This window comes from Ahaetulla prasina, chromosome 4 (assembly GCF_028640845.1).
Source record: "Ahaetulla prasina isolate Xishuangbanna chromosome 4, ASM2864084v1, whole genome shotgun sequence".
Taxonomy (NCBI): domain Eukaryota; kingdom Metazoa; phylum Chordata; class Lepidosauria; order Squamata; family Colubridae; genus Ahaetulla; species Ahaetulla prasina.
The window spans coordinates 15839679-16074196 of record NC_080542.1 but is presented as its reverse complement, the minus strand read 5'-3'; the positions used below and the strand labels follow the sequence as shown (position 1 = coordinate 16074196).

The 234518-nt window shown below is 42.9% G+C and overlaps 5 protein-coding genes across 18 annotated transcripts in view; 2 read left to right on the top strand and 3 right to left on the bottom strand.

Annotated features, from left to right (window-relative positions):
* The first annotated feature begins 24602 nt into the window (after positions 1-24602).
* Positions 24603-66171, top strand: LOC131197141 (receptor-interacting serine/threonine-protein kinase 3-like). 5 transcript variants are annotated; one of them, XR_009154892.1, is made up of 14 exons: positions 24603-24722; positions 28408-28613; positions 30820-31168; positions 33398-33558; positions 33915-33964; positions 43852-44025; positions 47040-47122; positions 50687-50861; positions 54203-54282; positions 54940-55012; positions 56910-56989; positions 60008-60092; positions 60202-60431; positions 61595-66171. XR_009154892.1 is itself a non-coding variant. In XM_058180821.1 (14 exons), the coding sequence occupies exons 3-14, from the start codon at positions 28468-28470 to the stop codon at positions 60309-60311; spliced, it is 1566 nt and encodes a 521-aa protein (XP_058036804.1). In that variant the 5' UTR covers positions 24674-24722; positions 26932-27059; positions 28408-28467; the 3' UTR covers positions 60312-66171. The 5 variants fall into 5 exon arrangements, 3 of the variants coding, with proteins under 3 accessions (XP_058036803.1, XP_058036805.1, XP_058036804.1); XR_009154893.1 differs by having other exon boundaries at positions 60202-61824; positions 65947-66171; XM_058180821.1 differs by adding an exon at positions 26932-27059 and having other exon boundaries at positions 24674-24722; positions 60202-66171.
* A 5109-nt stretch (positions 66172-71280) lies between these two features.
* ADCY4 (adenylate cyclase 4) lies at positions 71281-178291 on the top strand. 6 transcript variants are annotated; one of them, XM_058180814.1, is made up of 26 exons: positions 71282-71655; positions 102717-103189; positions 111495-111692; positions 112824-112985; positions 114119-114268; positions 115105-115259; positions 115554-115665; positions 119338-119465; positions 122083-122241; positions 126707-126836; positions 128273-128455; positions 130631-130662; positions 132136-132222; positions 136201-136270; positions 137029-137126; positions 138590-138674; positions 140450-140587; positions 142545-142652; positions 142781-142965; positions 150169-150253; positions 154143-154301; positions 160229-160378; positions 164805-164912; positions 168271-168385; positions 171459-171583; positions 176263-178291. In XM_058180814.1, the coding sequence occupies exons 2-26, from the start codon at positions 103022-103024 to the stop codon at positions 176413-176415; spliced, it is 3243 nt and encodes a 1080-aa protein (XP_058036797.1). In that variant the 5' UTR covers positions 71282-71655; positions 102717-103021; the 3' UTR covers positions 176416-178291. The 6 variants fall into 6 exon arrangements, with proteins under 6 accessions (XP_058036799.1, XP_058036797.1, XP_058036800.1 ...); XM_058180815.1 differs by having other exon boundaries at positions 71284-71655; positions 160232-160378; XM_058180816.1 differs by lacking the exon at positions 164805-164912 and having other exon boundaries at positions 71281-71655.
* Positions 178292-183779: 5488 nt separating this feature from the next.
* On the bottom strand, positions 183780-202993 carry LOC131198706 (leukotriene B4 receptor 1-like). Of its 4 annotated transcripts, XM_058183631.1 has the most exons (3): positions 202888-202945; positions 192307-192357; positions 183780-189334 (listed from the first exon to the last, which is right to left on the bottom strand). In XM_058183631.1, the coding sequence occupies exon 3, from the start codon at positions 189299-189301 to the stop codon at positions 188222-188224; it is 1080 nt and encodes a 359-aa protein (XP_058039614.1). In that variant the 5' UTR covers positions 189302-189334; positions 192307-192357; positions 202888-202945; the 3' UTR covers positions 183780-188221. The 4 variants fall into 4 exon arrangements, with proteins under 4 accessions (XP_058039614.1, XP_058039613.1, XP_058039612.1 ...); XM_058183630.1 differs by lacking the exon at positions 192307-192357 and having other exon boundaries at positions 202888-202993; XM_058183629.1 differs by lacking the exons at positions 192307-192357; positions 202888-202945 and adding an exon at positions 200526-200963.
* Positions 202994-217437: 14444 nt separating this feature from the next.
* On the bottom strand, positions 217438-222503 carry LOC131198657 (leukotriene B4 receptor 2-like). The gene is made up of 2 exons (XM_058183536.1): positions 222347-222503; positions 217438-219021 (listed from the first exon to the last, which is right to left on the bottom strand). Coding segments are annotated over exons 1-2 (1140 nt in total). The 5' UTR covers positions 222349-222503; the 3' UTR covers positions 217438-217883.
* Positions 222504-227648: 5145 nt separating this feature from the next.
* The window catches only part of LOC131197532 (uncharacterized), a 26737-nt gene continuing 19867 nt past the window's right edge, over positions 227649-234518 (bottom strand). Inside the window, exons 4-6 of one of the 2 annotated variants that reach the window (XM_058181716.1) lie at positions 230386-230667; positions 228801-228897; positions 227649-228017 (exon numbers count right to left, since the gene is read on the bottom strand). In XM_058181716.1, the coding sequence (XP_058037699.1) occupies positions 227984-228017; positions 228801-228897; positions 230386-230667 (413 nt within the window). In that variant the 3' untranslated portion in view covers positions 227649-227983. Of the gene's footprint in view, positions 228018-228800; positions 228898-230385; positions 230671-234518 lie in introns of both variants that reach the window. The other variant, XM_058181715.1, reaches the window with a different exon arrangement.

Below are 234518 nucleotides of genomic sequence, written 5' to 3'. Positions count from 1 at the left end.
ATGTTATGTCTATCCTACACATCTGTCCAGAGTTCTCTGTTGTGTCCCCCCTGTTTGTTTCCTCAAAACCAGCAAGAGGGTTGCCATGCTACCCATTTCACCTTCTATCTAAACTACCTCTCATCCTTTCTCTAATGGAGAAAGGCTTCAGACTGCCCAACCCCATCTCACTGTAGAGCAGGGGTCTCCAACCTTGGCAACTTTAAGACTTGTGGACTTCAACTCCCAGATTTCTTCAGCAAAGCTTCTTCAGCAAAGCTTTGCTGAAGTTGCCAAGGTTGGAGACCCCTGCTGTAGAGGAATGATAATAATAGGAGATGCTTCTTGAACCATGACATTCAAAACAGTGTTTGGGGATCACAGGTCTTTGTGCATTCTCATTGTAGGATTCCACAATGAAATGTGATCAATAAAAAAGATAAGTACCCCTAAAATTCTTGATCCTCTGGAGCAGGGGTCTCCAAACCTGGCAACTTTAAGACTTGTGGACTTCAGTTCCCAGAATTTCTCAGCCAGCAAAGCTTTGCTGAGGAATTCTGGGAGTTGAAGTCCACAAGCCTTAAAGTTGCCAAGGTTGGAGACCCCGGCTCTGGAAAACACGTCTGGTTGATACAGAGAAACAAATCAAAAGTGGACAGATATGTGTAGATTTCATCCCGTTTCTGCATGTTCCCAAACTTTGTTCTGCTCCTTTGATGATGTTTAACAAATAAGACCAGGGATTAAGTAAACAAATAAAGTGTTTTTTTAAAAAAAATAATACTTGGTGGCAGTCCAGAAAGCTGAATTACTTGTGTTTGTCAAAGGACACATTGATTCTGCATATATTATAGGAAGGTGCTCTCAACTGCATTTGTGGATGTCACTGATAAGGGGCTTATGTTGTAAACTTCTCAGTGTCTTCTCACAACACAAGGTGAACAGCACATACATTTAATTGTTGTTAGTCATGAAGTCATGTCCAACCCAGGTGTGGTATTCAGTTACTTTCGCTACTGGTTCCCAAATGTGAATTCTCACCTCCGTGCATCTTCAGAGCGTCAAAAAGATGGATAATGGGATGTGATGATGTCTGGGTGAGTGGGCAGAGCCTCCTGCAGCCGTCACTACTGGTTCGCTTGAACCAGATAGAACCAGCTGAATACCACCACCGGTCCGATCCATTGCAACCTCCATGCCTACCTGTTCTCTACCATCCCCTGGAGACCATTTAAGCTCACGCCGACTGCTTCAGTGACTCCATCCAGCCACCTCGTTCTCTGCCGTCCCTTTCTTCTTTTGCCCTCAATTGTTCCCAGCATTAGGCTCTTCTCCAGTGAGTCCTTCCTTTAATAAATGTAAATAAATAAATATGGCCCAAAAGATCCATGCGGAGCCCTGATGACATCATAGCACATATAATGTTATTTCCCCCCCCCTCCTCCTCCTCTTCCTCCTTCTCCTCATCTGTAGATTGGGATGTCAAACCCATGTCATCATGGTGTCATCACCTGATGTATTGTGACTTTCCCCCTCTGCTAAACTGGGTGTGGGTGTGGTCAGCACGTGACCCTGAATTTGATAGCCCTGCTATAAATGCTAGTGACTGACTTGCTTCTGAGGGGAATAGATAAAAGTCATTGTGGCAAACTCCTACTATTCATACCAAAAGCAGCCCCAGAAGTCTACTCTTGGAAGGGCTTTACGGTGTGAAATGTAACAATAACAACAACAAAGAGAGACAGCCAATGGTTGAATATTATAAAAATTACACAAGTATTTCCAAGCAATGAAACTGGGATCTTGATATTTCTATACGACAGGAAAAATTCCTGAATTAGAGCATGTAAAAAAAAAAAAGCAAGTCCTCATGAACACTCATAGGAACAAATACAATGGAAGAAAGTTTTTTTGGAGATCTCTACAATGATTTTTTTTTATTTGAATTTATATCCCGCCCTTCTCCGAAGACTCAGGGCGGCTTACATTGTGTTAAGCAATAGTCTTCATCCATTTGTATATTATATACAAAGTCAACTTTTATTGCCCCCAACAATCTGGGTCCTCATTTTACCTATCTTATAAAGGATGGAAGGCTGAGTCAACCTTGGGCCTGGTGGGACTTGAACTTGCAATAATTGCATGCAGCTGTGTTAATAACAGACTGCTTAGTCTGTTGAGCCACCAGAGGCCCCTGATTGCAAGATGTTGATCGTAAGAAAATGCAGGGTTGCCATGCTACCCATTTCACCTTCTATCTAAACTACCTCTCATCCTTTCTCTAATGGAGAAGGGCTTCAGACTGCCCAACCCCATCTCACTGTAGAGCAGGGGTCTCCAACCTTGGCAACTTTAAGACTTGTGGACTTCAACTCCCAGATTTCTTCAGCAAAGCTTCTTCAGCAAAGCTTTGCTGAAGTTGCCAAGGTTGGAGACCCCTGCTGTAGAGGAATGATGATAATAGGAGATGCTTCTTGAACCATGACATTCAAAACAGTGTTTGGGGATCACAGGTCTTTGTGCATTCTCATTGTAGGATTCCACAATGAAATGTGATCAATAAAAAAGATAAGTACCCCTAAAATTCTTGATCCTCTGGAGCAGGGGTCTCCAATCCTGGCAACTTTAAGACTTGTGGACTTCAGTTCCCAGAATTTCTCAGCCAGCAAAGCTTTGCTGAGGAATTCTGGGAGTTGAAGTCCACAAGCCTTAAAGTTGCCAAGGTTGGAGACCCCGGCTCTGGAAAACACATCTGGTTGATACAGAGAAACAAATCAAAAGTGGACGGATATGTGTAGATTTCATCCCGTTTCTGCATGTTCCCAAACTTTGTTCTGCTCCTTTGATGATGTTTAACAAATAAGACCAGGGATTAAGTAAACAAATAAAGTGTTTTTTTTAAAAAAAATAATACTTGGTGGCAGTCCAAAAAGCTGAATTACTTGTGTTTGTCAAAGGACACATTGATTCTGCATATATTATAGGAAGGTGCTCTCAACTGCATTTGTGGATGTCACTGATAAGGGGCTTATGTTGTAAACTTCTCAGTGTCTTCTCACAACACAAGGTGAACAGCACATACATTTAATTGTTGTTAGTCGTGAAGTCACGTCCAACCCAGGTGTGGTATTCAGTTACTTTCGCTACTGGTTCCCAAATGTGAATTCTCACCTCCGTGCATCTTCAGAGCGTCAAAAAGATGGATAATGGGATGTGATGATGTCTGGGTGGGTGGGCAGAGCCTCCTGCAGCCGTCACTACTGGTTCGCTTGAACCAGATAGAACCAGCTGAATACCACCACCGGTCCGATCCATTGCAACCTCCATGCCTGTCTGTTCTCTACCATCCCCTGGAGACCATTTAAGCTCACGCCGACTGCTTCAGTGACTCCATCCAGCCACCTCGTTCTCTGCCGTCCCTTTCTTCTTTTGCCCTCAATTGTTCCCAGCATTAGGCTCTTCTCCAGTGAGTCCTTCCTTTAATAAATGTAAATATATGGCCCAAAATATGGCCCAAAAAATATGGGCCAAAAAAATATGGCCCAAAAGATCCATGCGGAGCCCTGATGACATCATAGCACATATAATGTTATTTCCCCCCCCCTCCTCCTCCTCCTCCTCTTCCTCCTCCTCCTCCTCTGTAGATTGGGATGTCAAACCCATGTCATCATGATGTCATCACCTGATGTATTGTGACTTTCCCCCTCTGCTAAACTGGGTGTGGGTGTGGTCAGCACGTGACGCATCTGGCCCACAGGCCCTGAATTTGATAGCCCTGCTATAAATGCTAGTGACTGACTTGCTTCTGAGGGGAATAGATAAAAGTCATTGTGGCAAACTCCTACTATTCATACCAAAAGCAGCCCCAGAAGTCTACTCTTGGAAGGGCTTTACGGTGTGAAATGTAACAATAACAACAACAAAGAGAGACAGCCAATGGTTGAATATTATAAAAATTACACAAGTATTTCCAAGCAATGAAACTGGGATCTTGATATTTCTATACGACAGGAAAAATTCCTGAATTAGAGCATGTAAAAAAAAAAAATGCAAGTCCTCATGAACACTCATAGGAACAAATACAATGGAAGAAAGTTTTTTTGGAGATCTCTACAATGATTTTTTTAAATTTGAATTTATATCCCGCCCTTCTCCGAAGACTCAGGGCGGCTTACATTGTGTTAAGCAATAGTCTTCATCCATTTGTATATTATATACAAAGTCAACTTTTATTGCCCCCAACAATCTGGGTCCTCATTTTACCTATCTTATAAAGGATGGAAGGCTGAGTCAACCTTGGGTCTGGTGGGACTTGAACTTGCAATAATTGCATGCAGCTGTGTTAATAACAGACTGCTTAGTCTGTTGAGCCACCAGAGGCCCCTGATTGCAAGATGTTGATCGTAAGAAAATGCAGGGCTGGACATCCTGTGGCTCCGCTGGTCGTTGAGGACGGTCTTTTTAGACCTCCAGCCCTGGATCGCGTAGAGCCGCTAAGACAGCGAAAATCAACTGTGTAGCAGCTTGGAAACCTTTCCCTTGGGTGAAGAGGGAAAGGTGAGCGATCGGGTGGAGGTAGAGCTCCCCCAAAAGCACCAGGAATGATCCTGGAGGCTTGAAGGGGAGAGCTCCCTTGGGAACTCAAAACGCTTCAGATCCAGGACACCTCTGTCTTTTTTGGCAGAGTAAAACGCTGTGACCACATCTGCAATCAATATTGAGTTTAAATGGATTTTTGACTTAACCAGACAGAGCAATGTCAGGAGGCAAGGTAGATGTAAGTACCAGACCTCAACCCCGTGTTTGGATTCCATTTGAGAAGAAAGGAAATGACGTCTGAGTATAATGGGCGTGAAAGTGAAAGTCAAAGAGATGTTACAGTTTATAACTTTGCTTAAACTTGCTGGATTTACGCTTATTTGAAGAAACTATAAAGTGAAAGTCAAAGAGATGTTACAGTTTATAACTTTGCTTAAACTTGCTGGATTTACGCTTATATGAAGAAACTATAAAGTGAAAGTCAAAGAGGTGTTACAGTTTATAACTTTGCTTAAACTTGCTGGATTTACGCTTATATGAAGAAACTATAAAGTGAAAGTCAAAGAGGTGTTACAGTTTATAACTTTGCTTAAACTTGCTGGATTTACGCTTATATGAAGAAACTATAAAGTGAAAGTCAAAGAGGTGTTACAGTTTATAACTTTGCTTAAACTTGCTGGATTTACGCTTATATGAAGAAACTATAAAGTGAAAGTCAAAGAGATGTTACAGTTTATAACTTTGCTTAAACTTGCTGGATTTACGCTTATATGAAGAAACTATAAAGTGAAAGTCAAAGAGGTGTTACAGTTTATAACTTTGCTTAAACTTGCTGGATTTACGCTTATATGAAGAAACTATAAAGTGAAAGTCAAAGAGATGTTACAGTTTATAACTTTGCTTAAACTTGCTGGATTTACGCTTATATGAAGAAACTATAAAGTGAAAGTCAAAGAGATGTTACAGTTTATAACTTTGCTTAAACTTGCTGGATTTACGCTTATATGAAGAAACTATAAAGTGAAAGTCAAAGAGATGTTACAGTTTATAACTTTGCTTAAACTTGCTGGATTTACGCTTATATGAAGAAACTATAAAGTGAAAGTCAAAGAGATGTTACAGTTTATAACTTTGCTTAAACTTGCTGGATTTACGCTTATATGAAGAAACTATAAAGTGAAAGTCAAAGAGGTGTTACAGTTTATAACTTTGCTTAAACTTGCTGGATTTACGCTTATATGAAGAAACTATAAAGTGAAAGTCAAAGAGATGTTACAGTTTATAACTTTGCTTAAACTTGCTGGATTTACGCTTATATGAAGAAACTATAAAGTGAAAGTCAAAGAGATGTTACAGTTTATAACTTTGCTTAAACTTGCTGGATTTACGCTTATATGAAGAAACTATAAAGTGAAAGTCAAAGAGGTGTTACAGTTTATAACTTTGCTTAAACTTGCTGGATTTACGCTTATATGAAGAAACTATAAAGTGAAAGTCAAAGAGGTGTTACAGTTTATAACTTTGCTTAAACTTGCTGGATTTACGCTTATATGAAGAAACTATAAAGTGAAAGCTGGAAGGATTATACAACTGACCTAATTTATCTTAAATACTGTGTTTATGGAAAGACTTTGACTTTGTTTCAAATTATAAAATTAAAGTAAGATGGCTTCTGTACAAATACAACCTGCTGTTTTCAAGGAAGTTGGAGCGCCATTAGTTCAACTATATGAATTACAAGAGGAGCTGAAGAAATTTCTGAAGGCTCAAATTTCTGTTCGGGGATAAAAAAAATTAAGGAAATTAAGGAGAAAATATTGAAAATTAAAGACTTTGTTGCAGCTGAGGATGACGAGATAAGAGAAGAAGTGCTGGCAGCATTTAAGACTCTGGTTGAATACACAAAACAATTGGGTGAAAAAGTGGAAGAGATGGATCAACTTTAAAAAGCAAAATAGAGGAGTTTCAGACCAAGGCAGAGAATATAAAGCAGCTGGATGATAGAGTTGAAGAAATTAATCAAGTTAATTTGGACTTTAAAAATAAAATAGAAGTGCTCCAGATCAAGGTGGAGAGAGCAGAAGAAGAGCGGGTTCTATTGCAATACAGAATTACGGAATTTTCATTGAGAGTAAGAGGTTTGAAAGAAAATAAACGAGAGGACTTAAAAAAGATTTTTGCAGAGGCTTTTGCACAGCTGATTGGACAGAAACCAGTGGACTTTGAAATCCAAATTGAAAAAAATTACCGTGTTAATTCATGGGTTGCAAAGCAGAGACATTTGCCAAGAGATGTAGTAATTTATTTTACATCTAGGAAGATTAGGAATGAAATTTCACAAGTTTCTTATAAAAATAAAATTCAAATATTGGGACAAGAGGTATTGGTATTGAAAGAAATTCCTCCTAAAATGTTAAGAAATAGAAAAGAATATGCTTTTTTGGTGGATCAGCTTAGAAATCTCCAGATACAGTACAGATGGAATGTACCAGCTGGATTAACAGTAAACTATAAGGGAGGGAGATATTGTCTTAATACAGTTTTTAAAGCAAGAGATTTTTATACTAAAGTATTGAAGGTTGGAAGTTTGCCATTGTTAGAAGTTAAGATGAAAGGAGAGATGGGAATGCTTAAAAAGGGGGGAAAGGAAGCAAAGCAAATACAACTTAAAATTGGGGCTGTAAATTTGGGAGAAGAAACACAGAAAGCCGTAGGAAAGGATCAAAGTATGATTGTAACTACTAAACGTAAACAGCAAGGAGTAAAGAAGTAATATTTTCAAATGAAAAGACTTTCCTTTCATGGGATAGGATAAATTATAAGTGATATTTCTGAATATAAAAAGTAGAAAGAAGTTATGGATTACAATTATCATTATTGGGGAGAATAGCAGCCATTAAAATGAATGTTTTACCTAGATTTTTATTTTTGTTTCAGATGATACCAATAATTGTTTCAGTTGATACCAATAATTAAGAAAGATAAAAATTTGGAAGAATGGCATTAATTGGAATTAATAAATTTATACGGGAAGGTAAAAAAAGCGAGAGTTAAAATGAAAATAATTCAAGACATACGGGAAAGGGGAGGTTTAAAAATGCCCAATTTTAAATTATATTATGAAGCAGCTGCTCTTTCGGTAATAAGTGATTGGTTTAACTTAACGGAGGAAAGGATTTTGAATATAGAAGATTATGATTTACTATATGGATGGCATGCATATTTATTGTATGATAAAAAACTGGATAGAGCCTTTAAGAATCATGTGTTAAGAATCACTCTTCTGCATGTCTGGAAAAAATACTATTACAAGTTGAATTATAACATTCCTATTTCGGCAAATCCCAGGCATGCAATAGAGAATATAAATATAGAACAGAAACAGGAAATGATTACTTATAAAGAACTTTTATATTTTGAGAGAGGTAATTTACATTTAAAATCCTTGCAACAATTAAAAGAAGAAGGGAGAAACTATACTTGGTTCCAATATGGGCAGTTACGAGCTAGGTGGAAAGAAGACCAGAAAATTGGTATCATGCAGAATGAAGAAAACTTGGCAAAACAAATTATAAAATTAAAGTAAGATGGCTTCTGTACAAATACAACCTAAAATTGGGGCTGTAAATTTGGGAGAAGAAACACAGAAAGCCGTAGGAAAGGATCAAAGTATGATTGTAACTACTAAACGTAAACAGCAAGGAGTAAAGAAGTAATATTTTCAAATGAAAAGACTTTCCTTTCATGGGATAGGATAAATTATAAGTGATATTTCTGAATATAAAAAGTAGAAAGAAGTTATGGATTACAATTATCATTATTGGGGAGAATAGCAGCCATTAAAATGAATGTTTTACCTAGATTTTTATTTTTGTTTCAGATGATACCAATAATTGTTTCAGATGATACCAATAATTGTTTCAGATGATACCAATAATTGTTTCAGATGATACCAATAATTGTTTCAGATGATACCAATAATTGTTTCAGATGATACCAATAATTGTTTCAGATGATACCAATAATTGTTTCAGATGATACCAATAATTGTTTCAGATGATACCAATAATTGTTTCAGATGATACCAATAATTGTTTCAGATGATACCAATAATTGTTTCAGATGATACCAATAATTGTTTCAGATGATACCAATAATTGTTTCAGATGATACCAATAATTGTTTCAGATGATACCAATAATTGTTTCAGATGATACCAATAATTGTTTCAGATGATACCAATAATTGTTTCAGATGATACCAATAATTAAGAAAGATAAAAATTTGGAAGAATGGCAGATTGGAATTAATAAATTTATATGGGAAGGTAAAAAAGCGAGAGTTAAAATGAAAATAATTCAAGACATACGGGAAAGGGGAGGTTTAAAAATGCCCAATTTTAAATTATATTATGAAGCAGCTGCTCTTTCGGTAATAAGTGATTGGTTTAACTTAACGGAGGAAAGGATTTTGAATATAGAAGGTTATGATTTACTATATGGATGGCATACATATTTATTGTATGGTAAAATGGGCACAAAATATTCAAGAACCAATATTTTTGGAAATTTGAGAAAAAGATTGGGTTAGAAATGTTAAATTTATGCAAGCACAGAACTTGAGGGAAAAATTTTATAAAATGTTTTATAGGTGGCACTTAGACCCTAAGAAATTATCATGTATGTATCCAGATATGCAAGCGAAATGTTGGAGATGTAATTGTGATGATGCTACATATTTTCATATTTGGTGGACTTGTAAGAAGATTAAGGCTTTTTGGATAAGGATCTGGTGGATTATACAAAATGTTTTGAAAAAGAAGATAAAGTTCCTACCACAATTTTTCTTATTGGGAATTATTACAGACTGTATAGTAATTGAGACTAAGTTGATTTTAAATTTAATAACAGCGGCAAGACTATTGATAGGACAATACTGGAAGAAAAAAGAGTTACCTACAATAGAAGAATGGATATTGAAAGTTGCTAATTTGGCTGAGATGGCTAAAATCTCAGCCTTTTTGAAAGACGCTACACAAGAAAAATATCTAACTGAATGGAAAAAATGGATTGAATATACGCAAAATAGATATCAGATTAAGAGATATCAGATTGCTTTTGAATGATTAGGATGTATTTATCTTTGATTTGTATAGGGGAAGTTAGGATTTGAGAAGGGGAGGATTATAATTTGTGTTAGGGAAAATTTAGCGAATGATTGTTTTTTTCTTTTGAACTATACCTTGTATTTGTTCTGGGAAGTCGGGGTGGGCGGGGGAGAGGGAGGAGGGTGGTTTTGAAGGGGGGGAGGGGATGGAGTGGGGGGAAAGGGGGGGTGAAAATTTTTGTAAAAACTTTTTCAATTAAAAAAAGAAGTATTTCCAAGCGATGAAACTGGGATCTTGATATTTCTATACGACAGGAAAAATTCCTGAATTAGAGCATGTAAAAAAAAAATGCAAGTCCTCATGAACTCACTCCTCTCATAGGAACAAATACAATGGAAGAAAGTTTTTTTGGAGATCTCTATAATGATTGCAAGATGTTGATCGTAAGAAAATGCAGGGCTGGACTTCCTGTGGCTCCGCTGGTCGTTGAGGACCGTCTTTTTAGACCGCCAGCCCTGGATCGCGTAGAGCCATTGTTAGAAGTTAAGATGAAAGGAGAGATGGGAATGCTTAAAAAAGGGGAAAAGGAAGCAAAGCAAATACAACCTAAAATTGGGGCTGTAAATTTGGGAGAAGAAACACAGAAAGCCATAAGGAAGGATCAAAGTATAATTGTAACTACTAAATGTAAACAGCAAGGAGTAAAGAAGTAATATTTTCAAATGAAAAGACTTTCCTTTCATGGGATAGGATAAATTATAAGTGATATTTCTGAATATAAAAAGTAGAAAGAAGTTATGGATTGTATGATAAATGGGGTGGAAATTGTTTAGAAAGTTATGGTATGGGGAATATGGGGGTGAATATGAGGTAAATGTTAAATTTATATAAGGAAAGATGATGTTTATTATTATGTATGATGGATATATAAATATGATGGATTATAAGGTATACTGACGAATAATTTTTGATATTACAACGTTGGAAGATGGGATTGTTTATTACAGAAGAATTTAATGGACTTAGATGAGAAGGTAGAATTATCACCATATTTGAAAGATTCTTTTTGAAAGATATATATAATGGAGATTGAAATAACAAAAAACTAAATAGCTTTTAAATGAACAGAAGGTAATTGTATTAGTATTAATATTTTCCTTTTACTTCTTTTTTTATGGAAATAAGAGGGATGGGAGTTTATGTTAATTAGCATATTTTAGTTTATGATTGTTAGATACGATACCCTGTATTTACTCTGGGAAGTCGGGGGAAGGGATGGGGAAGGAGGGAGGAGGGAGGGGAAGGATTACGGTTGGGGGGAGGAGGGATGTATGGGGGAAAAAATCTTGTAAAACTTTTTCAATAAAAAAAAGAAAAAAAAGAAAATGCAGGGTTTTAGATATCAGTATCTTTGTGTTTAGTTCCGTCATGTGCCTGCATGGGTCTTGTTGTTCTGTTATTTGCCTGCCACTAATCTCATCTCCCAGATGTTTCTGCATACCGCAGGCATAACTGTGGTATCTTTGTTCTGATTACGGTATAGGTACATATATTCACAAATCGACTTTAACCTCTACCCATTTTGCAAGACAAGCTACCCTGTTCCCCCCAAAATAAGAAGTCCCCTGATATGGGGCTTTTGAGCACATGGCAATAAGGCCAAGCGCTTATTTCAGAGTTAAAAAAATATATAAGACAGGGTCTTATTTTCAGGGAAACACAGTAGATGGCCAAAAGAAACAGACATAACCAGGGGTGAAATGCTCCCAATTCGGACCGGATCTCCCAATCCGGTAGCAATGGCGGTGGGTGGTTTGGAGAACAGGTAGCAAAAATCCCTGCCCCCCCCCCCGGCCCAGCTGAGCTACGCAATCATCAGAGAATTGGGTTTTTTTTTACTTTTAAAAGCATTTTTTCTTTGGCCGAAAAAATGCTTTTAAAAGTAAGGAAAAAAAGCCTCTGATGATCGCACGGCTCAGCTGGGATCGTCAGAACCCTTTAAAAGCATTTTTTCTACAACCTCTTCGGCCGAAGAGGTTGTAAAAAAAAGCTTTTAAAAGGCTCCTCTGGTGATCCCAGCTGAGTTGTCTGATTGCCAAAACCTTTTAAAAGCATTTTTTCTACAACCTCTTCAGCTGAAAAAGTTGTAAAAAAATGCTTTTAAAAGTAAAAAAAAAAAAGTTGGCCATGTCCACCCAATTACATTAACGCCCCCCCCACCAAGTCACACCCACAGAACCAGTAGTAACAAATTTTACATTTCACCCCTGAACATAATCTATTAATGTGCAAAAAAGGAACAAGAGTAACCGCCTTTCTCACACTGAGCAGGAAACACAAAACTAATGATCATGCACAATCACTATTTCAGCTTTCATTTTATATTACATATGTTCCTCTCATGGTCATCTCAGCCTTGGCTTTCAAGAAATCAAAATCTAATCTCAACAGACATAGCTGGATTAAAATTAAAGGTTGGGAAAAGGGGATGCAGATATTTCTCCTCATTCTTCAGTCCCAACTATCTGCCCTTACTTGTAACAAAACATAACAATCTTGGAGTCCATTTAGATATGAGCCAGCAGTGTGCAGCAGCTGCCAAAAAAGCTAACACAGTTCTGGGCTGCATAAACAGAGGGAAATCAAGATCACATGCAGTGTTAATACCATTTTATAATACCTTAGTAAGGCCACACTTGGGATATTGCATTCAGTTTTGGTCGCCATGATGTAAAAAAGATGTTGAGACTCTAGAAAGAGTGTAGAGAAGAGCAACAAAGATGATTTGGGGACTGGAGGCTAAAACATATGAAGAACAGTTGCAGGAACTGGTTATGTCTAGTTTAATGAAAAGAAGACATGATAGCAGTGTTCCAATACCTCAGGGGTTGCCACAAAGAAGAGGGAGTCAAGCTATTCTCCAAAGCACCTGAGGGCAGGACAAGAAGCAATGGGTCAAAACTAATCAAGGAGAGAAGCAACTGAGAACTAAGGAGAAATTTCCTGACAGTTAGATCAATTAATCAGTGGAACAACTTGCCTCCAGAAGTTGTGAATGCTCAACAGTGGAAGTTTTTAAAAAGATGTTGGATAACCATTTGTCTGAAGTGGTGTACGGTTTCCTGCCTAAGCACGAGGTTGATCCCTTTCAACTCTATTATTCTGTTCTGTTCTGTTCTGTTCTGTTCTGTTCTATTCTATTCTATTCTATTCTATTCTATTCTATTAATATAATTTAATAAAACAAAATAAGTCAGAGGCTGAAACCTCTCTCAGTAATGTTGTCCATATTCCAGAATTTAGGTCAAGTGAGAAAGTTTTGGATTTGCAAATAGATTCCAAGTATTTTGAACTCCTAACTCTTCATTTAGTTAAAGTAGAAAGTCACTTTAACAATACAAGGATATATTAGCATGTTAAGCCTCCAAATTATGGTTCATTAGATGCTTATTCAGGAGACATTAAATGTGAGAATATTTTGCTTAATATAAGGCATGCACACACACACACACAAACACACACACATACACAGATAGTTAGATAGATACACGCCCACACACACACATATATGAGATTTGGAGGACTGCTAGAATGGTTTTGTAATTATATGTGTTTTTTAGGAAAAAAATACGCAAAGGAAATAGTTGCATTTCTTGTGCAACCGCCTCTCTATTCTTTCTGGTCAGGAGAGAGCTCAAAAGAAAAGGAAGTTGTAACATGCTCCAAAGAAGCTGAAAGAAAATGTGGAAGTTATTTCTGAGTCGGTCAGCCTTATACACAGATGAAAAACACCATCCGCAGAAAAGGGAGGTGATGGTAGATTTCTGAAATAATATAAAGCAAACATTTTGGATGGGAGAGAGGGAAGTTTTCTCAACTGAACGCAAAAAAGGACAAGGAATAAGGTTGACAACATATGGATGAGGGAAAAGGAGAGCCATGAAGATGGAGTTGGATGGATAAGCGAGAAACCCAGTTTCGGTTGGACTTTTTGGCAAGTCCCAATCTACTTTGTCCCCTTTAACTAACGCATGCTTCACTTAATCTTTGGCTTGTCCCTTAATTTTCCTTTAATTGGATATTTGTCTTTTCCAGTTTCTTGGCAGACTTTGAACACTGGGCCCTATCTAACAAAATAAAATTCCATTTGGAGAAAAATAAAGTCTTACACTTAGGCAAAACAAACCAAAAGTACACATATAGACTGGGTGAAACCAGGGTTCATAGCAGTAACTGTGAGAGGGATCTTGTAGCCTTGGTGGACAATCAGTTGAATATGAGCCAACAGCGCGTGGTGGCAGTCAAAAAAGCCAATGCAATCCTAAATTGCATTAACCAAGATCAAGGGAGGTACTAATACCACTCTATAAAGCCTTAGTAAAACCACACCTAGAATACTGCATCCAGTTTGGTCACCATAGAATGAAAAAGATGCTGAAACTCTAGAAAAAGTGCAGAGAAGAGCAATCAAGTTGATTAGGGGACTGGAGGCTAAAACGTACAATGAACGGTTGCAAGAACTGGTTATGGCTAGTCTAGTGAAGAGAAGGACCAGAGGAGACATGATAGCAGTCTTCCAATACTGCCATAGAGAGGAGGGGGGTCAACCTATTTTTCAAAGCACCCGAAGGCCAAACAAGGAATAATGGATGGAAACTGATGAAGGAGGGATTCAACCTAGAAATCAACCTATCTAGACCCGTTCCAGTCCGGCTTCCGGTCCGGTCACAGTACGGAGACAGCTTTGGTCACGTTGGTGGATGACCTCTGGAGGGCCAGGGATAGGGGTTGTTCCTCTGCCCTGGTCCTATTAGATCTCTCAGCGGCTTTTGATACCATCAACCATGGTATCTTGCTGCACCGGTTGGAGGGGTTGGGAATGGGAGGCACCGTTTATCGGTGGTTCTCCTCCTATCTCTCCGACCGGTCGCAGATAGTGTTGACAGGGGGGTAGAGGTCGACCGCGAGGCGCCTTACTTGTGGGGTGCCTCAGGGGTCGATTCTCTCGCCCCTCCTGTTCAACATCTACATGAAGCCGCTGGGTGAGGTCATCAGTGGTTTCGGGGTGAGTTATCATCTGTACGCTGATGATACGCAGCTGTACTTTTCCACCCCGGACCACCCCAACGAAGCTGTCAAAGTGCTGTCCCAGTGTCTGGAAGCCGTACGGGTCTGGATGGGGAGAAACAGACTCAAGCTCAATCCCTCCAAGACGGAGTGGCTGTGGATTCCGGCACCCCGGTACAGTCAGCTGCAGCCGCAGCTGGCTGTGGGGGGCGAGTTATTGGCCCCAACGGAGAGGGTGCGCAATTTGGGTGTCCTCTTGGATGGGCGGCTGTCATTTGATGATCATTTGGCGGCCATCTCCAAGAGGGCCTTCCACCAAGTACGCTTGGTGCGCCAGTTGCGCTCCTTCCTTGACCGGGATGCTTTATGCACGGTCACTCATGCCCTTGTCACTTCCCGCCTGGACTATTGCAATGCTCTCTACATGGGGCTGCCCTTGAGGTGCACCCGGAGGCTGCAGCTAGTCCAGAATGCAGCTGCGCGGGTAATAGTGGGAGCAACTCGTTGCTCCCATGTAACACCAATCCTGCACAGTTTGCACTGGCTTCCTGTAGTCTTTCGGGTGCGCTTCAAGATTCTGGTTACCACCTTTAAAGTGCTCCATGGCTTAGGACCCGGGTACTTACAGGACCGCCTGCTGTTACCTTTTGCCTCCCACCGACCCGTACGCTCACACAGAGAGGGCCTTCTCAGGGTGCCGTCCGCCAAGCAATGTCGGTTGGCGGCCCCCAGGGGAAGGCCCTTCTCTGTTGGAGCTCCTACGCTTTGGAATGAACTTCCCCCTGGTTTACGTCAAGTGCCTGATCTTTGGACTTTTCGCCGTGAGCTGAAAACGCACCTATTCATTCAAGCGGGACTGGATTAAAATTTTTATTGGGGTTATTTATATTTTAAGATTTTAAACTGTTTTAAATTTTTGGCCACAATATAATATGTTTTCTTTTAATTTGTTTTAATCTGCATATACTGTATTTTTACTTGGCTGTACACCGCCCTGAGTCCTTCGGGAGAAGGGCGGTATAAAAATCGAAATAAATAAATAAATAAAATAAGGAGAAGTTTTCTGACAGTGAGAACAATCAACCAATGGAACAGAAGGTGCCTTCAGAAGTTGTAGGAGCTTCATCACTGGAAGCTTTCAAGAAGCAACTGGACTGCCATTTGTCAGAAATGATGTCAGGTCTCCTGCTTGGTCAGGGGGTTGGATTAGAACAGTGGTCTCCAACCTTGGCAACTTTAAGGCTTGTGGTCTTCAGCTCCCAAAGTTCCTCAGATAGTTTTGCTGGCTGAGGAATTCTGGGAATTGATGTCCACAAGTCTTAAAATTGCCAAGATTGCAGACCCCTGGACTAGAAGACCTACAAGTTCTTGCCCAACACCGTTAGTCTGTTAACCTGTTAAAGTTGTGAGTTTATGGGTGAGGTTGGAAGGCTAGTCCTTCCATTGAGATTGAGAGCTTGGGAACACTTACAGTATATTAGGCTTCTCAAACTTTGTGGAAAATGGAAAAGGAATTTGTGAGACCTCTCTGTTCAAAGGTTTGTCAAAATTTTGCTACAAAGCTGGGAAAGCTTTAAGAGCAATTTCACTCTGCAAGCCTGATCACTTATTTTTTAAAATAAAAATGGGTTCCCCAAAATTGTAATGTCCCAAGAATGTCCCAAACCTACAGTTTGAGAACCTCTTGTCTTCTTAATGTAAAACTTTGTCACTCTTCAGAGTTCTTCCCATTTTTTCCAGCAACATTCAGTCACTAATGCTATGGGTTTATCTGCTGCTGCAACACAGAATATTCAGAAATATTCTAACTTCTAAGGGAGAGCAAGACTTCATCAAGTATTTAAAGCAAGATACATTTTGTCTTCATGTTCATTACTAGAACAAATGTGTTTGCTATCAAGTTGACCCTAGCAGGTATATAATTTACTAGCTGGACGCCTGTGCTTTGCTAGGAAACTATGTGCTCGGGTTTGATAAATTGACACTTACAGCCTGAAACTTAATGTAGAATGTGTAACTCCATAGCATCAGAGTGTGTTAATATAATGCGACTGGTGTTCATTCCTCATGCAATTTGATTTTGAGGGTCACATTATCATTGTGCTAAGACTATAGGCTCTGCGCATGCGCAAGATGGCAGCCTAGCCGAAGTTCGGAGACAACGAGGATTATGTGAGGAGGGGGATGGCGGCGCCCAGGCGGCCTGCCGAACAGCTTGCGCCCCCCGGTTAGCCGTATCATCTTCTGGACAGCCGTGGGGGAGGTCTTGGGACCTCCCTGGACGCGCGGCTGCCGAGACCAGGGCTGCGGAAGGGCGAGCTACGAACGGCGGCCATTTTACCATCCGGCCGGGCAGGAGCCGAAGAAAGTAACAACTGGGTAATGGAGGAAAGGACGCCGGGACCCAGATGGCTTGCCGAGCGGCTTTCGCCTCCCGGCCAGGTATACCATCTTTCGGGCAGCCGGGGGAGAGGCCTGTGGGCCTCTCTGGATTCCCGGCTGTCGGGAATGAGACCGGGGATGGGCGAGCGGCGAATGGCGGCCATTGGACAACGGACGAGGCCGCGGCTGGTATTTAGTTGCTGGGAAGCCGCGGCTGGGTTTCTCTCCCTGACATTCAGCGTTCTCGTTCTCGGGCTATTTCGGATAATTTGGGGGCTTACCAGCTCTCCTTGGCTCCCCTGGTCCTGTTTTTGGATTTGGTGGATGGCCATGGGGCGAAGGGCTGTGAAGGATCCCCCTGGTGGCCCCTGCTGGAGGTGTCCCGACCTAGTTTGGCCTGGTTGGGCCCAGCTAGGCCTGCTTCTTCCCGGATTAGGAAGTTACATTGCCATCTGTAACATTGTCACCTGCATTTGTCATCTTGCACTTTGTATGGCCGGCCGGAGTTTTCTGGGTTCGGCCATCTTTGGAACTTCCCGGGAGGATGATTGGAGACCGACTGTTGCAGTGGGACTTTATCTTGAAACATCTACTGTGGAACCATCTACCTCGGAAATAGCTGAGACGCCATGGACGGAGAGAGGAATACCACCTCTATTAGATTATGGATTTTAGGACTGAGCTTGGTGCAGAGTAGTAATAACTTTCTACCATCAGACTACATCTGCTTATTGTACTATCTTGTGTCAGCGTTAAGCCAGCCACCATCCGAAGATATTCTGGCAGATGGGTATCCATTAGGATTTGGCATTACATCCTGCCACCCCAGACATTATACTACTACCTCTCGCTGTCTTCTTTCTCCTGCTTATGCTTGTGAACATTTATGCGATATTCTGCCTTGGAACTCTTGCGCCTGCGAGGTGCCCCCGCCTCGCAGGAATGGCCCGCCGCATTATCAAGGGCCGGCCTCAATGACGGGTCTTGGGACCCACAGAGGTGGCATGCGAAAAAAAAGAGCCTTTGGGGGTTTTTAGATAGGGCTTTTTTAAGGGGTGGGAGGGGCAGGGCGGGTGTTGGGGGTAGCCCGTCGGGTGGGGAGCCAGTCCTTGCGCGTGCTCGCGACGGTTTTTTAATGGGTTCGGAGGTTAGGGGGGGAGATTGCGTTCCTGCTGGTGAGGGTGGTCTGATTAGCACGGTAAGTGGGAGGGGCAGATATGGCGGAAGGGGGGGACCATATCGTTTTGGGGGGTCGCGCGGTCGATGTTTGCAGGCGATCGCGCGCCCCGATCCCCCGTCCTTTTCCCGTTCCCCGGATGGTCGAGACCCTCAGAGCCTGGGCCTTCGGCTGATGTTATGCAACGCACGGTCCGTAGTCAATAAGGCCCCCCTAATACACGATCTTATTCAGGGGGGCGCTGCGGATCTTATAGGCGTTACGGGAACCTGGCTGGGCACGGAAGGGGGTGTCCCCCTTGTTGAGATGTGCCCGCCAGGTTTCCGTGCATTTCATCAGCCGAGGGCCCAGGGCAGGGGTGGAGGGGTGGCGGTTGTGATTAGAGAGAGCCTAGAGCCGAGGGAGACCACTGTTCCTCAGATTGCTGGGTGCGAATCCCTCTTTGTGAGATGGGGTCATAGGTGTCAGGTGGGATTACTGATCGCGTACCTGGCTCCTTGCTACGTGACAGTCGCCCTGCCCGAGCTCCTGGAGGTGCTGGCCGGGGTGGCAGTTGAGACCCCCAGACTTTTAGTCATGGGGGACTTTAACTTGCCATCTTCCGGCTTGTCATCGACAGCAGCTCGGGAGTTCATGGCTTCCATGACGGCCTTGGACCTGACCCAAGTAGTTGATGGCCCTACTCACATTGGGGGTGGCACTCTGGACTTGATTTTTGTCTCTGGTCAGTGGTTGAGAGATCTGGACTTGAAGGAAATAGTCATTGAACCTTTGTCATGGTCAGATCACTCTCTTCTTCGCCTGGACTTTCTGACCGCTACTCCCCACCGCAGGGAGACGGAGCCGATGCGTTGGTTCCGTCCCAGGCGCCTGATGGACCCGGAGGGGTTCCGGACGGAGCTTGGGCCATCCCCTGAGGGTCTGGCTCACGGCTCGGCTGAGGAACTTGTTGCGGCCTGGGAACAGGCCGCGGGGCCTTAGACCGAGTCGTGCCTTTGCGCCTCTGACCCCGCCCAGGCCCCACCGGGCCCCTTGGTCCTCCGAGGAGCGGCGAGGGATGAAGCGCCAGAGAAGACGCCTAGAGAGTTCCTGGAGGTCTAGCCGTTCGGAGGCTGATCGGACACTAGTGAAGTCCTATACTAGGACTTACCTAGTGGCATTGAGGGAAGCGAGGCGGAGCTACGCCTCCTCCCTCCTTGCATCGGCAGATAACCGCCCAGCCGCCCTGTTTCGGTGACTCGCTCCCTTTACATCAGGGGAGCGGGATGACCCGCTGCAGGACGTGCTGAGGAGTTTAACGGTTATCTATACGATAAAATCGTTCAGCTTCGGGATGGTCTGGACCAGAATTGCAGTGACGCTGGTGAGACGGCTGAGGCGGTCTTGGTGACATTTTATGGGATGAGTTTGACCCTGTGGCTCCCGAGGACATGGACAGGTTGTTGGGTAGGTTGAATGCCACCACGTGTTTACTGGACCCGTGTCCCTCCTGGTTGGTGCTGGCCACTCAGGAGGTGACACGAGGCTGGCTCAGGCAATTACAAGTGCTTCTTTGGTGGAGGAGTCTTCCGGCCGCCTTGAAAGAGGCGGTGGTGAGACCCTCCTCAAGAAGCCTTCCTGGACCCGGCTGTTTTAGGTAATTATCGTCCGGTCTCCAACCCGCCGCGGCGAAGGTTGTAGAAATATGGTGGCATATCAGTTTCCCTACACCTGGATGAAACTGTCTATCTAGACCCGTTCCAGTCCGGCTTCCGCCCGGTTACAGCACTGAGGCGGCTTTGGTCGCGTTGGTGGATGATCTCTGGAGGGCCAGGGATAGGGATGTTCCTCTGCCCTGGTCCTGTTAGACCTCTCAGCGGCTTTTGATACCATCGACCATGGTATCCTGCTGCGCCGATTGGGGATTGGGAGTGGGAGGCACCGTTTATCGGTGGTTCTCCTCCTATCTCTCCGATCGGTCGCAGACGGTGTTGACGGGGGCAGAGGTCGGCTCGCGGCGCCTCACTTGTGGGTGCCGCGGGGTCGATCCTCTCGCCTTTGTTCAACATCTATATGAAGCCGCTGGGTGAGATCATCAGTGGCTTCGTGTGAGGTACCAGCTGTACGCTGATGACACCCAGCTGTACTTTTCCACACCGGCCACCCCAACGAAGCTATCAAGTGTTGTCCCAGTGCTTGGAGGCCGACGGGTCTGGATGGGGAGAAACAGGCTCAAGCTCAATCCTCCAAGACAGAGTGGCTGTGGATGCCGGCATCCCGGTACAGTCAGCTGAGTCCTCGGCTGACTGTTGGGGCGAGTCATTGGCCCCGATGGAGAGGGTGCGCAACTTGGCGTCCTCCTGGATGAGCGGCTGTCTTTGAAGATCATTTGACGGCCGTCTCCAGGAGAGCTTTTACCAGGTTCGCCTGGTCGCCAGTTGCGCCTTTCTAGACCGGGATGCCCTATGCACGGTCACTCACGCCTCGTGACGTCTCGCCTGGATTACTGCAATGCTCTCTACATGGGGCTCCTTGAAGGGCATCCGGAGGCTGCAGTTAGTTCAGAATGCGGCTGCGCGGGTTATAGAGGGAGCCCTCGTGGCTCCCGTGATGACACCTATCCTGCGCAGACTGCACTGGCTCCCTGTGGCCTCCCGGGTGCACTCCAAGGTGTTGGTAACCACCTTTAAAGCGCTCCATGGCATAGGGCCGGGTTATCTACGGGACCGCCTACTGCTACCGAATACCTCTCACCGACCTGTGCGCTCTCACAGAGAGGGACTCCTCAGGGTGCCGTCAGCTAGACAGTGTCGTCTGGCGGCGCCCAGGGGAAGGGCCTTCTCTGTGGGGGCTCCCACCCTCTGGGACGAACTCCCCCCCGGGCTCCGTCCACTTCCGGGCCTCCGAACCTTCCGTCGCGAGCTTAAGACGCATTTATTCACCTGTGCAGGACTGGCTTAGATTTTAGATTTTAAATTTAGATTTTAAATTTATAGATTTTTAAATTTACAAGGGTTTAAATTTGGTTTTAAGATTTATATTTCTATTTTTTAATATTTGGCATTAGAATAAGTTTTTTAATAGTTTTTTTAATTGTATATAAATGTTTTATGTGCCTGTGAACCGCCCTGAGTCCTTCGGGAGATAGGGCGGTATACAAATTTGAATAAATAAATAAATAAATAAATAAATAAATAAATAAATTCATCTGGTAAGGAATGTAATTGCGGGAGCAATCTTGGGCACTCCAAATGCTATACATATAACATCTATGCTGCGAGAGCTGCAGTGGGTGCCAATTTGCTTCTGGGTCCAATTCAAAGTGTTGATTATGACTTTTAAAGTCCTACATATCATGGTGCCTGGTTATTAATGGAACCGTCTTCCCCCCATTATATCAGTCCTTCTCACCAGTCAGTTAAAGGATTCTAATTGGTGGAATCCAGGAGGAAAGACATCTAGGCTGTTGCCTCCAGCCTTTGAAATATGGTACCACAAAAATTGAGGCAGCCCCATTCTCCTACCACGTTTTCCTCAAAATAAGACATCCCCTGATAATAAGCCCAGTCAGGCTTTTGACCGCATGTGTGAAAATAAGCCCTCCCCCAAAATAAGCCCTTTCTGAAAATATTTAACCACATGCGCAGCCAGTCCCTCCCATTTCCTCTGGTTAGGGTTAGGGAGACAGAGCTGGAAATCAGGTAAGATGATAAGAGGAGCCCCGTCTTGCACCATGCGCCCCAAAATAATAAGACCTCCATGAAAATAAGGCCAAGCACTTATTTTGGGGTTCAAAAAAAATATAAGACAGGGTCTTATTTTCAGGAAAACACGGGTAGTCTTTTAGAAAGGTTTGCAAACATAGGGCTGGTTGGTGCCCTGAAGAGCCTCTCTTTGCGTTTTAATTAAGTTTTAATATTGAGCTTTAATTATCCTTGCCTCTTACTTAAATTTTATATACAGTTTTAATGTTTTAATATTTTATCTGTACGCCATCAAGAGTCTCTTCCAATTCTGTTATTTTGTTATCCCCCTCTGGGCAGTTTCTAATTTGATAATTAGCTAGCTAACTAATAGACGGAGATGGAGAAAGGAAGGGAATGGTTGGAATGGAATGGAATTAAAATCCTTATAAAATCTACTTTGTTTTTCTTCACATTATTATTATTATTATTTGTAAGAAACAAACTGTCTTCTGTCTTCTTTTTAAATAGGTTAATCCCCCTCTTTAATTAAGAAATACAGAGAAAGAGAAGTTCATCAGAAACATATTTGGAAGAAAGCTTTTAGCGGCCTTGATAATTTATTTAGGAAATTTATAAGCTAATGCATGTCCTTCCACTTTGCATGTGAGCAGGCATGAAGTCAGACGAGTTGATTAAACCCAAGCCTTCATTGGGTTAGGAAGACAAACCAATATTTGATGGTTTATTGTTATAAATGCTACAACACTGGAAGTTTTTAAGAAGCGATTGCATAATCATTTATCTGAAATGGTATAGGGTTTCCTTTCTAAGCAAGGGGTTGGACTAGAAGACCTCCAAGGTCCCTTCCATCTCTTGTCACTTCTATTCTATTCTATTCTATTCTATTCTATTCTATTCTATTCTATTCTATTCTATTCTATTCTATTCTATTCTATTCTATTCTCTTTTCTGCATCAAAAGAAAAAAAAATTCCCTGCCACTTTCAGCTATAAGTCGATGTTCCTTCCATGGTCCAAAACTAAACACTGGCTTTAAATTAAATCATTGTCCATCCCTCTATTTTCTAACAATCAAGAAGCAGATTTGGTTCAAAACTATTCCAAAGCTCTATTCCAATCTTCCAGTTCCAAACATCCCCTATTGAGTGTCTTCCAAAAGTTTTGGTCTACAACAGTGGTCTCTAACCTTAATAACTTTAAGGCTTGTGGACTTCAACTCCTTTGCTGGCTGAGGAACTTTTGGAGTTGAAGTCCACAAACCTTAATGTTACTAAGGTTGGAGACCCCTGGTCTACAACATATTCCCAGCATTATATTATTGGCTGTCCTCATGTGCTTCTTATAAGAGATGCATGCAGTGGTGGGGTTCACATTATGTTTCTATCAGTTCGCCATGCGCACACATACTTGCTCCATGCTTGCAGTCTGGAAGACACAAGCAATGACTTAAGCAACTATCAGCTCTGGCAGCAAACTTGCGAGCGTCTGCCAAGTGTCTCTGTTATCTCTCTTGATGCCGATGAATCAGCCAGGAAATCAGGAACAAACAGGACTTCAGCTCTAATTCTTTCCCTCTAAGCAGTTGATTTGCTCACCATGAAGTGGTATAGCAGCCCTTGCTGCTTTTATATCCTGTGGGGTGTGGCTCCATGACTTAGCACTTCCTAGGCCTGCCCCACCCCTGCTTCTGTTGTTCCCACCTCTCCTGCCTATGAAACCTAGGGTCCAGCCAGGCCTGATTGCCATCAGCTGGATCTGGAGGCATGGCCTGGGGAGGAGAAAGAGTCAGGGGACGGAGGCCTCATTATCTCCTCCACCTGGCCTGCCTCTGACTCCTGGAGCTGAACCAGGGAAGCCAGTGCTCCAGAGGTAAGTCCTGATGGATCTTCCCCCTCACTTTCTGAGTCACTTTCTGGCAGGGGGCCCGGCTCGGGGGGCGCAGACACAACAGCACGTGCCCAGTTCATGCACATACCTGCCTTCTGTGCATACACCCGGCCTTCCGTGCATGCACTTTGCTCATGCATATGCCTGACCTCAAAGACATGTCTAAATAGGATAACATACAGCCGCGGAGGCTGGACAGACCCACCTGTGATTTCTGCCACCGGTTCAGGTGAACCGGTTTGAGCCAGCTGAATACCACCTCTGGATGCATGGTATGGCTTTTCAGTCCTTCCCCCCCCCTTAAATAGCTCTATCTGGAAACTGAACAAGGAGAAATTTAATCTGGAAATAAGGAGAAATTTTCTGACAGTGAGAGCAATCAACCGGTGGAACAACTTGCCTTCAGAAGCTTCATCAGAAGCTTTCAAGAAGAGACTGGACTGCCATCTGTCAAAAATGGTGTAGGGTCTGCTTGGGTGGACTAGATGACCTACAAGGTCCCTTCCAACTCAGTTAATCTGTCTCTGTATCTCTAAGCCATAGTTTATACCTGATACAAGCTTTTGCTTATAAACATTAGGAAGCCTCCAAACTCATTCATCATGCCAAGGTTGAAATCCTCTGCCCTACTGTCATCATCAATGGTGAGACGAGTTCTATTCGGGACTTTTGAAAGGGATGCACTCTATGGTTCTGTGGAGGTCTGGGAAAGGAAGAACCTCAGAAGACACAAAGAGGTTGTGAAAGAGAAAGCATGTGCGTAGGGAGGGGGGAGGAGGGAAGCCTTGAGAAGGAAGACTTTCTTGACAGGAAGAGAAGAGGAATTAAACCAGAGATGTCGGTGAAGGCCTGAAGTTAGACCTCTCCAGCCAGAAAGAAGTCAACAAGGACAGAGAAAGGTACCCAGTCTTAGGGAGTGTTTTGGGTGGGCAGTCCAAAAAGGGAAGCAAACTTTCTCCATGCATTGTGCCTCTCATCCCAGATCCACTCAGGTATTCACTGGAGGCAAAGGTCCATTCTGTCTATGGTGTTGAATAGTGTCAAAATGGGTGACTTTAGGCCCACCTTAGGTGGTCTAGTGGTTACATTCAGTGCCACGGGGTTCAAGTCATTCTTTCAAGTTTCCCCAAAGTGGGAGGAAGTCAGCTGGGGGGATCTCCTGCCCTTTCACTCCTACCCTCACCCAACCCCCTATTTCATTTCACTGGCCCATTGGGCCAGAAGGAAGTAGAGGAGGACAAGTGGGTGGAGTCTAAAAGGTGCAGTGAACATGCCATGATTTGATCCAAAAAACCTAGAAAGGAGTTCCTGCTGGAGAGGAAAGCTACTTGTCTTGGATCATCAAAACCGTCAGCAGGAGGGACTGAGGCAGTGAGGGGTAACACGCTAATATATCTGAACCCCCAAAGGTGGTTTTTCCAAAATGTTTGTTGCCTGCAAACCCTGCTTTAGTTCTATCAATTTTGCCCTGGTGAGGTGCTTTTCTGAAAAGTTCTCAAGATCTTTCAGAAGATGGACGACTTAATTCAGAACAGAACAGAACAGAACAGAACAGAATAGAATTTTTTATTGGCCAAGTGTGATTGGACAAACAAGGTATTTGTCTTTGGTGCATAGGCTCTCAGTGTATATAAAAGAAAAGATACGTTCATCAAGAATCATAAGGTACAACACTTAATGATAGTCCTAGAGTACAAATAAGCAATCAGGAAACAATCAATATCTATATAAATCATAAGGATACAAGCAAAAAAATTACAGTCATACAGTCATAAGTGGAAGGAGATGGGTGATGGGAACTATGAGAAGATTAATAGTAGCACAGACTTAGTAAATAGTTTGACAGTGCTGAGGGAATTATTTGTTTAGCAGAGTGATGGCATTCAGGAAAAAACTGTTCTTGTGTCTAGTTGTTCTGTTGTGCAGTGCTCTGTAGTGTCATTTTGAGAGTAGGAGATGAAACAGTTTATGTCCAGAAAATATTTTCACAGGCCTCTTTTTGACTCGTGCAGGATACAGGTCCTCAATGTAAGGCAGGTTGGTAGCAAGAGTTTTTTCTGCAGTTCTAATTGTCCTCTGAAGTCTGTGTCTATCTTGTTGGTTTGCAGAACCAAACCAGACAGTTATAGAGATGAAGATGACAGACTCAATAATTCCTCTGTAGAACTGTATCAGCAGCTCCTTGGGCAGTTTGAGCTTCCTGAGTTGGCGCAGAAAGAACATTCTTTGTTGTGCATTTGTGATGACGTTTTTGATGTTAGCTTTCCATTTTAGATCTTGCGATATGGTAGAACCTAGAAATTGGAAGGTCTCTACTGTTGATACTGTGTTGTCTAGTAGTGTAAGACGTGGAAGTATGGAAGGGTTTCTCCTAAAGTGCACTACCATTTCTATGGTTTTGAGTGTGTTCAGTTCCAGATGTTCCAGTAGATGTTCATCTCTTACTTTGGGTGCCTACATTAATCCTAGTAATATTTGTAGTAGAGACAAAGGAACTTGGCTTCTTTATAGACTTGGGCATGTTTAACATAAGAAACTTCCAACTCCAGAATCACGTTTCCCATGTTTCTGGCTAACCCAAAGAACTCCGAAAGGCCCAAATCACCAAACAAACAACTCCTTTCTCATTATTTCTCACCTCATTATTTCTGACCCATGAGTTGTTTAACTACAGGTCATTGCAAATGTTGTGTCTGCACCCCCCAGAGCCGGGCCTCCTGCCAGAAAGTGACTTGAAAAATGAGGGGGAAAGGCCGTCAGGACTTACCTTGGGAGCACCGGCTTCCCTGGCTCAGCTCCAGGAGCCAGAAGCAGGCCAGATGGAAGAGATAACGAGGCCTCTATCCCCTGACTCTTCCCCCCCAGGCCACGCCTCCAGACCTAGCTGATGGCAATCAGGCCTGGCTGGACCCTAGGTTTCGTAGGCAGGAGAGGAGGGAACAACAGAAGCAGGGTTGGGGCAGGCCTAGGAAATGCTGAGTCATGGAGCCACACCCCACAGGATATAAAGGCAGAAAGAGCTGCTGTGCCTCTTCGTAGCAGGCAAATTAACTGCTTAACTAAGAGCTGAAGTACTGTTTTGTTCCTGGGTGACTCATCGGCGTCGAGGGAGATAACAGAGACACTTGGCAGACGCTCGCTATTTTGCTGCCAGAGCTGATAGTACCGGCCAATTAAGCCATCGCTTGGACGGAGGCGAAGGGGGACAGAACAGCAAAGTTCAGGAACATCTTCAGGTAGAGACAACACTTGTACAATTGTGTGTGTGTGTGTGTGTGTGTGTGTGTGTGTGTGTGTGTGTATTTAAGGCTGAATTCTCATGAGGCAACCCTAAAAATCTAAAGAGGACTAGAGAAAGTGACATCTGAGGTGCTTTCTCAAATTCCATTCCTGTTTGGGTGCAGATTTCCTGACCATAATGATGGGCTGCATACTAAAATAAAGCCAAGTCAAGATACACACTTGAAAGTAAATCAGGAAGACTGTAATTGTGGAGTCTGTCTGGCAAGAACCAAGAATGATTATCTACAGGAAATAGGCATGTGTAAATCTTGTAACAATTCTTGGTAGTTAGAACCGATAAAAGTAACAAGAGTTAGACAACTTGCAGGCCTCATCAAAAATTAGAAATACAAATGGCCTGCAGCCAATAAAATGTGTATTAGATAACTCCTGGGGCATTCATTAGCCAAGGCTGAGGAATAGGGACAGCTAGAGACCAACAGAACAAACTGTAGAATTATTACTAAAATGTTTATTATGATACTTCTTATTCTCTCACTTTGTCCTGCCTTCTCTTTTAGTGAAAATGTATAAAGCTTTCTTAATCCTTGGTTCTTGGTTCTTGGCATTTTGGCCAGGAGTGCTTTTTCTTGGAGTATTCCAATAAAAAGCAATCGGAAAACCTGCACCTCGTGCGTAACGTCCATCATGGGCTTCGGCACCAGGCTCAGACCCGAATTGGGGACAACAATTACTCTGGCTGAGGTTATCTGACCATTACCCTGGCTGAGGTTCTTCCGCCTCTTCTTCATTACTCTTGCCATTTCTAGTTCACAATAAAAGTTGCCTGCTCCAAACTTGTGTTCCTTAGCATTAAAACAGGCCTGCTCCAATCTAGATGCACTGAAACTACAACTCCCATAATCCCTCAGTCAGCAGTGTGACTAGGAATTCTGAGAGTTCCAATCCCAGCACTTTTGAACAACATTAGGCTGGGAACTGGCCACAACCATCATGTCCTCCTTGCTCTCCTGAGTTTTGCACCTAGATCAGAGGTGATCAACTGGGAACATCTGGGCTTGGTGTAGGCCCCAATAGCCTCAGGTTTGATTCCCCAGATCCCTTCTGACATGAATTTGCAGAAGGAAGAGAACATATGGGGAGAAATCACAGCTTTTCCTTTACTTTGATTTTTACTGAATGTAATGATGCATTCAATTAAACCTGAAGTCATATTTGCCCTCGCCCTGACAACATTCTTCTCCTGGCCCGGTTGAACTGTGGTCCCCAGCAAAGCACTTCAAAACCAACCATGGTGTTACTTAGAAGCTACATATTTATTTTCCTGTCTTTTGAAAACAGCCATTAATATGCCGGACTACTGAGGCACAACCATTGGTGGCAGATGAAGATTTGGGAAGAATGGCTGTTCCCAATGAGTTCTATGAGCAGATCAGTGAGGAGCACCTGAAGAACTTCTCCTTCATTGGCCAAGGATCTTTTGGGGACATTTTCCGAGCTCGGCACCAGAAGTGGGGAACCGATGTTGCAGTCAAGTTTCTGAACCGGTAACAGTGGTTGTTTGAAAGTTGTTTGAGTGCAAAGATAGAAAGTTAGATCTTTTCTTTCTCTTGTCTGACAAAAATGTATAATCTGTAGCTCCCACAATTATGTGTGAACTTTGGATATAGATATGGATATGGATATGGATATGGATATGGCCCTAGAAATCTTCAAACATTGTTCACACACTATAAGTTTGAATGGGAAAGAGGGGGAAATGATTAAATATAGGATATGAGAATAATTTGATAACAGAATAGAATAGAATTTTTTTTTATTGGCCAAGTGTGATTGGACACACAAGGAATTTGTCTTGGTGCATATGCTGGCTGTAGATGTTTGGTTTGGCTAAGTCTAAAGAAAAGAAGACTTACGGGTGTCATGATAGCAGTATTCCAGTATTTGAAGGGCTGCCACAAAGAAGAGAGGGTAAATTTATTTTCCAAAGCACCAGAGGGAAGGACAGGAAACAATGGATGGAAACTAATCTAAGAGAAGAGCAATCTGAAATTAAGGAGAAACTTCTTCACAGGGAGGACAATTAACCAATGGAATAGCTTGCGTCCAGAAATCATGGGTGCTCCATCACCGGATATTTTTAAGAAGATTCTAGACAGTCACTCATCTGAAATACAAGTTATGCTGCTTGAGCAGGAGGCTGGACTAGAAGATCTTCAAGGTCCCCTTCAGCTCATTCATTCTAAAGATTAGTTTAGTACAGTAGATTAGATGACTTGGAATGACTAGATGATTTACAGTGGATCAGATGATTTAGAACAGTAGATTAGATTAGATGACTTCGATGCCTTCTCCAAGAAACACTCAAAGAGGACAGTTGTCCCAGTAATAGATATAAATCTATTCTATCTGTTCTAAATGGATAGAACTCTATCAGGGTTCTATCAGCAATCAGAATCCCAAGTTTTCCAATTTGGCATCTTGATTATTACTTCTTTATGAACCCCATCTCATGTAAAGGAACATAGCCACAATAAATGAGTTAAGGGGACAAGGAAGGACTTTTATAGGAGGCCTTACAGAAAAGATGTAAGGCCTGGGAATGAAGGGAATGTGAGAAAAAACAAACAAACTCAAAATAACCCCATCTTGATTTTGATTAGTAGTAAAATGGGATAGAGAAAAACTTGGGGATATTTCAAGGTTCTGTTATATTACTGAATTACAACAATCGTTGGTCACTATACTACAAAAAAGATGTTAAAGGCTTTGGAAAAAATTCAGAGAAGAATAGAAGAATAGAATTTTATTGGCCAAGTATGATTGGACACACAAGGAATTTGTCTTTGGTGCATATGCTCTCGGTGTACATAAAAGAAAAGATACGTTCATCAAGGTACAACATTTACAACACAATTGATGATCAATATATCAATATAAATCATAAGGATTGCCAGCAACAAGTTATAGTCATACAGTCATAAGTGGAAAGAGATTGGTGATGGGAACTATGAAACGATTAATAGTAGTGCAGATTCAGTAAATAGTCTGACAGTGTTGAGGGAATTATTTGTTTAGCAGAGTGATGGCCTTTGGGAAAAAACTAAAAGAGCAACTAAGATGACCAAAGGCCTGGAGACTAAAACATATGAAGAACAGCTGTAGGATTTGGGTTTGGTTGGTCTAAGAAAAGAAGAATCGGGGTGACATGATAGCAGTAGTCCAGTATTTCAGGGGCTGCCACAAAGAAGAGGGGGGTCAAAATATCCTCCTAAGCACCAGAGGGCAGGACAAGAAACAATGGTTGGAAACTAATCAAAGTGAGAAGCAACCTGGAATTAAGGAGAAACTTCCTAACAGTATGGCCAAATAATCAGAGGAAAAACTTGCCTTCAGAAATTGTGAGCGTCCATCACTGAATGTTTTTCAGTAGAATCTAGACAGTCAGTTATCTGAAATGGTATAGGTTCTCCTGCTTGAGCAGGTGGCTGGACTAGAAGACCTCCAAGGTCCCTTCCAGCTCATTCTATTCTATATTCTAAATAGCATTATTGGAGTCCCTACTGCACCTGCTTCTCGACCCGGCTTACACTGGAGGGCTGATTTCCATCTTGAAAACTTTTCTACAAGTCCTCAATTAATAACTAACTCAGTTAATAACTAACTCAGCTCTGCTATTCCTTAGCATCACCCTGTTTTCATTACACCCACAATAATCCTCCAACAGAGTTGAAATTCCTATACCTCCTGCAGGAATTCTTCCTTCACTCGAGAGGAACTTTTGAATGAAGCTCGAGCCATGGACAAAGCCCGCTTCAACTACATCCTACGACTCTACGGCCTCTTTGTAGGCAAAATGCAGACAGATGCTGCCTTGATGTCAGCCACGGTGCCCAGCTTGGGCTTGGTGATGGAATACATGGAGAATGGCAACTTGTCCAACTTAATCTGTCAGGTCCCCTCCATGCCTTGGGCCCTGCGTTTCCGCATCCTGTACGAGGTAGCCCTGGCTATGAATTTCTTGCATAATCTCACTCCTCCATTGTTACATCTAGATCTCAAGCCTAGCAACATCTTACTTGATGGAGAACTGCATGTCCGGGTGAGTTTTCCCACTTCCATTTGTTATGCTAAAGCTGTTAGCTCCCCCAGAATTGCACATTGACTGAATTTGTATTTGGAATTATTCCAATGCAATTCATTGCCCATTTTAAGAATCTACTACAGGTAGTCCTTGATTTACAAACTGTTGGAAGGGAAATCCACCCAGTTCAGTTCCAAGCTGGGAGAAAGTTGCTGAAAACAAAATGGGGGTTGGCAACTGATTGGAAAGACGGTCCATTTATTGGTGAACAGAAACACCAGGGTTTGTGTTTCTGGGTAGCTGACAAAACTGAGTTTTGAATGGATAAGGTTTTTATACTTTCTCTTTGGGCATTGTATTTGAGTTTCCTGTTCCTGTGCAAGAACATGTCCTTTAATATTCCATTGGCTGTTGTCAGATTCCTATGGGGTCATCAGGGGTGGGATTCAGCCGGTTCAGACCAGTTCGGAAAAACCGGATGATAATTTTTCATCTGGTTCGCCGAACCAGTAGTTGCAAGGACTGGCTGGCTCTGCCCACCCCGCCTCTCCTCTCCCAGGAGTCTCCATGCAGCTCATTTTGGTGCCAGGTAAGTGCAGGGCCTGCACAGAGGCTCTGGGAGGGTGAAAAACGGGCTTCTCGGAAGTTCCGGAAATCTGGAAATGGGCCTGTTTCTGGCTTCCAGAGGCCTCTGAAGCTCAGGGGAGGCTGTTTTCACCCTCCTGGAGGCTCAAGGAAAGCCTCCAGAACCTGGGGAGGGTGAAAAACAGGCCTCCTGGAAGTTCTGGAAGTCCAGAAATGGGTGCATTTCCAGCCTCCAGAGGGTCTCCAGAGGGCCTCCAGAGTCCAGGGGAGGCTGTTTTCACCTCCTGGAGGCTCAAGGAAAGCCTCCAGAACTTGGGGAGGGTGAAAAACAGCCTCCTGGAAGTTCTGGAAGTCCAGAAATGGATGCATTTCCGGCCTCCAGGGGGCCTCCAGAGCCTGGGGGAGGCTGTTTTCACCCTCCTGGAGGCTTGAAAATCTTTGCCTGGGGAAGGCAAAAATGCCCCCCTCCTGTGATGCAGGAGGCCGAATAGGCCACACCCACCATGGCTACACCTACCCAGCAATTGGCCAGAGAACCGGTTGCTAAAATTTTTGAATCCCATTCCTGGGGGTGATGGAGGGGTTATGTAGGAGACATAGCTGGCTCTACAGGCAAAAGAAGAGATGCAAATCCTAGGTGTTTGTCTGAGCTAATTTTGTCAACCTTTTGTTTGTTGCTTATCTTTGTTTCTGTCTTGACCCAGTCTTTCTGAATGGATTTCCAAATCTGCGTTTCTAAAAGCTGGCCTCCTCAGTTTCTGCTTGGGGGCAGGGAGACTGGGGCTGGTTTCTGCCTCCCTTAATATTTTTTAATTTCTCCTTTATGGGAGAATATTTTATCTTGCCTTTTTAATATTTCCCAAAACATTTCATTCTCCTAGAAGCGGGGGTGGGGGGGAGGCTTCCTACAAAACAATTCATTTAGTGACGGTTCAAAGTTACAACAACACTGAAAAGAGTGACTTATGACCGTTCTTCACGCTTACGACCGTTGCAGCATCTGCACGATCATTCAGTAAATATGTACCAGCATCTTCATTTAGTGACTCACTAGTTGATTGAAAATGTGCATCCATAGCTTTTAAATCAGCAGATGGCTTGAGAAAAATAGAAGACTGTTCTAACCTGTGTGATTATGATTTACCATATTTTTCAGAGTATAAGACGCACCAAAGTATAAACCTTAGTTTTTGGGGAGGAAAATAAGAAAAAAGCTGATTGGCAGGTGGATTGGCCACCCAGAATATCCCCAATCAGCTGTTCCCAGAAGTGAATTTTAGCAACAGGTTCCTTGGTTGTAAGTTCTGTGCCTTGCTTTTTTTTTTTTTTTTTGCTTTTTTTTTCTGCCTCTGAAACTTCGTTTCTGCCTCTGAAAGCCTCCAAAACAGAACTTCAGGGAAAAAAAGCCTCTGAAGCTCTGTTTGGGGGCTTCTTTTCTGAAGCTCTGTTTGGGGGCTTCTTTTCTGAAGCTTCTCTGAAACCTCCATTTGAAAAGCTGGGTGGGGCTACATTCGGAATATAAGACGTACCCAGATTTTCACCCTCTTTTTTGGGGAAAAAAGGTACGTCTTATACTCTAAAAAATACGGTAACTTTGTTTGTAACCTGTATGTGTGGCATTTGCTAACTGCTTCTTATGTCCCATCTCCACTTCTGGCTCAGGTATCGGATTTTGGCTTATCCAAGTTCAAGAGAGGAACGACCCAGCAATGTAACCTCAGTTCTGGGGAAGAGGACACCTGTGGTGGGACCCTGGAGTTCATGCCTCCTGAATCCTTTGTCGATTTCAACTACAAGCCAGCCCCCAGCACAGATGTCTACAGGTGAGCTGGGTTGCCCCTAAGGTCCAATAAGAGATGCTAAATCCGTATGTACACCTTGGAGCTAAAGTTGGTTTGGAATTGATATCCCATTTGAAAACAGAAAATCTAGCTGGGGACCCAAGATCCATTCCTGGGTCTCCATTTTATTTGCCTAAAACTGGCTTTCCATCATCTGGAGGTTTTCCATTTTATGATCAGCCCATTTATTCTATTTCCTTCCATCCTTTTGGCTGACTCTAAAGTTCAACAAATAGAGAAAAGAACACCTGGACAAATGGGCGATATGGGCTCAACTGTCATTAATCCTTGGATGGGAGACCACCAGGAAATCTGATCTACTTCCTTTTCCTTTTCAGTTATGGAATCCTGATGTGGTCAGTGTTGAGCAATCAAGAACCTTACCACAGTAAGTCATGCTTTGCTTTGCATTTATGCAATTATTTATACATGTGACATTTATGTAAAATTTCACATGTATAGTAGTAGCATTAGCACTAGCACTAGCACTAGCACTAGCACTAGCACTAGCACTAGCACTAGCACTAGCACTAGCACTAGCACTAGCACTTAGACTTATATAATGCTTCACAATGCTTTACAGTTTTCTCTAAGCGGTTTACAGAGTCAGCATATTGCCCCCAACAATCTGGGTCTTCATTTTACCACACTTCGGAAGGATGGAAGGCTAAGTCAACCTTGAGCCTGGTGAGATTTGAACTGCTGAGCTGCACCTAGCAGTCAACTGAAGTAGCCTGCAGTACTGTACTCTAACCACTGTGCCACCTCAACTCTTTTAATCTTTCGTAGGTAGACCAGATAGGAAAGAGATCAGACAGCTATTCCTGTGTTATTGTAAGGTTACAGTAACCAAATCTTGCAAATCTCCCACTATCTCTTTTATAGCTTGAGAAGTTAGGGAAGATCATTTCTGAATTGCTTTCTCTGTCCCTTATGCAGCTGAGGGCTCTCCCTCCCCTTATCTAATTGTTCCCTTCATAGCATTTTTTTCAATTTCATAGCATTTCTTCAATGACTTTGGGAGAATGACTCCCAAAGTCATTCTCACATGCCATTAAAGCATGATTATAAGAAGTAGTATTCATGTTATTCAATAGGCAGTGCCCTATCAAATCCTGTTCCTGTCAATAGCAGCGTTCCCCAAGACAGCGTTCTTGGACCAACACTCTTCATATTATACATAAATGATCTCTGTGACTATATTATAAATAATTGTGTTCTCTTCGCTGACGAGGTTAAACTATTTAACACTACCAACAATTCAGCTACCCTTCAAAAAGACCTTGACTTTATGTCGGAATGGTAAAAAATGTGGCAACTTCAAATCTCAACCAGCAAATGCTCTGTCTTACACATTGGAAAAAAGAATCTGAACACTAAGTACAAGCTCGATGGACATTACCTTGTAGATGACCTTCACCCCGTTAAAGACCCTGGAGTTTCATATCAAATGATCTAAGTGCCAAAGCTCACTGCAACTACAGCGCAAAAAAGGCTTTAAGAGTTGTAAACTTAATCTTGCGTAGCTTCTTCTCCAGAAACACTACACTACTAACCAGAGCATATAAAACATTTGCTAGACCAATTCTTGAATACAGCTCGCCTGTCTGGAACCCATACCTCATTTTGGACATTAATACAATTGAGCATGTCCAGAAACATTTTACAAGAAGAGTTCTCGACTTCCGCTTGGCGCCACTTTTCTCACTGGGTGCTAATTTATGGTACTCCGCACTGGATATGGTAAAAGTCGGTGAAAACAGCAATGAACAGCTGTTCCCGGCTTCAATTTCCCCCTCTGGTTGAAAGAGAAAGAGCAGGGGGGAGAGTGGTAGATTCCCCTAGGGGCTTTGTTTTTGTTATGCAAAGTCCCGAAAGGTCGAATCCCATTGAATCCTCCTTTAATCTCCAGTATTCAGCGCGCTCCTGCAAAAGCAGGAAAAGAGGAAGGTGTCCACTTCTGCTAACAATTGATTTCTTTTTGTGGATTTCTATAAGCAGACGGAAGAAGCATGAGTGAACAATTATTGGTTTGCAAGTATTTTTGATTTCCTGACTTCCACCTTCTTCTTCTTTAACTGTTTTAAAATGGCGTTTGAGAGCAATTGAAAGTAGAGCAATAAAGGAAAGGGAAAGGAAAGGAGCCTTGCTGCGAAATCGAAACTGAATGGAAATTAAATCTTATTGTGTTGGACTGTGGATTGTTGGATTATATTACGTTGTTTAAGTATTTCATAAGGGGATTTTCAGCAAGAACTTTGCCATGAAGATTCTTTCAGAAGAATGGATTCGTGACTTTATACAGGATTACACAGAAAGAATGTATTTAATCATTCAAAAATACGAACTGATAAAAAATGGGGACGTTTTGGGATGAGAGCTTGGAGGAAATTAACCAGTGTAATCAGGACTTGGAAAATGGAATGGAGGAGATACAAACAAAAGTGGATAAATATGAAGATATGATCGTGAATAAACAAGTTGATGTAAAGAAGTTTCCTTTAAATAGTTTGGATGAAATGCCTGAATTTGTGCTACAGGAGGCTGTCTCCCAAACCGAAAAAACTCACAGGGTTAATGCTTTCCAAGAGTTCTCTTTTTGGACTGATGGAATATACGGCAGTAATTTGTGGATTCTTGGATATAAGGAACTACTAGGAAATATTGTGTCTGACTTTTCAAAAGGAGTAATGAAGGAAAGACAGAGATCAATGCATCAAAAAAAATGGCAAGAGACAAAAGTATTATCCTTGAAACAAGGTTGTTTTGAAATATTAACAGACAAAAATATTAGTGTCCCTGAAAGACAATATTTGAGGAAGATCTGGAAGAAGTGGGTTGATTATATGTTTTATATCTATCATAAAAGACTAGATATTTGGATTTATACTGGATTTTGACGAGGAAGGACTAAAGTTGAATAGATATTGTAATTTTCTGTATTGAAATTTTATAATGTGTTGTACTGAATTTTAAATAGAATATTCTTGAAAGATCTTATGTAAGAAAGACCTGGGGGAAAAATTATATGGTTATAGAAGCTATAAGGGAGATATTCTCTGAATTGGATTGGATTTTTATGCTTTAGCTGGTTTTAAATACTTTAGGATTAAATTGTTTTATTGATTTATATATTTTATTACTGTTAATTGTTAATTTTTTTTTGAAGGATTTTGGTTATGTTAGGAGGAAGTCAGAGCTAGAGCAGGAAAATTGGTATAATAGTTTTGGGGAAAAATTTTCTTAGCATATGTTTGTTTTATTTTTAACTATACCTTGTGCTTTTTCCGGGAAGTCAGGGGGGAGGGGGGAGGGGATTAGTGAAGAGAGGGGGATTGGGGGGAAAGGGGGGAATATTTTTTGTAAAACTTTTTGAATAAAAAAAAAAAAAGAAGAGTTCTCCACTCCTCTGATTACAACAAAATACCTTATGCCACCAGACTTGAAATCCTGGGTTTAGAAAATTTAGAACTACACCGCCTTCGACATGACCTGAGTTTAACTCATAGAATCATCTGTTACAATGTTCTTCCTGTTGAAGACTACTTCTTCAGCTTCAATCACAACAATACACGAGCACACAATAGATTTAAGCTTAATGTGAACCGCTCCAATCTTGATTGCAGAAAATATGACTTCAGTAACAGAGTTGTTAATGCCTGGAATGCACTACCAGACTCTGTGGTCTCTTCCCAAAATCCCCAAAGCTTTAACCAAAAACTATCTACTATTGACCTCACCCCATTCCTAAGAGGTCTGTAAGGGGCGTGCATAAGAGCACCAATGTGCCTACTGTTCCTGTCCTAATATTCCCTTTGATTGTATCCAATTTCATATAGTTATTACATACTTACGATTATATTTATGCTTATATGTTGTATAGTTATTTCATGCTTATGCCTATATATACTGTTGTGACAAATAAAAAAAATAAAAAAAATTGTCCAACAATGACAAGGAAATAGGTAGACACTCTGGCTGGGTCAAACAGCATTACTTAGGATTGAGATCCACAAAATATAGCATCTCACCTATGGCAACAAAGCCCTTTTAAAAATTACCAACCATTACAATAACAATTACTAACATTCAACATATTTGAATGCTTAATGTGACATAAGGGGAAAGCTATTGGACTTGGGAAGCAACTAAGTTTTCTTTAATTAAGTTCAAATTTTAAAAAATGGGTTTTCAATAGAGTAGAGTAAAGAAGAGCAGAGCAGAGCAGAGCAGAGCAGAGTAGTAGAGTAGAGTAGAGTAGAGTAGAGTAGAGTAGAGTAGAATAGAATAGAATAGAATAGAATAGAATAGAATAGAATAGAATAGAATAGAATAGAATAGAATTCTTTATTGACCAAATAGGATTGGAAACACAAGGAATCCTGTGCTCTCAGTATACAAATAAACAACAAAGTATGTAGCAATGGTGGGTTTCTACCGGTTTGCCCCAGTTTGGGCGAATTGGTAGTGGCAGCCGTGGGAGGCTCTATACACCCGCCCAGATGTCATCACAGACGCTCTGCACATGTGCGTACTCACAGTTCCAAATTGGTAGTGGAGGTAAGTAGAACCTGTTACTGATATTTCTATTTATTTATTTATTTGTCAAACACAACAGTATATATAAGTGTAAGCATGAAATAACCATACAAATTGGATACGATCAAAGGGAACATTAGGACAGGAACGGTAGGCACGTTGGTGCTCTTATGCATGCCCCTTACAGACCTCTTAGGAATGGGGTGAGGTCAACAGTAGATAGTCTTTGGTTAAAGTTTTGGGGATTTTGGGAAGAGACCACAGAGTCAGGTAGTGTGTTCCAAGCATTAACAACTTCTGTTACAGAAGTCATATTTTCTGCAATCAAGACTGAAGCGGTTAACATTAAGTTTAAATCTATTGGTTGCTCTTGTATTGTTGTGATTGAAGCTGAAGTAGTCTTCAACAGGAAGGACACTGCCATAGATGATTCTATGAGTTAAACATAGGTCCTGTCGAAGGCGGCGGAATTCTAAGTTTTCTAAACCCAGGATTTCAAGTTTGGTGGCATAAGTATTTGTTGTATTCAGAGGAGTGGAGAACTCTTCTTGTAAAATATTTCTGGACACGTTCAATTGTATTGATGTCTAAAATGTGGTATGGGTTCCAAACAGGCGAGCTGTATTCTAGAATTGGTCTAGCAAATGTTTTATAAGCTCTGGTAAGTAGTGTAGTGTTTCTGGAGAAGAAGCTACGTAACATTAGGTTTACAACTCTTAGAGCCTTTTTTGCGATGTAGTTGCAGTGGGCTTTGGCACTTAGATTTTATTTATTTATTATTTATTATTTAAATTTTTATACCGCCCTTCTCCCGAAGGACTCAGGGCGGTTTACAGCCAGATAAAATAAACATTCCTATTACAAAATAAATACTATTAAAATACCACTAAAAAACTTATTCAATTTGGCATAATTAAAATTTAGCAAATAATAAAACCCATTAAAACCCATCGATAAAACCCAATTAAAACCCATAAAAGCTAACCCAGTCCAGCGCAAATAAATAAGTGAGTTTTGAGCTCATGCGAAAGGTTCGGAGGTCCGGAAGTTGACGAAGTCCTGGGGAGTTCGTTCCAGAGGCGGAGCCCCCACAGTGAAGGCCCTTCCCCTGGGTGTCGCCAGACGACACTGTCGCGCCGACGGCACCCTGAGGAGTCCCTCTCTGTGTGGGCGCACAGGTCGGTGAGAGGTATTCGGTAGCAGCAGGCGGTCCCGTAAGTAACCCGGCCCTATGCCATGGAGCGCTTTAAAGACGTTCACCAATACCTTGAAGCGCACCGGAAGGCCACAGGTAGCCAGTGCAGCCTGCGAGGATAGGTGTCACTCGGGAGCCACGAGGGCTCCTCTATCACCAGCAGCTGCATTCTGGACCAACTGCAGCCTCCGGATGCCCTTCAAGGGAGCCCCATGTAGAGAGCATTGCAGTAGTCCAGACGAGACGTCACAAGGGCGTGAGTGACTGTGCACAAGGCATCCCGGTCTAGAAAGGGGCGCAACTGGCGCACCAGGCGAACCTGGTGGAAAGCTCTCCTGGAGACGGCCGTCAAATGATCTTCAAAAGACAGCCGTGCATCCAGGAGAACGCCCAAATTGCGCACCCTCTCCATCGGGGCCAATGACTCGCTCCCGACAGTCAGCCGCGGACTCAGCTGGCTGTACCGGGATGCCGGCATCCACCGCCACTCCCTCTTGGTCGGATTGAGGTTGAGCCTGTTTCTCCCCATCCAGACCAGACGGCTTCTAAACACCGGGACAGCACTGATAGCTTCATTGGGGTGGCCCGGTGTGGAAAAGTACAGCTGGGTGTCATCAGCGTACAGCTGGTACCTCACACCGAAGCCACTGATGATCTCACCCAGCGGCTTCATATAGATGTTGAACAGAAGGGGCGAGAGAATCGACCCCTGCGGCACCCCACAAGTGAGGTGCCGCGGGGTCGACCTCTGCCCCCCCGTCAACACCGTCTGCGGCCGGTCGGGGAGATAGGAGGAGGACCACCGATAAACGGTGCCTCCCACTCCCAATCCCTCCAACCGGCGCAGCAGGATACCATGGTCGATGGTATCGAAAGCCGCTGAGAGGTCTAATAGGACCAGGGCAGAGGAATAACCCCTATCCCTGGCCCTCCAGAGATCATCCACCAACGCGACCAAAGCCGTCTCAGTGCTGTAACCGGGTCGGAAGCCGGACTGGAACGGGTCCAGATAGACAGTTTCCTCCAGGTGCAGGGGAAACTGATATGCCACCATACTCTCTACAACCTTCGCGCGGCGGGTTGGAGACCGGACGATAATTACCCAAAACAGCCGGGTCCAGGGAAGGCTTCTTGAGGAGGGGCCTCACCACCGCCTCTTTCAAGGCGGCCGGAAAGACTCCCTCCAACAAGGAAGCACTCGTAAGCCCCTGGAGCCAGCCTCGTGTCACCTCCTGAGTGGCCAGCACCAGCCAGGAGGGGCACGGGTCCAGTAAACACGTGGTGGCATTCAATCTACCCAGCAACCTGTCCATGTCCTCGGGAGTCACAGGGTCAAACTCATCCCAAACAACATCACCAAGACCGCCCTCAGATACCCCGTCTGAATCGCCACAATTTTGGTCCAGACCGTCCCTAAGCTGAACGATTTTATCGTATAGATAACCGTTAAACTCCTCAGCACGTCCCCGCAACGGGTCATCCCGCTCCCCCTGGTGAAGGAGGGAGCGGGTCACCCGGAACAGGGCAGCTGGGCGGTTATCTGCCGACGCAATGAGGGAGGAGGCGTAGGAACGCCTCGCTTCCCTCAGTGCCACTAGGTAGGTCCTAGTATAGGATCTAACTAGTGTCCGATCAGCCTCTGAACGGCTGGACCTCCAGGAACTCTCTAGGCGTCTTCTCCGGCGTTTCATCCCCCTCAGCTCCTCGGAGAACCAAGGAGCCGGTTGGGATCTGCGCCGGGTCAGAGGCCGCAAAGGCACGACACGGTCTAAGGCCCCGGCCGCAGCCCGTTCCCAGGCTGCAGCTAGTTCCTCTGCCGTGCCGTGAGCCAGACCCTCAGGAAGTGGCCCAAGCTCCGTCCGAAACCTCTCTGGGTCCATCAGGCGCCTGGGACGGTACCATCGTAATGGTTCCGTCTCCTGCAGTGTTGGGTAGCGGTCAGAAAGTCCAGGCGAAGGAGAGTGATCTGACCATGACAAAGGTTCAATGACTATTTCCTTTAAGTCCAGATCTCTCAACCACTGACCAGAGACAAAAATCAGGTCCAGTGTGCCTCCCCCGATGTGAGTGGGGCCATCCACTACTTGAGTCAGGTCCAAGGCCGTCATGGAGGCCAAGAACTCCCGAGCTACCGTCGATGGCGGGCCGGCAGATGGCAAGTTAAAGTCCCCCATGACTAACAGTCTGGGGGTCTCCACTGCCACCCCGGCAAGCACCTCCAGGAGCTCGGGCAGGGCAGCTGTCACGCAGCAAGGAGCCAGGTACGCGACCAGCAAGCCCATCTGACATCTATGACCCCACCTCACAAGAGGATTCACACCGGCGATCTGAGGTACAGTGGTCTCCCTCGGCTCTAGACTCTCTTTAATAGCAACCGCCACCCTCCACCCCTACCCTGGGCCTCGGCTGATGGAATGCACGGAAACCCGGTGGGCACATCTCGACCAGGGCACACCCCCTTCAGTGCCCAACCAGGTCTCCGTAACGCCTATAATATCCGCGGCACCCCCCTGAATCAGATCATGTATTAGGGGGGCCTTATTGGCCACGGACCGTGCGTTGCATAACATCAGACGCAGGCCCAGGCTCTGAGGGTCTTGACCATCCGGGGAACGGGAAAAGTCAGGGGGATCGGGGCGCGCGATCGCCTGTAATCATCGAGCGTGACCCCTATGTTGATCGATCCCCCTTCCGCCATATCTGCCCCTCCCACTTACCGTGCAAATAGACTCACCCTCATACAAAGGAACACACTCCCCCCCCATAACCTCCGAACCCATTTGATAGTCGCCACGAGCATGCGCTGGAACTGGTTTCCCACCCGACGGGCTACCCCCCTCACCCACCCTAACCCTCCCACCCCCACCCAACACTACCTCCCCTCCAACCCAGACCCGTCAGTTCCTACCCCCTTAAAATTCCCATTAAAATTCCTTTAAAACCCTATTAAAATAATTAATTAAAATCCCTGAGTCTCCTATTTTGGCATGCCATCTCTCGGGGTTCCAAAACCCGTCCTCAAGATGGACCCTCGATAATGTGGAGGCCAGACCCGAGAGAGGGAATCTCGCAGGGCAAGAAGGTCAGCCGCTGTAAATGTCCGCATGATAAAGTCCGGCAAGCGGACCCATCCTGGACCTGTCAAGATGGAAGTTGGCACCAGGAGTTCCGAGTAGAAGACAAGACGGGATATAGGTCTTGGGCGGTAGATGAACAAACCGCCATGATTAAGTCAGAGCTCCAACCCCTCTTCTCCAGTCCCGAGGGGTGGTCTGTGGGCACAAAGGGGGGGGGGGAGAGGATATAGTCCTACAATAGTCAAGCTAGGATTGTCCAGGACCATCCTCAATTCCCCCACTGGGGACCAAAGGTCTTCAAACGATCCCCTTGCAGCCAGCCCATGGGCATCCTCAAAGATGGTAAAAAAGGTGCCTACATGGCCCGTGATCGTCCTTCAAGTTGACAAAGAGGACGAAACACGCGCCTAGTGGGCCAAGCTGCTCCACCGACGAGGCATCTCTCTCCAAAAAGTCCGGGGGGGGGCAAAGGACTCAAAAAGCCCCCACTGACGGTCTATAGACGTCCTCCAGGTGGTAGCGAGGGCGTCCCCTGGACCCGTGGACAGCCTTCAAGATGACAAAGAAGGCGACCATCGGGCCTCTTTGTGGCCGCTAAGCCTGGCCTCCAGCTGGAATAGGCCACTCACCCGCCAGGTTTGCTGGGTCATGCCACGAATCGCCGAACCCAGTCAACCACCAACAGGCTAGGCCCTGGCCAAGCCGGTCCAGCCAGGCCGCCGCCACCGCCGTCACCGACACCGACACCGACTCTTCCGCTGCCGGGGGGAAAGAGCCTCCAGGCCAGGCCGCCGCCGCCGCCGCCAGCGAAAGACTCGGCCGCCGCCACCGTTGGATAAGGGCCAGGCTGCCCCCACACCGGCACCGCAGACGAGGGGGACAAAGGGGAGAGAGGCTCTAGGCCCCTCCCAAAGCAGGGCCAAGCCAGGCCGCCGACCACCGCCGCCGGAAAGCCGCCGGAAAAACCGGCCGCCGCCGCCGCCGCTGGAAAAGCCCGGCCACTGCCGCCCAGCCAGGCCGCTGCCGCCCGGCCTGGAGAGGGCCGGACCGCTGCCGCTGCCGCTGCCGCTGTTGGAAAAGGCCCGGCCGCTGGAAAAGGCCGGGCCGCCGCCGCCGTCACCGCCGCCGCCATCGTCGGCCGCGCCGCCGGAGGGGGGGCGCTCCGGGGCTCCTCCCAAGGGAACCCGGGGGCGCCCCGCCTCCAATTGCCCAGCCCCTGACTCCCCAACCCCTCACCTCCCGGGGGGGGGGGCCCAAGCTGCCAAAAGGACCCCCCCCCCCCCGGTCTGGCCCGAAATAGGCCCGTCGCCGCATCAGCTGTTCAGCGGTGCGGCCGCCATCTTGGACATGCGCAGTTATCATATCATTGGATATGAAAACTCCAAGGTCTTTGACAGTGTGTGATGTTCTGTTTCAAAAAAATAATAATACCATTAACAGTTTCTGTTTTCATTCCCTGCCCAGATCTCCACCATGCCAACATGAGTTCCATGATCAAAATGCACATCCCCCGAGGTCAAAGGCCACGGACGGAAGATTTGGAGAAGCAGGTTGATCAAGTGCTGAAGCTGGGAAACATGATTGACCTCATGAGAAGGTGTTGGTCTAATGAGAAGGGCCAGAGGCCGAGCTTCCAGGGTAAGTAAGATTCATAGTGGCTTCCTTCACACCTAATCCAAGAAACACTCCTTATTAAGAAAGGGCAGGATACTCAACAGCAGAGATGCACCCTCCATCTTTCCCTTCCTTAGACTTTGGCTTGGGCTCACCATTAATGGAGACTGAATCTCAGTAGCTGTAATGAATAACAGAATTTTTTTAATTTACATATATATCCTGCCCTGAGTCCAGAGACTCAGGGCGGCTTACAGTGTGTAAGGCAATAGTCTCATTCTATTTGTATATTTACAAAGTCAACTTATCCTATACCAGTCTGGACAAATGGCTGGACAAATTGACTTCGGGCGGCTGGGCAGGCAGGGCTGGCTGGGTGGGCATGGCCAACTGGGTGGGCATGGCTAGCTTGATGCCACTCACTGGGCGTGGCTGACTGGGTGGGCGTGGCTAACTGGGTGGGTGTGGCTAACTGGGTGGGCGTGGGCAGCTTAATGCCACTCCCCAAGCTGTTGGCATGTTTCCTCTTCACACTGGGTAGACCGGGCCAAAGCAATGCTGGCCTGATGTTTCATCTTTGCATTGGGTAGACATTGCTGAAGCAACACAGACTGGCCCCTTACATTTTCCAAGCTGGCCCTGTGGGCCGGATCCAACCACATCACGGGCCACATCCGGCCCATGGGCCTTGTGTTTGACACCCCTGGTTTACAGTATTTTGCAATTTTGCAATTTGCTTTGTGTGCCTTTATCATTTGATTGGTTTCGCAAAGGCTTGCGATAGGTCTTAATTATCAGCTCCCTTGGTGCTCATCCTGTCAGACATGTGTAATTGATTTCAACCTCTGATCTATTGCCTCTAGCCTGCCTTTCTTAATGGACCGGTATTGTTTCTAATTTTCTCAATGAATGGGGTTATGGTCATGTCCTATCCTTAATCCAATCTCCTGGAGGTGAAGGCATTTTGTTTTTGAATAAATCGGCCCAGTCTTTTCTTTATGTATTAAAAAGTTTTTTATTTTCCATAATAATTCCCACAATTTGACCAGTGTACAGTACAATCACTTATCCAACAATCGATCCTATTCTCAAATTATGCTCAATCGGGCCTGCTCGGTCGCCACTCCCTTCCTTAACCCTTTCTACCCTTCTCATCCTTCTTCTACTTTCCCCACCATCCTCCTCCTCACTTTCCTACTTCCCCTCCTCCTTCCCACTTCTCACTTCCATCCTTTCTAACCCTCTATCTTCCCCTCCTTCCCCTCCTCCTATCTTTTCTTCCCCCTCCCTTCTTTCCTACCTACCTACCTGCCTACCTACTTCCTTCCTTCTTTACTCCTCTCTCCTTACCCTTTCCCTTCCAGAGTGGTTACCGAGCAACCCCGACTTTACACCATTCCACCTTATTTAATTCTACCATTATTCCTGTACAATGGCAATCAATCAATTTATAATCTTCCCCCTTCCCCCCCCTCATATCCCCTCCCTACCCCCCCCCCCGCTGAGACTTCCCAGAACAGAATACAGGGTATAGTAACTAACAAACATAATCTAAAATATAACATAAAACATATTCCATTTCACACCATTACACTATCATTTCCCTTCTTTCTTAAACTCTAATACATAGCAAATCCTAACTTCACTCAAAAACTAATTGGTATTTTTTAATCTGATACTTATTTTGAATATAATCGATCCACTTTCTCCATTCCAAAATATATTTTTCTTGTGTATAGTCTTTCAAGTAGGCAGAAATTTTTGCCATTTCTGCTAAATTTGATACTTTACTAATTCATTCTCCAATTGTAGGTAAGTCTTCTTTCTTCCAATATTGTGCAATCAATAATCTTGCGGCAGTTATTAAATTCAAAATCAGTTTTGTCTCTATAACAGTGCAATCTGGAATTATTCCTAATAAAAAGAACTGTGGAACAAACTTGATCGTCTTTTTCAAAATGTTCTGCATAATCCACCATATTTTAATCCAAAAAGCTTTAACTTTTTTTGCAAGTCCACCATATATGATAATAAGTAGCATCCTCACAATCACATCTCCAACATTTGATAGGGGTTTTTAATTCGTTTTTAAATGGGGTTATTTTATATCATGTATTTTATATCTAAATTTAGGCCACATTGAATAAGTTTTTTAAATAGTTTTTACTGTAATATATTGTATTGTTTTTACTTGGCTGTTCACCGCCCTGAGTCCTTCGGGAGAAGGACGGTATAAAAATTAAAATATTATTATTATTATTATTATTATTATTATTATTATTATTATTATTATTATTATTGTTGTTGTTGTTGTTGTTGTTGTTGTTGTTGTTGTTGTTGTTATTTTGCTTTCACATTTGAATACATACACAACAGTTTTTTCGGATCTAAATGCCATCTATAAAACATTTTATAAAAATTTTCTCTTAAATTTTGTACTTGCATAAATTTAACATTCCTTACCCAAATTTTTTCCCATATTTCTAACATTATAGGTTGTTGAAAATTTTGTGCCCATCTTACCATACAATCTTTAACCAACTCCATTTCTGAATCAATTTTCTGTCGTTATATAATCTCTTTATATGCTGTTGGCCTTGATCTTTTATTTGTTTTACCAAGTTATCATCACTTTGCCTAATACCAATTTTCTGTTCTATTTTCCATCTAGATTGCAATTGTCCATACTGGAACCACGTATAGTTTCTCCCTTCATCCCTCAATTTCTCCCTAGATTTTAATTGTAGTTCCCCCTTTTCCATAATCAAAAGCTCTTTGTAAGTAATAACCTCCATTTTTTGTAATATATTTATATTCAGGCCCAGTCTTTTCTTAATGGTATAAAAACTCCATCTGTAAAGATTTCAGGCATCTGCTGGAGGCTGTTTTACTATGCAGGAAATTGGGGCTGCTTTCTGCCTCTAAGAGCATGTTTCTCCATGTCTGTCTCTTTTAAGATCCCCCCAAAATATTTCATTTTTCAGGGGAGTGGCTTCCCACAGTCCTTTACTCATTCTTGTTTTTCCTCCATTTCTCAGATTGCAGAGAAGAAATGGAAGTTGTGTATTGCTGTTACAAGTGGAAGATTAGGAACGCTGTCAGTGAAGTCCAAGATATTTTGGTAAAGAATAAATTTTTAAAGGTGCATTCTTATGATCAACCTCCAGAGGGCACCAGTGCTCCAGTTTTGCCCTGCAAAGTATTTTCATGCAAACACGATAATTTTTTTCTTTTCTCTTTTATGCCATCGTATTTCCTGGATGGTAGTTTTGCTACGTAGGCAATCATTCTGTCTCATACACACAAAATACAGCTAGTCCTCGACTACAATTGAGCCTCAAATTTCTGTCGCTAAGTGAGACATTTTGTCAAGTGGGTTTTGCCCCATTTTACAACCTTTCGTGCTACAGTTCTTAAGCGAATCACTGCAGTTGTTAAGTTAGTAACTCGGTTGCTAAGTGAATCTCCATTGAGATTTGCTGGTCGGACTCTTGCAAAAGGGGATCGCACGACCCCAGGGCACTGCAACCGTCATAAATGAGAGTCAGTTGTCAAGCATCTGAATTTTGATCAGGTGACCATGGGGATGTTGCAATGGTCATATGAAAAATGGTCATAAGCCACTTTCTTCATTTATACAGTATCATGAACAGTCACTAAATGAACTGTTGTAAGTTGAGGACTACTTTTAAATTACCATCAGGCAGCCCCCTGTTTTTACTAAGCATGAGAGATAAGGTGCAGGTAATCCTTGACTTAAAACCATTGTGAGCCATGGTGGTGCAGTGGTTAGAATGCAGTAAAAGTTAAAGATAAAGGAGCGCTATTACTTCCCACCAAAGACGGTCCCTATTTTTCTACTTGCATTTTTTACGTGCTTTCGAACTGCTAGGTTGGCAGAAGCTGGGAGCTCACCCTGTTACGTGACACTAGGGATTTGAACCGCTGAACTGCCAACCTTTCGATTGACAAGGTCATCATTTTAGCCACTGGACTACCGCGTCCCTGTTTAGAATAAAGTACTGCAGGCTAATTCTGTCTGCCTGCAGTACAGCAGTTCGATTCTCACTGGCCAAGATTGACTCATCCTTCCGAGGTGTGTAAAATGAGGACTCTGAATATTGGGGGCAATAGGCTGACTCTGTAAACTGCTTAGAGAGGGCTGTAAAGCACTATGAAGCAGCATATAAGTCTACTGTAAGTGCTATTGCTTTTAGTGACTGTTCGAACTTAAAACAGTACTGAAAAAAGTGACTTATAATAATAAATAGGTCCTTGAAATTATGAGCACTGCAGCAAACCCACAGCCACAAGGTCAAAATTTTGGTATGTATTTACAATGGTTACAGAGTCCCAGGGTCATGTGAATACTCTTGAGACCTTCCCAGCTGGCTTCTGACCAGCAAAGTCAACGGGGTGGTGGTGTTCTGTCCTCCTCCGCCTCCATCCGAGTGATGGCTTAATTAGCTGGCACTATCAGCTCTGGCAGCAGAATAGCGAGCGTCTACCAAGTGTCTCTGTTATCTCCCTCGACACCGATGAGTCACCCAAACTTCAGCTTTAGTTAATCAGTTGATTTGCCTGCTATGAAGAGGCACAGCAGTTCTTGCTGCCTTTATATCTTGTGGGGTGTGGCTCCATGACTCAGCACTTTCTAGGCCTGTCCCACCCCTGCTTCTGTTGTTCTCTCCTTTCCTGCCTACGAAACCTAAGGTCCAGCCAGGCCTGATTGCCATCAGCTAGGTCTGGAGGTGTGGCCGGGGGGGGGGGAAACAGTCAGGGGATGGAGGCCTCGTTATCTCTTCCACCTGGCCTGCCTCTGGCTCCTGGAGCTAAGCCAGGAAAGCCGATGCTCCCGAGGTAAGTCTTGATGGCCCTTCCCCCTCACTTTCCGAGTCACTTTCTGGCAGGAGGCCAGGCTCCAAGTCACTTTCTGGCAGGTGGCCCGGTTCGGGGGACGCAGACACAACAGGTGGGGGGCAGCCAGATTCACTTAACAACCAGCTAACTGACATGATTTGCACACTGTAAAATCAGATGCATCTCACTTAACAACCTCCTAGTTTAGCAATGGAAAATGTGGCCCCAGCTGGGATCATTAGTCAAGGATTAGCTGTGTTCTAAAGTGAAAAATTCTTGACTTGAGATAATCAGTGAAAAAGCTTTATCCTTTTTTTTGGGTGGGGGAGGGCATGGACCCCAGATGAGTTTTGAGTGGTACAACAGAAGTTGTCTTTCCGTCTCTCCCCAAAATCTCAGGTGTTTAAAATAGGCAGTGACAAAAATATCATTTAAATTTAATTTACCTTGTTAAAATGAATTACAAATATTACAAATATTGGTAAATGGTAAATGATTGGTAAATAAATGATGGCAGCATTCCAGTATTTGAGGGGCTGCCACAAAGAGGAGGGAATCAACTTATTTTTCAAAGCACCAGAAGGCAGGAAATCCAGTTGCCTTTTAGGAAAAGCAGTTTTGGGACTTAATCTAGAGCAGGGGCGTCAAACTCAATTTAACTGAGAGCTGCATCAGGGTTGTGTTTGACCTTGGAAGTGAGGATGGCCAGATAGACATCACTTGTCTTTATATAAATTTTTTTTATAAACAAGCAAACATTTAATATATCAGTCATTCCTTCCATGTGACATCTCGGTGTTTTCTTCATGGCTCCATCTTTTGTTGTTTCTTCTTTCTTCCTTTCAATTTGATCTATTACAATTTTTTCACCAATACAATATTCTAATTACATCATTTTCTTACATAACTATCAATTGCTTATCTATATCTTTTTTCTAACGATAGGTAAAATTGATCCCATATCTTAAAATATTCAGAATTCTCTTTTTCTTTGGTCATGAAAGTTAACCTATTCATTTCTGCACAATCTAATTTTATTTTAAAATAACTTCTCCTTCCAGGGGCATTTTCTCTGTTTTCCAGTTTTGTGCAAAAACAATTCGTGCTGCTGTTATTACATGTATAATCAAATAAATATTTTCTTTACTCGTTTTCTCTGGGAAAATGCACAGGAAGAACAGCTTCAGTTTTAAATCAATGTGTTCAATATCACTTGTGGTGGCCTGTGGTGGCCCGAGCACTCTGCCAACAAAAACAGGCTCCCGAGCTCCGTTTTTGGCTTCAATGGCCTCCTGCAACCGTCTGCCAGTGAAAACTGAGTTTGGGAGTGCTGCCCCTAGTCCTCACGTGCTCTGTTTTTGGCTGCGATGATTTTCTGCAACTCTCTGCCAGCGAAAACTGAGCTTGGGAGTGCTGCCTTTGTTTCTCATGAACTCCGTTTTTGGCTGCCATGACCTCCTGCAACCCTCTGCCAGTGAAAACTGAGTTTGGGAATTCTGCCTTTGTTTCTCATGAGCTCCGTTTTTGGCTGCGATGACCTCCTGCAGCCCTCTGCTAGCGAAAACAGAGTTTTGGAGGCCCGCACACAGCCCTTCCAAGCTCCATTTTCACTGGTAGAGGCACCGCAGGCTGGTCCTTCTCTGTTTCCAGGGTGACCCTGCAGGCTAGATCTAAGGACCCTACGAGCCAGATCCAGCCCCCGGGGCCTTTAGTTTGACACCCCTGATCTAAAGGGATTTTATCTCCTTCCTCCATTCAGTATCACTTTAGTTGGGTGTTGTCTTCTTCCCACCTGGCCAATTTGTCTTCTTTTCATTTCCAAAAGATGCAGAAAGCGAATTCTTCTAGAACAGAAGCCAAGGTCCCTTCCGGCTTGAGTTCCAAGGGAGCCAGTCTTGCCCCGTTGAGGTCTGAGGACTACCGAGCATTCTCTTCTACCTATGGCTTGGAAGATCATTTTAAAACTTTCCAGCTGGAAGAAACGTCATCAGTGCAAAATGGCAAGTACAATGCAAAAGGGGTGGTGGGTCATGTAGCATTTTCTACTTTTCTGGAGTTAATGAACTGGAAATTGATCTGAAGGCTAAAAAGCCCTTTTTAAAAAAAAAATCTTAGTGTGAGTGATCAAAACTGAATGCTTAAGGATTAATTGAAGTAGCATTTAGCAACAACAATAGCACTTAGACTTATATACCACTTCATAGTGCTTTATGAGCCAAGGTGGCACAGTGATTAGAGTGCAGTACTGCAGGCTACTTCATCTGACTGCTAGTTGCAGTTCGGCAGTTCAAATGTCGCCGGCTCAAAGTTGACTCAGCCTTCCATCCTTCCGAGGTGGGTAAAATGGACCCAGATTGTTGGAGGCAATATACTGACTGTGTAAACTGCTTAGAGGGGGCTATCATGAAGCGATATATAAGAAGGGCTATATGAAGCGATATATAAGTCTCAGTGCTATTGCTATATAAGTGGTTTACAGAGTCAGCGTACTGCCTCCAACAATCTGGGTCTTCATTTTACCGACCTTGGAAAGATGGAAGTCTGAGTCAACCTTGAGCTGGTCAGGCTCGAACTGCTGACAGTCAGCAGAGTTAGCTTGCAATACTGCACTTTAACCACTTTACCGCCAGGGTTCTTAAGAACATTCCCTCTTTGTTTTTCCCCCTGTTTTTGATCCCACCTCTTCCTATTTTACTAGCTAGACCAAGATTTAGCAAGCCACTACATGTCTGTAGAGATTCTCAGTCATCCAAGTCATGGTTGTCCCAAAGGTGCTTTTTCAGGAGGCAACTGGACTTTCTTGTTTTTTTTTCTTTTGAAGACATTTCAATTCTCATCCACAAAGCTTCTTCAGCTCTGACCGAAGAAGCTGTCAGAGCTGAAAAAGCTTCTTGGATGAGAAGTGAAACATCTTCAAAAGAAAAAAAAACAAGAAAGTCCAGTTGCCTCCTGCAAAAGCACCTTTGGGACAACCCACCACATGTATTATTCCAAGTTTTATAGCTTCTTTCTTCCCCCCAAACCAAGATTGCATGGCCAACATTTGGGTTCCAAATCATGGGTTTTACCCCAAATCCTTCCTAAAAATACCCCAAGGTAGACCAGTAATTTTTGGTTTGAACTTTGAAGACATCAATACATCATTAACTCCCCATCCCATAATTTGCAGTTCTATAGGCTAGTGCTCTTTGTAGCCTCTGTCCCCAAGATCCATCTCGGATATAAGCTAGTCTCAGAAATTTCCACATCAGCCTTCCTATAAACATTTGCCCTTCCAATCTCTTGAATTTAAATTATTGACAGGCCTTCCTGGATTGGAATGACGAGAAGTGATTTCCAACAGAAGTGAAAAGCTCCAATTATAGAAGACTGATCTAGAATCCAAGCATGCCTCCTAATTCATATTTAATTGGACAATGGGAAGATGTTTCCCGAAAGGTTCCCTCTGCTCAATGTTTCCAACCACTTTGCCCAAATGTCCTCGTCATTTCACATCTGAATGTTAATTAATGATAGTGATTGCTCATTTACGGCCAACTCTTGTGGTTCAATACACATTTTGTTGCCAGAACAGTCTGCCGGTAACTAATTGAGGTTTTGTAAGCAACTGATTATGTCATCAGCAATAGCAAGCAGTCGCCTAGCTGTCAGTCAGTTTGCTTTATGATTTGTGGACATGGCTGACTCAGGAATTCTGGGACTTGCAGTCCACAAGTCATAAAAGGGCCATTATTCCTCATTTCTGAGCTAAATCAAGAAGGGGCTATAAGGCCTAGAACTCTTTGGGCTAATGTTAAGAGATCCACTGGAATTATTCCTCATTCTGTTCCTCTTTTTATTACCATTTTTCTGCAGTAAATAATAATAATAAAAAAGGAAGTACCAGTGGGAAAAAAGGATGGAAAGCAGTAATGTCTCGACCTCACAATAAAATTATGTGGAGAACAATGGGCATTTGTTCAATGAAAATCCTATTTGGAAGGACCCAGCTTCATTCCAGGGACGTAATTTCTTCAAAATTATTCATACAATGGGGCAAATTCATGCAGCCTGTAAAGTAGAATGCGGCTTCCTTCGTTTGTCTTAGATATGTAAACTATTGCTTATCTCAACAAATGAATCCAGTCATTATGACTAACACTGCAAACCAAAGCACACTGCTTCTTAAATAAAAAAAAAAAACTGACAAGAAAGCTGTCAGCTATAAATCCACAAAGACGATCCAGCGAATGTGAATACATTTTACCAAGCCAGTTACATTTTATCTTTAGTAGTTCAGAATCAAGAATATCTAAAAATCATTTGACTAGGCCTTAAATAGATATTTCTCGTAGGCTGGATTCACATATTACCCAAAGTCATAATGAGTTTCCTTTGGTTTGGCTTAGGAAAATGTGTGAATCAAGCCATTGTGGTTAATTCGAGTCATGTTTTGTGAATTCTACCATTATGAGCTATGGTAGCGCAGTAGTTAGAGTGTAGTACTGCAGGCTACTTCTGCTGCCTGCCGGCTGCCTGCAACTTGGACGTTCAAATCTCACCAGGCTCAAGGTTGACTCAGCCTTCCATCCTTCTAAAGTGGGTAAAATGAGGACTCAGATTGTTGGGGGCAATATGCTGACTCTGTAAACTGCTTAGAGAGGGCTGTAAACAGTGGTGGGATTCAGCCAGTTCGCACCAATTCGGGAGAACCGGTTGTTAGCTTTCTGAGCAGTTTGATGAACTGGTTGTTGGAAGAAATCATTAGGGCAGAGAACCGGTTGTAAAATTATTTGAATCCCACCACTGGCTGTAAAGCACTGTGAAGTGGTATATAAGTCTAAGTGCTATTGCTATTATAGTTTCGAAATTGCGTATAATTGCTATAGTTACTTCATGGTATTTTTTTAATTGACTGTGTGCCCGCAAGCCATAGATTTTTCTCAGTGATAGTACATGGAATCATGACTAAAAAAAAATAATCTATAGTTAAATGTACTGTGAAAAGCCGAATGCTGTAATTTATAGATTAGCATATTGTGTGACTTTAATTATTGTGGTTTGTAAGCCATGATTTGTGTCTTATGGCGATATAGGGAGCCAACCATTGTGATTAATTCAAGAAACCATGGCTAAAACAAATAAAGGATAAGTGAATAGAATAGAATAGAATTTTTATTGGCCAAGTGTGATTGGACACCCAAGGAATTTGTCTTGGTGCATAAGCTCTCGGTGTACATAAAAGAAAAGATACCTTCATCAAGGTACAACACTTACAACACTTAATGATAGTCATAGGCTACAAATAAGCAATCAGGAAACAAGTAGGATGTATAATCATTGCTTTTTTCCCCCCTTTCAGAAGCTCTACCACCAAAAGTCATTTTAAGGAACAAGTTTTCTGGGACCCTTCACCGAAGTAAAAGCATGTGTAACAGGAATGTAAGAACATAATTATCGATTTAATCTTTTGTGCCGGTTAGAATGAGTTAGTCATTCATAGGAAAAAGAGAGCATTCCAGTTAGTGACAAACCTAGCAGGAAATCCTTGATCAGAATTGGTATGGAAAACGATGAGTGACTAATGTCCCATGAATCACTACCAAGAGAGCCCAGCTTTAAAGAAACACATGCTGAAGCTCTTGTTCAATCACATAACACCGGCCAATCTTGCCCCCTCTGCCTGGGCTGTGTCGAGCTTATTTGATCTAATCCAAGATGGTAGCTATGATTAGAGAACACTATGGAAGACTAGACGCAGGGGTCTCCCACCTTGGCAACTTTATGACTTGTGGACTTCAGCTCCCAGAATTCCTCAGCCAGCACATGCTGGCTGAGGAATTCTGGGAGTTGAAGTCCACAAGTCATAAAGTTGCCAATGTGGGAGACCCCTGGACTAAAGCTCTCACAACAAGCCTTCTTGACAAAGTGTGCCTGTAAAAGCAATGCTCATTGGCTAGAAACCAGGAAAGAAAGCTGAGGCTAACACTTCTATTGACGGAAGAAGCATAAACCTGAACAGGTCTCCTCTAGGGAGCCGACACGGGCATCTTGAGCACAGGATTACCTATTAATTAGCCTGATGCTTTGTTTTTCAAGAAAGCCGAAAGGACAGAGCAGGAAAATCCTCATGCATCGGAAGTCCAAACTCCACAACAGCGCACGCTCAGAGGTATTTCTTTTACCCTGTCTTGTTTGGGCAGATCCATTCATCTGAAACCAGGCATGCTACTCCTGCACCGCGAGGCCATCATGGAACTATTATCCCCTCTGGCCTTGCTTACAGAGTTCTTTATATAACAGGGCTTGTTCCTTGGCAGGAAGAATAAATAAATGACACCCATGTGTTTGTGGGTGTGGGTCAGGGGTGGTATTCACTTTCCCTTTCAGGGAGCATGTGAGCATGTGCGTATCCATGCATGTGCCTGGCCCTCCCTACCAGTTCACAAATGTGAGTATGGGCATGTGCTTTGCTGGCGCACGTGCCTTCTATGCATGCACTTTGCTGGCCCCTTCTTCACGTATGCCCGGCCTCAAAAACGTGCCTCAATAGGATGGCATAGAGCCAGGCTGGGTGGGTGGGCCTGCCCAAGATTTCCACTACCAGTTCGGGTGAACCGGTCTGAACTGATTGAATACCATCTCTGATGTGGGTGCATAGCCATAAATATGTATCTCCTATCAGCAAAGGATAGCTGTAGCATCTTCACTTTGTGTGATTCCCTGTGCCCCTGATTTTAATGGTCATGGCCACTGCCAGAATATCTTTACTGAAATTAAGTGTAACTGTAGCCTCATACACCTGGATTGTAGTTTGCCACCTCATTCCTGAATCGAGGTTTGTTGGGGAGGGGGGAAAAGGTGGACCGTTAAACATGGGATAAAGTAGAGCAGATTTAGTAGTATTTCTGGCTGTGCTGGCTGGGAAGAAGACTATGGAGGCTGAAATTCTGGGAAAAGAGTGAGAAATCAAGGAGAGAAGCAACTTAGAACAAAGGACAAATTCCCTGACAGAACAATTAATCAGTGGAACAATTTGTCTCCAGAAGTTCTAAATGCTCCAACACTGGAAGTTTTTAAGAAAATGTTGGAGACCCATTTGTCTGAAGTGGTAATAATAATAATAATAATAATAATAATAATAATAATAATAATAATAATAATAATAATAATAATAATAATAATAATAATAATAATAATAATAATAATAATAATAATAATTTAATTTGTATACCGCCCTTCTCCCGAAGGACTCAGGGCGGTGAACAGGCAGATAAAATATAAATACACACAATAATTAAAAACATCCCTTAAAAAACTAATTTAAATGCCCAAAATGTTAAAAAGCATACTCCCCCGTAAAATCACAAGTGGTGTAGGGTTTCCTGCATTCCAACTCTGCTATTCTATACTATTCTAAATTTCACTTCTCCAAAAGATTTGGGAGAACGTCTCAAGTGGCTTCTATTTTTTATTATTATTATTTTTATTTCTACATTTCAAAGAAATTTATTTCCATTCTTCAGTATCTTATTAGAGGCAAAATGTTTGGAAATCCCTACAGTGCATTTTTGTATTTTTACACCATATTTGCAAATAGTATTTGTAACAATATTGGATTTTACCTCCTTTCAACCTTGATAAGTTACAGCATATTTTTAGCCCTGCTTTACAGAAAGACCTTGGCCATATTTAACTTTTCAATATGAAAACTATTCAACTTTTCTAAAGACATCTGTTTCCAAAGTCATATTTCTTTCATTTCTCGAACAGTCTATATGTATGTTTTAATTTATACTCAAGTGCTGAAATATCTTATACTAAATGGTTAAAAAGTGTTGGTAGTCAGTAGAATAAAAGTTCAAGTGGATTCTATTATGGTAATTCCTTTTCTCTCCTTAGATAACTTTCTCCTTAGTTCTAGGTTGCTTCTCTCCTTGATTAGTTTCCAGCCATTGCTTCTTGTCCTACCCTCAGGTGCTTTGGAGAATAAGTTGACCCCTTTATGGCAGCCCCTCAAATATTGGAACACTGCTATCATGTCCCTCCCCACTTTTTCTTTTAAACAGGTAATAAGCAACGGCCCCGTTCAGATACATTTGCTTCTCCATTATATCCAAATTATCCTGCATACCTTCATTATCCGCCGGTAAGTAAATGAGAAATATTAGGAACAAGACTGAGACAATACGGAGAGATACATCCTTAAGAGATCTTCTGTGAATCTCTCTTGCTTACTTCCACTAAGGTAAAGGTTCCCCTCGCACATACATGCTAGTCATTCCTGACTCTAAGGGGCAGAGCTCATCTCCATTTCTAAGCCGAAGAGCCAGCGCTGTCTGATGACCATTCCATGGTCATGTGGGCGCCATGACCAAACACCAAGGGGCATGGAATGCTGTTACCTTCCCACCAAAGGTGGTCCCTGTTTTTCTAGTTGCATTTTTACATGCTTTCGAACTGCTAGGTTGGCAGAATCTAGGATAAGTAACAGGAGCTCACTCCATTATGTGGCGCTAGGGATTCAAACCACCAAACTGTCGACCTTTCTAATCAACAAGCTCAGCGTCTTAGCCACTGAGCCACCATGTCCCTTTTTACTTCCACTAGGGTTGTATGAATTTGATTCCCTCCAATTTTTTATTTCAAAAGTAGGAGCATATGATGTTCTAGGAAGAGTTCTGTTGGATCTAAGTTTCGTAGTTCAGCGTCCTGTTTCTACAGTGGTCAAAAAGAGACTTTCTGGAATGTTCCCTCATCAAAGAAAACAGTCCATAGCTTTGTCCAATTGGAAACATTGGGCCAATTGTGCTCCCAAAGGTCCAGAAACAAATTATGCTCCCAAAGGTTCACAAACAAATACACCCAAATGCAGCCATGCACAATTACCTCATTCTTTAGCCAAAGGAATTTCCCTGCAAAACTTGTTGTTCATTAAAAAAAAAGTTAATCTTTGCTCTTTGGTTTACACATGACATGAAAGGAGAAATGAATGGGGAGGGCAAAGAAAAAAAATTAAATGGAGCTTGGAGCTGATTTTGGGGTAGGGGAGGCCCTTTTCTGGCTTTCCCGAACTTCCGGCAGGCCCATTTTTCACCCTCCCCAAGCCTCTGCGCATGTCCTGCACTTAAGGTAAAGATAAAGGTTCCCATCGCACATATGTGCTAGTCGTTCCCAACTCTAGCGGGCAGTGCTCATCTCCATTTCAAAGCCGAAGAGCCAGCGCAGTCCGAAGACATCTCCGCGGTCATATGGTCGGCATGACTCAACACCAAAAGCGCACAGAACACTGTTACCTTCCCATCAAGGTGGTCCATATTTTCTACTTGCATTTTCTACATGTTTTCGAACTGCTAGGTTGGCAGAAGCTGGGACAAGTAACGGGAGCTCACTTCATTACGCAGGACTAGGGATTCAAACCACCAAACTGCTGACCTTTCAATCGAAAAGCTCAACATCTTAGCCACTGAGCCATTGCGTCCCTTTGCCCTGCACTTACCTGCATCCAAAACAGGCTGCGTGAGGACTCCTGAGAGGGGAGGGGCAGGGTGGGTGGGGCCAGCCAGGAGTGGGATTTGTGGGTTCTCCGAACTACACAGAATCTTAGCTAGAGGTTCTCCCAAACCCCTACGAACCCCCAGCAACCCACCCCTGTACTTGGGCCTTTCACAGAGCGGTTCTGGCTGCTTGTGCCTGATAGCTATTTAATTAAACAAACCAAAGGGCCAAACACCTATTGGAACAATCCTGCTTTGGCTAGGTTTCAAAATAGCTGTAGACTTGGGGGCCACCTGTCCCTTTGGGGAATGAACGGGAGAGTATATTGCACAAAATAGCATTGGGCGATAAGCAAGGGATCAGCTGTCTTTCTCTATGAGTGATGCATGTTACAGGTTTCCAAACTCATATTTCACTCTTCAGCTGAATGGTTCAATTCTTTTCTCATTTTGGAGGCCTTCTACACTCCACACATTACACGGAAGGGTCAGGAAATGGAGGGATTCTTTAGGATAAATGTTGTACTGAATGTGCATCCTTTGTGACCATAAAGTTTGCCACAGTTTTGGAACTAGTTGAGATCAATAACTGGTGGCAGGGAGGATGCTGTGTTTCTTGAAAGACCAGCTTTAAAAGGAAGATTGCTTATTGCTCTTTTTGGTCTCCCAAAGATCCGGAAGAAAGTTATTATTATAGTGTATTTCAGTAGAATTCATTTAGACGTAACACACACCTCTAGTGCAGCAGCAACTCTCCTTGATGGAACTACAATCCTCTGTAAAAGCCCCGGTGGCGCAGTGGTTAGAGTGCAATACTGCAGGCTACTTCTGCTGCCTGCCGGCTGCCTGCAATTTGGCAGTTCAAATCCCACCAGGCTAAAGGTTGACTCAGCCTTCTATCCTTCCGTGGTTGGTTAAAATGAGAACCCAGATTGTTGGGGGCAATATGCCGACTCTGTAAACCGCTTAGAGAAGGCTGTAAAGCACTGTAAAACGGTATATAAGCCTAAGTGCTATTGCTGTTGCTATGGCTAAAACGTAAATTAAAGAAGGGCTGAAATCACATCTAAGGTTACCCAAGGTCATGGGATCGCTGGGTCATCCCACATGAGATCTCAAGAGGTTTTAAATGAGGACATTCACAATTTGAAAGAGAGTATGTGAGTTCTTGCAAAGATAGAGCAGTGAGGTGGGTTTCAGTAGGTTCTGACCAGTTCTGGAGAACTGGTAGCAGAAATTTTGAGTAGTTTAGAGAACAGGTAGTAAATTCTGACTGGTCCCTCCCCCATCTATTCTCTGCCTCCGGAGTCCCACCTGATTGGGAGGGAATGGGGATTTTTGCAGTAACCTTCCCCTGGAGTGTGGTGGGAATGGAGCCACACCACGCCCACCAAGCCACACCCACAGAACCGGTAGTAAAAAAAATTTGAAACCCACCACTGGATTACTTAGCATGTTGCATGAACTTAATCCTTTGTGGTTCATCAAATAAATCATCATTGAGAAACTCGTGGCTGAATCAGATTTGATCTGATTTTTTTAGTTCATTTTAAACTGGGTCATCAAGGGGATATAAGTGTATAGGTGATCTCAGTTGTTTTCTGTTCCCATGCACACTCATCCATTTATTTTTCCAATTTTTTTTTTATCTGAATATTTTTTTTCCCCAGCCTTTTTTTGGCTCCCACCAAGGCGATATTGGATTTCCCCAGCAGAACCAGTCATTCCTCTGGCGTTCTACACCTACAGTTCCCTGTGAGTAAAAGCAAATGTTTCCAAAATATAACCAACCCATCCCTGTAAGATGTCTCTGTACTTAACCTGCTTTTTTTTAACAAAGGTGATTTCTTTCCTTGACCTCCAGCTGGCGGAGTTCAAATCTCTGGCACCGGCATCACAGGAGTTCAGATTGGAGGTGGCAACCACATGCATGTTGAACAAGCTCCTCGGACAAGACAAAGCAGTAACCAATAAATGCTGATAGAAAATGGAAAATTTCATCCCCTGTGCGTGGGAGCATTCCAGCCAACTTCACTTGCCTTCTCAATTGCCCCTGACTTTTCTGCACAATCCCTCTAACTCAACCTAATCCAGGTATTTCCTAGAAAGTTAGAATCACAGAAGAGAAAGGATGGAAGCGACTCAGGAAATCTTCTATTCCAGCGATCTCCAAATTTGGCAAGTTTAAAACTGGTAGACTTTAACTGCCAGAATTCCCCTGCTAGCATGGCTGGCTGGGGAATTCTGGGAATCATCTAGTCCAATCCTCTGCCCCAGCAGGAGACCCTACACCATTTCTGACAAATGGCAGTCCAATCTCTTCTTGAAAGCCTCCAGTGATGAAGCTCCCACAACTTCCGAAGTCAACTTCTGTTCCATTGGTTGATTGTTCTCACTGTCAGAAAATCTGTCCTTATTTTTAGACTGAATCTCTCCTTGGTCAGTTTCCATCCATTATTCCTTGTCTGGCCTTCAGGTGTTTTTGAAAAATAGCTTGACCCCCGCTCCTTTCTGTGGCAGCCCCCCAAATATTGGAACATTGCTATCATGTCTGCCTTGGTCCTTCTCTTCACTAGACTAGCCATGCCCAGTTCCTGCAACTGTTCATCATATGTTTTAGCCTCCAATCCAGGAGTGAAATTCAGCAGGTTCTGACAGGTTCTGAAGAACCAGTAGCGGAAATTTTGAGTAGTTTGGAGAACCGGCAAATACTACCTCTGGCTGGTGGGGTGGAAATGAAGATTTTGTAATATCCTTTCCCTGCCACGCCCATCAAGCCACACCCACCAAGCCACACCCACAGAACCGGTAGTAAAAAAAAAAATTGGATTTCACCACTGCTTCAGTTCCCTAATCATCCTGGTTGCTCTTTTCTGCACTTTTTCTAGTTGAAGTCCACCAGTCTTAAACTTGCCAAATTTGGAGACTCTTGATCTAATTCAACTGCCTGTCCGCTCTACTGCTTCAGCATCCTGCATGGATGGCCATCCAGCCTCTCTTAAAACATCTCCAATGAAGGAGAGCCCACTACCTCCCCAGGCTGTCTGTTTTTGTTCTTGGACAGCTTTTACTGTTAAGAAACATCTCCTGACGTGACGTCCAACAAAATTCACTTTATTGTAATTTTAACCTGTTGTTTTTGACCTCGCCCTTGGAACCACACTGAATAATCATCTCCCATTTTGTATAGGATTTAGATACTTGAGTGGAGCTACTATGTCTTTTAACACTCTCCCTGATCTTCCTACAAATGTTAGTTGTCAGCTCTGATGGGAAGCTGGATTAAGTCATGCACTTGATCGAGAGGTGGGATTCAACCATTTCTGTCCGGTTCAGGTGAACCGGTAGTGGCGACTATGGGAAGCTCCGCCCACTTGTCGATGTAATGCATGAGCAAAGAGCATGCGCGGAATGGCATGAGCATGTGCAGAGAAGGTGTGCGACTGAAGCAAGCCCGCGTGCTCCCATTTGCAAACCGGTAGAGAAGGTAAGGGAATCCCACCTCTGACTTGATCCCTACTTTCCCTGATGTCTGAATACATAGAATTCAGATATGATGCTTTCCCCGTCTTTCTGTCAGTCATTGGAATTGACTGGCCTGAGAGAAATGTTTTTTTTTTCCCTTGCAACAACAATTGAATGGAGCCATTCTAACAATCTCTATCAATGGCTTCAAAACAAAACAGGTGAAAGCTTAAATGAGAAATAATAATAAATTTAGGGAAAGAAAGAAGCACCATCCAAAGATTCAATGATAAAAGCACTGAAGCACTTGAAGAGTTTATGGCAACATTTTCCCCCCGAATAAATCTCTAACATGGGGGTGGTCAACCTTTTTATACCTACCACCCACTTTTGTATCTCTGTTAGTAGTAAATTTTTCTAACCACCCACCGGTTCCCCAGTAATGAGCCGTGTATCGTCGTCTGCACATGCCTCTCGCGCATCATGGATTGGGTTTGGGGGGGGTGCCAGCTACCAGCTCTGCTTGTCTGTTACAGCTGGGTGGTGTGGGGGGAGATGCGCGAGCTATTCTGGGACGAGGCTCTTTTGTTTGCGGTCGCACTATAGCACCATTTAGTTTCACTTATGCAACGTGAACTAAACTTATGCGCGGGCGATAAAAATAGTATATTTTCAGGAATTTAAATTGTCACGGGGAATTTTACGAAAACCTAATGAAAATGTTTTTAAATAGTGCTATGAATTTTTTTTAAAAGTCAATTAAATTAAAAAAAGGGAAAGTGCTTCAGTATCGGACAAAACTCCTACCGCCCACCATGAAAATTGTAACGCCCACTAGTGGGCGGTAGGGACCAGGTTGACTACCACTGCTCTAACATATTCAATGGCCACAGTCCTCGCTATTTTGCAGAAAATCATTGTGTTCAAGAAACGGATCCTCATTCTGGGTATATACGAAGCATGAGGGATCCTTAGTGCTCTCTTAGCTTGGCTGTTTTCTTTTTTTTTATTAAAAAAATTTTACAAAAAAAAATTACCACTTAATTCCCCCCTCCCCCCATCCTCCTCCCTCTCCCTTTCCCCCTCCCCCACACCCTCCCCTCCATCCCCCCGGGCCTTCCCAGAGCAGATTACAGGTTATTGCATCTATCAATCATAAGCTAAATTACACCAATAAACCATAATCCATAATCTCTCCTTGCCCTTTAAAACCTTAACTCCCCTTTCCCTTATAAACAAGTACATTAATACGATACAATTCTTACAATCACTCTTAAACTATTTAACACTTCAATCTAAAATTTGGCTTAAATATAGTTGATCCAATTTTTCATTCCTGTGTATATCTTCCTTGTAAATTCTTTGAGTACATTAAAGTTTCTGTTTTCTTTCTTAAATCCATTAAAATCCAATCTTCAAATCCATTAAATCCATTAAAATTAGTCCAATCTTCAAATATAAGCAGTGCTACATCTTCCAATATATCAGTAACAAAAGTCCAACTACCAATATTGGATTTAAAATCAATTTAGTCCTTATTATTCTTCAAAATAATGTCTTATATGATCCACCAAATTTATAATTCTGTCACACTTATTAACAAATAATATCATTTTTCAATCCTTAATACTCCATCTCTTCTTCTATTTTTCTCATTATCTTATTTAATCAAGTTTTATCCTAAATAATTTTTATAAATTCAAACAATACCATTTAACTTTAATCCAGATTCTTCCCCATACTTCCATCACTTTATGTCAGACCTTAAAATTATTAATTCAATTATGTAAATGGTAAATTATTACCATTTACATTTAATCCTAATTATTTCCCCTATTTCCATCACTATAAATTACCAGGTATTTTATAACCATTTTTCATACATTCCCTAATAAAATATTTCTTTCTATTTTTATCAAGACTCTCCCAAATCAAATAATACAATTATTAACAATTCAACCATATATAAACTAATAACCTCACATTACAAGTTCAAACAAATGCATATAAATTTTTAACAATTATCCAATAACTATCCTTACAAAAACCATATGTAACTTAACCTTCTTCTTATATTATATTCAATTTCAATTATAATTTATCATTTTTCATAAGAAAAAACTCTTTTGACATAACACCATTTTTTATTTCCTCTTTGTACCTTTTTAGTAATTACCTATTCCATTTGTTCCTCTATTTCTCCTATTTTTCCTACTATATCTTCTTCAGCAATTGCAGACCCCTCTTTACCTTGTATTTGTTCTATTTCCTTCTCCCACTCTTTTGCCTTCTTATTTCCTATTCTCATTTTAGCTTTTAACAATAAAGGATTTCCAGCCATTAGTGTAAAAGTCTCTTGCTTTGAGAACTGTAGTAAGACAAAACTTTCTTCCCTTATAATTCACTGTTAATCCAGCTGGAACATCCCATCTATACTGTATCTGGTGTTTCCTAAGTTCTTCCACCAAAAAGGCAAACTCCTTTCTATTTCTTAACATTTTAGAAGGAATTTCTTTCATCACTAATACATCTTGTCCTAATATTTGAATTATATTGTTATAAAATGCTTGTAAAATTCCATTCCTAATCTTTTTGTTCGTGAAATAAATCACAACATCTCTTGGTAGCTGCCTTTGTCTAGCAATCCATGAGTTAACTCGATAAATTTTTTCAATATGAACTTCAAAATCTACTGGATCCTCTCCGTTTAGGCCTGTAAAAGCCTGTACAAAAATCTCTTTTAAGTTCTCTTGCTTATTTTCCTTCAATCCTCTAACTCTCAAGGCATACTCCATCAATTTATATTGCAATATAACAATTTCTTCATCTGCCCTATCCATTTTACTCTGAACTTCCTCTATTTTATTTTCCAGATTCAAATTAAGTTGATTATTCTGGGTTTCCTCTATTTTCATTTCTGAATTCAAATTAGCTTGAGTAATTTCTTCTATTCTTTCTTTCAACTGAATCGTATTTTCTCCAATACATTGCAATGCTGCCAGCACACTTTCACTCATATTATTCCAAGTTTCCACCTTATTTTTAAATTCCAAGATTGCGTTTTCAGTTCTCTCTATTTTATTTTCTAGATTCAAGTTAATTTGATAATTTTGAACCTTATCTATTTTCTTTTCCAAATTCAAATTGACTTGATCAGTTTCTTCCATTCTTTCCTCCAAACAGATCATATTTTTGGAAAAACATTGAGCTACTACCCCCCACTCTTTCAGTCATATCTTTATTCTGAACTTTCAATATATTTTTGAGTTCCAATATTTCTTTTTCAATTTTACTAAATTTTTGATCTATTAAACCCTTTAGATATTTTTTCATTTCTTCTTTTAATTTATATATTTGAACTGGCAAAACTTCAACATCCTTAAAAGCACTTAACTTAGTTTGTTTAAAAGCCATTTTTGTTAAACTTTAAGTTCTTCAAAAGGAGGAAAAAATCTTCAAATCTTCTCTTAATCACTGTAATTATATTAGTCAATTCATTTAAAATCATTCCTTTGGCTTAGCCTCTTCATGTAACTCTGCCACTGACAGCTTTAACGAGCACTTCCTTAACTTTCGTTTTCACGCCTTGTTACACTGGAGACGCCATTTCCTTCCTTCTTAGATCATTCCAACCAAAAAAGAAAAAGAAAAAAGAAAAAAATATATAGTAAAATAACGGGGAGTTAAAAATTGATACTTGCAACTGCCAGTACTCCTGATTTTGCTCTGTCTGCTTATTAATCCATTCCAGGTTAAAAATTGGTAGCAGATGTGGACGCGGCATTTTGCTCTGTCTTCTGTAGAGGCGTCCTGGATCCGGAGCTTTCCCGAGCTTGGGAGGGAGCTCTCGCCCTCAAGCCTCCAGTATCATTCCTGGGGCTTTCCGGGGGGCTCTACCTCAGCTCAGTTGCTCACCTCTCCCTCTTTGCCTGGGGGAGAGGTTTCTGAGCTGCCAGACAGCTGATTTGCGCAGTCTGAGTGGCTCTACAGATCGCGGGGCTGGCGGTCTAAAAAAGACCGCCATCAACGACGTGGCGCCATAGGAAGTCCTGAGCTTGGTTGTTTTCTTGTGGATATTTCATTACCAAACTATGTAACATAATCAGTCGAAAGCAAACTGGATTTCTGTGTGTGTATTACTCAGGTAGGCTTTCAGAAGAATCAACCTCCAAGTTGGATGTTTTCACAGAATCTTCATCCAGTCAAAAGTTATATGGATATTACATATTCAACATGGCGGGCCCATCCTCATGATATCTTATCAAAGCACCTGATTAAACTTTTGCCATCGATGTTAAGTGAACCACTGCAGTTGCTAAGTGAATCATGACATTGTTTCTGCTGGTTAATAAAATTGTTTGAATTTGAATCCATGCAGTTGTTAAGTGAATCTTGCTTCTCCCATTGACTTTGCCATTGAAAACTGGCTGAGAAGATCATGACCACATAAGAAAATTAAAACTCAGGGTTGAGATTTTAGGCAGGAAAGGGTCTTTTCCATTGTACTTTATTTCTAATCCAATTTAGCCCTTTGTCCACCTGTACCTATTCCAAATTGGTACAGATCCTCATTTTTATGAACTTGTTAAACTGGGTTTCTCCTTTTCTAATTTTTATGTTCAGTTTTCTCCAAAGACCCCTATTTGTTCATGGTTTCATGAAATATTCTAATCCTACATGTGTGTTATTGTTTAATTGGCAATTAAGCATTACATAATTCAGATGGTGAAAGTGAGATTCGTTGAAATATACTTCAGAGTTCAGTTTGAAAATGTAATATAAGATTGACTGAAATATACTTCAGAGCTGGGTTTGAAAATATGATATAAGATTCACCGAAATTTACTTCAGAGGTGGGTTTGAAAATGTGATTTCATTTCAATTGTGAAATAAATATTAAAACTTGGGTGCATTTGCTGAGAGCAGTGAGCAACAAATGTGCTTGTTAAATCACAGGTGACAATGTGGCATTCAGTAATAGTCAGTGTCCTTAGAACTCCCCAATTAACTAAAAAGAATATTTTTAATGGGTAAAATAAAAATGCAAGACGTTGCGGGGGTGGGGGGAGTAAGACTGACAAAACATATGACAGTGAATTAATAAGATTTCAGTCATTTTAAAAAATGGACGTTCATTGTCCAGTGTTACAGATTTCCAGAAGGTCACATACATCACTGCTGGCCTACTGTGAAAATGTGTAACTGTGGCAACCCTTTTTTTTCTTAGTCAAGAGAAATTTTTCTCTTGGCATGTCACATGGCAAGTGGGTGAATAGTGGTCTCAGGCAAACACAGATCCGCAAAATGGAATCTCTACAAGGGGATTTATGCATTTATATGTTTAGTCCCTGTTGTTGTTGTTAGTTGCGAAGTTGTGTCTGACCCATCGCGACCCTATGGACAACGTTCCTCCAGGCCTTCCTATCCTTTACCATACCAGTCCATTTAAGCTCACGCCTACTGCTTCAGTGACTCCATCCAGCCACCTCATTCTCTGTCCTTTTCTTCTTTTGCCCTCAATCGTTCCCAGCATTAGGCTCTTCTCCAGTGAGTCCTTCCTTCTCATTATATGGCTAAAGTATTTGAGTTTCATCTTCAGGATCTGGCCTTCTATTTATTTATTTATTTATTTATTTATTTATTTATTTATTTATTTATTTATTTATTATTAATTAATTAATTAATTAATTAATTAATTAAATTTTTATACTGCCCTTCTCCCGAAGGACTCAGGGCGGTTCACAGCCAAATAAAACCACAATGAATAAATACAGAATAAAATCAATAATTAAAAAACTTATTAAATATGGCCCCAAATTAAAATGCATTTAGAACAATAAAACCCACTTTAAAATTTAAAACCGAATAATAAAAACTTCTAAAAATTCTATGCCAGTCCTGCGCGAATAAATAAATATGTCTTCAGCTTGCGGCGGAAGGTCCGAAGGTCAGGAAGTTGACAAAGTCCTGGGGGAAGTTTGTTCCAGAGGGTGGGAGCCCCCACAGAGAAGGCCCTTCCCCTGGGGGCTGCCAGCTGACATTGTTTGGTTGACGGTACCCTGAGGAGTCCCTTTCTGTGAGCGTGCACGGGTCGGTGGGAGGCAAACGGTGGCAGTAGGCGGTCCCGTAAGTAACCCGGTCCTAAGCCATAGAGCGCTTTAAAGGTGGTAACCAACACCTTGAAGTGCACCCAAAAGACCACAGGCAGCCAGTGCAGCTTGTGCAGGAGTGGTGTTACATGGGAGCCACGAGTGGCTCCTTCTATTACCCGCGCAGCTGCATTCTGAACCAACTGGAGCCTTCGGGTGCTCTTCAAGGGGAGCCCCATGTAGAGAGCATTGCAGTAGTCCAGGCGAGAGGTAACAAGAGCATGAGTGACTGTGCATAAGGCATCCCGGTCAGGGAAGGGGTGCAACTGGCGGATCAGGCGTACCTGATAAAGAGCTCTCCTGGAGACAGTTGTCAAATGTTCTTCAAAAGACAGCCGCCCATCTAGGAGAACGCCTAAGTTGCGCACCCTCTCTATAGGGGCCAGTGACTCGCCCCCAACAGTCAGCTGCGGTTGCAGCTGACTGTACTGGGATGCCGGCATCCACAACCACTCCGTCTTGGAGGGGTTGAGCATGAGCCTGTTTCTCCCCATCCAGACCCGTACGGCTTCCAGGCACCAGGACAGCACTTCGACAGCTTCGTTGGGGTGGCCTGAGCTGCGTATCATCAGCGTACAGTTGGTAACTCACCCCAAAACCACTGAGGATCTCACCCAGTGGCTTCATATAGATGTTGAACAGGAGAGGCGAGAGAATCGACCCCTGCAGCACCCCACATGTGAGGCACCTTGCGGTCGATCTCTGCCCTCCTGCCAACACCGTCTGCGACCAGTCAGAGAGATAGGAGGATAACCACTGATAAACGGTGCCTCCCACTCCCAAACTCCCCAACCGGTGCAGCAGGATACCATTGTTGATGGTATCAAAAGCCGCTGAGAGGTCTAACAGGACCAGAGCAGAGGAATAACCCCTGTCTTGAGCCCTCCAGAGATCATCAACCAACGCGACCAAAGCTGTCTTTGTGCTGTACCCAGGCCGAAAGCCGGACTGGAACGGGTCTAGATAGACAGTTTCATCCAGGTACTGGGGTAATTGACATGCCACCACACTCTCTACAACCTTTGCCACAAAGCGAAGGTTGGAGACCGGACGATAATTTCCTAAAACAGCTGGATCCAGGGAAGGCTTCTTAAGGAGGGGTCTCACCACCGCCTCTTTCAAGGCGGCGGGAACAACCCCTTCCAACAAAGAAGCATTGATAATCCCCCGGAGCCAGCCTCATGTCACCTCCTGCGTGGCCAGCACCAACCAGGAGGGACACGGGTCCAATAAACATGTAGTGGCACGTAGTTCTAAAGAGCAGTCAGGGTTGATCTCCTCTAGGACTGACTTGTTTGTTTACCTTGCATTCCAAGGGACTCGCAGGAGTCTTCTCCAGCACCAGAGTTCAAAGGCCTCAATTCTTTGGCGCTCAGCCTTCCTTATGGTCCAAATTTCACAGCCATACATTGCAAACCATAGCCTTGACTATATGTACTTTTGTTTGCAGGGTGATGTCTCTGCATTTAATAATAATAATAATAATAATAATAATAATAATAATAATAATAATAATAATAATAACAACAACAACAACAACAACAACAACAACAACAACAACAGAGCTGGAAGGGACCTTGGAGGTCTTCTAGTCCAACCCCCTGCCCAGGCAGGAAACCCTACACCATTTCAGACAAATGGTTATACAACATTTTCTTAAAAATTTCCAGTTACATTGGAGCATTCACAACTTCTGCAGGCAAGTTGTTCCACTGATTAATTTTTCTAACCGTCAGGAAATTTCTCCTTAGTTCTAAGTTGCTTCTCTCCTTGATTAGTTTCCACCCATTGCTTCTTGTTCTACCCTCAGGTGCTTTGGAGAATAGTTTGACTCCCTCTTCTTTGTGGCAACCCCTGAGATATTGGAACACTGCTATCATGTCACCAATGGTCCTTCTTTTCATTAAATTAGATTTTAGTATACTGTCTAGCTTTGCCATGACTTTCCTGCCCAGGAGCAAGTGCCTTTTAATTTCTTGGCTGTAGTCCCCATCTGCGGTGATCTTGGAGCCCAGGAAAATAAAATCTGTTATTACCTCCATTTCTTCCTCCATCTATTTGTCATGAATTGAGAGAGTCGGATGCCATGATCTTAGTTTTCTTAATGTTGAGTTTCAAGCCAACTTTTGCACTCTCCTCCTTCACCCTCATCAAAAGGCTCTTTAGTTCCTCTTCCCTTTCTGCCATTAGAATGGTATCATCTGCATATCTGAGGTTGTTGACTTTTCTCTGGGCGATCTTAGTCTCTAGTTCCACTTTATGGCCACCTATCTGACTCTGGGTGGTGCCCTTGTCTGTTTGAATTGAAACTGAAAAACACACTTGCATTTCTGCAGACAAATTTCAACTGCATTAAAAAGGCAGCTTGTGCAAACAACAACAATAACAACAACCACCCAGGACTTGAATTTGGAAATGCAGCATTTATTCTTTAGATATGCATTATTGTAATGGTTTATCACGCAACTAAATATTCAGAGCAGATTTGGTATTTTTATCCACCTATCGAGTCCTTCCCAAGGCCCTGGGATAGTCAGGTATGGATGTTTGATGGTGATATGATGGTTAGTTGCACAGTCAGACAGATGTTCAGATGGAATGTGGCATTTTTAGATTCTGACATAGGCAGCTGTTGGGGGTTTAACGGTGCTGGGGAAATATCCTTGCAGGATGTAAGCTGGTTCAGTTAAGGCTGCCTTTTGCAATTGACTGATGGTGAATTTGTCAGTCAGTTAATTGCAAAAGGCAGTTTTATAGGGAAGGGAAGGGCAGAGATTCTGAAAATATATTCAGTACATGCATTTAACCAGAACCAGTTTGGGATTCAGGAAGGAAGTGAATCCTCAGTAAAAACAGCTTTTCTTCAAAAACAAAGGGAATTATTATTATTATTATTTTAAATTAACTGCTAATGTGAAGAATCACCAAGCAATGGTTTGCAAGTGTGCAACGGGACACAAATGCCTGTACAACTGAGGGGATGATGTGCAAAAGGAAGGCTGCTGGTGGGGGCAATCCAGAAGTCAGAAGGATTTGAAATCTGCTTTTCAGTGGGTCAGGAAAACAATAGGAAGGAAGCTGGTTTGAATTGCCTGCTTGGTCTTTTATGAGTCTGGCGGCTGATAAGAGTCTGTCTGGAAAACGAGAATTACCCTACCTTTCTCTTTTATAGTTAGGGGCTGGTTTGTCTCATCGTGTTTGGTTGGCAGATGGTATGGGCCGATGTGTGGTATCAGTGCATAGCAGCACAAGTGTCATCTTTCCCTTCCAACCAAAGGTCTCACATATCAGGTTTAAGGCCCTGGGGAAGAGGAGGAAGGGACTGGAAAAAGCACTTGACTTCTGGAATGCCTACACCAGCCAAGACCCACAACTTGATCCTTCAGACAGGAAAGTGGTCATTGTTTCAATGGCTTGACCCAGCTACTGGGGCAGCCAACAGCTTGCGCTGGGCTAGTCTACAGGAAGGAAATGTGGAGCCTTTCGTCTGGGCAGTCCCAACAACAACACACCATGTGAAAGGGGAGAGTTTCTATCTCCTCCCTTCAGCCTTTCTGGTGGCACGCAGAAAGAAACGCTGGCACACCAGCCATGACAACTGAACTTCCAGGCGAGAAATGAACTGGCCTGCGGGCAAGAATTTATCAGGAAACCTCCCCAGGCAGGAAACGTCCACTTGAGTTGAAAAGGGGTTTCCTTGCAAGGTAATTGCTTTCCTTATTTTCCCTTCCACAATCAGGCGTAGTCACTCTTTATTCTTCCAGAGACCCTGGAGATAAATAAGTTTGGTTTGTGTTAGCTAGGAAGCTCCGCAGCTAAGCAGGGACTTGGATCTGTTTTGGATTTGTCGAAGGGGCTTTGTACAGCGGTGAAAAGCAGCAGGTTCTGACAGGTTCTCGAGAGCCGGTAGTGGAAATTTTGAGTAGTTCAGAGAACCAGCAAATACCACCTCTGGCTGGCCCCAGAATGGGCTGGGAATGAAGATTTTACAGTATGCTTCCCCTGGAGTCTGGTGGGAATGGGGATTTTGCAGTATCATTCCCCTGGATTAAGGAGGGAATGGGGATTTTGCAGTATCCTTCACCTGGAGTGGGGTGGGAATGGAGATTTTGCAGTATCCTTCCCCTGGAGTCTGGTGGGAATGGGGATTTTGCAGTATCCTTCCCCTGGATTAAGGAGGGAATGGGGATTTTGCAGTATCCTTCACCTGGAGTGGGGTGGGAATGGAGATTTTGCAGTATCCTTCCCCTGGACTCTGGTGGGAATGGGGATTTTGCAGTATCCTTCCCCTGGAGTGGGGTGGGAATGGAGATTTTGCAGTATCCTTCCTCTGCCGTGCCCACCAAGCCACACCATGCCCACCAAGCCACGCCCACATAACCGGTAGTAAAATAATTTGGATTTCACCACTGGCTTTCTACACACCTTTCCATGGCTAAAGAAATATCAGTTGGTTGGGTAGCTATTTGTTTCCAGTTTTTTTTACTCTGGCTTCAGATCTGACTTTGGAAATGAGAAAAGAAGGAGAAAACCAATGATGGGTGGGTGGGGATTTTGGAAAAGGAAGTGTAAGAACGGTAAGGTAAGAAAAACCAAAAGTATACATATAAACTGGGTGAAACCAGGCTTAATAGCAGTAACTGTGAGAGGGATCTTGGAGTCTTAGTGGACAACCAGCTAAATATGAGCCAGCAGTATGCAGCGGTAGCCAAAAAGCCAACACAATCCTAAATTGCATTAACAGAGGGATACAATCAAGATCAAGCGAGATACTAATACCATTTTATCAAACCCTAGTAAGACCACACCTAGAGTACTACATCCAGTTTTGGTCACCACACTATAAAAAAGATGTTGAGACTCAAGAAAAAGTGCAAAGAAGAGCAACCAGGATGATTAGGGGACTGGAGCAGAGCTGGGTTACAACAGGTTCTGACCTGTTCTGGAGAACCAGTAGCGGAAATTTTGAGTAGTTCAGAGAACCAGTAGTAAAAATTCTGACTGGCCCTACCCCCATCTATTCTCTGCCTCCCAAGTCCCAGTTGACTGGGAGGAAATGGGGATTTTGCAGTAATCTTCCCCTGGAGTGGAATGGGAATGGAGATTTTACAGTATCCTTCCCTTGCCACGCCCACCAAGCCATGCCACACCCACAGTAAAAAAATTTGAAACCCACCTCTGGACTGGAGACTAAAACATATGAAAAATGGTTACAGGAACTGGGCCTGGCTAGTCTAGTGAAGAGAAAGACCAGGGGAGACATGACAGCAGTGTTCCAGTATTTGAGGGGCTGCCACAGAGAGGAGGGGGTGTGTGTCAAGCTATTTTCCAAAGCACCTGAAGGCTAGACAAGGAATAATGGATGGAAACTGACCAAGGAGAGATTCAACCTGGAAATAAGGAGGAACTTTCTGACAATGAGAACCTACCTAACAATCAAGCAATGGAACAGAAGTTGCCTTCAGAAGTTGTGGCAGCTTCATCAGTGGAGGCTTTCAAGAAGAGACTGGACTGCCATCTGTCAGAAAGGTATAGGGCAGGGGTGTCCAAACTTGGTCCCTTTAAGACTTGTGGACTTCAACTCCCAGAGTCCCTCATCCAGCAAAGCTGGCTGAGGAACTCTGGGAGTTGAAGTCCACAAGTCTTAAAGGGACCAAGTTTGGACACCCCTGGTATAGGGTCTCCTGCTTGAGTGGGGGGTTGGACTAAATGACCTATAAGGTCCCTTCCAACTCTGTTAATCTGTAATCTGTCTAGGCCTAGGAAAGACAAAAGCATGAGAAAGAATCTCAGACTTACTCTGCCACGATTGGGTTCTCGTGGAAGGTGGGAAAGGGAGACATGTGGAGGCTTTCAAGGTCTTGATTTTCTGCCCCAGAGCAATGTAGGACAGGGGTCTCCAACCTTGGTCCCTTTAAGACTTGTGGACTTCAACTCCCAGAGTCCCTCAGCCAGCAAAGCTGGCTGAGGAACTCTGGGAGTTGAAGTCCACAAGTCTTAAAGGGACCAAGATTGGAGACCCCTGATGTAGGACATTCCTGGAATCTCTACTCTGCCTGTTTTTTGACCTTTCACAACTTTCTTTGAAGGGGTGGAAGGCTGTGAACAAACCCCAATGTTCCAAGGAAAAGGCTCTCCTGTAAAAACTACTGGAATTTGAACTGGGGATCTACAGTAGTGGCCAAAATTGTGGTAACCTTTTGGGAAAAGTATATTTTGTATAGTATAGTTTGATGGCTAATAACACCACTTCTTTGGGTGGGGGGATATCAAGATAATCATATTCCACTGCTGGGATGGCCTGGGAATAGCCCAGACCTTAACCCAATTGAAAATCTAAAGAGCTGACTAAAAGAAACTTGTTAGTCAGAAGCGGTTCTACCGGTTCTGTGGGCGTGGTTGGTGGGCATGACTTGGTGGGGGGCATGTGACTGGGTGGGCGTGGCTATGTGACTGGGGGAATCAAAAGACAGAAACTCACTAACAATGTCCTGCTGGAGCAGGGTTGGACTAGATGACCTCTAGGAGGTCCCTTCCAGCCCCCTAGGAGATCCCTTCCAACCCTGGATTATCGTCTGAAGCTGTGTCTAGTGCCAGGTTTGTAGTCCTTCCTTCCTCTCCTTTTTCATCCCTCCCTCTCTCTCAAACGAACCCCCCACGCCCTCCAGTTTTTTGCCTAGCAGGCTTCAACTTTTTTACTTTTTTAAAAATGCTTTTAAAAGTAAAAAAAAAAGCCTCTGACGATCAGGCACCTCAGCTGGGATCATCAGAGTCTTGTTTTAACTCTTTAAAACAGGGGCCTTCAACCTTGGTCCCTTTAAGACTTGTGGACTTCAACTCCCAGAGTTCCTCAGCCAGCTTTGCTGGCTGAGGGACTCTGGGAGTTGAAGTCCACAAGTCTTAAAGGGACCAAGGTTGGAGACCCTTGCTTTAAAAGCATTTTTTTACAACCTCTTCCACTGAAGAGGTTGTTAAAATAATGCTTTTAAAAGTAAAAAAAAAAGGCTCTGATGATCATGTGGCTCAGCTGGGCATGGGGGGGGGAGTGATTTTTGCTACCTGTTTTCCGAATCACCCACCGCCATTGCTACAGGATCGGTCAATCCGGTTCAAACCGGGAGCATTTCATCCCTGCCCTGAACCATATGATCTGCCTAATGCTGGGTGGGCGTGGCTAGGTGATCATGTGACTGGGTGGGTGTGGCAAACTCAATGTCACTCACGTCAAGGGGCACCTCGCCGGCCTCTACTCACCCCTCCCCTCCCACCCACTCCTCCCCTCCCACCCACTCCTCCCCTGCCTGCCCGGGTTCCTTAGGGCCCCAACAGGAAGCAGTTGTTGGAGCTAAGCAGCCACCAGGAGAAATGGTTGGCAAAACAGCTGGCTCAGTTCAAATTGGATCTGACCAAGAAAGAGGCTCAGCAGAAGCACCTCATTGAGGACTATGAGCATAAGCTTTCCAAGCAGAGGGAAGACCTGTGGGAGTGCAAGACCAGGGACTGGCGCCTGGAGGCTCAGAGGGCTGATATGGTCAGCCAGTTCCAGGCCATGATGCAGTCCCACTGGAACAAGGCCCTCCGGTTCTTCGCCTAGTGGTACTTCCCTCCAGCCTTTGCCCAAAGACCCACACCAGGAGGTTGAAGCAGACCCTTAGTTGGAATTTCTCAGCATCTCCAATCCTCACAAAAAGACCCCGAAAGGGGAGACTCTCTGCAACAATGCAAACATTCATTGCATGTATCTGGCCCAGGGGCTGTAGTTTGAGGACCCCCAATTTAGTGCAATATAAAAAAATGCAAATAATTTTTCTGCGGCCCACCAAAATTTTCTCGCAGACCACCGACAGTCCATGGATCATGGTAGTCCGCTGATCTAAAGACCAATATTTTGTTGGGGGGAAAGGAGACAGTTCAAATCCATTTCGTATCTGTAAAATCACCCAAACTGGGGGTGTTGACCTGGCAGAGCAGAAACAAAGTCTGATCTCTATTCCAGTCCTTCTTGGCAGACCAGCCACTCGAAGCATGTGTGTGTGTGTGTGTGTGTGTGTGTGTGTGTGTGTGTGTGTGTGTGTTGTATGCATACTGCATTCATGTATGTTTTTATGAGATTCATTTTCTCAAGGAAAATCCAGGCACGAATGAGAGAAAACTCTGTGCAGGGAACAAGGAGGCTATGAATTGCACACAGGGAGGTAGGCGAAGGTTGGGAACTCAGAACGTGGGTAGCTGAAGCAAGAATCAGGCTGAAGGAATTTGGAAGCCAAGACAAGATGCTTGTTACTTGTTTACCTTCTTTACTTGAGCCAGCTGGGAAGAAAATGTCTAGCCTACAATTAGCGCACTGTTTCTTCCTTAAAAAAACATGAAAAACAATATGGGCTGCCTTCGATCTTTTCCTTTCGCTAGTGGAGCTGCCCAGATCTTGTTTATGAACTTTACGAGCTGTGATTATGACGCAGTGGTTAGAATGCAGAACTGCAAGGTACTTCTGCTGACTGCTGGCTGCAGTTCGGCAGTTCGATTCTCACCGAGCTCAAAGTTGACTCGGCATTTTTTCCTTCTGAGGTGAGTAAAATGAGAAGCCAGATTGTTAGGGGCAATAGGCTGGCTCTGTAAGCTACTTAGAGAAGGGTGTGAAGCACTGTGAAGCTGCAGGGCTGGGCTTCGTAGGGTTCGGCAGGATTCAGGAGATCCGCTAGCCAAGGATCACCAGGGTTTGGCGAACCCCCAAATGACACCCCTGGCTGGCCATGCCCACCCCACCCCTCCCAGGAGTCTTCATGTGGCCCGTTCATCATCCCAGGTAAATGCAGGGGCCATACGGAGGGTCTGGGAGGGCAAAAAACGGGCCTACAGAAGGTTCCAGAAGGCTGGAAATGAGCCTGTTTCCAGCCTCCGGAGGGTCTCTGGACCCCAGGGAAAGCTGGTTTTGCCGGCTCGAGGAAAGCCTCCAGAGCCTGGGGAGGGTGAAAAACAGGCGTCCCAGAAGTTCCAGAAGTCCAGAAATGGGCCTATTTCTAACTTCTGGAAGGCCTCTGGACCCTGGGGGAAACAGTTTTCGCCCTCCCAGAGACTCAAGGAAAGCCTCCGGAACCTGGGGAGGGTGAAACCTGCCCACCCACCAACTAGGCCATGGCCACCATGGCCACTCCCCAAAGCAACAAGGTAACAAACCCGTTGCTAAAGGATCTGAAGCCCAGCCCTGTGAAGCAGTATATAAGTCTAAGTACTATTGCTATTTAGGACTTCACCCAGGTTTTTTTTTCTTTTTTTTCTTTTTGTCACAACAGTATACGTAAACACTGATATGAAACAACAACACATCATAAAAAGAAAAAAGTATGCAACAACTATATTAATTTGATATAATGAAAGGGAATAATAGGACAGGAACGGTAGGCACTTTTGTGCTCTTATGCACGCCCCTTCACCCAGTTGTTCATGAATGGCCACTTTGAAGACCCAGCATCCTTCAGAAGAAGCCGGTGTGGGATATGTTACCGCCCACAATCAGAACCCCAATGTTTTCATCCTTTGGATTCAATGGATCATAGGATGAATTCAGATAAGGAGAGGCATGGCTGGAGAATTTGAATGTCTTTAAGGGGGTGGGGGTCATCTACAAGGAAATGTCCATTAAGTTTGTAAAAAGAATCTGAATACTAAATACAAACTCAATGGACATTATCTTGTAGATGACCCCCATCCCGTTAAAGACCTTGGCGTTTTCTTATCAAATGATCTAAGTGCCAAAGCCCACTGCAACTACATTGCAAAAAAGGCTTTAAGAGTTGTAAACTTAATCTTGCGTAGCTTCTTCTCCAGAAACACTACACTCCTAACCAGAAGATATAAAACATTTGCTAGACCAATTCTTGAATACAGCTCGCCTGTCTGGAACCCATACCTCATTTCAGACATTAATAAAATTGAGTGTGTCCAGAAATATTTTACAAGAAGAGTTCTCCACTCCTCTGAATACAACAACATACCTTATGCCACTAGACTAGAAATACTGGCTTTAGAAAATTTGGAACTCTGCGCCTTCGATATGTCCTGAGTTTAACTCATAAAATAATCTGTTACAATATCCTTCCTATTGAAGACTACTTCAGCTTCAATAGCAACATTACATGAGCACACAATAGATTTAAGCTTAATGTGAACCGCTCCAAACTTGACTGCAGAAAATATGACTTCAGTAATAGAGTTATTAATGCCTGGAATGCATTACCTGACTCTGTGATCTCTTCCCAAAATCCCCAAAACTTTAACCAAAAACTGTCTACTATTGACCTCACCCCATTCCTAAGAGGTCTGTAAGGGGCATGCATAAGAGCACCAACGTGCCTACCATTCCTGTCCTAATGTTCCCTTTGATTGTATCCAATTCGAATAGTTTTTCTTTTTTATACTTACGCTTATATATATGCTTATATATTGTATAGTTATTTCATGCTTATGCTTACATATACTATTGTGACAAAATAAACAAACAAACAAACAAACAAACAAACAAATAAATAAATAAATAAATAAATAAATAAATGGAATTTGGGAAGCAGGGAGCTTTCCGACGGCAGTTATTTCATCTTGCTATGAGTGCATTGCCTTTCTTTGTTTAGAGTTCTAGATTCAGCCAGGGATTTCCCCAAAATGCAAAGGGTAGCTGAAAATAATGAGGAAGGCACAACTTTCATTTGAAAATGTGGTCCGCAGCAGGGCTGACTAAGTTTTCTGGGCTTTTATTGGAGAGTTGTGACATAGCAATAGCATTTAGCAATAGCACTTAGACTTACATACCATTTTACAGTGCTTTACAGCCCTTTCTAAGCGGTTTCCAGAGTCAGCATATATTACCCCAACAATCTGGGTCCTCATGTTACCCACCTCGGAAGGATGGAAAGCTGAGTCAACTTTGAGCCTGGTGAGATTTGAACTGCCAAATTGCAGGCAGCCGGCAGTCAGCAGAAGGAGCCTGTAGTACTGCACTCTAACCACTGCACTACCAGAGCTTTGACTATTCTGTGCAATAGAAGAATAGAATAGAATAGAATTTTATTGGCCAAGTGTGATTGGACACACAAGGAATTTGTCTTGGTGCATATGCTCTCAGTGTACATAAAAGAAAAGATACGTTCATCAAGGTACAACATTTACAACACAATTGATGATCAATATATCAATATAAATCATAAGGATTGCCAGCAACAAGTTATAGTCATACAGTCATAAGTGGAAAGAGATTGGTGATGGGAACTATGAAACGATTAATAGTAGTGCAGATTCAGTAAATAGTCTGACAGTGTTGAGGGAATTATTTGTTTAGCAGAGTGATGGCCTTCGGGAAAAAACTGTTCTTGTGTCTAGTTGTTCTGGTGTGCAGTGCTCTATAGCGTCGTTTTGAGGGTAGGAGTTGAAACAGTTTATGTCCAGGATGCGAGGGATCTGCAAATATTTTCACGGCCCTCTTCTTGATTCGTGCAGTATACAGGTCCTCAATGGAAGGCAGGTTGGTAGCAATTATTTTTCTGCAGTTCTAATTATCCTCTGAAGTCTGTGTTTTTCTTGTTGGGTTGCAGAACCGAACCAGACAGTTATAGAGGTGCAAATGACAGACTCAATAATTCCTCTGTAGAATTGGATCAGCAGCTCCTTGGGCAGTTTGAGCTTACTGAGTTGGCGCAGAAAGAACATTCTTTGTTGTCCTTTTTTAATGATGTTTTTGATGTTAGCTGTCCATTTGAGATCTTGCGATATGATAGAACCCAGAAATTTGAAGGTTTCTACTGTTGATACTGTGTTGTCAAGTATTGTGAGAGGTGGAAGTATGGAAGGGTTTCTCCTAAAGTCTACCACCATTTCTACGGTTTTGAGTGTGTTCAGTTCCAGATTGTTTTGGTTGCACCACAAGGCTAGTCGTTCGACCTCTCGTCTATATGCGGATTCGTCATTGTCTCGAATGAGACCAATCACTGTTGTGTCATCTGCAAACTTCAGTAGCTTAACAGATGGATCATTGGAGATGCAGTCATTGGTATTCAGAGAGAAGAGAAGTGGGGAGAGCACACAGCCTTGGGGGGCCCTTGTGCTAATTGTACAGGTATTTGATGTGATCTTGCTTAGCTTCACCTGCTGCTTCCTGTTTGTTAGGAAGCTTGTGATCCACTTACAAGCCTGTTCCGGTACCTGTAGCTGGTTTAGCTTAGTTAGAAGAATGTCTGGAATGATGGTATTGAATGCTGAACTAAAGTCTACAAAAAGGACCCTTGCATAGGTCTTTGGAGACTCAAGATGTTGTAGGATGTTGTGCAGAGCCATATTAACAGCATCATCTATTGATCTATTTGCTCAGTATGCAAATTGCAAGGGGTCGAACAGCGGATCCGTGATGGATTTCAGGTAGGAAAGCACTAGCCTTTCAAAGGTTTTCATGACTACAGATGTTAAAGCAACTGGTCTGTAGTCATTCAGTTCCTTGATGGTGGGCTTCTTTGGCACTGGGATGATGGTAGAGCGTTTGAAGCAAGAAGGAACATAACACATCTCTAATGATTTATTGAAAATATGGGTGAAGATGGGGGCCAATTGGTCAGCACAGACTTTTAAGCAAGAAGGAGTTATCTTGTCTGGGCCTGGAGCTTTTCCTGGCTTTTGTCTGTGAAATAGGTCCTGCACTTCCTTTTCTTTGATCACTAGGGGTTGTGAACCCAATGAAATGGGGTCAGTTGTAGGAGGCTTGGCTGTTGTTGGTGTGTCTGAGATGGGGGTTGTGGAGATAGGTGGCTCTAGTTTCTTTTCAAACCTGCAGTAAAACTCATTCAGGTCATCTGCCAGTTGTTGATTACCTTCAGCCTGGGAAGGAGGTTTGCCATAGCCGGTGATATTTTTAAGAGTTTTCCACATGTTTGCTGGTTCATTTGCTGAAAACTGATTCTTTAGCTTTTCAGAGTAGCTTCTTTTTGCTGCTCTTATCTCCCTTGTTAGTGCATTTCTGGCCTGATTGTACAGCATTTTATCACCTTTTCTGTAGGCTTCCTCTTTGGAATGCCGTAGCTGCTTAAGTTTAGGTGTAAACCAAGGTTTGTTGTTACTGTGTATTCGCAAGTTCCTTGTAGGTACACATAGGTCTTCACAGAAGCTGACATATGATGTTACAGTATCTGTGAGTTCATCCAGGTCTGCAGAGGTATCTTTAAAAATATTCCAATCAGTGCAATCAAAACATGCCTGTAGCTTTAATTTTGATTCCTCCATCCAGGTTTTCACTGATTTAATTATTGGTTTTATGGCTTTAAGTCTTTGCCTGTAAGCAGGTACAAGGTGAATCATGCAATGATCAGAGTGTCCTACAGCTGCACGTGGCAAAGACCGATAGGCATCTTTTAGTGTTGTGTAGCAGTGGTCTAGAGTATTCTTGCCTCTGGTGGGACAATTGACATGCTGAAAGTATTTTGGTAGTTCTTTCCTTAAGTTTGCCTTGTTTAGATCTCCCAAAACAATGGCCAGTGAATCAGGGTGTTTGGCTTCAGCCTCCATGATTTGGTCAGCTAGAGTTCGTAATGCCTTGTTTACACAGGCTTGTGGTGGGACATAAACAGCAATTAGAAGAAATGAGGAAAATTCACGAGGCGAATAGTAAGGTTTGCAGTTGATAATTAGAGTCTCTAAATTGTTGTCACAGAATTTGTAAATTATGTTAAAATCTTGACACCAGGTTGTATTAATATATAGGCATAAGCCTCCTCCTTTCTTTTTACCAGATGTTTCTGGAATCCTGTCTGATCGTTCAATTTGAAATCCTGGAATGTTCAGGCTGCTATTTTCAATTGATTCATTTAACCAGGTTTCAGCGAAGCATAGGACTGCTGAATTGCGAAAATCAGAATAGTATTTGTTTAAGAGGAGTATTTCATCCATTTTATTTGCAAGTGAGCGTATATTTGTTAGGAAAATTGAAGGCAGAGGAGTTTTAATGCGAGTTCTTAGCTTGATTAAGATCCCAGATCGCTTACCTCTTTTCCTTCGTTTCCGTCGTTTGGTTTTTTTAGTAATCCATGGTTCCGTGGGAATTGCCTCCTCCTGTGTTAGAATCTCCTCCGTGTTTGTAAAGACAGGCGGGGGTGAGATTAAAGAAAGCTGCTCCTTAAAGAAATGTTCCTTAATTTTTAGCAGATGGTCTCATGAGTAGGAAATCCGTAGTGAGTCACAGAGAACAATTAGAAATAAAGAAACAATTAGAGAGCATTTCACCGAGGCAGCCTTCGTCGGCGCCATCTTAGGTAAATTTTAGCAAAAAAGAAGTAGAAACCATTACTGGAACTCCAGTTTAAATGTAAGATGGTGAAACAAAGTGTAGCCATTTCTTGAAAGTTCATATGCAACAAACAAACCCCTTATTGCATTACATGTTGAACCCAGAATTATCTTGTTCTTAAACCTCAGTTTACCTTTACCCCACTTTTCCTTTCAAGAAGCTCAAGAGGAATGTCAACCTGGGCTTCCCATGACAGAGACCAGGTTCAGACCTGCTCAGCCCCAGCAGAGTAGCTGAATCACATGCCTTTCAGACATTGCCCTGGGACTAAATCTCTCAACTGCATAGATTGGTGGGTGCGTAGTTGTCATTGTTTCTCACTGAAAGAATCTTCTAGCCTTCTGACATCCTGTTTGGATCTAGCCAAACCAGTTCTCCAGTTCTCCAGAACATTTTTAGATAATAGCCACTTCCTACTGCTGGGGCAAAAACAGGAGTGCAGGTCATGAAGGAGACAATTCTACCTCTGCTTTTTTTTTTTTTTTTTTACTCCTCCTTTGTCTAAATCTGTTTGTACTATCTAGGAAGGATGACTCCAGGGCAAGAATCAAAAGAAGGAACGGAAGGAAGGTGCAGAGAAAAGTCAAGAATTTTGCACTGAGAGACCCAGACTGTGCCCTCCTAATAGCTAGATGAGATCTGCTCTGCAGTAGTATGCGGAAACAGGTTAAAGCGATCTTCAAATGAAACAAGTTTTAACACAAAGGACTCAATGACCCATTGGATGAAAGAGAGAAGCTCTCTGTGCATGCTCAGGTTCCTTTCTTCTTTTCTATTGCTCCAGGAACTTCAAGCTGAAGTTGAATAAGGTGCCACAAGGCAAAACTCATGGGGAGTTAATTCCCACAGTGCACTGATTTGGGAACAGGCCAGGCTCCCTGTGGTTTGGTGTATCCACAAAACTAGTGCAATAAACTGGTTGAAACTTAACATAACATAACATAACAACAGAGTTGGAAGGGACCTTGGAGGCCTTCTAGTCCAACCCCCTGCCCAGGCAGGAAACCCTACACCATCTCAGTCAGATGGTTATCCAACATTTTCTTAAAAATTTCTAGTGTTGGAGCATTCACAACTTCTGCAGGCAAGTTGTTCCACTTATTAATTGTTCTAACTGTCAGGAAATTTCTCCTTAGTTCTAAGTTGCTTCTTTCTTTGATCAGTTTCCACCCATTGCTTCTTGTTCTACCCTCAGGTGCTTTGGAGAACAGCCCGACTCCCTCTTCTTTGTGGCAACCCCTGAGATATTGGAACACAGCTATCATGTCTCCCCTGGTCCTTCTTTTTGTTAAACTAGACATACCCAGTTCCTGCAACCGTTCTTCATATGTTTTAGCCTCCAGTCCTCTAATCATCTTTGTTGCTCTTCTCTGCACTCTTTCTAGAGTCTCAACATCTTTTTTACATCGTGGAGACAAAACTGGATGCAATATTCCAAGTGTGGCCTTACCAAGGCATTATAAAGTGGCACTAACACTTCACGTGATCTTGATTTTATCCCTCTGTTTATGCAGCCCAGAACTGTATTGGCTTTTTTAGCAGCTGCTGCACACTGCTGGCTCATATCTAAATGGTTATCCACTAGGACTCCAAGATCCCTCTCACAGGTACTACTATTGAGCAAGGTACCACATATACGGTACTGGTGCATTTTGTTTTTTTTGCCTAAATGTAGAATCTTACTTTTTTCACTGTTGAATTTCATTTTGTTAGATAGCGCCCAATGTTCAAGTTTGTCAAGATCTTTCTGTATTTGAGCCTATCTTCTGGAGTGTTGGCTATTCCTGCCAGCTTGGTGTCATCTGCAAATTTGATGAGTTCCCCATCTATCCCCTCGTCCAAGTCATTGATGAAGATGTTGAAGAGTACTGGGCCTAAAACAGAGCCTTGGGGTACTCCACTGCATACTTCCCTCCATGTGGATGTAGTTCCATTGAGGACTACACATTGAGTGCGGTTGGTCAGCCAGTTATGAATCCATCTGGTGGTGGTGCTGTCTAACCCACATTTTTCTACTTTATCTAGTAGTAGGTTATGGTCTACTTTATCAAATGCTTTCAAGTGCAGAGTTCAAGTGCAGAGTTAATAGAAATCACATTCTACCAATTAAAGGAGAAAATGATTCTCCCGTTTCAATTTAAAAAGGCTCCCCATTTGGCCTATAGACCCACATCAAACTTGAAGGAGTTGGATGGCTGCTAGTTGTGATTCTCAACCTTGGGACAAATGAAGCTGGGAAAATGAAAAAAAATATATGAAAAATTTTAAATTAAAGTACACATTTCAACTTCAGTGTTGGAGAAGACTCCTGGGAAGGGTCTATGGCAATTCACCACAGCCAACTCACCATAGTCAACCCGCCACGGCCAACTTGCCATGCCCAATTTGCCACGGACAACTTGCCGTGGGATGAAAGTTACACTAATATCAAAGAAATGGTGGAAAGAATCATTAAAGAAAGGATTCAAAAGGAGGAACAAAATGAAATGTGAATGCCAATCTTTTTTTAAAAAAATATTTATTTTGAATGATTAAATTGAATCATTAAATTGCCCCACAGTGAGTTGTCCTGAAGCAAGTTGGCCATGGTGAGTTGGCCTGTGGTGAGTTGGCCTGTGGTGAGTTGGCCATGGCAAGTTGGCCGCAGAGAGTTAGCTGTGGCGAATTGTCCCGTTCTGTCTGAGAATACTGTGGGCAGTCATGAAAACAAACCAATAGAACATCGAAGAAGTCAACCCAGAGTTTCTCACTCAAAGCACAAATAAAGGTAAAGGTAAAGGTTCCCCTTGCACATATGTGCTAGTTGTTCCCGACTCTAGGGGGTGGTGCTCATCTCTGTTTCAAAGCCGAAGAGCCAGCGCTGTCCGAAGACGTCTCCATGGTCATGTGGCCAGCATGACTCAATGCAAAAGGAACACAGAACGCTGTTACCTTCCCACCAAAGGTAGTCCCTATTTTTCTACTTGCATTTTTTACGTGCTTTCGAACTGCTAGGTTGGCAGAAGCTGGGACAAGTAATGGGAGCTCACCCCGTTACGCGGCACTAGGGATTCGAACTGCTGAACTGCCGACCTTTTGATCGACAAGCTCAGCATCTTACCCACTAAGCCACCCACTAAAAGCACAAATGACCAGGTTCAAATTCTCCTACTTCAGATACACGATGTGAAGATCTCTCTCTCCCTCTCTCTGGAGAAGGCAGTAGTGCTAGGAAAAGTGGAAAGAAAAGAAGGAGAGGACAACCAGCAATAAGATTAATGGACTCAATTACAGTTGTGATGAGTGCATCATTGAGAGACTTGAAGTAACACGCTAGGGATAGATTGTAATAGACAGAACCTGCAGTATGTACGTGGTCACCAGGAGTTGAAAGCAACAATGTCATATGATGAATTATATCAAAATCTCCAAAAACAATAAAAGGGGGAGAGTTTAAGGGCAGGTTGATTTAATTTGGAGGCAGAGGGGTAGCATTGCTCTAAAAAGGAAAGGAGAGGAGGAGGTAGAGAAGGTAAACCGAACAGTTCTTGTAGCAACTGGGTTGCTAGTTCCTTAGAAACAAATTTCTCCCCACCGCTACATTTTCCGTCAAAATAAACCAGTTGTGTTTAAAATTAGCTTCGGTACTTATCTTGTGGTATGAGCAATTGACCTGGAGGGTTTATCCAGTTTGTCCAGTTGATCCAAACTACAGTTGGAGCTAACAGGTGAAAGGACTCTATGTGTTTATGCGCAGAGGAACAAAGGAGCATATTTGTAGTTCTGGATTGAAATGAGAAGTCCTTGGTGGCATCTGATGTTTCATTAGCCAAACTATGTAATATCATCAGTGCTGATAATGGAGACAGTTACTATCTGGTTTGAGTAATGAAATCTAATGTCTGCAGAAGAGCTGAGCATCAAGGATCATTCATGATGAACCTTCCACATCCAGTGGAAGGAGAGCAAGGGAAAATGACAAAACCTAATCCAGAATTTCTTGGATGAAGAGATTCCCAGCTTTGACTCCCCCGTGGCCTATGTCTCGACAGGCCCACAATGACTCCATGCTGATAGTGTAATGAGTCTTTTGATCCTTGGCCAAGCTCTTAATAGAATTTGCTCAATGGTATGGTTATTGACCAGGCTGAGTGTTGACTGAGTACAGGCTTAGCAGCGGAGAAAGGCAACATGCTGAATGCGAGAAAGGACTTGGGAAAAGAAGAGAAAGTTGGGAAATGGAAAGAAAATGCGCACAACTCAACCTAGATATATAGGTCCTTCCATTGCAATCAGGCAACGAAGCTGTTCCCCAGTTCAGTCTGTTCAGTCAGTTCAGTCTGTGGCTGCCTTAACATTTTGCATTTTGCTAAACCATGGTAACAATAAGGGCATCCAGTTAAATTGAGCAACATCTTTTAGAGAATTTTGGACAAAACACAGAGGGTGGATTGAATTTACGTTACTCTTGTACAACACGGTTTGCAAGGCTGTGCTTATTTTTAAATGGAAGAATCCAAATAAAACATGAAGGGTTCAAAGGTCAAAGACAGGATGGAAAACATACTGTATTTTTTGGCGTATAAGATGCACCAGACTATAAGACAAACCTACTCTTTTTGGTGAGGAAAACAAGAAAAAGAAATCTGCCTCTGCTTCCCAGCAATTTTGCCTCCTGGCAGTAAACAGTAAATAGCCTGCTTTACTTTCATTTTCGTTTTCAGCATAGCTTGATTAGCACAAGAAAAAAAAAATCTGCTCCCAGCAATTTACCTCCTTGCAGCAAGCAATAATACATGATAAACTACTCCTCAAACTAGGCATTTTGGGACCTCTTCACAATTGGATAAACGCCTTCCTGTCAAACAGACAACAAGTGGTCAAAATTGGCAACGCTATATCAAATCCTGTTCCTGTCAAAAGTGGTGTTCCCCAAGGTAGTGTTCTTGGTCCAACGCTCTTCATACTTTACATAAATGATCTCTGTGACCTCATCTCAAGTTATTGTGTTCTCTTTGCTGACGATGTCAAACTATTTAATACCACTAACAATACTTCTACCCTTCAAGAAAACCTCGACTTAGTTTCCGATTGGTCTCAAACTTGGCAACTCCAAATCTCTACCAGCAAATGCTTAGTCTTACATATTGGAAAAAAGAATCCTATCAACAAGTACAAACTTGATGGTCATTATCTTACTGACGACCCTCATCCTGTCAAAGATCTTGGAGTTCTCATATCAAATGATCTAAATGCCAATGACAATGTTTATGTATACTGTTGTGACAAAATTAAATAAATAAATAAATAAAAAAAGCAGCAGAGGCCCACGCAGCAATAGGCAATGGCAATCCCTGCACCCTGAAATAGCTGAGCGTCTGGAGGCCATTCCAACGGACAATCAACTTGTGCTAATTAGGCTGTGCTGAAGCTGAAATGGGCTGTTTCTTCTTGTGCTTGCTGCCAGGAGGTAAATTGCTGGGAGGTAGAGGCCAAAGGGTGGGGGCCAGTGGGTGGGCAGGGCTACATTCGATGTATAAGATACACTCAAATTTTCACCCCCTTTTAGGGAGGAAAAGAGTGCGCCTTATACTCTGAAAAATACAGTAGATGTCTCCTTTAGGACACTGCTATGTCTCTACAGACATTGGGAATTGTAGTTTCAAAAGGTCTGGTGGGCTCAGAAATGTCTGGAAGCAAAGGCAGATGTTTCCAAGGTTGTAGGTTCCAACCTTCATTGGCATTGTGTCATGTCTCCAAGGGAAGGGATCCTCATCCATTTTTGTGTGTGCTGACTGGGTTGTACAAACCTTTGAGGTGTGTGGGGGTTGTCCATTGTAACTTCAAATGATCACTAAGTGACCTCTTGCGCCTCGTCCTCCGTCCTCTCCTCTGCCGGGCCCCTCCCGCCTCCTCCCGGGCCTGCTATCAGATTCAGAATCTGATAATGAAAAGGAACGGCCTGAACAAACAAACCTCACTCCTACAGCGTGTGAGCATGGAGCCAGACACATGCTGGAATTACCGGCAGCAGATCCAGAGGAAGAGAATTCACAGTGGACGGATCCCCGCTTCCAGAGATCTGAGAGGCGACGTCAGCAGAAGGAAGGGAGGGGCAGGCCTGGATAAGTGCTGAATCATGGAGCCACACCCCACAGCCTATATAAAGGATCAGCTTGAATCAAGCAACTTTGAGTCAAGCAAAGTCTCATCTGGTTTGCTGAAGTCACAACTTGGATTCCTGCCTGCCCTGAGAAATCTGAAAGGAATTTGGCAAAGCTGCAGAGGCTTTGTGGCCACATTTGATACAGACTTCCTAGACCCAGTCGTCGGAGGGGGAGGGGGACACGACACGACCAGTCATTAAGCGTGGCCTACTTGTAGGAGTAGGAAGGAAACCAAGAAGTAATCCAGCATGACAAATAGCTCAAATACTTTGGCCACCAAATGAGAAGAAAGGACTCATTGGAAAGGACCCTGAAGTTAGGAAAGCTTGAAAGCAAAAGGAGAAGGGGATGGCAGAGGGTGAGAGGCAGTGAGCATGAATTTGGACAAAGGCCAGGAGACAGTGAAGGATAGGGGGAGCTGGCTCACTAAGGTTAATGATGTTGGGAAGAGTCGGATATGACTTAGTGACCAAACCCCAGCATGAATTGGGTGTCCAGTTAAATTTGCACCATCTGTAACAGCTTCCCTCCTGTCATCCTGGTGTCCCTTAGATATATTCAGATTACCACCTCCAGAATTGCACATCTGGAGGGTATCAGGTTAGGGATGGATGACCTAAACAGCATACCGTATTTTTCAGAGTATAAGATGCACTTTTTTCCTCCCAAAAAAGAGGGTGAAAATCTGGGTACATCTTATACTCCCATCCAGCTTCTCAAATAGGGGTTTCAGAGGCTGAAAAAAAGCATTGGAAATGAAGCTTCAGAAAAGAAGCTCCCAAACAGAGTTTCAGAGGCTTTTTTTCTGAAGCTGTTTCGGAGGCTTTCAGAGGCAGAATTTTTTTTTTTTCTGAAACAAAGTTTCAGAAGTTTCAGAGGCAGAAAAAAAAAGCAAAAAAAAAAAAAAAAAGCAAGGCACAGAGCTCACAACTAAATGAGCAATTTGTTGCTAAAATTCACCTCTGGAACAGCTGAGTGGGAGTATTCTGAGAGGTCGATCCACCTGCCAACCAGCTTTTTTCTTATTTTCTACCCCAAAAACTAAGGTGTGTCTTATACTCCAAAAAATACACTAATTAATTAAAAAAGAAGATCAGATCTGGCAGAACAATGGGCCTCTCCATATTAATGAGGCATCTTCCTGGACAGAACAGAGGATGATTCTGATTGATAGTGGATGCAAAATAAAATGTCTTTTGTCAAGCTGCTGAGAAAGTTTGACTGTTCAGACTCCTGAACTTCCTGATGAAATGAAAAGATACCGAAGCAGATTAACAGTTAGAAAGGACCTTGTAGATCCTCTAGTCCAACCCCCCACCCAAGCAGGAGACCCTACCTACACCATTTCTGACAGATGGCAACCCAGTGTCTTCATGAAAGCCTCCAGTGATGAAGTTCCCACAACTTCTGAAGGCAACTTCTGTTCCATTGGTTGATTGCTCTCACGGTCAGAAAATTTTTCCTTATTGAATCTCTCCTTGGTCGGTTTCCATCCATTATTCCTTGTCTGGCCTTCAGGTGCTTTGGAAAATAGCTTGACCTCTTTCTCTCTGTGGCAGCCTTTCAAATATTGGAAGACTGCTATCATGTCTCCCTTGGTCCTTCTTTTCACTAGAATAGCCATGCCCAGTTCCTGCAACCATTCTTCATATATTTTAGGGGCCTGGAGGCTAATTAAATTCTTCTTAAATATAGCAACACCTCTGCAAAGACCTTGGAGTCATTCATATGCCTCTTCTTCAGCTCTTTGAACAGGTAAGAATGACCGTTGGAGGTTTCCACTTTTTGATATCCAGCCCAAACTAATTTTTTCCCTGATTCTTTCCTAACAAAGCTAAGGCTGAGACCCCATTCAGCCCTATCCCACCAAGGATGCTTTATATAAAGCATAGAATCATAGGGCTGGAAGGGACCTCTAAGGTCTTCTAGTCCAACCCCTGCTCAAAGCAGGAAACCTCATATCATTCTATTTTTGAAAACCTCAAGTTTTAGAATAGAATAGGAATAGGAATAGGAATAGGAATAGGAATAGGAATAGGAATAGGAATTGGAATTGGAATTGGAATTGGAATGGAATGGAATGGAATGGAATGGAACGGAACGGAACGGAACGGAACAGAACAGGATAGGGTAGGGTAGGGTAGGGTAGGGTAGGGTAGAGTAGAGTAGAGTAGAATAGAATTAGGAATAGGATAGGGTAGGGTAAGGTAGGGTAGGGTAGGGTAGAATGGAATAGAATAGAATAGAATAGAATAGAATAGAATAGAATAGAATGGAATGGAATGGAATGGAATAGAATGGAATAGGAATAGGAATAGGAATTGGAATTGGAATTGGAATGGAATGGAATGGAATGGAATGGAATGGAATGGAATGGAACAGAACGGAATGGAACAGGGTAGGGTAGGGTAGAGTAGAGTAGAGTAGAGTAGAGTAGAATAGAATAGAATTAGGAATAGGATAGGGTCGGGTAAGGTAGGGTAGGGTAGGGTAGGGTAGGGTAGGGTAGAATAGAATAGAATAGAATAGAATAGAATAGAATAGAATAGAATAGAATAGAATAGAATAGAATAGAATAGAGTAGAATATATGAAAGGTATAAGCGATAAATCATGATCGTAGTCATCATAAATACATTCATCGTGAATCATAAGATGCAACAGGGCGGCTTACACTATGTTAGCAATAGTCTTCATCCTATTTGTATATTTATATACAAAGTCAATTTATTGCCCCCAACAATCTGGGTCCTCATTTTACCTACCTTATAAAGGATGGAAGGCTGAGTCAACCTTGGGCCTGGTGGGACTTGAACTTGCAGTAATTGCAAGCAGCTGTGTTAATAACAGACAGACTTAGTCTGCTGAGCCACCAGAGGCCCCTCTAGGTGGGCATGGCCTAGTCATCTTCCTGCACCATGGTGGGGGGCGGGGCGCGTTTTTGCTCTTCTCGGGCTCCGGAGGCTTTCCTTGAGCCTCCCCAGACACTGGAGGCCTCTGGAGGCCTTTTTGGCCTTCCCGAACCTCCGGTAGGCCCATTTTTCATCCGACCCAAACCTCCATGCATTCCCTGCACTTACCTGCATCCAAAATGAGCATCTTGGGAACTCCTTGGAGGGGCAGGGTGGAATGGGCGGGGCCAGCCGGGAGTGGGATTTGGGGGTTTTCCGAACCACCCAGAATCTTAGCTAGAGGTTCTCCCTACAAACCCCCAGCAGCCTACCCCTGGTCATAGGATGCTAAATAAGCAATCAAAATCATACTAGGAAACTAACCAACTAAATATATTTATTTATTCATCATGTTTCTACACTCCCCTCATTTTACCTATGTGACTCTGGATGGTTTGCAATGAATTAAAAAAAAAAAAAAGTTAGGTGATGCTTAACTCTCTAAACCCACTTTAGAATCTAAGGAGAGATTTGTGCAGTATCTCTGAGCACCAGCAGAATTCTACCCCCCACACTCCACATTGCTCCGAAGTCTCAAAGGAGGTTAGGAACAGATAAAGGAAGTTTAGAAGCACAGGACAAACATGAGTGTCCTCTTCCTCTTTTGATTGGCCACTTTCAGTTTTAATAACCCAGAAGGATCATCCCAAGATAACCAGGGTGGAAGAGAAGGCTGCTGTTTTCTATGGTGATTGAACTGGGAAAGGGAGGGGCAGGAAACGTACCACTTCCTTCTTTTTCTCTGGCAGTTTTTTTGCAAGGAGAAGCGGGTAGAATAGGAAATTTGGCTGGCAGATGGTGGGGATGGGAGGAATAGCTAGGAGGGTTCATCCCTTTATCACAACACCACATGAAGTCCCAAGTCCTGATGCAAATCAGGTTGACTAGATGCCAAAAAAAATAAAAAAAATAAAAAAAAATGGGTGTGGTGCCCAAATTTGGTTCCTTTTTATGCAGAAAAGATTTTTTTCCCCCTCCAGGCTCAGTCTGGAGGCAGCTATTAGTATAAAGGTGGAGAGGAGCGCTGGTAAGATGGATAGGCTGATTCTCTGGATATTTTGAAAGAGAGTTTCAAGTTTCTTGTCCTCAGGGTTGAAAAACAAAATAAGAACGCAAGGAAATGTCTTCCGTTTCTAAATTTAATTTGTATGTACGTAGAGCTGCTTTTTCTCAACAAAGGTCAGGGAGATTGAAATTACAGACCAAGTTGCTTTGTGCCAGAGATTTTAATGCCAGATCTCCTTAACCAAGTCTAACCTTCTCCTTGTGTGTGTGTGTATGCCTTCAGATTAGTTCTAGCAGCATAAACAGAGGGATAGAATCAAGATCATGTGAAGTGTTAATCATTGGTCATAGGTCACTTTTTTCAGCGCTTAGAACTATCACTAAGCTGTTCACTTGAAGTGTTAATACCACTTTATAATACCTTGGTAAGGCCACACTTGGAATATTGCATCCAGTTTTGGTCACCACAATGTAAAATAAAAGGTGGTGAGACTCTAGAAAGAGTGCAGAAAAGAGCAACAAAGATGATTAGGGAACTGGAGATGATTAGGGAACGGGATAGAGAAGCAATAGAGAAGCCTGTTATTAGAACACAGAGCCTGCAATTACAGAAGGTTCGAGCCCGGCCCAAGGTTGACAGCCTTCCACCCTTTATAAGGTAGGTAAAATGAGGACCCAGATTGTTGGGGGGGCAATAAGTTGACTTTGTAAAAAAAAATATACAAATAGAATGAGACTATTGCCTTATACATTGTAAGCCGCCCTGAGTCTTCGGAGAAGGGCGGGGTATAAATGTAAACAAAAAAAAAAACATATGAAGAACGGTTGCTGGAACTGAGTATGTCTAGTTTGATGAAAAGAAGGACTAGGGAAGACATGATAGCAGTCTTCCAATATGTCAGCGGTTGCCACAAAGAAGAGGGAGTCAAGCTATTCTCCAAAGCACCTGAGGGCAGGACAAGAAGCAATGGGTGGAAACTAATCAAGGAGAAAAGCAACTTAGAACTAAGGAGAAATTTCCTGACAGTTAGAACGATTAAATCAGTGGAGCAACTTGCCTCCAGAAGTTGTAAATGCTCCAACACTGGAAATTTTTAAGAAGATGTTGGATGACCTGTTTGAAGTGGTGTTGAGTTTCCTGCCTAAGCAGGGGGTTGGACTAGAAGACCTCCAAGGTCCCTTCCAACTCTGTTATTCTATTCTATTCTATTCTATTCTATTCTATTCTATTCTATTCTATTCTATTCTATTCTATTCTATTCTATTCTATTCTATTCTATTCTACCCTACCCTACCCTACCCTTCCATTCCATTCCATTCCATTCCATTCTGTTCTAGAACGCAAGATCTCCTAGTTTCCAGCTGGTGCCTTAACTGCTACACCAAATTGACTCATTCTTAAACTGTCTAATTTTTCTGCAGCTTTATCTTCCCTTCCCTTTCTTGTAGGCCTCCTGGCTACTGCATGGGTAGTGAAAATATCTCTTGGATGTGTGCCCATTTATAGTGATTCTTAATGTTGAAGAACAGAAATTCTGGATCTTGACTGAACTTTAGGATCAGAACTGGAGGCAAAGCCTTCAAATTTCTCCAGCCCTTTTACAAAGCAAGCCCTGGGAGCTGGGCACAAATCCAGCATCTTCTTGGAAAGCTGAGAAAGTGCAAAAATCAGTGCGCCATCCAACCGCAGTACAAAAAACTTGGCAATGACTTTGGCACATTGGAGAGCTGCTGTTATTTGTACTGGGAATTAAATTGCGGGGCAATTTAAGCAAACTTTTCTGTGAAGAAGGAATGACAAGTATGAAAATGACTTTAGCCATCCAGCTCATTAGAGGCTCTAAATTTTTCAAGAAGGTGCTGTCTACTTTTGGTCTCATCAGTTACTTCTTCTTTAATGACTTCTAGCTGCTGACGCTCATGCTACCTTCTCTGGACTGACCCTTTTCTTGCCAATGGATTCTCAGTGGAATTGCAGCCCATAATGATCCAGTAGCTGGTCTGCATTTCAATTTTATTGACTGGAAGGAAGGCAGGAAGGCAGGAAAAGGAACTGCTGTCTTTCACATTTCAACTAAAAACCAACCAAGGTCCAAACAGATCAAGAGGACTAGAATTTTGAGGAGAGGAATGGAAATTGCATCCCTGGTTCTCTAACTTTGCTGTGAAAATCAAAGTCAGAGGTGTGGATCTAAAATCAAAGTCAGAGGTGAGGGGACAAAAGACAAGATGGGAGGAGATATGTCAAGGTCAACAGAATAGAATAGAATAGAATAGAATAGAATAGAATAGAATAGAATAGAATAGAATAGAATAGAATAGAATAGAATAGAATAGAATAGAATAGAATTTTTTATTGGCCAAGTGTGATTGGACACACAAGGAATTTGTCTTGGTGCATATGTTCTCAGTGTACATAAAAGAAAAGATACGTTCATCAAGGTACAACATTTACAACACAATTCTGCAACCCAACAAGAAAAACACAGACTTCAGAGGATAATTAGAACTGCAGAAAAAATAATTGCTACCAACCTGCCTTCCATTGAGGACCTGTATACTGCACGAATCAAGAAGAGGGCCGTGTTTCCATTTCCCCACACAAGAACCCTGCGAAGTAGATTTAGCTGAGGGAAAAAGTTTCAGAGAGAGAAAGGGGAGGGAGGGAGAGAGAGAGAGAGAGAGAGAGAAGAACAATGAAGTTTGAACCAGTATCTAGCTCTCTCTATTTTATAGTTCAACATTTAACTGGAATCCATTATTCTATTTTTGGCTCTCTGGAATGATGGAGAACTGGTCTTGATCGTCTTCTGGAGGTCTTGCTTCTGGGACATTGCCTCTCTTTCTTCTCAAGGCTCAACATTCCAGCTTCTTCAGCATCACCTTTTCTGTTCCTGTTCCTAGACCTTATTTGGACCTGCTCAGTGTAGGAATCTGCATTAAAACACTCTGTCCATATTGTTTGAACATAGGAAAGGAACCCACCCCTGCTTTGGGTCTTTGGTTCCACTGTTGAGCTGCTCCTATGGTTGGGTAATTGTTTCTACTAGTCAGCAGCATTCTGTTCTGTACAGAGAAGGGGAAGGAGAAGGAGGAGCAGATATACAAGGAGAAGGTGAAGGAGAAAGAAACAGATAGTGAACAAGGAGAAGGAGAAGGTATACAAGGAGAAAGAGAAAAAGAAAGAGGTATACAAGGAGAAAAAATGGGGAAGGTTTATGCGGATAAGGAGAAGGAGAAGAAAAAGGAGAAGGACAAGGTTTTTGAGGAGAAGGAAAAAGGGGAGAAAGAGAAGGTTTATTAGGAAGAGAAGGAGAAGGGGAAAGTATGTAGGAGAAAGAGTAACACAAGGTGTGTAAGGAGAAGAAGATGGAAATGGAGAAAGTTTAAGAGGACAAGGAGAAGAAGAAGGGTTATTAAGAGAAGTAGAAGAAAAGGTATACAAGGAGAAAGAGAAGGTGTGCAAGGAGAAAGTATATGAGGAAAAGGAGAACCAGAAGCAGGAGATGGTGAAAGCAGTTTTCACCAATCACATATTAAAAAGGACGTGCTCATGGAAGTTTTAATTTCAAATCCTTGGGAGGAGCACATTCATTAACTGCAGAAGTTCATTGGGTGACTTTGGATCGCTTACTCCCTTTTCATATGAAAATCCCCAGGGACAAATTCGGAGAAGGAATATGGCAATTAGCAAAAGATGGATTAAGTGCAAGAAAAGAAAAGAAATTAGAAAGAAATTCAGAACAATTCTGCCCCTGCTGTAAGGCCAAGTTTCTGTTCTTAACCATCAGTTTCAGTAAGTTCCAGTATTTCTTGTGGAGTCTTGTTTCTTGACAAGGCCTACTTTGTCAAGGCCTGGTGCTCCCCTGAATTTACCTCACAAGGTTATTTTTCTTAGGGGAAAAATAAGAGCAGAGACCACTATGGAAGAAGGGAAAAGATACAGTGGGAAATTCTCTGTGGATTACCACTGGTTCATTGCCAAAAGCGCACTTTGCGCAGAAAAGGGAGGCTTAACAAGGTAAGTAGAACAGTGGGGGAGGGGAACAATTGTGCCACATGATTTAGATTCGCTACAAAGCAGGATTTCCTGATTTCTAGAGAATATAAATAGCCCGGCACAGTTGATCGTCGGAAATATTGGGTTCAGACGAATTGGTAGCTTTTTTTTTTTTTTTTTTACTACCAGTTCGCCTGAACCGGTGTGAACCGATAGCATTTCACCCCTGAAAAGACACTTCTTGAAATTTGGTATGGGAAAGGATAACTTCAGTCTGCCTTGTTCCTGGGTAAGGGATAAAATGAAGGCAATGATATGAGGATGGGGGGGGAAATGAAGAAACTGTCAGGACATGTTTATGGAAAAGGACTTTATTGGCTTATTTCTGTATATTCTTGTAAAATGTACGCAGAGACGTTTCCACTGTGAAAAGCAGCAAAATATTCCTTTGGGCCATTTTTTTTTTATTTTTGGCTTTTTCTATCGCTTATTAGTAAGTGTTCTTTCTTGTCCATTTTATAAATTGTCAAAGACACTTACAAAGTGGAAAGCCATGTTTTTTCAGACAGAGGAGGAATGAAACTTTTGGCTTTCCAATCTTAAATATTGTACAGAAAAGACTAAATAAAATACAGTTGGCCTTTGTACTAGTGTGTAAGTAAGTAAGAACATATGAGAAAGTTAGGTGTTATGTGTCCACCATGGGGGTCTTAGAAATCAGATTGTGGACTAGGCCAGATGAGACTTTAATGAGAATTTTCCACAAACTTTTCTCTTATTTTGCAGGGCTGTGATAGGTTACAGCCTTGAAAGAAATTGGCTGTGATAAATACATAATTTAAAATGTGTGCTTAAAGAGCAACACAATTACATTTACCAAAGCAAGTCTTTTAAATCTTTCTGTTCATCTCACATCCACACACCCTTATTCAGGGTGTTTCTGGGAATGGTAGTTTCCTCCCTCCCTCCCTCCCTTCTTTCCTTCCTTCTTTCCTTCTTCCTTCCCTCCCTCTCTCTTAATTTGATGATGGGAAAATAGTGGGAAATAGACTTTGGGTATAAACTTTTTGCTCAAAATGATTTCTTTCCTTTCTTTCTCACCTTCCTTCCTTCCCTCCCTCCCTCCCTGCCCCTCCCTCCCTCCCTCCCTCTTAATTTAAAGATGGGGAAATAATGGGAAATAGACTTTGGGTATGAATTTTTTTGCTCAAAATGACTTCCTTCCTTCCTTCCTTCCTTCCTTCCTTCCTTCCTTCCTTCCTTCCTTCCTTCCTCTCTCCCTCCCTGCCCCTCCCTCCCTCTTAATTTAATAATGGGGGAAATAATGGGAAATAGACTTTGGATATGAATTTTTTTGCTCAAATTGACTTCTTCCTTCCTTCCTTCCTTCCTTCCTTCCTTCCTTCCTTCCTTCCTTCCTTCCTTCCTTCCTTCCTTCCTTCCTTCCTTCCTTCCTCACCTCCCTCCCTCCTTTCCTCCCTCTTAATTTAAAGATGGGGAAATAATGGGAAATAGACTTTGGGTCTGAACTTTTTGCTCAAATTGACTTCCTTCCTTCCTTCCTTCCTTCCTTCCTTCCTCTCTCCCTCCCTGCCCCTCCCTCCCTCTTAATTTAATAATGGGGGAAATAATGGGAAATAAACTTTGGATATGATTTTTTTTGCTCAAATTGACTTCTTCCTTCCTTCCTTCCTTCCTTCCTTCCTTCCTTCCTTCCTTCCTTCCTTCCTTCCTTCCTTCCTTCCTTTCCTCCTTCCTTCCTTCCTCACCTCCCTCCCTCCTTTCCTCCCTCTTAATTTAAAGATGGGGAAATAATGGGAAATAGACTTTGGGTCTGAACTTTTTGCTCAAATTGACTTCCTTCCTTCCTTCCTCTATTCCTCCCTCCTTCCCTCACATGGACAAGCAGAGACTTGTGCTGAAAGATTTGTGCTGGAGCCTCTCCCTTTCTCCCACGCCAGCTGTGGTTGGAGAGGAAAAGGTTAACATTGGCAAGCATCTCAGATTCAGACACTGGGCTGGGCTTTGGGGAAGGCAGAGTTCCTGTGAGGGCAGAAAGAAAGGAACCCTAGGCTGAGTCAAAGAAGGATTCAGACGGGCAGGCAGATGTGAGCATACCGTGAGATCAGGTGAAGCGCTGAGAAATAAGTTTAGGCTTGGAAGACCTTCGTTGTGGCAAGGAAGGGAAGAAAAGACCTTGCCTGTTTCATTCTGGTGATGAGAGACCAAGGAAGCCAACGAGAAGGACATACACTATACCCAATAAGGCAAGTAGGGGCAGAGAACTGATGCTGATATCTGTATTTGAGAGAGAGGGAACTGAGTTGGGATTTGGTGATAAATATCTGCTTACCAGCAATGACAAAGACTTGGGTTTGACTGAGTTTGTCTTGACTTAGCAAAAAGCTTTGATCTTTAAGGGACAAAAGCTTTGACGAGAGGGACAAAAGAGCGTTACGTTTGGTCAGCCTAGCTAAATATGGGGATGTCTGAATTTTTATTTATTTATTTAATTTATTTATTTTGTCACACAGTATATATAAGCGTAAGCATGAAATAACTATACAGTATATAAGTATATATATGAGTATGAGTATCTAATAACTAAATTAATTGACTATAAAGAAAGGAAACAATAGGGACAAGAACGGTAGGCACTCTTGTGCTCTTATGCACGCCCCTTACAGACCTCTTAGGAATGGGGTGAGGTCAATAGTAGACAGTTTTTGGTTGAAGCTTTGGGGATTTTGGAAAGAGTCAGGTAGTGTATTCCAGGCATTAACAACTCTGTTACTGAAGTCATATTTTCTGCAATCAAGATTGGAGCAGTTAACATTAAGCTTACATCTATTGTGTGCTCATGTATTGTTGCAACTTTGACAGGACTACATTCAGGACTACATTCACATATAAAGGTCCCCAGACAATCTACAGCCATACTGGGGCTGTAGGAAGTCTTTAAAAGTTATATATTGGGAACTTCTCAGAAGAAGATAGGACTAGAAATTCCTGATTCCATAATTCGAAAGGTAGGGAAGGAAGAAACATGTAAGATTCCTACTTTGGGGTGTATTTATTTATTTCACCTATCCATCAATTATTTCCTTGATGTTGTTTTGTCCTTTCGTTTCTGGGCTCCCTCTGCCTTTCTGATTTCCCTGACAATGTTCTCTGGAGGTCTCTGGCCACCTTCTCTGTAGGATTTTCTCCCTTCTTTGGTTTTCTGTCAATGATTTCTGTATCTGGTTGATTTAGAGTCAATTTTCTCTCCATTCCAGTCTGAGTAGACTTTTCCCCAGAGATCAGATTGGCGGAAAAACAGGACGATCTCTTTGTCACCTTCTTCATTTATGTCGTTTCAGAGATTATATTCACTAAGGAATATTTTACGCTTGTCGCTCAGAAAGGTCGGCAGTTCGGCAGTTCGAATCCCTAGTACAGGTCTCCTGCGTGAGCAGTGGGGTTGAACTAGATGACCTCCAAGGTCCCTTCCAACTTTGTTACTGTTAATTCTAAAAAAATGAAAGAAGTTCTATCAGAAGTACTGTGCGAGGTTTTCTTAATCTCGGGGTCTTATAGTGTAGTTTCTAAAATAAGGAGAAGGGCTTGTAGGGTATCTAACCTATTTCATTCCTTGATACCAAAAAAACAGAAGTTGGAGACTTCTGAAAGCTGGCTAGATCTACCTGCCCTGCTAGGTTGTTTGGGTTTTATCACTCCTTAAAAAAAGAAAAGAAAAAGAGGAAAACAAACATTTGTAAAGCTCTTTCTCTTATGAAGAAAGCTATAGCCCACAAAAGCTTACATGTTTTTAAAATAAATCTGCTAGTTGGAAAATGAAATGGAAAAGGCCAACCAGGCTCCTGATTTTTATCCACCATAGACTAACACAACTGTTTCTTAATGTTCAAGGTGTTCCCCCCCCCCCAAGATATTAGTATAGTACAGTATAGTATAGTATAGTATAGAACAGAACAGAATAAAGGCGCTGGAAGGGACCTTGGAGGTCTTCTAATCCAATTCCTGCTTAGGCAGGAAACCCTACACCACTTCAGACAAATAGTTATCCAACATCTTCTTAAAAACTTTCAGTGTTGGAGCATTTACAACTTCTGGAGGCAAGTTGTTCCACTGATTAATTGTTTTAACTGTCAGGAAATTTCTCCTTAGTTCTAGGCTGCTTCTCTTCTTGATTAGTTTCCACCCATTTCTTCTTGTCCTGCCCTCGGGTGCTCTGGAGAATAGCTTGACTCCCTCTTCTTTCTGGCAACCTCTGAGATATTGGAACCCTGCTATCATGTCACCCCTGGTCCTTCTTTTCATTAAACTAGACATACCTAGTTCCTGCAACCGTTCTTCATATATTTTAGCCTCCAGTCCTCTAATCATCTTTGTTGCACTTCTCTGCACTCGTTCTAGAGTCTCAACATCTTTTTTACATCATGGCGTCCAAAACTGAATGCAGTATGCCAAGTGTAGCCTTACTAAGGCATTATAAAGTGGTATTAACACTTCACATGACCTATTCTTAAGAATTAAAACCAAATCCCAGAGAAAAATCTGGGATGCTGAGAGACAGAGAGAGAGAGAGAGAGAGAGAGGAGAGAGAGAAGGAGATATAAAAAAGGAGAGAGAAACAGGAGAGAGAGAATGAGAGACAGAGAGAATGAGAGACAGAAAATGAGAGAGAAACAGAATGAGAAAGGGAGAGAGAGAATGAGGGGGGGAGAGAATGACACAAAGAGAATGAGAGAGAGAATGAGAGATAATGACAGAGAGAATGACAGAATGAGAGAGAGAGAGATTGAGAGACAGAATGAGAGAGAAAATGAGAGAGACAAAATGAGAGAGAGAGAGAATGGCAGAGAGAGAATGAGAGAGATAAAGATAGAATGAGAGAGAGAGAATGAGAGAGGGAGAGTTCAGGTGTGCTATGACCGGGGCCGTTGTGGTTTGTTCGAAAAACCACACTTAAGCAATATGTAAATCCAGCCTAAACTTCCTCATATTACATTCAGCTGTGTGAAGCTTGATCTTGAATTGGCAGAAAGGCTTTGGGGTGGTAGCCGTGGTAAGCAGTAAAGACAAAAAGAAAAGAAAACTCTAAAAGTACGGATTGTGCTGCATGACATAGCAAAAATTTGCTAAACGCCTACAATGCAAACATTATGGACTGCTTAGTGAGTGAACACCTACCGTGAGATATAAACTGTAAGATTCATTCAAGTTCTAGGAAATAAATCCGAGTGTTTAGATCAATGTTTAGATAAAGGAAGAACTTCTTTTTATATATAACTTGTTATTAATTTTTTTTTAAAAAAATAAAAAGTAACAAAATAAAAATAAAGAAATTAAAAAGAAAGACAAAACTGCAAAAAAAAAAAAGGGGGGGGGAGAGAAATAGAAAAAACAAGAACAGAACAAAGAATTTATAAAGAAGACCTGATCTTCTTTATAGCAGTCCTCCACTTACAACAGTTCATTTAGTGACTGTTCAAAGTTACAAGAACACTGAAAAAAGTGACTTATGACCAGAGGTGGGTTTCAGCAGGTTCTGACCAGTTCTAGAGAACCGATAGTGGAAATTTTGAGTAGTTCAGAGAACCTCTGGCTGGCCCCACCCGCATCTATTCTCTGCCTCCTGAGTCCCAGCTGATCAGGAGGAAATGGGGATTCTGTGTAACCTTCTCCTGGAGTGGGGTGGGAATGGAGATTTTACAGTATCCTACCCCTGCCACACCCACCAAGCCATGCCCACAGAAATGAGAGTAAAAAAAATTGAATCCCACCTCTGCTTATGACTGTTTTCACATTTACAATTGTGCAACTTGAAACCAAAATTCAGATGCTTGGCAATTGACTCACGTTTATGATGGTGACAGTATCTGATCAACTTTTGTCACCTACTGACCAACTTTTGTCACCTACTAACAAACAAGCTCAATGGGGGAACCGCTTAACAACTGCCTTGCTATCTTAACAACTGCAGCAATTCACTTTAGAACCGTGGCAAGAAAGGTCGTAAAATGGAGCAAAATTCACTTAACCAAATATCTTACTTAGCAACAGAAATTTTGGGCTCAGTTATGGCCATACAGTAAGTCGAGGACTACTTGTATACATTTACCTCTTACTCTACGGTTACAACTTAACTTTCTTCTTTCTACAATCAATCCAATCTAATCATCAGAACCATAAATCATATTTGTTTTCCTTTCAAGCAAAAGTCTATAAGGGGTTAGGTAAAGGAGAGATAGCTTTAAAGACAGCCTAAATTAATCTTTAATCACAGATTCTCCTTCTGCTGTTTTCTTATCTAGTTCTTTCTGTTTTACATTTTCCAGCACTGAAGCCACTCATGTGTTTTCTCTCACATGAGATTTTGCTGAAAACTACTACGGAAATTACTGGTGTTCGGACTACCTTCTTATCATCTGGTTGAACTCCTCCTCCTCCCTTCTGCTCAGCTGTGGCTTTTCTCCTTCCTTGAAGAGTTTCTGTTTCCCGGATACCATGGCCTGGAATGGATGTAGGAATTGTTCATGCCTGATAGGTCAAGAGGAAGATCCTTGTTCACCATGTTGACTCCTGTGGTTGAGGAATAAGTGAGATCTTCTCCAAAGTGGGTCTTCACAAAAGCCTGTGAACCATGCCCTGCCAGCGTCGTCCACGGACAGCCAGTGACACACCCCGAGAAGACCTCTTCTATCAAACTTATTATTGCTTGAGCCAACAGTACCCTCTGATTCTTCTTCTCTTGGTTATTGTGCTGAGCATCTGCGTGGCTCTCATTGCTACTACCTTTTCCAGTGGTAGGGTAAGTTTCAGTGGTGGGATTCTACCGGTTTGGACTGGTTTGGGCAAACTGTTAGCTCTGACTATCAGCCGTGAGTGAACTGGTTAGCTCTGATTTTGAAATGGGCCCACCTGCCCGCCTCTGTACTCACCTGTATTTCTGTTTCTGGAGCCCAGTTGATTGGGGTGGCAGAGTGGATTGCCGCACCTCAGCTGTTTTCCTTGCCAGAGGCAATGCAGAAGGTGAGTTTTCTCCAAACTGTGCATGCCTGCGAGTGCAGCAAGAATGTGCACGTGATGTGCATGGTTAGTAAACCAGTTGTTAAACCAGTAGGACCCCACCTCTGGTAAGTTTGCAATGAAGAGAGCAGAGTAAGGTCTGGTTGTCTTTGGAAAGAGGTACTGTAAGATATTAGGAGCAGAACAAACCAAGGGAAAATCTTTCTGGAGATGCATTCAGGTAGACAGTCTACATTTCACTTTGATCCCTGGGAATTTCTACTGAAATGAGCAGGAAGTAAGTAATGACAACCAATCAGGGGTGAAATCCTCCCGGTTTGGACCAGATCGCCCAATCCGGTAGTGATGGCGGCGGGTGGTTCGGAGAACTGGTAGCAAAAATCCCTGCCCCCCCCCATACCCAGCTGAGCTGCGTGATCATAAGAGGTTTTTTTTTTACTTTTAAAAGCATTTTTTCTCTAGCTGAAAAATTGCTTTTAAAAGTTAAAAAAAAAAAAGCCTGATCGTCAGAGGCTTTTTTTAAAGGCAAAAAAAAATGCTTTTAAAAGAAAACAAAAATTTATATTTTAAATGGGAGTTATAAAAATAATGTCATGGAATGTGAAGGGTACAGGGAACCAGATTAAAAGAAGAAGATTGGAGCTTAAGATTAAAAGGGATTTGCCAGACATTTTATTTTTACAAGAAACCCATCAGAAATCTGAAGATTCAAATAGAATGTATATAAAAGGTATGCAAATATATGAAAAAGCATTTGGATCTTCAAAAGCTAGAGGAGTTGCAACACTGATATCAGATAGGGTGTACTTTGAAAAACATAAGGTAATTTTGGATGAAGATGGAAGATATGTAATAATTGTTGGAAATCTTAATGAGGAAAAAGTGACACTTGTTAATTTATATTTACCGAATGAAAAACAAAGAGAATTTCTTGAAAAATAACAAAATTTTGGAGAATGAAAGTGTAGGAAAGTAATTGTGGCTGGGGATTTTAATTTAATCAGAGATAAAATAGATAGTACTAATCCCACCGCTGTGGAGGAGCAAATAAAATGGGGATTTTAAATATGTGGATGCTTGAAATGGCGTGGTTGATGTGTGGAGAGAGGTTAAAGGAATTGAGAGAGTATACACTTTTTTCTAAGATATATAATACATATTCTAGAATTGATTATATTTTTCTTTCTAAAGATTTGTTGAATAATGTGGATAAGGTAGATGTGGGAATTTTAAAGATTCTGATCATGCAGAAGTTATGGTGGACTTAGATTTTAATTTTGAGAAAAAGAAGCTATTGGAGATATGACGAAATTGTATAAAATGAAAAGGATAAAAATGGATACTTAAAAATTGGAGGAAAGTTGGAGATTAAATGATAACGGGAGGTTAAATTTGAAATTGTTTGGGATGCGATGAAAGCGGTGTTTAGAGGAGAGTATTAAATTATCAAGTAGGAAATATAAAAATTATAAAATTAAAATGGAAAGAGATAAAATCAGATTAAAGAATTGGAAAATCAATTTTGCTTACTAAAGAAAAAAATTCTTCAGGAGCTTAATATGTTAAGAAATAAAATGATAGAAGAAGATACAGAGTTAGTAAAAAGAAATTTGAGATTTTAAATAGGAATTTTTGAATTTAGTAATAGAAATTCTAAATTATTGGCAAAGATGGCGAAAGATAAAAGAGAGAAGAGAGAAATTGGAGTTTTGATAGATGATAGAGGTATAAGATGTTATAAAAAATTAGAGAAATGTGAAGTGGTTAGAAATTTTTTTCAGAATCTATATTCAAAGAAACCAATTAATCGGGGAAAATTGCAAAGCTATTTAGAAAAGTATGTGGTGAAAATTGATCAAACATATAAGGAATTGATGGAAGAAGATATAACACAAGATGAGATTAATGGAATAATACAAAAATTAAAATTAGGGAAAGCTCCAGGTGAGGATGGATTACCTGTTGAGTTTTATAAAGAATTTAAAGAATTAATAATACCAAGATTGCAAAAATTATTCAATGGAATATTACATGGTGGGAAGTACCTTCGTCATGGAATAGAACGGTGATATCCCTAATTCCTAAACCAGATAAAGATTTAGAAAGGATTGAGTCCTATCGGCCCATTTCTTTAATTAATCAGGATGCAAAGATATTTACTGCTATTATAAGTAATAGATTAAATAGATTTATAGATAGATATATAAGTTATAATCAAGTAGGTTTTGTGAAGGGTAGATACATGAGTGATATTGTTAGAAGAGTATTAAATATTATAGATGTAGCTGAATATAATGGTGATAAAATTGGTATAGTATCATTGGATATTTTTAAAGCTTTTGATTCTGTACAATGGGAAACAATTAAAGTAATTGTGGAGGCTTTAGGCTTTGGTAATAAGTTTATACATGTTATTTCAAAATTATACCAAAAGAGCAGTGCAAGAGTGAAGGTGAATGGAATATTAACTGAAGAGATAAAATTAGAAGCTGGTACGAGACAAGGATGTCCCCTGTCCCCAACATTATTTTTATTGGCTATGGAAATATTGACAAAAATGATAGAAAAAGATGAAGAATTAGAAGGATATAAGGGGTATAAGATAAATTTGTATGCGGATGATACTTTAATTATTTTGAAAAATGTAGAGAAAGATTTGAAAAAGATATATAAGCATTTGATAGAATTTGAAGAAATGACAGGATTGAAAGTAAATTGGTCAAAGTCAGAATTATTGATGGATAGTAATGGTAATGAGTCTGAGAATATGCAAGAGCAATTTGGGATAAGAAAACACATTGAAATATTTGGGTATAGTGCTTTCACTTAAGGTTAAAGAATTGAAAAAACTTAATTATGATGTGGTGATTAACGAAATTGAGAAGAAGATAGATAAATATAAAATTTTAAAGTTGTCTTGGTTTGGTAGAATTGCAATGTGTAAGATGATGTTGCTGCCCAAGTTCAACTTTTTATTCGAGATGCTACCACTAAATTTGACAGAGAAAGATATTGAAGGATATCAGAAAAAACTGGATAAATTTTGCAATGGTGGCAAAAGACCCAGATTAGTGAAGAAAATGTGGTATCAAAATCAAAAGGAAGGTGGATTAGGAATCCCCAAATTACTTAATTATTACTGTGCGTATGGTATCCGGATAGTGGTAAAAATACTTAAAGGTGAAGATAATTATTGGAGATTTAGAGTTAAGGGATATAGAAATTTGGATCAAGGTGGTTTTAGATAAAGCAAATTTAAAATGTGTAAGTAGAAGTTATTGGTTAAAGGATTAAGTAAAATGTGGAACAAATTTGTTAAAATTTTAATTCGGATATAATCTTTTGGGGAGACAACTGGAATTTGGCCAATTAAAATAATATAAAACGTAATGAAGTGATTAAAGAGGAAAATATAGAAATTATTAGAGATTGGATAAAAGTTATGGAAATGAAAGGAGGAATAAAGAAATTATTGAAAAATTAGGGTTAAGTTGGTTTGAAAAATACAGATAGAAAATGGACAAAAAAACTAAAGGAAAATTATTCAATAAATAGATGTGAAACTGAATTTGAATATTTAGTATCTCGGATTATGAAAGATGAAATTGGGCTAAAGGGACTCGTTAGTAGGGTTTATAAGATTATAAATTCTGATGAAAAATTACAAAGAGTGATGAGGACAAATTGGGAAAAAGATCTTAATATTGAAATACCAGAATCAGATTGGAATGTGAATTGGAAGAGTAGAATTATGAGAACTTTATCTATAAGGATTAAAGAGCACAATTATAAAGTTGTTTGGAAATGGTATTTGACTCCAGTAAGATTGTCACAAATGGATAAAAAAACTAGTAAAAAATGTTGGAGATGTGAGATGGAATTGGGGACTTATGAACATATGTGGTATAATTGTGATAAGGTTAAAAGTTTTGGCAACAATTGGAGAAAATGATATTTGAAATGATGGGGAAAGTAATAACATTGAGAGTGGAAACTATATTATTGTTGGTAATTAAGGAAATAGAATTAACAAAATATGAAAAGAATTGATTAGAATTATGATTATAATAGGTAGAATTATAATAGCTAGATATTGGAAACTAGATGTGATTTTTAGAATAGAAGAGTGGAATTCTGAAATGTGGAAACTAGCTTTAAATGATAAAATGACATGTGATATTAAAATTAGAAGTGGTGTGTATAAAGAAGATATTTTCTGGAAGACTTGGAAACCATTTGTGGACTTTGCGCTTGGAACATTGGACGCTTCAGTACCTGTACCTCGAGAACGTGGATTTTGGCAATCATGAGGATATATCCGAAGACCCAAATCTTCCTTTTATGTATAGCACAAGGGTGTAATAATGTATTTTTTTTGTTTGTTTGTTGTAAAAAAAGTAATAAAAAAAAATAAAAATAAAAAATAAAAGAAAACAAAAGCTTCCGACAATCAGGCAACTCAGCTGAGATCGTCAGAGGAGCCTTTTAAAAGCATTTTTTACAACCTCTTTGGCCGAAGAGGTTGTAAAAAAATGCTTTTAAAAATAAAAAATAAAAAGTTGGCCATGCCCATATATATATAAATGTATGTATATTTGTTTTCATAGATTTTCATGGGTATAGGTATGTAGGTCTTGGCATACTCAGGTTTTTTTCCCGTGTAAGGTTGAGAATATCTTGGTGATGTTTCGACGAGGTCTCACTCGTCATCATCAGGCTGGTGCTTACCACTTCGTGCTTGTGCGAGCAAAGCGTGGTTGGAGCTGCCATCTCTCTATAAGACCTCGATGAAATGTCACCAAGATACTCTCAACCTTACACAGGAAAAGATCCAGATACGCCAAGACACACACACACACACACACACACACACACACACACACACGTATAGGTATAGGTATAGGTATAGGTATAGGTATAGGTATATGTGTATGTGTATGTGTATGTGTATGTGTATGTATATGTATATATAACCCTGCCTAGGAAATAGCTGCAACTTTTTCCAGGCAATTGTGCTCTGGAACAATAAATGAATAAACAGGTCCAAGTCAGTTTTACCAGCTTCTTCACCTTCTTCACCAGCCAAGAGATAAAAATAGAGAGAAAGAATAGAGATCAACAGTTCAGGTGACCATGAAAAGACTTCTCATCCAGGAAAATGCAAATATTTGAGTCTTTAAACAAAGCTGCAGAATTTGATCCCAGTATGATAGAACTGCAGAATCAGAGGGAACATGAAGATTATTTAGTTGAGGTTCCTCTACAAAATTCAAGAAAACCAGTGAAATCATTAATGAAAGATGGTTGTCCACCTTCTTCTTAAAAACCTTCAGACATAGAGAGGCTTCAATCCAGGGGTGGGATTCTGCCAGTTCGGACCGGTTTGGGCATACCAGTAGCTCCGATAATCAGCTGCACGCCCTTCGCTATAAAAGGTAAAGGTGTAGGTTCCCCTCGCACATATGTGCTGGTCGTTCCCACTCTAGGGGGCGGTGCTCATCTCTGTTTCAAAGCCAAAGAGCCAGTGCTATCCGAAGACGTCTCTGTGGTCATGTGGCCGGCATGACTAAACACCAAAGGCGCACGGAACACTGTGACCTTCCCACCAAAGGTGGTCCCTATTTTTCTACTTGCATTTTTTATGTGCTTTCGAACTGCTAGGTTAGCAGAAGCTGGGACAAGTAACGGGAGCTCACTCCGTTATGCGGCACTAGGGATTCGAACTGCTGAACTGCTGACCTTTCGATCGACAAGCTCAGCATCCTAGCCACTGAGCCACCATGTCCCATGCCCTTCGCTATACCTACCTTTATTTCCTTTGTTTGAAGCCCAGCTGATCGGCACGGCAGCGTGGATTGCCACATCTCAGCTGTTTTATTCACCGGAGCTGCAGTAGAAGGTGCTATTTTCAAACGTATTGCGCACTCTCAAATCGCCCATTTGGCATGTGCAAAGTGAACCGGTTGTTACCCCGGTTGAATCCCACCACTGCTACAATCTCCATGAGTAAACCATTCCACCATTGTACAGAAATTAATATCAGGTGTTTTCTTTATATTTAAATGAAATTTAGGGGGCTGTAAGTTTTATCTTTAAACTTCTGGTCTTAGTTTCCAGTTTCCATAATCCCTTAATTTCTCTTTATGTACCTGAACATGGGTATCATGTCTCTTCTCAGTCTTCTTTTCTCCAGATTGAACATCTCCAGTTCCTTCAGCCTGCACTGTTAGAAGTTGTCCTAAAGTCCTTCTAACATCTTTGTTGCCCTCCTCCAAACCCCTTCGGAAATGTGGCCCTTACTAGTGCTAAGCAGAGAAGAATAATTGCTTCAGATAGAGATGATATTCAGCTGGCTCGGACCAGTTCAGGCGAACCAGTAGTGGTGGCCTGCGGGTGGTGCCCTGCCCACTCGCCCTTGCATAATCCCATCCTATATCGCTGTGTTTTTTATGCTGCATGCATGTGTGGATGGTGTGTACGAGCGATTTGCCGTGTTGTTTGATGTCACACACATGTGCGGATGGTGCATGTGAGTGAATTGCTGTGTTTTATGACACATGCACAGATGGCGTGCAAATGAAGCGAGCATCTGTTAGCAAATACTCACATTTCCGGTGCTGGGTAAACCAGTTGCTACAGTATATAAAGGAGATCTCTGGCTTCATATATATTTCATACAATGCAGCCAGAGCTAGGACACCTCTTCTAGCAGCTCTTAAAATACAGACATGAGGGATGTTTGTAAAACTATGATATCGAGTAGAATGAGCAAAAACAGTGGTAGTCAACCTGGTCCCTACCGCCCACTAGTGGGTGTTCCAGCTTTCATGGTGAGTGGTAGGGCTTTTGTCCAATACTGAAGCACTTTCCTTTTTTTTTTAATTTAATTGACTTTAAAAAAAAATTTCATAGCATTATTTAAAAACATTTTCATTAGGTTTTCATAAAATTCCTGATGACAATTTAAATTTCTGAAAATATACTATTTGTATCGCCCGCGCATAAGTTTAGTTCACGTTACGTAAGTGAAACTAAATGGCTCTATAGTGAGACTGCAAACAAAAGAGCCTCATCCCAGAATAGCTTGCGCATCTCCCCCCACACCACCCAGCTGTAACAGACAAGCAGAGCTGGTAGCCGTCCCCCCCCGCCCAAACCCAATCCACGATACATGAGAGGCATGCACAGACAACGATACACAGCACATTACTGTGAAACCGGTGGTTAGAAAATTTTACTACTAACAGAGATACAAAAGTGGGCGGTAGGTATAAAAAGATTGACTACCCCTGTTCTATACAATTAAATTGAAAACCCCTGATATTGCATTAATAATGCTACTGTGTAGTGCATTAATATTAATGCACTACACAGTAGCATTCAGTATAGTTACTGCTCTGGTATAGAAGCTGTTTTTCAGCCTATTTGTCCTTGTTTTTATTGTCCTGTACTGTCTGCCAGATGGTAATAATTACCAAAAAAAAAGGTGCCCAGGATAAAATAGATCTTTAAGAATATTTTGAACTTTCTTAAGGCAGTGGGACGTGATGGCTCAGTGGCTAAGATGATGAGCTTGTCAATCAAAAGGTCGGCAGTTCAGTGGTTCGAATCCCTAGTGCCGTGTAACTGGGTGAGCTCCTGTTACTTGTCCCAGCTTCTGCCAACCTAGGAGTTCGAAAGCACATAAAAAATGCAAGTAGAAAAATAGGGACCATCTTTGGTGGGAAGGTAACAGCATTCTGTGCACCTTTGGCATTTAGTCATGCTGGCCACATGACTACAGAGATGTCTTCAGACATTGCTGGCTCTTCTGCTTTGAAACGGAGATGAGCATTGCCAATGACTAGGACATATGCGAGGGGAACCTTAAGGCAGTGGGAGCTATAAAGCTCTTCCAAAGAGGGGACAGGGCAACCAATGAACCTCTGGGCAATGATGTTAACCCTCTGGAGTGCTGTTGTATCTGCCACTGTACAATTGGCAAATCACATGCTTTGTCAAGCATATGCTACTCATTGAGCATAGTTCTACTTTCCAGTGGCTTTGTAACCAGATTAACTGAGGGCCTTTTTTCCTCTCTTCTCCAGGATTTCTCCTCTAACTTGGCTTTCCTGATTACATTATTCATCGCTTTGCTTATCTTCAGCCTCATCTTGGTCTTTGTGTGCATGGAAAACATCTTCCAGAGATGCACCCGCCTGTTCTCAGCTGTCATTTGGACTTGTCTGATCGCAATGGGTTATGTATTCATCTTTGCCGGTGGAGTGGTTTGCGCTTGGGACCAGGTGAGGCACCAAGGTTGGATCATCTGCTGGCATGAATATAAAAAAATGGGGAATGAGGATTTACAGAAGAAATGGTTTTCACAATCTTTTTTTTTAGGATCAAAGCCAATGTATTTGTGAAATGTATGTCATGACATAAGATATCATGACATCATGATGTAAGATCTGTCCTTCTCTATTTGTATCACAGTGCATACAGGAATTAATCAATAGAATAGAATAGAGTAGAATAGAATAGAATAGAGTAGAGTAGAGTAGAGTAGAGTAGAGTAGAGTAGAGTAGAGTAGAGTAGAGTAGAGTAGAGTAGAGTAGAATAGAATAGAATAGAATAGAATATAATCCAACCCCCTGCTTAGGCAGGAAACCCTATACCACTCCAGACAAATGGTTATCCAACATCTTCTTAAAAAGTTCCAGTGTTGGAGCATTCACAACTTCTGGAGGCAAGTTGTTTTACTGATTATTTGTTCTAACTGTTAGGAAAGTTCTCCTTAGTTCTAAGTTGCTTCTGTCCTTGATTAGTTTCCACCCATTGCTTCTTGTCCTGCCCTCTGGTGCTTTGGAGAATAGCTTGATTCTCTCTTGTTTGTGGTGACCCCTGAGATATTAGAACACTGTTATCATGTCACCCTAGACCTTCTTTTCATCAAACTAAACATAGCCAGTTCCAGCAACCGTTCTTCATATATTTTAGCCTTCAGTCCTCTAATCATCTTTGTTGCTCTTCTCTGCACTCTTTCTGCTGCTCTAGAATGCAACTACAGCTCTATTTGTTTTGATGAACAGGGTGATTTATATGTAAAAAGGCAAAATGCGTCTGTTTAATAGTTCTAGTCAACATATTTTCCTGATTTCAAGTTTTCATTTGTTGTTTAATTTTTCACGCACAGAGAAGGGAAATATTGAGATTTTCAGAAGGGAGGGAGAGAGATGAAGAACTGCCAAATTGTTTAGGAAATTAGTGTTGTCCAGGGAAGAATCAGTTAAATAAAATTCATGTATTGGGAGCTGGAAATTCTCTATTGTGTTCTAAGCTGGAATCTTTGAGGAAAGACTTCAATTTGCATTTATTCTTCCTGCTATGACTCCTTATGGAAAGTTGACTGGCGTGACCTGTTTTTCCCCCAAAGGTCTCTTTCTTCCTCTTCATAATCTTCATTGTCTATACCCTGTTGCCTGTTGGCATGAAAGATGCAGTAGTTGCCGGTATAGTTGCTTCTCTCTCGCACATCATAGTTCTGAGTATCTACCTGTCAATGGGCCACAGTTCACCTTCACAACTGGCTGTGCAGGTAAGTCTACTGTCAACTTTCAAAGTATCCCTGGCCTGCTCTTGAGTTGCCATAGGCAAGGGGGGATGGGAAACCAATGAAACAGCACGCCAACCAAAGACAGATGGACATTCCAGACTTATCTCTCTCAAGGTTGTCTCCCAAAGTTACCCACAGCCGCCAGAGTGGAGTGGTTTCTACAACCCACAAAATTGCTCTGTTGGCAAATGTGATTGATGACACACTGTGGGGGGATAGGGGAAACAGGGTCATGATTGGGGAATAAATTACATGGGGTTAGAGCTGGCTTCACTTGCAAATGTGCGGACATGAAGCTCCTAATAAATAACTGGATTTTTTTTGAAGCTTGGCTTGAGGCTCATGATTTATTTAGGGCATCTGTTGGAACTCTGATATCTATCCTATACCTTTTCAAACAGATTTTCCCCAATTTATCCCAGTATTGTATGTTTCCTCAATTTGTATTTCTTGGGTTCTGTCCAGGAGATATCATCTTACTTTAGCTTCATCATGGGGCCTCCTTGTCAGCTGTGATTTACCAAGGCTAAATCTCATGTTAACCTTTGTGCTTCAATTGAATGGAAACTCAGTAAAATCTAACTGAAAAGAAGCACAGTGGCTCACATGGTTAAGATGCTGGGTTGACAATTTGCAAGCCCAGGTGCTCGCGTGTGATGGGGTGAGCTTCTGTCATTCGCTCCAGCTGCTGCTGACCTAGCAGTTCAAAATCATGCTAACAAGAGTAGATAAATAGGTACCACAGAAGCGCTTCAAGGCTTCTGACCTTGTAGTATGATATCTAACTGAAGTTTGCTCTAACTTTTGATACAATGGTATCACAGTGCACAGAAATATCAGAATCTCCCACAACCTTAGCCAACTCCTTTTCCAAGATTGTAATAATCCAGCCCTGGAACTCCATTGGAGATGATTAACCTGGGTCCTGGGTCACTTATTCGGGAAGAATCTTAAATTGTCCCACACCATTGTTTCTATTTCACAAATCACTGCTTCATCAATAAGTTTCTTACGACATTAATCCAAGAGGGTCTATCAGCAATTAAAGCCCGTCCTACCTGGACTGCAATCTTCCCATCAATCACAATTCACTTTGTCTTTGTGTGTGCTTCCAGCAACTGGCCAATCTAGTCATCTTTGTCTGTGGTAACTTAGTGGGTGCCTATCACAAGCATTTGATGGAGGTGGCCCTGGGTGAGACCTTCCAAGAGACCTTCAACCTCATCCAATCTCGAGTTAAGCTGGAGTCGGAGAAGCGACACCAGGTGAGTGTAGAAGGCAATGTGGAGAAAGACACACAGGGAGAGATATTTACCTAGCTGTAGTTGCTCTTGTTGGATCTTGAAACAGCTAAGCAGGTTAGATAGAACTTTTCTCCATCTGAAGAAAGGCTCTGTCAAACAGTGATTGAGAAATGTTCAAAATCTGAACCAACTGTAGTATGAAAACAACTCAGCAGTGAATGGATTCATGTGTCGTGTCCCACTCCTCTGCTGACAGCCGGGTCAGGGAAATCTGAATCAGGCGTGCCTCTGCAGCTCTGCCAAAGTCCTAGCAAAGTCCTCAGGGCAGGCAGGAGACCAGAAAGTGACTTCAGCAAGATATGTTTAGACTTTGCCTGACTCAGAGAATGCCAGAAAGCAGATCCTTTATATAGGCCATGGGGTGTGGCTCCATGACTCAGCACTTATCCAGGCCTGCCCCTCCCTTCCTTCTGTTGCCTCCGCCTATCAAGTCTTCTGACGCGAGGGTCACTCCAGTCTGCAGCTGTTGGTAATTGACCTCCCTCAGGCTCACATGCTGTGGAGGAGGGGGAGGGGTCTAGTTGCTCCGTTTGCCTGGGCATGGAGCCAGAGCTGGGGGCTGGAGGTATTTCCTCCTCTTCAGCCTGTCTGGGCATGGAGCCAGGGCTGGGGCCGGGAGGCATACTAGGACATTCCTCCATGTTCGGAAGCAGATAAGAAGGCCCCAGCTGTGGTGAGATCGGACGAGACACAACATCATGCTCTCCCCATGTGAGATAAGTTCTACATCTCTGAGAAGGTTCCACAACTCATTCCATTAATGCTTTTTTCCTTCCCCATCTTCTGCTTACTCCTAGGAACATTTGCTCCTCTCCATCCTTCCTGCTTACATTGCCTTGGAGATGAAGGCTGAGATCATTGAGCGGCTGCGGGATGGAGGCCAGTCCCAGCGGCAGCATGAAAGTGCCAACAACTTCCACAACCTTTATGTCAAGAGGCACCAGAATGTCAGGTACTTGATTTGAAGGCATCTGCCACATGGAAGATTGCTTGGTGGGACTTTTGCAGTTGGAGGAAGAGAAAGGTGGTGAATTTGGAGGAGTTGCTAGTCCTTTTTATAGACCAGGGGTATCAAACTCAATTTCATTAAAGGCCACGTCAAGGCTGTAGTTGACCTCAGGGGGCTGGGCAGGTGTGGCTGCCCATTGGCCTTTTGTCCGGCCCATGGCCTTGTGTTTGACACCCCTGCTGTAGACAATGCTTTTGAAGCACTTTTCCTCTTTCCTTTGCCTTTCTCCTCCCGCAGCATCCTCTATGCAGATATTGTCGGCTTCACACTTTTGGCCAGTGAATGTTCTCCCAAAGAGCTGGTGTTGATGCTCAATGAACTCTTTGGCAAGTTTGATCAGATTGCCAAGGTGAGTGATGGTGTCCCTCCAAATAAATCAGATAACCCACAAAGATTATGCATGCCTTGGTTATATTCTGTCTTGGCTATCTTTGGAAAGTACCTGGAAGTGACAGTTGGTGCAACATAGACCATCTCATTCAGATATCCTATTGATACCTTTGTTGATATCCTTTACGAGGACCTCATGGTGAGATGGGTGGCAAGCAAATAAATAAATAAGTAAAAGTAAGTAAGTACTGTATTTTTTGGAGTATAAGACACACTTTTTCCCCTCCTAAAAGAGGCTGAAAATTTGGGTGTGTCTTATACTTCGAATGTAGCTTTTTTGAAGCTTTTTTTTTCAGCCCTAATGAGGCACTAGCGAGTGAAGTGAACTCAGCGCTAAGCTTTTTTTTTCAGGGAAGCGATCTTCCCTGCTTTGCCTGCTCCTTCCAACTCTCAGCTGTGAAGCTTTTTTTCATCCTTAATGAGGCGTTAGTGAGTAAAGCGATCTCCGTGTTTTGCCTGATTTTCTCATTGCTTTTCTCTCCTAAGATTGGTTGTGCTTTAGAAGCTGTTTTTTATCCCCAAGCAGGGGATAAAAAACAGCAAAGTAATGTGCTGAAGCTGACCAGACTTAAGAACACCAGCCAGATGAGTACCTGGTAGGCAGATTTTTTTTTTCCTATTTTCCTCCTCAAAAACTAAGGTGCATTTTATACTCCGGTGCATGTTATACTCCAAAAAATATGGTAAGTAAGTTCCTGCATTACGAATTCTGTGCTGGATACCAGTGGTTTCCACAGCACAATTTCAAATATTGACTTTTAAGCGGTTTCATTTCCCATTTAATGAATCCCATTTAATGGGATTCATTAAAGAATCATCTCTCATGTTATGGAACTGTCCGATCATTAAGAACTGCAAGAGAGGCTATTCTATATTTATTTATTTAATCAAATTTTTATACCGCCCTATCTCCCGAAGGGCTCAGGGCGGTTTACAGTCAGATAAAAATACAGAAATCATGCACAATAAAAACTAATTAAAAAACTTATTTAAACAGGCCAAAATTTAAAATTACAATTAAAATGATAAAACCCCATTACCTAAAAATTAATAACTAACCCCAGTTAAAATTAAGTAAAACTTTTAATCCAGTCTCGCTTGGATAAATAAATGCGTTTTCAGCTCACGGCGAAAAGTCGGAAGATCAGGCACTTGGCGTAAACCAGGGGGAAGTTCGTTCCAAAGCGTAGGAGCTCCCACAGAGAAGGCCCTACCCCTGGGGGCCGCCAGCCGACATTGTTTGGCGGATGGCACCCTGAGAAGACCCTCTCTGTGTGAGCGTACTAGTCGGTGGGAGGTATGAGGTAACAGCAGGCAGTCCCGTAAGTACCCGGGCCCTAAGCCATGGAGCGCTTTAAAGGTGGTAACCAAAATCTTAAAGCGCACCCGAAAGACCACAGGAAGCCAGTGCAGACTGCGTAGTAGTGGTGTTACATGGGAGCAACGAGTGACTCCCGTTACTACTCGCGCAGCTGCATTCTGGACTAGCTGCAGCCTCCAGGTGCACTTCAAGGGCAGCCCCATGTAGAGAGCATTGCAATAGTCCAAACGAGATGTAACCAGAGCATGAGTGACCGTGCATAAGGCATCCCAGTCAAGGAAGGGGCGCAACTGGCGGACCAAGCGTACTTGGTAAAAGGCCCTCCTGGAGACGGCCGCCAGATGATCATCGAACGACAGCCGCCCATCCAGGAGGACACCCAAGTTGCGCACCCTTTCCATTGGGGCCAATAACTCGCCCCCAACAGTCAGCCGCGGTTGCAGCTGACTGTACCGGGGTGCCGGCATCCACAGCCACTCCGTCTTGGAGGGATTGAGCTTGAGTCTATTTCTCCCCATCCAGATCCGTACGGCTTCCAAGCACCGGGACAGCACTTCAACAACTTCGTTGGGGTGGTCCGGGGTGGAAAAATACAGCTGAGTGTCATCAGCGTACAGATGGTAACTCACCCCAAAACCACTGATGACCTCACCCAGCGGCTTCATATAGATGTTGAACAGGAGAGGCAAGAGAATCGACCCCTGAGGCACCCCACATGTAAGGCATCTCGCGGACGATCTCTGACCCCCTGTCAACACCGTCTGCGACCGGTCAGAGAGATAGGAGGAGAACCACCGATAAACGGTGCCTCCCAGTCCCAAACTCTCCAACCGGTGCAGCAAGATACCATGGTCGATGGTATCGAAAGCCGCTGAGAGATCTAATAGGACCAGGGCAGAGGAACAGCCCCTATCCCTGGCCCTCCAGAGGTCATCCACCAACGTGACCAAAGCTGTCTCCGTACTATGCCCAGGCCGGAAGCTGGACTGGAACGGGTCTAGATAGATAGCTTCATCCAGGTACTGGGGAAGCTGCCATGCAACTACACTCTCTACAACCTTCGTGACAAAGCGAAGGTTGGAGACTGGACGGTAATTCCCCAAAATAGCTGGGTCCAGGGAAGGCTTCTTGAGGAGGGGTCTTACGACCGCCTCTTTCAAGGCAGCAGGGAAAACCCCTTCCACCAATGAAGCATTTATAATTCCCCGGAGCCAGCCTTGTGTCACTTCCTGAATAGCCAGTACTAACCAGGAGGGACACGGGTCCAGGAAACATGTAGTTGCATGTAACCTCCCCAGCAGCCTGTCCACATCCTCGAGAGCTACAGAATCAAACTCATCCCAAACCACCTCAACAAGACGCGACTCAGTCATCTCGCCTGGATCATCGCAATTTTGGTCCAGACTATCCCGAAGCTGAACGATTTTATCGTATAGATAACCGTTAAACTCCTCAGCACGTCCCTGTATAGTTCTCCTCACTGTCAGAAGTCCATCGCAGAATTTTTTTTTAAATTTGCATTTATATCCCGCCCTTCTCCGAAGACTCAGGGCGGCTTACACTATGTCAAGCAATAGTCTTCATCCATTTGTATATTATATACAAAGTCAACTTATTGCCCCCAACAATCTGGGTCCTCATTTTACCTACCTTATAAAGGATGGAAGGCTGAGTCAACCTTGGGCCTGGTGGGGCTTGAACCTGCAGTAATTGCAGGCAGCTGCTGTTAATAACAGACTGTCTTACCAGTCTGAGCCACAGAGGCCCTCTGTGATGACCTTCTCCTAAGGTTGCAGACTACAGGAACCAGGAGCACCACTCAGGTGACTTTGAGGACACAGATAAACCTCCAAGTGCTTCAACCATCCTCTAAAAGGATGCAGATGACCAGCTGTCTGCAAGAAATATAAATCTTTCCATTCCCCACTATCCTGTCCAAGCTGAAGTAGCTTCTTGAATGGGAAGCGAAACATCTTCAAAAGAAAAATCAAGAAAGACTTTTTCAGTGCCTTCTGAAAAAGGCACCTTTGAGTCCTTTTTCTAAAGCTTTACTGGGCCTCCATTCTCTCAAAGTTTAGAAAAACTGCAAATCTGTTGATGTGTCATTCTTAGCAGTCTTTGTGGCTTGGCTATGGTTAATTTTAATATGTGCTCTATCTTCTTAGATTCTATTTTCATTCTGAAAATTTGTTTGCTACCCTGAGTGGTCTATAAACCAAAACTGAATATCCCTCCTGTTTAGTTGACCAAAATGGTGGCATCAGAATGGAATTATATTTCTGTTTTCCACCCCCCACCCCACCCCCATAGGATAATGAATGCATGAGGATCAAGATCTTAGGGGATTGCTACTATTGTGTGTCTGGATTACCTGTATCTTTGCCGAACCATGCTCTTAACTGCGTCAAAATGGGACTTGACATGTGTCGGTCCATCAAGTAAGTATGAGAATTTCTCATATTGGTAATGCTACTTCTAGGAAGGAAAAAAATGTAGCTCTATTGGCCTAGCAAAAGGCCTTTGGTGTTGGGGAAATTCAGCTTGAAATCTCCACCCCACCATAAATTAAATTGGAGATATTGTAGATATTTTTAATTAGACAAAAATGCTTTGGGAGGTTGAGATGGGAGTGATATTAGAAGAGTTAGTTAGAAGATGATTCCAGAAGTGAAATATGATTCTCTTGAAACTTCCTGTTGGAAGAAACGTCCACCTGGGTTCAGTTCCAAGTGGGGAAAAAGACACTGGAAACATGGAGACTGCTTGGAAAGATGGTTTAATGGTGGTCAGGATCATATGGCTTGAGTTCCTGAACAGAAAAAAGGGCAAGGTCCTGTGCGCGCCCTGGCTTTATGCTCTCGCTAAGCTTTGAACTTCCCGGGGCACAGGAAGAGTATCCTGATTGGTTATCAGACTCCCAGGGGGTGGGGGTCTTAGCTAGCCTTGCTGGCTGATGTAATCTTCCCAGGTGCCATGTGGTGAGTTTCTGTTGCTAGATGGGTCCTATTGTGTTGCAGATGACGGTCCCATTGACAAAGGTGGGGAGAATGAGTTTCTGTCTCTGGCCCATTGACAAAGGTTGGGCGAGGCAGGAAGCTGCAGGAAGCTGCTTTGTCCTTAAAACATGTTTCTCCATTTCTTATCCAGGGAAATATATTCTGCCTTTTTAATATTTTCTAAAATATTTCATTCTTTTAGGAGGGGGATGGGTGCTAACTTCCTACATTCCAAAAAAAAAAAAAAGTGTTATTAGCCATCAAACCTCAAAAATACAGGTTTCCCGAAAGTTTTCCACAAATTTTGGCCACTACTTTTCATGTTGTTATAACTTACTGAAGACTTTCTGTTTCCAAGCAGGGAAATAGAAAATTCTATGTCATCATTCCATTGGTTCTTGTTGCTGCTAATACTTGCAGAATGCTATATCTCTGTCTCTATCTGCTTTCCTGACTACTTATTAATTAGATCAATGTTTTTCATAGCAACTTTATGATATGTGGACTTCAACTCCTGGAATTTCCCAGTTGGCATGCTGGGAAGTTCACACATCTTAACGTTGCCAAGTTTGAATGAAAAAACAACAACAACAACCCACAAGATCTAGATAAAAATTTCCTTTGAGTCAGGGATGTTGACGTCACCACCAATTCCATGTTTTTATATGCAGGTAGTCCTTGACTTATAGCCCCAATTGAACCCAAACTTTTTGTTCCTAAGCAAGGCATTTGTTAAATCAGGTTTGCCCCATTTTGTGATGCTTCCTGTCACAGCTGTTAAGTGAATCGCTGCAGTTGCTAAAGTAACGGCATGGTTTTTAAGTGAATCTGGCTTCCTTATTAGCTTTGCTGGTCAGAGGGTCACAAAACGTGATTGCGTGACATCAGGGATTCTTCAATTGTTATAAATATGAGTCAGTTACCAATCTGAATTTTGATCACGTGACCATGGGGATGCTGCAATGGTCATAAGTGTGAAAAAGGGTCATAGGTCACTTTCTTTTCAGTGTAATTTTCATTGTAACTTCAAGCGGTCACTAAATGAACTGTTGTAAGACAAGGACTACCTGTAATAGTAATAATTAATAATTTTGTTGTTTGTAACTTATGATTAATGTTTATAACTATGATTATGATCTATGACCTATTACCTGCTGTTTATATGCACACTGTGAGCTTATGTACTAGAGACAAATTCCTTGTTGGTCCACTCACACCTGGCCAATAACGAGTTCTGTTCTGTTTTGTTCTTTCTAGTCTAGACTAGTCTCTCTTCTCTTCTCTTCTCTTCTCTTCTCTTCTCTTCTCTTCTCTTCTCTTCTCTTCTCTTCTCTTCTCTTCTCTTCTCTTCGTACAGAAGTACCGTATTTTTTGGAGTATAAGACGCACCTTTTTCCCCTAAAAAAGATGGTGAAAATCTGGGTGTGTCTTATACTCTGAATGTAGCCCCACCCATCTACTCAAATAGAGGTTTCAGAAGCCGAAAAAGCATCAGAAATGAATCTTCATAAAAAAGCCCTCAAACAGAGCTGCAGAAAAAAAGCCCCTACAGAAAAGAAGCCCCCAAACAGAGCTTCAGAGGCTTTTTTTTTTTTTTTGAAGCTCTGTTTCAGAGGCTTTTAGAGGCAGAAAAAAAAGCCAAAAAAAAAAAAAAAAAGGCAAGGCACAGAGCTCACAACTAAGGAACCTGTTGCTAAAATTCACCTCTGGAGACAGCTGATTGGGGGTATTCAGGGAGGCCGATCTACCTGCCAATCAACTTTTTTCTTATTTTCCTCCCCAAAAACTAAGGTGCGTCTTATATATATATACTACCCAAAAAATACGCCTAGTTTGCCATTGTTCTAGTCTGAATTTATTTTCTATGAGTGGCGTTTACCCTCCAGAGCTAAGATTTCCAACTATGAATTCCAACTCTGCTTAGCTTTTGGATATCAGCCTGCATTGGTTGGGCGCTGCTATCTAATGAAGCATGGATATGTAAACTTTTTTAAGAATCTTGGCTCAGATTGCTTAACGAAATAGAACAACACTATGTTCCATTTCTTCCCCCCCTCAGGAAGCTGCGTGACGCCACCGGAGTGGACATCAATATGAGAGTTGGAGTCCATTCGGGAAATGTCCTGTGTGGGGTGATTGGTCTTCAAAAGTGGCAATATGATGTCTGGTCTGATGATGTGACATTAGCCAATCACATGGAGGCAGGAGGCGTGCCAGGGTGAGAGGAATCAGAGGGTGTGCTCCCAAATATCACAGAAGGTGTTTATGTCTTTGGCTTAGCTTTGAATGTGGGCTTTAGTGACTCAGATTCAGGAATTTGTGGGGGGAGGGGAAAAGGGGGCAAGTGACACCACAACACGATGGGGTCACTATGCGAATAACACAAATTGTGCACTGTATCTTAGGATACACAGAAAATTACTGTGATTTCTACTGGATGCCAATTACATGGAAACAAATTGCAGTGAACATTACAATTAAGTTTATGTGCTTTTGGTTATGGTCTGTGGAGATTCCCAGTCATCCAGGTTATAGTTGTCTCAAAGGTGCTTTTTCAAAAGGCAACTAGACTGTTTTTATTTATTTTTTTTCCTGAGGAAGAAGAAGTGTTGCTAGTGAACAGGCATCATTGTTAGGTAAAGGTTCCCCTTGCACATATGTGCTAGTCGTTCCTGACTCTAGAGGGCGGTGCTCATCTCTGTTTCAAAGCCGAAGAGCCAGCACTGTCCGAAGAGGTCTCCGTGGTCATGCGGCCGGCATGACTAAATGCCAAAGGCGCACAGAACACTGTTACCTTCCCACCAAAGGTGGTCCCTATTTTACGACTAGCATTTTTATGTGCCTTTGAACTGCTAGGTTAGCAGAAACTGGACAAGTAACGGGAGCTCATTCCATTACGCGGCACTGGGGGTTCGAACTGCTAAACTGCCGACCTTTCGATCGACAAATTCAATGTCCTAGCCACTGAGCCATCCCGTCCCCTTAGCACCATTTTTAGTGGTACTAAAATGAACAACTCTGGTTTCACGTATCCATCCACAGTTTCTTAGGCCCACAGTCCAATCCACTCTGCAAGGTTATTATATGTGTGATTCATTTGGAGAGTTTTCCTATGGAAGAATTCTTTCTCCAACACATGATTTCTATAGACGTTTTTTTATCTTCTTGGAAAGTTAACCCCATCTTGGGCTAAAAGAACCAGTGGTGGTATTCAGCTGGTTCTACCCGGCTCAGGTGAACTGGTAACTGTGAGAGGCTCCATCCGGATGTCATCACATCCCATTTTTGACGATCTGTGCATGCGTGGAAGGCCCTGAGCATGCATAGAGGTCACATTTGCGAACCGGTAGCAAAGGTAAGTGAATACTATCCATGAATGAGACCAATCCTGGCTTTTTGCTAGATACCAAGAGCTTGTTCATTTATTAGTATCAGAAGCATCACAATTAAAGTAAGGCATACTACATGACCTAAAATGTAAAATATAAAATACAAAATTAAAACATGTACAAATTAAACAGATCTTGCCCAGTAACTAACAATATTAATTACGTTCTGCCACATTGTCATGAGATCCTCAAGTTTACACTGATTGGGACAACAAGTATATCTATGTGTTGTTGTCTGCATGCCATCACAATCACATGTCACCACAATCGCAAATCACATGGGGAACATGATAGGAGCCTCCCCAAAGAACACCAAGAGCTGGAAACTGTCTTCATCTGAACCCAAACAACTTCATCCTACTCCTTGGATGAATTTTCTCTTGGGGGTGTGTGTGTCCCTAAAATAACTGGCTTGAAGTGGGGAAGTGAGGTGCTCCTTTGTGAGATTGTTGTGTGAGATAACCAAAGGAGAAGAAGCAGATGTAAAGATTCCACTGGGTTGTTTTTTTTTTTACAGTCTTGGATCTTCCCAAAGAAAGGTGAGATAGAGATGTAACAGACAACAAGTGGTCAAAATAGGAAGTGCCCTATCAAATCCTGCTCCTGTCAATAGCGGTGTCCTCCAAGGCAGCATTCTAGGACCAACACTCTTCATATTATACATTAACGACCTCTGACCATATTATAAGTAATTGTGTTCTCTTCATTGATGATGTTAAACTATTTAACACTGCCAACAATACGGCTACCCTTCAAAAAGACCTTGACTTTGTGTCGGAATGGTCAAAAATATGGCAACTCCAAATCTCAACCAGCAAATGCTCTGTCTTATACATTGGAAAAAAGAATCTGAACACTAAATACAAGCTTGATGGACATTACCTTGTAGATGAACCTTATCCCATTAAAGACCTTGGAGTTTTCATATCAAATGATTTAAGTGCCAAAGCCCATTGCAACTACATCGCAAAAAAGGCTTTAAGAGTTGTAAACTTAACCTTATGTAGCTTCTTCTCCAGAAATATTACACTACTAACCAGAGCATACAAAACATTTGTAAGACCAATTCTTGAATACAGCTCGCCTGTCTGGAACCCACACCTCATTTCAGACATTAATACAATTGAGCATGTCCAGAAATATTTTACAAGAAGAGTTCTCCACTCCTTTGATTACAACAAAATACCTTATGCCACCAGGCTTGAAATGCTGGGCTTAGAAAATTTAGAACTCCGCCGCCTTCAGCATGACCTGAGCTTAACTCATAGAATCATCTGTTACAATGTCCTTCCTGTTGAAGACTACTTCAGCTTCAGTCGCAACCATACACAAGCACACAATAGATTTAACCTTAATGTGAACCGCTCCAAACTCGATTGCAGAAAATATGACTTCAGTAACAGAGCTGTTAATGCCTGGAATGCACTACCTGACTCTGTGGTCTCTTTCCAAAATCCCCATAGCTTTAACCAAAAACTATTTACTATTGACCTCACTCCATTCCTAAGAGGTCTGTAAGGCTTGAGCATAAGACCACAAGCGGGCCTACCGATCCTGTCCTAATGTTCCCCTTGATTGTATCCAACTTGTATAATTATTTCATGCTTATACTTATATACATGCTTATATTCGTATAGTTATTTTATGCTTATGCTTATATATACCATTGTGACAAAAAATAAATAAATCTCCATTCATCTCCTGGTACTATCTACTATCAGGGTTGGAGGTAGTAATATGGTCCTGATGAAAGATGGTGAAGATAGATGCAATCAGGGGTGGGCTGCTGGGGGTTCTCAACTGTTCAGGAGAACCACTAGTTAAGATTCTGTGCAATTCCACTCTTGGCTGGCCCCACCCACCCCTCCCCTCCCCTCCCCGGAGTCCCCACACGGCCCCTTTTTGGATGCAGGTAAGTGTAGGGACGTGGTGGCTCAGGGGCTAGGACGTTGAGCTTGTCGATCGAAAGGTCAGCAGCTCAGCGGTTCAAATCCCTAGTGCTGCCGCGTAACGGGGTGAGCTCCCGTTACTTGTCCCAGCTTCTGCCAACCTAGCAGTTTCGAAAGCACATAAAAATGCAAGCAGAAAAAATAGGGACCACCTTTGGTGGGAAGGTAACAGCGTTCCGTGCGCCTTTGGCGTTTAGTCATGACGGCCACATGACCACGGAGACGTCTTCGGACAGCGCTGGCTCTTCGGCTTTGAAATGGAGATGAGCACCGCCCCCTAGAGTCGGCAACGACTAGAACATATGTGCGAGGGGAACCTTTACCTTTAAGTGCAGGGCACGCACGGAGACTTGGGGATGGTGAAAAACAGGCCTACCGGAAGTTCAGGAAGACCAGAAATGGGCCTGTTTCCAGCCTCCAGAGGGCCTCCGGAGCCTGGGGAGGCTGTTTTCACCCTCCCGGAGGCTTGAGAAGGGCTTCTGGGACCCGGAAGGGCAAAAAATCCTCCCACCACCACCACCATGGTGCAGGAGGTCGACTAGGCCACACCCACCATGGCCACGCCCACCCAGCAACTGGGCAGAGAAGTCCTTGCTAAAATTTTTAAAGCCCATCCCTGGATACAATTGAGAGAGTGGGACTCATCTGATTCTAAATGGCCAGATTTAGTATCTGCAAGGGTTGATTTTTTTTTTTCCCCTTCAGAACTAAAAAAAAAATTGATCAGATTAAAAGTTGATCAACTTTTATCACCTGTGGTTGGCTACTTTATCCCCTTTGCTATAACTATTCCAATAAAGTAAGCTATTTTTTTTTATGTCTTATTTCAAAAGTATTTGTGCCTTCGCTTAAAGCCAATCTAGCAAAATGAGTAAGAATTCTCCTCTGGATTTCTCAGAATTTGACTGAAATATATGGACAGTGCTGCCCCCAAGAGGAGAAAAGTGAAACAGCACAAGCAAAGGTGCAAATGTGTAAAACACAGGAGCAACCTAACAGAATAACAAGAGTTGGAAGGAACCTTGAAGGTCATTCGATCTCCCAGAGATTTTATTTGGCAAGCAGATTTGAAGCTGATCCAACCGGATCTCTAGATTTAATCAGCTTCCCAATGTGGATCATCAATTTGGATTAAATCTTGAACTGGCCATCACCACCCTGACCAGATAATTATATATTATTGTATTCTACTGGATAAATTAACTTTCTGAACTGGATGGGCCTAATTCAGAGGTCTAGTGATCCACATTAATAATCTATTTTGGATTTGACCTTCAGTGAAAAAATGGATTTTGTACAGAGGACAGTAATTTGTGGTCTCATTACTGCAACATTTCTCTTTCAGGAGAGTTCACATCACAGAAGCTACCTTTTCGCACCTGGGTGGAATGTACAACGTGGAGGAAGTTTGCTGTGTGCGAGACTCTTACTTGAGGGAGAACCGCATCAAGACATTCTTAGTTGTTGATCCCAGAGTAAGAAGCTTCCAAACAACTTTATAGCCCAGTGGATTCATTCTTTGTCAGTGATAGCTAACTTTTTTGCCATCATGTGCCAAAAGCGAGGGGGGGGAGTGCGGGGGGGTGTGTGTCACACACGCATGTACCCACACCCATAATTCAATGCACCCCCCCCATGCATGCACACGTGACCCTCTGCACTCCCCCCGCTTTTGGCACGCAATGGCATGGTGGGCCCAGTAGGCCTGATTTTTGCCCTCCCCAGACTCCAGAGGCTTTCTAGGAGCCTGGGGAGGGTGAAAACAACCTTCCCCACCCTCTCAGAGGCCAGAAATGGCCCATTTCCCAACTTCTCGTGGGACTGGTTTTTTGTTCTCCCCAGGCTCCAGAGGCAAGAAAGGTCGCAAAATGGGACAACATTCACTTAACAACTGTCTTGCATAGCAACAGAAATTTTGTGCTCAATTGTGGTCATAAGTCAAGGACTACCTGTATGGAAAAGTTGTCACCTATGTCACTTTCCGGTCCTTCCAAGAAGTCACAATTGGAAGATACTCAGTGTTAGAGATCTGCATGACATAATAACGGCTAGATGGAACCAATATCAAATTCAAGTTCCTACAACAAGGAAGTTGCTTTTATCAATAGGGTTGAATATTTTCCTAATATCATCTGCATCTTCTAAGCACAATAAGGGCTGAATTTACGATAAACCTCAATTTTTATGATATACTAGCTCAGTGATGGCTAACCAGAATAGGTTGTAAAAAAAATATTTTAAGAGTAATGAACAAAGATTGTGTGCCACAGCTGATCACATACCTCCCGCATGCTATTCTACTTACCCCATGCCTCCTTTTGCCACGTACTGCACGTGTCAGTGGTGGGTTTCAAAATTTTTTAGTACCGGTTCTGTGGCCGTGGCTTGGTGGGCCTGGCATGGCTTGGTGGGCGTGGCAGAGGAAGGATACTATAAAATCTCCATTCCCTCCCCATTCCAGGTGAAGGTTACTGCCAATTTCTCCCGATCAGCTGGGACTTGGGAGGCAGAGAATAGATGGGAGCGGGGCCAGTTAGAATTTTTACTACTGGTTCTCTGAACTACTCAAAATTTCTGCTACCGGTTTTCCAGAACTGGTCAGAACCTGATGAAACCCACCTCTGGCATGCGTGCACCTCACATTTGGTGTGTGGTGTGCAGTATGCATGTCCTTGCGCAGCACGCTTTTGGTGCGCAACGCGCATGCGCAGCCAGCGAACCGCTTTAGATTTTACCAATGGGTTCTTGAGGAATTTTATCACCATCTCAGTGTTATCCTGTCCTCCTTCTACATGATTTTACTACGCAGAAAGCCATTCAAAACTGGGAGTTGATACGTTTTCGCTAACAAGAGTGAGATTTGCAACTCACGATGAGCCTTCCTTGCATTTCTGGTTTCTTTGATATTTAGGCTGAAGAAGAAAGCTCTCGTGACATTCTCTCACCTGCGCCAGGTGAGACCTTCATGATGAGGGCCTCGGTCCGGATGACGCGCTACCTGGAATCGTGGGGAGCTGCCAAACCTTTTGCCAACCTCAAACCTCTGGACAATCTGCCGGCAGAGTCCACAGGATTTGTTCGGAATAACCATTCGGTATGTCTGGCTGCCTGGCTGCCTGTGGTCTTTTGGGTGCACTTCAAGGTTCTGGTTACTACCTTTAAAGCGCTTCATGGCTTAGGGCCTGGGTACTTACGGGACCGCCTCTGTTACCTCATGCCTCCCACCGACCCGTACGCTCACACAGAGAGGGACTTCTCAGGGTGCCGTCTGCCAAACAATGTCGGCTGGCGGCCCCCAGTGGAAGATCCTTCTCTGTGGGGGCTCCTACCCTCTGGAACAAACTTCCCCCTGGTTTACGCCAAATATCTGACCTTCGGACCTTCCGCCGCGAATTGAAAACACATTTATTTATTCACGCGGGGCTGGCTTAAATTTTGTTGGTTTTTAACTTTATATTATGAATTTTAATGGGTTTTTAGAATTTTAAATGTTTTAAAGTCTTAGGCCAATTGTGTAATAAGTTTTTTAATTCTTGTTTTAATTGTATATTGTATTGTTTGTTTTTATTTTGGCTGTACACCGCCTTGAGTCCTTCGGGAGAAGGGTGGTATAGAAATCTAATAAATAATAATAATAATAATAATAATAATAATAATAATAATAATAATAATAATAATAATAATAATAATTAATAATAATTAATAATAATAATAATAATGATGTCTAGCAGGAGAAAACCTTCTTTTGGCTAGCTAACCTGATCATTGTTCCATTCTGTATATAGCATGATAGGATTGGCACAATGTCTGTGAATTTCAGATTATTTCATATTTATTTATTTATTTTATTTGTCAACAAATACAAGAAAACAAGTAACAGAGTAGACACAGACATGGACACATGAAAAAAATTTGGCACACACAAAAAAGGATATAAATTGGCAAAACATAGCCATAAACAGATAGAACAATTACGTATAATTAGGGAATATAGGACAGGGACGGTAGGCACGCTGGTGCACTTATGCACATTCCCTTAGGGACTTCTTAAAAACATGAAAGATCCACGGTAGACAGTTTACGGTAAAAGGTATGGGGATTAGAGAGACTAACAACAGGTTCAGGTAGATTGTTCCAGACATTTATTACTCTGTTGCAAAAGTCATATTTCCTACAATTAAGATTAGAGCAAATTACATTGAGTTTAAATCTATTGATGGCCCTTGTATTATTATGGTTGAAATTAAAGTATTCATTTACAGGTAGAACATTTTGGTAAATAATCTTATGAACTAATAAGTGTAATTTATTGTAGTTACACTCTTGGACACATATTTATTTGGTTAGCAAAGATGACCCACAAGGAAGGATTGGAGCTCATGTCACTAGAAGTGGGGGGGGGAAATCACAAAATTGCATTTTGGTGATGTCATGAGGGAGAATTCATTTGAGAAAGCAATTATGTTGGGAAGAATTAGTGGTAAAAGAGCCGTGGGGGTGCAATGGTTAGAATGCAGTATTGCAGGCTACTTCTTGTGAGTGCTGGCTGCCAGCAGTTTGACAGTTCAGTGGCTCCCTGGCTGAAGTTCAGTTTTATTCCAAAATAGCTTACATTGAGATTTGAAACTAAAAACTATTTTAAACTCATACCTCCAAGCCAAACAACCAACACAAATATGTCTGTCCAATTATTTGAGCCAAGGTGGCGCAGTAGTCAGAATGCAGTACTGCAGGCTACTTCTGCTGACTGCCAGGTGACTGCAGTTTGGCAGTTCGATTCTCACCAGATAAAAGTTGACTCAGCCTTCCATCCTTCCCAGGTTGGTAAAATGAGAACCCAGATCGTTGGAGGCAATATGCTGACTCCGTAAATTGCTTAGTGGGGGCTGTAAAACACTGTGAAGTAGTATATAGGACACCATCATAGTTGAGAGCATAGAACAACTTGAAGAAACAGTGCAAGATCAAAAGATGTGGAGAGACCTAGTCCACCACATATGATAGTAAGATCCTGGAATCTGGTGACATTTCCAACATTTAGCTGATTTATCTTTAAACATTTTTGCCAATTTTTCTGGAGGCATATGCCATCTGTAGGACATTTTATATTGATTTTCTTTATATGCACTGGACATTTCTTGAATAGAAATTAAGCAATATTTTCCAAGTTATTAATCTGATATATACCCAATTGTTAATTCTGTTCTTACTTTATTGTAAATGAAGAATGTCTATAATGCATTGGGGTCCCATTTCTGTCTTCTTGCAGGATATCTCTTTGGGATCTTTGACCATTGAACGGTAAGAAGAAGTATTGGGTTTAAGCCAGACTTTTCCAACCTGATGCCTTCCAGATAGATTGTATAATCAGAAATAAATTTCTCTAGCTAATGCAATATATCTGGAATACATCAAATTAGAGAAGATTGCTTTGTAGAGTGAAATTAAAAAAAAATGGACATGACCAAATAGTTTCCTTAAAAAAAGAAATAGAAGAAATCGTATGAAATCATACTCTTTTCATTTGTATTGGGGATCATGATACTAGAAATCTGTAGATTCTAGAGATGTAAAAGCTAGCAAGCCCAGAGATGTTAATCTAACAGTGGCATAATGGAGAATGTGTAGTAATTAGAAAGGATTTGTGAAATTGATAACAGCAGGATTCAATTTTTTTTACTACCAGTTCTGTGTGCATAGTTTGATGGGTGTGGCATGGCTTGGTGGGTGTGGCTTGGTGGGTGTGACAGAGAAAGGATACTGTAAAATCTCCATTCTCACTCCACTCCAAGAGAAGGATACTGTAAAATCTCCATTCCCTCCCCACTCCAGAGGAAGGTTACTGCAAAATCTCCATTTCCTCCCAATCAGCTGGGACTCAGGAGGCAGAGAATAGATGGGGGCAGGGCCAGTCAGAGGTGGTATTTACTGGTTTTCCAAATTACTCAAAATTTCTGCTACCGGTTCTCCAGAACTGGTTAGAATCTGCTGACTACCACCTCCAGATAACAGGTATCTTGCAAGGTTTAGAAATTGATAAGATACTCTATATTTACCTAACTCAACAGCACAGAAGACTCAAAAGAAATATATTTTTAAGAAAGTTTAGTGGCCAACATCTTGATGAACAAGCTAACTGTGCTAAGTTTGTTTTACGTGAAATCTAAGTTCTTCCATCTGCAATCTGTGTGTAACTATTAGATCAGCCATGGTGGCGCAGTGGTTAGGGTGCAGTACTGCAGGCTACTTCTGCTGACTGCTGGCTGCCTTCAATTCGGCAGTTCAAATCTCACCAGGCTCAAGGTTGACTGAGCCTTCCATCCTTCAATCAGCTGTGTATACAATGTGTGTGTGTGTACATGCATGTATGTATATGAGACAATTCACCTCTGGCTTGTCAAATACAATACAGGGATACATATCATATTCGGAAGGATTTGTCCTATTCAGAAACTCGGTATGAAGAAATTTACCTCTTGCACTTTGCATTAAATTCTCTTGAGTGGCCTAGTTTCTTCTTCTTAACATAACATAACATAATAACAGAGTTGGAAGGGAACTTGGAGGTCTTCTAGTCCAACCCCCTGCCCAGGCAAGAAACCCTACACCATTTCAGACAAATGGCTATCCAACATTTTCTTAAAAATTTCCAGTGTTGGAGCATTCACAACTTCAGCAGGCAAGTTGTTCCACTTATTGATTGTTCTAACTGTCAGGAAATTTCTCCTTAGTTCTAAGTTGCTTCTTCTTCTTCTTCTCCACATTGGATTTCAGGTGCCGTGCCCCCAGGAGTCCAGATGAAGACTTGGAAGGTGTGGACGAGAAGTTCTTCCAACTGATTGAACAGCTGAATTCTCAGAAGTGTGTTTTGGGGTCAATCAAAAGGCAATCAGGAGGTTGGGTTGGTTGGGTAGAAATAAGATCAGAGGAAAGATCCTCCTTAGAGGTCCCTAGTGATGAAAAATGTCTCAACTTCCCAACAGAGAGTGTCCTCTCCAGAACAAATAGTCCCGAAAGACATTGTGTTCCATGACAAAAGCTCCACTCTTTCAACTTTGTGTGGTAGTTTGTACGAGGTGGGGTTTGCATCATGATGTGGCCCAGCACATTTCTTCATTCCCTTATCGTTGCAATTGCTGATATTTCCCCCACTGTGCTTTAACTTCAAAACATTTTGGAGAGGGAACCTAAGTTCTAGCAATGATTGTGTTAAATTTCAGACAACGAATCTCCAAAACATCAAAAATTGGAGATAGAAAGTTTTATGCGCTTGTTTGCTTTCTTGGCAAGGCCTTGTTTTAAAACAATTAAGGATTGTCTTTAGTAAATAGGAATGAAGCAACAGGATGACAAATTCTGTGAAGAGCAAACCTCAAGAAAGTGACAGTTGATCTGTGGGTGTGATATTTTGTCTTGTCACACTAGAAATCTGAGTGAGTTGGGACATCAAGAAGTGTCCTATTGTTGAAAGCAAGTGGAACAATACTTAGCAGAAATGTCTTCTCAAAATCCTCAACTCTATTTGTAGGCAGAGAAATTGGATGGCCCATTTCTCTTTTTTTTTTTTTCAGGGTAGGGAAGATGTCCTAACTCAGGGGTCCTTAAATCTGGCCCACAGGGCTGGCCTGGAAATAGCAAAGGACTCCCCATGGTGCCTCTGGCAGCCAAAATGGGGTACAGGGGGCTGGGCATGACCTAGCGGTGAAATGTTACAGATTCAGCCCAGTTTGGCCGAACTGGTAGGAATTGTCGTGGATGGTTCAGAGAACCAGTAATGACGGTAGTGTGAGGCTCTGCCCACCTGCCCGGTCGTTGTTACTTCCTGGTTTTAACGAGGAAGTAACCTGGTTTTTACCCTCTGCACATGCGCAAAAGGGTTTGCGCACGCGCAGTAGGTCTGAACATGCATGTGACGCACACGGTGCATGCACTTCTGAAACAGTAGGGAAGGTAAATAGATTATACCTCTGGTATGACCCCTCATGCACCCCATTTTCAGCCTGGACGGTCTCCTGCAGCACTCTACTGGCCAAAACAGGGCGTAGCATGGCTGCACACAGTAACCTGCTCCCAATTTTGGCTGGCAGGATGCCGCAGGAGGTGTCCTTCCCATCCCCCCCCTTCCAATACTGATTCGGCCCTTAAAGAAATCAAGTTTGGCCCTTGAAGAAATCAAGAAATCAAGTTTGACATCCTGTCCTAACCTTAAGGATAGAACTTTTTTTTTTTTTTTTTTTTGCAATGATAAATGTTCCACTACTGGAAATTAGAAAGCAAATGAAAGTATGAGAAGTTAGTTAAAAGTTAGTTAGCTAAAGTTAGTTTACTTTATTGTCATTGCATATCATACAACGCAATTAAATGCCATCTTCAATTTACGTTATAATTATACAAATAAAACGCAAACACACATCCTTCACATTTTATGCAATGGAATTGAAAACCAATATTGCACTAAACCGTAGAATTCAATATAGTTACTGCCCTGGGATAGAAGTTGTTTTTCAGCCTATTTGTCCTTGTTTTTATTATCCTGTACCATCTGCCAGATGGTAATAGTTCAAAAAAAGGGTGCCCAGGATGAGATGGAACTTTAAGAATGTTTTGAACTTTCTTAAGGCAACGGGAGCTATAAAGCTCCTCCAAGGAGGGGAGAGGGCAACCAATGATCCTCAATGCAATGACGTTGACCTCTGGAGTCCTGTCCTATCTGCCACTGTGCAATTGGCAAACCATACACAGGTGCAATAAGTTAAAATACTCTCTATGGTGCAGTGGTAGAAGGTCACCAGCAGTTTTCCATTCAGGTAATATAATCTCTGCTGGGCCCTTTTAACCAGTGCTGCAATATGAGTGCCCCAGGTCAGGTCCTCTTTTATGATAACACTCAGAAACTTAAAACTGGCTACTTGCTCCACTCGGTCTCCATTGATAAGCGAGGGCTGGATGTCTGATCTATTCCTTCTATTGTCCACTATAAGCTCCTTGGTATTATTGGTGTTAAGGACCAAGTTATTGTCCTTAACAGAAGCGCAGGAGATCATAGGCTTCCAGAATAAGGAATATGTAATCAGAGGAGACCTTTGCAAATTTATATTCTTTAGCCATCTTGGCATTAAAAAAAACACACACAATAATACCATAGTCCACCTGTGAAAATTCCACAGAAATTCTCTTCTTCTTTGAAGGAACGGAGAAAGCAATTATTCCTTAACTAGACTGAAGGAGATTTAATAGAGCAAGTGGGTCTAGGACATCTCGCTGCAGCCAACTCACAATGGGGCAACTTGCCTTGGCTAATTCACCGTAGCCAACTTACCGGGGGATAATTTGCCATGGCCAACTTGCTGCAGGACAACTCACTGCTGAACAATTCAACACTATCTTATTGTTCCAGTCCATTACTTTTACTATGGGTGATCACATTTTCGTCTAAATTATTATGACTTGTATTTCTGAATTGACTTTCTTATTTTATTATTATTGGCCACGGGTTCTACTGAAATTAATTTAACTTTTATATTCCTTGAATTGTCCCATGACATGTTGGCCAGGGTGAGTTAGTGTCGTGTCCCACTCCTCCGCTGATGGCCGGGTCAGGGAAATCCGAATCAGGTGTGTCTCTGCAGCTCTGCCAAAGTCCTAGCAAAGTCCTCAGGGCAGGCAGGAGACCAGAAAGTGACTTCAGCAAGATATGTTTAGACTTTGCCTGACTCAGAGAATGCCAGAAAGCAGGTCCTTTATATAGGCCATGGGGTGTGGCTCCATGACTCAGCACTTATCCAGGCCTGCCCCTCCCTTCCTTCTGTTGCCTCCGCCTATCAAGTCTTCTGACGCGAGAGTCACTCCAGTCTGCAGCTGTTGGTAATTGACCTCCCTCAGGCTCACATGCTGTGGAGGAGGGGGAGGGGTCTAGTTGCTCCGTTTGCCTGGGCATGGAGCCAGAGCTGGGGGTTGGAGGTATTTCCTCCTCTTCAGCCTGTCTGGGCATGGAGCCAGGGCTGGGGCCAGGAGGCATACTAGGACATTCCTCCGTGTTCGGAAGCAGATAAGAAGACCCCAGCTGAGGTGAGATCGGACGAGACACAACAGTTAGCTTAGTGAATTGACTAAAGCAAGTTGACTGGTGAGCTAGCCATGGTGAGCTGGCCACAATGAGTTGGGTGTGGTGAGTTGGCCATGGCGAATTGTCCCATTCCGGAACAAGATACAACAAATTTGATAGGGTGCACTACAGAAATTGAATAAATATTATGTATTTTGTGGATGCTTTTACTGTTTTACTGTCTTTTAAATACCACAATTGAGCCCAAAGTTTCCATTCTAAGTGAGACTGTTATTAAATGAATTTTGCCCATTTTGTGACCTTTCTTGCCACAGTTGTTAAGTGAATCACTGCAGTTGTTCAGTTAGTAAAACAGTCTTGAAGTGAATCTGGTTTCCCCATTGACTTTGCTTGTCAGAAGGTCGCAAAAGGTGATCACATGACCCCAGGACACTGCAGCCGTCATAAATTGCCGAGTTGTAGTGGCCAACCGTTGCCAAGTGTTTGAATTTTGATCATGTGATCTTAGGGATGCCACAACCGTTGTAAGTGTGAAAAATGGTCATGTCACTTTTTTCAGGGCCGTTGTAACTTGGAATGGTCACTAAATGAATCATTGTAAATCGAGGACTACCTGTAATTGTTTTAACATTTTAGACTTGTAAGTTGCCCAAAGTCACTTGGTTGAGTTGGGCGGCTATAAAAATTGGATGGATGGATGGATGGATAGATGGATGTTGTCATGGCAATTCATGGAAATCTCACTCTAGATGTGTTTGTTCTCTTTTGTGTAGACAATGGAAGAAATCTGAAGACTTCAGCTGCGTCACATTGTACTTCAAGCAGGAGTCTCTGGAGAAGGAGGTAAACTATAAAAAACTGGAGTGCGATTATTTCTTTCTTTTAAAAAAAAGCATTTTATTATATTCTTATACAAGAAGCATAATACATTATATTATTTTGATACGGTGGTGTTTTTTACAGTATTGCTGGAGATTATTATAACACTTTGTTTAGATTTATACCAATCAAGGTAAAATAAATGAATAAATCAGTATTAACTGTGATTTAAAATGTTGATTTAGAAGCCTAAGATAAGCAGGAATTAACACCATATAAATAATCTAGTGGAGAGAAGAGATTTTACTGCAAAAGACATTTCTCTCAGTGAACTAGAACCAATGTTTCTATTTGCCGATTACAAGTAGTCCTTGATTTACAATAGTTCATTGAGTGGCCTAAGTTACAATGGCACTGACAAATGTGATTTATGACCGTTTTTCACATTTACAAACGTTGCAGCTTGATTTCCGTTTGGATGCTTGACAACTGGTTCATATTTATGACGGTCGCAGCATCTCAGAGTCACTCAACCCCTTTTTGTGACCTTCTGACAAGCAAAGTCGATGGGGAAACCAGATTCATTTAACGACGGTATTATTCATTTAACAACTGCAGTGATTGGCTTAACAAACATGGAAGAAAGGTCATAAAATGGGGTGAAACTCACTTAACAAATTTCTCACTTAGCAACATAAATTTTGGGCACCATCGTGGTCATAAGTCAAGGACTACCTGTATATTTTTTCTCAATTTCCCTCTCTCTTTTTTTTTTTTTGCAGTACCGGCTTTCTCCGTTACCATCTTTTAATTACTATACGGCCTGCAGCTTCCTGGTCTTCGTTTCCAACTTTCTCATCCAGATCCTTGTCGTTTATAAGTAAGGAGGAATTAAGTGATAGGAGAGGGGTAGTTAATCCAGACAGGACCGGCCCAAACTAGGGGTGATTCTACCAGTTGAGATATGAATACTCTCAAGGGTGGGCTTCAGAAATTTTAGCAATTGGTTCTCTGTCCAGTTGCTGGGTTGCTGGGTGGGTGGGTTCTCTGTCCGGTTGCTGGATGGGTGTGGCCTATTCATCCTCCTGCACCACAGGGTGTTGTTTTTGCTCTCCCCAGGCTTCTGGGAGGACGAAAACGACCTCCCCTGGGCTCTGGAGGCCCTCTGGAGGCCATAAACAGGCCTGTTTTTGGGTTTCCAATACCTCCGGTAGGCCCATTTTTCGTCATCCCAGAGCCTCTGCACGGGCTCTGCACTTACCTGGCTTCCAAAATGGGCTGCATCAAGACTCCTGATAGGAGTGGGGTAGGGTAGATGTGGTCAGCCAGTCCTTGCAACAACCGATTCAGCAAACCAGCTTGAAATTAACATCTGGTTCTCCCGAACCGGTCCAAACCACCTGAATCCCACCCCAGAATACTCTCCTTAAAATGTGCGTGTGCTAAGCAGCATATGTGCTTATAAGTGCAACTCTAAAGCCAAAGCCTTAAAGTTCCCAGAATCCTCCAGTCTGCATGATACATATATAGATTAACAGAGTTGGAAGGGACCTTGTAGGTCATCTAGTCCAGGGGTCTCCAACTTTGGTCTCTTTAAGACTTGTGGACTTCAACTCCCAGAGTCCCTCAGCCAGCAAGCTGGCTGAGGAACTCTGGGAGTTGAAGTCCACAAGTCTTAAAGGGACCACGGTTGGAGACCCCGATCTAGTCCAACCTCCCCATCCAAGCAAACCCTACACCATTTCTGACAGATGGCAATCCAGTCTCTTCTTGAAAGCTTTCAATGACAAAGCTCCCAATGACGAAGCTCCCACATCCTCTGAAGCCAATCTGTTCCATTGGTGGATTGCTCTCACTGTCAGAAAATTTCTCTTTATTTCTAGATTGAATCTTTCCTTGATCAATCCATTATTCCTTGTCTGGCCTTCAGTGCTTATGAAAATAGCTTAACCCCCTCCTCTCCATTCATCGTATGTTTTACGATGGTCATAGGAATACTTTTAGTTCCACTTTTGTGGTGGGCACCAGCTTGGAGATGTTTGGAGCTGAAATGAATGGTAGGTTTGTGATAAGTTACACTGGCAGAAAATGATCAAAGGCCACTTTCCAATTGAAGATCTACGTGGCAATCGATAAATGAGACTGAAAATGAATGCATTTCTAGCTCTCATGGATGCTCAAGTAAATTTGAATCCTTGATTCTGGCAAGACTTGAACCAGCATAGAATGCCAGGAGCTCATTATTTCAGTGGGTGGTTCTTCTTCAAGAGCAATCAAAGCAAAAATAAATTGAATTACACAAATGCCAGCCAACTGGATTCCTCATTTATTCTTCCCATCCAGAACAGAAGCTCTGGGGATTTCCTATGGAATTTCTTTCTTCCTGTTTCTCCTCCTTCTTCTCCCCTGCTTTGCTGGTCACCTAGCGGTAAGTCTCTGGAGGGGATGCTTCAAAGGAGAAATCTCATGGAGATTTTTAATCAGGCAACGAGCAGGGCAGAAGTGGGTTTCACATAATTTTATCACCGGTTCGCCACACACCGAAAATGTGAGCGCGCGCATGAGAGAGAGGGCAAAGCGAGCTTCCGCGCATGCAGCAACCTTCCATGCATGCGCTTTGCTCACGTGTGGTTTGCATGCATGCATGTGGCTTAAAAATGTGGCTAAATAGGGCGGCATAGCCCCGAGGCAGGTGGGCAGTCACCACTACTAGTTTGCCTGAACCGGTCTGAGCCAGCTAAATACCACCACTGGAGCAGGCGCATTGTAGCTTTGTAGGCCATTTAGTTTTGTAGTTTTTGGGCCACGGCTTCTGCAGACAAATTTAAAAGATGCTCATATTTTTGGGACTGGTTGGAAGCTGTCTCTAGGGTTGGATTTTGAAGTTGTAATCCCCATGTGGAGCAAGGTCATTTTTGATTAGTATCAAAAGTGTTTAAGCTCTCTTATGTCTTCTCCCTTGGACTCAGCAGAGCAGAGGTGGGAACACATTTCTACAGGAGAGACATGAGTGAAGGAGGAAGTCATCTCTTATCTACAGTCGATATTAAAAAGATAACCAGGATGGTATATGACTTTGGGTACTCAGGTCCTACTTGGGAGAAGTAGTTTACGAAAACCCCGCGTAGATGTTACAACTTCTTCTTCTTCTTGCACCATATCCGTCATTGGACATTGGCAATCATGTTGGTGATCCTATTTTTATCAACAGCCACATGAAAAAGTGCTGCTGATTTTTGTCCAAACCAGTCCCTTAGGTTTTGAAGCCATGATGTTCTTCTGCCTGGACCTCGTTTACCTTAAATCTTTCCCTGGAGGATTAAGTGAAGTATGATATATTTTTCCGGGTGTCACATCACATGTCCAAAGTATTCTAACTTTCGTTAACTTTTTTATGGTTTTGATGATTTCCCTTTGCTTTCCCAAGCATCTTATCACCAATCATGTAAATAGATGTTACATAATCATAACTAATTGTCTAAATGCCTCCACAAAGCTATTATAATAAGGACACAGTTTGCCAGAGTAGATAAGCTGTTCCCTCATAATTGGGTCCAAGGGAAGGAGTAGAGATATGCAGTCACAATTCCGTATATTAATCTATTGCATTTTCATCCCTGGATTGTTCATTTTGATTGTATTGATGGGTACCAATAAAGGAGAATATTTGTAGCTCAGGGGTCCTTGGTGGTCTGTGAGCATGGTGGTTTTCTGCTAATCTAGACTAGCACTGATGATGTTACTTAGTTTGGTTAATGAAATATCTCCAAGAAAACAACTAAGCTCACAGAACATCAAAGACCCTTCATGTATTGATGGGTTTTGGCTATTATTTTTAACATGAGCTCCTTTTTATTTTGTCTTGTTCTGTTTAATGAAAATAGTATAAGCCAAGGGTGTCCAAACGTGGCCCCTTGAAGGGTGGTGGACTTCAACTCCCAGCATTCCCCAGCCAGCAACTTGCTCATATTTATAGCTCATGCTGGCTGGGGAATTCTGGGAGCTGAAGTCCACCACTCTTCAAGGGGCCAAGTTTGGACACCTCTGGTATAAGCCAATTTGGCTTTTTTTCTGTTGGGAATTATTCTTGTTATTTTTAAATAGACTTTTCAAAGATTGTTGGAGTAGTAAGAGAAAGGAATCCAAGATTTTGGCTCTGCGGGTGCTTATATCATTTTTGTTTTTTGTTTTTGCTACACACAGAAATGTTTCCTGAAAGGTCCCAAGATCTTGTACTGGGTTCCATCCATCTTGGCCAATGTTTGCACTCAGCCATGGCTACGTGTCTCCTTGGGCATCATCACCATTCTTGTGGTTCTCACAATGTCAGTGCTGAACTTGGTACGTTGCTAGTGAATGGGAAGGAGAGAGAAATAGAAGAGGAGGAAGAGGAGGAAGAGGAAAGGTTCGAGATATCTGGGACTCCTTGTAGCCTGGGAGAGCAAAGCACATTTAATTTTAATGCCAATCAGTGCTAAGAGGCTTCATGGATGAAAGAATGGATTGCATTTGCATACATTTTTCAAATGCAAAGTTTCTTCCAAGTTCTGCTTGAGTTCTAGACCTTATATTTTTGGCATTGGGACCAAAGTAGTTTGCCACTGCCTTCTTTCAGGATGCTTTGTCAGTTTCCAGTCTAGCTCTACATTAGTGGCGAATATCTATAATTTGAGTGTAGGATGAGTTTGAAGGTTCGTTCTCCAAGCGTGTGGGTCAGTGGTGGGATTCAACCGGTTCAGACCGGTTCAGGCAAATCAGCTGTTAAATTGCTGGCTGGCCCCTTTCCTCCCCACCCCTTCCAGGAGTTCCCACGTGCCCCATTTTGGCTCTCAGGTAAATGCAGGGAGGCCTACCAGGCCCTAAACAGGGCATGGGGTGTGTGTGGTGCGGTGCCCCCGTGGCCCTTTTTTGTTCCCATGAGGTTGCAGGGAGACCTAACAAGCCCTAAACAGGGCATGGGGGTGTATGGTGCAGTCCCCTCATGGTCTGTTTTTGCTCCCAGGGAGGCCTACTAGGCCCAAAATGGGGCAAATCATTTAACAACCAGTTCTTTGCCCTAATGACTGGCTGAGTGAGCGTGGCCATAGGAGTTACCACGGGGTGTAACAGGCAGCATTCGGCCTCTTGCACCCCCCCGGGAGCAAAAACCAGGCCACAGGGGGAGTATGCCCCCTGTGTCCTGTTTTGGGCCTAGTATGTAGTGATCAGACGTCCCGCTTTTGGCAGGACAGTCCCGCTTTTTAATAATTTTTCCCGCGTCCTGCGGCAATTCCAAAAAGTCCCAATTTTTTTTTGTTTTACTCCCATTCTGAAAATGGGAGGTGGCAACGCAAGAGGAGGAGGCGGAAAAGGGGGAGTGGCGGAGAAGGGGGCACAAGAGGGAGGAGAGACGCCGCTTGACTTCACCCGAGAGGAAGAGAAGAGCCGAGAGGAGAGCTGAGGAGAGCCGAGCCTGCCTGGAAGAGTGGAGAAGCAGCAGCCGCTCCTCCTCCTTCAGGCAGGTGGCAAGACTCAGCGCGCATGCGCAGCCCCCCCGTCCCCCCCGCCCGCCCCTGTCAATGGTGTCCCGCTTTGCCATTGCTGAAATCTGGTCACTTTAGCCTAGTAGGCCTCCCTGCAGCCTCCTAGGAGCAAAAATGTGGCGTGTGGGGAAGGAAAAGGAAGGGGAGGGGAGGGGCCAGACAGCAATTGAACAACCGGTTCTCCTGAACTGGCCCGAACCATTTGTATCCCACCATTGCTTTTACCACACTGACTCTATTCCTGAGAAACAGACAGGGGTTGTAGAATCCCTGGCAGATGGCCAAATCTAAGTCATGCCTCTTTTCTGCTATCTAGTCCAGATCAGAAAAATGTACCGTATATACTCGAATATAAGCCGATCCGAGTATAAGCCGAGGTCCCCAATTTTACCCCAAAAACTGGGGTAAACTGGGGACTCGAGTATAAGCCGAGGGTGGGAAATGAGGCACCTACCGGTTGGGGAAACCCTCCCTCCCTCAGCTGAGAAGGCTGGCGGCTCCCCCCCCCCGCCCTCTCACTGCACCGGCAGGGCTTCCGTCCGGTAAAATGTGAAAAAAAGAAAAAAAAAAACCTCGAGTATAAGCCGTATATACTCGAGTATAAGCCGAGGGGCTTTAAAAAAAAAAAAACTCGAGTATAAGCCGTATAGACCCGAGTATAAGCCGAGGGGAAGTTTTTCAGCACAAAAAACGTGCTGAAAAACTCGGCTTATACTCGAGTATATACGGTATATCTCTTCTTCCCTTCTAACGTGCTCTCTAATTCTGCTTCTTAGTTCTTTATGCCAGAAACTTCATGCTTTGTGAAGCTGGAAAATTCTACCTTATCAAGCATGAATACTGTGCAGGAATTCTCTCGGTTTAACTCCCTCTTCAGTGTGCCGGTAAGGTTGAGCTCTTTAATCAATTCTCTTTTTTTCTTTGATTAATGGATCTATCATTCTCACCAATAACTTATCTTCTTCCTCCTCCCATTCTCTCCCTCCCTCCCTCCCTCTCTCTCCTGCCTCAGTATTATATCTATTGCTGTGTCCTGGGATTCCTCTCGTGTTCCCTCTTCCTTCATATGAACTTCGAGCTCAAGTTGACCATGCTGATACTTTGCCTTGTTGTCTACAATGTGCTGTTCCTTCACACCCATTCTTGGCTCTCTGACTGCTATGTCTCTCAGCTCTACCGTAACCAAACTGCACTCAGGTAATTAGCCCTGATGGAATCGTCCCAGAATAAAAGCAGAAAAATACTAGTTATCCTTCTTTGTTAGTTTCCCTTCCTAGTTGCTAAGTTGGATGGCTCCAGGGGTGGTATTCATTTACTTTCCCTACTGGTTCACAAATGTGAGCATGTGTGTGCCTTCTGTGCGTGCACCTGGTTTTAAAAACGTATCTAAATAGGATGACATAGAGCCGGGATGGGTGGGCAGGTTCCACCCATGATTTCCGCTATCGGTTCGCCCAAATTGGTCCATACCGGCTGAATACCACCCATTTTAACAGAGCATGGTATAAGTGATGCAGAAAAGAGCAACAGAAATGATTGAAGAGCTGTAGCAACTTCCTTCCAATGATAATAGCACCATCACCACCTCCAATTTAAAAGCTGGTTAACAGACACTCTTATGCTTTGGAGATGTTTAAGCATTACGCCCATGGTTATTATGTGGCTTTTAAAGGTCTAGAAATCTTAGGTCTAGAAAGCCTCAAACTATGTCGTCTCCGTTTTGACCTATGCTTAGTTCATAAGATTATTTACCAAAACATTCCACCTGTAAATGAATACTTTAATTTCAACCATAATAATACGAGGGCACTCAATAGATTTAAACTCAATATAATTCGCTCTAATCTTAATTGTAGGAAATATGAATTTTGCAATAGAGTAGTAAATGTCTGGAACAATCTACCTGAACCTGTTGTTAGTGTCTCTAATCCCCATACCTTTCACCGTAAACTGTCTACCGTGGACCTTTCATGTTTCTTAAGAGGTCTTTAAGGGGGCGTGCATAAGCGCACCAGTGTGCCTACCATCCCTGTCCTACCGTTCCCATTTATATGTAATCATTCTATGTATTTATGGCTATGTTTTGCCAATTTATATCCTTTTTTTTGTGCCAAATTTTTTTCATGTGTCCATGTCTGTGTCTTTTACTAGTTTTCTTGTATTTGTTGACAAATAAAATAAATAATAAATAATAAATAAAGGAAGATTAGGTGAATAGTCAGATATTAGTTGAGGCCATTGTCTCTGAAGGCTTCACAGAAGGTCATTTACAAGATGAGTAGGATGAATAGCCATGACTGGAGGGTAACAACACAGTTTGTTGACTCAAGGATCTGTTTAAGGAAGTCCCCAAAACATCAGGCCAGGATGGAAATCTGATTCTGGATTAGAAGGACTTTTGATTTCATCCAAGAGGTGTCTTCATGTGTCCTTACAGCATGCCTGCTGTAGAAGTAAGGCAAATTATCTTGAGATTATGTGATTTTGATGGTTTCTTCTGGATGGTCATCTTTCACGGGTGATAAAGGAAGTATACCATTGCATCCAAGAATTTAATTGCCTTATAGTAAACATTTTAAACAGGACGTGGTGGCTTAGTGGCTAGGACGCTGAGCTTGTCGATCGAAAGGTCGGCAGTTCAGCAGTTCGAATCCCTAGTGCCGCGTAACATGGTGAGCTCCCGTTACTTGTCCCAGCTTCTGCCAACCTAGCAGTTCGAAAGCACGTAAAAAAATGCAAGTAGAAAAATAGGGACCACCTTTGGTGGGAAGGTAACAGCATTCCGTGAGCCTTTGGCATTGAGTCATGCCAGCCACATGACCACGGAGACGTCTTCGGACAGCGCTGGCTCTTCAGCTTTGAAATGGAGATGAGCACCACCCCCTAGAGTCAGGAACGACTAGCCCTTCTGTGAGGGGAACCTTTACCTTTACCTAAACATTTTGTCTATGTTTAGATGAAAACATAGTTGAAATCAACTGTTCCTAGCAGACATGAATCAACTGAACTTGATTTCACTGAAGAACAGATTCAGATTCAGATTCAGATTCAGATGATGATGATGATGATGATGATGATGATGATGATTAATTAAATTTCTATACCGCCCTTCTCCCGAAGGACTCAGGGCAGTGTACAGCCTTATTTAAAACACATAAATACACAGTATAAATCCCAAATTTAAAATACATGTGAAACAAAATATTTAACAGGCCTAATTAGCTAAAACGGTCATAGACTGATATAAAACCCTTAAAATTTAAAATTATGAATAAATTAATACATTAAAATTGAGTTAAAATTAAGTTAAAACACTTAGGCTAGTCCCGCCCGATTGAATAATAGAGTCTTCAGTTCCCGCTTGAAGTTCGGAGGTCAGGAAGTTGGCGCAGCCCTGGAGGTAACTCATTCCATAGGGTCGGTGCTGCCACAGAGAAGGCTTTCCCCCTGGGGGCCACCAATTGACACTGTTTGGCTGATGGCACCCAGAGCAGGCCCACTCTGTGGAAGTGCACAGGTTGTTGGGAGGCTATCGGTGGCAGAAGGCGGTCTCATAAATAGCCCGGTCCTAAGCTATGGAGCGCTTTAAAGGTGAGCACTAACACCTTGAATTGCTACCGGAAGCCAGTGCAGACCGCGCAGGATAGGTGTTATATGGGAGCAACGGGATGCTCCCACTATTACCCGCGCAGCCACATTCTGGACTAGTTGGAGCCTCCCGGTGCTCTTCAAGGGGAGCCCCATGTAGAGAGCATTGCAATAGTCCAGGCGAGAGGTAACGAGGGTGTGAGTGACCGTGCGTAAGGAGTCCTGGTCAAGAAAGGGGCGCAACTGGCGCATCAGGCGAACCTGATAAAATGCTCCCCTGGCGATGGCCGTTAGATGCTCTTCTAGGGACAGCCGATTGTCCAGGAGAACGCCCAAGTTGCGCACCCTTCCCCCGGGGGTCAGAACTTCACCCCCCACAGTCAGCGAAGGCGTAAGCTGACTGTACCGGGACGCCGGAACCCACAGCCACTCTGTCTTGGTGGGGTTGAGCTGGAGCCTGTTCCTCAGGAACCACTTAGATCAGGGGTGTCAAACTGGTGGCCCATGGGCCGGATGCATCACGTGCAGGTCATGCCCATCCCGGCTGCACCAAGGCAAAATATGTCATGATACATCACGATACATCATGTGACGCGATCAAGTTTGACACCCGTGACATAGATGCTTAGTATGTTTATCACAGCAGAACGGTTTTAGCTGTGGGTTTAAAATTATGTCAGACATTCTTACTTTGTTCTTTCTTAGATGAGAATTAAGGGAAGTAGTACTCCTCAAATATATTATTTTTTTCTCACACTTGGAAAGCTAATGAGCCTGATTTACAGCCTCAAGTTATTGAAGATTGCAATGGCATAGATAAAACATTACTGATTTATCCAGTTCATAAAATTGTAAAACATACATTATTTTTTTTGTGCTGATGTAAAAACATGAAATGAAACAAGGAAGCAAGCCAACAAAAATGATATGAAACACAAATGAAACCAACACAGGGCAGAACTGTCTTTTTTTTTTTTTTTATTTGCATTTATATCCCGCCCTTCTCCGAAGACTCAGGGCGGCTTACACTATGTCAGGCAATAGTCTTCATCCATTTGTATACTATATACAAAGTCAACTTATTGCCCCCCAACAATTTGGGTCCTCATTTTACCTACCTTATAAAGGATGGAAGGCTGAGTCAACCCTGGGCCTGGTGGGACTTGAACCTGCAGTAATTGCAGGCAGTTGCTGTTAATAACAGGCTGCATTAGCCTGTTGAGCCACCAGAGAACCAGACAGGTCTTGGTTACCTGTCCCTTAGTTATAGAAAAAGAAAAAGTACAATCTCTTCTGCAGAATGGATTATGTAAATTAAGGCATTCATAAAAATCACAAATCACAGCAGAGACATTTTTTTCCTCGTCTTTCACCAGGATTATACAAATGCTAATAATGATAGGGAGTGAAGGTTATATATCATCTTTTTTTGCGTAACATAAAGAACCATGCATGTTACCATGAACCATGCATGCATGAAATGATTGGTAGTTACTCCATCTTTTTTTTTTAATCCATGCAAGAATACATTGTATTATTTGGCTGTTCTGACCTAGGCTTCCGAAGAGCATGAAGCAGACTCCTTGTTCCAACAAAAAACCCTTTTTATTAAGTTACTGTGAATTATTCTCATTCACATCCAGCAAAGTCTTTCAAGGGAGAATTTACAGTCACAGACCTTATCTGGCTTGGAGAGCTGCCAGGTGATATCTTCAAAACTTAGCAAGGCGTCTCAGAGAGTCATGAAACAATTAAGGGAGTAATTGTCTCCTGCAAACTCCACTCCCCATTCCCTCTGGGAGGGGCCATTCATCGTCCACCTGTGGCCTTACTCCCAAGTCGACCCTTGTTCTTTAGCTGTCTGGCAACTCTGTGCATGCGCACACTGGGAACAGGCTCCAGCTGTTTGTCTACCTCACTAATGTCTAACTCCAAAGGCAGCTAATAACTGGCATATGGCCCTGGCCCCTCTCTGCCTCCAAAGAAGAGCCCTCATCAGAGCCTTCTCCAGGCTCCAGAACTAGCCCATGTTCCTCCCCAATCTCCTCACTGTCCGAATCTGCTGCCACCTCCACTGGCCGCTGTGAAAAGAATTTGGATGATCACAAGTCAGACATGAGCCACTAATGTGATGTGTTTGCTAAAAAGCCAAATGCTATCTAGGGGGCCTTTAGGGGAGCATAGAGTTCAGATCACAGTAAGCCATTATATAATATAATATAATATAACAACAGAGTTGGAAGAGACCTTGGAGGCCTTCTAGTCCAACCCCCTGCCCAGGCAAGAAACCCTACACCATCTCAGTCAGATGGTTATCCAACATTTTCTTAAAAATTTCCAGTGTTGGAGCATTCACAACTTCTGCAGGCAAGTCGTTCCACTTATTAATTGTTCTAACTGTCAGGAAATTTCTCCTTAGTTCTAAGTTGTTCCAGCTTGGGATAAAGCTCTGAATTCATTTACCATACTGTGTCTAAGTTTGATCGTGTTAATTTATAGGACAGATGAGATATAACAGCTGTCTTCAATTCTCTGAAGGTCTGTCAAACAGAAGAGGGAATAGACTTATTTTTTGTTGTCCCAGAGATTAGGACCTTAACCAATGGATTAGAATTGCAAGGAAGAAGGTTCAGGCTACATATCAAGAAGTGTCTTCACTAGAGGTCTTCAAAACAGATTCTACATGGTCATTGGTCAGAGTTGCTCTACAACAGAGGTCCTCAACTCCTGGGGCCACAGCCCACTGGAACCAGGCTGCTGAAACAGCAGATGAGCATGTGAAGTTTCATTTGTGTATGCATTGGATTTTGGTTATGTGTGCGAAAATGTCCCCCCCTCCACTGTGGCGCAGGAGACCGAGTAGACCATGGCCATGCCCATCCAGCAACCGAGCAGAGAACAGGTTGCTAAAATTTTTGAATCCCACCCTTGCTCTGACCACAGGAGGTTCAGATGACCGTACAATATTATGTGGTTGGTTGATAATTGTAAATAATAACAACAAGAACAACAACAACAATAATAATGTAAAAACATTATGTAAAAATTACAATTTACCTGTAACCAAAAAGTCATGGGAACATAAAGTGGAAAAAATTCTAGAAAATGAGAAGGTGAAGATCTTGTGGGACTTTCAAATACAGACGGATTGTCACTTGGAACACAACACACCAGATATCACAGTTGTCGAAAACCGAAATGTACAATTTATTGACATTGTGGTACCAGGAGATGTCAGGGTCGAAGAAAAAGAACTGGAAAAAATCATGAAATATCGCGACCTGGCCATTGAAACTATACGGCTATGGATGAAACATGTAACAGTGATACCCATTGTCATTGGGGCACTTGGTACCATGTCCAAGAATTTTATAAGATACATCAATAAATTGCAGCTTCCTGCAATAACAGCAGCAGAACTGCAAAAAAACTACTTACTTGGAACATTGTACACCTTAAGAAGGTACTTGGATGCTGGCAGGAACCCATATCAACCATCAGTACCAGTCAATGGTATTTGTAATGCATTTTTGAATGTTCAGTTGACTGAGTTTCATGTTTAATGAATAAAGTAAATCATCATCATCATCATCATCATCATCATCATCATCATCATCATCATCATCATCTGATAATGTTTTGGAACACAATATCCCGGATATCATGATTGTGGAAAAGAAAAAAGTGTGGATAGTCGACATTGCTATACCTGGTGACAGCAGAATCGATGAGAAACAACTTGAAAAAGTCACTAGATATCAAGATTTGAGAATTGAATTGCAGAGACTCTGGCATAAACCAGTGCAGGTGGTTCCAGTGGTACTCGGCACACTGGGAGCTGTGCCTAAAGACCAAGGCAAGCACTTAAAAATGATTGGCACTGACAAGATCACCATTGATCAGCTGCAGAAGGCCACCTTACTGGGATCTGCTCACATAATTCGCCAATACATCACGCAATCCTAAATGCTTGAGAAGTGTTCGACTAGTGATCTGTGACATGAAATCCAGCATAGTTATCTCGTTTTCTGTGTATACTGTCATCATCATCATCATCATCATCATCATCATCATCATCATCATCATCATAATGGAATATGATATTAAAAGAACAATGCAGACAGGGCCACATTAAAGTTTTTTAAAAGGAAAACACTATTGGGCAGTGCTTTTCGGCAGTGAAAAGAGAAGATTTTTTAATAACCACTTTCATTTAACTTTGGTTTCTCTTCTCAAATTGAAAAAAACTGAATAGGGAGCCATATTTAACAGAACACTAGTCTGAATACAGACCCAGCCTGTTTAGTAATGTTTTTCTATCACTTTGGCAATATGGGACATGGTGGCTCAGTGGCTAAGACGCTGAGCTTGCCGATCAATAGGACGGCAGTTCAATGGTTCGAATCCCTAGTGCTGCGTAATGGGGTGAGCTCCTGTTACTTGTCCCAGCTTCTGCCAACCTGGCAGTTCGAAAGCAGGTAAAAAATACAAGTAGAAAAATAGGGACCACCTTTGGAGGGAAGGTAATAGCGTTCCGTGCGCCTTTGACATTTAGTCATGCTGGCAACATGACCATGGAGACATCTTCAGACAGCGCTGGCTCTTCAGCTTTGAAACAGAGATGAGCACTGCCCCCTAGAGTCGGGAACGATTAGCACATATGTGTGAGGGGAATCTTTACCTTTACTTTGGCAAAGATCATCTGAGGGGGGCAATTGCTATGGTAACTCCAGATTAACGTGTGGTGCTCCAGAAGGTCATTTTAGAGGAATAGACCAGGAATGATGTTCTCTGTAACTTCCATTCTTTCAGACCTGGGGTGCTGAAGGAACCCAAGGTGATGGGAGCAGTCTCATTCTTCGTTTTTTTCTTCACCCTCTTGGGTCTGGCTAGACAGGTGAGTTCCCTCCAGTTCCTACTTTAATTTCAGCTTGCGAAAGCTACTTTTTTTGGTTGCTGTCTTCCAGTGCTCTTCATGTCTCATAAGCTTAGGGCTGGGTGCAGAGGTGAAACGATCCCGGTTCAGACTGGTTTGGCCAAACCAGTAGCCAGTGGTTCAGAGAACCGGTAGCGATAGTGGCGCGAGGCTCCACCCACCCACCCGGTTGTCGTTACTTCCTGGTTTTAACCAGGAAGTAACATTTTTTTACCCTCTGTGCATGCGCAGAGGGTCCAAGCGCACATGTGACGTGTAGATTTCACCACTGGCTGGGTGACAATACAGAGCCTGCCCCATTTCTCATCTGTAATAGAGAAGAACTTCCTGGTAGGACCAACGCAAGTATAGGATTGTCACATAAGCTTCGGGTTGGGTGACAAACCTATACTTGCGTTGCAAGCTCTGCATCACACTCACGAAATGCACCTTGGGGAAGTTGGTCTGGGTGAAATTGCATGGCAAATTTCCCATCACTCTTTCAAAACCACCTCTTCACATCCTGCCAGCCTTTCCTCTTTTGTGGTTTTGAGGCTTTGAAAATCTTTAGTAATGTTTGTCCACCGGCATTTGAAAAGTGGCTGTTTCATGTGGCCGGGTGTGTTGTACAGGAATCTGGCTTTGTTCTCCTTATTTGTGAATGACAAAGTTTTTACACAGTCAGTAACTGATTTGATGAATAGGAAAAAAAAAATGTTCCAGAGACAATTGTGGGTAAAAATTAATGTGTCAAAGTGCAGTGTTCTTAAAGTGGATTTTCCTGGAGCCTAGTTTGAACTCTTTTTCTTTGTAATCACTCTACTACTTAATAAAAACCACAGATACACCATATTGTATACCACATTCACAGTACATGTCACATTGATACAACCTTATCTCATTCTGTGTGCTTCTTCTGAGACAAGGTCTTGTGATTAAGTCACCAGGCTAGAATTCTTTTGTTTGTTTTTACATTTATACCCCACCCTTCTCCGAAGACTCAGGGCGGCTTACAATGTATAAGGCAATAGTCTCATTCTATTTGTATATATTTTTTTACAAAGTCAACTTATTGCCCCCCCAACAATCTGGGTCCTTATTTTACCTACCTTATAAAGGGTGGAAGGCTGAGTCAACCTTGGGCCGGGCTTGAACCTGCAGTAATTGCAGGCTCTGTGTTCTAATAACAGGCTTCTCTACTGCCTGAGCTATCCCGGCCCCTGTGAGTTCTGTGAGTTCAATCCTGCCTTAGGCATGAAAGCCAGCTGGGAGACCTTGGGCCAATCACTTTCTCTCAGCCCAACTCATCTCACAGGGTTTGTTGTGTCTCGCCCACCCTCCTCTCCTCAGCCGGGCCCCTCCCATCTCCTGCTATCTGAGCCACTATCTTCACTGATAGTGAAGAAGAATGGCCTGGCATGCCTCCGGCCCCCAGCCCTGGCACCATGCCCGGACAGACTGAGCAAACAAACCTCCCTCCTACAGCGTGTGAGCATGAAGCCAGCCACGAGCTAGAATTGCCGGCAGCTGAGCAGGAAGACGAAAAGTGGACAGATCCCGGCTTCCGGAGAATGGAGAGGCGACGTCAGCAAAAGGAAGGGAGGGGCAGGCCTGGATAAGTGCTGAGTCATGGAGCCACACCCCATGGCCTATATAAAGGATCTGCTTTTTGGCATTCCTCGAGTCAGGAAAAGTCTCATCTGGTTGCTGAAGTCACACTTTGGATTCCTGCCTGCCCTGAGAACTCTGACAGGAATTTGGCAAAGCTGCAGAGGCTTCGTGGCCACGCTTGATACAGACTTCCCAGACCCGGCTGTCAGAGAAGTGGGACACGACAGGGTTGTTGTGGGGAAAATAAGACAATAGCAATAGCACTTAGATTTATATACTGCTTTACAGTGCTTTGACAGCCCTCTCTAAGCGGTTTACAGAGTCAGCCTATTGCCCAAAACAATCTGGATCCTCATTTTACCCACCTTGGAAGGATGGAAGGCTGGGTCAACCTTGAGCCTGATGAGATTTTAACTGCCGAATTGCAGTCAGCTGGCAGTCAGCAGAAGTAGCCTGCAGTACCACACTATAGCCACTGCGCCACCACGGCTCATGAGGAAGGTATATCACAGTGTTGGCGAACCTTTTCAGCATCAAGTGCTGAAAAGAGAGTGCGTGTGTGTGCCAGAAACCAGAAGAGCAGCCCCCCCCCATGGGCATGCGCGCTTCGGGAAGATGATCTTCCGGTTTCTGGCGCATGCTTGCACACCATCCACTTGGTTGTCCAGTTTATGACATGTATGCCACATGCAAAGACCAGGTGGCTGGTGCACAGGCATGGGCTGGAAACCGGAAGTGCAGCCGCCCATTGTGCCTGCGCCTGCTGAGAAAATGATCTTCTAGATTCCAGCACATGCATGCATATTGGCCACCTGGTCTTCCAGTTTATGGCATGCATGTGCGTGCAAAGACCAGCTGACCGGTGTGCACGCACATGCCGAAAACTGGAAGATCACCTTCCTGGCGTGCGCATGCGCTCTGGGTGATTGCACTTCCGGTTTCCAGTGCTCTTGCATGAAGACCAGCTGGCTGGTGCACCGGAACCCAGAAGAGCAACGGGCGATGGCTCAGGTGCCCAGAGAGATGAGTCTGCATGCCACTTCTGGCACTCGTGCCATAGGTTCACCATCACTAGTATATCAGATATGTCTGCTGCCTTGAGTCGTTTATAACAATAATAAAGGCGGATATACATTAAATAAATGAATAAATAAAAAAAATAAGCTTCAGAAACAGGTAGAAGAGATTTGGAGTGGGGAAAGGAAATCTGCTTGGTATAGTGAGACATGCACTCACGTGCAAAAAAATGGCATGAATCAAGACTACAACCAGGGCAAAAAAATGAATGTATTTTTTATACTGTCCTTCACCTATTTAGAGCCATACTGAACTTTATATCAGTAGCTGATACAAATATTATATGAAATATCTTGCATTTCCTCCCGTGTTTGAAAGACTGGGAAGAACTTACCATATTTTTGGGCGTATAAGACACACCTTAGTTTTTGGGGAGGAAAATAAGAAAAAAGCTGATTGGCAGGTGGCTCTCCCAGAATACCCCCAATCAGCTATTCCCAGGGGTGAATTTTAGCAACAAGTTCCTTGGTTGTGAGCTCTGTGCCTTGCTTTTTTTTGCTTTTTTTTCTGCCTCTGAAGCTCTGTTTGGGGGCTTCTTTTCTGAAGCTTCATTTATGATGCTTTTTTCAGTCTCTGAAACCTCCGTATGAGAAGCTGGATAGGGCTACATTTGGAGTATAAGATACACCCAGATTTTCACTCTCTTTTTTTTGGGGAAAAATGTGCATCTTATACTCCAAAAAATACAGTATATGTCTCTATTAAGAGTTACAGTAGTTTTATGGGATTCATATGATTATCACAGGCAGACTTTCTATGGAGAGCCTCAATCCTTGCTTCTTCTCTTTTTTTAATGACCTAAGATTATTTGTGTTCCTGGGGAGGGGGGATATGTGGTTTAAATCCCTACTTTCCAGGAGTGTGTGTGGCATAGGTACACTTTCTGATAACTTCTAAGTTTATGGCTTTGTACATTCCAAATTGTTGCATTTGGAATGCATCAAAGGACTGCCAAGAATGCTCCCACCAACACCGACAGAGCAAGCCACTAATATATAAAAATAAAAGCAAACCCCACACCCTTCTAGTACTGATGATGTGACCTAGTTTGGTAGTGAAACATCAGAAAACCATCAAAGCTCAGAGAGCATCAAGGCAATCCAAAGTTCAACCTGGTGAGCTAAAAATATTGCTTTGCAAAAGGGAAGGTCCTCATCACAAAACTGAATCTTCTTTTTCTCAGAACGAATATTACTGCCGCTTAGATTTTCTCTGGAAGAAGAAGTTCAAGAAAGAACGTGAAGAGATTGAAACCATGGAGAATCTCAACCGAGTCCTGCTGGAAAATGTTCTCCCAGCTGATGTAGCTCAGCAATTCATTCGCCAGATCCGGCGCAATACGGTGAGCCTTGTAGGTTGATATTTCTATGAAGATTTCAGAGAGAGAGGTGAAGCCAAACAGTGATGGTTTTCACTTACCTTCCCTACTGGTTCATAAATGTGAGCACGCATGCACACTAGCTTTGCTCGCACGCACACACCACCTCTGCACATTTACATGATATTCAACACCTGTGCTTTGCACGCATGTAAGGCATAGATAGGACAGCATAAAGCCAGGATGGGCAGGCCCACCCGTGATTTCCACTACCAGTTCAGGCAAACCAGTCCGAACTGGCAGCATACCACTTCTGAAGCATCACAGTCCAGCATTTATTAAAAGGCATCCTCTGCATTTGGTTTTGGGGTAGGACAACCATATCCAAAGAGCAGGATCTGTTGTAGCTGTGTTGCAATGGTTTAACTACCCTTTCTGATTCCAGGGAGGGGACTAAAATTTGAAGATTTATCTATTTATCTGTCCATCCATCCTTCCATTCATCCATTCATCCATCCAGCCATATCTATCTGTCTGTCTGTCTATCTGTCTGTCTGTCTATCCTGTTTTCCCGAAAATAGGACCCAACTGGAAAATAAGTCCTAGCATGATTTTTCAGGATGCTCATAATATAAGCCCTACCCCCCCCCAAAAAATAAGACCCAGTTAAAATTGTCAGCCAGATGGATGCATTTAATACAGTATTTTCCCCAAAATAAGACCTAACCAAAAAATAAGCCCCAATGCATCTTTTGGAGCAAAAATTAATATACGACCAGGTCTTATTTTCAGGGAAACATAGTATCTATCACAGTGATAGTTAACCTTTTTGGCACCAAGTGCCAAAAATGGAGTGCGGGTTTGTGCAAGTGCGCTGGAGCACCGGAACCCAGAAGAGAGCAGGTGGCCAGTGCGCCTGCGCATGGCACATGCACACGGTGGCCAGATGCTTTTCTGGGTTCCGCTGCATGCATGCCTACTGGACAGCTGATCTGGCATGCATGCACACTGGCCAGCTGCTCTCTTTCGGGTTCTGGCACATACATGCACGCTGGGAAGCGCACATTTGTGCAATGGAACCCAGAAGAGCAGCTGGCAACGGTGCAGGTGCCCACAGAGAGGGCTTGGCGTGCCACCTCTGGCACACGTGCCATAGGTTTGCCGTCACAGATCTATTATCTATTTGCCATTCATCTTATTTATTTTATTTATTTATTTATTTATTAATCATATTTATATACCGCCCTATCTCCCGAAGGACTCAGGGCGGTTTACAGGCACTTAAAAAACACATAGACACATAAATACACTATAAAAACAATTAAAAAACTTATTCTATAAGCCCGTATTTTAAAATATAAAAAATAAAACCCAATTAAAACCCATAAATTTAAAATCTAGCTCAGTCCTGCACAATTAAATAGGTATGTTTTGAGCCCGCGGCGGAAGGTCCGAAGGTCCGAAAGCTGACGAAGGCCGGGGGGTAATTCGTTCCAGAGGGTGGGAGCCCCACAGAAGGCCCTTCCTGGGCGTCGCCAGGCGACATTGCCTCGCTGACGGCACCCTGAGGAGACCCTCTCTGTGAGGCGCACGGGTCGGTGAGAGGCATTCGGTAGCAGTAGGCGGTCCCGTAAATAACCCGGCCCAATGCCATGGGCGCTTTAAAGGTGGTCACCAAAACCTTGAAGCGCACCGGAAGGCCACAGGTAGCCAGTGCAGTCTGCGCAGGATGGGTGTCATGCGGGAGCCACGAGGGCTCCATCTATCACCCGCGCAGCCGCATTCTGGACTAACTGCAGCCTCCGGATGCCCTTCAAGGGGAGCCCCATGTAGAGAGCATTGCAGTAATCCAGGCGAGACGTCACGAGTGCGTGGGTGACCGTGCATAGGGCATCCCGGTCCAGAAAGGGGCGCAACTGGCGTACCAGGCGAACCTGGTAGAACGCTCTCCTGGAGGCGGCCGTCAAATGATCTTCTAAAGACAGCCGTTCATCCAGGAGGACGCCTAAGTTGCGAACCCTCTCCATCGGGGCCACTGACTCGCCACCGATGGTCAGCCGCGGATTTAGCTGACTGTACCGGGATGCCGGCATCCACAGCCACTCTGTCTTGGCGGGATTGAGCTTGAGCCTGTTTCTCCCCATCCAGACCCGTACGGCCTCCAGACACCGGGACAGCACTTGATAACCGTTGGGGTGGTCCGGTGTGAAAAGTACAGCTGGGTGTCATCCGCATACAGCTGGTACTTCACACGAAACCACTGATGATCTCACCCAGCGGCTTCATGTAGATGTTAAACAGTAGGCGAGAGGATCGACCCTGCGGCACCCCACAAGTGAGGCGCCTCGGGGCCGACCTCTGCCCCCTGTCAACACCGACTGCGACGGTCGGAGAGATAGGAGGAGAACCACCGATAAGCGGTGCCTCCACTCCCAATCCTCCAACCGGCGCAGCAGGATACCATGGTCGATGGTATCGAAGCCGCTGAGAGGTCTAATAGGACCAGGGCAGAGGAACAACCCCTATCCCTGGCCCTCCAGAGATCATCCACCAACGCGACCAAAGCCGTCTCCGTGCTGTAACCGGGCGGAAACCGGACTGGAGCAGGTCTAGATAGACAGTTTCATCCAGGTGTAAGGAAACTGATATGCCACCATACTCTCTACAACCTTCGCCGGGCGGGTTGGAGACCGACGATAATTACCTAAAACAGCCGGGTCCAGGAAGGCTTCTTGAGGAGGGGCCTCACCACCGCCTCTTTCAAGGCGGCCGGAAGACCCTCCACCAAAGAAGCAATCGTAATCGCCTGGAGCCAGCCTCGTGTCACCTCCCGAGTGGCCAGCACCAGCCAGGAGGCACGGGTCCAGTAAACACGTGGTGGCATTCAGCCTACCCAACAACCTGTCCATGTCCTCGGAGCCACAGGGTCAAACTCATCCCAAACAATATCGCCAAGACCACCTCGAGCATCTCACCCGTCACCGCAATCTTGGTCCAGACCATCCCGAAGCTGAGCGATTTTATCGTATAGATAACCGTTAAACTCCTCAGCACGTCCTGCAACGGGTCATCCCGCTCCCCTGGTGTAGGAGGGAGCGAGTCACCCGAACAGGGCGGCTGGGCGGTTATCTGCCGATGCAATGAGGGAGGAGGCGAGCTACGCCTCGCTTCCTCAATGCCACTAGGTAAGTCCTAGTATAGGACTTCACTAGTGTCCGATCAGCTTCGAACGGCTAGACCTCCAGGAACTCTCTAGGCGTCTTCTCCGGCGCTTCATCCTCTCAGCTCCTCGGAGAACCAAGGGCGGTTGGGACCTGCGCCGGGTCAGAGGCCGCAAAGGCACGACACGGTCTAAGGCCCCGCCGCGCCCGTTCCCAGGCCGCAACAAGTTCCTCAGCCGAGCCGTGAGCCAGACCCTCAGGAAATGGCCCAAGCTCCGTCCGGAACCCATCCGGGTCCATCAGGCGCCTGGGACGGAATCAACGTATCGGCTCCGTCTCCCTGCGGTGGTGAATGGCGGTCAGAAAGTCCAGGCGAAGAAGAGAGTGATCTGACCATGACAAAGGTTCAGTGACTATTTCCTTTAAGTCCAGATCTCTCAACCACTGACCAGAGAGAAAAATCAGGTCCAGAGTGCCACCCCCAATGTGAGTAGGGCCATCAACTACTTGGGTCAGGTCCAAGGCCGTCATGGAAGCCATGAACTCCCAAGCTGCCGTCGATGACGAGCCGGAAGATGGCAAGTTAAAATCCCCCATGACTAAAAGTCTGGGGGTCTCCACCGCCACCCCGGCAAGCACCTCTAGGAGCTCGGGCAGGGCGGCTGTCACGCAGCAAGGAGCCAGGTACGTGACCAGCAAGCCCATCTGACACCTATGACCCCACCTCACAAAGAGGGATTCACACCCGGCAATCTGAGGTACAGTGGTCTCCCTCGGCTCTAGACTCTCTTTAATAACAACCGCCACCCCCCCACCCCTACCCTGGGCCCTCGGCTGATAGAATGCATGGAAACCCGGTGGGCACATCTTGACCAGGGGCACGCCCCCTTCAGTGCCCAACCAGGTCTCCGTAACGCCTATTAGATCCGCGGCACCCCCCTGAATCAGATCATGTATTAGGGGGGCCTTATTGGCCACGGACCATGCATTGCATAACATCAGACGAAGGCCCAGGCTCTGAGGGTCTTGACCATCCGGGGAACGGGAGAAGGGAGGGGGATCGGGGCGCGCGATCGCCTGCAGACATCGAGCGCGCGCCCCCCCAGAACGATACGGTCCCCCCCTTCCGCCATATCTGCCCCTCCCACTTACCGTGCAAATGGAACCACCCTCACCAAAAGGAACGCAACCCCCCCCTATAACCTCCGAACCCATTACTGAACCGCCACGAGCACGCGCAAGGACTGGCTCCCCACCCGCGGGCTACTCCCAATACCCGCCTAACCCTCCCACCCCTCCCGATGGGTTCTCTCCCCTACCGTGAATCCCTCCCCTTCCAAACCCTTAAAATCCCCATTAAAACTCCCCTTAAAAAATCTCTTAAAACAACTAATTAAAAAGCCCCTAAGCCTCCTATTTTTAGCATGCCACCTCTCGGGGCTCCAAAGCCCGTCCTCAAGGTGGGCCCTCGATAGTATGGAGGGCCAAACCCGCGAGAGAGGGGCATCTCGCAGGGCAAGAAGGTCAGCCGCCGTAAACGTTCGCATCACCAAGAAAGTCCGGCAGGAGGCCCATCCTGGGCCGGTCAAGATGGTAACAGATGATACAGTGACCACAACCGGTCTGTCAGTCAGTCCTGATGGGAAGCAGTCAATAGTGATCCTCGTGGGGTAGAAAACAACACCACTCATTCAGTCAGTTCACCACCCCCTATAAATAGTCAGGGGTGGGCTAAGGAAGAAGGAAGGGGGGGGGACGGACCGATGGTAGAGATGTTAAACAGGCCGTCCGCCGCCTTGAAGCGCCGAGGTAGGCCGCCGCCACCGGCCACCTTCGCCCGGCCGTCGCCACCAAAAGCGTCCCATCGCCGCCGCATGAGGCCACCGACCTCCCCCCCATCTAGGAAGGGACGCCAGTCACTCCACCGACGCCAGCGCCAGACGAAGAAGCCAGGCCGCCACCGCCGCCAAAAAGCCAACAAGGCCGACGGAGGCCCGGTAGGCCCTCCAGATCTCCACTGGGCGCAACTCCTCCGGGGCTCCTCCCCTCGCCCCCGAAGTCGCCCGTCATCCATCTTCCTCCACGACTGAAGCCTCCTCCATCAGGGCGGGGATCTAAGGGGGCCCAAGGTGTCAGAGGCCCCCGCCGCCCCCGCCGCCGCCGCCGCCGCCGCCGCTGTCGCCGCCGCCGCCAGAATGCCAAAAAGGGCCGGCGGCAGCCCGGCAAGCCGCAGGCCGCCCTGCAAGCCACCCGGATAGCTGCCAGGGCCGCCACTGCTTCCTCCCATGGGCGTGGTCCGAGGGGGCCCTGAACATCAGAGACCCCCTGTCGCCGTCGCCGCCGCCGCCGCCGCCAAACCGCCAAAAAGGCCGGCGACAAGCCGCGGCCGCCCGGCAAGCCGGTAAGCCGCCCGGCAAGCCGCCATGATCACCGCTGCAGCAGGACGCTCCGGGGCTCCTCCCAACGCCCCCCGAAGTCGTCCTGCGCCAAGTCACCCCTCCTCCGGGTGACTGGATGTTCGTCCATCAGGGCGGGGGCCCAAGATGTCACCAAGGCCCCCCCCAGAACCGGACAGGGCCCGAAAAGGCCCACCGCCGCTCCCCCGATCAGCAGGGCGGCGCCATCTTGGACATGCTCAGTTAGCTCATCTTCTTAAGTAATGACTCTGAGCAAATTCCAATTTAATTTTTTCCTATCCCTCTGTAGGCGGTAGAGGTTGAATATCTTCAATCTCTAAGTTTAAGGGTTACGATTGCAGAATTTGGATGACTCTCAGTCTTTCTCTGCCAGCAGGATCTCTATCACCAATCTTATGATTGTGTCTGTGTTCTCTTCGCTTCAATTCCGGACTTCAAAGAATTTTATTCTGAATCCAACGTCAACCGTGAAGGACTTGAATGCCTCCGGCTGCTCAACGAGATCATTGCTGACTTTGATGAGGTATGGGGAAATATAAGTACAGTATCTATAGGTAGCTGCGTGCACTTATATCTTCTCATTCTTTCTTGTCTCTGTGTGTTGTATATATGTGCATGTATACCTACATTACATGCAGTTAAAATGTTATACACTTGCAGGATTTTTATACTGCTTTCCAATTATTACCCCAAGTATTCATACTTATAAAAAATTCAATAAAAAGGGGAAAAAAGTCAAAATGAAGAAAACAGAATATATAAAATGCATCTTAGTTTAGCAGAAATTCCATACAAAATGCAATAAAATATGAAAGATAACTGAAATACAGATGGATGCAGAGAGAAGGTAAGATAGATTTATGAACAAGCAAAAGAATATGCTTGTTCCATTTCATCCACCAACAAAATGTTCTCTCAATTACATTTTTACTCCAGTTCACAAACAACAACAACAACAACAACAACAAAAACAGTTTGAACAGCTTATACTTAATAGGTTCACTCTTCCTTACACTGGCCTCTTCCTCTCATAAAACAGAGAAATCATCATAATCAAAGTTATAGTAATTGTGCATAAGGGAAAACCATACTTATGTGTGCCGTAAATCAAATCAAAGTCAATAGAGCTCATGGCAGTTTTGTTTATTTCTAGGAAATAGAATGTTTGAACAAATAAATAATTCATACCTAAGGGACCAAACATCAGCCAATCAAAGCCAGCAGCCGATAATTATTGAAAGTACAAGTGTATTGCCTTTTGGGTCATTAAAGTTCACAGTTAACATTTGGGAGGGGCTCAGGGCCAAAAGCTGGTTGGAGCTACATCATTTTTGGCCTAGGCTAGAATTTGAAGGGAGGGATTATTGCTCTGGAGTTCTGAAGATCTCAAAAATATGGTTTTTAATTCTAGATTAAAATAATAAGATGTAGGATAGTGATGAGATTTGAGGAATCTATGATCTGGAGAAATGTCAGCACAATGCTAGGTTAGGAAGTAGAAACATTCCATGAGATTATACTATTCGGAGCATTAAATAAGCATTAAATGAGCATTAAATAAATAGGGTTTCTTTAAGTGGGGTATATTACCAGAGATGGGATTCAGCTGGTCTGGCCCGGTTCAGCCAAACCGGTTGTTAACTTTGTGTGCATTTCAGAGAACTGGCTGATCCCACCAGTGGCAAGCCCCACCCTGATATTACTTGTAGAAAGCTAATATCACCATGGATGAGACCTTGTTGAATAATCTCTATTATTGTAAAACAGTAATTTGTGAGGGTCCTTGGTGTTTTTATTTATTTATTTTATTTGTCAAAACAATATATATAAGCATCACACAAAAAGATTATATAGTATATAAACATATATATGAGGAAATATAAGGAAGTATAAGCATATATATATGTGTGTGTGTGTTTTCTGAGGTTTTCGCAGGTGTTTGTATGTAGCTCTTTGGTTATTCGGGTTTTCTCCCGCGTAAAATTGGAAGTGTCTTGGTGACGTTTCGACGAAGTCTCATTCGTCATCTTCAGGCTTCAGCTTCGTGCTTCTGGGAGCAATGTGTGATTGCAGCTGTTTCTTCCTTTTTAACTGCTAGTGGGAGTTTGAACTGATTGGGTGGGAGCTTGGCTTCCATCGCCTCACACATAAAAAACTCATTCCAGTTCATAGATATCATAAAGAAACAAAACTTACAGCCCAGTGACCTACTCGTGAGCTTTGATGTCATCTCCCTCTTCACCCAAGCGCCAATCAAAGAAGCCTTGACAGCTATCCAAAACAAATATAACCCCCTCAAGCACATCCTAGATCTGACCAACCACTGCCTATCCAACACATAGTTCATCTATAATGGACAAAAATACAAATAAATAGAAGGCGCACCCATGGGATCACCCCTCTCACCTGTCATTGCCAACTTCTACATGGAACACTTTGAAACCCAAGCACTAGAAAAATCTGATCACGAACCCAAACTCTGGCTCAGATACTTAGACGACACTTTCATAATCTGGCCACACGGGAAAGAAAAACTTGACAACTTCCTCACACACCTCAATAGCCTACACCCCAAAATACAGTTCACCATGGAAACAGAAGTTAACAACCAACTTCCCTTCCTAGATGTCTTAATCTACAAGAAACCCAATGGCTCCCTAGGACACACCATCTACCAGAAGAAAACACACACAAACCGCTATCTGCATGCACTCTCACACCACCACCCAGCACAGATCAACTCCGTAGCCAAGACACTCATCTCTAGAACAAAACGCTTAGCTGACGAACAACACCTAAAAACCGAACTACACACTCTCACTAACGTACTAACATCCAATAGATTCCAGAGAAATAAGATTACCAAACTAATCCAAAAAGAACCCCCCACTAAAACCCCCCACTAAAACCCAAGACAGAGAACAAGAAAACGGCACAGCCCTCCTCCCATATATAAAAGGCACCACAGATAGAATCAGCAAGATCCTCCACAAACATAACATCAAGACAGCATTCTGCACAAACCAAAAAATATCCACCATCCTAAGAAACCCCAAAGACAAAATTGAGTTAGAAAATCAAGGAGTATATGAAATCCCATGCACCGCCTGCCCCACCACATACATTGGACAAACCAACAGAAGAATAAGTGCACGCATTGAAGAACACAAGAACTCATTCAAAAAAGAGGAACCAACTTCTTCCCTGGTCCAACACCTTAAAGCCACAGGACACGATATTGACTTTAAAAAGACCAGAACTATCGCCAAAACTGAACACTTTAACAACAGAATAATCAGAGAAGCCATCGAGATAGAAAAACGCCCACACAGCATGAACAAACGAGATGATACCTCCCGCCTACCAGCCATTTGGAAACCCGCCCTTATTGACAAACGAGTCCTTAACACGAGGAATGACACCAGACCCACACTCACGAGGTCCACACAGGATGTCACCACCACACATCCACCCAGAAAGCAGACCCAAACCCACACTGATCAGGAAGCACGACCAAGGACCAGAAGCCAGACTGCAGCTGCAACATTAGCCATTTCAAACCCCTCCAATCCATACATGCAGCAGACTGACACCCACTATTAACATGTAGCACGACCATGACCACGAAGCCAAACAGCAGCAGTGCAGCTCACCAGCTCAAATCCCCCTGCAACTCAGACTAATCTGAGCACAACCAAGCCCCCACCCAAAGAGGACACACCCCCAGCCAATCAGAGCACAAAAAAACCCCCATCCAATCAGAGCACAGCCAAGCTCCCACCCAATCAGTTCAAACCCCCACTAGCAGTTAAAAGGAAGAAACAGCTGCGATCACACATTGCTCCCAGAAGCACGAAGCTGAAGCCTGAAGATGACGAATGAGACTTCGTCGAAACGTCGCCAAGACACTTCCAATTTTACACGGGAGAAAACCCGAACAACCAAAGACCTATATATATATATATATATATATGAAGAAAAAAGAAAAACAATAGGACAGGAATGGTAGGCACGTTTGTGCTCTTATGCACGGCCCTTATGGTCCTCTTAGGAATGGTGTGAAGTCAATAGTAGAAAGTTTTTGGTTAAAGCTTTTGGGATTATGGGAAGAGATCACAGAGTCAGGTAAAGTGTTCCAAGCACTGATGATTCTGTTACAGAAGTCATATTTTCTGTAATCTAGATTAAAGCGGTTGACATTAAGTTTAAATCTATTGGTTGCTGTTGTATTATTGCAATTAAAGCTGAGTAGTCTTTAACAGGAAGGACATTACAATAGATGATTCTATGAGTTAAACTTAGGTCTTGTCGAAGGCGACAGAGTTCTAAGTTTTCTAAGCCTAGGATTTCAAGTCTTGTGGGATAAGGTATTTTGTTGTTTTCAGAGGAGTGAAGAACTTTTCTTGTAAAATATTTCTGGATATGTTCGATTGTATTGATGTCAGAGATGTGGTGAGGGTTCCAAACAGGCGAACTGTATTCTAGAATTGGTCTAGCAAATGTTTTATATGCTCTGGCTAGTAATATAGTGTTTTTGGAAAAGAAGCTAGGCAAGGTTAGATTTATAACTCTTAGAGCCTTTTTTGCTATGTAGTTGCAGTGGGCTTTGGCACTTAAATCATTTGATATGAAAACTGAAGTTGGTGGTTTTCTTGCAGATATTTCATTACAAAACTAAGCTTATCAATATTAGAAGGGAGTAGTAAGTTTGTTACAACAAATTGTATAACATTTATTTGTACTTGTAATTTCAGTCTCAGAATTGTAAGAACCAGCCATGCCGGAAACAACATCTGCCTGATTGTATCACCATCATAGTTCAGACTCATAGTGCATCTAACTAAATATCTTTCAGAGAAAAATGCTAAGCTAGATAAATGATTGATATGCAAAAATGCCTAAACTTTTGAACTATCGGAATAAACAATTTCCTGTCTTTCTTTTAATAGCTGCTTCTGAAACCCAAATTCAGTGGGGTTGAGAAGATCAAAACCATTGGCAGCACTTACATGGCAGCTACTGGCTTAAATGTGGCAGCTGGCCAGGATAACCAACAGGTGATGTCTTCATTCAGGATGACTCTACTCATCCCGAATCTATCAGCGGGAGTGAGATTTCATGTTCTGTTTCCATGCTAGCATCTTCAAGGCTGTAGTTTTGGTGCTTTTTTTGTGTGAATGTGAATTGTTTAAGAATACAGGAACTTTTAATTTTTGGAAAGGTTCCGTAATTTTGCCCTTCAGGATCCTTGGAAAGTATATGCATATGAATGGAATATGTATGATAAGGAATCTGTAGAGGGCAGAGGGAATGACTGTGAGGAACAGAAGAAAGAATCACTGCCAAAGCAAGGATTAGATAAGAGGTAGCTGAGTCCAGAGCAGGAATGTAGTATTTATTTATTTATTTATTAAATTTTTATACCGCCCTTCTCCCGAAGGACTCAGGGCGGTTTACAGCCATAATAAAAACAACAGCAATATACACATAAAACCATGATTAAAAAACTTATTATACAAATGGCCAAATTAAAACATTTAAAAATAAAACCCCAATTTATAAAATATTAAAACGTTAAAACTAATTAAAATCCTATTAAAATCCTATGCCAGTCCTGCGCGAACAAACAAATAGGTCTTCAACTCTCGGCGGAAAGTCCGAAGGTCCGGCAATTGTCGAAGTCCAGGGGGAAGTTCGTTCCAAAGGGTGGGAGCCCCCACAGAGAAGGCCCTCCCCCTGGGGGGCCGCCAGCCGACATTGCTTGGCGGATGGCACCCTAAGGAGTCCCTCTCTGTGCGAGCATACAGGTCGGTGGGAGGTATTCGGTAACAGCAGGCGGTCCCGTAAGTACCCTGGCCCTAAGCCATGGAGCGCTTTAAAGGTGGTCACCAACACCTTGAAGTGCACCCGAAAGACCACAGGTAGCCAGTGCAGACTGCGCAGGAGAGGTGTTATATGGGAGCAACGTGTGGCTCCCACTATCACCCGCACAGCTGCGTTCTGAACCAACTGGAGCCTCCGGGTACTCTTCAAGGGGAGCCCCATGTAGAGAGCATTACAGTAGTCCAAATGAGAGGTAACCAGAGCATGAGTGACTGTGCATAAGGCATCCCGGTCGAGGAAGGGGCGCAACTGGCGAACCAGGCGAACCTGGTAGAAAGCCCTCCTGGCGACGGTCGTCAAATGATCTTTGAAAGACAACCGTCCATCCAGGAGGATGCCCAAGTTGCGCACCCTTTCCACTGGGGCCAATGATTCGCCCCCAACAGTCAGCTGCGGTTGCAGCTGACTGTACCGGGGTGCCGGCATCCACAGCCACTCCGTCTTGGAGGGATTGAGTTTGAGCCTGTTTCTCCCCATCCAGACCCGTACAGCTTCCAGACACCAGGACAGCACTTCGATGGCTTCGTTGGGATGGCCTGGGGTGGAAAAGTACAGCTGTGTGTCGTCAGCGTACAGTTGGTACCTCACCCCAAAGCCATTGATGATCTCACCCAGCAGCTTCATATAGATGTTGAACAGGAGAGGCGAGAGAATCGACTCCTGCGGCACCCCACATGTGAGGGGCCTCGCGGTCGATCTCTGCCCTCCTGTCAACACCGTCTGCGACCGGTCAGAGAGATAGGAGGAGAACCACCGGTAAACGGTGCCTCCCACTCCCAAACTCCCTAACTGGTGCAGCAGGATACCATGGTCGATGGTATCAAAAGTCGCTGAGAGATCTAATAGGACCAGGATCTAATAGGATAGGGCAACCCCTATCCCTGGCCCTCCAGAGATCATCCACCAACGCGACCAAAGCCATCTCCGTACTGTACCCGGGTCGGAAGCCAGACTGGAACGGGTCTAGATAGACAGATTCATCCAGGTATTGGGGTAATTGACATGCCACCACACTCTCAACAACCTTCGCTACAAAGCGAAGGTTGGAGACCGGACGATAATTTCCTAAAATAGCCGGGTCCAGGGAGGGCTTCTTGAGGAGAGGCCTCACCACCCCCTCTTTCAAGGCGGCGGGGAAAACACCCTCCATCAAAGAAGCATTTATAGTAGCATCAGTAAACATCTCAAACCAGGACCTCCCTAGGTTCACATGAAGAACACAAAGATAAAGGGAGGGAAGGGAGAAGCTAATTCAAATTTGCAAGATTTTGTCACTGCAGCACTACAAGAAAAGTAGTACAGGTAGTCCTAGACTTACAACCCCTTGTTTAGTGAAAGTTACAATGACACTGAAAAAAGTGATTTATGATCAGTCCCCACATTTATAACCATCACAGCACCTCCACATTCATGTGATCAAAATGAGGTTGCTTGGCAAACAACACGTATTTACAATGGTTGCAGGGTCTTAGGATCATGCGACCACCCTCTGCGACTTTCCCAACTGGCTTCTGACAAGCAAAGCCAATTGGGGGGGGGAGACTGGATTCACCTAATCACTGTGTGATTCGCCTAATGATTCGCTTAACAACTGTGGTGAAAAAGGTTGTTAAATCAGGTGTGACTCACTTGACAAGCCACTTGCTTAGCAAGGGAAATTATGGCCCCACTTGACTACCTATGACTACCTAAACAGCAGTGGTTTCCTAGTGTTGTGGCCCGCCAGCCACCAGCAGAGCTGGCGGCAAATTTGGACAGTGAGGAGGTTGGACAGGAACATGGGCCAGTCCTGGAGTCTGGGGAAGGCTCTGATGAATGATCTGCATCAGAGGCAGGGATGAGGCCAGGGCCTTCTGACAGTTATCAGCTACCTTCGGAGTTGGAGATAAGTAGGGCTGAAGAACAGCTGGAGCCTGTTCCCAGTGTGCACATGCACAGAGTTGCCAAATGAAGGGAACAGCTAAAGAACAAGGGTCCACTCAGGAGTAAAGGCCCAGGTGGACGGTGAATGTCCCCTCCCATAGGGAATAAAGAGGAGTGAAAGGGGAGTGGAGACAATTAGTTCATTTAATTAGTGTGAAGATCTGTTCATGACTCTCAGTGACTCCTTGCCAAGTATCTTTTTGTACAGCATTGCCATTTGGAAGATATCGGCCTGGCAGCTCTCCAAGGCTGGTATGGTCTGTGGGTTGTAAATTTATCCTTGAAAGACTTTGCTTGTTGTGAATGAGAGGAATTCACATTAGCTTTATAAAAAGGGATTTTGTCAGGACAAAGAGTCTGCTTCGTGCTTTTGTGAAGTCTAGGTCACAACACCTAGTCTCATCTAACTTGAAGGGCTTACTTTGACTTTGCAGTCAGAGAATAAGAGGAAAACACATCTTTGGTACTTTTGTTACTTGATCAATTTGTGCGAAGCCATTTTCCTTTTAATATTTACCTGTGAATTTTTGTCTCTGTTTTTTTTTTTTTTTACATTTTCTATCCATTCGTTTGCGTTGATACATCCATCTACATGGATAATTTCTGCAGGATACTGAGCAGAGTTACACCCATCTAGGAACCATGGTGGAGTTTGCCATGGCTTTAGTAGCCAAGTTGGACATTATCAACAAACATTCATTCAACTCTTTCAAACTCCGTGTGGGTGAGTATTAATAAACTGAGCATGAACTAAGAAAAGAAGAACGGTTGCAGGAACTGGGTATGTCTAGTTTAATGAAAAGAAGGACTAGGGGAGACATGATAGCAGTGTTCCAATATCTCAGGGGTTGCCTCAAAGAAGAGGGAGTCAAACTATTCTGCAAAGCACCTGAGGGCAGGAAAAGAAGCAATGGGTCGAAACTAATCAAGGAGAGAAGCAATTTAGAACTATGGAGAAATTTCCCGACACTTAGAACAATCTATAAGTGGAACAACTTGCCTGCAGGAGTCGTGAATGTTCCAACACGGGAAATTTTTAAGAAAATGTTAGATAGTCATTTGTCTGAAGTGGTGTAGGGTTTCCTGCCTAAGCAGGGGGTTGGACTAGAAGACCTCCAAGGTCCATTCCAATTCTATTCTATTCTATTCTATTCTAAAATTCCTTTCTATATAAACATACTTTACTATGAATTCATGATACGATGAAAATAGGACTTATATTTTTGGAGAAAAGGGGAAACTGGTGTGCCAATCGAATTATTTTTCCTCTGGAGCCGAGTTATGTAAAATGTTGGCACTATTATACAAGTGTGCTCTCAGGTTCAGCTTATGGTCACTCACTCATCTACTGACAGGCCTGGAAAATGGCCAAAATCAAATTGCTTTCAACTGAACATTGAGGCACAAACAGTTCTTTAAAATACATGGCAATCCAGTGAGTTTAAGATTGCAGCAAACTTTTAGTGATTGTAAAATATATTTATTTCCTCTTACATGCTTTCTTTTTTTAAAAAAAAAATATTATTGAATATTTTACACTTTTAAAACCAAAGACAAAGAAAAAGACAAAAATGGAAAAAAAGAAGAAAAAAAGAAAAAGAAAGAAAGAAAAAATACACATACACCAAACAGTAAAATACAAAACATAAGTAAGAACATTATATAATATTTTTACAACTTTCTGCATTGATAGTTGTCTTTGCTTTTAAATTCAATTCTTCTATATAATCCTTTAGTCTTATATAACCATCTTAACAACTCTTGTAACCAAAATTGTTATATATATTTGCATCCTATTTATTTACATAGTCAACGTTTTATCCTTGCCGACATTCAATATTTTTGGTTTTCAGTTAATCACAATTCAATTCATAAATTTATTTCTTATTTTGATTTCTATTTTCTAGCTACATATAGAATCTATTCCACACTTTATAATAGTCCGAACCATCTCTTTCTTTAATCTCCATTGTCATTTTATCCATTTCTGCACATTCGAGGATCTTTTTAATTACTGTTTCTTCAGGTGGTGTATTGATCTTTGTGCAAGGGTGATTCTGGCCGCCATTAGTATGTGCAATATTATGTAATACAAACTTTTCTCCACTTTCATATCTATTATTCCTAAGAGAAACCGCTTAGGTTTGAAATCTATCCTTCGGACTGTAATCTCTCCTAGCCACCTCTTAATTTTATACCAATTTTTTTTAACATTGGGGCACATCCACCACATATGGTAGTATATTCCTAATTTATGGCCGCATCTCCAAGATTTGGGTGATATGTTTGGTACCTATTTGCCAATCTCGCTGGTGCTAAATGCCATCTATAAAACATTTTATAGATTTTTTCTTTATATGTTACTGCCATCATCAATTTATAATTTCCCCCCACAATTTTTCCCACACTCTCTTTCATTCACACTTATCCAACATCTACAACTAGGCTGACAGAGCACTAGCCAGAGGGACGGAAGCTGTCAAGTCTGGGATCCCAAAATGACTCAAAAATTGGGCAGGCTTTAGGACCCCTTTTATCCCCACAAAATCCTTGCTTTGTTGGTGGGGAGGGGCTTCCTATGCAGGCTCAACTCCTTTGTTGGCGAGAATTGAGGAGAGGGTTTGCCATATGCTCAGGCCAGTGGTGGGATTCAGCCGGTTCTCTCTGGGTCATGCGAACTGGTAGCGGCGACTGAGGAAGGCTCCGCCCACCTGCTTGGACATAATGCGTTTAAAACACATTTGCCATCTGCAAACCATTTGTCATTCTGCATACGCAGAAGACCGTGTGCATGCGCAGCGGTTGTGTGTGCACTCACACATTTGCGAATCAGTAGAGAAGTGAATCCCACTTCTGGCTCAGGCCCAACTTTTGTCCTTTTGTTTCGTTAACGACTTGCCTCCTTTTCCTGAGGGAGCTTTTCCTGGCTTTTCTCCATCCGGCTTACATGCCTTCACCACTTTTAGGTATGCTGGTTTCAGCCTAGGTCTCACAGCACTTGCTCAAACACCAATTGGTTTTTGAATCTTTAATGTGAGAACTTTTTTTTTTTTAAAGTGCTTATGTTACAATTGAACGAAGGATGTTTTAAAATATCACATGGTGCCATAGAGCAGGGGTGTCAAACTCAAGGTCTGCAGGGCCGGCCTGGAAACAGCTGCAGTGCCTCTGCCAGCAAAAATGGAGCTCAGGGGCCTGCATACAGCCTCCCCCCAGCTCAATTTTAACTGGCAGAGGGCTGCAGGAGGCTGTTGTGGCTGAAAACAGGGCACACAGCTCTATTTTTGCTGGCAGAGCAAAAAAAAGTAAAAACAAAACAAAAGGAGAAATGTTTCCCCTTCTGCATTTGAGCATGCAAGAAGGAACAGGAAAGGAGAAAGGGAAAGAGGAAAGGCAAAGAAAAGAAAGATGGGAAGAGAGCAAGGAAGGAAAAGAGAAGTCCTGCCTTAGCACTTGGCCACTACAGATGCCGCTGACACAAGTGACATTGAGCTGGCCATGCCTACCATGGCCATGCCCATCCCAGCCTCCAAGATTAAACAGAAACCTGATGTGGCCCTCAATGAAATTGAACCTGCTGTAGAGGAACTTCTTTCTCAAAGCCTAGAAAAGCCACAAAGGCCAGGTTCTTGAATAAGTATTTAAATTCACTTTAGGAAATGTAGTAATGAAGGAGATAGTGACAGGAATGTGAGAAGGGAATTGATCATGAAGAGCTTGTATGAACTTTTGATCTAACCTGACCTATACCCTGGCTTCAAACAACCGACACTGTTAAACTCTGGAAACTTTTGCAGGTATAAATCATGGGCCAGTTGTGGCCGGCGTCATTGGAGCTCAGAAACCCCAATATGATATCTGGGGAAACACTGTGAATGTAGCCAGTCGAATGGAGAGCACAGGAGTTCTGGGGAAGATACAGGTAAATACAAAACCTTTCTGTGATGTCTTTTCCCCCCCTGTGTTTTGGGTCCTAGAACTCAGGGGTGGGATTCAGCCGGTTCGGACCGGTTCTTGTGAACCGGATATTAATTTTAATCTGGTTTGCCGAACTGGTTGTTCCAAGGACTGGCTGACCCCGCCCACTCCACCCTGCCCTCCCAGGAGTCTCAAAGCAGCCCATTTTGGATGCCAGGTAAGTGCAGGGGGCACACGGAGGCTTTGGGAGGCAGAAAATGGGCCTACTAGAAGTCCGGAAATGGGCCTGTTTCCGGCCTCCAGAGGGCCTCTGGTGGCTGGGGGAGGCTTTTTCGCCCTCCCGGAGGCTCATGGAAAGCCTCTGGAGTCTGTGGAGGGTGAAAAACAGGCCTACTGGAAGTACTGGAAGTCCAGAAAGGGGCCTGTTTCTGACTTCCAGAGGGCCTCTGGTGCCTGGGGGAGGCCGTTTTCGCCCTCCTGATTGCTCCAGGAAAACCTCCGGAGTCTGGGGAGGGCAAAAAACGGCCCTACCAGAAGTACCAGAAGTCCAAAAATGGGCCTTTTTCCAGCTTCTGGAAGACACACAAAGTGAACTGTTACAACCAGTGAATCCCACCACTGCTAGAACTCCTGGTTCTATCTTTGCAGCCATTCAACAGATTTAGATGAAATAAACCTATAGTAAATATAAATGGAGTTGGAAGTTACTGAAAGGAACACCTAATATGGTTCTTCCTCCTAATAGTAATACAGAAAGGTAGCATCCTTTCCTTTGTTCCTGGAATTCATGGATCAAAGGAAGGGAGATGAAGATCTACATATGTTTATACCTAAAGACATCTAGCTGAACTCTGCTGGAGGCTGGCTTCCAGGCTATCTGGCTGCCAGGCTACCTTTGTCAGTGAAATACTGATAGGAAAATGATCTTGTTCTTTTTATCCTAAACCCACTATCTCTATTGCTTTGTTTATGTAAAATGTGATGGAAGTATTTTTTTTTAAATCATTCTATTGAAGGATTATCCCATTAACCGATTTTTGTGAACTTCCTGGTGGTCTTTGAACTTGGTTGCTTGCTTGCAGATATTTCATTACCCAACTAGGCTAACATCAGTACCACACTCAAAGAGAATCAAATACTTTCAAGTTCAGCACTAAATTATTGATATACTGTTCTATTAAATCTTATTTTTGGGATACAAAATTTTTTCTAGTGGCCTCCACAGAACGTTATCCTAGATTTGCACTTTTGTGCAATAGGTTTGGCTATGGCAAATCTAGATAGCTTACTAAAAAGCAGAGAAATCACCCTGCCAACAAAAGTGTGTATAGTCAAGGCCATGGTTTTCCTAGCTGCAATGTATGGCTGTGAAAGTTGGATTGTAAGAAAGGATGAGTGCCAAAAACATTGAGGCCTTTGAACTCTGGTGCTGGAGAAGACTCCTGTGAGTCCCTTGGACTGCAAGGTAATCAAATCAGTCAGTCCTAGAGGAGATCAACCCTGACTGCTCTTTAGAAGGCCAGATCCTGAAGATGAAACTTAAATACTTTGGCCACCTAATGAGAAGGAAGGACTAACTGGAGAAGAGTCTAATGCTGGGAAAGATTGAGGGCAAAAGAAGAAGGGGACAGCAGAGAATGAGATGACTGGATGGAGTCACTGAAGCACTAGGCGTGAACTTAAATGGACTCCAGAGGATGGTAGAGGATAGGAAGGCCTGGAAGAACGTTGTCCATGGGGTCGGGATGAGTCGAACATGACTTCACAACTAACAACAACAATCTTTGTCTGGTAAAAGGCTTTCCCCTAAAGTAAACATTTTTCTGAAGTGTTTTTGCTCTATGGCTACTTTTTTGTATGCCCTTTCCTTTTATTTATTTATGAACCACATTTATATAGAATAGAATAGAATAGAATTTGTTTTTTATTGGCCAAGTGTGATTGGACATATGGCTGCAGTTGTACTTTTGGTTCAAGATTTTTGAGCTGAATGCCAATAGATTCCAGGAATGTTGTGCATATTCACATGGTGGCTGATTGCATCAAGGTCAACCACTCCATTAGAGTAGGAGAGAAAATAATCTATGCCTGACATGCTTATGAAGAGTCACCTACCCACCTGGAACCACATATCAAGGACTGGGGTAGCTTGGTCTTATTCGTGGCCTTCATTCATGTTGGCTTTAGCTCAGCAAATCAGAAATGCGTCAGTTCCTTGCCATCATTTGACATTCTACAAAATAACCTAGACCAGAGGTCTCCAAACTTGGCAACTGCGGGCAACTGAGGAATTCTGGGAGATGAAGTTCACAATTCTTAAAGTTGCCAAATTTAGAGGTCCCTGCGCTATACTTACTGTAATCAGGGGGGCACATGCGGATGGACTAACAGTGGTTTAACATTTACATGCTTTCAAGTGATACAGTATATGCAAATTCAATACCACAAAATGGTCTGCTTTTTGATTCAGATAAGAAAAACATCGTTGGGAAAGTACCCCTCCCCCCCAAAAAACCCCCAGATACATCTTCTGCAGAATCAGTGTATGCTTTGTTTCCTGTCTTCTACAGGAAAGTTAAAAGAAGGACCTTGCCTGAAATGCATTAAAATTATTATTAGTAATTGTACCAGTGTATCTAGCACCTCTAAGTTCAATGCTTCCCCTTTGCTTCTTTCATTCAGCTCTAATTTAAGCCAACGACAATATATTTAATACCTTTCTCTCTCTTTGAAACTACATACAGCCATAATCCAGAGAAGCAAAATCTCCAGAGATATATTACGCTCCGGAGATAATTTCGCATTTTCATTCTATCTTTAACAATTGTGCTGATGAAATTCAGCAGGGTGGGATCAGAAGGATTCTAGGGACTGCAGAAAGAGGAAGCAACTATTCCATGTATGGCACTGAGGCTAATAATTATTATGCCATTTCACCCAGGGGTGGGATTCAGCCGGTTCGGACCAGTTAGGACAAACCGGATGCTAATTTTATATCTGGTTCACCGAACCCGTAGTTATAAAGACTGGTTGGCCATGCCCACCCTGCTCCTCCCCTCCCAGGAGTCTACACATAGGACATTTTGGAGTCCACACGGAGGCCCTGGGAGGGCATAAAACGGGCCTCCCAGAAGTTCCAGAAGTCTGGAAATGAGCCCATTTCCGGCCTCCAGAGCCCAAGGGAGGATGTTTTCTCCCTCCCAGAGGCTCGAGGAAAGCCTCCAGAGCCTGGGGAAGGTGAAAATGCCCCCCACCCTGCTGTGGTGCAGGAGGTTGAGTAGGCCTTGCCCACCATGGCCATGTCCACTGAGCAACCAGTTGCTAAAATTTTTGAATCCCACCCCTGATTTCACCCCACCATAACAAATCAATTTAATTTCTACATTAGTTTTACTTGCTTAATCTGGTTGAAACCAACTGGACTAAGAGAACAGCTATGTAGATGGCTTGCTGAGCCTGCTTTCATTTTTCTGTTGAGACATTTTCACCTGAAAGTCTATGAAGATTCTCAATTCTCAATGATTGTCCCATAGATGCTTTCCCCCACCCCAAAAAAGGTAACTGGACTTCCTTCTTCTTCTTCTTCTTCTTCTTCTTCTTCTTCTTCTTCTTCTTCTTCTTCTTCTTCTTCTTCTTCTTCTTCTTCTTCTTCTTCTTCTTCTTCTTCTTCTTCTTCTTCTTCTTCTTCTTCTTCTCCTTCTCCTTCTCCTTCTCCTTCTCCTTCTCCTTCTCCTTCCCCTTCCCCTTCCTCTTCTTCTTCTTCTCCTCCTCCTCCTCCTCCTCCTCCTCCTCCTCCTTCTTGTTTTCTTGAAAACATTTCGCTTCTCATTCAAGAAATGAAATGCTTTCAAAGAAAAACAAAACAAGAAAATCCAGTTGCTTTTTGAAAAAAAAGGCATCTTTGGGACTTCAGTTGAAAGTTTTGACATCTTCTTGGCCCAAATAAAATCCAAAAGTTCTTCTTCCCATTAATAAAAAGTTATACCATTCTATAGTCATACCATAAAGGAACAGTAATAAGTAAGTTAAAATTGGTGAATGAGAGAGAACAAAAATAACTGTACAGCTATATCTAAAAAGGTTGAATCATAGCAATTGGACCAAAGTTTATGAAACTGATTTGTTTCATTACTCATCCAAGTAACTTCTTCAGTCAAAACGAAAAAAAAATTAAGTAGGTAGAGTCAAAGGGTCATTGGAATGTCAAACTTGATTTCATTGAGGGCCACATCAGGGTTGTATGTGACTTTGGGGGCCGCGGTGGGTGGGACCAGGGTGGGCATGGCAAGCTTGACATCACTTGTGTCAGGGGTGCCTGTGGTGGCCTGAATGTTCTGCCAGTGAAAACGGGCTCCGAATCTCCGTTTTTGGCTGCAACAGTCTCCTGTTGCCCTTTGCCAGTGAAAACGGAGTTTGGTAGGGCTGCATGCGCTCTGCTTTCACTGGCAGAGGCACTGTGGGCCAGTCCTTTGCTGTTTCCAGGGCAGCCCCGCTGACCAGATCTAAGCATGCTGCAGGCCATATCTGGCCCAAGGGTCTTGAGTTTGGCACCCCTGTACTAAGTCTTGCCATACCAACTGCAGGGGTTTCTCCCCAAAATATATTGCTAATGTAAATGAAGATTCAGTCGTCTAGCTGTAGCTATATCAACCACCTTTACACCCTCCTTCTTTCTTCTCCTAGGTCACAGAAGAGACGGCTAAAGCTTTGGAGACATTAGGCTACACCTGCTCCCTTCGTGGGGTTATCAAGGTCAAGGGCAAAGGTGAACTAAGAACTTACTTTGTCTGCACAGAAACAGCCCGTTCTTGCTCCCAAACACCAATGTTGAGCTAAATCTCATGGCATGGAATGAATCTGAGACTCCTGAGAGTTGGAATTATTGGCGAATTCCTCCTGGTACTTGGGGGACAGCAGGTGGCTTATTTTAACAGACCTTTCTGGTTCTGTCGGAAGAGGAACTTACCATGAGAATTGGGAGAGACAGAGCCGAAGGAAGTCCCGTTTTATCTTGTGTATGAGGAAACCTCCAGCTCCACCACCACAGCAAACCCATGTTTCACTGTAATTGCAAGTGAACAGAAGTGAGCCACTAAGAGCATTTGGTGATCCTCTAGAGAAGACAAGTTAGAACTTTCTCTGATCCAAAGGAAAAAAAAACTGCAATTCTCCAGTCAACTTGGAGGCAATGGATCCTACTTTGAGGACCTTCAGTGTTCTACATGTTTACTAATCTGCGGTGCTTGATAATGGCTTGTTCACAACCATCTTTCAGTCTGGTCAGGGCTCTACTGATATTACCAATCCGCAACCATCATGTCCAGAAGACTTTTAAACTCAACCCATTCTCGAACAAAATTGAAGATTGGCTTCATGGAGCCTCTGAAGATTGAGTACACAACATTGGTGACATTATGGATTGTGCAGATATCTCAACAGGCAGGTCGCATTTGAGGATAATTTGAGAATGAGGGCAGTAGAGAAGTTATTATTCTACTGGTATTAATGGGGTATTCTCTAGTTGCATAGAGCTGGTTGGGTATTGACTCAGATATATCTAATGGAAGTAGATTGGTAACAAAAAATGCTACCGTTTCCTGCCATTCCTTCTAGGTCAGCTTCCTGCTTGGCGCACCAGCAACACTTCTTCTTTTTTGTGTGGTTTGTGTGTTTTGCAATGCTGACATATGTTTGCTTGGCCAAATTTAAAAGCAGATTCATGTGGTTAAAGGAGCCTAACAACTAAGAGGCTCTCCTTGCCCCCTTGCCCCCGTCTCTCTTTCTTTCTTTTCCTTCCTTGTTTCAGAATAAAAGAATAAAAGGGACCTTGGAGATCTTCTAGTCCAACAACCAGCTCAGGCAGGGAACCTATAGCATTTCAGTTTCTTCTTAAAAACTTCCAGTGTTGGAGCATCCACAACTTCTGGAGGCCAGGTATTCCACTGATTAATTGCTGTATCCTTCAGAAAATTTCTCCTTGGTTCTAGATTGGTTCTCTCCTTGATTAGTTTCCATCCATTGTTTCTTGTCCTACCCTCAGGTGCTTTGGAGAATATATTGTCTTGGTCTTCTTTGTGGCAACCTCTTAGATATTGGAACATTGCTATTGTTATTCCTTCCTTCCTTCCTTCCCTCCTTCCTTCCTTCCTTCCTTCCTTCCTTCCTTCCTCCCTCCCTCCCTCCCTCCCTCCCTCCCTCCCTCCCTCCCTCCCATTTTCTCAGTCACTTCACTCTTTGAACTCAATGTAGAGTTGGGTGGGGAAAGATGGCAAATGTGTTTCAAACAATTGCAGCATAAAATTTACACACACACAAAAAGTGAGCGCACGGCACTGAGGTTTAATGTCTGCAATGTGGTTTTAAAGCAGGAATGGAAAATCCATGACCTTTCAGAGGCTTATCTACAACTTCCACCATCCCTTAGCTAATGGTGAAAGGAAAACCTGGGAAAAGCATTGCCAGACAGTTGAAAGGTGCGACATTCAACACTTCCTACCTTTCTTCCCTTAAAGTATCATGTTTAATAAGTTAGCTCCATTCTGTGGATTAAAAAAAAACCCCCTTTTCCTTGCCACATGGTTGAGTTTGTAATTTGCGCTGGTGTTGACCTGAATGTAATAGGAGCAACCTCTTCCTGAAACCTCCTTAGCTGAGATTTCCAGTCATTTACAATGAGTAAAAGCAAAAAAAATAAATAAATACTTGAAATCTGTTGTACGTTTTCCAGGAATTGTGTTATGCGGTGTCTTTTACAGATGTCAAAGGAGGCCTTGCCAGAAGAAAAAAAAATCTCTCTATTTCAGATCTGTGTGCCCCCCCCCACCCATCTTTCTCTCACTCTCTCTCTCTCTCTCTCTCTGTGCCCTTTACAACCAAAGCGGGCATATTTCAATTCTTGCAAAAATAAACAGTGTTATCTATTTTATTTGTACATCTTAAGTCATCCAAAGAGTTATTTGGTTGGTTTTGTGTTGCCTCTTTTCTGTTAACATTTACAGGGTTGCAGTTCTTGGCCAGTTTGTGGGTTTTTTTTAAAAAAAAGCATTTATTGGTGGGAGTATAAAAGCTTTGCTTTTACCAGGAAAAGAAAAGAGCCCTTAAATGCTGGCTTAAAGAGATACAAATGAGTTATATGAGAACCTGAAGGGTGCCAAATGAAACATGTTATTTATTTAGAAAATTTATATAGCCACCTACTTGCTCACAGTGACACTAAGCAAGCAATAAAAGCACTGTATAGAAAATAAAAATAACACAATAACCCACCCACAGTGACAACACACAGTCAAATGAGCCATTTGATGGACTCCAGGTCACTCTGGGTTTCCCAGGTCCAGGGGTGGGCTGCTGGGGATTCACAGAGGTTCAGGAGAACTCTAGCTAAGATTCTGTGTAGTTCTGAGAACCTTCAAATCCCACTCCTGGCTGGCCCCGCCCCACCTACCCAGCCCCTCCCAAGAGTCCCCATGCGGCCCGCTTTGGAAGCAGATAAGTGCAGGGTGCATGCAGAGGCTCAGGGAGGGTGAAAAACAGGCTACCGGATGTTTGGGCCCATTTCCAGCCTCCAGAGGGCCTCCAGAGCCTGGGGAGGCATTTTTTCCTCTCTCGGAGCTCAAGGAAAGTCTCCAGAGCGGAAGGAGGGCAAAAATGCCCTCCCCCCACCATGATGCAGGAGGCCAACTAGGCCACACCCACCATGGCCATGCCAACCCAGCAACCAGGCAGAGAACACCTTGCTAAAAATTTTGAAGCCCACCCCTGCCCAGGTCCACTGGCGAAACCAACTGTTCGGGGCTTTATGAAAGAGTATCAAAGTGGGATCCAGTCTAATTTCTGAAGGGATGAGATTCCAAAAAGAGGGAGCGACCACAGAGAAGTCCCTTCTGGGTCCCACCAAATATACTTCAGGACCTGCAACATTCCTTATCTCCCCATTCTAGTGTTGGTTTCAAAGTTCTTTTACTAGCATAGGTAAACTGGCACAGTTGGGTGAAAACCAAAACGGGATTCCAGTTCATCCCTCAGTAATACAAACCCCAAAATCTCCACCCTCATGACCCCTCTGCCGGTCACGTGCTCCAATCCCCAACCGTCCCATGTCGAAACATCACTCCAGCTACTCCTTCTCCAGATGCGAACTCAGTCTGACCTTGACTGGCAGGAAAAAAATGTTGTTATGTCTAATCATCCCTTGCACTATCACCCTCTTCCCCTCCTTTCCCACAGAGGGGAATTGTGGCAGTGTATGGAAGCCTTCGGCCAAATATGGCTTCCAAAGCTGACATCTAGTGGTTCAGGTAGATGTTACCAGATAACTTAGTCGCAAGACACGAAGGGCTTTATGTTGTGACACCAGCCCCCGAACCTGGCCCCATGCCCGAAAGTGACTCCGAGAGTGAGGGGGAAGGGCCAGTAAGGCTTACCTCAGGAGCACCGATGCCTTTGGCCCGGCTCCAGGAGCCAGAACCAGGCCAGTCAGAGGATGTAATGAGGCCGTCATCCCCTGATTCCTCCCTACGCCTTCAGACCCAGCTGATAATAATAATAATAATCAAGCTTGGATTAACTTCAGAAGATTAGAAAGGCGGTGTCATCAGAGGGAAGGGTGGGGCAGGAGCTCCACCCCACAGGATATATAAGGAGCTTTGGGACTGCTCTTACTCCACGGGGAGCAAAAGATTAGCTGAACCGTTTCAAAGGAGCTGAAGTCTTACTCTGCGAGTCATTTGTTTGAACTTTGACAAGCAGCTGTGATTTCTCTGCCAGGACTGATAAGAGCCGTGAATCCACTGGCTGAAGGCCAGCTCGTTACTCCGAAGTGGGGAAGGAAACAGAATACTTTACAGGTGACAACCAGCACCTTGAATTGCACTCAGAAGCAAATTGACAACCCATTGCAGCTCCCACTAGAGAGGTGGCACACGTGCACGCTGAGCTTTGCCCAAAACCATGCAGGCCACTGCATTTCAGTTCCTGAAAAACTGCTTTGCATTCAATATACCCGTGAAGGATGAGCTCGCCCGGTATACACAACCTTTGCATGAAACTGTCAACCCTTCCTCTCAGTCATCTAGCAAAGACAGGCTCCTGGCCATTTGTTTGGCCAAGAATATACTTCACTGAAACTGAAGTATTACAGAAGTAGCGCAAACTGAATCTGAGGTTTTTCTGTGCAAACAACACAAAGGAAAGTTCTCTCTCCTCTCTTCCCCCCTCCACCTGGTTATTCCCCCCCCCTGCCCCTGGTTATCTGCAAATGTCCAATCAGATTCCTGTATATTGTTTAGGAAACAGGTCTCAGTTCCATGGTCCCCAGCTCTACATATCCTTAGTTGACCTTGGCTGGCTTCTCACAGGGCTCAAGTGGGTTTCCATCCCCCTCTTCTTTGCATTCCAATCTCCCCCACCCCATGTGCGCTAATGTCAGGCTGTCAGCTCACGACTTTGGATAGGTGAGATGCAGCCATGACAGAATCATTGCTTGCTTCTTATCAGAAAATTAATTGTGCTGCATCAGGCTTCAGACATTCCTTCTGAGAATCTCTTCAGATTCCCACAACAAAATTACTCACCTGCTGATGGAGTTAACGGGAAGAATTTATAAGAACGTGCGTGACTCACATAACAATCTGGGAGTTGACAAAAATATTTCCTCCCCTCCCACTTTTCAGAATCTACATACAGTGCAGAAACATATGTCAAATTTCCCAAGGGCCTCCTGTATTAATTTAGAGAGGAAAAAGAATATTTCTTAGCTTTGATAAAAATTGCAGTGTGCTGCATGCAAACATGAGGGGTGTGTAAGGTTTGAAAACACAGGTGGTCCTCGACTTATACCGAGTCCAACATTTCTGTTCCTAAGCGAGATCATTCTTAAGTGAATTTTACTCCATTTTATGACCTTTCTTGACACAGTTAAGTGAGTCACTGCAGTTGTTAAATTATGAATATGATAGTTAAGTGAATTTTGAACTATGACACTGGAGAAGACTCCTGCGAGTTCCTTGGACTGCGAGGTGATCCAACCGGTCAGTCCTAGAGGAGATCAACCCCGACTACTCTTTAGAAGGCCAGATCCTGAAGATGAAACTCAAATACTTGGGCCACTTAATGAGAAGGAAGGATTCACTGGAGAAGAGCCTAATGCCGGGAACAATTGAGGGCAAAAGAAGAAGGGGATGACAAAGAATTTGTCTTGATTGCAGAAAATATGACTTTTGTAACAGAGTTGTTAATGCTTGGAATACACTACCTGACTCTGTAGTCTCTTCTCAAACTCCCAAAAGCTTTAACCAAAAACTGTCTACTATTGACCTCACCCCATTCCTAAGAGGACTATAAGGGGCGTGCATAAGTGCACAAAAGTGCCTACCGTTCCTGTCTATTGTTTCCTTTCAATGTATGTGCTTGTATATAATGTTGTGACAAATAAAAAGAAAAGAAAAAGAAAAGAAAAGAATGAGGTGGCTGGATAGAGTCACTGAAGCAGTAGGCATGAGTTTAAATGGACTCCAGAGGATGGTAGAGGACAGGAAAGCCTGGAGGAACATGGGGTTGCGATGGGTCGGACATGACTTCACAACTAACAACAACAACAAAGTTAAGTGAATCTGGCTTCTTCATTGACTTTGCTGGTCAGAAAGTCACAAAAGGGGATCATATGATCCCCAGTTCTTGCAACCATCATAAATACCAATCAGTTGCCAAGCATCTGAATTTTGGTCACATGACCATGGGGATCTGCAATGGTTGTCAGTGTGAAAAATGGCCGTAGGTCCCTTTTTTTCAGTGCCATTGGAACGCTGAACGGTCACCAAATGTACTGCTGTAAGTCGAGGACTAATTTGAAAAGTAGGTTTTCCAGTGCACAGGAAGGGAAAGATAGGATCTAACTGCAGCTTTTGAATGCAGCCGTGTTTTGTCCCATGTAGCTCTCCCAAGATCCTGGGGAAAGACACGGCTGCTTTCAAGAGTTGTGTTTCAGTATCTCTTGGTATTCTGAAATATCTTTTTGTGAAATCAAAATACTATCCGATCCCAAAAGCATCACTGGCCTCCTTGAAGGACTAAATAGGCTGATTATTTTGATTCACGACAGTCAGGGTTGTCCCAAAGCTTGCTGCTAAGCAAAGAACAAGATGGCAGACAAAGCTGGTAAGTTGCATCATGCTTTAGGGCTGTTTAAGAGACAGCATCCCTACATCCCCTCCCTGAAGACCAGAAAGGCAATCCTCAGCTTACAACCATTCATTTAGCAATCAAATTACAATGGTACTGAAATTCTGGCCCCAATTGTGGTTCTAAATTGAGGACTACCTGTAATTTAGGACATGGAAGGAAGGTAGATCTAGTGGGCCAATTTTATCTATTCTGCAATATTTTGGTCTCCTACCTTTCCGCTTCAAAACTTTCAATTACCCTTAAGCAAACCTTCTTTTAATCATAGTCCCAACAAGCAAACAAAATGTTTGTATAAGAAAGTCCACCATAAGATCCTGCTGCAGTGTTGCACAGTGAATGCCATCCAAATTTCAAACATATGCTGTTCCAATTTCCATTCTGTATTTTAAACACTTGTCCTTGCATGTAATTCTATGGCCAGGTGCTAATTATATATAATAAATATCTTTTTATTGTAATGTAGATACAAAATACAGTTCAACATGTTTGAGCATTAATTTCTCCTATTGGCCACTTAGAGGGATACAGTAATGTTTTTCCCCCCAGATATCAGGACTTAAGTTTTTTTTAATCAAAAAAGTTTTTTATTTCCATTTTCCAACATCATATTTATGTACAATCTATTATCCATCATTAATCATTAATTTTTATTTATTGCTGATTTGGGCCTGCCTGACTGCAACTTCCCTTCTTCACACCTCCCTCTACCTTCTACTACTTTCCCCTTCCTTCATCTCCTTCAGTTTACTACTTCCTCTCCTCCTTCTCCACTCCTCCCTTCTTCCATCCTTTCTAACATACCCCTCCTCCTTCTCACCTCTTTCCTACCTACTTTCTTCCCTCCTTCTACTCCTCTCTCCCTTTCCTTCTGAAATGGCAGTCGAGCAGCCCCAATTTCATTTCAAATTATAATTTCATATCTTCAATCATTACTGTACTTTGATAACCAATCCATGTATCATTTCCCCCCCTCCCCCCTCCCCCTCCTCCCCCCTTCCCCCAACCCCCGGACTTCCCAGAGCAAATACCAGGTATTATAACCAACAATCACAAGCTAAAATACACAAAATATACATAAACTCCCACCCCTCTCTAAAACTTTAAATCCCCTTACAGTAAAAATAAAGAGATAAGAAAGAGAAAAAAAAGAACAATACAAATACAATCTTCCCTTCATATATTACTTCTTCTTACAGTCCATTTTTAAGATTAGTCTATTTTCTCAAATTTTCTCCACTTGTATATTTCTTCAATTTTCATAAGTCCATTTCTTAAATTATGGTCCATCTTCTCGAGCTCAAATTTTCATCACTTATATATTTCTTCAATTGTCTTAACGTTTACTGTCCAATCTTCCAATATTACTCCATCAATCAAATATCATTACGAATAAAGTCACTCAGATACGATATTTCCAACTTAACTTCATAACTTTTGCTATCTATAAACTTATATCCAAAACATATCAATTAAAACGAATAATCATTTAACTTACATCTAAAATATAACAGTAAACAATTAACATCATTACATCCACAACATTATCTAAATTCATAAATTTTACTTTCCATCCTTCAAAATTAAATAGTATCATCCCATAGGATTATACCTTACAAATAACAAAAATCCTATAATTTATATCCTAAACAAGTCAATTCTAGAAATTAACCATAATCATCATATTCACATCTTAAACATTCCTCCCCTCTCCTATTCTATTTTCCATCATCTCCAAACCAGTTAACTTAGCATCTAACAACAAAGGATTCCCATTCTTTAAAACATTAATATAAAAATGTCTCGCTTTCATAACTGAATTAAGAAAATACTTTCTGCCTCTAAAATTCACTGACAAACCCATTGGGACTTCCCATCTAAAATATATCTGATGTTTCTTAAACTCATCCACTAAAAAAGCAAATTCTCTTCTCTTTCTTAACATTTTAGGAGGAATTTCCTTCATCATTTTTATATTTGAAATTTATTTTTATAAAAGGCTTGCAAGATTTCATACCTAACCTTTTTAGTTGTAAAATAAATAACCACATCCCTCGGTAATCTATTTTGTCTTGCCCACCAAGAGTTAACACAATAAATTCTTTCAATATTAATCTCAAAGTCTTCTGGCTCCACACCCTTTATCTGAGCAAAAGCTTGCGTAAAAATCTCTTTTAAATTTTCCTTCCTACCTTCCTTCAACCCCCTCACCCTTATGGCATATTCCATTAATCTATATTGTAATATTACTCTTTCTTCATCTGCCCTATCTACCTTAGCCTGTATATCTTCTACCTTATTATCTAAGTTGCAGGGGGGGTTTGGGGGGTTGTGGTTTTTTTGGTTTTTTTTAATTTGCATTTATATCCCGCCCTTCTCCGAAGACTCAGGGCGGCTTACACTATGTCAAGCAATAGTCTTCATCAGTTATTTTGATTCTTTTGAATTTCCTCTATTTTCCTTTGCAGCTCTAAATTAACTTTATTAAGTTCTTCCAAACTATCCTCCATCTGGATACAAGACCTTAATATTTGCGAAATTGCATCCTTTACCATTTTCATTTCTCTCTTCTGCTCTTCCACCACTTCTTTAAAATCCAACATCTCTTTCTCTATTTCATCAAATTTTTGATCTATTTCTGAAAGATGAGTCTCCAAAAACTCCTGTAAAAAATTCCTTAATTCCTCTTTAATATCTTCTTTTAATTTTCGTATCTGAACTGAAGAAATTTCAAAGTTTCCAAGTCTTCCAGAAAATATCTTCTTTATACACACCACTTTTAATTTTAATATCACATGTCATTTTATCATTTAAAGCTAATTTCCACATTTCAGAATTTGTGGACTTTGCGCTTGCAACATTGGACGCTTCGGTACCTGTACCTCGAGAATGTGGATTTTGGCGATCGTGAGGATATATCCGAAGACCCAAATCTTCCTTTTTTTTTTTATGTATAGCACAAGGGTGTAATAATGTATTTTCTTTTTGTTTGTTTGTTGCAAAAAAAGTAATAAAAAAAAAAAGAAATTTCAAAGTTTTTAGTGGCTTTTGGTACTATTTGCTTAAGAGCCATTTTTAAAATATATAACCTACCCAGTAACAGGGGACAAAAAGGGGTTAAAAAGGAAAGATTCAAAAAACTTTTCTTCTAAATCACTATAGTCCCAAAGAAGAAAAAGAATATAAATCATAAAATTCTCATTTCTTCCATATAGTCAGTATTTTCTTGTATATCTCCTGGTTCCACACTGGCTGTTAATAAGCATTTCCTTAACTTTCATTTCCAATGCACAAATCACCATTTGCTTGCATTCCACAACACGCCATTTGCTTTCTTCTTTCCTATCTTCGCAACAAATGTATCTTCTATTAGGGGCTTGCAGGCTTCTTGCAAACAAATGCTAGAACTCCAGTTTCTGCTCTGTCCGCATTACAATCCATCACAAATCCGTTTCTGCTGCAGAGATTGGACGCTACGTTTTTTTCTGCCAAAAGGCAGATGCCCTCCAGGTCCGGAGCTTCTTTCAGGCTTTAGAAGGAGCACTCCACTCGAGCCTCCAGAAACTTTTCTGGGGCTTCTCCAGGGGACTCAACTTCAGCCCGAATGCTCATCTCTCCCTCTTCGCCTGAGGGGGAGATTTTCAAGCCGCCAGACAGCTGATTTATTTTATTTATTTTATTTATTTATTAAATTTGTATACCGCCCTTCTCCCGAAGGACTCAGGGCGGTTCACAGCCAATGAAATACAAAGATACATATAACACCAGTTTAAAAACAGTATAAAAACTAATTCAATGTATGGCCTAAAAATTGGAATACAATTAAAAACCCCAATTTAAAAACCCCAATTTAAAAACCCCAATTTAAAAACCCCAATTTAAAAACCCCAATTTAAAAACCCCAATTTAAAAACCCCAATTAAAAACTATGTTTAAGCTAGCCCTGCACGCTGGAACAAGAGCGTCTTCAGCTCGCAGCGAAAGGTCCGGAGGTCGGGGAGTTGCTGAAGCCCTGGAGGTAGCTCATTCCAGAGTGCAGGAGCCCCCACAGAGAAGGCCCTCCCCCTGGGGGTCACCAGCCGACATTGTTTGGCCGACGGTACCCGGAGGAGGCCCTCTCTGTGGGAGCGCACAGGTCGGTGGGAGGTTACTGGTGGCAGTAGGCGGTCCCGTAGGTAACCCGGTTCTAAGCCATGGAGCGCTTTAAAGGTGGTAACCAGCATCTTGAATTGGACCCGGAAGACCACCGGAAGCCAGTGCAGACTACGCAGGAGGGGTGTCACATGGGAGCCACGAGGTGCTCCCTCTATCACCTGTGCAGCCGCATTCTGGACCAGTTGGAGCTTCCAGGTACTGTCCTGTGCTGTCCTGGCGGCTCTACGGACTCACAGGGTAAGCAGTCTAAAAAAGACTGCCATCAATGAAGCGGAGCCAACCGGAAGTCAGGACTTAAGTTTTTTATGACCCCTCTTTCTCTGGAGATAGAGATAGATAGATAGATAGATAGATAGATAGATAGATAGATAGATAGATAGATAGATAGATAGATAGATAGATAGAGATGGATGGATGGATGGATGGATAGATAGATAGATAGATAGATAGATAGATAGATAGATAGATAGATAGATAGATGATAGATGGCTTATAGATGATAGATAATAGAGAGAGAGATGGATGGATGGATGAATGGATAGAAGATAGATAGATGATAGATAGATAGATAGATAGATAGATAGATAGATAGATAGATAGATTGATTATAGATAGATGAGAGAGAGAGAGAGAGCATAGAAAGATGATGTACAACAAAACACTTCAATAATACTAATAAAAATATTAAAAGTAGTTAAATGGAAGATGAAAAGAGGGAAGATCTCAAGAGGGAATATCAACCTTAAAAAAAGCATTAATTGCATTTTTCTTCTCTCAAGACAATTGCAAACTAATGCATAAAAAACAGGGAGGGAAGTGTTCCACAAAAGTTGTTTCAATTTATTTGAAAGTGGAAAAAGAAGGAAACAAGGGTTTGTGTTTGTCTAAAAGTGAAATTGGACAACCATGCTCTGATTTTAGTTGTAGAATTAGGGTGGGGACAGATTGTGTGCAAGTTTCATGGTTTCTAAAGATTAAAACTTAATGAACACAAAGTTGTTGATCCATCTTTTCAGCTGTTCAGAGAGGTTTCCACCATTCTTGCAACAATCGTTAGGAATCCTTCCTAAACATAATATTATAATATGATGACAGGTTTGTTTGTTTTTTTAAAAAAAATATATTTAGTCCCTGAAATTCCTTGCCAACAAATACAAGCTGTGTTGCAGAATAAAATGAGTAAGAAATGAAACTGCCTACCTCGTACAAAAGAAGAAGATATAGAGAAAAGCAAGAGACAACATTTCTACAGACCTTAAAAAAAACAAACAGATAACAAAATTCTGAATGTCCACCCTTGTCCATAGTTTCAAGTTGAAGAGAGCAACTTGGAACCTTTTCCAGCTTCTTGAGCTGAGCTACTATCTGTAGGGTTAGTAGACATAGTTAACAACTCGTGTTTCCCATTGTTTGAGGGTTCTGTCTTGACATCTCGGTCCCGGACGGTCCCGTGTTTTACGCTTGACATCTCCGAGGCTGTTCCTTCAAAGAGTTTGGCCATGAAACCAATACCAGATGATCGGATTAAGGAGCCTCCACTGAACGTGTAAAGGATGGGGTTGACACTGCTGCTGAAGAAGGCAAGAGCCACCAAAATGGGCCTAGCCATACGCCCTGCTTTTTTAACCTTTAACGAGCCGCTCCACAGACCAATCACATCTAAAAGGTTGACAATATGGTAAGGAAGCCAGAAAAGAGCAAAGGCGATCACAATGAGGCTAATGAGTCGGCTGGTCCGGCGTTTCTGACGGAAACGGGTCTCCTTGAGTCGTTGGCTAATCATCCCGTAGCTGTAGACGACAATGGCAAAAGGCAGCAGGAACCCGGTGATGGTTTCAAAGAGGTTCTGGAAGACCAACTCTTTGCCTTCTTGGTGGCACAATATGCAGTACGCTGTGCTGTTATGAGTAACCACTTTCCGGTAGAGGAGGGAAGGCGCCGCTAAGAAAAGACTCATCACCCAAATCACGAACACCAAAAGCCGGATGGTGCGCCTGGTACGGATTTTCTGTGAGACGAAAGGTTTGGAAACAGCCAGGCAGCGGTCAAGGCTCATGAGAGCAATGAGGTAAACGCTAGCATACATGCTGACCCCGCAGATGTAGTAGCAGATTTGGCAGACGGCCTGACCCATTTCCCATTTCTTGGCACTGAGGAATCGCAGGAAGAGAGGGGCTGTGAGGAGCACTGCCAGGTCAGCGATGGCTAAATGAAGAATGAGGAGACAGGTGACCGTCCGCTTGCGAACCCAGCAGATGGCCGTCCACACTACGAAGGCGTTGCCAGGGAAGCCCAAGATGAAGGCAAGCGAGAGCACCCCTATGCCTATCGATGCGCCTGACAGAGGCTTGGTAGATGTATTGTTCTGGTTTTCAATACAACTAGCCATGGTCCCGTCAGAGGTCAGAAGGTGGAGTAGGCACTGTGAAAAAAGAGAAGAGAAGCAGAAAACATTGTTAGAATCACGAATTGGATGCTGGGGATTTGCAGGGGTTCAGGAGAACCTCTAGCTAAGATTCTGTGCAGTTTGGACAACCCCCAAATCCCACTCCTGGCTGGCCCCACCCACCCTTCCCTCCCAGGAGTCCCCACACAGCCCATTTTGGATGTAGGTAAGTATATGGTGTGCACAGAGGCTGGGGGAAGGCAAAAAACAAGCCTCCCGGAAGTTTGGGAAGGTTGGAAATGGAGGGCCTCCAGAGCCTGAGGAGGCTGTTTTCGCCCTCTCAGAGGCTCAAGGAAAGCCTTGGAGCCCAGGGAGGGCAAAAATGCTGCCCCCCCCCCCAGTGGTGCAGGAGGTCGACTAGGCTACGCCCACCATGGTCATGCCCACCCAGCAACTGGGCAGAGAACCGCTTGCTAAAAGTTTTGAAACCCACCCCTGGTTAGAATCCTAGGTGCTGTTCTTTTCTTCCATTTTGAGAGCCTCGTAGTTCCTAGCTTGTCAACAACTGAGTGTAAATCAGTCCTCTACAATGATAATTTTTCGTCTTCCCATCCAAGAATGTTCAAAAAAAGCCTGTGTTGGGAGCATTGCCAGCTTGCCTAATGAAATGTGTCAAAACTTAACCATCCCTCCCCCTAAGTTAAGGTTCCTTTTTGTGCCCAATTATAGTGCTCAGTTTCTTTGTCCACCAACATTAAACTTTTGTTTGAATGTGGTAGGGCTTCTATGATTCCCCCCCCACCCCCGAAACTTCAAAAATATCTTCTGTAAGAGTGAAGAGTCAGGGCCAACTCCAAGAATAAGGAGGCTCCTGAGACAGGCCTATCAAACCTAAGCTGAAAAAAATCTGGATGACCAATACTTGGAGAAGAAAGAGACACACAATATAACTTTCCCGGCATCTAATGGCTGGCTGGGTATTTGCAGTTCAAATCTGATAGTTTGCAATGATAAGATAATTTGTTGTGACTCTTCTGATAGGTTTTATAGGTTTATCAGATGCTGGGGACAGACTCCTGTGCTGAGGGTTACCATCAGCGGTGAACCGGAGCACGCAGGAGTGTGCACACGCTCTGCATTCGCACACTTCTTCTGCGCATGCACAGATGGTAAAAAACGGGACGTAATGGCGTCCTGGTGGGTGGGCGGAGCCTCCCACCACTAATGCTACCAGTTCGGTGAGCCAGATAACATGGTTAATTTCCCACAATTTTCTAGACAGGGACTTCATCAAGGGAAATTAAAACTGATTCTGTGCTCAACATTGCTCAGAAGACCTTATTGGGAAAAGAAAATTAAAAGAAAAAAATAAAGTTTGGTAAGCTAAAAGCAGGTTCTAAGTTTACTCCTGGGCAAGGGGAGATTGGGTGCTGAGATATTTGTGGGGATAAATGTCACTGTGGGTATAAACATCTAATCCTATTGATTATCCAGGAGTTACAACTATCCAAGTTTGCAATCTGGTTTAATGGAATGTAACTTAAACCAAAAATATTCTTTAAGAAATAAACTGTATTATTTGGGGTTTGTTTGTAACAGCATGAACACTAGTCTCCAAGTACAGGAATGTTCAACTTTCCACATCAAATTACATACAAATAGTGGATGCTACATTTTCATCAACAGACTTACCTTGGGATAATTTATTTATTTATGTATCCTGCCTTCATTATTTTTATAAAGATGGAATATGATGTAAATATAATTACCTATTGGACAATCACCTGAATATGAGCCAACAATGTGCAGCAGCCACCAAAAAAGCTAATGCAATCCTAGGCTACATTAATAGAGGGATAGAATCAAGATCACATGAAGTTGTAGTACCACTTTACAAAGCCTTAGTAAGACCACACTTGGAATACTGCATCCAGTTCTGCTCACCATATTATGAAAAAAAGATGTTGACTCTAGAAAGAGCACAGAGAAGAGCTACAAAGATAATTAGGGGGCTAGAGACTAAAACCTATGAAGAATGGTGTAGGGTTTCCTGCCTAAGCAGGGGGTTGAATTAGAAGACCTCCAAGGTCCCTTTCAACTCTTCTATTCTATTCTATTCTATTCTATTCTATTCTATTCTATTCTATTCTTTCAGGAATTGGGTATTTCTAGTGCAGTGGTGAAATCCAATTTTTTTTACTACCGGTTCTGTGGGTGTGGCTTGGTGGGCATGGCTTGGTGGGCATGGGAGGGGAAGGATACTGCAAAATCTCCATTCCCATCCCATTCTGAGGAAGTGTATTACAAAATCTCCATTCCCACCACACTCTGGGGCAAGCCAGAGGTGGTATCTGCCGGTTCTACAAACTCTTCAAAATTTCCACTACCGGTTCTCCGCAACCTGTCAGAACCTGCTGGATTTCACCCCTGGTCTAGTGAAATGAAAAGAAGGACTAGGGGAAACATGATAGCAGTTTTCCAATATTTGAAGGGTTCCTACAAAGATGAGGGAGGTCAAACTATCTTCCAAAGTACCAGAAGGCAAGACAAGAAACAATGGATGGAAACTAACCAAGGAGAGAAGCAACGTAGAACCAAGGAGAAAATTCCTAACGGTGAGAGGTGAGAGCAATCAACCAATGGAATAGTTTGTCCATGTGTTGTGGGTGCTCCATCACTGAAGGCTTTCAAAAAAGTGACTGGACAACCATTTATCTGAAATGGTATAGGGTCTCCTGCTCAGGCAGGGGTTGGACTAGAACAGCTGGCTGGGGAATTCTGGGAGTTGAAGTCCTCCAGGCTTAAAATTGCCAAGGTTGGAGACCCCTGGATTAGAAGACCTCCAAGATCCCTTTCAACTCTTTTTTTTTTATTTGCATTTATATCCCGCCCTTCTCCGAAGACTCAGGGCGGCTTACACTATGTCAAGCAATAGTCTTCATCCATTTGTATATTATATACACAGTCAACTTATTGCCCCCAACAATCTGGGTCCTCATTTTACCTACCTTATAAAGGATGGAAGGCTGAGTCAACCTTGAGCCTGGTGGGACTTGAACCTGCAATGATTGCAAGCAGCTGCTGTTAATAACAGACTGTCCTAGCAGTCTGAGCCACTCAAGGACCCTCTATTATCCTATATTCTATGTTCATTTTCAATTAAACCAAAATCTGTAGAAATGGGGGCTGGGGGAAGTGAAACCTGTATTTGCATTTATTTTCTTTCATAATTATTGCATTGCATTTGTATTGTTTTATTTTTTTTCTACACTGCCCAGAGTCAATTAGAATTGTCAGTAAATTCTAGAAATTGATAATGGTGCTGAAAAAAAATTACTTACAACCAGTCTTTGCATTTATAATACAGGTGTCAAACTCACGGCGTCACATTGCTGTTACGTGACGTATCGCGATGTTTTTTCCCTTCGTGGAGCTGGGGTGGGCATGGCCTGCGCGTGACGCATCTGGCTCACGGGCCACCAGTTGGACTCCCAATTTATAGCATCCTCGCATAAATCAAAATTCAAGCGCTTGGGGAAAAAACTTTTTATTTACAAAAGTTGCAGCCTCCTAAGGATCACGTGATTGCCATTTGCCATCTTGCTAGGGGCTTCTGACAAGCAAAAACCAAAGGACAAAGGGCTCGCTTAATGACCACAGCAAAAAAGGTCATAAAAATCAGATGCAACTCACTTAACGATTGCATCACTTAATGACAGAGGTTCCAATCTCAATTGGGATCGTAAGTTGAGGACTACTTACTTGACAGCAAGATGGTGGTATGCTGTTCACTTCTTGTAGGGTGTCGCCTCATCCCTCCCCACATCCCAGTCTACCGTCCCAGCTTCAGCACTGAATACTGAACGATACAGAAATGTTTTACTCAGCACTTCCAACTTATCTGCTTTTGATCTATTTGTATGATACTGCAGCCCGTTTTTGTTCTTTGTTTCCATCACACCCTATCAGAAGATTTCCCCCTATGGGTAGGCTTCCCACCCAAGCTGAAATGTGGAGTTTAAAGGATAATAATAATTCATAGTTCCCATCACCAATCTCTTTCCACTTATGACTGTATTGTTGCTAGCAATCCTTATGATTTATATTGATATATTGACCATCAATTGTGTTGTAAATGTTGTACCTTGATGAATGTATCTTTTCTTTTATGTACACTGAGAGCATATGCACCAAGACAAATTCCTTGTGTGTCCAATCACACTTGGCCAATAAAATTCTAAAATTCTATTCTATAAACAGTGGCACCAAACATCGCTCTGAGCTAACAGTACACAAATTTCTAGTTCTCCTATGCTGGTGGAGCAATTTCCTCTGCAGTTGTTACAAAAATTATGGGGCAACAATTTAATGATGTGGAAATAATGGGAAGTAGACTTTGGATATGAAATTGCTGCTTAGGGTGACTTTCTTTCTTTCTTTCTTTCTTTCTTTCTTTCTTTCTTTCTTTCTTTCTTTCTTTCTTTCTTTTTTTTCTTTCTTTCTTTCTCCCTCCCTCCCTCCCTCTTTCTTTCTTTCTTTCCTTCCTTCCTTCCTTCCCTCCTCCCTCCCTCCCTCCCTCCCTCCCTCTCTTTCCTTTCCCTCTCTTTCCTTTCCCTCTCTCTTTCTCTCATTCTCTTTCTTACATGAAGCATTTCATAAATTATATAAATCCAAGTGGAAGGAATATAGAATAACAGAGTTAGAAGGGACTTTGGAGGTCTTCTAGTCCAACCCCCCTGCTTAGGCAGGAAACCCTACACCATTTCAGAGGAAATAGTTATCCAACATCTTAAAAACTTCCAGTGTTGGAGCATTCACAACTTCTGGAGACAAGTTGTTCCACTGATTAATTATTCTAACTGTCAGGAAATTTCTCTTTAGTTCTAGGTTGCTTCTCTCCTTGATTAGTTACCACCAATTGCTTCTTGTTCTACCTTCAGGTGCTTTGAAGAATAGTTTGACTCCCTCTTCTTTTTGGCAACCCCTGAGATATTGGAACACTGCTACACTGTTATCATGTCTCCCCTAGTCCTTTTTTTCATTAAACTAGACATTCCCAGTTCCTGCAACCGTTCTTCATATGTTTTAGCCTCCAGTCCCCTAATCATCTTTGTTGCTCTTCTCTGCACTCTTTTTAGAGTCTCAACATCTTTTTTACATTGTGGCAACCAAAACTGAATGCAGTATTCCAAGTGTGGCCTTACCAAGGCATTATAAAGTGGTCTTAACACTTCACATGGTCTTGATTCTATCCCTCTGTTTATGCAGCCTAGAACTGTGTTGGCTTTTTTGGCAGCTGCAGCACACTGCTGGCTCATATTTAAATGGTTGTCCACTAGGACTCCAAGTTCCTTCTCACAGTTACTACTACTGAGCGAGGTACCACATATACTGTACCTGTGCATTTTGTTTTCCTTGCCTAAATGTAGAACCTTACATTTTTCACCATTGAATTTCATTTTATTAGATAGCGCCCAATGTTCAAGTTTGTCAAGATTCTTCTATATCTTAAGCCTATCTTCTGGAGTGTTGGTTATTCCTGCTTGATGTCATCTGTAAATTTGATGAGTTTCCCATCTATTCCCTTGTACTGGGGCCTAAACAGAGCCTTGGGGTACCCCACTGCATATTTCCCTCCATGTAGATGCAATTCCATTGAGGACTACATGTTGAGTGTGGTTGGTCAGCCAGTTACGAATCCATCTGATGGTAATGCTGTCTAACCTACAGGAAATGTTAAGGTTTTGTGTGATTTCTAGAAAAAATGATTATGCATCTTTTCCTTTCAGTCAAGGTTAGAATAACAGGAACTGCATTTTTTTAAGGGCATGTACAATTGTTTGTTTGCACCTTATTGCGGTTTAATGTTGATGGAACAGATCGTTCTCCAGTTACATAACTCAGTGATAAGTAACAACTCATCTGCGTATATCTGGACAAGTACTTATTATCAGTGACACAAAAATTGTGTCTCTTTGTTGGCAACCAATGGAGTCCAAAATCCTCATAACTATAACTAATGTGAGAGTAACCTTCATTGGCCCACCTGCCAGAAACTTTGCTACTCCTATGCTTATTTTCTTAGATTATGCTGTCTGAGGAATTGTGGGAGTTGAAGTCCATTCATCTTAAAGTTGCTCAGGTGGAGCCACAAAAGCTTAGCTTATTTTCATTAGGTGAACTTCAAATGGTAGCATAGTGCTGACCTTCAGCATAACTTTTCTTTACAAAAAATATCTGTGAGGCTCCAAGAACACAGAGTAAAGCTCTACTCTACTGTTCATTTAGGAATGTGTCCACTTGCCCAGGGAAACAAAAAAGGGTAAACAATATTCTGAAGGACCAAAAACCAGTGACAGAACACTAGTTTCCCTTCTGTCATCCCATCTGATAGGCCTGTCCTTTTGAAATAACATCCACAGAGAAGTTTTCATCACTGCGGTTGACCAAGTAAGTAAGTTTGTGAGTTGGGTCAGGGGGGTCACCAACCTTTCAGACCTCAGGCACCACTAAATTCATAATTTTAAATCCCGCAGACCACTAACGTGATCTGCCTAATGAATTGCTGGGTGGGTGTGGCTAGATGGTCATGTGACTGGGTGGGCATGGCCAATTCGATGTCACTCACATCAAGGGGCACCTCGCTGGCCTTTACTTGCTCCTCCCCTCCCAGCCATTCCTGGACTCCTTAGGGCCCCAACAGGAAGCAGTTGTTGGAGCTAAGCAGCCACCATGAGAAAGAGTTTTCAAAACAGCTCAGTTCAAATTGTAGCTGGCCGAGACGGAGGGTCAGCAGAAGCACCTCACTGAGGACTACGAGTATAGGGTCTCCAAGCAGAGGGAAGACCTGCAGGATTGCAAGGCCAGGTATCGGTGCCTGGAGATTCAGCAGGCTGAGATGGTCAGACAGTTCCAGGCCATGATGCAGTCCCACTGGAACAAGGACATCTGGCTCTTCACCACCAGCAGCACTTCCCTCCAGCCTTCGCCCAAAGCGATGCATCAGGAGGCTGAAGCAGACCCTGAGTCAGAATTTCTTCCCCCCAATTCCGACCCTCACAAACAGACCCCAAAAGGGGAGATTCTCTGCAGAATACAAATATTCATTGCACATATCTGGCCCAGGGGCCATAGTTTTAGGACCCCTGATTTAGTACAATATAAAAAATGCAAATAATTTTTCTGTGGACTACCAAAATTTTGCATCTCTCTTTACACAAAAGGAAAAACAATCCAACATATCAAGAACAGCACCACAAAAAACAGATTAGGAACACAAGTTAAAATAGGGGAAAAAATGGTTAGTGAACATCTGTCTCCCCTAGACGAATTCAAATCACCAGGACCGGATGGATTACACCCCAGGGTTCTGAAGGAACAGGCAGACAAAATCTCAGAACCACTGAACTATATCTTTCAAAGATCCTGGAGCACAACGGAACTGCCAGAGGACTGGAAAAGAGCTGGTGTAGTTCCCATCTTCAAAAAAGGAAAAAAAAAAACAGATCCAGGAAACTACAGACCTATCAGCCTAACCTGAATACCAGGGAAGATTCTAGAAAAGATAATCAAGCAATGAATCACCAAACACCTAGAAGCAAACAAAATAATAACCAAAAGCCAACATGGGTTTGTCAAAAACAGATCATGCCAGACTAATCTTATTGCATTCTTTGACACAGTGACAAAATTAGTGGACCAGAGGAATGCTGTCGATATAATTTACTTGGACTTCAGTAAAGCATTTAATAAAGTAGACCATAACCTACTACTAGATAAAGTAGAAAAATGTGGGTTAGACAGCACCACCACTAGATGGATTCGTAACTGGCTGATCAACCACACTCAACGTGTAGTCCTCAATGGAACTACATCCATTTGGAGGGAAGTATGCAGTGGAGTATCCCAAGGCTCTATTTTAGGCCCAGTACTCTTCAACATCTTCATCAATGACTTGGACGAGGGGATAGATGGGGAACTCATCAAATTTGCAGATGACACCAAGCTGGCAGGAATAGCCAACACTCCAGAAGATAGGCTCAAGATACAGAAAGATCTTGACAGACTAGAACATTGGGTGCTATTTAACAAAATGAAATTCAACAGTGAAAAAAGTAAGGTTCTACATTTAGGCCAAAAAAACAAAATGCACAGGTATTGGATATGTGGTACCTTGCTCAATAGTAGTAACTGTGAGAGGGATCTTGGAGTCCTAGTGGACAACCATTTAGATATGAGCCAGCAGTGTGCAGTAGCTGCCAAAAAAGCCAACACAGTTCTAGGCTGCATAAACAGAGGGATAGAATCAAGACCATGTGAAGTGTTAAGACCACTTTATAATGCCTTGGTAAGGCCACACTTGGAATACTGCATTCAGTTTTGGTTGCCACAATGTAAAAAAGATGTTGAGACTCTAGAAAGAGTGCAGAGAAGAGCAATGAAGATGATTAGGGGCCTGGAGACTAAAACATATGAAGAACGGTTGCAGGAACTGGGTATGTCTAGTTTAATAAAAAGAAGGACCAGGGGAGACATGATAGCAGTCTTCCAATATCTCAGGGGTTGCCACAAAGAAGAGGGAGTCGGGCTGTTCTCCAAAGCACCTGAGGGTAGAACAAGAAGCAATGGGTAGAAACTAATCAAGGAGAGATGCAACTTAGAACTAAGGAGAAATTTCCTGACAGTTAGAACAATTAATCAGTGGAACGACTTGCCTGCAGAAGTTGTGAATGCTCCAACACTGGAAATTTTTAAGAAAATGTTGGATAACCATTTGTCCGAAATGGTGTAGTAATGGAGGTTTATTTATGTCCTTAGGGTCACCTGAGAGGTGCAAATGGGTGTGGAGCCTTCTTGGAACTGTTGAAAAAACTGTGCTGGACCCAGATAAATCTTCAAGTGGCCTTAATAACTCATTAAAAAGAATGCAAACGACCAGCTGTCTTCAAGGAGTATAAATTCTTCCATTCCCCACCATCCAGTCAGAGCTGAAGAAGCTTCTTGGAGGAGAAGCAAAATGTCTTCAAAAGAAAACCAGAAAGTCCAGTTGCCGCTTGAAAAAAAGCACCTTTGGGACTTTAATGGCCTACGTTTCTTCGTAGTTACTTGTCTACAGGGCAAGAAAAGTTCATTATTTGAGTTACTTCAACTTCCTGACATCTGGGTACCCTTTTATTTTCACAACCTTCATTTTTTCCCATGAGCATTAGGGGAAGCTAACTACATATTTCCAAGGTATGCGTGTCTTCTCAATATTCTTCCCACGATAGATAGGACTCAGTTGCTGAAGACTGAGAACATAGAAACATAGAGTTGGAAGGGACCTTGGAGGTCTTCTAGTCCAATCCCTGCTCAAGCAGGAGATCCAATACCATTTCAAACAAATGGTTGCCCAGTCTCTTTTTGAAAGCCTTCAGTGACGGAGCATCCATAACTTCTGAATGCAAGTTATTCCATTGGTTGATTGTTCTAACCAATAGGAATGTTATCCTTACTTCTAGGTTGCTTCTCTCCTCGGTTACTTTCCATCCATTGTTTCTTCTCTGGCCTTTTGGTGCTTTGGAAAATAGTTTGACTTGATCCCTTCATCTTTGTAGGAGCGCCTCAGATATTAAAGCCCCGCTATCAGGTCACCTCTAGTCCTTCTTTTCACTAGATTAGACATACCCAATTTTTGCAACAGTTCTTTGTATGATTTAGCCTCAAGTCCCCCGATCATCCTTGTTGCTCTTCTCTGAACCCTTTCAACCAGGGGTGAAATCCAGCAGGTTCTGATAGGTACTGGAGAACTGGTAGCGGAAATTTTGAGTAGTTCGGAGAACCGGCAAATACCACCTCTGGCTGGCCCCAGAATGGGGTGGGAATGGAGATTTTGCAATATCCTTCCCCTGAAGTAGGGTGGGAATGGAGATTTTGCAGTATCTTTCCCCACGCCCACCAAGCCACACCATGCCCACAGAACTGGTGGTAAAAAAAAATTGGATTTCATCACTGGTGTCAACATCTTTTTTATATTGTGGTGACCAGAATTGGATGCAGTATCCCAAGTCTTACTAAAGCTTTGTAAAGTGGTATTAGAACTTCATGTTATCCCTCTATTAATGCAGCCTAGGATTCCATTGGGGGTTTTTTTTGGCCAATGGGAAAAAGCCAATGTTTTCTTTTCTTTCTTTTTCTTCCTAGAACCTATTTTTCTTTCTTTTTTTCTTCCTAGAAATGTAATCCTAGATTTGAAGTATCCTGAAGCATCCCTGACATTTGATTCGCAACTGGTGTTACTTTTCTGGTGGTGCTGAAAAAAAACCAGACTTCTGACCATCCTCGCACTTATGACTGTCACAATCTACTTACTGTCCCATCATCCCAAGTAAGGCACTTGCCAACGAAAATATATTTTATTACTGCTGCATGTCCCGAGATCATGTAATTGCCATTTGCGATCTTCTCCTCTGCCTTCTGACAAGCAAAGGCAATGTGGAGACCTGGATTCACTAAAAAGCTGTATGACTCACTTAATGGCAAAAAAAAAGGTTGTAAAATCAGGCACGGTCACAGAATGATACATTTAATGACCACATCGCATAGCGACAGAGATTCTGGTCCCAACTGGCTATAAATCGAGGATTAACTATCTGAAGATTGTCTGAAACATAGTTTTGGCAACACTGCAGAAGTGTTGCCAACAACAACGTGTTACACAAACCTAGAGCTGAATGTGCAAGGTTTCAGATAGACAGTGAAGCATTTGGTGTTCTTAAGTTCCTTAAACCCTGTCATCTTTTATTTAAAGGAAAGAAAATGAAGAGCATTATTAAGCTTACACTGACCGGCTTCTCCTTCCTTCCTTCTTTCTTTCTTTCTTTCTTTCTTTCTTTCTTTCTTTCTTTCTTTCTTTCTTTCTTTCTTTCTCTTTCTTTCTTTCTTTCTTTCTTTCTTTCTTTCTCTCTCTCTCTCTTTCTTTTTTCTTTCCTTCTTCCTTCCTTCCTCCCTCTCTCCCTTCCTCTCTCCCTCCCTCCCACCTTCCTTCCTTCCTTCCTTTCCTTCCTTCCTTCCTTCCCTCCCTCCCTCCCTCCCTTCCCTTCCCTTCCCTTCCCTTCCCTTCCCTCCTCTCCTCTTCCCTCCCCTCCACCGACAATCCAAACTGCCATCGCACAAACTGATTACAAACCTAGACATGACCGAGTTGCTAAATTAATCCAATGGTCATTATGTAAAAATTACAACTTACCTGTAACCAAAAAGTCATGAGAACATAAAGTGGAAAAAGTTATAAAAAATGAGAAGGTGAAGATCTTGTGGGACTTCCGAAAACAGATATTTGGGACACAACACGCCAGATATCATTGTTGTTGAAAACTGAAATGTACAATTTATTGACATTACGGTACCAGGAGATGCCAGAGTTGAAGAAAAAGAACTGGAAAAAATCATGAAATATCACGACCTGGCCATCTAAACTACACGACTATGGATGAAACATGTAACAGTGATACCCATTGTCACTGGGGCACTTGGTACCACGTACAAGAATTTTATAAGATACATCAACAAATTGCAGTTTCCTGCAATAACACCAGTGGAACTGCAAAAAACTGCACTATTTGGAACATGGTACATCTTAAGAAGGTACTTGGTTGATACCTAGGACGCTGGCAGCAACCCGTATCCACCATCAGCACCAGTCAATGGTATTTGTGATGCCTTTTTGAATGTTCAGTTGACTGAGTTTCATGTTTAATGAATAAAGTAAATAATAAGCAAAAGACAGATTGCAAAATGGAAGCTTAGAATGAAGAGATGGAATACCTTACAATACAGTGAAAAAATAACAATTTCTGTTGCTTAACATAGGCAAATTCTGTACTTTGTGTCTCAATCCGTGGAACAGAATTGGTGCCAGTTAGCATCAAGAATGTTAGGAAGGCAAGATTAAAATTTTGGCTGATCTGTGAAAGGAAAATATCTCTTCTAAGATTACGGTCTGTAGAATCAGCAGATTCCTTATCTAAAATCAACAATCGACATTTGGAGACCAATTTCTCTCTCATGCCCATGTAGGCAGATTAAACAGATTATCCCCACAAAGAAAGTCAAATCAGAACAAAAATATCTTCTGTGGGAAAGTAGAAAGATCAATTTTGCAAACTGCCTTATTCTGACATTATTACTGTAGGCAAAGAAAGCACCCCATTTTCCAGCAAATTAGAAGAAGCTTTCTAACTAACAACTTCTCAAAGACGGAGGTCACCCCAGGAAAAAAAAACAGAGAAAAAAAATCTCTTTACATTCAACCTCTAACAAATGTTGTCTCTCAACCTTTCTACATTGGAGATCTAACAAACATACTCTTTTACCTATCAAACCTCATCATCAACATCATCATAATACTAACTCCAAATACATAGATGAAGTCACCGGTTGAGTGCATCGTGAAGCCGTGAGGTCAAATCAAACTGAGGTCAAATCAAACTGAATCTGCCCATTTTTTCCCTCAAAAATCTCAGCTCTAGGAACTTGGCCATGGAAATGTGGAAGCAGTGGAAAATTGCAATGGATAAAATGGATTAAAGTTTTCCTCACTAGCTAATTCACATGGACTTTCCCTATTGCCCTGGAGTGATTTATCAGAATAAATCACATCATCAAAGAAGTCATCAAAAAATCACAACAAAGAATGATCTGTCTACACCAACTCATAAAACTCAAACTGCCCAAGGAGCTGCTGATACAATTACTACCAATCTGCCTTCCACTGAGGACCTGTATACTACATGAGTCAAAAAGAGGACTGTGAAAATATTTACAGACCCCTCACATCCTGGACATAAACTGCTTCAACTCCTTTCCTCCAAAAACGACGCTATAGAACACTGCACACCAGAACAACTAGACACAAGAACAGTTTTTTTCTCAAACGTCATCACCCTGCTAAACAAATAATTCCCTCAACACTGTCAAACTATTCACTAAGGCTGCATTACTATTACTATTAATCTTCTCATTGTTCCTATCACCCATCTTGTCCCACTTAGGACTGCACGACTGTAACTTTGTTGCTTGTATCCTTACGATTTATATTGATTGTTTCCTAGTAGGATTTGATTGCTTATTTGTACTTGCACCTTATGATTCTTGATGAATGTATCTTGTCTTCTTATGTACACTGAGAGCCTATGCACCAAAGACAAATTCCTTGTGTGTCCAATCACACTTGGCCAATAAAGAATTCTATTCTATTCTATTCCATTCCATTCTATTCTAGTCTATTCTAGTCTATTCTATTCTAGTCTCTTCTCTCATAAAGTTGTCATGAGGTCAAATGAGAGAAATCACAGACCTTTCTGGGCAACTGGAAAGAAGGCTAGGCTGTGTAAACACTACCATGATTTATTCATAGCCCAACCCCTCCACCCGAGGAACATCATTCCTTGTCATCTCACACAACTTCCAGCAAATCCTTCTTCAACTAAGTTTGACTAAACAGCCTTCTCCTTCTGGGGTTTCTTTTTCATCTCCCAAGCAGAAGCTTGGTGCAGAATGCAGCTCTTCACACAACTTCTTTATACTGAGATGAGGAATAGCATGCTTACCCTTCAGTTTTCTTTCTCAGCTCTTCTTTCAAGCTCTCGCTTCTGTCTTGAGATCAGCCTCTCTCTCTTTTTTCTCTTGTCCTTTGGGGAGTTTGGTGTGTTTTTTCCCCCCTCCTTCCTTTGCTCAATCTCTTTTTTTGGTCATAGCATCTTCCACTAACTCAAAAAGGAAGTGATAGCAACTTTCAGAAAAGTTGGGTAAGAGATGGTTTTGGTTTTTTTAAAAGATGAGTTATTGTAGGCACAGTCAGCTATTGGAGTGATTGTGTGTGTGTGTGTGTGTGTGTGTGTGTGTTGTGGTTGTGAGTGCTCACTTGCACTGAAGTTGCCTTCACTTGCACTGATGTTACCTTCTTTCTTGCCATTTTTGGCTTCTGGATTTCATGAACTCAAGCTGCCTGTTTTTCCCCCCTTTCATTTTTTTTTTTTAAACCCTTAACATTAGAATAACAGAGTTGGAAGGAACCTTGGAGGTCTTCTAGTCCAATCCCCTGCCTAGGCAGGAAACCCTATACCACTTCAAACAAAAGGCTATCCAACATCTTCTTAAAAACTTCCCGAGTTGGAGCATTCACAACTTCTGGAGGCAAGACTATCATTAAGTATTGTACCTTATGATTCTTGATGAAGGTATCATTTCTTTTATGTACACTGAGAGTATATGCACTGAGACAAACTCCTTGTGTGTCCAATTACACTTGGTCAATAGAAAAATCTATTCTATTCTATTCTATTCTATTCTATTCTATTCTATTCTATTCTATTCTATTCTATTCTATTCTATTCTATTCTAGTTGTTCCGCTGATTAATTGTTCTAACTGTCAGGAAATTTCTCCTTAGTTTCTAAGTTGCTTCTCTCCTTGATTAGTTTCTACCCATTGCTTCTTGTCCTACCCTCAGGTGCTTTGGAGAATAGCTTGACTCCCTCTTCTTTGTGGCAACCCCTGAGGTATTGGAACACTGCTATCATGTCTTCCCTAGTCCTTCTTTTCATTAAACATTTATTTTATTTTGATTTATTTATTTTGTCAAGCATGTATTAGATAACAGATATAAGTATAAACATGATTATGAATACATGAAATGGATATGTATGAAAGGGGACATTAGGACAGGGACGGTAGGCATGTTGGTGTGCTTATGCACACCCCTTACACACCTCTTAGGAATGGGGTGAGGTCAACAGTAGACAGTCTAAGGTTAAAGTTTTGGGGGATTGGGGGGGTCAGAGACAGGCAGTGCATTCCAGGCATTGACCAGTCTGTTGTCGTATTTTCTGCAATCGAGTTTAGAGCGGTTTACCTTAAGTTTGTATCTATTGTCCGCTCATGTATTGTTGTGGTTGAAGCTGAAGTAGTCATTTACAGGTAGGATGCTGTAGCAGATAATTCTATGTACTATGCTTAGGTCAGGCTGAAGACAGCAAAGTTCTAAGTTACCTTAGCCCAAAATTTCAAGTCTGGTGGCATAAGGTATTTTGTTGTGATCAGAGAAGAAGATGGATACAGAGTGTACAGCTGTACAAATATATATCCACAGTGATATATGCTAACTTCCCTCTTTTAAAAAAGTACATTCACAGTATTTTGCTTTCATGGAGGAAACCCATCTCTGTGGTCTCTAGGAATATTAAAACAGCAAATCAATCAATTGTTCTGTGTTTGCTTTGCTATTATGGTTCATCACGTAATCAACCAGATGTTAAGACTGGATTTGGCATTTTTATCCACCTAGGTTGCAGGAGTCTGCAACCTTAAACACTCAAAGAACCATTTGGACCCATTTCCCACAGAAAAGAAAACACCGGGAACCACAAAATCCTTCCCGTGCCTGACTATTTCTTGAGCAGCCACAAAATTAGCATATGTAGTTGAATTAAAAGTTCTGTTTTCTTCTGAAACTTTTCTTTTCTTGGATTTATCCATAGTTGGCCTACCAGGGGTTGAAAAGCTCAATAAATCGCGTGCTGGCAGGTGTCACACATTGGTGGTTGTGACACATGTTTTGAGTGACAGGGAGCCACAGCGGAGGGGTGAAAGGGCCACATGTGGCTCCAGAGCCACAGGTTGCTGACCCCTGACCTAGGAAGTCCTCTCCAGAGACCAGAAATAGGCAGATGTGCTTTTTCTGGACGTAACTGGGCTTCTTGTTTTTTTCATTGAAGATGTTTAGTTTCTCATCCAAGAAGCTTCTTCAGCTCTGACAGAACAGTGGGGAATGGAAGGATATGTGGTCCTTGCAGACCACTGATCATTTACATCCTTAGAGGGTCATTGAAGTACTTGGAGGTTTATCTGTGTCCTCAGGGTCACCTGAGTAGTGCTCCTGGTTCTTGTAGTCTGCACATTTTCTCCCACACCATTCACACCATTTGTTATTCAGAAATTGTATAGCTAAAAGTCTTGTAGAGATTCATCAGTCATCCAGGTGATAGTTGTCCTGAACCATGTGCTTTTTCTGGAGACAACTGGACTTCTTGTTGCCTCCAGAAGTCCAGTTGCCTCCAAAAAATAAATAAATAAATAAATAAAAGCTCCCTTGGGACAACCATGACCTGGATGACTGAGAATCTCTACAGACATTTAGGAAGAGGTGGATGTTTGATGATGTTTAGTGGTATCCTTGCTGGATGTAAGCTTTCGGAGTAAAGCTGCCTTTTGCAATTGACTCATGGCAAATTTTTAAGTGTTTAAGTGTTTAAGTGTTTAAGTGTTTAAGTGGCCCTCTTCTTGTTGGGCTTGATCTTTAATAACAGATCATTGTTTCTTTGTTTTCTATCTCTGTATACAGATAGTCCTCAACTTACAACAGTTCATTTAGTGACTGTTCAAAGTTATAATGGCACTGAAAAAAGTGACTTATGACCATTTTTCACACTTACGACCATTGCAGCACCCCAGGGTCACATAATGAAAAATTCAGATGCTTGGGAACCTGTTCATATTTAGGACGGTTGCAATGTCCTAGCAACACATGATTTCCTTTTGTGAACCTTCTGACAAGCAAAATCAATGGGAAATTCAGATTCACTTAACAACCATGTTCCTAACTTAACAAATTCAATGATTCACTTAACAATTGTGGTAAGAAAAGTTGTAAAATGGGGCAAAACTCACTTAACAAATTTTCCACTTAACCACATAAATTTGACACTCAACTATAGTCGTATTTGCAATGGGTGAACCACCTTTTCTTCCAGTAGTTCTGCAGCTGGTTGCTGAGTTCTGTAAATGTCTAAGTTACACCATTAAAATGCATTTATTTATTAAATTTATACGCTGGCCATCTCATTCTGCAAAGCAAGAATTAAAATCATAAATATTTAACAAATTTTAACAGATTAACAGACTTGGAAGGGGCCTTGTAGATCATCAAGTCCAACCCCCCCCTCCCAAGCAGGAAACCCTACACCATTTCTGACAAATGGCAGTCCAATCTCTTCTTGAAGTCCTCAGTGATGAAGCTCCCACAACTTCTGAAGGCAACTTCTGTTCCATCAATTGATTGTCCTCACTGTCAGAAAGTTCCTCCTTATTTCCAGGTTGAATCTCTCCTTGGTCAGTTTCCCTCCATTGTTCCTTGTCTGGCCTTCAAGTGCCTTGGAAAATAGCTTGACCCCCTCCTCTCTCTGGCAGCCCCTCAATTATTGGAACACTGCTATCATATAATATAACAATATTAAAAACTTTAGGTAACAAGGAAAGAAACAAAATGCAACATCAGGATGGGGTGGCAAAGAAGGTCAGTTAATGGGGACTGGAAGATGAGTTTTTTCTGCAGCAGCCCTTGTTCTGTGGAACATCCTTCTTTCTATAAAGCTTTTAAGACCTGGCTAAGCTCCCAAGTACCAAGGTCATTCTGTCTTTCTTTGTATATATTCAAATTAGATGTTATAATTTTTTTAGTGTTTTTATGTTTTTATTGTTTTTAAGATTCCAGTTCAGTGGTGAAATCCAATTTTTTTTACTACCAGTTCTGTGGTCGTGGCTTGGTGAGCGTGGTGTGGTTTGGTGGACATGGCTTAGTGGGTGTTGCAGGGGAAGGATACTACAAAATCCCCATTCCCACCCCACTACTCAAAATTTCCAGTGCTGCTTCTCTGAACTGCTCAAAATTTCTGCTACCGGTTCTCCAGAACCTGTCAGAACCTGCTGGATTTCACCCCTCTTCCAGTTATAATATATGTTTCTTAATGGTAAGCCACCCAGTTTTTTTTGTTGTGATGGGCAGCTATTGAAATCAAATCAAACCAACCAATCAATCAATCATCTCCAACTTCAAGCCAAATAACAGAATAACCAATTTGGAAGGGATCTTGGAAGTTCCCTAGTCCAGGGGTCTCCAACATTGGTCCCTTTAAGTCTTATGGACTTCAACTCCCAGAGTCCCTCAGCCAGCAAAGCTGGCTGAGGAACTCTTAGAGTTGAAGTCCACAAGTCTTAAAGGGACCAAGGTTGGAGACTCCTGCTCTAATCCAACCCTACACCTTTTCAGACAAATGGTTGTCCTTTCTCTTCTTAAAAACCTCCAGTGATAGAACACCCACAACTTCTGGAGGTAAGTCATTCCACCGATCAATTGTTCTGTCGGGAAATTTCTCTTTCATGCTACGTTGATTCTCTCCTTAGTTTCCATCCATTACTTCTTGTCCTGCCTTATAGAGTCAGGTTTTAGTATCCTTCCAGAAGGCCAAAAAGTGTAGGAAGACCTTATCCCAAAAAGCAGGGGCCACAGCAAAAAGGCCCTTCTTCTACTTTTGACCTGGTCAAAACTCCTCAACCAATCAGGCCCTCGGTTAAGCCCCTTTTGCCAGATCAAGTGTGGTTGGCTGATAACATTGGCAGTAAGATAGTCCTTAAGATAACCTGGTCCCATGCCATGAAGGGCTTGCCTTCACAAGTTGTAGATGCTTCATCACTGGAGCAGGGGTGCTATTCAGCAGGTTCTGGAGAACCGGTAACGGAAATTTTGAGTAGTTTGGAGAACCAGCAAAATATCACCTCTGGCTGGCCCCAGAGTGGGGTGGGAATGGGGATTTTGCAATATCCTTCCCCCTGGAGTGGGGAGGGAATGGGGATTTTGCAATATCCTTCCCCTGCCATGCCCACCAAACCACACCCCACCCCACCAAGCCATGCCCACAGAACCAGTAATAATAAAAAAATTAAATTCCACTGCTGCACTGGAGGTTTTTAAGAAAAGGCTGGGCAGCCACTTGTCTCCAAATAGGTCTCCTGCTTGAGCAGGGGATTGGATTAAATGACTTATACAGTCCCTTTCAACTCTGTTAATCTGTTAAAAACCTCCAAGAACTCCCTTCCAGCTCTATTCTGATTGATTGATTGATTGATTGATTGATTGATTTTTTTTGTTTGTTTACATTTATACCCCGCCCTTCTCCGAAGACTCAGGGCGGCTTACAATGTATAAGGCAATAGTCTCATTCTATTTGTATATTTTTTACAAAGTCAACTTATTGCCCCCCCAACAATCTGGCTCCTCATTTTACCTACCTTATAAAGGGTGGAAGGCTGAATCAACCTTGGGCCGGGCTCGAACCTGCAGTAATTGCAGGCTCTGTGTTCTAATAACAGGCTTCTCTATTGCCTGAGCTATCCCGGCCCCCAATTGATTGATTGATTGACTAGCTCCCTCTACTGGTATTCTGTCACATCTTAGCTGACTCATTTCCTGTCCTTAGGACAATCCCCTGCATTGGTTTGATGGGCTGCATGCTAAAATAAAGCCAGGTCACAATACACACTTGAAAGTAAATCAGGAAGACTGTAATTGCGGAGTCTGTCTGGCAAGAACCGAGAAGGCTTATCTACAGGAAATATGCATGTCTAAATCTTGTAACAATTCTGGATAGTTAGAAAGCTGATAAAAGTAACAAGAGTTAGACAACTTGCAGGCCTCATCAAAAATTAGGAATACAGATGCCCTGCAGCCAATTAAATGTGTATTAGATGCCTCCTGGGGCATTCATTAGCCAAGGCTTAGAAATAGGGACAGCTAAAGACCAATAGAACAAATTGTAGAATTATTACTAAAATGTTTATTAGATGATATTTTCTTATTATCTCACCTTGTCCTGCCTTCTCTTTTAGTGAAAACATATAAAGCTTTCTTAATCCCTTGTTCTTGGCACTTGGCATTTTGGCCAGGAGCCCTTTTCCTTGGAGTACTCCAATAAAAAAGGAATCAGAAAACCTGCACATTTTGTCTGGCGTCCATCATTGGCTTTGGCACCAGGCTCAGACCCGAATTGGGGACAGCAAGTTAGCCACACCAAACCTTAGGTAATAGGTAACAGTAACAGAGTTGGAAGGGACCTTGGAGGTCATTTAGTCCAGCCCCCTGCTCATGCAGGAGTTCTGTACTAGGGACTCAGACCACCAAACTGCTGACGTTTCTGAACAACAAGCTCAGTGTCTTAGCCACTGAGCCACCTAGTCAGGCTTCACAAAGAAACTCTTCACAAAGGGTTTTGCAGCGCTTCAAGCACTTCATAGGATCTGTGGTGGGTGTGTGGAGATGCAGGCACTGTCGAAATAGCCAGGAGGGGTGCAGAAACTCCACTGAAAATGAAATGCAAAAAAAGAAGAAGATGTGAACTTCCCCTTCAAGTGAAAATGTTGGTATTCATGGATGGCTGGGGGGAAAAAAAGAAACAGACAAGTGGTTTGAGTGCAGTACCGCAGGCTACTTATGCTGATCACCAGGTGCCAACAGTTCGGCAGTTCAAATCCCACCAGGCTCAAGGTTGACTCATCCTTCCATCCTTCCAAGGTGTTCTGACCTAGGCTTCCTGTGTCAGTAAAATACACAAGTAGTCTCAAAAAACTCTTTTATTGCAACATCTGTGAATTCTCTTTAATCACAGATGAGTCCCAAGTAGTTGTAAAGAGTCCTTTGGGATAAGGCTGATAATCACCCACCCCTATCTCCCTTGACACATTGCCAAAGACCTAATTGGCAAAGCTACACAGAGTCCAGAATCAAACAGAGCTTCAGACTTTAAACTGAACAGAATTAACAACGTTGCTTCCTGCAAAGGCCCACATGCCTTTGCTCCTCTTTTAAGCCTTATGGGAGGGGCCAATCATCTCCAAGCCCTACTCCCGAGTTGTCCCATTTGTTTTAACTGTTCTTGCCTTCTAGCAGCTCTGCACATGCTCGCACTGGGAACAGGCTCCCCCTGTTCCTCTGCCTCACTGAGATCCGACTCTGGAGGCTCCGGAGGCAGCATATACCTTCCAGATGGCCCTTTCTCTGCCTCCGATGCGGAGCCCTCGTCTGAGCCTTCCCCAGATTCCAGGACTGGGCCATGTTCCTCCCCAGCCTCCTCACTGTCTGACTCTGCTGCCAACTCTGCAGACCTCCGGTGGACCACAACACTAACTTGTTAAAATGTGGACCCACATCAAGATTGTATGATGTATTTTAATGTCTCTCATTCTTTAAGTTAATTAAAGTCTCTGAGATATTAGTATTTATGTTAACTGGCTGCAGTTTCTTGATCACTGCCTAGGCATAAAGACTTGTATAATGCTTCTGATCTGCAAATTTACTTCTGTTTTGAAGAATTATATGAAAAATTATTTTAACAGATTGCCTCTGATTTTAGGAGCACTGTACGAGTTAGAGCTAGATATGTGGGTTAGATATGTAGTGTCTTGGTTACATAATTATTTTGCATTTGTTTTTTCTCACATTGTAGTGGAAGATCTTATCATTTTTTCATTTTTTCTTTTCTTCTCGATAGCCCTGTTGGAAGAAATATCCATCTGGGTTCAGTTCCAAGCAGGGAGAAAGACACTGGAAACATGGAAGCTGATTGGAAAGATGGTTTATTGATGAAGCAGAACAAACATGGATTTGTGCTTCTGGGCAGCTGACAAAATGGAGTTGAGAGTGAGGGCGTTTATACCTTCTCTTAGGCTTTGCACTTGAGCTTCCTGTTCCTGTGCAAAGAACATATATTCTATTGGCCGTCATCAGATTCCTATGGGGTCATGTAGGGGTCATAGCCAGCTCTATAGGCAAAAGAGGAAATGCAAATCCTAGGTGTTTGTCTGAGCTAATCTAGTCAGCCTCTGGCTTATTGTTTATCTGATGTGAAGTTCCCTGGTGAAGTTTAGTTTATTCTGGGATGGTGCAATGAAGGGGCTTGTGTTCTGAAAGGGTGTTGGGCAATTCCTATTATGTCTTAATGGCTTTCATCCTGTGATCTTGGGTGAGGGGGATGCTTCTAATCCTACCATTCTGCCTTTGTTCAGACTTTGCTGCAGGGAGTTTCAAAATAGCCTGTCTTGAATGGATTTCTGCCTGCAATATTTGCTTTGCCTATGAATAGAGTTATCTAGATACTTGTCTTCTGCTTTCAATAAGTTCTTTATCTCTTAAGTGCTGACATCTTCTGTACGCTATCAAGGAAAGTGGGGGCTGCTTTCTGCCTCTAAGAAACATGTTTCTCCATTTCTCCCTCTGGGGAAATATAATATTCTGCCCCTTTTTTTAAATATTTCCCAAAATATTTCATTCTTCTAGGAGGGGCAGGCGCTGACTTTCTATAAGTCCAATGAATTTAGGGCAGTGTCTATTTAAGTATTCATCATAGCTTGCTAGGGAATTCCGAGAGTTGAACTTAAAGTCTTAAAGTTGCCAAAGTTAAGAAATATTGTATGTTGATAGTTGTACCTTTGTAAGACCATAATTCAAAATCACACAATCACTATTTGGGTAGCTCACCAACATGGACAGAAAAGCAATTTCCTCTCTTGCTACTGCTACACAGCTGCTAGTTCAGCTCTGAGGCTGGAGTTCAGAAACAAACATCAACATTAATGGTCGCAGCATAGCTGTCTATGAATTTTTCCAGCTCTCCTTAAGACCAGCCAAGTGGGAGGAAATCTCAGCTAGTAGCAGGAATGATTGACCATATCTGGACCAGCAAGCTAACTTGCATATGGTTTCTCCATGGATAGGGACCAGTGGTGGGATAGGGAACCGGTTTAACAACAAGTTCGGTGAACGTTTGCATGTGAACTGAAAATGGAGCATTTAGAAGCTCAGCTGCTTACCTTCCAAGTCAGCAACGGTAAGTAGAACAATGAAAGAGGAAAATCAGTTGTGCCGCATGATTGCGATTAGCTACAAAGCAGGAAATAAAGGACAGGATAGAGCGGAGGCGGGTGGGCAGAGCTAACTGATCATCAGCGCTACTGGTTCACCCGAACCCATTCAAACTGGCTGAATTCCATCTTTGATAGGGATCCATTAAAAAATCCTAAAGTAGACCAGAAAACTGATTTTAAAAAAAATAAAATAGAAGAAGGCAAGAATAAATCACACTCTTGTGAACCAGCTGTGTGTTGCAGCTGCCAAAAGAGCCAACACAATGTTAGGCTGCATTAACAATCAACATCACAAAGCACTTTATAAATGCTTTGGTAAAACCACGCTTGGAATACTGCATCCAGTTTTGTTTTGCACATATAAAAAAGATGTTAAGATTCTATAAAGAACACAGAGAAAAGCAACAAAGGTGATAATTTTTGTGGAATATTAAAAAGGAATGCCCTTCCTGATTCAGTTGTCTCAGCTACACATTTTCAATTTCAGTAACAAATTGACTTCTGTGGACCTTACTTCATACATAAATGGTCAGTAGAGGTAGGGTGTGTGCATAAGTGCACTAACGTGCCTATTGTCCTTGTCCTTGTATTTTTATTGTCTTATTCTTGTTCTCGTTTTTGTTTAGCAAATTTCAATAAATTAATAAATTAGGATAGAATATTTCCCCTAAAGGAGAAATGGGGGAAAATCTTAAGAGAAGCATTCTCAACTCCATTTTGTTGGCTGTCCCAGAATTGCACACTGCGTGTGTGTGTTAGTTCTGTTCACCAATAAACAGAATATTTCTTTCCAGTCAGCTTCCATGTTATTTCCAGCATCTTTCTCCCATCTTGGAACAGATGGATTTTTTCTTCCGACACCATTTAATTAGCCTTCTCTGAGCTACAAGTCTAAGCAGGATTTCCTGAGTTTAGAGGAACATCTGAAAAGTCTAAGCAAGTTGACAAATTAGGAAGGATGTGTGTGTGTGTGAGAAAGAGAGAGGCAATCTGAATGCATTCATAAAATCAGTGAGTGTCTCTTTCCATAATTAGGTAGGGTTGCACAAAGCTTTGCTGGGATGACACTACTTCAAAGTGGGTTCATAGAGCTACCTGCCCCCACCTATGTTGCTTCACAAAGCAAGATGACTCCAAGACTTCCAGGACCAGGGTTTGCCTCACACACACACCTTTCGCAAGGCTGAACTAAGGCTGCTGGTTTTGAACTTTCAGACGCGTCGATGTGTCATGAAACGATAAGACTCTTCTGCAAGCTCAAACGAAGTCCCATTGAGCCCTTGTTCTTGTTCAACATAAAGGTACAGTTCATGAACTTGTAGACATGACAATTTAAACCCGTCGCAGTCACTCCCCAGTCTTCCCACATTTGAATTCATTTTATATTGGGTCTTGACGTCATGGAGATCTCTCAACTTATGTCTTTGTGTTGGAGGAGGCCAAGGGAGAAATGAGGAATGCATTCTTCAGAAGAACCATCTCATCATCATCATCATCATCATCATCATAATATCAGAGTTGGAAGGGACCTTGGAGGTCTTCTAGTCCAACCCCCTGCCCAGGCAGGAAACCCTACACCATTTCAGACAAATGGCTATCCAACATTTGCTTAAAAATTTCCAGTGTTGGAGCATTTACAACTTCTGCAGGCAAGTTGTTCCACCGATTAATTGTTCTAACTGTCAGGAAATTTCTCCTTAGTTCTAAGTTGCTTCTCTCCTTGATTAGTTTCCACCCATTGCTTCTTGTTCTACCCTCAGGTGCTTTGGAGAATAGTTCGACTCCCTCTTCTTTGTGGCAGCCCCTGAGATATTGGAACACTGTATCATGTCTCCCCTAGTCCTTCTTTTCATTAAACTAGGCATACCGAGTTCCTGCAACTGTTCTTCATATGTTTTAGCCTCATCATCAGCTTATTTGTTTTATTTATTTATTTTGTCAAGCATGTATAAGATAACAGATATAAGTATAAACATTATTATGAATACAGGAAATGGATATTGAATAAAAGGGGATAGTAGGACAGGGACAGTAGGCATGTTGGTGTGCTTATGCACGCCCAGGGGTGAAATGCTCCCAGTTCAGACTGGATTGCCCAATCCGGTAGCAATGGCGGTGGGTGGTTCAGAGAACCGGTAGCAAAAATCCCTGCTCCCCACCCCCCATGCCCAGCTGAGCCGCGCAATCATCAGAGGCTTTTTTTTTTTACTTTTAAAAGCATTTTTTCTTCTGCTGATCCAGGTGTGTATAAAAGGGGGACCTTCTGCCTGTATTCTTTGCTGAAGTCTCACTCAAAATAAAAGAGCTGTTGTCACTAGTCTGGTCTTGTGCGTCGTCCATTGCCCAATTTAACATTCTGTTCACCAATAAACAGAATATTTCTTTCCAGTCAGCTTCCATGTTATTTCCAGCAAAAATCCCTGCCCCCCACCATGCCCAGCTGAGCCGCACGATCATCAGAGGCTTTTTTTTAAAATTTTAAAAATATTTTTTTGTTCGGCTGAAAAAAATGCCGAAAAAATGCTTTTAAAATTAAGGGAAAAAAAGCCCCTGATGATCGTGTGGCTCAGCTGGGATTTTTTAAAGGCAAAAAAAAAATGCTCTTAATAATAATAATAATAATAATAATAATAATAATAATAATAATAATAATAATAATAATAATAATAATAATAATAATAATAATAATAATAATAATAATAATAATGTTTTAATTTGTATACCGCCCTTCTCCCGAAGGACTCAGGGCGGTGAACAGGCAAATAAAATACAAACAGAAACATACACCATAATTAAAACAACCCTTAAAAAACTGATTCAAATTAGCCAAAAAATTTAAAATAACCTTACACCCCATAAAAATTACAGAATTTAAAACCCACAATTAAAATTTAAAATTTAAAATTTAAAATCAAGCCAGTCCAGCCAAACGGAATAAATAAGTTTTAAGTTCGCGGCGAAAGGTCCCGAGGTCAGGTAGTTGTCGAAGCCCGGGGGGAAGCTCGTTCCACAGGGTAGGAGCCCCCACAGAGAAGGCCCTCCCCCTGGGGGCCGCCAGTCGACATTGTTTGGCTGACGGCACCCTGAGGAGTCCCTCTCTGTGGGAACGCACCGGACGCTGGGAGATAGAGGCCGGCAGTAGACGGTCCCGTAAGTAGCCCGGTCCTAAGCCATGGAGCGCTTTAAAGATGGTAACCAATACCTTGAAGCGCACCCGGAAAACAACAGGTAGCCAGTGCAGTCTGCGCAGGATAGGTGTTACGTGGGAGCTTCGAACCGCTCCCTCAATAACCCGCGCAGCCGCATTCTGGACTAGCTGAAGTCTCCGGGTGCTCTTCAAGGGGAGCCCCATGTAGAGAGCATTGCAGTAAAAGAAACGAAAAGCCTCTGATGATCAGGCAACTCAGCTGGGATCGTCAGAGGAGCCTTTTAAAAGAATTTTTTCTACAATCTCTTTGGCCGAATAGGTTATAGAAAAAATTCTTTTAAAAGCAAAAAAAGAAAAAAGTTTGGCCACACCCACTCAGTCATATTAACCCCCCAAGCCACGCCCACAGAACCGGTAGTAACAATTTTACATTTCACCCCTGTGCATGCCGCTCTTAGGAATGGGGTGAGGTCAACAGTAGATAGTCTAAGGTTAAAGTTTTGGGGGTTTGGGGATGAAATCACAGAGTCAGGTAGTGCATTCCAGGCGTTGACCACTCTGTTGCTGAAGTCGTATTTTCTGCAATCGAGTTTGGAGCCATTTACCTTAACTTTGTATCTATTGTGTGGTTGTGTATTGTTGTGGTTGAAGCTGAAGTAGTCATTGACAGGTAGGTCATTTTAGCAGATAATTTTGTGTACTACACTTAGGTCAGACCGAAGGTGACATAGTTCTAAGTTGTCTAAGCCCAAAATTTCAAGCCTGGTGGCATAAGGTATTCTGTTGCAAGCAGAGGAATGGAGGACTCTTCTTCTGAAATATCTCTGGACTTGCTCAATTGTATTAATGTTCGATATGACGATATCATCATCATCATCACCATCCCTCAATGAGGTGAACCACATTGTGTTTCTTCCGTAAGGCACCCAAACAAGGAAGAGATCTTGCTTTATCTTGTCTGGGCCTATTTTTAACAGGCATTTCAGACAAATATTCTTCCCATAAAAATGGGTTGAATACTTTTAAAAAAAATATATATGCAGAACTCCTTCCTGTGTAAGAAAAGCATATTTGTCACAAATAGACATGCTAATTTTCAGTTATCTGAATTTTCCCACTGGCTTGTCATTAAAAGAACACAAGGACATAAATGGAATGCACCCAGTCATTTGTATATAATAACCAGTTTATTACTGTAAACAGCCCAAGACAAATATTGTTGGCCTATGTACTTATGGACTGGTGATTTTTCACTCTTAATTCCTGCATTCCTATTGGCTGCTGTAGTATACACAGAGAGGTTGTCTGAAGTAAAAGGAGATTCCATTTTTTTGTTTTTACCCTCCTCCTCCTCCTCCTTCTTTTATCTTAAAAAAAATCCAAATGCCTTTCTCTGCTTTTAGAAAATGTGTATGTTGGAAGAATTCCGCCTGCAAGCAGATAATGAAAGAATTTACTGCCGAAATTCTCCTGATTCCTTTTAGTTTATCAGAAGACAGATTGCAAATATATTCCATCGGTGAAAACCTAATATGTTCTTTTATCATAAACCCTTACACTCAATTTCATGTTTATATGCTTGTGGGTGTATCAGTTTATTCAACTGTTAATTATTATTTTTTTCTTTTTCGCTTTGCTTTTAATTTTAAGATATTTGAGAAATTTTATTTATTTTTTCCTCATCCAAATATTCCATGCAAAAAACCCAGGGTTGGGCTGCTGGGGGTTCGTGGGGGTTCGTGAGAATCTCTAGGTAAGATTCTCTAGCTAGATGGCCCCTCCCACCCTGCTCTGCCCTTCCCAGGAGTCCCCACGTGACCCGTTTTGGATGCAAATAAGTGCAGGGCATGTGCGGAGGCTTGGAGAGGGTGAAAAATGGGCCTACCAGAAGTTCGAAGGCCTCTGGAGCCTGGGGAGGCCATTTTTGCCCTCTGGGAGGCTCACGAAAAGCAAAAACACACCACCACCACTACCTGCTGTGGTGCAGAGGCCGATTTAGGCCACACCCATAATGGCCACGCCCACCCAGCAACCGGGCAGAGAACCCCTTGCTAAAAATTTTAAGCTCATCCCTGAAAAAAACTGTATGTAATTTTTAATCAGAGAGCGAGGGAGGGAGGGAGGGAGACAGGTAGGCAGGCTGCTGGCATCCAACCATTCAGGAACAATTTATTTACTAACAGATAAACACCTGCAAATGTTCAAAATCAACCACAGATTTTTGCTCTTTTCACAAGAGTCAAGCCTAAAGTCTAGCTATGAAATTTTTATTTATTTATTTATTTTGTTTAAATAAAACAGTTTTAAAATCAATGTATTGCATTTTTTCAAATGGATGTGGCAAGAAGAGACAATACAGTCGTGGAAAAAAAAACACAAGGAAACAAAGAAATAAACAATGTTGGCATTAAACCTAGGTACAAAGAGGAAAAGGTGGAAGAGAGAAAGAAAAAAATAGTTGCACATGTCATGTAGTGTAGAAATGACTGACGCTTTTCTCCGAATCTCGGTTTTACACGAAGAACAGGCAGGTAGCAGAACTGGAAATTCATATTTTGCAGGCAAATGACTCTCAGCTTCGATTCTTTCCTTCATAAGACCTCCGCATGAACTATTGAAAAACTGCCCAATCAGTGTTGACGGTCATATGCTGGAGGAACTGGTCCTGCCTAAGGCGGTTTTGGAATTTCTTGTGTAGTGACTCAGTCTAGGAAATGTTATGTGTTGTGCCATCAGTCAGCCTGCAATCTGTGTCCTTGTCGACCCTATCACAATTTCCCAATAACTGCTGGTCCAGGTTTACAGATGCCCCAGCTGCTGGTATTAAGTCTTTGTCCAAGTTTTTCTGAGACTGAGACCTCCGTCCGAGCCCTTCGGATGCTCCCTCAAAGAACTGAGCAATGAAATTGGCACCCGAAGTCTTAATGAGATTCCCAGCGGCAAAGACGTAGAGCATAGGGTTAATGCTGCTACTCAAGAAGGCTAAGGCTGTGGCTCCTGCTCGCCCATTCTTCCAGGCCTGTCCCAGTCGCTCTGCTGCTTTTCCTGAGGTTAGATTGGAAGCCACCTGGATCATGTTGATGATGTGGTAGGGCACCCATAGGACAGCGAAACAGATCACAATGGCCACGATCAGTTTCTCCGTCCGAGCCCCTTTTCTCTTCCGTACCCCCTTGAGGCGGACAAGAATGGCAGAATAGCAGCCAACAATAATGGTGAATGGTATCACAAAGGCCACCACAGTCTCCATGGTGAAGTGGAAGATAGTCAGGCTCTTCCTGGAGTGACAAGGCTCACAAATGAGATGATTCCGTGAAGGTTCCTTCAAGACTTGGCGGAAGAAGAAAGCTGGCAGAGACAACAAAATGGCCCCCATCCAAATCCCTACCAAGATCTTGACTACCAGGTTCTTCTTCCGAATGGCTTGGGAATAATAGGGCTGGTTGACTGCCAGGCAGCGATCTGCGCTCATGAGTGTGATAATGAAGATGCTAGCGAACATGTTGATGCAACACAGGTAGTACACTGCTTTGCAAACGGCCCAGCCAAACAGCCAGGTCCTGAAGATAAGGAAGAGGACAAAGAATGGTGTCAGGAGAAGAACCACTCCATCTGCCACTGCCAAGTTTAGGACCAGGAGGCAGGTGACTGATCGATGGCTTGGCTTCATTTTCCACAGGATGCTCCAAATCACAAAGAAGTTCCCAGGTAGCCCAATCAGGGCAGCCAGGAGGAGAAACACAATACCAGCGATGCTGGAGGTTGAGGAGCTCACAAGGGTACTGTTTCCTGACGTGAGGAGGCAATCATTGGTGGTAGCATTCAGCAAATGGAATGCAGGCGCCCTATTAAGAAGGAAGGCATGGAGAAGTTTGAGATGTCAAGAGATGGATTATGCTTATATACCCCACCACCAAAACTCAATTTTGTTCAGCAAGCTGCTTCCTAGCACTAGCATTTAGACTTATATACTGCTTCATAGTGCTTTACAGCCCTCTCTAAGTGGTTTACTTAGCATAAAGTAAACTCCTGACTCTAGGGGGCGGTGCTCATCTCTGTTTCAAAGCTGAAGAGCCAGCGCTGTCCAAAGATGTTTCCGTGGTCATGTGGTGGCATGACTCAATACCAAAGGCACATGGAATGCTGTTAAGTTCCCACCAAAGGTGGTCCCTATTTTTTCTACTTGCATTTTTTATGTGCTTTTGAACTGCTAGGTTGGCAGAAGCAGGGACAAGTAATGGGAGCTCACCCCGTTACATGGCAGCACCAGGGATTCGAACCACTGAACTGCCGACCTTTTGATTGACAAGTTCAGCATCCTATCCCCTTGAGATACCATGCCCCTTACTGAGCATATTGCCCCCCCAAAATCTGGCTTCTCATTTTACCAGAAGGATGGAAGGTTGAGTCAAATATGAGCCGGTCAGGATCGAACTCTGAGCAGTGGGAAGAATTAACCTGCAATACTTCATTCTAAGCACTGCGCCACCATGGCTCCTCTATTTGCAATGAGCCAGAGGTGGGCTTGAAAGTACTGGTCTCACAAGATCTAATCTCTGGGACATGTTGGCCATATTCTTTTCTTGTTCTGTTTGCTTTTCTGATTGTGCTACCACTCATATTGGCTTCCTTACCCAAATGGGTAATCTCTGATTGACTTCTTGGATTTTACCTCCATACCAAAGGTGCTTTTTCAAAAGGCAACTGGACTTTCTGGTGTTTCTTTGAAGACGTTTCACTTCTCATCCAAGAAGAAGAAGCAAAACATCTTCAAAGAAAATCCAGAACGTCCAGTTGCCTCTTGAAAAAGCACCTTTGGGACAACCATGGCCTGGATGACTGAAAATCTCCATAGACATTTGCCTCCATACCTTTTACTTTTTTAGGGACAGTCTGGTGGTTCAGCAGTTAAATATACTAGTGTTGTCCTATGGAAAGTTGTCAACCAAGGTTTGAGACCCGAGTGCCACGAGACAGGATGAGCTCCTGTCCTCACCCCAACTCCTTTGAAAGCATGCAAATGCAAGTAGATAAATAGATATCACTACAGTGGGAAGGTAACAGCTCTTCATGATGTCATGCTAGTCACATGACCATAGAAAGTGTCTTCGGACAGTACTAGCTCAATGGCCTTGAAACGGAGATAGGCAGTGCCCCAGTGGTGGGATTCAGCCAGTTCACACCACTTCGGGAGAACCGATTGTTAACTTTCTGAGCAGTTTGGCAAACTGGTTGTTGGAAGAAATCATTAGGGCAGAGAACCGGTTGTTAAATTACTTGAATCCCATCACTGCAGTGCCCGTTATAGTGGGCAATGACTAGAGGAGTAAAATCTGCAGAGACTCCTTTACTTTTTTACCTTTTTAAAAATCCTGGCTATTGCATGTCCAGTAGCCATGAGTTTCATTGCCTTGGAAGGTTCTATGTGACCAACAGAGGAGAATATTTGTAGCTTGGCGTTGAAAAATGAGGGGTCCTTGGTGTTCTCTGAGCTTGGTGATTTTCTTGCAGACGTTTCATTACCCAAACTGGGTAACATTGTCAGTGTTAGCGAGAGTGATTGATGATAGCTAGCCATGGATCACTATTCACTAGCACTGATGATGTTACCTAGTTTGTGTAATGAAACATCTGCAAGAAAACAACCAAGTTCAGAGAGCACCAAGGTACTATGTGAGACAATAGGGATTCTATTTGATCTTGCTTATTTCTCTGCCAATCATTTGCATTTGACAGCTGTGAAGTTCATTTACTAGGGTGGAAAAACACATCACCCATCATTTGCACTCAATTTTTACTCTCGTTGTCTATTTTCATCCCCATTTGACTAACATTTTAAGCCATGGTTCCCTTCTGAAATCTTTTTAGTGTTCCTGGTAGTTCTTCGGGAGCTTAGGGCTACCGAAGAAGCTCCAACAATTTTCTGAGTTTGCTATTCTTTTTGAAATAAAAACAATCAAAACCCAGTACAGGGTTCCTATCCAGTGATGCACTTTAGTATGCACCAAGCAGGAAAGTCCTTACTAACCCTGGTTATTTTAGTTTCAAATTCTTTCCTCTTAATGCCTGAATTTTCCATAGAAATTTTCCATTGCAGTGGAATATAGGTCTATATCTTTCTGTCTCTCTCAATGGAAATGCGCAAATAAATAATAACCAGAATCTGAAAATAAAAATCTATCTATCTATCTATCTATCTATCTATCTATCTATCTATCTATCTATCTATCTATCTATCTATCTATCTATCTTTCTTTCTTTCTTTCTTTCTCTCTCTCTCTCTCTCTCTTTCCTTCCTTCCTTCCTTCCTTCCTTCCTTCCTTTCTTCCTCTTTCTTTCTTTCTTACTCTCTTCTCCCTCCCTTCCTCCTTTCTCTCTCTCTCTCTTTTATTTATTTCTTTCTTTCTTTCCTTCTTTTTCTTTCTTTCTTTCTTTCTTTTTCTTTCTTTCTTTCCTTCTTCCTTCCTCTTTCTTTTTTCTCTCTCTTTCTTTCTCTCTCTCTATCTCTTCTCCCTCCCTCCCTCACTTCTCTCTCTCTCTCTCTTTCTTTTTCTTTCTTTTTTCTCTTTTTCTCTTTTTCTTTCTTTCTTTTTTCTTTTTTCTTTCTTTCTTTTCTCCTTCCTTCCTTCCTTCCTTCCTTTTCTTTTTTCTTTCTCTCTCTCTCTCTCTTTCTCCTCCCTCCTTTTTCTCTCTCTCTTTTCTTTCTTTTTCTTTCTTTCTTTCCTTCTTTTCTTCCTTCCTCCCTCCCTTCCTTCCTTCCTTTCCTTCCCTCTCTCTCTCTCTCTCTCTCTCTCATTCTTTTCTTTTCTGTTTTTCTCCTTCCTTCCTTTCTTCCTCCCTCCCTCCCTCCCTCCCTTGTGGAATCTTGTGTTAATCCTTTGCGTGCCATTGCCATTATCGTTATCTATAAATTAAGATGAATTGTGACTGTTTGGATAGCAGCATAACCGCCAAAACATAAACGTTGTCCTGGATGCTTATCATACATTTCTGTTAATCCCTTTCATTTCCAAATTCCCAAACTGAACGATTCAAGGAATCCCCCAAATATTTCATACAGTGGGACCACTTCTTTACCTGCCTCACTTCCCTTGTCTTTCCCCCTGCTCGATCTGGGCCTCAAGTACCATTTTCAATCCTCCCCCCAAAGTTAAAAAAAAAAATACTTACATGGGGGGATAGCCATCCACTTCAGGTCACAGATGGGCCAGTGTCTCCTGCCTTCGCTGGATTAATAATGCCTTCATAACCAGCCCTTGTTCATGCAAAGGTTATTTCTCTTTCTGCTCTTCCTTTGCTTGTCTAGACTAGAAGCTGGAATGAGATTGAGTAATGGAAGAGCAGGGGAGTGTCAGGGAGGCTGGCTCAGTCTGCCTGCATAAACTCACACCCATGGATTCTCCAGGCAACCTCCAAGTTGGGACTTGCTGGAAAGAGAGAAGACCACACCCCTGGCTTTCCTTCCTCCAACAAGTCCCAACTTGGAAGTTGTGCCTGCGTGCGTGTATCCTTTTTCTTTTCATTTTCCTTCCTTTCCCTTTCGGCCTTAGCCTTCTGCTCAGCTGTCAACCATCCCTTCCTGTTTCATCCCTTCCTTTGCAGAAATCTCCCTCTGCCTTGCTTCAGAAGGAAGGGACTCAAACCACAGAGCCTTATCTGGGGGAAGCTGAAACCCCAACAAGCAGGCAGGCAAACATTTATCTGTCCTTCCCTCACTGTGCAGTTTACACGATGCAGTGGGGGAGTTTTGCTAAGTGTTTGTATATACTATTTTACTACCAATAACTGCTATCAATACTGCTACCGATTAACTATTTTTTAATGCCTTATAGATGCAGTGACCATACATTCTTTACTACCACATTTTTTGGAGTATAAGAAGCTCCAGAGTATAAGATGCACGTTAGTTTTTGGGGAGAAAAGCAAGAAAAAAATTCTGCCTCTGCCTACCAGCATCCATCGGTATTCATCTGGCTAGCGTCCTTGTAGCAAATAGCTTCAGCGCATTATCACAGCCTGATTCAGCACAAGCAGCTGATTGGTGATTGGACTGGCTTCCAGGAATACCACCAATCAGCTGTTCTAGGCTGTGGGGATTGTAACAGCCCATCACTGCCTCAATGTGTCACATTCTTGGCCTCCACATGCCCCGTTTTAGATCCGTTACAAGCTTCCAGGATCATTATAGCACATCGCCACTGATTGCTCCCTCTGTGCGTCGCATTTTCAGCTTCCGCATGCCCTGTTGTTGCATTTTCATCTGGTTCCAGATGGCGGGATTGGCGGTGGGTGGGGGCTGAAGGGTGGGCGGGGCTTCAGCAACATTTGGTGTATAAGGAACACAGACATTTCCACCCACTTTTGGGGGGGAGTGCATCTTATACCCCAAAAAGTGCAGTAATACAGACAGCCCTTTATTTCAGAAAGCTGTCCTTTAGATTATTTTACCTCACTTTTGTGCTTTAAAAGTAGTCTTCGACTTATGACCATAACTGAGCCCAAAAGTTCTGTTGCAATGTGAGACATTTGTTAAGTGAAACTTTTGCCCCATGTTACGACCTTTCTTGCCATTGTTGTTAAGGGAGCCACTGAAGTTGTTAAGTGAACCAATACAGCTGTTAAATTAATAATATGGTTGTTAAGTGAATCTGGCTTCCCCATTGACTTTGCTTGTCAGAAAGTCACAAAAGGGGATCACATGACCCTGGGACACAGCAACCGTCATAAATATGAGTCCGTTGCCAAGCATTATGTGGCCATGGGAATGCTACAATGATTGTGTGAAAAATGGCCATAAGTCACTTTTTACAAAGTTGTTGTAACTTCAAACCGTCACTAAATGAAATGTTATAAGCCAAGGACTGCCTGTATTTGGGTCATTTAACTTATAAGGCACAAGTGGGTCCACTTTATGCACAGTGTTTCCCATTTATGTGAAAAATACAAAAATAGAGTTGTATCAGAGTTTTTTGCAAATATCAAATGCAGAAAGCACACACAGGCAGACTGATGCAGCAGCATTCATTAACATCTTTATATACATAATAATACATGAAGATAAATGTACAATACTAATATAGAAGATTCTTCCCATGTAGCAGTTACAGGTAAAACACAAAGCAGGAGAGAACAATTAGTTTCATTTCAGCAGAGCAGACTAGTTTGCACAGACTGCTTAGTTTCAGTTTCAATTCTCTGCACAGACTCAGAAACTGCAGACTAAGACATGCCCTGGCTCCAGTATGTCTCAGCTCATAATTGGCTGACTTAGTTGCTATGTCTATTCATTGGCTGACCTTGTTACCATGTCTCTGCCAGTTCATGAACAATCTGACAAGTTGTCTTTTTAAAATAAATTTCAGATATACTGTTTGATTTTAGAAATTTTTTTATTAAAATATGCAAATTTTTCTTGGTTTTGTTCTTGAATTTTGCCTTGTGAAGCAAAGTTATAAGCATAAAGCTTCTTTTCCCCCTTATGAGCTTCTTTCAGATTTGCCCCTTTTTCAGATTTGAAAAAAATACCAATAGTATTAAGAAATCCCATGGATTTGTCTGCATGCCATCAAGAGGTTGACTTGTCATACACAAAAAAGCTTAAACATAGTGGACAATCTAATAATTGAGTGTCAATTGAAGATTTGAAGTGCCCTAAAATCCAGAATAACTCTGCTTTTTTTGCATATTTGCTTTTATTTTGAGGTGAATAAGAAAAAGCATATGAGGTGTAAATAGGCCTGTCAATAAATAAAATAAAATAAAGAAAAGGAAAACCCTCCTCCCTTTTGTAGCATCAGAATTCAGAAGAGAATAGAGCTGGAAGGGACCATGGAGGTCTTCTAGTCCAACCCTCTGCTCCAGCAGGAAACCCTATATCAGCCTTGCTTCCATGTCGGATGTAGCAACGGTTTCCCATTTTGCCATTCTGCTCAGTAACACAGCAACACACACACAGCTCACAGAAACACAAAATGCAGACCTTAGCTGCCAATAGCTTCCCACTCCTGTGCTAAGTCATTGTTTGCTTAATTTGGTGTTTCTCAACCGTGGCCACTTTAAGATATGAGGACTTCAACTCCCAGAATTCCCCAGTCAGCAAGTTTACCAAGTCACAATGTATCGGTTTATCAAATCATTCTAAGTCAAAAAAGAAAAAGGGAAGGGAAGGGAAGGGAAGGGAAGAGAAGAGAAGAGAAGAGAAGAGAAGAGAAGAGAAGAGAAATTCTCATTTAGTGCAATGGATACATTTACAAAGAAATATGGGTGGGCTGCTGGGGGTTTGCAGGGATTCAGAAGAACCTCTAGCTAAGATTCTGTGCAGTTCAGAGAACCCCCAAATCCCACTCCTGGCTGGCCCCACCCACCCCGCCCTTCCCAGGAGCCCCCACTTGGCCCATTTTGGATGCAGGTAAATGTGAGCATGCACGGCGGCTCGGGAAGGACAAAAAATGGGCCTACCAGAAGTTTGGGAAGGCTGGAAACATTCCAGCCCATTTCCAGCCTCCAGTGGGCCTCTGGAACCTGGGGGAGGCTGTTTTTGCCCTCCCAGAGGCTCGAGAAAAGTTTCTGGAATCCAGGGAGGGCAAAAATGCCCCTCCCCTGCTGTGGTGCAGGAGGCCGATTTAGGCCACACCCCTCATGGTGATGCTCACCCAGCAACTAGGCAGAGAACCCCTTGTTAAACTTTTTGAAGCCCACCCCTGCACAGGAGGGTTTTTTTTTCTGAGCCAAAAATAGAGTTGACCCTCTTCTTCTAAATTTAGAAGGCCAGACAAGGAGTAACGGATGGGAGCTGATCAAGAAGAATTCAACCTAGAAATAAGGATAATTTTTCTGACAGTGAGGGCTATCAATCAATGGAACAGAAGTTGCCTTTGGAAGTTGTGGGAGCTTCATCTCCAGAAGCTTTCAAGAAGAGACTGGACTGCCATCTGTCAGAAATGGTGTAGGGTCTCCTGCTTGGGCAGGGGGTTGGACTAGATGGCCTACTAGGTCCCTTCCAACTCTGTTCATCTATTAGATTACCGTAGGCTGCATTTTCCCCTTTATTGAGAAGCTGTCAAATTCTATAAGGGGAAAACCTTATAGTTTGTGTCTGAGCTGACCACAAGTGGGTTGAAAGCCTGAATTCGATGGAAGTTTCAGAAGTAGAATGAATATTATGTGTGGTTCATTTCCCTTGGTTGCTACTATAGTTTCTGGTTTTCAGAGCTCTTGGGACAAAAAGGGGTGGGTTCCACTTACCTTTACTACTGGTTTGCAATGGTAGCGCACACACACACTTCTGCGCATGCACAAATTATCCATTATAATGTCCAGCAGGTGGGCGGAGCCTCCCGCCATCATTACTACGGTTCGTAAGAACCGGACTGAACCAGGAGCAACCTACCACTGGTACTCATGAGGGAGAAAACAGAGCAGTTTTTCTTGACCACATTAGGAAGTTCTTCCTCTTAAGTGAACTATTTCAGGGATCGCCAAATTTGGCCGCTTTAAGAATTGGTGGGCTTCAACTCCCAGAATTCTCCAGCTAGCATGAGGAATTCTAGGAATTGAAGTCCACAAGTCTTAAATTAGCCAGCATGAAGAAGTCTGGGAATTCTGGGAGTGAGTGGATGGATCTTTATAGCTGATTGAGATGCTCCAGGGGGTTGTGCAATGTAGTGAGACTTGTGCCTTTTGCTATTTCAATGACGGTGGGTTAATCCTATTATGTCCCAAAGGTCATGTCCCATCCTTAGAATTTGGGTGGTGGAATGTAAATTTTTAATCCCATCAGCTCCAACCTTCTATGCATTTTGTTTATGAATAGATTGGCCCAGTCTTCCTGAATGGATACAAAAATCTCCATTCCTAAAAACCAGTCTCTTCTGCTTGAAAGTGTTTTACTATGAAGACTGGGGCTGCTTTCTGCCTTTAAGAACATTCTTCTCCATTTCTCCTTTGGGGAAATATTTTAATCTGCCTCTTTTAATATTAAGAATAAAGAATATTTAAACCTAGGAAGGTGTGGGAGTGACTGAAGGGGGTGTGGGAAAAACCAATAGAACTTCAATCTACATTGTAAGTAACACCTGGGAGCAGGGGTGAAATCCAGCCGCTTCTACCCGGTTTGGGTGAATCAGTAGCGGCAGCTGAGGAAGGCTCCATCCACCTGCGCGGACCTCATGACCTTGCTTTTTTGTGACATTTTAAGCCTCTGCGCATGCATGGAAGACTTTGCGCATGCACAGATGACAGTGTGCACACATTTGCGAATCAGTAGGGAAGGAAAGTGAATTTCATTCCTGCTTGGGAGGTTTGTCATAACTTCAACCGGTTGCAAAGGTATCGGCTGTGAGTCAAGGACTTCCAGTTAGATTCACATTGTCCATTTCATTTTGGAATTTTTCCAAGATAGGTAATTTGTGTCTTTTTCACATTTACCACACTAGAGATTTTCAAAAAAATAATAATAAATCAGACAGGAAGATACTGACACGGGAAAACCCTGGTTTATTTAAAACAGCAGCAGAAGAAGCAACAGCCAGAAGAGCGACCGCAGCAGCAATTTGCAAAGATCAAAATTTCTTGCTGAGGTTTTTCATATGTTTTTGTGAAACTCCAAATTGCAAGAAAACGTCAGCTGAAAAGGCAGGGCTGTGGAAATATCACAATTGGGGTAATTAATTAAAGAGAGACAGGCATTGTATTTTGTGAGTGGCTTAAGGGTGCGTCTAATATATTGGCTGAAGCACCTGAGGAAGACCATAAATTCTTCCATTCTTTACATTTCAACCAAAGAGAAGCTTATGAAGTAGACCATGGTCAGATGGTTCTTTCGGTCTTCTGAAGAGGAGATCTGAAAAATATTTAAAAAAAAAAATAGCCATAGCCAAAGATTAGAGTTAGTCCATTTAAGGCAGCAAAAAATAACAATCAGGAAATGCTTTGGAGGTATCGGTCTGTTTGATAAATACTGACAATATAGGTAAAGGTAAAGGTTCCCCTCGCACATACGTGCTAGTCGTTGCTGACTCTAGGGGGCAGTGCTCATCTCTGTTACAAAGCTGAAGAGCCAGTGCTGTCTGAAGACATCTCCGTGGTCCTGTGGCTGGCATGACTCAATGCCAAGGCGCATAGAACGCTGTTACCTTCCCACCAAAGGTGGTCCCTATTTTTTCTACTTGCATTTTTACATGCTTTTGAAACTGCTAGGTTGGCAGAAGACAATATACTGACAATATAGCAGGGGTGAAATGCTCTGAAGTCTGCTACTGGTTCACTTGCTTTTCAGAAGATGCCAATCTTTGCAAAGGTCAAATTTAGCTCTTGAGTCAAGAAACTCCTAGTTTAAGTCCTAAATGGGACAAAATTGGCCCTTCAGGTGTGGGCCTACAGTTCCCATCCTTCTTAGCTATGCCTCACGATGGGATAATGGGCACTAGAGTCCTTTGTTAGGAAGAAAACTTTGAAGAAGATTGAGATGATTATTCTGGAGATAAAATGAGATTTCTATGCTTGTTTCTTCCTGGCTATGTAAATTCCAGTTTTTTCAAATTATCTTCTCAAAGGTGTGGGAGTAATGAAATCACTAAACCTCTGAAGAGATTATCATTCTACCAATAGTTTCAATCTGCCTTACCTGCTTCTTAAAGAAATACAATAGGAGATTAAGAAGATGAGACCATTGATGGTAAAGAAACTCCCACCAACAGCCAACAATCGAATCCATCTGACGCCTAAACCAGAAGAGAAAAAAGAAATGCTGATTGTTTTTTTAACACAAACTTACCACATCCTTCGCTTCTTTTAATAAACAGGTAAGTATTCTTGTTCAGAATCAGATTAGACTGGCTTTTCTATCAAACAGTGCTTACTCATCATTCAAAAAGCAGCTTTGGCAAACTCTGTGGTTTCTCTATCATTTTTGATCTCATTGCAATCTATGATCTTCTCTTACACCTTCTTTCTCAGCCAGCTTTTTAGCAGCATGTCCCAAAGGTGCTTATTTACTTACTTACGGGACCGCCTACTGCCACCAATTGCCTCCCACCGATCCATATGCTCTCACAGAGAGGGACTCCTTAGGGTGCCGTCCGCCAGGCAGTGGCGACTGGCGACACCTAGAGGAAGGGCTTTCTCTGTGGGGGCTCCCATCCTTTGGAACGAGCTTCCCCCAGGGCTGCGCCAACTTCCCAACCTCCGAACCTTCCGCCGTGAGCTTAAGACACATCTATTTATTTGCGCAGGGCTAGCCTAGGGTTTTTAGTTTTAAATTTAGTTTTAATGGGGTTTTATACTATTTTAGTGATTTTAATTTTGGCCTAATTAATAAGTTTTTTAATTGTTGTTTTTATTTGTATTATTCTTATGTTTTTATTTGGCTGTACACCACCCTGAGTCCTTCGGGAGATAGGGCGGTATAAAAATTCGAATAAATAAATAAATAAAATAAATAAATATTTCAAGACGCAACTGGACTTCCTTAGTTTTTCCTTGAAGATGTTTCGCTTCTCATCCAAGAAGCTTCTTCAAATTCAAACTTTTATTGTCAGTGCACAATATATGCCCAGTGAGATTGATTGAGCCCCCTCAGAGCACCCACCCTCCAACACAATACAACTCACAGTGAAGACATAAAATCCCTATCCAAATAAATCATATTAACAAAACACCCAGTCCTATTGCACCAGTGTGAACATGTTACACATTGCGCCGGCCCTGCAGTCCATCATACTATGTAGTTATGATGTTATTTCTCATTCAGGAGTCTGAAAGTGCATGGATAAAAACTGTTCTTCAGCCTGTTTGTGCAGCTGGCTATACTTCTATATCTCCTTCTCGATGGTAGGAAGGTAAAGAAGTGATGACCAGGGTGAGAGTCATCCCTGAGAATTTTCCTCACTCCTCTAAGGCAGCGAGCCCTAGCGATCTCATCTAGTGGTATCAGGGGACAGCCCACGATGTTTTGTGCTGTGCTCACCACCCTCTGTAATGTTTTTCTATCCACGGCTGTCAGACCGGCATGCTGTACTGTGATGCAATAAACGAGGACTCTTTCAGAAAAGAATTTGTTCAGAACTGAAGAAGCTTCTTGGATGAAAAGTAAAACGTCTTCAAGGACAAACCAAGAAAGTCCTGCTGCCTCTTGAAATAAACACTTTTTTGGGACAACCATGACCTGGATGACTGAGACTCTCCATAGATATTCTTAGAAGCAACATTACCTAGCAGGTCAACGAAGATTGGATTGCTGCTCCTGGAAATCACATTTCTTCCACCCAGGTACTGAACATAGGCACACCTGATGATCTCCACATCCTTGTCTTTCGCGTTAGTTAGATTGTATGTGTAGGAGCTGTTGCCGGTAGCCATGACCGAGACAACCATTCTTTCTGTAATGAAGCGAAACTGCCTGATTTGATCAGCTTCGGGTGGAGCTGTGCACTCCATACTGATGGACTTTCTGAAGTCAAAAGTTGTGTAATTCAGAGATGGAGCTGAAGGGGCTGCTGAAAAAGAAAAGAAAGACACGTTGTTGTGGTTCCCGCCCCCGAACCTGGCCCCATGCCCGAAAGTGCCTTGGAGCCAGGCCTCCTGCTAGAAAGTGACTCAGAACCGGGCCTGCTGCCAGAAAGTGATTTGGACAGTGAGAGGGAAGGGCCGTCAGAACTTACCTCGGAAGCACCGGCCTCCCTGGATCAGCTCCAGGAGCCAAAAGCAGACCAAGCGAAAGAGATAATGAGGCCTCCTTCCCCTGACCCTTTCCCCCCTCCAGGCCACACCTGCAGACCCAGCGGACAGCAATCAGGCTTGGCTCAATCCCAGGTTTTGTAGGCAGGAGAGAAGAGAACAACAGAAGCAGGGGAGGGGCAGGCCTAGGAAGTGCTGAGTCATGGAGCCACACCCCACAGGATATAAAAGGCAGCAAGAGCTGGTGTGTCTCTTTGACTAGAGCTGAAGGTTGTGACTCACCAGCGTCTTGGCAGCTAACGAGGGCTCTTGGCAGACGCTGCCTCCTTTGCTGCCAGAGCTGATAAGAGCTGGCTAATTAAGCCATCGTTCGGACGGAGGCGAGGAGGACATAACACACGTGTTCAGCCCTGTCTTCTTTTTGCTTGCTTTTCAGCTTTTCTCCTCAAGGGCAATTAATGAACACAGAACATAGAATAAAAGAGTGGGAAGGGACCTCAGAGATCTTCTAGTCCAACCCCCAGCTCGAGCAAGAGTTCTTATACCATTTCCGACAAATGGCTGTTTGAGAGGCTCCTACAAAGACGAGCAAGTCAGCCTATTTCCCGAAGCACCAGAATGCAAGACATGAAATAATGGATGGAAATGAACCAAGCAGAGAAGCAACCTTGGACTTCCATGATTTTTGATCTCGGAAAGTCTGCCAATCTCATTTTTTTTAAAAACCCAGGAATGGAGTGCCTACAACTCCTGGAGGCAAGCTATTCCATTGGTTTGTTGCTCTCATAGTTACAAAATTTCTCCTTAGTTCTAGGTTGCTTCTCTCCTTGGTTAATTTCCATCCATCATTTCTTGTCTTGCATTCTGGTGCTTTGGAAAATAGTTTGAACTCCTCATCACTCAAATTTTGGAAGACTGCTATATCTTTTCCTTTGTGAGAGGAAGGAATGAGATACCCATTTTCAGTCTCCATATCAGATATAGTCAGGGGTGGGTTGCTTGGGGTTTGCAGGGGTTTGGGAGAACCTCTAGCTAAGATTCTGTGCAGTTCAGAGAACCCCCAAATCCCATTCCTGGCTTGCCCCGCCCACCCCACTCACCACTACCAGGAGTCCCCGCACATGGAGGCTCGGGGAGGGTGAAAAATGGGCCTACCAGAAATTTGGGCCCGTTTCTGGCGTCCAGAGGGCCTCCAGAGACTGGGGAGGCCATTTTCGCCCTCCTGGAGGCTCAAGGAAAGCCTTTGGAGCCCAGGGAGGGCAAAAACACACACACACACTGTGATACAGGAAGCCAACTAGGCCACGCCCACCATGGCCACACCCACCCAGCAACTGGGCAGAGAACCCCATCCTAAAATTTTTGAAGCCCACCCCTGGACAAAACACCAATTAAAACATCTTATTTGACCTGAATATATTATTCCTTCAGAAACCCTCTTAAAATTCACTGTCATAGTGGTTCTCACAATGAAGTCAGTTAATCCGTTGTGTGATGAAACTAACAAGGAATTGTTCTTGTCATTATCTTAAACATACCCTTGAAGGGACATTTCTTATCATAAAGGCAGAGCTAATGACACCAGAGCAAGCATGGCATCCTTACAAAAAAACCTCGCAGGGGCTTTTGTGAATGATGACTATGAGCAATTATCACTGCCTGCAGCAGTTCCGTTTATCTTCTCTCTTATCTTGCCTTTGCTAATCTACCTGCCTCCTCAAACATGAATTGACATGCACAAATGCAAAGGCAGATGTATGAAAGATGCTATAATTTAATAGAATGGGTTATATTTAAATAATCTTGTAGCCAGTTGTAACTAAAGCCAGGAGCTATGGGTTCATATATTACATTGAGCCATAATTTAAATCAAGAGGTTGGTTTTGCTTAGTTATAGAGGCGGTAAAAGTGGTTGGCTATGTTCTGATTCCGTGCCTAGTCTGAATGAAACTATATCTTTGCTGGTGCTATTGTAGAAGAGTGTTCTACAGGAAATTTAGACTAGGAGCTCTGGCTCTGCAATAAATCTGGAAGATGGGATGTTGACCTGATGGATTGGGATATTGCCTGCTAAGAAGAATACACTCTGTTTGCTGTAACATCTATCAACTGAGTTATCAGATGAGAATGCTAAAATGGGCAGTCCTTTGAGATAGCTGTTAGAGAATATCTTCTTCCTTCCTTCCTTCCTTCCTTCCTTCCTTCCTTCCTTCCTTCCTTCCTTCCTTCCTTCCTTCCTTCCTCCCTCCCTCCCTCCCTTCTTTTCCATCCTTCCTATCCTTCCTATCCTTCCTTCCTCCCTCTCTTCTTTTCCGTTATCCATCCTTCCTTCCTTCCTTCCTTCCTTCCTTCCTCCCTCCCTCCCTCCCTCCCTTTTCTGTCTTCCTTCCTTCCTTCCCTCCTTCCTTCCTCCCTCCCTCCCTGCCTTCTTTTCCATCCTTCCTATCCTTCCTATCCTTCCTTCCTCTCTTCTTTTCCGTTATCCATCCATCCTTCCTTCCTTCCTTCCTCCCTCCCTCCCTCCCTCCCTCCCTTTTCTGTCTTCCTTCCTTCCTTCCTTCCTTCCCTCCTTCCTTCCTCCCTCCTCCTGCCTTCTTTTCCATCCTTCCTATCCTTCCTATCCTTCCTTCCTCCTCTTCTTTCCGTTATCCATCCTTCCTTCCTTCCTTCCTTCCTTCCTCCCTCCCTTTTCTGTCTTCCTTCCTTCCTTCCTCCTCCCTCCCTCCCTCCCTCCTCCCTCCCTCCCTTTTCTGTCTTCCTTCCTTCCTTCCTTCCTTCCTTCCTCCCTCCCTTCTTTTCCATCCTTCCTATCCTTCCTATCCTTCCTTCCTCCCTCTCTTCTTTTCCGTTATCCTTCCTTCCTTCCTTCCTTCCTTCCTTCCTTCCTTCCTTCCTTCCTTCCTTCCTTCCTTCCTTCTTCTCTGCCTTGCCCTGCCTGCCCTCTCTTCTCCCCTCCCCTCCCCTCTCCTCTCCTTCTTTCCTTTCCTTCCTATAAAATTTCTCTCTATCATTTATCTATAATGTGTGTTTGTGTGTTTGTGTGTGTGTAAAAATAAGTCAGTGTGACATAAATCAATGTTTTGCTGCCATCTGGTGGTCAGAATATATCTGCTACATATATATCTTTCACACCACAGATTCTCTCTCACATACAATACAATACACACACAGACACACAAAGTGAGAGAGAGAGAGAGAGAGAGAGAGAGAGAGAGAGATCTTTAGTTTCCTTTAACCAGTAAGCTATTTGCTAATATAGAAACTTATCACACAGAAAAACTTATCACATAGCAAAAAAGGCTCTAAGAGTTGTAAACCTAATTTTGCGTAGCTTCTTTTCCAAAAACATTACACTACTAACCAGAGCATACAAAACATTTGCTAGACCTATTCTTGAATACAGCTCATCTGTCTGGAACCCATACCACATCTCTGACATTAATACAATTGAACGAGTCCAGAAATATTTTACAAGAAGAGTTCTCCGCACCTCTGAAAACAACAAAATACCTTATACCTTATACCTTATAGACTTGAAATCCTGGGATTAAAAAATTTAGAATTCCGCCGAGTCCAACAAGACTATTCATCTATTGCAATGTCCTTCCTGTTAAAGACTACTTTAGCTTCAATCACAATAATACAAGAGCAAACAATATATTCAAAC

Coding starts and splice junctions, on each gene's coding strand:
- LOC131197141 (XM_058180820.1), top strand. CDS start 28,468: ATGGCTGTTCCCAATGAGTTCTATGAGCAGATCAGTGAGGAGCACCTG. Junction 44,026..47,039: donor CCAGAGGCCGAGCTTCCAGG/GTAAGTAAGATT, acceptor TCCATTTCTCAG/ATTGCAGAGAAGAAATGGAA. Junction 55,013..56,909: donor ACAACAGCGCACGCTCAGAG/GTATTTCTTTTA, acceptor TCTTTTAAACAG/GTAATAAGCAACGGCCCCGT.
- ADCY4 (XM_058180814.1), top strand. CDS start 103,022: ATGCCCTGCCAGCGTCGTCCACGGACAGCCAGTGACACACCCCGAGAA. Junction 140,588..142,544: donor CAATGTCAGTGCTGAACTTG/GTACGTTGCTAG, acceptor TCTGCTTCTTAG/TTCTTTATGCCAGAAACTTC. Junction 154,302..160,228: donor GCCAGATCCGGCGCAATACG/GTGAGCCTTGTA, acceptor TTTCTCTGCCAG/CAGGATCTCTATCACCAATC.